Here is a 288,358-nt window from a genome sequence, read left to right on the forward strand (position 1 = left end):
AAGAACAAACCAGGAATCTTACGATGGGCCGGAAAATGCAAAAAGGATAGACCTCGCTGAACCAGGTGAAGAGCCTCAGCCGGTCTATATCGCAACTGATTTAGAGCCTGAAGAAGAAGAACGGCTAACACAACTTCTCAAGAAGTATAAAGATGTGTTTGCATGGTCCTACAAAGACCTCAAAGGAGTTGATCCATCGATATGCCAACATACAATTCCTTTGAAATCAGATGCCAAACCTAGCAAACAGCGTCCTTACACATATAATGACACATTTGCTAAACGAATCAAAGAGGAGATTGACAAGCTGATGGATGCTGAATTCATCTATGAAATCAAACATACAGATTGGGTGCCACCCATTGTGGTTGTCCCCAAAAAGAACGAAAAACTGCGAGTGTGTGTAAACCTCAAGAAGGTAAATGCAGCCACCATAAGGGACAATTACCCCTTGCCTCACAGAACATGTACTTGAGAGGGTGGCCGGGAAACGGGCTTATTCCTTCCTAGATGGGTTTTCAGGGTATAACCAATTGGCAATTGCAATAGAGGATCAACACAAAACAGCGTTTGCCACAGAATGGGAAATTTATGCGTATCGGGTTATGCCTTTTGGCTTAACTAATGCCCCAACTACTTTTCAAAGGTTACTGACGCATGCGTTCAAAGAATACCTGAGAATATTCTTAGAAATATACATGGATGATCTTTGTGTACACTCTCTTCTACGAGAGGAACATATTGGCCATTTGCAAAAGGTATTTGAAAAATGCAGAACATATCGAATCTGTCTTAACCCGAAAAAGTGCATTTTCATGGTTAGGCAAGGCCGCATCTTAGGACACATTGTCTCAAGAAATGTCATAACCACTAACCTAGACAAAATCAAAGTCATAGTAGACCTGCCCAAGCCTACTAATGCAAAACAAGTGCAATATTTCATGGGACACTGCGGATATTATCGAAGATTCATATATATGTATGCAGTCATTGCACAACCTCTGTATTGTTTGTTAGTCAATTTCGACTGGACAGAGGAGTGTGAAACTTCATTCCAAAAGCTGAAGGAAAACCTTGTATCAGCACCTGTACTTAAAGCACCAGATTGGGAAAAGATATTCCATGTTCACATTGATGCTTCTGCATATGCAATCGGGAGTATTCTGGCTCAACCTGGAGACGTAACAATGGTTTTTCCAAATTTTTATGCAAGCCGATAGTTAAATAGTGAGGAAAAGAACTACACAACCACTAAAAGAGAGGGTTTAGGAATGATTTATGCTATAAAGAAATTTCAGCATTATTAAACAAATTTGTGTTCTTCACAGATCATCAAGCTCTTTTGTATCTGGTTAATAAACCATGCAATACTGGGAGGATTGTACACTGGTTTATTATATTGCTAGAGTTTGATGTCACAGTGATAGTCAAAAAGGGTAAAACTCATCTACGGGCGGATCATCTTTCAAGGCTACACAACGGGGAAGCTCCTGAAGGAGTAGATGAGGACATACCAGATGCTTATCTTTTCAATATTGAAATGACACCCAAATGGTCTCAGGAAATAGTTAGCATTCTTTTCTTTGGAGGTAGGTTTGATAACACGGAAGACAGATCCAAAATACAAACAATTCGACAAACAAAAAACCTCCAGTTGATTGCAGGACGGCTGTATCATCTAGGCTCGGACCAAATTTTACAACTATGTATAGATCCGGAGGAATTCGAGTGTTATCTTGGAGAAGCACATGTTCAGGATTGTGCATTTCATTGTTCAACAATGAAAACACACCAGAGACTGAAGCAATTAGGGGTTTATTGGCCAACTATGTACGCGGACACACATGCTTATGTTAACAATTGTACTATATGTAGTGCCAAACGACCGGTGGATCACATGACATTGTTTCAGGTAAACATTGCACCTGCATGGAGTCAATATATCATTGATTTCTTAACCACAAGGACATTTCCTGAAAACATAACAAGAGCACGAAAAAGGGCTATAGAGCTGGAGGCTCACGAGTATAATTTAATTGGGAACCAACTCTATAAGCGAGGAAAGGACAATCAACTTAGAATCTGTGCAAGTGAAAGTGAATACCTGCTGATTCTAGAACACACACATGGAGGCATAAGTGGAGGCCATTTTTCAGGCGATAAGACGGCAAAAATTTCTTGACCGCAGGAATATGGTGGCCTACATTACATATGGATGCTGACGAGTTTGTAAAGCGTTGTGACGCTTGTCAATGCACCAAGGTGTCGATAAAGAGAGATGAGATGCCACTACGGCCAATGATGGGAGCAAGGACATTTGCAAAATGGGGCATTGATTTTGTGGGACCTATTTCACCCCCTGCATATCGCACCCATACCCAATATATCATTGTGGCTACGGACTATCTCACGAAATGGGCGGAAGCCAAGGCAACACAAAAAGTAGATGCACGAACCACTGCACAATTTTTGTATGAGAATGTTTTTGTACGATACGGTTTACCAATAGAAATTGTCAGTGATCGAGGAACACATTTTCTTAATGAAGTCATTGAATATCTGCTAGAGGAATTCATGGTCATACATAGAAAATCTGCTCCATATCATCCACAGGAAAATGGACAAGCGGAGGCCACAAATAAAACACTATGCATGGTTTTGACTAAAATTGTATCAGAGTCAAGAACAGACTGGGATCAGCAGTTACACTCAACACTATGGGCATACAGGGTAGCTTACAAAACATCAATAGGAACGACACCGTACAACATGGTGTTTGGCCTAAATGCTATGTTACCCATAGAGTTTTTAATCCCAACTATACGAGTAGTGAAACGCTTAGAATGGACAGGGCATGAGCTCTCTTCAAGAATAGATGATCTGGAAAAGCTAGATGAACTTTACTTAAGAGCTGTAGCTTCGATCTATGCTAAAAAGAGAAGACAAAAGGAGTTTTTTCACAAGCATGTGTACACGAAAGAGTTCAAAATAGGTGATTATGTACTTGTTTATACCTTGAAACAACATGCCAAGAAACTTAAAAAGCGAGGGATGGGACCCTTTGTCATTAGTGACCTATCACAAAGTGGAGCTGTCAAGCTTGCTACATTAGCAGGTGAAGAAATGCCCAATTGGATTAGTGGGTGTCGATTGAAGAAATATCATTTACCACTAACACAGGATATGCTTCAACATATCCATCAAGAAAAACAATGGATGAAGGAGAAACAAAGGGTACGGGAAGAAGCTCAAGCAGAAGCAAAAGAACGCATTGCAAAAAGAAGGCTTCTACGACAACAACAACAATTTGGAACACCTTTGCTAATAAATGCCATTCGACTAACGAATTTTGATGAAGACACAGTGGAGCCAATAAATGCAGTCAAAGTGGGTTGCAATCAAGTTGAATCGATGGCATTGCTTGATTTTGGAGCTCAAGCAAATTTGATCTCTTACAGATTATACAAACAGCTCAAGCCCACATGTCAACTTCATCCTACTCCACAAGTGCTGGAAAGTAGTACATCACAGTCGCTAAAAACATTGGAATGGACTATATTGCATGTACAAGTACATCAATATATTTACCCACACAAAATTTTATGTAGTCAAAGATGAAAGCACACAACACCCCATGTTTTTGGCAAAAAAAGTATAATGTGCAGATAGAGTGGAATGCGAATGCAGTCAAAATTCAGCATGCACAAGAACAACAGGTGGTAGCCTTTGCTCAGCAACCCCGGAATAATCAGCTGCCAGCAATGCAATCAGTGGATAAAGCACCAAACGGAAGGGTGCCACTAAAAAGAAAACAGGGAACCGCCAACCATGCTCACTACATGCATAAGAAGTCACCGATCGCAGTGAAAAGATCAAGGTTACCAACACAAGAAAAACAAGTATGGGTGCAGAAGGATGGAAGTGACATGGCAGACAAACCACAATACAACAGAAGACTTCAACAGAAGCAGATAGGTCAACCAACAACCAAGGGAATAAAAAAAATATGGATCCCAAAGGAAATGCTCAGCAACAACTCAAATGCGACTCGCATTTGGATCCCGAAACCGAAGCAAAAGGAACTCCCTTCAGTACAAGCAACATCGGAAGGTAGGCAACTGCATCTGAAACCAACAGACCGATTTATGTGGGTGCCAATCAACAACAAAACAATGGAAATCGAGGCAGTAGCAATAAACCTACAAAAACCGGCAAGGCAAAGCTACACATGGAAAGAAAAAGAGACAAGGTCTACGGCCAATTCCGCCACGAAAATTCTCTCCAAGGAGACGACTACGACTATATCGACAGTAGCGGCAAAGCAAGCGACTTTTGCAAGAAAGACAATCAAACAAAGAGCAGTAGAGTTACATCTTTTACTTGCAAAGAAAACATGAAACCTCGACGGCGAAAGCCAATTAGCATCTTGCTTATACTCTTCTCTTACACAGCATTAATTTTTCCATACATTGACCGAGTATGCATAAAATAGGCCCACATTACACGGACAAGCATTAGCACAAATTTTTCAACCCATGCACGGCACATACACCGAGCCGATACCTTGTCGTCCGGGAGGACTCCGGCTAGGAGGGGGAGAGGCATTCTCAAATGCGGACCCAATGGCAGAAAGAGCAAAAAAGGGCATGTTTTTCGACTATTTTTAAGGGTTGTTGTTTGATTGAAAAATTTTCTGGATTAGCCCAAGTACATATGGCCTTATACAGTATGAATCTACGAGTATATGGGGCCAAATGCCAAATCAAGCCCCTAGGTGTGTGTATATAAGTAAAAATAGCCATTTTCGGGCATAATATTGATAAAACAGAGAAATCCAATCATAAAAATTGCATGTGAGTGTATATAATTTTTTGTGGTGATGTTTTTGATTTATTATGATTTTTGGGGATTTTCTGGGTTTGATTTTCTATTTTCCTTTTAATTTTGCTAATTTTCGGCAGAAAAACTTCAAAAATACAAAAGGTAGGTGAAAAACGGTCGTAATGAAAAAATATATATGGGGATAATCAGTGACTATAGGACAACCTATGGTACAATGGGGGTGCAATTATGTGAATGAAGCGGAAAGCGTGATTTTGCTAGATTTTGACCGAAACGTCAAATTTCTTGGAAAATGGGCAAATGGAGTCCAAATTAAGAAATTTTTGAGCCTAAACCGCATCTCGCAAGAAGTTGGGAGCACATGTCAAATTTCATGAAAAGTGGTTTGGGGACCCCCATTATAAGAATTTTTTACTTCATTTTAAGCTCATTTCCACTATTGACCTTTGAGAGAGAGCTCCTGCCACCTAAAGCGAACGGAACTTCCAGCAGCTTCTATGACGCGCACGACTACCCGACAGGCTTCAGACATGAGAGGTAGGCTCACCACCTTGAGCTTTTCGAGCATGTTTGTCGTTTTGTCGCGAAAACTAGCGTAGGGTTCACACAAAAAGCGGGCAGTAGAGACCTACAAGTAAAAGTGGCCACCTAATGGCTAACCCAAAAGCAATGAAACTTCATCGGCAGCTTACCCTAGCATAGGAGACCAGTCTTGGATACCCAAAAGCAGTAGAAAACCATCGGGAAAACCCTAATTCCTAGATCCCCGCAAGAGGCCACCAAATGGGAAATCGGCGGAGAGGCGCCCAAATGCTACCAAAATTCATGGGTAGGAGCATCTCAACATGCTTGACAAGTCTATGTAGCCCACATGACCAAAAAGTGACCCGAAGCAGCATTAAACTTTATAAACGGCAACAGACACACAAAGTGTCAAATAGCTCTCGCGGCCAAACCGCATGTCCGTTTGCCACCAAACTTCACGAGCGGTTTTCCTAAACCATCAACAACCAAGTCCTATGGTGGTAGACCACCACAAGTCATCGAAGACATGTAAATGCAACCACGGGTGCTTCTAGAGCGACAAATTGCCAAATGGAGCTCCGGTGAAGCCAAAGTCAACAAAAACCATATGGCAAGGATCCCCAAGGGATCGGGAAGCTATGAAGACCAACATCAAGAAATTTCATTGCCGAAAAGCACTCCAAAAGTCAGAAAACGGCTCGGAGGCTCTGAAATCCACACATGGAGTTACTTTCTATCTATTTGACTTTTTTGTTGAAATAAGGCTTAAAAGAAACTCAGGGGGATTAAGGGCAGGCACCAGTAGCACCTTCAGTAAAAATTTCATCAGGAGACATCCTACGCGTTGTCGAGAAATTTGCGGTCTTGCCAGGAAAGCACCGGGCTTCTGGCTGTGAGAGTTTGTGAGAGAACTCAACAAAAACTATATGAAGGAGTTAAACCATAGATGCCATGAAGACTAGGGTTTGGAAAGAAGTGCAATCGAAGAAGACTCACTCTTTCTCTCTTGCACTCACACACACAAAGAAAGAACACAAAAGAGAATGTCAAAACAATACGAAAATGAAAACATCAAGGCTATGGTCATATCGTATCATGGGTAATATGAAAGGGTTAATAGATGAGTTAATGGCATTCAATCTTGACTGACCAAATAGGCTACGAATTGTTCTTTGGAATTGTAGTTTTGTGCTTACCATAATATATATATTTTGTCTAGTGATTGGGATTAATTGTGTGTACAAATCCTCTTGGTTCATAGCAAGATAACTACACTTACGTCAAAAGAAAAGTTATAGTCTATGAGAGGTTGTATGATGAGATCCGGTGATAGAAGTATTTCATTAAGCCTTTCTGGGCCAAAGAGAAACACTATACGTTGTAAAAAGTGTATTTTTCAACTAATCCATACGTTAATTCTAATAGATCGTACAGAGTGAAAGCGATAGAAATGATCATCATGTGGGTTATTCATCTAGGATAGTATGTGAGAAATGTAAATATGAGAGAAGTGAAGAGATGAGAAGTTTCCCTCCCAAGCCCTATTCTTGCCCGTAGGCAATAAGGATACTGCGGGGAGAGATGTACCTGTAGAAAAGAGATCCTAGAATTTGCAGAGAGGATGAATTACTAAGAATGAGAGAGATAGGTTTGGTTAAGGAGATGAGATTAGATACATATATATATATATATATGTCGGATTAGAGATGAAAAAGAAAACAAAAGCCATTCTAATCATTTTTGACCCCAAACACCTCCAAGATACACTTTTTGAGCCCAAAAACACTACACATGGTCTTACCAACACCAATTCTTGTCCAAATCAAAATCCAAGAGCAGGGCCATGTTCCACAGGCCAAGAGCTACCCACGAAACAAATCTCAAGCTATTTTGATGAAATAGACATCCTACACGTAGGATGTCTCAAGCATGATTTTAACCTTCTGTGCAAGAAATGACATCATGGGAGCCATTACCATGGTGCAAGGAACCCATATATCAAGTTTCAACCCATTTGAATATCCTTTGCCACCTGTTGTGGACATCCTACCCAATTTGTGAGCCTAAAGCCTGGATCTACCCAAAAATGCACTTTTTGATGCCCAAACCCAATTTCATGTTGCACAGGCCAAGGACCACCAACATGTCAAGTTTCACCAAAAACTGATGAAAAAGACATCCTACGCGTAGCATGTCTAAATGATAAACTTTGGCCAGAATTATACTGTAAGCACATGCAGGGTTTCCCAAGTTCCTTTTAAGTTTTATTTTCAATTTTCAAGTCATTTGGATAATTAAAACTCAGTTTCTCAGATGATATGGAAAAAACGCTAACTTCGGAAAAAACGCTAACTTCGGACTACTGAGTGCAACAAGATCTATGGCAGCTGCAAAATCACCGGCAAAGAAGAAGAGGATGACCATAAAAGATTACTTGGAAGAAGTAGAGCCGTTTGTCATCCCAGAAGGAACTCTAAAGCCAACCAACATGTGGATTCAGGAGGACTTGCTAGAGTCTAATGATCTGAAGATCTACCAAGGCGTGTTCAAAGACACTGAAGGAAATGTAATAGAGCTACCCATGCTACCGCGGGATCTCAATGAGTTTGTCAGAAGCAAGATGGTAGAGTACCTGGAGAAAATAGATCTCCATAACTATTTTGAAGCTGTGCCAGCTGGAATTGACATAAAAAGAGTATGGGAATTTGTGACTACAATCAAAGAAGATGGAGTGGCCATAGTTACGGATCTGCAGGGCAAGCCAGACACGGTGATTGTAATCATAGAGAAAGTAGTGGCAGCTGCACTAGACCTCTCCAACAAAGGAAATAGTGTAACCAAAAGAAGAGATGAAGTCAAGGTGTACACAGAAAAGAAGAGCAAGTACACCTTTGAAGACATTGCAAACCCTAAAGTGGCTATCATGAGCCACCTGTATAACCAATATTTCCACATGTGTACAAAGCAGCCACAGAAGTACCGAATGTCGCTTGGAGCAATTGCCACAACCTTCACCTGGGGAATGCAGAAGAGCAAGCCGAAGGTGATCATCTATGCTGCCTATATCCATGATAATCTGGTGAAGATGGGCAACAAGGACCCCACCTACATTGTGACGGGTGAGCTAATCACGAAAGTGGTTTATGGGGCATTGCACGCCAAGGGAAGATGGTCTGACCCTCCATCACAAAATGACTGGCTAAGGCTGAAAGAAGATAAAGAGGATGAACAACCAAAAGCACCCAGGGTAGCAACACGTTTGAAGCACCGGTTAGAGACCGTGCAAGAAGAGCAGCCAAAGTTGAAGAAGGGAAAGAAGGAATCTGTACAAGTGCCGGTCAAAGAGACAAAATCACAGAAAGCGGCATGGCTAGAGCGGCTAATGGAAAGCTTCAGAGCCGAAAGAGCCCTCAAGGGGGATTTGAGCGAGCTATGGAAGCCATCACTGGAAACCATGTCGGGATCATCCCGAAGGGTGCACAGAGACAGATTTGAAGATTATATCAAAAATTTTGAGATCCTGGATGCTACGACAGAAAATATCCCAAATGTACCATTTACAGAAGCAGAAGTGGATGAAGTACGACGGCAACTGCTAGAAGAGCAGGAAGGCCAAGAGAGAGAGAGAAAGACAAAGGCGGACAGGGACTTCAAGAAAAAGCTCGCAACTCCACCGTCCAGCCCGGAGACCAGCCCACCGCCATCACCACCTCCTCGTAGCCCTCCACAAACTCAACAAAAGGAGGAGCTGGACAAATCTGAAGATCAAGAAGATTCAAGGCAAGAAGAGAGCCAAGAGAAAGAGCAAAAAGAAGAAGCTAAGCCCAAAAGTGAGCAGCCAGAGCCAAATGAAGCAAGGTTTAACACTTTTCTTGATCTACTAGCTACTGAATATTCAAAAGAAGAGGCAGCCACAATCGCGTTTGACTTGGCAAGCACAGGGCCCAAAGAACAGATGCAGAGCCTACAGTTAGTGGAGCTAAAAGAGATGGCCACTGATACAGTGGACCTGCAGCCACCCACCAATGATTGGGATGTGGTGATGACCAAGCTAATCGGGCTCAAGACGCAATCAATGGCCAAGGAAAGTGAGGTTGACAATCTCAAAGCCAATGAAATTGAGATCAAGGCTGAAGTTGACTCTCTCCAAAAACAAAGCCAAGGGCATATAAAGAAAGAAGCAGAGCTACAAGCCAGTCTAGCCACGGCATTGCAAAGATGCTAGGAGATGGAAAGAGAAAATCAGGCAGCAACTCAAAGACTGCAAGGAGCTGAAGACGAATACAGAAAACTCAGCAAGTCGTTGACAGATGCAGAGAGGGAAAGGGACAACCTAACCCTACAAATTGTTGAAGAGTCCAAGGAAGTGGAAGCCATGCGGAATGCTAAAGAGAAGGCAGAGATAGAGCAGGAGGCTAGCCAGGATGAGGTCATCAAGCTCAAGGACCAGATTAAAGTTAACACTAGGTTGGTAATGGGACACTTTTATGCCTGGGACACTTTTATGTCCTGTGAAGTGACCGTTTTCCTTGAATTATGTCAAGAGTTTCAAAACAGATTTTGAGGTGCTATTTGTCTAGAAAGTTGTCTCATGAGCTGAAAAAAACTCGACATTTTTTTGGAATATCAATTCTATCTTTAACCTTGTCCTTGCACAACATTTCACAGCATAAACTGTGTGAAAAAACGGGTCCTGTTTTTGGCTTTTTTCAACTTTTTGCAACTATACCACTCTAGAATTCATGTTTGTGAGGTCTATAATGCTAGAGAACTATCTTTAGTAGCCCTCAACATGTCCTGATGCTTCTAGGGAGAAATAAATGTTAAAGTTGTAAGTTATGACCAAATTACAAAAATTGTCAAATACTGTTTTTTAGCCAATTTTAGCTCTTCTATGATTTTTTTGGTGGCTTTCATGATATCCAAATGCAGTTTTGATTTTCCATGTCACATATTGTAACATAAAGCTAATATTCCTTGAGTTTTGGGGCACCTAATACCCTATTTTTCATAGTAGACAACGATGGTTGATTTTTTCAATTATCGAAGAAAACGAAACACTCTAGTATATCAAGTATAGCTTTTTCAATATTGTTAGTTTCTTGTGACAACTACATGCATTTTGTAGGTAGTAACCATATCTAGTCATAAGGATCAAATTTGGCTAGATATTGAATAGTCTCTATGGGATTCTACAACTCATAATGTTGAACCTAGTTTTTTCATGTTTGTTGTATTTAGCACTTCATCTTTGTCCCCAAGATTCCCCTTGGTAAGAGATGTATTATTCTTTTGACATGCTCCATGGCTTCTTATGAACCTAAAGGACAATAGGGAACTAAGAAAACATGCATATATTATTTGTATTGAGCGTGGCTATAGAAACTTTGATGATAGGTTTGCAGAATGGTAAAAATTCAACTTTTTTGTACCTATTTATTTTGGCAAAACAAAAAATAGTGAGTGAGAAGCAATCATATGTTCTGATCACCAACCCATTGAAGTTAACTAGGGAATTTATCTCAAGTCCTACAAAAATCCCTAATCTTATTTTTATGCAACAAAACGTAAGAAATGACTGTTTTGATGAAAATGTACTGGTCCATCAACTTTGGAGGCTTGGTGTGACCAAAAGATGAGAAATTTTACAAGTTTCTTATTTTTTCCATGTGTAGTAGGCCTTGAACTATAACCTCATGAAAGGATTTCACAAAATGAGTGGATCTACTATGGTTTTGGAGGTTTTTTTCAAAACCCTGAAAGGACATTTTTATGTGTTGTTAGGTTACCAACCTAGTGTTAAAGATCAAACCATCAAACGGCTATGGGTATCTGCTGCCAGAGTCAGAGCGACTAGCTCGACTCACACCACTTCAGAGAGTCAGCTTTATGAAGAACAAATGAAAGAGCTCCAAAAGGAGTTAACCTTGGAGAAAAAGCAGAGGCTGATGATGGCCAAGGGGTTAGTAGTCATGCAAACCCACATGGAAGAAGAGCACAAGGCAATGCAGAAGGAGATGGAAACCATCAAGAGAAAGCTCGAGGAGGCGGAGAAGATAAATGCCGATTTGAACGACCTCCTTGTGAATATGGGAGAGCAAGCTGAAGCAAAAAAGAAGACATTCCAAAAGCAAATAGAAGAGCTGAGAGGCCAGCAGACAGAAGAGCAGTTCAGCACTGGGTCAGTAGCCATGGAAGGAATAGATTTAGAGAATGTGGCAGATCCTGTGGACACACCCATGCAAGAGGAAATCCTTGTAGGACCCTCTCAAGAGCCACAAGATCTGACACAAGAAGAAGAAGAGAAGCTGCGAAAGGCCATAGAAGCGGAAATCAGAGACACGGCCAAAGAAGCCTTGGAATGGGAGTAGAGGGTCTTTAAATCAATGACTATTCAGAAGATAGACGCCAGCAACCTTCGGCGTGAATGGCTACAATACTCTCTCCCATATCCTCTGCTAAAGTACGAAGCTGCTACAATCAACAAGCGAATAAGAGAAGAGCTAACAGTGCCACTGTACACAACAGACATCTCCAAGCCTGAAGGGGTAAAGTTGATAGTCGACTCTGAGCCCAGGTGGAGAAAGGCATGGATAACAAAGTACCCATAGTATCTAATCCATCTGGTAGAGGCACCAAAAGTCATCAGAGATAACCTAAGTTTTTGCCCTCTACCAAGGATGCAGACATGGAAGGCCCAGGAGCTATTGCAAAGAAGCCAACCTACTTGGCTAAATTACCCGAAGCTGCCAGGCTTGAAGGCAGGCGAGAGAATAAGTGTTCAATACATGGTGAAAACCCTAATGGGCACCATCAAATTTTTCACTGGCTCGCCTGACCGATCTTGCATTATGATGAGAAAGATTTGCAAAACACTTTTGGCAGTCTTCGAGACATTCAAACCAGGCTAGGCGACAAACATTATCTTCTTCTTTCAAGATACATACAGATGTGCATACGATCTGTCTGGTCAGCCTTCCAAGGAAGTGATACATGCATTGTATCAAAGGATCATGTTTTTGCCATCCTATCACCTCCGGGCCTTTGAAGAAGCTTTCTACACCGGCTTCTTCACAATCAACACTGACATATTCGGCTTGACACTACTGGCTCAACATGCAAGATATGAGTCACTCCTAAAGATGAGAGAAAGCCTAAGATGAAGAAGCAGCTCAACATCCATGTCAGGGATGACATGAGTAAGGAGGGAGGGAGTGTTAGAAGCTGGACACACCCTATGGAAAATGATTGCTCAGAAGATTAATATTTTTTGTAATTATTCATTTATTGAGAAAACCCGACATTTCACCTTTGTAAATATTGGGGCTTACAGAAGTTTCTAGATTGTATCCCAGTTTTGACACTTAGATTGAGTAGATGGTTAAATTGGAACATTAGGGTTTGAGAATTGTAAGGTATTTATATCACTTTTTGACCTTAATGAAGGAGCTTTTGTCATTTTAAAAAAGTTTTGAAGTCTGTGAGTGGACGTACTGTGTGCGAGAGAGAGTGAGAGTTTCATCTTGACGCTACGTGCACGCATCGGTGGTCGTAATCGAGTGCGGAGAAGTGCAGCGTGTAACCCCTGACGAGAGCTACGCACCAATACCTACATTGTGCGTGTATGGTCCAGTTTGGCGAGCTCCATCTACGAGCTTCATCTGGTGATTTTGTGAGCATACGTTGTCCGATTTTGCATTGCAACATATCCACGTGTTTGCATTGAGTAGAGCTACACATTATGCACTTTAGTTTTCAAAAATGACGACCTGCAAAATTCGGATAGACATCGTACGTGATTTTGCACTAGGTGTTTTGGGTTGGGATTTTGGTTCATGGACCTTAGGGAGAGCGAACTATTGGTGTTTGTAGGGTCTCCTTCAAATTCTGTGGCGTTTCGAGATCATTTGATGGGTATTTGGCTCTAGAAAGCGTTGTAGGAAATCTCCTCTTATGCACTGCTGAAGGCTGTAGCTTAGACATTAGGTTGAGACCTCTGTAGGAATTAGTTAGGAGTCGGTCGAGTGTAGGTTGACACCCTATGCTTGCTTCCACGCGCCTGCGGGTCGAGCTTTGTCCTTAGCTAACAAATCTTGTTAGGTGAGTTCTCGCTGTGCTGACGTCCGTCGTGGCGTGGGAACTGAAAAACCGGAGAGAAGACCAGAAAAAACGTGGAGAGAAGAGGAGGAACAACCGCAACTGTGTTTTTTCTGTTTTTGAAGCCTGTTTTGGCCGCAAAACTGCTCATTCGAGGTCAAATTTGAGCACTTTGACATTGTAGTCTAGGGTTTTGGGCCGTTCCGGACGCGATGGCGCTGTCTATTTTGCCAAATTCCTCAATTTTTTTTTGCTGATTTGGCTGTGTAAGTTTCTCCTATGAGCGAAGCTTCTGCTCCAATTTGTGATTGTATCTGGCATACTTTACCCATATTGTGTGAGCTATTTGCCCCATTGGTGTTGGCCCAAGATCAATTGTATCAAAACATCAGAAATTCTCCTCTTTTGAGCTGAGTTTTTTGGGTATGTGTGTGTGTGTGTGTCTCTGTGTGGAGTGGGTAAATGGGTAGTCTCTCTCCTCTCACTCCATAGGTGTGTTCCTTGTCTCGGCCAGGTGGGTTGTGTAAGCCTAGTGGTGCCCCATAGTGTGTGTGTGTGTGTGTGTGTGTGTATCATCCCATGAGTGTGTGCTGGGTCATTATAGAGGCGTTGTGTGTGTTTTCATCCCGCTCACACCGTGACCAATCAATGATGTGAGCATAGAAGTTGCAAGCAAATGGCAAAGAGAATATGATTACTAGACATTCTATTCTGACATGTAACCACGATAAGCGGTGTAAACAATCAAATAGTTGATCACTGGGAATGGTGATGTATGTTCTTTTGCAATGAACCAAGAGGTAAAATGTTAAGTGCTTAATTTTGTAAAGGGAGTTTTGTTGACTTGTACACTTGTTTACGTTCTCACATTGTTTATCACTGCACCTACAGGTAGAGCGGCACACTTGGATGGTGTTTTCACGATACCAAAAACGAGTATGGGCATTTCTTCCTATTTTTGGAAGCAAAAAATGCATTTCTTGCATTTCCTACTGCTTTTTTTTGAATGAGTCGATAAAAACCCCTCACTTTTACTTGTCTCGAATGATAAGTCTCATGCATCTATTTTTGCTGCACAATCAACTTATTTCGCAAGGTTCTCGCGATACCACAGCTGTTCTCTCACATTTTCAAAAGCGAGAAATGCATTTCTTACTGCTTCTTTCAATAAAATCTCTTTACTTTACTTATCTTGAACGATAAGTCTTCTGCCTCTATTTTCCTACACAATCAACTTGCTGTGCAAGATTTGTAGGCATTGTAATGACCTATGTGTGACAAGCTATCAAAATTTAAACTTTAGACTATTTATGGGTTTGACATTGAAAGCCCAAAGTCTACAAAATGAGTACCACCAGTAGCTCCAAAGTATTTATTTATATGAGGTCTACATACATTGGAAGCTGTAAGTCCATGCATTGAGTGGGAGCTTCCAAAGTATTTATTGGTAGCCACCAATCTATCTGGTAGCAACCTTTGTATTGACTCTACTATTAGGAAGCAACAGTAGCTACCAATGTATAATAGTGGTAGCCGCTAGTATATATTTCATTGGTAGCTACCATTCTACATAGTTGCTACCAGTTTGTGCATAGTAGCTGCATAGTCTTGCTGGTAGTAGCAATGGTAGCTACTAGTGTCATCTTGGTAGCTCTCAGTTAGCCAATTAGAACGATAATACTGGTAGCTACCATGATATGCTCGGTAGCTACCAAGATATCTTTGGTAGTCACCAAGATGACATTGGTAGCTCATAGTCTGCATGGTAGCTACCCCTATATGGATGGTCTGCATATCCATGAGTCCATGTATTGAGTGGTAGCTTCCATAGTATTTATTGGTAGCGATGAATCTATCTGGTAACAACCCCTTGTATTGACTCTAGTAGTAGGAAGCAACAACAACTACCAATGTCTAAAAGTTGTAGCCACTAGAAATTTATTGCATTGGTAGCTACGAGTCTGCATAGTAACTACCAATCTATGCATAGTAGCTGCATAGTCTTGTTGGTAGCATTTGGTAGCTACTAGTGTCATCCTCGTAGCTCTCAATGAGCCATCTAGTAGGATAATACTGGTAGCTACCAGGATATACTTAGTAGCTACCAGGATATCTTTGGTAGCCACTGAGTTATCATTGGTAGATCTTAGTCTTCATGGTAGCTACCCTTGTCCTACTTGCATCTACTCTCTACAAAAAAACATCTTAGGTTTAGTATACAAGCAGCATAGACAAAAGCCTTAACCAAATACGCTTTGAAAAATTTACATTAAAGGACAAGAAAGGCGTTGAGGGGGTGCTATACATCAAAAGGGGTGCTATTGTAAATAGCCTCATACACTTCTGAGGAAATTAGGAAGTTCCTAGGACATTTCACTTTCTTCGTTGGTAACTCAATAGCTTGTACAAGGTGAGATTGCAAGGTAGCTTTAGGTTTACAATTCAACAGATTGAACTTGTAGGGATTTCCTTTTGCTTGTTCATACCAAAATCCCTTGACAAAAAAGCCGACATTGCAAACATTCCCCCATGAATCTTTCAAAAAAAACTTTTAGTCTTAGTCTTTTCTATTTTGGATTTCAAGACATAGAAATCCACAAGCTCCCCATTGTCATGAGGAGCTATAACAACAAAATTTCACCAACACAAAGTTCATCACTCAACACATCATGGTGTTCTTCATATGCAAACTCTTCAATCTCATCATCATCTTTGACATCATCTCTAGGTTCAAGGTTGACATAATCTCATGCAGGAACATGTGCTTTATTAGAAAACCTCCTCGAGCTACCTTGCATACAAGCAATACAAAAGCATGAGAATTTCCTACACTTGAGAGATTTTCCATTTGTTGAGGAGTACCCGTTGACAAAATTTCGCCCACGTGCATTAAGCACATGTTTACAATCCCAACGTTGGCTATCTACTTCACCTTTCTTGACCTCCAAGAACACTGGAGTAATTGGGTGTACTTGATAAGAATAACTGGATGTAGCCCCATTAAACATGGTTTCTCTTAAAAATGGCACCACATTTGCTGCACATTGTAAGTTTTCAAAGTGTGGCTTTAGCAGCTCATGAGTGAGATGCCTCTTAATCACAACACCTCCACCATCATGTTGCCCTTCCCATTACATGAACCTAAAAGTGATGTGTCATTTTCAAACTTGTCAGAGTTCTATATGTGAGCAACAAAATAGAAAGGCCTCTTTTCTTTGAACAGTGAGGCTACATCATCTAACCAAACCCAGTGTTCTTTAAGCGATATGCCTAGCTCCTTCAACCATCCATAATGGAACATAAAGCAAGATTGGACAAAAAGAGTGTAATCCACACGTATGTGATGAGGACAAAGATTGTGACCTAGCTAGAAAATCAATGCATGGATTGAATCTCATTTTGTTCTTTGAATGTGTAATTTTAAATGAAATCCACAATTAACACTACCACATCTTCAGGGAAGATATGTAGACATTCTTTAAATTGCTGAGGCTGCCATCTATAAACAAAATTGTGCTTTATAAAGTTTCTTAGATGATCCCTGAACAATACAAACTGTTGACCACATTGTATCTCCTTGTGCGATATGAATTTTATTTTTCCCTTTTTTCAAAATCTATTTGGCCAACTTTAAGCTCTTCAAATATCTTAACTATTACCATGTGTGCATTATTTGAATCCTCAATTGGGAAAATGGGTAGCTTCTTTGAAGGCCCACATGAGGAGCAGTCACCCATCAAACACTTTAGTGCAAAGAAAATTGTTGTGTATGATTATGTTTTAATCGGGATTTAGATGCATAAAACTTACTTCGATGTAAAGCCAAGAAGCCCCGATGCAGCTTTCATGATTGTTGAACTCATAAATATCATGATAGTCACCCGTTTAATAAACAAATTTTTCAAAATTGTTGGTCTCTTCATTGCCTTGAGAGTGCTGCCCTTTCCACTTATCAAAACCTTCTACTCATCGTTGGAAACCTCAGCTCCTGTAGATTGAAGAGATAAAGAGAGAGAGAGAGAGAGAGAGAGAGAGAGAGAGAGAGAGAGAGAGAGAGAGAGAGAGAGAGAGAAATGAAATGATATGTTATATTAAACATCTTCAAAATGCCAAAATGACTTATGAGACCAATCCGATAAACTCCTTATGGATCTAATCTAATGTCTTGGTACAAACATAAAAGTGAAGTAAAGTGAAAGACTAAAATCATCATCGTCAATTTCCAACATTGGGCGTTGTTTGAGAAAGTAGTTGTTGTCGTCATCCAAGATGATGTTGCCGCTGATGTTGACCAAGTACAACAAGCCCTTTTGCTTGTGACGTGTGAACCTGGGTGTCACTGCAGGCATCTCGGCAGGTGTCTTCATCGGAGTCTGGGCCCCGAAGCGAGGAGTGTCAATTGGGCTGAGTCCTAGAGGAGTAGCAAGTGGTGTGTAGCCAGGAATGATAGTCGATTGTTAAGGAGCCTCGACGACTACGAGGCAGTGTGGAAGCGCCAGTGGCACTAGCAACCACCGCCACCACTAGAGTGTTGATGCCTAGAGGAGTGTGTAGACCATCTAGTCGACACCGAACTATCGGAGTGCCTTGATCACTCTGAAGTAGATGAAAAATCTGAAGAAGTGGAACAATGTGAATGTGAGCTGGAGCCATGGCGGCCCTCATACCACCTCCTCTTCTTGGGGTCCAAGGAAGCAAGAAATTGATCGTCATCCATACCTGCATTTAAAAAAAACACACAAATGGTGAATGGAAAAGAAAATCTGAATCAGCTATAATTTGATTCACAATTTAAATTTGACAAGTTTAGCGTAGAGGAAAAATTGGGCAAAACTGCACTTGAATACAATATATATGACAAAAGGGAGCAAAATTGCTCAGATACAATGTCTATGGCTTTAAGAGGTCCCTCTCTCATCCTCGCATAACTCAACATAACTCCTATGTCTATATAGAGCTCTCCATCTAGGCAAATGTCCTCCGTTTCATATTGTAGGTCCTCCGCATGCATCCCATAGAGAATAGCAATGCCAGGCTCATTTGGCACCACATCCGTGGCTTTTGAATCATCATCCTCTCTTATCTCCTCTATAGATGCCAAGGTAATTGGCAAAATGTATCCCTCATACACCCGTGCATTCCCAGGGGATATCTCTATGAGATACCACCAGTTTCGTGCATACTTTGTAGGATGGAATACCACTTGCAAGAGCCACATAGCTTACATGAGTGATTCCATACCACCAGTTCTCTAAAGTTGGATGTTAAATATTTACAGACTTACTAGTTCACAATGCTCAGGTAGTACGCAAGTTTCTCGAAAGTCGGTCCACTTTTTGGTTGAGTCCACCTCAAGGAAACCCGACTTTCCTCTGTTCACAGTAGCGTTGCGACCCTCCATGTTTATCTTGAACCATTGCACGTGGAACAAGTCCACAAAAAATCCTCTATAATCTATCCTCAAAAAAATTTATAGCGTGCCAAAGTAAGTGAGTTCCACCACCACACGATCTGCATCGGAGAACCATCGTCGACTAGATTGTTTGAATTTTTCCATGACTCCACAATCTTGTGTAAAACGCTTTTTGTCGATCTGTTCTACTATAAAATATTGATCTTTACACCATGCTGTCGTGTATGACTTATACTTTAACCAACAATAGTTGGTTATGAGTGATCGTCCAAACATCTAGAAAGCCACGAGTCAAACATTGCAAACATACCTTGGGACAGAAACCCTGCGAGTACTCCCACTTATGCTCAATCACCTGTCACCGAGATGTTGTGCCCTTTTCATCTGGTTGTGCAACCATCTTAAGCTCATGAACGTTGGTAGGCTCTAAAGACCTGCATGATAATGCATCGGTGGTCGTCTTCGCCGTCTCCACTCGATTTGTGCCCTTTGGCGCTCTTGCTTTGCATCCTTGTACTGTGAAATCGACTTTTGCATCACTAAATTGTGAAGCATGCAAAATCGATTGATCTTAGCCTCTAGATCTTCTGTCATTTTCTTTTCAATACCAAGATTGCACATCACAATCCCAAATATGCACTCATCATCTATGGTGCACCACAACGTATCTGTTGTACGATCAACTCCAGAGAGCCACTCTCCAATGTAAACAAGGGACTCTGAAACCAGCCAACCCTCTGTCATGCTACCATCTTGACGTGCCTTCTGACACACATATCCTTGAGCATTTTTCATGAAACATTCTAAAAAGAACATCCATTCTAAAAAGCAGGCTAGCAAAATTTTGAAAATTGGACAGGTGCACACTTACAAAAAACCAAATTTGGGCATAATCATTTCTTGGATCTTGTATACACTACATGCGTGTTGAATCTCACGAAACTTGTTGACAGATTGTAACTAACTCCAGATTGTAATTGCTATGCATAAGTGTTAGCCTCAACATTTTGACTTGAGTGTTAGCTTGATGGTTTGTGACTTGAAAGTAACACAATTACATTGTTTTACCTTTGAATATTTTAGCTTTGGATTGGCTGCTAGAAGCCTTAAACCTCATGTGAGGGTCTCAACAGAGATCGCACAGATTGGATATTTGAAAAATTGTCCGTTTTATGAAGGAAATGCTGCCCAAATTTCTACTTTTTAGAGATTGGTAAACGAGAAGATGGAATAACACATAAGTGTAGGTAAATTCTTGACATTCGCCTGATGTGGGGATGTTGGTTGATAAGAACACCTCATAACATAGAAATAAGAAGAATTTCGAGTAGAAATTGATATACACACCGAGTCTTGAAAAACATCCAAAAATGGGGTTCAATTTCTCTTTTGCATAAACCTAATCGTTGCTTGGTTGTTAGTTTCTTTGTAATTTTAGGGGACGGTTAAAGAGCGAGCTCAACAAAGCGAGCTTTGGAGCGAGCTTTTTTTTTTTCCATCCCACCACCACTACCTTCCATTGCCGCCCCTTAACAACCATCACCACCAACCACCCTAGCCCACCACTGGTGGTTAGTGGTGCTAACTTACTACCACCATGTGCCACCCCTACTCCTACCACCACCACCCATTGCTGCCCCTCCCTCCAGTGGAGTAGCCAAGGACCCTCTCTCTCTCTCTCTCTCTCTCTCTCTCTCTCTCTCTCTCTCACCCCTCTCTCATGTTGTCTTCCCTCTGTGTGTGTGTCTCTCTCTCGTTGTCTCCCCCTCCCACCCCCTACCCCCTCACCTCCTCTCTCTCTCTCTCTCTCTCTGTCTCTCTCTCTCTCTCTCTCTCTCTCTCTTCTCTCTCTCTCTCTCTCTCCCTTCCTGGAGTGAGCTCCACCCCTCTCTCCCGCATGTCTTCTCTCTCTCTCTCTCTCTCTCTCTCTCTCTCTCTCTCTCTCTCTCTCTCTCTCTCTCTCTCTCTCTCTCTCTCTCTCTTTCTCATTCTCTCTCTCTCTTTCTCCTCTCTCTCTCTAAAAAAACCTAAAACATTAGCGATTTTGCTAGTGCCTTTTTTAAGCAGACCCTCTCACCGCTCCCCTTCTCTCCCTCTCATGATCCCTCCAACCCATTCCCTCTCTTGCCCCTTGTTCTCTCTCTCTCTCTCTCTCTCTCTCTCTCTAGACCACCTCTTTCCTCTCTCTGGCCCCCACCTCTTCCTCTACGTCCGCCCCTCCCACTTCCCTAGCTTCGATCCTCCCCCCCCCCCCCCTCCCCTTCTCTCTCTCTCTCTCTCTCTCTCTCTCTCTCTCTCTCTTGCTGCAGCTCTCCAAGGGCACCACCCCAGACAAATCATTGTCTGCTAATAGTAATCTGCGAAGCGAAGGACCACACATCTTGCCAGGAATACTTCCTGTGAAGGCATTTGCACTGAGGTCAAGTACCTTTAACCTCTATATATATATATATATATATATACGTCCTCCTCCTCCTCCTCCTCTCTCTCTCTCTCTCTCTCTCTCTCTCTCTCTGTGTGTGTGGCTGTGCCCCCCTCCACTTGCCACCCCTCTCCCCACCCCTTTTCCCTTTCTCTCTCTTTACTCCCACCACATCACCCCTTGAGTCCCTCCAACCCTAGAGAGAAATGAAACGAAATGGAATAAATTGTTATATTAGCTAAAATGGAATGAAATGCTATCTTAAGAATTTTCATAGGTAAAAATGACATATGAGACCAATTTGATACAGTCTTGGTGGATATAATACAATGCATGGGTACAAAGGAAAATGAGAGAGAAAGAGGGGGGAGGGGAGGGGAGGGGAGGGGAGGGGAGGAGAGAGAGAGAGAGAGAGAGAGAGAGAGAGAGAGAGGGGGAGGGAGGGAAGGAGGGGCCAGCGGGGAGGGAGAGGTAGATAGATAGATTTTATATCGTTCTCGGATGTCAAATATGACATATGGGACCAAAATTACATGTGATGTAGTATTTGTATCGCTGATGAGTGATTCTTGATAGTCCAAAATTGTGGTGATGAGAGTCGCAATGGAGAGCCCACACTATGGCTCGGAGAGGAAAGTGTGTAGGTCTAGGTCATGGTTGAAAATGTGAAGGAAGTAAGTCTGGATGTGACCAAAAAGAAGTAAGTATGGATGTGACCAAAAGCTGAGCACTCTAGAAGTGTGCGGTACTCAGACTCTCGAACTTGAAGTGAAAGGGGGAGAGAGAGAGAGAGAGAGAGAGAGAGAGAGAGAGAGAGGCGCAGGGGGGGGGGATTGTGAGAGGGGGAGAGTGCAGCGTAGGTTTTTTTTTTTTTAATTAAGGGAAAGAAATGGAGTGTTAGGGGGTGCCTAGGCCCAAAAAAAAAAAGAAAAAAAAAGCCATCCAAAGCAATAGCAACATCGCAATAGCGACATTGCGATGTCGGTATTGCTTTGGATGGATTTTTTTTTCTTTTTTTTTTGGGCCTAAGCACCCCCTAACACTCCATTTCTTTCCCTTAATAAAATAAAATAACCCCCCCCCCCTTCTTTCCCTCCTCTCCCCCCCCCCCCCCCCCCCCCCCCTCCCCCTCGCGTGCCCAACCCTGCCCTTCCCTTGCGGACCCCTCTCCCCCCTTCTCTCTCTCTCTCTCTCTCTCTCTCTCTCTCTCTCTCTCTCTCTAGCAGAGGAACCCTTCTCCTTCACGCTGGTCGACCTTCCCCTGGGCAAGGGGTACCCTCGAGGGGAAGTCCCGTCAACCACAGTGCATCCCCCTCCTCTATCGCCAGACAGCATCTCGTAAGCCTCGACAGTTTGGTTTCCTCGACAATCTGCTAGGCCTCTCCACCCCTCCTCGCGCTGCCTGCCGACTCAGCCCTCCCGGACACTTTGAAAAATTTCTCCAGGTTTGCCCACTAAGGTCTACCTCACATCCAAGGAGTCTTTCCCACACGATGCAGCGAGAGAAGTCCTCCACACCAATCAAGCCGACACACCTCTTTGTGCCCACTCCACGGGTGGATCCGACAGACCTCCTCCGAGTGCAACTCCGAGAACTCAGAGATGAAAACACGGAACTTAAGGGGCGTCTCGAGGCCTTGGAGACCCGCCTCACCCTCTTGGAGTCACAAAAGCAAATCGACACGAAGCATATCCTTGCCCAAGCAAAGGAAGTTGAGCACACGCTCACCGCAAGTATGGCAAATCTTGCCACTCAAGTCAATGCAGCAACCACCGCCGTATCTTCCAAGGTAGAAGAATGCATTCAAGAACATCATCAACAAAAAGGATTGGCGTTATCCCTCCACATCGGGGGCTTACCCTCTACTTGGTGGGAGGACGATGATTGCACTTCCACCTTAGCCAATCTCAACCAAGCCATTCACCCGACTGAGTTTGATCCTAACACAATCGAGAAGGTCCATCATCACCACCACAACAACCAAGGTACCCTCGTCTTCAAAAACAAAGAGGCTCGTAAAGCACTTTTACAGCAAGCTCAACTACTCAAAGGGCTCCAAAATTTGGATCAGCGAGCCTTGACCCCCGCCCAACTCAAAATCAAGAAACAAGAACTCCAAAAGATGCGTGATGCTCGAGCAGCAGGTAAATGGGCCATCTATCGAGGTGGCAAAGCCATTACTGACAAATTTCGAGTTCCAAGGACTCCCATACCACCCTCCCCCACCCACCCTCCCCCCACTCCCTAAGTGACGTAGGTCACAACTTTGTTGTATCCGCATCTAGTCATATTCCAATGTACCCTCTTCGTAAGAGGCCCCATGTATGTTTTCTTGGTCCCAAAGGTCATATTTGACCTGCGAGGATGATAATGACATCTATCTATCTCCTTCTCTCTCATTTTATTTTGTACTTAGACATTGTATTAGTTCCACCAAGAATGTATCAATTTGGTCGCATGGGTCATTTTGGCCTTTGGAAGACAGTTAACATAGCATTTCATTTCATTTCTCATTGGGATTGGAGGGACTCAATCGACAGTGTGACAGGAGGCAAAGAAAGAAAAAAGGAAGATGCAGTGGGAGAGAGATCAATAAGGGGGGGGGGAGAGAGAGAGAGAGAGAGAGAGAGAGAGAGAGAGAGAGAGAGAGAGAGAGGGGGCAACAAAATTGTGAGGGAGAGAGGTGAAGTGTATTGTTTTTTTTTTTAAGAAAGACGAGCTCACCCCCTGTGTGTGTGTGTGTGTGTGTGTGTGTGTGTGTGTGTGTGTGTGTGTGTGTGTGAGAGAGAGAGAGAGAGAGAGAGAGAGAGAGAGAGAGAGAGAGAGAGAGAGAGAGACATGGGGGAGAGAGAGGGGTGGATCTCACTCCAGGAAGGGAGGGAAGGCAACGGAGAGAGAGAGAGAGAGAGAGAGAGAGAGAGAGAGAGAGAGAGAGAGAGAGAGAGAGGGGGGGGGGGGGGGGGGGGTGGGAGGGGGAGACAACAATAGAGAGGGGTGGCGAGCGAGAGAGAGACACTCGCACAGAGGGAAGATAGCACGAGAGAGAGAGAGAGAGAGAGAGAGAGAGAGAGAGAGAGAGAGAGAGAGAGTGACTAAGAAGAGAGAGAGGAAGAAGGGAGTAGGAGATAGGAGGACTTTAGGGAAGGGATGGTGGCTTCTAGAGGAGGAGCTGGAGGAAGGGAAGGTGGTTAGAGGAGTAGATGGAGAGAGGAGGTGGAGGAGAGGAAGGATTTTTGAGGAGGAGGCTGAGGAGGAGGAGGAAGGGAAGAGGAGGAAGCACATGGGCTACAAGAGGAGGAAGGGGAGGTAGGGAGAGCGGCACTCTAAAAAAAATAAAAAAAAGCTCGCTCCAAAGCTCGCTCCGTTGAGCTTGCTCCAAAACCTAACTCGTAATTTTAAACACCGATAACAAGGGGAAGGGGTCATTGACACTTGTCTTCCCAAGTAATGCCAGTATTGACATGCTTGTGTTCTTGGATGGTGGTAGGTAGCATGTTTCTTCCTTGGGATTACTTAGCAAACTACAAGCGTAGCAGTAGATTTGATTTGGCTCAACAAAATCTATGATTGTTGTCTTTATAATGATCACGCATGTTTCACTTGTTTGTATGATTATTGAAATACATTCTATGTGCTCAATATCAATGTGGAGTTTTCTCTTATAGCCATATGTTATAGTGGTTTACATATTGTCTAGTATGTTCATTGTATGATTCAATAGATTGTATGATTCAATCTGTTGTTGGATATTCAATACACACACACACACACACACACACACAGTGTGTATGAGTTCAAGAATCTATATAGATAGATATTTGAGAGCACTTGCGTTTGCTCTTACAATGTCTAGTCTCTCTCTATATACATATGTGTGTATGTGTGTGTGTGCTTGAATTAAAGACTTGCCACACATATCTTGAAGACTTTTGATATTGTTCGAGTACGATATCATTCAAAATTTCTATTGTATCCTCGTTCAACACCCATGCCCCCCCCCCCCCCCCAATCCCTCTCTCTCTCTCTCTCACACACACACACACACACATATACATCATGCAATGTTCAAAAACATTAGTGTGTTTTAGCCTACAATTGTGCCAGTTTGAAATTCAGAACCGTTGGCTTAGACAAAGATAAAAGAAAAGTCATTCCTAAAATTTGAGGAAAATAATGTAAATGGATAACAAATTAGTTCAACTTTTCAACATGTCCTCTTGGAAAATCCAAACAAAGGAATTATGTATGGTAGGAAAAATGATCTTACCCAAACGTTGAGAGGCTATTATCATTTTATATCTCTCTTTGTTGCTCCACCAAAATTGATTGACAATTGCAAGCTAGGTCTCTCTCCTTGTGTGTGTGTGTTTTTTCTTACAATGCCTTCTCTCTCTCTCTCTCTCTCTCTCTCTCTATGTCTCTCTCTCTCTCTCACACACACACACACACACACACACACACACACACACACGTGTTGGGTGGACAACAGCTTGCTTGAGGCTTATGTGTGCATACACAAGCAACTTGCCATCATGACATAATAGCTAACAAATTGGTGTTGCGAATAAGGAGGCGGTCCTATGTTGACACATCAACATGATGAGCACTCTCCTTTTTCTCAACCTCATTAAAGAAAGGTATAGATGGCTATGATTGGTCTCTCTCTCTCTCTCTCTCTCTCTCTCTCTCTCTCTCTCTCTCTACCTCGACCCTTGGCCTTTACATTACTCCGCCCTTGGAGAAGCGTTTTTGTTCTTGAAAACAAAAGTGCAAAATTTCTTCTTAAGACCACTATTTTTTTTCCAAGTGGCACCTTCTACTAGTTAGTCTTTTCACTTGACCAACAATGCACATGATGACGAGTACATAAATCATGATAGTCTAAAATGTGCTTGGGTTCATGCATTAGGTTGGAGGTTCAATGAAATCAACCAAAATCTGTTGGTCAATGACATTGTCATCCATATGCAAGCATTAACATAGACAAGTAACGCGAAAAATTGGCAAAAAATGAGATGCACATGTAAAGAGAATTTGTAAGCCTTATTTGGGTATCTTAAAAGGCTCAAAATATCTTTGAGATAATTTATGTGCTGGCCCCATTTTTAGACTTTCAGAATGTTCTGGCACACATAAAAATACCTCTTTCCCTTCCATGAAGGTTACTTGTTGACATTTCTCATCGACGTACTTTTTGTATCTATCATGTTCTTGTCAAACATTTTGACGAGCAAGTTTTGGCAAATCCAAATGATCTTGGAGAAAATCCTTGACCTACTGAAGTTTCTCAGTTGTCAACCCCACTGTAACTGGTGATCTAGGTTGAAAACCATACATAAGCATGAAAGGACTAAAACCATTTGCCACATGCTTTGCTTTATTATAAGCAAACTCTAGAATATGGAGACAATCTTCCCAATCTGATTGTTTTTGCTAATGTATGCTCTTAGCATATTCTCTAGCATCTAATTAACACGTTGAGTTTGACCATCCATTTTTTAATGATCTAAAGTACTGATGTTGAGATGTGTGCCCAACCATTTAAACACAACCCTCTAGAAATGGCTGTTAAACTTGGGATCATGATCACTCACAATATTGTTGGGCAATCCTTATAGTCTATACATATTGTGAAAAAACAACTCTGCTATTTCTGGAGTCTTAATCGTGGACTTGGTTGGAATAAATTTACAAATATTAGTCAACCGATCTACTACCTCCCAATTCAGTTCACGACCTTGTACAATGGTTGGTACCCACAATAGGATCCATAGAGATACTCTCCCATTTACCATTGGGAATCTCTAAAAGATGTAAGATACCTCCTGTTTTTAGGCGCTCTTCTTTACTAACTTGACATGTTTGAAAACATACTCGTAAAACCTGGCAAGTAAATTGTTGTCGTATGAGTGCATAAGTTTTCTTTATGCCTAGGTGCCCTCTACTGGGACTGTCATTAATTCATAAAGGCTTTAGCATTGAATGTCTGGATCCGCTGATACACAAACTCTCCCTTTATGGAGAAGGTACCCATTATCTATGCAAAAATTCTTTCATTTCTATTATAAATGGAGAACTCGGTGTGGAGGGAAAAGACACACAGTCAGCCTTGGAGTGAGAAGGATCCCTCATTTTCACATGGATCCACCTTTGGAGTATGTTTCATCATGCTCATATTTTCACTTTAAATATTCCAAAAACTCACTTTGGAGTACGTTTCATCATGCTCTCACTCGAAAACTCTATAAAGAGAAGAGAGCTGATCTCATGCATATGGCTAAGAGCATCATCTACCACATTATATCGTCCTTTACGATACCGGAGCTTTGTGTCATACTCCTAATGAATCTCAACCCGCTTGGTCTTTTGAACCTTCAATTTTGTTTTTTGTGTAAAACATTTTATATTTTCATGATCAAACACAATCTCAAATGGAGCCCCCATACAAATAATGTTGCCACGCTTTCAAATCAAGCATTATTGCATAGAGTTTTCTTTCATAAGGAGAGTAATTGTGCTATGCAAAAATAAAGTTTCTTGCTTTAAAATGCAATTGACCTTCCCTCTTGCAGAACAACTACTCCAATAGATGGATTATAAACATTTGTTTCTAGCGCAAACAATTTCATAGGAGTTGTAGCTAATGCAACATTGAGATCATCAAAACTTTGTGGTTGAGCTTCTTCTCACTGAAAGGTTTTCCCCTTAACTTTCAGTTAGTTTGTCATAGGAACATCAATACGAGCATAGTTTTTAATGAACCATCAGTAAAAACTTGCAAATTCCAAGAAAATTTGAACTCTTCTAGATTCTTGAGAGAAGGTCATCTATGAATGGCATCCACGATTGATAGCCAAAATTATATGTCCAAAATAGTGAATCTTATCTATGAGAAAATCACACTTGGATTCCTTCGCATATAACTTGTCTTGCTGTACTAATTCAAACACCAACTTTAATTGTGTAAGTGCTCTTCTTCAAAGGAACTATACACTAGGATTTCATCGAGAAAAATGATAACAAACTTGCCCAAATACTGTTTCAAGAAACTATCCATAAGCATCCTAAAGGTAGCTAGTGCATTGGTCAACCCGAAGGGCATAACCAAAAACTCAGTGTCCAAAACTTGTTTGAAAAGTAGTTTTGGGTATATCAAAAAGCTTGATTTGTACTTGATGATACCTTTACAACAAATTTATATTTGTAAAGATACAAGCACGCACGGTGAGTTTATCAAATAACTCACCTACTTGAGGCAATGGATTCTTGTTCTTAAAAATAACCGCATTTAGGCCACGATGGTCTACACACATGCGCATGCTACCATCATCCTTTTTCTTCATCAACAAAATGGGAGAGGCCCATGGTGAAGAACTAGATTGAACGAACTCTCTACTTAGGTAGTTAGCAAGCTGATGTTCCACCTCAATAGCCTCAAAATGACTCATTTTGTAAGGTGGTTTACTGACGGGCTTACTACCTACGATAGCGTCTATACTGTGTTGCACAAAATGTGTCGGTGGTAAATCATTTGGAAACACATCTTTGTATTGTGAGTGCGCGAATGCGATGAGAGAGAGAGAGAGAGAGAGAGAGAGAGAGAGAGAACATAGGGTATGTGTGAGAGAGTCCCTTATTCTTCTAAATAGTAAAGAATAAGGTGTATACAAGTAATGGACGGTCGGACATCTCTGGCGTGTTCGATCCAAGTAAGAGGCACACCGCCTTTACCCCAACCATCTCCCACTTAAAGGAGAATGTGTCGATAAGTGGTACTACTATATGACCTATTAAAATGTACACTAGGTAAGGGAGGAAACTCCTCCCAACCTATGCCCACTGGCTCCCTCAAAGCCAATGGATGCACCCATGTAGTAATGGAGTGCGGAAGCGTATATCCCTGCTAGAATCAGCATCATGCATATCCAACAAGTTTCCAGTAATGACTTGCATCTCTCCATGATGAAAGATATTGTGAGGTCATCCATACTAGGGTTATTGAGTTAGAGAGACAGAACAAGGGGACCCACATGCCTTCAACGGGTCTCATGAGATTATTAGATATAGGGAAGGGTAAACAACCAACCTTATTGCAAATGGAGACTCCCTCGGTAAATTCGATGCATCCTCCAATCGCTAGGGGTCTCAGTGAAATCTGAGCCCACAAGTGATAGCTTTACCTTTCCAAGTCTTTCCCTTGATGACACCACGGCTACCATGCCTACCCCAATGATGGGCATGCCAAGAAACATGTCATGGACCTTATTTATTAGTAAAGCACCACTACATGGTAGCTCAATGCCTCAAACATTACCTACAAGTATGCACCAATCGTATACACCTATGGGTCCTCGTACTCATGCATTTCCTACCCCTCCCATTGTTTCAACAACCTATGCTCCACAACCACAACACCCAAGCTCTTATTTCAATGGGACCATACCAGCTAGCATTAGCATGTCACATCCAATGTCTGTTATGCCTAGGGCCATACATATGAACTTTGGACAACCACATGGCACAACACCGAACCAAACTTGGAACCCAAGGACTTCCTATGCACCAAGACCAATGCCAATACCTACTCCACATGTAGTCTCTGGAGCACCTTCACCCACGACGCCTGCTTAGTTAGGTGACTTGGCAACATTTGCTCAAGCTATCAGTCGATCTATTGCTGAGAATATGCGTAACACACCTCGAGTGCCTGCATTGATACTGGCCCCACCTTTTGAACAAACATCACAATACATGGTCCCTATGACCCAAACTGTTGTTCAAACAACACCCTTACCACCTCCAGTGCTAGGACGACAACCACCACATCCAAGAATCACTTCTGTGAACCAAGTGGGTTGTGAGTCATCTATTGCTTTTTTGGAAGGCTGTGAGGAAGATATAGACCCTATTATTGCCTATGGAATTGATGCACTTGAAGAAAGCCCACAAAATTACATGGAGGACTATTGGGGACAAGTCAAACCTGTCTATCGAGTAGCTGCTCTTGTTGCAAGAGGCCAAAATATCCATTACACTACCAAGAGACCACCTCTTCAATGTTATGAGTGTGGAGGTCCACATTGTGTAGCCGAGTGTCCTATTAGGCTACAAAAGAATGCTACACTAATGCAAACCAATCAAGCGAACACGTTTACAATGCCGATACTCATGTGTAACCGATGTGGCATAGATTATTTGATTGCCCAATGTCCAAATAATCCAAATGCACCGAAGATCACGCTATTAAACTTGATTGAGGTTATCGAGGAGCCATCACAAAGTACACCTGTGGTACCAGTAAATGTACTCACACGATCGATGCTCCAGAAATAAAATTATATCCTTGAAGAAAGAGACACAACCTCAATTGCCCAATCTCAAAAGAAGAAGAAAACACGAAGGAAGAGATCATAAAAAGCAACAAAGTCAGATCCGAGTTCAAAGACCAACATAGGGATTGGTGATGACCCCGTAAATATGAACGATGTTGAAGAGGATTTTGATTTAGGTAAAACCATGGAGACCACTAGGAAAGAAACCAACAAGGAAGATCGTCATGAGCCACAATGTTCAGGACCCAAGAAGAAGATAGGAACTTACCCAAACCCTACAAAGGAGATCGATCGAATCAAGCAATTAAGGAGTTTGGTAGAAGATACCCAAAGGGATCTAGAGCCAACACCTAGGCAGATCCAGATTTCAGACACAGTGTTTCCTACGCAACAATAACCTTACAAATTTGAACGATGTTGAAGAGGATTTTGATTTAGGTAAAACCATGGAGACCACTAGGAAAGAAACCAACAAGGAAGATCGTCATGAGCCACAATGTTCAGGACCCAAGAAGAAGATAGGAACTTACCCAAACCCTACAAAGGAGATCGATCGAGTCAAGCAATTAAGGAGTTTGGTAGAAGATACCCAAAGGGATCTAGAGCCAACACCTAGGCATATCCAGATTACAGACACAGTGTTTCCTAGACATACCTAGTGTCATCCAAGAAGAATTTGACTTAGAGTCATGGAAAAGTGGGCGTACTCACTTCTTGTTGGAAAGAATGTTTACAGAGGGACTACCTGACCCTATCAAAGAAATGGAGATCCCATCTTCCCCACGTCAAGGGACGGAAGCCCAAAAGGTGCCATTATATATTACCAAATTGATGGATTTCATGGCTCCAGAAGTTAGAACCACCATCATGTCCAAACTATATGGAGACCCAGAGCTATTCTCAGCTCTTCGAGGTTTCCTCAATGGAGAACTGAAGGTCGGGCTACCACTATTTGCACAGATGGAAGGAGCTAGGGAGATGTCAATAGAGGAGGAACACTTAGATCCACAACCCAACCTAGAGGAGAACTCTGTTGTAGAAAAACCTGTTAGATGAATCCATGCGACCATACCAATCACTACCAAGGGATTAACTGTGAAGGGAATCCTTGATGGTGGCACTGGGGTTAGCATTTTGACTAAAAATTGATGGGTAACTATAGGTAGACCTCACCTTGGGACCACAACCATAGTAGTGAATATGGCCAATGGGTCTATTGTTAAACCTATTGGGATGTTAGAATATCTCAAGATCAAGGTCTTTGGACATAAAATAAGAAATACCTTCATTGTTATGCATTTCTCCAAGCACACTATGACATCTGAGATGATCTTAGAGCGTCCTTTCACGAGGGAAGCAAAAATGGTGCATGACGGGTCTAAAAACCATGTCTACTTGCAGTTCCAAGATTCTGTCATTCAAGTGGATCTTGTAATCTGTCGAGCACATCCTCTAGGAAACAAGTTTATAATTGATCATAGATCTGACACCACAGTTGCCTCCGGCCCATTGCAGTATTGTTACACATGTAAAGTGGACAATGATGTTGCAAAAGATTCTCCTTATATGGATGTACTACCTGGGATGACTGAGTCGAACAACGTGGATTGGGTCCACCTAGAAGCAACCATAGACACTTGGGGAAATAGGGGGATGACCTGGGTAACACCTGAGGAGGATGAAATGCCACCACTCGTGCCTTTAAATATGATAGAAGCAATGCATATAGTTTGTGTTGACCTACAAGATGAAGGCTTGACTAACATTGGAACTAGTAGCGTCTCACAAGACTATAGCACACACGATTCGGGGTCAGAATCATGAATTAAAATCGACTCTGAGGATGAAGAATCTGAGTTAATTCTTGGTGCAAATGTGGGGACAAACCATTCGGGGCCCAATGGTACCCTAGATGAAAATCTATCCAAGGGAGCAGAAGACACAAGTAGCGATTCATCTAGTGACTCTTTACTAGAGATCGGCCGTACTAAAAAATTAGACAAGAAGAGTAAGAGATATAAGAGATGAGTTATCGCGAAAATGTGCGTGCTAGAATAAATGAAAAGAAATCTACCGTAGAATGGCTTAATTATATAGGGGCATGTGATGCTCATCGAAAGTTGGTAGATAACTAGGGTGAATACCTTCAAAGCGTTATGTGGTGTAGTCCACAATCCATTGACATCGCACAACTAGAGACTACAGAGAAGCCAACGTTGATCCGTATCGTAAGGAGACGACAAAATCAAGAGCTAGCTCAACAACAAAAGGAAGCGGAAGTGAAATCACGGTTCAAAGAACAACAAGACGCCACAGACTTACACCTTGCACTCGATCATTTTAAATCCTACACCATAGAGGAGTGTAAGGTTGTGTATACAAAGGCTCAAAGAAAACCTATTGATGGAAGCAATGGAGTCTATGATGGTCCAACAATAGTTAAGGAAATAGAGTTAGCAGACCAAGGTGAGGAGTCCAAACCTATCTTCATTGCCCAAGATCTGATACACATTCAGTAGTATGTACTTAAAGAACTTCACAAGGAATTCAAGGATATATTTGCTTGGACATATCATGACATGAAAGGTGTTCCACCTTTCGTCGTGCAACACACAATCCTCATGAATAGCATGGCTAAACCAGTCTAGCAACGACCCTACCCAATGAATCCTAAGTATGCAAAGATTGTTCAAGAAGAAATTGAAAAGCTTGTCAAATGCAGATTCATATACCCTATTGAGCACTCAAAATGAGTGTCTCCAATCGTTATTGTGCCAAAAAAGAATGGAAAACTCAGAGTGTGTGTGGATCTCAAGAAGGTCAATGCTGCCACGAGGAGGGACCATTATCCCTTGCCATATTCAGAACATGTGCTTGAAAGAGTTGCAGGGAAGGAGCTTATAGCTTTTTAGATGGGTGCTATGGATACAATCAAATCATAATTGCGCTAGAGGACCAAGCTAAAACAGCTTTTATAACCGAATTTGGAGTGTTGCATTTTGTGTTATGGTTTTTGGCTTAACCAATGCTCGTGCTACCTTCCAATGATTAATAAACACCGCTTTTAATGAATATTTGAGGGAGTTTTGCGAAGCTTTCTTAGATGACCTTTGTGTTTATTCTTCTTGGAAAGAACGTTTATCATGTTGACGAAAAGTGTTTGAGAAGTGCAGATTGTATCGCATCTCCTTAAAACCTTTCAAATGCCAATTTTGGGTTAAACAGGGAGTCATTTTAGGGCTTATAGTGTCCAAAAATGGGATTTCCACAAATGAAGGAAAAATTAAAGTCATTGCTGAATTGCCACCACTTACAAACTATAAAGGAGTTCAAAGGTTCATGGGCCATGTTGGTTATTACTGACGGTTTATTTTAAACTTTATCGAGATAGCTCGTCCTTTGTACAAGCTTCTTATTGAGTTCCACTGTACCGCGGAGTGTGACCATGATTATGAGTCATTGAAAAAGACCTTGACAAGCGCTCCCATTCTACGAGTGCTCGATTGGAATATAAGTTTCCATGTGCATATTGATGCATCAAACTTTGCTATTGGATGTATTCTAGCTCAACCAGGAAAACATAAATTGGAGTACCCCATTAGCTTTGCATGTCGTCAATTGAAGGATGCTGAGAGAAACTACATCACTGTAGAGCGAGAAGGTTTAGCTATGATTTACGCAGTGAAGAAATTTTGCTACTACCTTCTTGCCAACAAGTTTGCTTCCTATGTGGATCATCCAGCCTTGTTGTATCTACTAGTAAATGAACCTTGTTCCACTGGAAGAATTACACGATGGTTGTTAATTCTCCTTGAGTTTGATTTTACCATTATGGTGAGACCTGGTAAAAGACATGTCATGGCGGATCATTTGTCTCGCATACCCAAGGGTGAAGCCCCTACTGGAGTCGAAGATGAATTGCCCGATACTTCCTCATTTCTAGTCGAGACCATGCCTGAATGGAGTGAGAAGATTGTGAACTTTCTAGTTAATGGTTTTCCACCCAAAGAGCTTCGTAAGGACATAGCTCGAGAACCGTTAAAAGAATGTGAAACTTCTTCTTTCATTGCAGGAACTCTCTATAGGATAGGGAAGGACAATATTCTTAGACGTTGTGTCCATGAGGATGAGTATTTATACATACTGCAAGAAGCCCACATTGGTATAGCTGGAGGACATTTCTCAGGGGAACTAACTGCTAGAAAGGTGTTGCAATCAGGCTATTGGTGGCCTACCTTATTCAAGGATGCATCACTTTTTGCAAAAGAATGTGATGAATGCCAATGTTACAAGATTACACAATGAAAGGATAGGATGCCCTTACATCCTATTAAAGTGACTCAACCATTTGAAAAATGGGGTTTAGACTTTGTAGGCCCAATTAGTCCGACAGCTCATAGCACTCAATCTCGATATCTTATCGTTGCCACAGACTATGTGACAAAGTGGGTGGAAGCCAGGGTGACACATAAGACTGATGCAAGGTCAACTTCTAAGTTTCTCTTTGAAACATTATTACAAGATTTGGTTGTCCCTTTGAGATTGTGAGTGACAATGGCACTCTTTTTATAAATGAGGTGATAAAAGAACTCATTACCAACTTCATGATAGCTCACCATAAGTCGACACCTTATCATCCACAAGAAAATGGCCAAGCTGAGAGTACCAACAAGACCTTAATCTCTATCTTGACCAAAATGGTGGAAGCTCATTGCACAGATTGGGATTTGAAGCTGACTTCAACTCTATAGGCTTATCGTACTTTTTACAAAGTGGCTATTAATTGTACACCATTTCAAAACGGTATATGGCCAAGAAGCTGTTATGCCATGGGAGTTTGTAATTCCTAGTCTACGCGTAGCTTCACAAGAAGGTTGGGACGATAACCCTTTAGTTGAGAGTTTATATATCCTTGAGAGGTTAGATGAAGAAAGACAATTTGCTGTGCAAAATGCACTTGTGGAGAAGGATAGGAGGAAGAAATGGTTTGACCGTCTTCTAAAGGATAAATATATCAATATTAATGATAAAGTCCTTATGTATGGAGTGCGTAACGAGAAGAAAAAGTTGAAATATGTGAGAAAAGGACCATATAGAGTATACAAAATCACCCCACAAGGTACCATTCGGGTCGAAACTCTCGATGGAGTAGAAACCATTAGATTCCTCAATGGTAGAAAATTTAGAAGATATTATGATCCTTTAAGCCAAGAGGAGCTACGTGCCATCCATTAAAAAAAGGCAGTCAAGGCACAAATAGAATTCAAGAAGATACAAGCTCAAGCTGAGGCTAAGAAGTGACAACAACACATAAGACGCCAACGAGAGGCCAACCTTGGAGTTACACATGCATTCCATGTTGAAACAGAGGAGGATTGGTGGGACTCTGACACACCTCTAAGATACCCTGTTGAACTAAATAGCACCTATGGGAAAGTGCTATATAACGCCTTGTTACACACGAGTGCTAAATATAATCTGTTGTCATACGGAGTGTGGTGTGAGTTAGGAAAGCCATCTCTATCTCAGAGTATATTATCCAAGTTAAGGTAGTCAACAAGAAAAAAACCATGGTTTTTGGAATCTGGCATACTTCTGTCAGTTATGACAACGGGGTTGTAGCTCAAGACTCTTTGGTCATGCCTGATGGAACTATGGAGGGTAATATAAACCTAGGACGCACATGGATGATAGCAACCAAATGAACTATTGATTGGGGGACTGGGAGTGTCACAACACAGAAACCAACACTTAGCCCTGCCACTCAAGCCATAGTCCCTAAGCTATTACGTCTCGAGGAAATAAAACCAAAAACATTGCATGTCTAGGAGGTTGAACCATATGTCCCTATAGCCCAACACTCTAGAGCTTCAACTTCTGTAGTTGAAATAAATCTTAAGACACACAAGACCCATCCTAATATAACAAAGAAAAAATACAAGTGGGTCCCTAAAGCTTCTTTAGCGACCATTGCTAGTGCTAAAAGACAGGAGCCTGTCAAGAGACGTCACACTTGCCCCAAGAAATGTAAAGAAACGTTGGGTTGGATTCCTAAAAAACTATTGAAAGTCCAAGGCTACTATGAAGGAAATAATCAAATCTGGGTGCCAAAGCACAAATTGTGCTCTTACCTATCATTTGACCCATGTGAGCCCAATCCTGTAGCTCCAAAATGAATTGAAGCTCGTGGAAAGGAAAAAATCACGGAATGCTACACACCCGCTCAAGACTAGTTTGGGTACTGAAGAAAGAATGATTTGTTCCACCTATTTCAGGAAACAGGGAAATCAAATGAAGCTTCTTGCTCTTCATGTAGTTCCTATAGAAAAATAGAAGCTTTGACACAACCGACATCTACCAGTGTATATATCCATACAAACAAGAAAGAATTTTCACCTCCTGTTGTAAGTTAACCACCTACAATAACGTTGCAAATAAAATCATAGGAGAGTACCTTACCACCCTTGCAGCTAGATAAAATGCATAGGGCGGGCGAAAACTATTGGTTAAAGCCTTCACCCATAACAACTTGGAACAATTGATTTCAAAGGGTGACAACATCATTCCAAAAGGTATGATCTACCCAAGGAAGGGGGGGGGGGGGGGGTTTGTTGCTGACAGACATCATTCACTCACTCCCCTCTTAACCTTACTCCCCGACCTCTCAATCTCCCAATCTTAGAGAATCTATATATATAGCCTTATGCTGACAATAAATAAATAAAACAAAAAAAAGTAAAAGAGCAAGAGCTACCAAACAAAAATCTGAAAACCTATGAGTTTTAGTACATGAACCAAAATCATAAAAACACATTATGCACAAGGACACGACCCTTATAATATTTGCACTCTAACCATCATCTATATGTGTGTACAAATATGGCTAGTATGATAGAGTCATCCACTCCTACCTTGGGTGAGAGGTACCGTCATTACTTTGCACAAGTGTTTCACATAGTCTACCCGGTGCTTGCATGTGAATGGGATTTGATAGATACGCTATCGTGTGAAAGGAATTTTGAGGAGTTAGAATGGTAGATATGTCTCTTGACCATGATTGATCCATACTTAGTAAAGGACGTCTCCCCGATTGCACAAGACTACCCTCTTGACCAAGATGACTATAGGTGTCTAGTGATGTTCTTAGTGAGCATTTGTGCCTCTAATAATGAGAAAGAGTTACATGATTACACGGATGGCATATATGGTCTCATGGATGATGACTTCGTTTTACTTGATGATGATGAGGATATGGGTTTACCCTTAGGGTTCCCTCCCAATCTCTACAATATCCTATTCCCTTGACTCTCTAGGGGGAGTGCAAATAATTTGGTTAAGGTTCCTTATGTTCTTTGATTGTGCTCAATACGGGTTGGTGCCTCTTCCCACTGATGTGCATCCTAGAGGTATTCTATGTGTTTTCTAGTGTGTACATGAACGTGTTGCTGTTGTTCGGATTTGGACCTTCACAGAATCTTTTCTCTCGTTCACTCTTCAAATCAAGCACGATCATCAACACAAACACGTGTTTCTTGACCATTAGCATTACCCCTTGTCTTTTTTGCATCCATGTTTCTCTGCTTTAACTATAATTGGTAGCATAATATTCCACACATTTTCTTAGATTAAACATTAGATGCTATATAATTTTTTATCATAATCTATTGTCTAGGTTTCAAAATCAAGCAATCTGACTAAGCTAGTTTGACCAAGTTAGGAGTTAGAGATCTTCTCTTAATACCATGAGAAAGCCGTCCTAATAATCAATGGTTACTTTAGGTTCTTAATCCGATTTAGCATTGTGTGCAATGTACTAGGGCTTTCTCGTGGGCTTAGTCCCTATTGACCTTTAGCTTAAGCATTATAAAGGGAGTGTACTAGTGTGATGAGCTTGGGGAGGATAACAATGTTATATGACCCCCCAAAGTTACAAAATTAAAATGTTGAAAACGAACAAAAGAAATATAATAATAGTAATAATAATAAAAAATCAAAAGTGTCACAATGTAATATCTTAATCTTGAATAAAATTCCCAGCTTGATTTGGTACTTCACTCACATGTATCGCCTATGGTACTAGAGCCCTAGAGGTTCCCAATGTGGACTCTTTTCCTTGAAAAGCAAAAAATCCAAGGCATACAAAATAAGCACACACATCAAAATTGAATCAATGTGAAAACACCTTGGGAGGTCAAAGAAAAGGAAATAAGTCAGGCGATGATTTCATGAGAAATTTCTTTTATCGTAGCTGAACTACAAGTCTTCTATGTATAGCCTCTAGTCAGTCCTCGAACATGAAATACTTTGCTCTCGCGATTAAACAACTTAATTGACTAGAGAAAATTGAGAAGCTTGCCCATGGTATTAATAATTGACCTCTAGGGCCTTTTTATCGTTAAATTAACGACCCCAAACTTGTTTAGTTGTTTACCTTTACAACTGTTTATACATTTGATTATATTATAGTTTAATGTTTATTGCTGCAAATTGTTTAATATTCTGCTACAGATTTGTTTGTCTGTCTACAACTACATATGCTATTTAATTATTATATATGAGAATGCAATTACTGTAGCCATTTTGTTTAATTTTGTAGTGACTAAAAAAGGCTAAGGACATTCATCTCAAATGCTCTTCCACCTCAACGAACGGGCTTCATCTCAATAGCTTCCAAGAACAGAATCTACATAGGGAAAAGGGGGGCATGTTAATCGACAAGTCAGGCAGTGGAGTCAATACTGGGTGAATAGGAAGCTTGGGACTGTCCAACGCTCCCTATCGCTTGGTGTTGACCTTGGTGTAGCCGACGATGGAGACCCTTTTGGTGATGAGATTACAAGTCATGCAGTGGAGTCAATACTGGGTGAATAGGAAGCTTGGAGACTGCCCAACGCTCCCTATTGCTTGGTGTTGACCTTGGTGATAAAGTCATTACATGCGACATTGGAGTCAACACCGAGCGAATAGGAAACTTTGTGACTGCCCAAAGCTCCCCATCGCTTGGTGTTGACCTTGGCAAATGGGCATCGTTCCAATAAACATCCATGGATATCACATTGTTTTGAGTCAGGGACCGGGCTTGTGGGTCCTATATGTGCTTGGGTGATTGCCGATGAGAGGTGCACCACATATCTCATTTGATACTATTTTTACTTTGACCAAGCCACTGTGGGCACCCATGTGTGAATGGGTTAAACTCTTATAAAAGATCTATTTTGACCTAGAATCCTTATTCTGTAAGGTGTAAGCTAAGAAGTTCTCTTGCTCCATCTCTGTCTCCTTCTCCTTCTATATGTGTGTGTGTGTGTGTATGCGAGAGAGAGAGAGAGAGAGAGAGAGAGAGAGAGAGAGAGAGAGAGAGAGTGATCGAGCATTGCGGCGACACTGGCGGCGGTGAGGTGATAGAGCGCGGCATCGGTGTGGCAGCTCCTTCTTCTTCGCAGCACAAGATCCTTCACGACGGAAGCATTGGGAGGTGATGACACACCATTGTTCTTTGAGCTTGCTAGGACTCTCTAGCTGTGTGTTTGCAGCCTTTCGAGGCTCGCACACATTGCACAAGCAAGTTCCCAACCTTCGACACGTACGACAAAGCGTACATCTGCCAATCATGAGACAAAGTCCATGCATGTGTTGGTGAACCTACAGAAGTAGGAGTGTCTACTACACTCGTACTCTCACCAACAACTAATGGAAATCTTCGCTGTCTCTAATGCATGAAACAATGTCTCCTCATGTGCCCTGGTCTACCACAATGCCAACAAACCACATGTCTGTGTCTCTGAGATATGCTTGATACACCAACCTGTGTATCCAATTACAACATAAGTGAGCACAAAATGAGTCTATAGATTACTCCACGCAAAGTGTAAATGCATTGTCCACCAAGAGCATGATTGCTCAACACAATGCAAAAGAAAACTAGCTGATCAAACACTGCCACCAAATCTATGGAAAATATTGCATAAAGTGCATAACCCTCTACCAAAACCAAGAACCAATCATGCATACATAGTGACCATACACAATGTGAGCGCAAGCCAAATGACCACCAAGAGCATGATCGCTCAAAACAATGCAAAAGAAAACTAGTTGATCAAACACCTGCCACCAAATCTATGGCAAATATCGCATAAAACGCATAACCCTCTACCAAAACCAAGAACCAATCATGCATAAATAGTGACCATACACAATGAGAGCGCAAGCTAAATGACCATCCGTATAGGCACAAGCCAAAATGTGGCTAAAATAAGCTCTCTAGCATGTGTCACAAAATACAAAACCTGGCAAAAATCCAATAGAGTCTCCTTTGTAACTAAAGCAAAATGTCACCATAAAAACGAGGAGATAGATAATGCCAAAACACTATGGCACAATGCCAAACACAATGGAAAACAGTCAAAGAATCCTTGATTGAAATCAATGAGCATAAAGCTCCTGCAATGTCAATACATGAGTTGTACTTGCTACACAAGACACTGCAAATACGTGAGCTATTTTCCAAGCTCACCTAGTGCGGTATTGAGGCATACACCCACTAATCTCCCACTTGTAGAGAATAATGCACAAGCCCTGAGTGAAACTTGCAATCACTACCTGGATTACATCAAATCATGTGCACAAAATTTGTCAGAGTTTCGGCAGTGTTTTGGCTATCTGATCATAATTATCATACATGCCATAAACATGTTCAAAATCATGAGAAAATCATGCACAAAATCCACAAACATATATCATATCCTCCCACGTGAGAGCAAGCCTACATCATATCCTCCAACTTGAGAGCAAGTGTGCAACCAATACCACTCTCACACCTGAGAGCAAACCATGTGTGGAATCCTCGACACATAACCAAAAACTATTGCTATAGAAATTTCAAAGGTCAAAATCAACCCAAATGGACATCACCATTGCGTCAAAAGCATGCCAAAATCCCAAGTTACACCCTGACCTTGCATGAATTGCATTCCGTATGAAAAAGTTATGCAAAAAACTTTGTTTTGGAGCTTGAAAAATGACCTGCAAAAATGCATTCTTCCTGCAAACACATTTGCAATACACTCTCCTCTCAAACTTGGGAATGTCCCTCAAGCTTCCATGAGCACAGATCTGGTGGTTGCTCATAGAACTCAAGCTCCCACCGAAAGTGATTTCAGCATAGCCGAAAGCTCACTTCTCTGTAGCACTCCATTCGTTGCGAAGACAAAGCTTAGATACCAATTGTGAGCGCACGAATGGAGTGCGTATGCGGAGAGAGAGAGAGAGAGAGAGAGAGAGAGAGAGAGAGAGAGAGAGAGAGAGAGAGAGAGAGAGAGAGAGAGAGAGAGAGAGAGAGAGCATAGGATGTGGGTGGAGCAGCTCAACACAATGTGTGTGTGATATCTCCTTATCCTTCTAACTAGTACAAGTAATGGGCGATCCCGGACGTGTCTGGCACGTCCGACCGGGGTAAGAGGCACACCGCCTTTCCCTAAACATGTATTCCATCAATAGTTCTTTTAATTTATTAGCAACATTTGTTTGTTCTTGTGATATATAAGTAGCCAATTGTGAAAGAGAAGAGACATACAAATGCCGCATTGAGGAATAATCATTTATTAAACCATTATCAACATTTGACAAAAAATGACACACGAAGTAACACAAAAAGAATTCTTCTATTTCATCTTGAGAAGAGAGATTCATAAGCTTGGGTGTACAAATAAGTGGCGAGGAAGGAACGTCTTTTTTTTCCAATAGTAGCACGTGCACACCATTGGATTTAAATACCAAGCTATTATGCTCATAGCTACACTTTAATGAGGACCCTAACTTGTATAATCACTCCCAACTTAGTACAACATTTGTTCGATCCATATTCATGACTTGGAAATTTAATGATGTATAATACCCTTGAATCTCCAATGATACATCCTTTACTTGTGTATCCGACACCACAACAGCATGGCCGTCTGTCTTAGCTACCTTCTAGTGGAGTGAACTAGGGATCTCAGGCAAATTTAGTCGTTTCACTAACTTATAGCTAATTAAATTTGGCAAAGCACCATCCTCTACCAAGATTCTTACCTGGATAAACCCATCCATATGTACCAACTCATGTGGACCAAAGGTTGGTTTCCATAATACAACACTCGTGCAGTGCTTCAATGTGTGTTACTTCCACATTGGAAAAGTGAGAAGAGGACTCTAGGGAAAGCAATTGAACTATGTGTACCACTTTCTCTTTACCTTAGGCAACATATTTTCCTTTGGGACAATCCTTTTTGCCATAACCACTTCCTAAGTAGGTAAAACATAGATTTTCCTTCTTTGCTTTCTCAAACTCTTCACTACACAAATGGCCCCTATGCCCCTTGGTCTTTTTGGATGCATCAAATACAGCAGCTACTGTAAATTTTCCCTTACTATGCCCACGAGATGCTCATGGATATGCATGTGAAGTGTCAGGCATGTTGCTCTAAGCAATGATTTTTCATCGAGATCATCGTGTATATGCACGTGCATTATAGCTTCCTCAAGCGTCTTGGATCTTGGGCCTTCACATGCTTCTTACGCCCTAGAGTTAATCCATACATAAATCCACACATCTACTGGAAGGCATCTAAGCCCTCTAGCTTGAGTATCATGTTGGGTCTGTGGCTATGGAGGGTGCAGCCTTTGGGGAGCCATGGCGTGCAGGTGCAACAACGAGTTGAACTAGAGAGAGAAAGAGAGAGAGACTCGATACAACAAGAAAATAACACACTTTTGATTGATTCAAAAAGCCTTACATAAGAGATGTGCCATGCACACTAAACCTTGGACTGCATGCTATAGAGGTTGTTTCCCAATAGACTGGAACTGAATTGCATGTTGTAGAAGAACGGTTTCCCATGGGCTTGACTAACCCAACAATCCCCCCCTCAAGCCCGACCTAAACAGGCAACTCATGATACCTCGAGTTTTTGGTGTACTTGTCAACCGTGAGTTTTAGGTTCTCTCACAACCAAGGATTTCTGGTGTATCCATAACTTGGTGCGAGGTCAGTAAACCCCCTCTTGATAGATAGGGTGTAGGTCAAAAAGTTAGCTACCGATGATTGGAGTTTTTGGTTCACTGCCAAACCTTGGGTTTCAGGTGTACCCAGTAACTCACGAGAAGCAGTAAAAACAGGCTAAGAACTGACAAAAATTGGGAGGTCTTACCACATGATTGTCGTGGCAGTGTCTATATCCCGTACAGATTTTTGACATGACAATAACCAACAACTGATAAGCTGAAAGAAGGCTTTGATTGAAAAAAGGTAATTTTGTTGACAACAGACAAGCCATAAGTTTATGACACTGAACAAAGAAAAAATAGCTTTTTGAACTATGCATGTATTGATTGACCATCTTGTTGTCGCAAACGTTTGTTCTCGATGCTGTTCCACCATCAGATCACCTTTTGTGAGATCAACTTGTACCATCGAATCAATCTCTGCTGTTATTAGCTCTTGGCAAACCTTTTTGAAGCCATTAAGCACAAGAAAAATTGCCATCATATGGCTGTTGCAAAATTGGAAGTTCATTTGTGCCAAATTTTGACACGCTCTCATAGGCATAGATGATTCCATTAGGCAAGAAGACCTTTGATGCTTGATGTGAGTACCTCTTGATGTGAGTACCTCTTGATGCCTCTTCTAACAACTCTTCCACCATGTGCAAGTCCTTTGGTGATAGCATTTTGAAATGCTTTGGAATTGCCTCCACCGTTGCTATGTTGCTATTGGATACTAACACCGTAGACGGCGTTTTGTAATATGTAGTATGCAGGAAGGCTTCGAAAAACTTGATGAAGTTTTGCAACTTGAGAGCTGCTCAAATACTGTCTTAAATCTTTCAAGCTTCGACCTTATGTGCCAACGGATGAAGCCCTCTACTACTACAAAACTGGAATTGATAGCTGTTGAGCTTGAAAATAAGTCATCAAAACTATTGAGCACCATGGGTGTGAATACCCGCTTGGATAAGGACCAAATAGGGTGGTCAGGGGCTGGCAGTGTGAAATATTCAACATAAAAACACACTCTGTATGCGCAGACGACAGCGACGTCTTGGATGAAAACTGCTCGCAGCGAGGTGAGGAGGCTGAACCAAGAAACGTTGTAGGGTCGGAATAGCGTCAGCATGCCAGGGCGAAGCTTCTACTTCTGGTTACGATCGAAACCATGCAGGTCGACAGCCTTCTCTCACCTGTGTAAGCGGTTGTACCCGCGTGCTGACTCGAATCGAGAACCAAAGCTCTGATACCATCTGTTGGGTCTGTGGCTATGGAGGGTGCAACCTTTGGGGAGCCATGGCGTGCAGGTGCAACAACGAGTTCAACAAGAGAGAGAAAGAGAGAGAGAGACTCGGTACAACAAGAAAATAACACACTTTTGATTGATTCAAAAAGCCTTACATAAGAGATGTGCCATGCACACTAAACCTTGGACTGCATGCTATAGAGGTTGTTTCCCAATAGACTGGAACTGAATTGCATGCTATAGAAGAACGGTTTCCCACGGGCTTGACTAACCCAACATATCACATCATCATAGTGTGAGATATACTCAAGCAGTGTCTTATGTTGATGCATAGAGAACTTGTCCCATGCAACCCAATTTCTATCCCCCAATTTTTGTCCGCTTCATTGGTGGACATAAATTCTTTTTTGAACACATCCTTGAAGGCTGTCCATGTCTATGGTATAATTCCCTTCTCCTTGAGCAAAATCCACCACTTATAGACCTTACCCTCTAGTGTTAGATTTGTTTATAGTGCCTTGAGTGTGTATGGAGTTTGTCTAACATCGTCAATACTATCCCATTTGCTCAGGAATATGTTCATAGTATCCTTGTTGTGCTCCTTTTTCTCTCCACAAAAAATTGATGGCTCGGTATTTCCAAATTGGATCCTTGCACACCGGGGCACAATGGCCAAAGAAACCCTAGTCGGCTCATTAATTGGGATCTTGGCTGACTTGCATGAATTGCACAAGCATATTAGACATTTTACTCACATTTGCATTCATGAAAAATTTGACTCTAAAACAGGCATGCATGCTTGCATGGCCCTAAAGTCTTGCATATCAAGTAGTTATATGCTATCATCATGGCCAATTGTTACCACGCGGGCCCTCTCTGTGAGGGTGGCTGATCGCGGGGCAATAGGAGGTGAAACTAGTTTCAAAATTAAAACTATGATGCATATCGATATTTGAATACATGGCGGAAATATATTGTGCTAGCAAAATAAAATACAATGAATACCTTGTTTCAAGAACCTCTCAACAAAAGTAAAGAGAGACCATAGATGAGTAGCCACAAAAGAAATATCAATTAGCCATGCTAGGTCAAAGTCGCTGTGTGAAGTTTTGTGTCGATGCCGATTACCAATGCCTAGCAAGTCACTTCCCTCCAAAAATGTCAGATATCTTGCCGAATTAGGTATGAACTTAAAATATCACTTCCAAAAAGCTGCCAACTTCTGAACCTTGCCACATAAGAAGTGGAAGTTGGTGGACACTTTACAATAACTTGAAATGTGTAAAGACGTAGAGCAAATTTTAATAAATACACGATTTTTTTTTTGAAAGGAAGTTGCCAAAAACTTGTAGACCTTGCCGAAGGATCTGCAAAATTGTCTTTCAATTTACCATTGCGATGACAATACTTTACAGACAGAGAAGCTCTACCCGTGCGACAATGGATTTGAAAGGCTCGGACTATGGAGGCTGGTGAAAGGATATCTACTTAATTATCAATCAGAGTTTAATAACATTCCAGCTATAATACACATGCTCAATGGTGGGCATAGGTCCGTGAGGGGACCTAGTGTCCCCCTCTAGGACCTCCTATCTAATACCTAATATGGGAAGGATGGAGGGCAATTGTCCCCCTCTAGGACCTCCTATTAGATACCTAGTGTGCGAATGATGGAGGGAAATTGTCATACACACAATATAGCACAAGCAATTTTTGTTCGTGGTATCCTACACTTGTATTTATTAAGGAAACTCTTGTAAGCTTTGGTTTAACACCAAAAAAGCATATCATCAAGGGTAAAGATGCACCGGGTTAAGTGGTATGAGTTGACAGAGCCACATGAGTGATATATCCCCACTACTTGCATGGTGCGATCGTCCTCTATTTTCACCCCCATCACCCCACCTTCCTAAAACGAAGAAATGGCCATTACAACTAAAGCTTGCAAAGACATGGACCCACCACTCTTATGCTATTTAAAATCGTGTGCATGGAATTCAAAACACTTAAGGCTAGAAGATATCGTTCTTGGTCCTTACATCTTTAGCAAAAGCCCCTCAGTAATTTGTTGGCTAACGGGTCCTGAAAAAGCCCATAGCTCATACTATGTTGATATCTATAACACATGCCTTTTTCCTATGACACCTTCAGTCCATAAATTAAAGGCTAATTAAATGTTTTTTTAATATTTATAATGGATGCAAGTAAGGGAGACAATGCTTGGATAGGACGGATTTTAGTTAAATAAAAGGGGGAACATCATTTATTGTACCTTATGCCTTTATTATTTGAATATTTCTATTTCTTACACTTTTGTTATTGGTCTATTTAATGTGGTTATTTGTGTCCGTTGCTTACACACACACACACCCATGTGTTGGGCGTGTGTGCTAGGTGGAAAACAACTTGCTTGGGGCTTGTGTGTGTATACACATGCGACTTGCCATCATGACATAGTAGCTAACAAATTAGCTCTCCAAATAAGAAGACGGTCCCAAGTCGACAGGCACTATGAACACTCTCTGTTTTCTTGACCTCTTTACAGAAAGGTATAGGTGGTAATGATTGGGCTCTCTCTCTCTCCCCCCCGCCTCCCCTCTCTCTCTCTCTGATCTTCAAGTCGAGACCATTTAACATGTTTTTGAGATTCGAGCGGATGGAGAGAGAGAGAGAGAGAGAGAGAGAGAGAAGACGAAACAAAAATAACTTTATTCTCACCAAGTTGCCGACATAGATTGTTTGGTATTGTTTCTAAAGCATTAATAATCTTTTTCTTCTTCTTATCCTCTCTCTCTCTCTCTCTCTCTCTCTCTCTCCCCATAGGTCTTCCATTGGTGAAGACTTGGTGTGTAGAACTTCAATGTCTCTTTAGATTGTTCCTACACCCTTAAATCTTTTGGTCCCTCTTTCTGTCTCCCCCTTCTTTTTACCACTTCATTCGTTGGGCGTTAGAAAATTGTCCTCTTTTTCTCTTGTCTATCTCTCATGTTGATTTTTAATAGACACCCTTGTCTACCAAAGTTCAAAGAGTTTATAGATTTTTTAAGGTGGTTCACAATCTGGCCCCGAAAAATAAAAAGGAGAAAATATCTTAGACCTAGTAAAAAGGTCCCTTAATCAGACAACCTTTCTCCCCATTAGCGGGCCAATGTCACGATTGTTTTTTTATGGATATTTACCTATTTTAGGGTATTTTGTTCTTTTAACAGAGTGAAAAACGCTAGCTACCCTTCAAAAAATACACTTAAATGCTAGTAAAATCATATATCTTGAAAATTTGAAGGACAAGAGTGTCTTAATGAGTTGGAATCCCCATGAGCTTGATATTAAAATCTCTCTCTCTCTCTCTCTCTCACACACACACACACACACATACATATAGAGTGTAGCATGATTCTCTCTCTCTCTCTCTCTCTCTCTCTCTCTCTCTCTCTCCACTTGAGCTCAAGACTATCAACCAGATCTTTCGTGGCCTACGGCGATAAAATTTCATCCATCTCTCTCTCTCTCTCTCTCTCGTACGATAGATATCCATAAAATTTGAGATCGTCTCTTGGGATAGTTTACTACGACGTTAAAACTCTCTTCTTCTTCTTCTTTTCTCTCTCTCTCTCTCTCTCTCTCTCTCTCTCAATGAATAATGCAACCAACAACCCTTTCATTTGCACGCATGTCCTTAATGCGAAACACCTCCCAATCGACACATGGATAGGTGAGTGTTCTCCTTTTTTGTCACCTCTTTCAATAAGATTATACAAGAAAAGGGAAGCTCTTTTGGCCTTCAAAAAGAAAAGGAAAGCCACCTTCGAAATGGCCTTCAAACGGCCTTCACAAGGAAACGTAGAGTCACACATTGGAGCCTTGAAAAGCAAAAGTGGTGTCACCTTAAGATGGCCTTCACAAGGAAAAGTAGAGGCACAAATTGGAGCCTTGAAAAGCAAAAGTGGAGTCACCTTAAAATGACAAGTGGTTGGTGTCCAAAGGGGCTAGCTTGTTTGGTTTAGCATTTTACCATCGTGACCCGGGTCATGGGTTCGAATGCGATCAAGTGACTAGGATGGTGTCCATGGACATCCTTTGTATTGAATGAATGAGAATGCTCCTACTGCTATAGAAAAAACATGACAAGTGATTGCCACCCGTAAGATGACTCTTTCATAAATTGAAATATTAAAGAGAAAATTTCATTGATTCAATACTTCATACATCTTAGCAGTGGAACTATGAGATCACTTGTGAAAAATGAATAGACTTAAAAGATGTGGAGGATGGTCTAGAACAATACATGTCATGATGACATCTTGTAATAAGTAAAGCTTAGGAGTAGTTGTGGTTTCTCTGTCAAGCTAATTCTTCGACCCTCAAGGCTCGGTCTGAGCTTGAGGTTGGTGTATATTTCTGATGTTCTTAATACTATCCACTCACAATTGTGAGTTTTGCAAAAAAAGAAAAGAAAAAGCATAGTCAAACAACATCGAGGAGATAAAATGACGAGTCTCACTTGTTTAAACCTTGCCTGCGATTATTCTTTTTCTCTCTCTCCCTCTCTCCCCGCTCTCCCCCCTCCTCCCAATTTTAGGCTTGCTCAAAAAAGCCTTAGAGGTCAAGGGATTAAGGAGTGCATTCCTAAGCGTGATCCCATGATGTGCAATATTGATTCAATGAATTTATTTTTAATATTTTAATTTGTGAAAGAGTCCTTCCGCTTAAAAACTTCATAAATGTCCATTCCAGTAAGTTGTTTTATTATTTTTTATGTTTAATAAACTTTTTTTGGTGCAAAACTTACAATCAATCAATAGTAAATTAAAAACTCAAAAAATTTACAAGATAAGCTCTATTCAAATCTAACCAGGGCATCTACCATCGCAGTTGAGACAACCCAACAACCAACACCATAACATAAATCATCTACGGGGTTTTACAAGGAGCCCCCAAATCCATGCATAACCAGAATATTATAATGTCTAAAGAAAAACAAGTACACCTTGGTTGCCACCACTAGAGAAAGCTCTGTAAATGCTCTCCATAGTGCCCAAGGGAAGCAAAGCCACACAACAATAGGAGATCCATGACAAAAATAATGCCGATAGAGCGGGGCCCAAAGTCCCCATCACCAATACAATCTTGGGTTCTACCATGTCGTTGCCGTCACCACCAACGAACCACATGCCCAAAGCGAAACAAAAAAGGCTACCGCATCAACCGAGCACCTTTAAAACCCACTTGGGAGAAATCGAACTAGATGACATGTTGTAGAAGCATCCCAAGCACAACCAAGACCAAAGGCACAAATGCCCAAGGATCTCATGATATTGAACGGTGTTGTCACCAACCTCCAACATCTCTTTTGGCACTAGGCACGTAGATGAAGCAGGAACCCCCATGCACAAACACCACTTAACACAACAACCATTTTGTTGCATGAGCAAATCGAAGGGGCGCCCTCCACCGAGGCCAAAAATGAGGGTGAGGAAGAGGGAAGGCTATGGGCACGGCCTGTAGACCAATCCGACCTCTCACCCCATATCGACTGCTACCTGTAGAAGCCGCCGACCACACCCTCCTACAGAAGTTTGCCAGCACCTCGCCTTGCCGTAGCGCCTCCTTCGGGCCTCCCTACCCCGGAGCTTGCATGAGAGAGAGAGAGAGAGAGAGAGAGAGAGAGAGAGAGAGAGAGAGAGAGAGCACTTGCATGAGCAATGAAGGTGCCATGTGGCATGGGAGAGGAAGAGAGAATCTTTTTGGGAATGTGCTCGCTAGATTCCCAAAAGGTGCTTGCTATGAAATGCTTGTGTAAATGTTCATTTTTGGGCTTGCCAAAGCATGCTTTAAAAAAGAAAAGAGATAGGTGTGCTTGATCGTATGTGTATATATAGGGTTAATTCATATGGCACGTCAGAAACATAGAGTTGAAAGAACAATCTTTTGCTTGGTGACTCACACAACTGGAGGAAGGAAGGGAAAAAGCTGAAACTGAACTTACTTGTCCCAGGGTGATTGACAACATCAATCTTGTTAGGTCCGGAGGGTATTCTAGGGGAGGGAGGTTGGAAGAGTTTATGGAGGGGGGATAAGAGAGAAAACAATCTTTTCTTTCATGATGTGGCATTGCATGCATCTCCTTCCATTGCCTCTTAGCCTTTGTGAACCCATTCTTAGCTTGCAAAAGGTCAATGGGCCATATGAGTTTCTATTTTTGGCATGAAGAAGGCCATAGAGGAGTGGCTGAGAAAACATGCAAACCTCTCACCATCACATCAGATGTAATATAATTTTTGTTTGCACTTTAATGTTTTTATCACCACAAAGTCTTATCTTTATCATAACATTTAATTCAATGTAAGAAAATATGAAGCTTTTGGGTAACAATCACATCGTTTTCTATTTTTGTACGATCTTCTCTCCCCCCCCCCCCCCCCCCCCCCCCTTTTCTCTCTCTCTCTCTCTCTTTTATCTCCACAATTTAATGTATATAGAAGATCCTCTCTCCTCCCTCTCCCTCTCCCCCCCCCCTCCACTCTCTCTCTCTCTCTCTCTCTCTCTCTCTCTCACACACACACACACACACACACACAAAATTTATTATAGCTAAAAATATTGCCTTCTTGAGGCCACCGTAAAAAAATTTACGTTGTTTAAGAAGGCCCATGAGATTATTCACTTTGCTGGTTTTCTTTTATTAGAATTGACTCAAGGTCAAGTTAAAACTCCTTAGAGGGCTTTGCTTCTTTCAAGAAAGTATTTTCCGATGGAAAAAGCACCATTATCATGATTATCATATTGCAAAAATCATTACGATTTTGATAGATAGACCCCTATAAATTCAACTACGATAAAAATAGAATGGATGTTATAATTTGGCATCATATGATTACAAAAGTAGTAAGATTCATCTGAGTGGGTGGCTCTTGTTTTAATCTATGAGGTTGAACCTCCCTGTTTTGGCCGGCATTTCATTTAGATCTTGGCTACTGTGTCGATTACGCCTCCATGATGAATTGGATGCAATTTTTTTGGCCATGGCTTGGTTTGAGCATGGTACTATCGTAGTTTTTTTTCATATAATGTATTTTCTCACATACTATGAGGTTTGCAAAGAAAAGAAAGATTCAATTGAACAAGATGCAAGGATGAAGAAAACAAGCAGTATGAACTTTTTATGTGTTCAACATTTCTTGAGGCTTTGTTTTCGTAATGCTGATAAAAGAAACAAAGTAGAAAGAAATGATATATTTAACGATCACTATCGAGTGTTAAACCTTGTTAATTATGAAATGTCTACATACATTCTCCGCAGACGTTTTATTAGTCAACTACGAGAAATGAAATGAAGTCAATGATTAGAAATTGTATAAAATTGTTCTAACAGAACTTCAAAAAAATGATTTTGATATATAACACATCTATATGAATTCTACAAGGGCAGAGGGAGTCCCCTTTACATGTGTCAAAATCCGTGAAATGAAGGCTAAATTTCAAAAGTGAGAGAAGCTCCTATGCATGCGATAAAGAGGGAGAGCGAAAGAGAGAGCAGCGGCGGCCAACCATACTCGTTTTAATATATAACACATGTTTCTTTGATTTCTAAAACAAAAACATAGCACGTGACTGCTCAGCATATATTTTAGTGCAGTTGTCAAGTAACTTTTTTATTTCTGTTCACTACTTTCAAATTCAATGAGTAGAGCTATAACAACCCCCCCCCCCCCCCCCCCCCCCCCCCCCCCCCCCCCCACACACACACACACACGCACACACACACACACTCAAAAAAAAAAGAGCACCCCCGACAAGTACATTTGTAGAGAGAGACAACCCCAAGTTTCCCAACACAAATCAACAATACATTTGTGGAGAGAGACACGAAAGGGGAAATCCCACAAAGCCCCCCCCCCCCCCTTTCTTGTGGGAGAGAGACAAGTTCAGACAACACCAAGTTTCCTAATACAAATCAGTAGTACATTTGTGGAGAGAGACAGAGAAGAAGAAGAAGAAGAGTTTTTAATGTCATAGAAGCTTATACAATGTTACACCTTCTATCTATACTATTTATTATGCAGCTTAAATCTTTTGAGGATAAAGAGGGCATCCACGTGTCGTTCATTGGTTCAGTTTAAGAAGCAGTGGAAAATAAAGCAAGTCAACTCAACTCATTAGACCCAATGACTCACCAAGTGCAGGCGAGGCATCAACTCATGTCCCAGAAAGCAAGGTGGCTCGGAATGCTTTGCAGCTGCCAACAAGCAAAAGTACGACAGTGTTTGAAAAAATCAAGGTGGCTCGAAATTCATTAGAGCTGCCACCAAGCAGAAGTACGGCCGTGTTTGAAAAACATTTCCAAGAGTCCATTAAAAATTGCAGTACCCTCCTGCAAGTTTTTCAAACTTAAAGGGCCTGCGTGCACTATCGCTCGAGCTGTCTCACCATTTTTGCACAGAGAGAAAGGATTGGTGAGACATCGATTTGCTTCAGGAGGGAAGGTGATTCTCCCTCTCTCTCTCTCTCTCTCTCTCTCTCTCTCTCTCTCTCGCTCTCTCTCTCTCTCTCTCTCTCTCTCTCTCTCTCTCTCTCTCTCTCTCTCTCTCTCTCTCTCTCTCTCTGCACCAGCTCCAGCCTTGGATGCGCCAATCCTTCCAGGTCGCTATGGTGCGGCATGGTCAATGTGTAGGCTATGGCTATATATGCCCTTTTGGGCTACTACCTTGCCTGCAGGCTGCCACGTCCTTGCGTGCTGCAGGTTGCCTTGCTTGATGCGTATGGCAGCGAAGTACCGCTTTGTTGCAAGAGAATAGTGTTGCTATCAGCGTGTGCAACGAACCGGGAGTGAGCAAAAGCGACATGAGCTGTGGGAAGCGAGGGAGGGGTAAGGGCGTCGATCTGCAAGGCCCGTAGGTGGGGACGCGAGGTGCAAAAAGAATACGCCATGGTCGCAGGGGCGGTCGAGCTGGGGGGTGCCCCGTACATTGTTCACATGTGTGATTAGGATGCACGACCTGCTGCAATTGCCTCCCAATACATGTAATAGCTGCTCAGCACCACCTTGCTCGCCATTTTGGGCCGCCTGCACATATCTGCACCAAAATCGAACCTCACACCACCTACACTCAGCACTCACAACCACCGGGCATGGAGCCCGGCACAGCTGAAACGGAATGAAATGCAATGTTTCCTTTATCGTGGAGACGAATGGTCCTAGGTAAATAGCTGGCCGCAGCTATGAGGTCCTTGAGTTTGGCGCTGTGGTTTTGAATGCCCAACTGAGTTTCTTTCATTCTTACTGCACAGGCTTGCAACCGAAATCTCTCCCATGACATCAGAAAGACGCCCTCTCTCTCTCTCTCTCTCTCTCTCTCTCTCTCTCTCTCTCTCTCTCTCTCCCCCGCCCTGGAAGTTCAAGACAATCCATTTGGCCGCTCGGTCTAATTTGTGGAAATTCCAAAAATACCCCTCAAATTTCAAAAATTCCCAAAGTACCCCCAATACTTTGTTATAAATTCCGAGAATTCCCTTCAAATTTTCCATAACTCCCAGAGTACCCCCGCTTGTGAGATTAAATATTTCCAAAAAATAAAAAAAGTTGTAGCTTTTCATAAGAAGACTGATTGTCTAGCAGTACAAGATGCTAAAAGTAGAATTTGAGCTGGTTTTGGTGATGAATTGCTTCATTATTTTTAAACATAATTGCCTTTTTTGCTAGGTAATTTGTGACAAATGACATGATAAGCACTAAAAATAGATCTCAATTGTCAAAAAGAAATAAAGATTATGCAATTTTGAACAATACAACAAAAGTAGATACAATGGTTATTTTGGTAATTTTTGAAATTTGAGGGGTATTTTGGTAGTTTTCCCCTTTTCTTCATGCATATATGGAAGTCAACACGGAATATGCAGTGTGGGAAGGTTCAGGGAATGCACGTAATTGCTTATTGAATATGGTCGTGAAAATATTTTAGAGGAGAGCTCATTGGCACGTAAGTGATGCTGACCTGTTTTGCTCTTGTGTAGCAAGAAAAGAGATCGCGTCAGTCAATGAACACATCCAAATGCGTATCTCACTCTCATGCACCATGCTAGCATACACAACAAAAGACTCGATTGAGTAGTCAATCAAAGATAACCTATATCAGTCGCTATGAAGGCATGTGCCTGCAGTATATCCACATTAGTGAGCACATTGTAAACTCTTTGAGATTGTGGTGTAGATATGTCATTGTTTAGTAGTTAGCCTAAGTGCAGAGAATTCCAAGCTACCACACGGTGTTTTTTTCATTTGACTTTGACAGGTCGCATGCCGGTAAAGCCATAAGAGGGAACTTCAGATGCTAGTAATCCCTATGCGAAGGTCACGGCCATGAATTTTTGGCTTGGGCTAATTTGTGAATAATGACAACGATATAAGAGATTTGCAAGCATCTCAAGGCCAAGATAATTGAAAGCCCTAACTTTATTGTGAAGTTGAAATTGCATTGATGCATCATGCTCAAGAAGTTTGTTTTCCTATGTTGTAGGATAATGTGCATCAATGCATTTTTTGAAGTTTTTATAGATTTTAAAGGGATCTTGGGCCTTCTTTGTGTGTGCGTGTGATGCAGCCCATCACTCTCTCTTTGCATGGCACCTTGCCTTCTCTGCGGTTGGTCAACATTCAACTTGCAAGTACTTCCCAATCTCTACACAGGGCTGAATGCAAATGTGAAGATTACTAATGGAGTAGCATGGTTGCATGATTTTATAGTCCAAAGCTGAGTCAGTCGAGGGTTGGCAAATGCAGAAGTCACATATAAGGATATCAATATAAGAAAAGAGGATATATAGCCTAGATTATAGAACCTTAACACTTTGCAAGGGGTTTTTCTAGCATTGAAGAACTAAAAAGAAGTGTCCAAGCAACTGCAAGTGAAGGGGCTCTAGGAATAGTATGTGGTTTTTAGCCACTCGCTTAGAGCATAGACGCAAGGCTCGCCAAGACATTATTGAGGTAGGTGTTCTTTGATGTGGAAAATTTTGATTGAAGCAATCCTTCCAATTAGGGCCTTTTTTATATTTGGGAGAAGATACGTGAAGCAAGGCTTTGAACTTGGCCACACCAAGTTGATTACTTGGAAGCCACCTTGGTGGTAAGAAAGAAGATGTCACAGACTACACGACAAGTGTTAAGTCAAACTAGGGATGGGAGATTCAATGAAATCCAAGGAGAATGCATACCCTATGTACATATGCAAAAGAGAGCATAAATCACACATATACTACACAAAGAGGGCAATCACATGGTTGTACAATATCAAGTACAACAATAAGAGTGCCAAGATCACGAATTTTGATTGTCACAATGATATCGGATTCAAGTTGATTGAGAGGGCTCATAGGTAGTGCTCACAAAAAATTGGGATTTAGTGATTTTTTAGCAAGCTAAAAGTGTAAAATCTCTACCAAATTTTGAGCTTGCCTTTCAGGAAACTAGCAAAGTTTTGAAAATTTTAGTGCAAATGTCGACAAATGCTTCAAATTTTGACCTAAGTATCAAAAGATTCCTAGAGTTGTCCTTAATTTATTCGACTAGAAAAAATGTTATTGGCAAGCCCTGCTCATAGCCAACACTTTTATGTGGTTAGTACAATGAATAATAAGGGTCGCCACACTACACCCCCCGGGTCTTATCTACACCCTTGAGTCCTTTCTCTATCCTCTGGCTAATACTGCACTATCACTACTCTATTCACCCTACCCCTATGTCTATGTCACATGGACACAACTCTCAATTTTTGGGATGGAGATCCTACTCTAGCTAATGCTGCACTATCACTACTCTATGCACCACACTACATCCGAGTTTTATCTACACCCTTGAGTCCTTTCTTTGTTCTCTGGCTAATGCTGCAATATCACTACTCTATGCACTAAACCCCTATATGTCTATGCCACACGGCCATAACTCTGAACTTTTGGATGGAGATCCTACTCTACCCTATGACAAGTCCAATTTCTCAATTTCTCTCTATATTCTCACTCTGACACAACTTTTGGGGTTGGGGTCTACTCTACTCCATGAGAAGTCCAATTTTCCATTTTTTCTCCCTATATTCTCACTCATAGGCACAAAAACATACACACAAGCGTGCACAAAAGTAAGTGTTGTGCATGAGTATAAACAATACAAGAACTATGTGTGCATGCATGTATTGGTATGCAATGGTACAATTGTGAGCTCTCTCTCATACACTTGCTCTTCCTCCAACCTCTCATTCAAGTTTGTATAATATACATGTAAGTAACAAGCAGCATGTAGTAAGAGTTTCAATGAGACTATAAGTCCATGAGATGAGAGGAAGCAGATGGTATCTCTTTGAGTATGTGTTATAGTACCAAGTTGGAAATTGAACACAAGTCTACAAAGGAGAGGAGCTATCATAGCTACCCATATTGGAAAGAGAAAAGTAGAGAGAGAGAGAGAGAGAGAGAGAGAGAGAGAGAGAGAGAGAGGATTAAGAGATAACAAAAAAATTGCTCTTCACTCCATTTCTCTCTATCTAACCACTGCCGCATGCAGCGTAGTGGGACAGTAGCCCCATTTGGGCATCTACTTTTCAGTTTGAGGGCCTTAAAGAAACTCCCCTTTTCATCATACCATGGGCTGTGCCAACTACCCTCAAATTTGAAGAGTGACACTACTTTTCATTATGCAAGCCTTTTCATCCTACCATGGGATGGACAACAACCCTTAAATTTGAAGGGTGAGTATCTATCTGAAGCAGATTTCAAAAACCCAAAACCCTCACATCTTTAAGAGAGCCATTGTGGTAGCTCAATTCAATGATATCATGCACGAAAACATTGAGCTTATATGTTTGATAAGGTCAAGAGTAGGTTAACTACACAAGGAAAAGAATGGAAACATGCACTTGGGTGCTCGGGGTGGCACTTGCTAAGGGAAAGCACAACACTAATCTTTGGTTGGAATTGCTAGACAAGGAATGATCAAGACCTCTTACTTGGGAATTGTACAACCCCGTTTTGAAAATGTTGTCTCCTCAAGGCACATGTAGTGCTTGAGGCTCATTGTACATCCTTTGCTAAGTTAATATAACATCTCCACTCACAATCTTTTTTTGAAAGGTAAATGTACTTTTCATTTTGAAGGCCTTAAAGAAAGCCCCCTTTTCATCCTACCTATTGACGTTGCTTTTAACAAAATACATTACGTCTAAGATCCCCCTTCCTTTCGACTTTCTCAACAACCATGATGGGAATATCGATGGCATATCTTGCGATCAACGCGTTTCAAGGGCTGGCCTTCTAGACACACACACACACTTGCTCTCTTGCTTGCTCATGGCATACACATGTGCGTAAGGCCACATGCCTACAAGGTGAAAGCAAATGTGATTGCATCTGCTGAAAGGCCTTCCATTTAGTTAATCTATTCCCCCCCCCCCCCCCCCCCCCCCCCCACACACACACACACACACAGAGGACTGGTTGGAGACAAAAGGAGAGAGTGAGCATGTACAACATGGGGCAAGCCACACTTACAACATCGATAGTTGTGCGTAGCATGGGATGCATCACGCTCATATTAGAGGGGAAGACAAAAAAATTTGAAGACCATGAAAGAAGCTGAGATGGGAGGATGGGGCAAGAGGAGGCCTAAATGAATAACTATGGCTCTTAACAGCATGTCGATCACCCCCACAGAGAGAGAGAGAGAGAGAGAGAGAGAGAGAGAGAGAGAGAGAGAGAGAGAGAGAGAGAGAGAGAGAGAGAGAGAGAGAGGGGCAAATGGCCATGCCCTAATTGGAAAGAGCGTGTTGTAGCTTGGCATGAAAAAGTAGGTACCTAGCGTGGAAACCACAAAGGATGTTTATATCCTGGTCGATCTAGGAGCAAGTCGAGGGTAGAAGGAGAGTACCTACATATTGTGAGTTACCAAAGCTTGCCTTGGTAAAAGTAGATAGAGTGCTAATCCAAAAGGTAGATTTATACTTGATTCAATCAATTTGTGAAGAGCACCTACATTGTATGAGTTGTTAGTCTCATCCATGGAATAAGCTAGAGTAGTAATTGATGCACGATGCATGTATCAAAGAGCTCCAAAATCTCACAACAGAATCACATATATTTACAAGTCATCGTGGAATGAAGGAGAGTGAGGTTTCCACGATTGACATGTATCTTTCTCTTCACCGCGGCAACGCGCGGGTCCCATACGAGTGTTGATTATGAAATGTCTATATTTATTCCCTTTAGACATCTTATTCGTCAACTAAATCGAAGTCACTGACAAATAATTGTACAAAAGTCCAACTTCAAGAAAATGATTTTTGATAGATAACATAAGTTGCTCTCATTTTTCTAATATCTCGTCTACTCATAGGCACCTTCTATTTCGGTCGTTCCTTATTATATTCAATAATAATACACCAGATTCCTCTCAAACTATGTCCCTTACACTTTAAAAATTCTTGAATTGGATTTGAACTAAAACCCATGGGTACCTCAGTCGTAAGGTTCATCACGTAACCACGAAGGCTAACACATTAAGATGCACACAATAAACTTTGAAGAAAAGCTCCTTTGACTGTACTAGCTTCAAGGCAGTGTCCCTTGGTGGTGTCTTCCCTGCCTTTTGAGACCCTACTCATGCCTCGTGCGACCCCTACTAGCCTTCCCCCCTCCTCATGCGACACCTTCAAGTTGCGCTTACTTCCCGAATCTCACTTGATTCCCCTTCTTTTTTGATTTAACTTCAGCTGCTACCGCCTACTTAGCATGTATTTAGTATAATTCTCAAGTAACCCTTTTTGTTCCAATCATTGCTTTCGAATTCAAGTAGTAGGGCTATGAGTTGTGTGTGTGTGTTTTAATGTCATATAAACTTTCTAAACAAAGCTTAAAGATCTATATGAATGGTCTTGAGTCTTGCGTCTCTCTCCCAAGTGTGGTAGAGGTTATTCCAATTTCCTCTTGAGCATCAAATATTAAGCTTAGGACTCTTTAGATAGATCTATGAGGTCTCTTGGGATTGTTCCGACGACGTTACAAACTTCTCCTCTGAGTGAGTGAGAGAGGGAGAGCTTGCGTATAGTCTTCTTGCTGTCAATTTTCACAACCTTTATACAGCAAGCGTTCCTTGCTTTCTAATCCCTCTGTCTTGAACCCCAAGAACTTTTCTCTGGGGTTGAAGATTGGAAATCTAAGTCTCTTAGAGGAGCTTTGTTCTCTCTCAGACTCCCTTCTCAAACTGCACGATAGACAAGCAAACGTGTGGGAACCTGGTCAGTATATGTGAAGTATGGAGTGTCCAACTCACGAGTTTGTCCGGACTACTTAAAAAAGTATGGCATCCAAACAAAGATTCATTATTTTCCTCAAATCAAAAACCTTTTATGAAACGTGGCAGGTTTCTCCGCTCAAGGCGCTCATGCGCAACTTCTTTAAGCCCATCAGCAGGAGGCTAGCGGAGACCAAGTTTCGTAGTAAAGAGAAGATGGATCCTCATTTTTCATGCATGCGCATCTTGCATAAACACCCTCCCGCTTCCCATCATCGTCATCACCACCAGCTTCAATTTTTTCCTTGTCCGCCATAGCTGCAAACTTTTCCCTATCACCTTTCCTAATTTTCCTCTTTGCATGCATTCGGTTCAGCCTTTTCTTGCCTTTCAGCTGCTGCATGCTCTCGTTACTGAGGCTTCAACCGGCTCACAGAAGCCGTGCCTCGACCTTTCGTATGTGGAAACATGGAATGCAAAGACGTGTTTGCAAGAAGGCTCAGCGTCCTAATGCGGGGACGCCATGATTAGTCTGATATTCACGCAGCTTACAAATGCGGGCTAATTATCTCCCTGCTCGGACACTAGCCTTTGAATGAAGGAGTATGTTGCTGCGGTTCCCCACAGTGTCAAGCGAATGGAGATGGTGAAGTGAATAGAAAAGTAGAGTCAGAAGGCGGTTATTCTCATTTTCGCCGGCTTATTGGATCTCCTGTATTCTTTCGGACTTGAATGCAAGTATAATTATGGCTTCTAACTGAATTTTCCTGCTGGAGATCTTTGAGAAGGGCCAAGAAGGGAAATGGTGAAGTTTTCTAAACAGCTCGAGAGCCAGCTTGTGCCGGAGTGGAAGAGTGCGTTTTGTAACTACTGGCAGCTGAAAAAAGAGCTCAAGCAGATAAAGCTTTCTCAGCCAACTAGGCACTCTTTTGTCACCCCCCGCCCTTCAGTGTCTACACTCAGTTTCAACAATCTCACTCGCAGAAGAAGTGTACAGAAGGATGTCATCTTGGTGAGTGGTCTAGGTGTTGTGAATTTTGTCTCTTGGCTCTTTTCAATGGTTTGCAAGCAAGTTAACCTCTCGATACTTGTATAGTAGGCTCTTTAAGAAGCAGTACATCAAAATTTAATGATTTTGCAGCACCTGAGCCACTACTCTGGTCTGACTAGCTTTTTGAGAACGCTTGGTGAAGTTTACGCTTCCAGTGAATTTTGCTTTTGGTATCAACGTAAATAAGAATTGACAGACAAAAACACTCAGAACATACCTTTGACAGTGGAAGTGTAATGGTTGGTTACATGTACAGGTCTCTATTATTCCACAACATTCTGGTATATCAAAGTCTTCTCAAATCGTTCTGCATGCTCGTTACTGCAGTGTGCAACTTAATGTCCCTTTTGAACCTTAGCCCCAGACGAATATGGAGTGTTGTCAACTAACCATCCTAATGAGATATGTTAAATTAAGATGGATAATGATAACTCTTTTAATGACAAAATATTGACTGGAGAGTGGAAGATGTAGATAATTTCTGCTTCATGCCATAGGAATTCTCCATCCATATGTCTGTTTTAGGCTTTAACACAATTGCTGGTTTGTTAGAATGGATTAGACAATGCTTGGAGCCCAAGTGGACAATGTGGTGAAGAGATTTTAATACTCCGATCCTTAAACTAGATTAGCTTCTCTTGGGGCATTTTCAACAAATGTGACCAATTTTTTTGCATAACTTGTAATTATTTTTGTGCTTATTAAGGCCTGTTTTACTGAGCAGCTCATAGGTAGTTTCATTAGACATTTTGAGGAGGCTAAGTGGATTTAGAAAGTTTGTAATGTCTCCTTGAACCTTGCCAAGAGTGAGAATGCAAATAACAAGCATAAGAAGAGGAGGTTATGAACTGTGTAAATGGTCCGATTATTGATGTTATAGCTTGTCCTGATTATTGCATGATCTGACATTTAGAGCCAATTAAGTTGAAAATGGTGATATGTTTGAAGATTTAGGTGTGAATGCCTTCCTTTTAGAAACTTAGTTTTGCAGTGTTAAACCTAGGAATTAGGCAGATGAAGTAATGTCCCTCGTCCTTGGTGTTTTACGAGTTCAAGTCTGTGTAACTAGACCTATTCAAGAATATAAAATGTTCGTATCCTGCAAATCTGTTTTTTGTCTTTGGGTGTTTGTACTGGTCTATGCAGTGACATATCACGGTTGTGTCTCTTCATCTTGTGGTCTCGAGTTTCAAGGTGAGTAATTTTGTTATGAATGTGCTGTTCTTTTTTTCACCAATGTAGCTCTGTTTAAATAGTCTTTCAAGTTCAGTTCATATTTACTCTTTGCACATAGCTGTGTTAGAAGCATTGTTTCTATAGCGTTAAACCTAGCTAAAGAATTAGGCAGATGAAGCATTATGTCCCTTGTCCTTGGTGTTTTATGGGCTCAAATCTGTGTCATTAGACCTATTGGTGTTCTTTATTTGTCTTTGTACTGATCTGTGCATCGACCTACTTGTGGTTCAAAGAGACTGAGGGGGAGTAATTTGTTGTTAATGTGCTGTTGGCTTTTTCACCAAAGAAGCTCTGCTTATGTACTTGTCCATCATGTACAGTTTCATATTTATTCTTGGCACTTAGCTGTGTTGTAATAGATTGCCAGGTTCAATGTTGATTCTTAGCTCAGTTCGATGTTGATTCTTAGCTCATCTTATCTAACCTTATGAAACTTTGTAAATCGATGAGAGTCATGTTAGCTTCTATTCACCAGCATGAGGGAGTACCAGGAACTTTAAACAAAAAGAGATCATTTGCGGGGCTACTTATTATTTCCAGTTCTGTTTGGGGGGGCTGGTTCTCAATGAGCTCTCAACAACTTTTCTGACCTCCTTGTGCTATGGTGCAGGTTCATTTGCGCCATTCTGTGAGTAATCAACCTGAAGACTACTATGAAACTGAATTCGTCGATCCAGCAGCAGATGGAGATGTTGAAAAGGCTTTCTTTGCAACTCTTGATCTTCAGTTAAACAAAGTAAATCAGTTCTACAGAAGGAAAGAGTCGCTGCTTCTTCAAAGAGGAGAAGACATCAAATTGCAGCTTGAGAAGCTCATGACAATGAGGAAAGTTATGAAATTGCATCAAGGCTATGCTGCTGATATGAATGACCTTTTGGCTCAAACGCGTAAGTAAAACAAAGGATAATAAAGCCTACATGGTGTGACTATTCAAATTTCAATTCTAATAAGGAACCTATATGACGATAAATTTGAGGAAGGTGGACACTGATGGAAGCAGCATATTATTTTCACAAAACAAGGCTAGAATATTTGTTTTAGAAACTGGGTCATTGAGCGGGTTTGACTAGGAAGTTGTTCACTTTGGGAATTGCTGTGACTCTTTAAACAGTAGAACAAAAGCTATTTTGTATGCCAATGGGCCACACTCGTTTGGGGAGATTGTATTGATCATGCTTCAAGGCACTCTAAACACTATTTGACATTTTGTTGGAGTCTTCAATGCTTTATGATACCTTGGATCCATTGTTTTTGCAGATCTTAGCAATTCACAGCAAACTGAAGATGATTTGCTGCCGCCGTCAACCATTTTAATTGATACCCAGGAATGTGTGGAAGTAGAGAGTGGAAGCAGTGGAGGAACTGATCAAGATGGCTTCTATAGAGTTGCGGCCGACATGAATTTTACTGCAGTTTCACCTATCGAGCTGGACATTCCTAAGGAAAATCCTGCACTATCATTATCAGCAGTAGTTCAAATGCTTTGGGACGATGTTTTGCGTCAATCAAAAAATGGGTCGTCTTCTTGGAGGCAATTCAGCAGATTAGATAGGAAGAAGATACAGTATGCTGACAAAATGTTGCGTGTGGCCTTTATTGAGCTATACCGTGGTCTTGGACTGCTAAGAAGTTTCAGGTCATTTTCTCAAGAAAATTCTGATGTAGTTCTTTGACGTTGATAGCTTTTTTGTGGCAAAGCTTTTATTTTTTTGTTATGAGCTCTCTATAGTATGTTAGTAGATAGCTATGTTTTTTGTCTGTGCCTGTATGTGTGTGTGTGGGTGCATGCATGTCTGTGGTATGGGGCAACTTGGATATGCTGCAGAGTTTTTCTTTTCATGTGAGAAAATACATCACATACGGCTGGGCACAACCACTGAACGACCCTCATCCGCTACGACCCACGCATGGGAGAAATAGGGACACCTAAGCAGCTCCATCCACCAAGAGGTGGTAAACTCTTAAAACCCTCTCAGCTCCTAGATGGGTAGCAGATTGGATGTGCCAGTTAAGGGATGAAGGAGAAGCTCCTGATGTACTAGTTAAGGGCCCCTCAACTGGGCGCTCCTGATGGTATTTGATGAGAGACGTACTCTTCAATCAAGTCTCAAGGCCCTCTCATAAACACTTTGGCACCTCTATTCCAGAACCCCCACCCATCACCACAAGCTGCACCTGCACATAGCTTCTTCTTCTTCCTAAAAAATCCAAGCTTACTCACGACCAAAAGCTGATAAAATATAAGTTTTTAACATGTTTTTTGTGTACTTAGTCACGTTTTTCAGTTCCGACACTTGTATGTACAAAAACAACAAAACTATGTACCCTACGCAATTGGCGGACATAAGGTGCAAAAGCATAAAATAACATCTCTCATAGTCTTTGGGGTGATCCACATCATTCCGTAAAAACAGGTCACACGGTATCTACTCAGATTGTCCTCCTTTGTAGAAAAAGAGAGGTGACCTTGCTCTGATGTTTTAATCATATCAGAACCAGTACCTGTAGGGGCATCGAGCACCCACAGTATTGCAGGATCTTAGCGTTCTCATCACCAAACCCCAACATCTTCAACATCAGTAGTTCAACGCAACGTTTTTGCATTAGATCTGTACCAACGTTTTTTTGCATCAGCATTCAACCCTAGCATTTTACAATACATCAGCATTCAATACTCAGTCTTTAGTATCTAGCCATTGTATCAGCATTTGTGCAAGTAATCTAAAGCAAGTACCTGTTTTGACATTTGAGCAAGGGGGCCCTTGAGGGTGGTAAAGAACTGACATGCAGTGTCATGTCTCCTCTCTTTCATTTTGTTCAATTCAGTTTCTCTTTCAAGGAAAGTAACCTTGTGTTTGTGCGAAGTTTTAGATTTGAGTGAAAATCCTTAAACCCTTCCGCTGCACCTGACATTGGTATTAGAGCTCTGGATGTGCTTTGGCTTAAAGAACTCAAGGGAAGAATCAAGAACCCAAAGAACTTATCTCATAATTTTTTTCCTCAAAGAAGTTTCATGTCCTTGCCTTGGACATATTAGCCACTACCACCCTTGGTCCATGGCGCATCGGGCGCACCCCGGTCTTCATCGCTTGAATGAGCTGTTCACTTGACAGCTATTGTGGGGTTAGAATTCTAGACTCAGATGCCAGTTGTAAGATCAGATGAGATGAACAGAATCAGACTTGAGAAGACCAAACGGAAAAGTTAGACTAATAAGTGAACTGAAATAAAATACTTAGATGACATTAATTGAGACAATGGAAATTAGAGAATCAGATCCATAAATGTTCATAAGTACAAGTCTGTAAGTACAATTGATACATCACTTAGTGCTCAGAAGCTCTATAATGCTTACAGTGACTAGTTACAAGTGATACAAGAGCTCCAATCCACTGATAGACCTAGATTGATAGACTCCGAGAAGAGATCTATAATGGAAGTAATGGATCCTACTTATAGGTGCCCGTACTAGGTTCTGACTGACTGTATAGTCATGCAAAATTTTGTAATTATTGGTATTTTATCCAGGAAACTCGTAGAAGTGACGTCCGCGCAAGTTCCCGCCAACTACATCCTCCTGAAATTTCAGACACATGGTGTGACTTCATCTCTTTCCCTTCGCTTTTCTTTTATTTGGAGATTTCTTCTGTTCGGACTTTGGCACTTGTTTAGCTGGTGGTTGAATAGTTCTCACCATGATTTGGAGTTTATGAGGACTAGAGGTGACATTCTCCTTCTGAATGATTCTGTATATAGCCTCTTGCTCTAATTGCTCCCTTCACTCAGTAAGCATCTCCATCTCATAAGGTGTGAGTACATGCAAAGTCTGTGTCAAGGTCGTGCAAGGTCTTCTTACCTTTGGTCAACCGTTCCCCTGCCAGCTTAAGACAGATGGATACTGTGTGGATCCATCCAGCTGGATCTAGCTGATTTTCTTTGATTCTGGCTTCGAAAAAAACTTTAGCCATTTCCTCGAATTGAGGTTCAAAGTTGGCTTTGCTGGCAAGTTCCTTTTCAAGAATCTTTGATGCTTCAACAGACATTTGTAAATAGCTTGTTAGTGTATTTGATTAGTAGACTGATTTGTGATTTCCAGTGAGTCATCATGTCTCTGAAATTGATCAAATCATCCTTGAGCTCATAGGCTGTACTCTTGTGTTTAGTGTCGCTGAGGACAGATTTCCAGGCCACCCATAGGGCCTTACTCTGTTCGTACCAGTTCCTTATTTGATCCATGATCTGGATATACCTCATTTGACCGGCAGGCTCGTTGTAAACTGGGTATAGGGCTGGATAAAACTTTGGCAGTTCGTCTGCTTTCATCTGGAGTGCTCAGTGCATACATTAGAATTGGTGAATCTGGCATTGCCTCAATGTAGTTCAATAGTATTTGGTTTTCTTGTTGCATTATCTTTCTAAGAATTCTGATCAGATGAGATGGACTCTTCAATGCTTGCTCTTATTCCCTGATGATCATTTTGGTGCATTACCCTTGACTGTAGGATGCCATTGTTTTAAGTTAATAATGTTTTGTTTTATCTAGTTTTGTTTCGTAGCAAACAAAGTGATTTAGTTTGTTTGTTTGTTTGTTTTTGTTTTTCTTTTCTTTTCATGTGTCCCTTGCTTTTATAGTTTTATGAGTGCTTTATTCCCTCTTATAATTCGTGAGTTCAGACTATTCTGAACTTATGAAGGTATATTGTTTTCTAATAGGGCCGCGACACGGTTGTCCAGGTTCCTTGTGACTGTCTGCATCTTTTGTAGAATCCCTTTTGACTTCATTCTGGATGTCGTGCTGTCACAAACAGGAGCGCATACGAATAATCAACAAGCTGAAAATAAATAAACTCTCATTTAAAAGAGATGAGGGAGAAGATCGACACAGTATTGGGGATTAGAAGATGGATTGGTCCCTTTCCTTAAAAAGAATCTTAATTAGGCAGAACCTTTTTACAAGCACAAGAAGTGGAGAAACCCCTCCGTTCTTAATCTCAGACTCGATGGTCAACCCTTCCCGTGCGAGTACTTACGAGAGGTAACTCTCAATTCTGTTTGCATCGGGAGCATGAAACTCCGCAAACTGATTCCGTTTTCGGAGTCCCTGAGCGTAGGTCGAGGTTTCCTTGCTCCTCCGTGATGGAGTACCCGCAAAAAGCAGAAACACGAAACAACGACTTGAGAGCGTATTCACAATCTTTACTTATCGTTCCAAGTACGGAAAAGTGACCTTCGCATGCTGGCTTCATGCGATCACTTAAAGATTGGCGGCGGTAGAACCTCCTCATGCTAGCGCTGACAAAACTGAGAGCAAGAGAGAGGGCGCTAACTGAATTTATAAGTCTCCGGAGCCGGCAGGAATAGAGGGCGAGAGTCCTGCAACAATAGTAGGGATAGGTAGCAAGAGAGGCTAGCGTGGAGTTTGCGGCACATTTGGCGAGAGGAGGGGGTGAGAAAAATACGCTGTTTTCAGCCGAAAGGGCAGCACTGATTTTTTTTTTTTTAATAACAATAACATAAGCCTTGCTTGAATTAAGTGGCTTCCCACTTATTAAGTGGGCGGCTGGTCACTCAATAAAATCTGTGAACTTGTTTAAAAACTCAATAAAACTCAATGAGAAAACTGATGCTACACATCTAGGCGCCCCTGGATGCAACCACATGCACAGATGCAATGCAAACACAGATTCCTAGCGGGAAAGCATCTTCTTTTTCTGGAAAGTAGTTAAAATATTCCTCTTTTTAGAAAATCTTCTCAGAACCCATCTTGATTCTTGTGCCTACGTCTTTACGCGTATTCCTTTTTCGACTTCGGATTTCCTCCCAGATCAAGGGAATATTCTACCAGTTGTTGAGCGCGCGGCGGTGTGTGCAAGTGATAGAGCACGTGTCACAAAAATACGGAAGCGAAAACTGACTGTTAAATGCAATTTATATACTCAAGAGACTTTGGAGAGAAAGAGAGAAAGCTTGACACATCATTGGGGACCAGAAGATGGGCTAGTCTCCCCCCCCCATAAAAAGAATATCTTTATAACTAAGGGAGAATTCTTTACAAGCACAGGAATGGGGCGAAAGCCCGTCCTCTATTCTTTCTTGTCCTTCTTCTTCTGACTGAGAGAGTAGAAGAACTGCTCTCCTGACTACTAAGAGGATCTTTCCTCTTCTGTGAGATTTTGGGAAGCTCTCGTAGATGAGAGTCTATCTTCCACAAAACTCATCGGAAGCTCTAAGAAACGGGAGTCTATCTTCCGCTAACTATGTCTCTTCGGACATAATCATTCCTGCAGTCAACCCACGAAGGAAACATGCAAAACACACGCACACACGCTTGCTGTAATTTTCTGCACATAACCAGAAATTGTTACCTGAGCACGTTCCAATGCCGAAACGGATGTCCTTTTCGCGACGGAAATGCTCTAAACTTTGTGTGTGTATAGTAGGTAGAGAGGAATAGTTTCCTACTAAAGCTTTGCTGAAATTCACCCTAATACAGGTGATTAGGGGCTGAAAACATAGAATTTGCAGCAGCTAGTAGAGAGAGAAAAAGAGTTTTCTACTACTTTACGCGATGAAACTTCTCCCACAGCTGCCTATGACCATGAGAGGCCTTGTTCTAGGTGATGGGTGCACAGAGGCTCCACATACACCACAAGGTGCTGCTCTCAAGCTTCAATGGAGAGCTTCACTGCGTAGAGGACGTTCAACTTAGGGGGGGTAGTGCACTGCCAACCTGGCAAGAGGGGGAGGGGTTGCTCTCTTATAGCCTCCCAGAAGAGGGGGCGTTAGCATGAAGAGAGGGAGTGAGAGAGAGAGAGAGAGAGATTGCATGGGAAAGTGTGCCAAGTGGCATACTTACTTTAAAATTTAAAAACCATTCAACTTTTGACTTTAAAAATCCTATGCTAGTTAATGAAATGTGCAATTAAGTGCACAACTGCACACATAGATGCAACCAATTAAATTGTTAGCTGCTCCCCAGCGCAATGCCGTACCGACACTGCTCTGGCATTACCTGTTCGCACTTGTCCGGCCATTGGGTCTAGCGCAAATCATTTAAGAATACTTTAACTAACTTATCCTAAGGTCGTAAAATAATCAGGCCTTAGGGTTATTATTCTAAGGACCCCATCTCATTCCTGTGCTTGCACTAGCGTGTGTAATTTTCTGAGCATGAAATATGAGGGTACTATCTACCCCTTCATTGAAGACCCGATTTCCCAATCGCTAGGGCTTCAGGGTATTTTCTGCTAGGGTCTCCGTGAGGTGCACTGGCCCAAACTTGGGCGCACCTGAGGCCCCAGAACTGCTAAATCTATTCTGATGTGCACACAACTAATTAGATAATTCTTTTCTCGTAAATAAATTAATTATTTAGAAAGTCTGACTTAGTTACATCCCTCTTGGTTCTAAACAGTTGACCTCAACTGTAGAGCGTCAACATAACTGTGCAAGATGTCTGGGTAGTCCTTAAGATGGGACTCAATCATCCACTTTGCGTCTAAAGGAGTGTAATTCTTGAACTTGACTAAATACTTTCGATGTAGACTCCCCGACTTGAGTTGTCTCTCCGAGTGGTGTATTATCTGTTCAGGTTGAAGGATTTCCTCAGTCTCTTCGACTTCTGGAGGATCTTCTTGTATTGGCGTCACTGTAGGAGGTCCAACATATGGTCGGAGGAGACTGACATAAAAAGCATTATGGATGCGCCAGTGAGAAGGCAAATCCAATCTGAAAGTCACGTCATTGACTTTATCTGTAATTTTGAAAGGGCCGTAAAATCTATGGGAAAGTTTGACAACTTTCCCTTTGCTGACCCGCTTTTTCAATCTAGCTTTCTCAAACCGAAGCAGGACATATTGTCCTTTTTCTAGATTGAGATTCCGTCTGTGCTTGTCTGCTTTTCTCTTCTGTTGCTCTTGAGTACGAAGAATCGCTTGCTTTACTTGTTGATGGGCAATATCAATATTGCGCACAAATTCAATAGCGGCGAAGATGTTTTCTTTGGTAACCATAATAGGAAGTAAGAGTGGCTTCCTATAAATAATTTCGAAGGGAACTTTACCTGTCTACTATAGTCCAGATTGCATCATTTCCATTCTTGGATCGAGGAAGATCCGTAATAAAATCCATGGCAATACTTTCCCATGGCGTGTTAGGCACAGGGAGCGGCTGAAGCTTGCCATAAACTCTATGTCTGTCATATTTTACTTTTTGGCAGACTAAACACTCACGTACATGTTTTTCAATGTCCACATGGAGTGTTGGCCAAAAGAAATACCTTTCGAGGGCACTAGTGGTGGAAGAAATTCCCCGATGCCCGGCATAAGGAGAATTATGTGCTTCATCCATCACCTTTTGTTGTAAGGGCTGAGCTATGCATATTGCTTGTTGACGATAGAGTGTATTATCCCTAATGGAATAAGGTGGCTTTGAGTGACCAGCTTGAAGATCTGCCCAAATTGTGGCGAAGTCTGGATCTTGAGGATACATCTCGCTGAGAGATTCTAGTTCCTCATGATAAATTGTTGTTAGTGCATTGACCTTTGGACGCCTGGAGAGAGCATCTGCAACTGCATTCTTCGTTCCAGAAGTATGTAAAATCTAAAAATGGAACATTGAAAGAAAGTTGGCCCATCCCATCTGCTTTTCTGATAACTTTCTCTGTGTGAGAAAGTAGCGAAGACTTTGATGATCTGTCTTGATAATAAAATCAGCTCCTAATAGATAGTGTTTCCAAATGGAAAGAGTATGAATTACTGCCATTAGCTCTTTCTCGTATATGGAGACATGCAACTCTGCATCTTTAAGGCGCCGACTTTCATTGGCTATCGCGTGACCCTCTTGGTTCAAAACTGCTCCTACACAATCTCCAGATGCATCGCAGTATACCTCGAAAGGTTTGCGAAGATCAGGGACGGTGAGAACAGGTCCGTGACTGAGTAGATACTTAAGCTTTTCGAAAGCTTGTTTTTGTCCAGACCCCCAATGGGAAAAAATACGGAAGCGAAATTGACTGTCAAATGCAATTTATATACTCAAGAGACTTTGGAGAGAAAGAGAGAAAGCTTGACACATCATTGGGGACCAGAAGATGGGCTGGTCCCCCCCCATAAAGAGAATATCTTTATTACTAAGGGAGAATTCTTTACAAGCACAGGAACGGGGCGAAAGCCCGTCCTTCTTCTTCTTCTGACTGAGAGAGTAGAAGAACTGCTCTCCTGACTACTAAGAGGATCTTTCCTCTTCTGTGAGATTTTGGGAAGCTCTCGTAGATGAGAGTCTATCTTCCACAAAACTCATCGGAAGCTCTCAAAAACGAGAGTCTATCTTCCGCTAACTATGTCTTTACGGACATAATCGTTCCTGCAGTCAACCCACGAAGGAAATATGCAAAACACACGCACACACGCTTGCTGTAATTTTCTGCACATAACTAGAAATTATTACCTGAGAGCGTTCCAATGCCAAAACGGAGGTCCTTTTCGCGACGGAAATGCTCCAAACTTTGTGTGCGTGTATAGTAGGTAGAGAGGAATAGTTTCCTACTAAAGCTTTGCTGAAATTCACCCTAATACAGGTGATTAGGAGCTGAAAACAGAGAATTTGCAGCAGCTAGTAGAGAGAGAAAAAGAGTTTTCTACTACTTTACGCAATGAAACTTCTCCCACAGCTGCCTATGACCATGAGAGGCCTTGTTCTAGGTGATGGGTGCACAGAGGCTCCACATACACCACAAGGTGCTGCTCTCAAGCTTCAATGGAGAGCTTCACTGCGTAGAGGACGTTCAACTTAGGGGGGGTAGTGCATTGCCAACCTGGCAAGAGGGGGAGGGGCTGCTCTCTTATAGCCTCCCAGAAGAGGGGGCGCTAGCATGAAGAGAGGGAGTGAGAGAGAGAGAGAGAGATTGCATGGGAAAGTGTGCCAAGTGGCACACTTACTTTAAAATTTAAAAAACATTCAACTTTTGACTTTAAAAATCCTATGCTAGTTAATGAAATGTGCAATTAAGTGCACAACTGCACACATAGATGCAACCAATTAAATTGTTAGCTGCTCCCTAGCGCAATGCCGTACCGACATTGCTCTGGCATTACCTGTTCGCACTTGTCCGGCCATTTGGTCCAGCGCAAATCATTTAAGAATACTTTAACTAACTTATCCTAAGGCAGTAAAATAATCAGGCCTTAGGGTTATTATTCTAAGGACCCCATCTCATTCCTGTGCTTGCACTAGCGCGCGTAATTTTCTGAGCCTGAAATCTGAGGCTACTATCTACCCCTTCATTGAAGACCCGATTTCCCAATCGCTAGGGCTTCAGGGTATTTTCTGCTAGGGTCTCCCTGAGGTGCACTGGCCCAAACTTGGGCGCACCTGAGGCCCCAGAACTGCTAAATCTATTCTGATGTGCACACAACTAATTAGATAATTCTTTTCTCGTAAATAAATTAATTTTTTACAAAGTCTGACTTAGTTATAGCACGCGAAGATGTGCAGTGTGTGTGCAGAGAGGGGTGGCGAAGGCCAGCAGGAGAGGAAGCGCTAGCAGAACGAAGAGGGAGAGAGAGAGAGGGCTCACGTTTCTGGGGAAAACTCAATAAGTGAGTTTTGGGTTTTCTCACTTTTATTATAAGTGACCTTAAAAAATGTGTCCAGGCTCAAATATTGAGCCTGGACAAAGTATAAAAATGTACAAAAAGGGGTTATTTAGGCCTTTAACCCAACACACCGTTGATTGATTTTGATCAAACAGAAAAGATTCGATCTTATTGTTTTGATTTAAACAGAAAAGATTCGATCTCATTGTTTGCATGTGTTTGATGAACGGGTTGTCACTCTGTCTCCATGTTCAGCTACATTGCATACACAGCCTTTAGAGAAGACAAGATTTTTTTCCTTCACTTTACATGGAATAGGTATGTTCATGGTTTTGTGTTGGAGATGGTTTCAGGAATTTTCAGCCATGGAGATTCTTGAAGACGAAAGAAGCAGGACTCTAGACGAAGTTGAAGCATCAAAGGAGCTACAGAAGACTTTGAGTCGCTTTCGGCGCGGCCCAAAGAAGCAAGCGTTGCAGACCTTTATGAAGTTCATGTATCGCTTGACCCACACAGCAGAGTGGGCCGGCGAAGAGTCCCTTCCAGGATTCCGGATGCTGTTGGCGATCTCCCTCGACGCCATACAGTTCGGTACCAGTACCTCACTTTGAAAAGGAGGGGATGTCACGTGACACATCCCAACCCTATGTGTCCGTGGACAAGCTACACCACAGCAGGGTTCAGTCAAGTTTAGATTAGCAGTGATATGGCACTTTTGTGAGTCTATTCGTAGACCGTGCATGCCCAGTCACTTAGCATAGATGCATATCCTCCGGTTGCACACAACATGATCATCGGAATTCCCATCAGAATCCATTAGCATCAGTTAGGGGAATTTTCCAGTGCATTTAGCCTATTTTTCTATTTATTGGTTATTTTCACTTATTATGTGACTTTCCAACAAAAGTAGGTAGGGCAATTTTGCTAAGTTAATATATAAGCAAACCCAAGTTAGCACTTTCTGGCAGAAGAGGCAGCAGGAGCTTCCCGCTCAAGAGGCAACTTCTCAGCAGTACCCCCCAAAGACCTCTAGCGTTTTCTGTTCCCAGCAGTAAAACTCCATCCTTGGCGTTTTTCCTCCCTGGCAGTCCTCGCCCTCACCCTCAACACCCTAGCGTTAGCAGATTGTGGATCCATCGCCAGAATTCATCAGCATTAGCGTTTTTGCTAATTCAGCCCATTAGCGTTTTTGTCTCCAACAGGCCAGCGTTTTTGGCAAGAGGCAGAACCAGCCAGCGTTTTTGTTTTCAGCCTTCAACTACATCAGATACACGCAGAATTCCCCCAAGTTGGTTGCAGATGTTCCCCCCAGCTTCAGCCATAAAAACGCAGCCAAAACAGGCATTTTCAGCCACCGAACAGTCCCGAAATTCAGCGATTAGAAGATCTCAGATTTCAGCCATCCAGTTGTCGTCGTCACCACCGTCGTCGTCATCGGCATAGTCACATTGCATCAGTCCATTGCATACGCATTGTACACCTTTGTGCAATCAAAGTAGACCACTCTCGCCGACGAGAGTGGGGCCTTCGGAGGAGGGTTTTACAACCTCTCGGTGTCGTATCTCTTCTCTCTCCTTCTCTCAGTCTCATTCACTTGCACGCACAATCCAGTCACTTTGTTCGTGATCATAGCACTCTGCATAAGACGGAAAGCTCTCTCTTTCCCTAAGAACTAAAAGGAACCTTGAGCAATAAAGATCACTAATCTTGAGAAAATACAACATTCATTCCGCTGCACCTTACACCATAGGCTTAGTCTCCTGCTGAGACCTGAGCTCTTCGAGCTCGCGCTTGCTCTGGTCCAAAGCCTCGTGATGTGGAGGCTTCTCCTGTCGAAAATAGAAGGATCTTTCCTCTTGAAGAGTTCGTTGTAACTTCAGGGCTTCGAGTTTCCTCCGTAAAGAAGTCAAAGGATTAGAAGGACTTTCCAAGAGTACAGAGGTAGTCTCGACCTGAGAAGAGTTGGTAAACAGCTTCCTTGCCCCCTCTATCCTAGTAGTAGCAGCAACAAACTCCTCTAGGTTGGCGTCAGGTCGGAGATTCTCTCTGAGGTTTTGCTATGAAGTCTTTGGAAGAGCCTTCTCTACCCGTTTCTTGATCATAAACTCACCTAGTTGCTGACTTCCTCAGCAACTAGAGACTTTGTTCTAGTCATGAGTTCTGCAAAAGTCTCTTTGGGCTAAAGTATTAGGTTTGGCCAACTCATCCAGAACCTTTTCTTGGAAGTCCCCTGGTTTGAAATGTGGCCCAAGTAGTAAAGCGGTTTTCAGCAAACTGAATGTACCACTTGTTTGCTAAGCCATCCAAGGTAGATGGGAAGAGTTCTAAGTAGGCATCTTCTCGGTTGAGGCCACGACCTTTGCAAAGAGAAACAAACCTCCGGGCATGGTCGTCAGCATCCTTTGTGGAGAGACCCTTGAAAGTCGGAAACGTAATATTCACCTTAGCTAGAACGCTTGTGAGCTCCTCCATGACTGTCTGTGCAGGAGCTTGCTGCACTGGAGCTTGCTGTAACATAGGGGATGAGAAGTTTATTGATGGGGGTGACTGGGGAGGTGTGGAACTGGTTGAGGGGGAAGGTAGGGGTATTGGAGCTGGTGGACTTCTGCTTTGCACGAAGGGTTGACGCTTCCTGTGGTAGTACTTTAGAGCACTTAGTAGTGGGCTGTCGCTTGTTTGACTGCCTTGTATGTGTCATACAATAACTAGAAGCCCACCCAAGCCTTGGGCACGAAGACCTGTAACTTACTGAACACTGCCCGAAACGCCACTAGACCAAGGCGAGTGACTGGACCACTTGGCTAGACCTGGACGAGAGAGAACTAGACCAGGTCGAGAGAGTACTAGCCCAGGACGAGAGACTAGACCAGCAGGTCTAGACTAAGCGGGACAAGGTGAATGTCACAAGACGGGCACCACGTGCCAATAGAAAAGAACAGTCTGAACAGACTTTTAGCACTTCAATAACAACTGAATCGAGAGAGAGAGAGAGACGATACGCGACACGGAGTGGCGGAATTCCACCCCAAAGAGTATTGGCCCCAAACCTTGGCGCCCCTTTCGATATTTCTTTATATTGCATCAACACAGTACAAGCCGGTACTCCAGACTCTGCACCTTCTCCAGGAAGCATGCCAGAGAATGAGCCCTAACCTCATATTTAAAGGCCCTTGGCCTAAAAAGCAATTACAGTGAAAAGCCTTCAAATTCAAAAGCATTTGGTCCAAAAGCAAAGCCAAAAAGCTGTCAACGTAAATCACGGAAATCCGTGCAGCCTGCCATGTCATCAGCCAGTGCAAACGCGGAAATCCGTACAGCTTGCCACATCATCATGCTAGCGCAATTTTCAGAAATCTTCCACGTCATCAGTTATTGGCGTGTGTCTGGATCCTGCTCTATTTTCTTCCTTTATGTCACTTGGGGCCCCATCGAACGGGGTCCCTATAAGTTGATAGGACTTCTTCTGTTACTTGTTCTTCTTAGGGTTTAGGTCCCTCGACCACATCTGTAAGTTGGCTCCATTCTTTAGGCTTTGACACGTCAGCAGTTTGTTACAGTGAAACTAGACTAGACCAAGCTGAAGCAATGCAACCCAGTTGAAACCAACAGACCAAAACAGAGAGGTGAAACCTAATAGTTCCTCGACTTGACTTCCACAGAGTGAGATTTCAGTTGAGGTCCCACCTGGCGTGCCAAAAATGAGAGCACCTGTAGCGGAGATAATTTGTCGTGCTCTCTATAGTGGGTGCTCCTCAGTGCAATGTGCGTGAGATCTCACTCCATAGAATATAAACACAGAAGACAATGAACAACAGAGAAACAACAACACGTCTCAGTAGTGAACCTGAACCTGAACAGCATGAACATTGACTAACTCAAAGAAACCAATACAGACTCTGGCATGGCAACACACTCAGCTCCAACCAGAATCTCATGGGTACAGTGGGGGTGTCGAGGCTCAACTGTGCAGGGATGGTGCAGACGTGCTGTGTATAACTCAAGACAAAAGTAGATCATCCTCCTGAATCCCCGACAACTGGAACCAACCACACATATGTATCCCTAAAGAGCCACCAACGGCCAACAAATATCCCAATCCAGCTAAGCCTATCTCCAAACTGAGGTGGTGGTGCTCTGTCCACTGGACCACCATCCGTATCACTTGCCACGTGTCACTGCCCAAGAGAGAGAGTCCGTCCAGTGTGAACTCCAACCCAACTACAACTAACTGCTTGTCTTGTGCCAGTGACACTGCAGCCCTGCTACACAGAGCAGAGTGTCAGAGTCCCACATAGTTGTACTTTGGTGATGCAATATAAAGAGATTTTGAAAGGGGTGCCATGGTTTGGGGCCGAGTTCTTTTTTTGGGGTGGAACTCTGTCACTCCTTGTCTCGTGTGTCGTGCATTTCTTTCTGTTTAGTGTTGTTTGAAGTGCTAAAAGTTGTGCAGTGTGTTCTTTTTCGTTGGTACGTGGTGTTATTAGAGCTTCAGGCGTGTGCTTTTTTGAAATCATACCGGTCGTTCAAGAGCTGATAGAGCAGTATGGCGCTTCTAGATTTCTCCGGGTCCCTTCCCTAAACTTACTAGCCACTCTGACCCTTAGTCCATCGCGCATCGGGGATGCTTCCATCTTCATCGCTCTGTCTTAAGGGGTATAAGCCATAAAGAACCCACAACCACTTGCAAGAGGAGGAGGAGATAAAGGAGTTTGTATCGGCGAACACTACACATCGACGCGAGCGGATTTGATTTGAAAAATTAAGCTTTTGGCCGAGTCAGTTATCTTGAAATGCTTGCCACGGAAACCCTAGTAGATTACAACTTGAATTTTTTGGACATCTCTCAATAGGTGTCTCTTCTTGAGCTGATAACCTTAGAGACCGAGTGTGATTGCTATATCTTGGAGCTACCACTGCTACAGGAACACTTTCTGTCCAAGCCAGTTTCGACGATTCAAGAGCTGATGGACCATGTTGGAGTCAGCTACAAACTTTTGTAAGAAACCTAACCCTAATTTTTGGTACAGGTTTCAGGATGGAAAGCCATACGTCTTTTCAAGATCAATTGATGTCGAGAATGCTTTTTCAGTTTGATTTAGTAGTTATTTGATTTTTGTTTGAGAATTTGTTTGGTGATGCTGTTTGGAATCTGTTTGAAATGGCTAGTATCTGTTTTAAACGTGTTTTGGTCCCGATTTGAATTGTTTTGACTCTTGTTTTAATAATGTTTTCAATGCTTGGTGACTTACTCCTGGGTGGAGTAGTGAGAAATGCTGTTTTGGTATTGTCTGAATCTTGGAACGATGCAGATGGGATGTGTGAGGAGCATTTCATTGTATGCTTGAAAACCTCGGAATGATGGAGATGGGATGTCCTTGGAGCGTTTCATTGTACGTTGGAAAACCTTTGAATGACGTAGACAAGATGCCTGTGTCACAAGACGGGGAACTTTTGGTTGTATGGGTCCTTTGAGCTCATGGCCCGGACCTTTTTAGGTTATTTGCCGCCGGGGGGGGGGGCGGGGGGGGGGGGGGGGGGGGGGGGTGTGACAAGGTAGTCATTGAGTAGCTTTATACCGCCATCTGTCTTGGGGGAGTGCTTAGCGGCGCTGTTCATTGTGTCTTGTAACATGCATATGTGAGAATTTGTGTTGCATTGTGATGTCCCAACCACTGAATACTTCTAATTGGGTGAGATTGCCTGGGTATGTAATTATTAGTGCATTGAGACATCCGTTAAAAATCAATGCGGTCCGGGTGTGATGGCTAATTTTGCTTCGCCAGAATATCAAGAGCTATGATTTGGAATGAGAAAACTGATTGTCCCTTGGAATGTCCTTTGGAAGGTGAAGCAGAGTAGAGTGCGAGAGTCCCATAGAGTAGAGTTGTACTTTGGTGAAGCAACATAAAGAAATACCGAAAGGGGTGTCAGGATTTTGGGCCAGTGCTCTCTTGGGCTAGTGCTCTCTTGGGGTGGAACTCCCTGTCTTGTGTGTCGTGCATCTCTTTTAGTTCAATGTTATTTGAAGTTCTAAAATTTGTTCAGTCTGTTCTTGTCCGTTGGCACATGGTGCTTTCCGTCCCGTTACAACTTCCATTTAGGGATTCCCAATAAAAGCATCTCTTTGGAGCTCCCACGACAAGAACCAATTTCACATCATCAAGGCATGCGTACAATAGTCCATACAATTTGTTTAGCTGTCCACTAGGAGTGCCACATCAGTGGAAAGCATCTATCTTCAGGTACCATGCACTAGGAGCTTGCTTGAGGTTATAGAGAGCTCCTTTCTACAATTTGGGGTAATAGTGGGAGATGAGATGAGAGTGCTACAATGAGGGGAGGAGCAAAGGGTTCAAAAAGGGCAGGGAATGCAACGAGGAAGGAATTGAGGTAAGGCTGAGTAGAGGCAAGAGCAGAATAGGCTGTGGATGGGAGGAGACCTGTGAGGGGGTGGTGTAAAAAGTGCTTTTTTATTTACTAAGGTATCATATCTCATGTAGAAATAAGGTTCATGTTGAAAGTTCTTTTGTAGCTTCAATTTTGATCATGTCTTGTATTTTTTGTATGCTTATAGTTTGTTGACCTCACATGTATGAATGCTAGATGAGCAACCTAACTTTTTGGTTCACTCATGCAGCTATCTGAATATGATTGCTTTTACCAAAATATTGAAGAAGTATGACAAGGTATTATCTTTGTTCTTCATAGCTATTGATAGCATAGCATGCCTAGTCTTTTCGTTTAAGAGAAGTTTAGAAAAGAACGTTATTGCCATTGTTTCATGACTTCACACTTCCAAACTATTGAGCATCCATGCTTGTGAAAACCACAACACCAAGTTCTTATTGCCCTGGAAAATGGCCTACCCAAAGGACCATAGCGAGAAGCAGGTAAAAATTGTTGAATCGCATATTTATAGCACATGCCAACCAATGCATCTCAAAATAGGGGTGTACCTATCCGCAATTCAACATAAGAAAGACAACATGTCTCGGGAAATTTGTAGATACAAACAAGACAACCGAATTTGTTTACATGCAATCTATCATCAGACTGCCATAGAGATAACAGTGCAGAGAACTAGCTGTATCATGAAGACCACAGCTCAAATTGAGGTACCTGAAAGCCTCGAAAAAGTTTGCAAGAAATCTCATAAGGGTTCTGATGATGATCATAATTGATTCCACATACTACTATGTGGAAGATTAGCGGGAGTAGAGGGCTAACTCCACAGATTACGCGTAGAGTACAAGACGAGTATGACAAGGGAGAGAGTGACCCAATGACCTATAACCTGCAAAACATTCTGATATTTGTCAATGGGCTTTACTCATATCGAAGTAGCACCTCAACATCATACATACGAGCACATGAAAGAATCTATTAGCTGGCGGTATGCAAGCGACTTCCCTTGCATGTATATGTGCTCGCAAGAGAGTTAGAAGTTGGCCACAAAACAAAGGCCTACAGACTATTATATGACAGGTGCTCCAAATGCATTTAACAATGCCAACTAATACATCTCACAAGAAGGATTTCCCTTCCACATAAGAAGCCACAATTTCAACATGTCTCCCTGAATTTGTAGATACGCCACAATTAAATTTGTCTCTCTGCAATCTGTCACCAAGCTTCCGTAGAGATAATATTGCAAAGAACTAGTCGACTTCACACACCACCATGGAAAAAATTGGTGGAAGAAAAGGCTGCCTTGACACACCTAGTTAAAGAGAGTGAAAGGCAAGTCCAACAAAGGGGGAAGGAGAGAGATCCACCGACCCAAAACTTGCAGATCTGTGATTTTTAGCCATCAAGTTTTACACGAGTCTCACTTATATATAAGTAGTGCCTCACATAACACACATCAGTATGGCTAGTGACGCTACACAAGCAACTTGCCTTGCATTTATACTTGCTTGCTAAACTAAGCTAAGAAGCAAACCTAAAAGAAAACCACACACTATGGTGTCACTCCATGTCATGCATATATGTACAAATATTCAGAGAAAACAAGGGGGTCATAGTGAGCTAATCAATAGACATGGGTGGCTAGAGTTCCACTCAAAAAAGAGGTGCTTTGGCCTCAAAACTTGTGATTTCTTGATTCAGAGCTCACCAAAATGGCCATAAGGTTTCATCAAGATGGTTAGTATGTGTCTTTTTTCCATGATTTCTGCATGAAAAGTTGAAAAAAAGCACACCATGTGGCATAAATTGAGGGCGCCTTGCATCACAAAGTGATCACATGGGCCATGACAAGCTCGATTGACAACAAGAGAAAGAAGAGAGAGACCAGATGTATGGCCATCCACAAAATGCACCGAGAATTGCGTTGGGATTCGTGCATCAGGCTGATGTGGCTGTCCGTACGACAATTGACATGCTACCCTTTCTGGCGAGTTTAAAAGTAGTTGACTTACCAGTCATTTTAGGGCAACTTGTTTTTAGCACATGCTGCTTTTGGGGACGCCTAGCGTTAGTATCAGTTGCTTTTGTATCCAGTGTCTTTAACTATGAGCCTAGGGCATCACTTTTGTGAGATCACTGCATGGTTTCACATCTACAAATTGAACTCCTCCATAGTTATACGAAGTGGATTATTATTATAAAAGGTACTGAAAGGGGCGCCAGACTTCGGGATGCACGGTTGCACATCTGCAAAGTGAACTCCTCCGTAGTTTACGCAATGGATTATTAATATAAACGTATTGAAAGGGGCGCCAAACTTCGGGACCAATGTATCTGGAAGTGAAACTTGGCAACTTCGTGTTTGTTTTACTATTGTTTAAACGTTCAAGTGTGATCAAGTTTTCCAGTTTGTTCTCATGTTTTCTACTGATTCCCCGCCTGACCAGTGGCTTGCCAGATATGGTGGTATTAGAGTGTAACCGTAGAGGGCACCACGTGCCAACTAAAAGAACAGAATCGGAACGGATTCTAGCGCTTCAATACAACTTGAAATAGAGGGGGAGAGAGAATCCACACAGTAGACATGGAATGGCCGAGTTCCACTCGTAGATGAACTGGCCGTGGTGCCCCATGTTTCTTCTTCTATATAGATCTTCAGAAGATACAACCGTTGGGAGGAGCTCTTTCTCCAATCTGCAACTACAAGAAATGAGAGGAGCCTCCCCCAAGGCTCATGTTTAAAGGTCAGTGGCCAAATGAATCAAATACAAAAAGCTCATGAATTCCAAAAGCAATTGCTAAAAATTGGACGCCCCAAAAACCTTGTCTTTGGTGTTGAAAACTGCCATGTCATCACCCAGATTTTCTGCCGTGATTCAGTACATGCCATACAATGCATTGTTATGTCATCACCCATGATCTTGTACTCTCCTCTTTTGTTAGTCTGCCACCTCATCTCTTTTGTGGATCGGTTTTGACTTTTCATAGCAGACACTGTGGATTCTAATTGTCAATCTGACAATAAACATGGAAGTAATTAAGCTCAAAAAGTTTTTTTCATCTCTTTGGTCGAGACAACAGTACGAGACAAATGTTTTGATTGCTTGGAACCATCTTCAAATGTAGGAAGGAGATACTCTTTCGAACTACACTAAGAGATTTTGCGATACCTTCCTACCCTTTACCTTCTTTTAGGAAGGTTTTTTGTAAGGAATAGATGAAGAAATATTGTTGCGGTCTACTGAAAGAACTTGAAGATATCGTCTAAAACAGAAGTCTTCTAGCATTCAACAACTTGTACCATTCTTTGGATAGTTACTCAATGCTGATGGGCTGCTTGAAATATGGTAACGACGATCTAGTGTCCAAAGCTTCAAAGAAAGAATCTTCAAAAGGCAAGAAGTTAGTACAAAAAAAAGAAACCCATAGTGTCAGCTATCTACCGAGCAAAAGGTGGAATACTACAAGCAAGGTAAGTGCTATAGGTGTGGAGAAGTAGGTCTTGTGTTAGCAAATTCCTTAAGAAAGAGGAAAGCCTGAGGACAAACTAGAAACTGCGAAGGCTGGCAGAGGAGTGAGTAAAGAAGGAAAGGACAAAAGCAGGAATTATACCAGATTTCATGGGGATGCCTGGTGATCACAAGGATGAGAGTAATGAGCTTTGTAGAGGGTGGGGCAAAGTATAGGATCAAGAGGGCCTCATTTTCTTCAACCCCGGACAAAAGGTTCAGAGCGAGAGAAAGATAACTTGTCTGGAGGCCGCACAAAGCCTGCGTGCTGCCAAACATCTGAAATACTAAAGCATACATAAGCGCTCCCAAGCTGCCAACTCAGCTCGAATCCTATCTGAGGGGTCTTCCAAGATGTTGAAGTCTCCCCTGACACCACTGACCCGTAAAAGATGGACAATGGCACTCAGTCAAAACCTTTTCCCTCAATGACTGTGTGAGGCACAACTTCGTTTTCTTCATCAAGTAGCCATCCCATATGGAATATCCTGCTACTACCTCCCCATTCTGTATTCAAGTGAATACATTGGAAAAATCCGGATCGGTGGCGTAGTGATCAACCATATCCTCGAAGCTTCTATGATGAATTGCGGAAATAGCCAAGACGAGGGGCTTCCGAGCCAATGCATCTACCACCAAGTAAAACTGTGACAAGATGTTAGCCCACCGCATCTGCTTTTCCGAAAGCTGCTTCTGTGACAAGATGTAGCGTAAACTCTTATGATCAGTAAAGACTGTGAAATCGGCTCTGAGTAGGTAATGTCGCCACTGAGTAAGAGCATGGATCAATACCAATAGCTCTCTCTCATAAATCTGTGCTGTCAATTCTGGCCTTGAAAACAATCTGCTTTCATAGACAATCACATGGCTTCCTTGCTTTAAGGCCGCTCCCATACTATGACCACAAGCATCACAATATACTTCGAATAACTTTTGCAAGTCTGGCAAAGCTAACACTGGTCTAGTAGTCAGTTTTTCTTTAAGTGTCTGAAAGGCAGTCACCTCTGTCGGTCCTCATAAGAAAGGGACTCCTTTCCGAGTCAAATATGTGCAAAGGGAAAGCTACCTCAGTAAACTTCCGAATGAACCATCGGTAGTAAGAACACAAGCCCAAGAAGCTTCTAACTTCATGAACATTCTTCAAATCTGGCCAATCCTCGCGGATAGTCTCAATCTTGGCCGGGTCCATCTGTACTCCTGCTACTGAAACGATGTGTCCCAGAAAGTGTATTTTCGGCAAGAAAAATTCACTCTTTTTGGCATTGATAACAAATTTGTGATCACGCAATGCCTGAAAGATCTGTAGCAGATGGTGTCGATGTTCTGCTTCATCCTTGGAGAAAACTATAATATCATCAAAGACAGTGCCGACAAAAGATCGATGCTCTCGGAAAATCCTATCCATCATTCGATTGAAAGTGGCTGGAGAATTGGTAAGTCCAAAAGGCATCACCAAAATTTCATATAAACCGAAACTTGTCCGAAAGAGCTGTCTTGTAGACATCTCCCGGTGCGATTCTGATCTGATGATATCCGCTTTTCAAATCAATCTGCTGAAACAAGAGGATCCCTGAAGTCGGTCAAGAATATCATCGATCCTTGGAATCGAAAATCTGTTCTTGATAGCGATTTTATTGAGAGCTCTATAATCAATGCACATTCTCCAAGATCCGTCTTTCTTTAATACCATTAAAATCGGAGAGCAGTAGGGTGAATTACTTGGCTGGATAAGACCCTTTTCCAAGAGGTCTTTCACTTGGTTAATGATCTCTTCATTTTGGGCTCCGCTAACATGATAAGGTGGCCAGTTCGGTGGTGTGCTTCCAAGAATCAGATCAACAGTATGATCCTCAGGACGAGATGGGGGTAACTCGCCTAGCAGGCCTTTAGAGAAACAATTAGCATGTATGTGGAGAAAATCTTGGCGTTCTTTGTCAAGTTCAGACATGTTCGTGCAGTGTTCATCATTCATCTCTTTCAAATAGATCGAGTAAACATAAAGACTGGATTTCATTAATTTGGAAATGGCTAAAGCCGATACAATAGGGACGGACTCGCCCTTCAGTTTTACATCAAGTACAATTTTTCTGCCCTTTTTATTTGTCAAAGTTGCTTTCTTGGCGTGATAACCGACCACAGCGTTGTTCTTATGGTACCAAGGGGACTCCTAGGAGGATGTCACACCCTTCCGAAGGCATGATGTAAAAGTCCTCGTGCCCTAAATACCCCTGACAATGCAAACGAAGTTTGCCAATGACAGGTGTAATGGCTACATCCCGTCCGGGTGCCGCTAGAACTGCCTCTACCGGTGGCCCCACCCGGTCAGGCATAATCTCGAGCCACGCCGCCAATTCAGGTGAAATGAAGTTGGCCTTGGCTCCTCCATCAAAGAAAATCAGGGCTTCTTGATCTTTCACTTTGCCCCAAGCTCGGCAAAGTTCTGTACTTTCATCTATCTGGCTTGGGTCAGTACGCATGAAATCTGGTACTAGTCCTGCTTTCATCTTGCCTTTTCTGCCACGTTCCTCTGCTGCTCTAGAACTCTTTGGCCCGTCTTCTGTCCTTGCTGTGCGTTTTTGGGGCACTTTGCGGAGATGTGCCCTTGTTCCCCGCAACCAAAACACTTCCCCTCTTTGAAATAGTTAGCCCTTTCTTGAAGAGTCAATCGGGGTCGTGTATCCTTCTTTCCCTGGGAACTCTTTTTCTTTCTACTTTCATTGTTGGAGGTTTGTCTGGTCCTTTGAGTCAAGCTTTCATCAGTGGGGTAAGTCAAATTCCCCGAATGTATCGAGAAACCCCGTTTTGCATGACCCATTAATTCTTAAATAGAATCCACTTTTGTTCAAGGCAGCAATTTCGGATCTCTGTAGGGAGTCCGCAACAAAACCACTCAATCTGTTCCTTAAAGGTGATTTTCTTCAATGAAGAGGTTGGTAGAAGAGAGTCCCAAAACCTCTTGCAATATGCGTCCAAAGAATCTCCCTTGGTCATCCGAAGATGGTTCCAAGCGGTTCGTACATCCTGTTCATACTCCCGCGTCACCAAGAAAAAATAAATAGCCGTTTCAATTTCAACCACTTGACTGAAGCTTCTTTCCTCAGAAGAAGAGTGGACCACCATGTTCGAGCATTTCCTTTTAGAAAAGATGCAGCCCTCTTGATCTCGGAGTGCTCTGAGTAATGCCCTCTAGAGAAGGCTATGTCAAACTGCTATATAAAGGCCAAAGCCCTCGGAGCATCTCTGAATCAGAAAAGGATTCAAATTTTATCGGCTGTCCAGTTTCTTTGAATTCCTTTGTCTTCTTGCTCTTGTCTTCCAGGAAGTCGTATTGGTTCTCCATAAAAGTGCTTCTTCTTCGCATAAAACATGTGGTCATCGGAGTCCAAACTGTCAGAGGATGACTCCTCCATAGAGCTATCAAAAACTGGTCGGAATCTGAGTTTCTTTGCCTTTTTCATGCTCTTTCCGAAGCTTTTCTTTTTGCTTCGCTTTTTGCCCTTTCTGTCCAGCTCGCTCGAATGTATGCATATCCACTATTAAACACCGTGATGATGTGGATGAGGAAGTTAAGGAGCTTATGACAATGATGGGGGTGATAGCACCGACACATACCAAAGCATGGAGGGTGGGGAAAAAGAAGGCAGATATAGGCACATCCTCCGTCAAAGAAAGGGCACTAATTTTGTGTTTCCCCTTAATGAAAGCAAAGAAGTTCTTGAAAAAGAGGCCTACTTAAAAGAAGACAAGTGTCTTTTTAGGAGTTAATCTTACCTTGGCACAACTAGCACACATGATGGAGGTCATGCCAAAGATCAAGGAAACAAGGAAGAAGGGGAAGGTGGCTTTCTACAAAGATGGCCGTGTTGTGATTATGGAGAGGCATACCACATGAGGGTGCGAAGCCTATGGGACCAAACTCTACATTGTTGCTTGGAACTGTAATGGGTCTTTGAGACTAGATGTAGGAGCCTTTGAGGACAACCTCGTATCAAGCTATGGCCTTTTGATACTTTGGTTGCCTCAGCTATGCTATAAGGAGTGCAGATATGGGGACACTGTAGCAGGGCTACAGTCACTTCACAGGACATACAGTTGGACAGTGGGTTACACTAGGACTGGTTCACACTGGACGGACCTTGGTCTGGGAGTGACACGTGGTAGGGTACCTACCTACGACCTACGGTGGTCTAGAGGACCTCGTGGCCAGGTCACCACATGGCTGACATTTATGAGCCGTTGGTGGCTCTTTACGGTGGTACATATGAGTAGTAGTGGTTGGTGATCACCATCTTCTTCTTCACCTTTGGTCCAGCATCGTTCGGGAGGTAAGGAGTCTTACACAGAGCACAGCTTCACCATCCCTGCACATCTGAGCCTCGACACCCCATTTGTACCTGTGAGTCCTGGGCTGGAGCGGAGTGTGCTGCCACGCCAGAGTCTGTACATGGTTCTTTGAGCTAGTCGAGTCCACATGTTCTGGTCCACTGTTGTGTCTCGGTTGTTATCCATGGTTTCTGTGTTGTTATCCGTTGTTTCTGTGTTTCATTCTGTTTGAGAGAGTTTTCATTTGTTTGAGTGAGATTGTCACGCACATTGCACTGAGGGGCACCCACACTGTAGAGAGCACGACGCATTATCCGCGCTACAGGTGCTCTCATTTTGGCGATCACGGTGGGACCTCAACTGAAGTCTCACTCTGTTGAGTAGCCTGTTGGTCGCTTCGCCTGTGCAGCCTGTTGGTCTGGTCCAGTTTCACCCTTGATAGCTTAATCTAGCTGGTCTAGTCTCTCGCCTTGCTGGCTTGGTCCCCTCTCGCCCTGGTCCAACTTGCCTCGTCTCTGGTCTAGACCCCTCGACCCTGGTCTAGTCCTCCTCATCCCTCGTCCTTGGTCCAGCTAGTCTAGTCACTCGTCTGGTCTAGTAGAGTCTAGACCAGTCTTCAGCCAGTTCAAGGTTCTCTTGCCCAAAGCTTGGTTGGATTGGAGGTCACTGCATGACACATACAAGGAGGTCAGTTGAGCGTCAAAGCCCACTACTGAGCCCTCTGAAGTACTATCACAGAAGACGACCTTTGACACCTTGTAGAAATCCTTCAACCTCATCACCTATACCTCCACATATCACATCACCCATTCCTTCATCAGGTTCCCCATCTTCGCGATCACCTTCTCCAGAAAAGCTCTCTCCTATTCTTCTACAACAAGCTATTGTGCAACAGACTCAGCAAGGAATCATGGAGCCACTAGCTAGTGTTTTGGCCAAGGTGAACATCAAGTTCCCTACATTCAAAGGGCTGTCTTCAGAAGATGCTGACGACCATGCAAGGAGATTTGTATCTCTCTGTAGGGGACGTGGGCTGAACAGAGAAGATGCTTACTTGGTACTATTTCCATCCACCCTGGATGGTCTAGCAGATAAATGGTACAGCCAATTTGCAGAGAACCATTTTGCAACTTGGGCAGCCTTAAGACATCAGTTCTGTGCAGCTTTCAGGCCAGGTGACTACCAGGAGAAGGTGTTGGATGAGTTGGCCAACATGGTGCTCAAACCTGAGGAGACTTTTGCAGAGCTTATGACTGAAACTAAGTCGCTGGTGGCCAAGCTCCCCCAACAACCCGGTGAATTCATGGTTAAAAAGTGGGTGGAGAAGGCGCTTCCCAAAACTTCTCAACAAAAACTCCGAGAGAGTCTCCGACCCGACGCCACTCTCGAGGAGTTCATCGCAGCTGCTACTAGGATAGAGGGGGCTAGGAAGCTATTCAACAACTCTCCTCACATAGAAACTCCCTCTGTGTTCTCGGAAGGTAGTCCTGCTGATCCTTTAACTTCTTTACGCAGGGAACTGGAAGCCCTAAAGTTACAGCGAGCTCTTCAAGAGGAGAGGTCCTTCTCTCTTAGACAAGAGAAGCCTCCAAATCATGAGGCATTGGAACAGATTAAGCGCGAGCTAGAAGAGCTCAAGTGTCAGCAAGAGACTAAGGCTACGGTTTGGTGTAGCTCATGCCGCTCTCCAGGGCACCCTCTGCAGGAATGCCCCCTTCGGGTTTACTGCCACTTCTGTGAAAAATCTGGACATGAGGACAAGGATTGTTACTACCTAAAGGGATTGCACAAAATACAGCAAAGTCTTGGTCCTTCTCTCCAACAAGGGTTAGCACCATCATCCAACATGGTTTCCCACTACGGCCATCCCAACTACATGCCACCTTTGCTCAATACCCCTGCTGTCCAAGGTATGTCAAAAACTTTCCCGACTCAAAGTTTTTATAATGCTAATGCCACCTCAACCCCTCAGAGCTTCTACACTTCAGCCTCCAACTCCATGCAGCAACCACCTCGTCCCCCGTTTCGTCCTTCCAATCGGCCCATACTCTGCTACAGATGCGGAGAGTATGGGCATTATCAGAGCAAATGCCCTCTGCCAGAAGGCTCTTCTCCGTGCCAACTTTGCCCTGAGGCTCAGGATCACTACACTAAGGATTGTCCAAAACAACGCGCCTCTACCTCTGCGAGCCCAAGTCAGAGCCAACCTGAATTCACCTTTCCCAAGATCAATTTGATAGCAGTTAGTACCAACCCCAAGCCACCCCTTTCTGCCCATATGATTGCCTCTCAAGACAAGTTGCAGCTGGTAGAGGAGCCAGCTGGTGTCCTCACACGAGCTCAGAGGGCAGCCCTCGGCCTCAATCTTCTAGCAGGTACAGCCCTTTCCTCCCCAATGCCTACACCTCCTCCAGCAGCTGACATGCCATCCCCTAGTGCTAAGAAAGGATCTTTTACTATGCTCTCCGATATTGATGGGGCTTTCTTAGAAGCAGTTGCTGACTTACAAAAGATCAAAGTACCAGAGGAACAACAACAGGTAGAAAAAGAGAAGCATACAACAGAGACAGTCTTGAAGAACACTTTCCAACAAGTGTCCCTCTATGACATGCTTCGACTAGATGCGAGTTTCAGAAGTGACACCCTTGCAGTTATTCAGTCACTTTACCCTGGAGCAGGTCCTAGTGGCGGGCACCTCCCAGTGCGACAGTCAGAGTTCTATATGATATCCAATCCTGTTGCTCCACTCACTGATTATAGAAGCCCTCACCTGACAGTGTCCGTTTTAGGTCGGCAATTCTCAGGAGTGATAGTGGATGGTGGATCTGGCATCAACCTGATGCCCGAGCTCACTATGCTAGCTCTAGGTCTACAGCCTACTCGCCCTGCTCCCTTCACAGTTACATTGGCCGACCAACGAACAGTCTACCCAGTGGGCATAGTGGATAATGTGCCTCTGCAGGTACAAGACTTTACTTTTAACTTGGATTTTGTGGTGGTTCGTCTTCCCCAGGTTGAGGGCGGATTTCCCTTGCTTATTGGAAGACCATGGCTGCGACACACTAAAGCACTCCACGATTGGGGAAATGATGCAATGTGGATACATAATTCTGGCTCCTCGATGCAACCCATTCTCTTAGAAGGTGGTATGGATCCCGTGGTGCAACATAGTTCTTTGTCCTTAGAAACCAGCCTCGAATTGGAACAACCTACTCCACCTGATGGGTCAGATGAGGATCTGTTGAAATGGTTGGATGCTACTAAATCTATGCCCTGTTTTGGAGTTTCAATTCACTCTTTGCTTGAAGGTACACCCTCTTCCAATGTTTCCAAGGTAACTAAACCTTATGAGCCACATGAGCCAGCTCAAGAGTTGAAGGTCACAGAAGATACTCCTGATGCGCTCTCGGTGAAAGCCCTCTTGATAAAAGCCGTTGAATTTGGAAAGCCGAGGAAAAAGTATATAAGCAAAAAGAAATCTCCCCTACAGGAGTTCAACCCCCTTTAGACATCAGCCCCATTGGTGTCTGCTTCTCCAACCAGAACGAAGCTAACCTCTGTGTCCAGCCAACTCCCTTCACAGAGCAGGTCCTGCTTGATGTGCTGGATGAATTCCCTACTCCTGCTCGTTGTCTTGCTGAGAATAGTTGGTTTTGTCCTCAACCTGCACTTTCATAATGCGCTGACCTTCCTCGCCCTTACCAACACACCCTCGTCCCTACCCACCCCCTCACATACCCTCGCCCCTACCCTAACCCTACTCGCCCCTACCCACCCCCCTCACCCTCTCCCTATCCCTACTCGCCCCTACCCACCCTCCCCCTTCCCCTCGCCCCTACCCACCCTCCCCCTTCCCCTCGCCCCTACCCTCCCCTCTCGCCCCTACCCACCCCCTCACCCCCCCTCGCCCCTACCCTCCCCCTCTCGCCCCTACCCACCCCCTCACCCCCTCTCGCCCCTATCTAGCCCTTCCCTCTCGCCCCTACCCACCCTCTCCCCCCCCCTCGCCCCTATCTAGCCCTTCCCACCCTCTCCCCTACCCACTCCCCTCCCCCTCGCCCCTATCTAGCCCTCCCCACCCCTCTCAGGTTCAGCAAGTTTCCCCCACCCTGCATGATCGGCTCCATTCACTTGGTTGCCATCCTGTTTGCTGTGAAGGCCCTTTCATTCTGCCATCATGATGGAGCTTAACCCTATTTGCTGTGTTACTCGGGCTTATGGTAATCCATCTTTTCGAGAAGAGTGTTGTTGCAGAAAAGTATGGCAACTGCAAGCATGGACCAGGCTATGCAATCATACATATTGGTTCCTGCGTAGTTACAAGCTTAAGGCGATTGCAATCAAGAAAGATGTACGGATGCAGTAGCTAGTGGTTTTCAGTCACAGTTTTTTTAGTATTCCTCTCACCGAGACGGTGAGCGGTCTTGTGGCGGGCAACCTGTAGCAGGGCTACAGTCACTTCACAGGACATACAGTTGGACAGTGGGTTACACTAGGACTGGTTCACACTGGACGGACCTTGGTCTGGGAGTGACACGTGGTAGGGTACCTACCTACGACCAACGGTGGTCTAGAGGACCTCGTGGCCAGGTCACCACATGGCTGACATTTATGAGCCGTTGGTGGCTCTTTACGGTGGTACATATGAGTAGTAGCGGTTGGTGATCACCATCTTCTTCTTCACCTTTGGTCCAGCATCGTTCGGGAGGTAAGGAGTCTTACACAGAGCACAGCTTCACCATCCCTGCACATCTGAGCCTCGACACCCCATTTGTACCTGTGAGTCCTGGGCTGTAGCGGAGTGTGCTGCCACGCCAGAGTCTGTACATGGTTCTTTGAGCTAGTCGAGTCCACATGTTCTGGTCCACTGTTGTGTCTCGGTTGTTATCCATGGTTTCTGTGTTGTTATCCGTTGTTTCTGTGTTTCATTCTGTTTGAGAGAGTTTTCATTTGTTTGAGTGAGATTGTCACGCACATTGCACTGAGGGGCACCCACACTGTAGAGAGCACGACGCATTATCCGCGCTACAGACACTCAGTAGATAATCATAGTGGTCAGCATGGATGTACAAATGGGTGGCGCAACATGGAGAGGCTTCTTATCTCCATGCTCTCCAGGATGATCAGAGCGAAGGCCTTGATTCCCCATACGATCATCTGAGGAGAGCTCGCTACCCCTCCTTTGGTGGTTGAGGTCTTACGAGATCTATGCAAGCTCCTGTGAGATGTCACAAATTGGTGACGTGGCATGGCCTTGGACATGGGACAACAGAGTACACACACACACACACACCTAGCTTGCAGGCCCGTGAAATGCAGAGACAGGTTGACGTGGAAGATTCCGAAAAATGCGGCGGGCTGGTGACATGGCATGCCGTACGGACTTCCGTGATTTGCGTCGTAAAAAGCGGCCTGGTTGTACAGAATTCCTGAAAAAGAGCTGGCTGATTTGCGTAGGCTGAATTGGCAGCTTTTTGGAAGAATTGCTTTATTTTGAAAAGCTTGAGAGCTTTTGGATTATTGCTTTTGGGGCTCTGCTTTTGGGCATCCTTTGTAAACATATAATTTAGTGGGCAGGGCCCTCACTTCTCAAAGCATCTGGACGTAGAGTCTGAGAGTGAGAACCCTCCCACTCTCTTGTACTTTGAACACAGATTAATACAAAAAGAAATACTGAAAGGGGCGCCGGTCTTTGGGGCCAATATCTCTAGGCACAGAACTCCGCGGGGCTGTGTCGAATCAATTGTGAATTGTGAACTGTTTTGAAGTGAATCTCTATTGTGTCGCAGTAGAATCTTGACTTGGAGTGTCCAAGTTTGTTACGGTGTTCTCAGAGTGCGGCCGATTTCTCTTCTAACGGGAAATCCGCTCCTTTTCTCGTGGCACTTATGGATTCCAACGACGAACAGTCGACTTCCTCTACATCTGGGGATGTCGGAAGAGATCACGAAGAAGATTCTCATGAAGAGTACAACCCGCCTCGGCCTACTCAGGCGGAGATTGAAGAGATGGAACGTCGACAATTGGTTGACGACGTGACAAAGATGATGATCAACCTTGCGAAGGATCCGAAAGTTGCAAAATTTTTGACTCAGACTTCCTTCGACGAAGTGCACACCTAGTGGCAGAAACCCACAGAGCCACCCCTCAAACTGACACTCAAGAAACCTCCTACTCCAAGGATGTTTACATAGCAAGAATTGGAAGAGGTGGTTGATACACGGATTACTCAGCTTTTTGACGCGAAGAACAAAGCCAAAAAGCACGACAAAAAGCAGAAGAAAGGAACTGACTTCCCGGGTTATTTGGGTCGTCAATGTACTTTTGCCCCTGCAAGAAAGCAGAAGAAGCATGTGCGATTTGAAGGAGTCTCCAACTCTTCTTCTTCTGACAGTTCTTCTAGCTCTTCCGACTCGAGCGAAGAAGACAAGAAAGGGAAAAAGCGAGCAAAAAGCAAAGCTTCGGAAAGGGCAAGAAAAAGGCAAAGAAGCCTAAGTTTCGCCCAGTTTCTGACAGTTCTACAGAGGACTCGTCTTCAGATAGTTCGGACTCCGACGATCACAGATTTTACGCAAAGAAGAAGCATTTTTAAAAAGCCAGCCAGTATGACTTTCTCGAGAATAAAAGCAAGAAAGTTCGAGAATTTAAAGGTGGACAATCAATTAAGTTTGACACTTTTTTTGGATTCCGAGATGCTTCGAGGGCTTTGGCCTTCATATAGCAGTTTGATATAGCTTTCTCTGGAGGGCATTACTTAGAGCACTCCAAGATTCGGAGGGCTACCGCTTACTTCAAGGGAAATGCTCGAACATGGTGGTCCACTCTTCTATTGAACAAGAAAGCGCCAATTAAATGGCTGAAATTTAAGAGGCTTTTTATTTCTTCTTGGCTGACTCGGGAGTACGAACGAGATATACAAACTGCTTGGAATCATCTTCGGATGACCAAGAGAGATTCTTTGGACGCATATTGCGAGAGATTTTGGAGCTCGTTTCTACCCACTTCTTCATTTAAGAAGATCTCGTTTAAAGAAAAGATTGAGCAGTTTAGCTGTGGACTTCCTACAGAGATCCGAGATCACTGCTTAGAACAAAAGTCAGATTCTATTCAAGAAATGATGAGTCATGCGAAACGGGGCTTTGCCATACATTCAGGCAGTCTGACTTACCCCACAGATGAGATCGTGACGCAGAGAACCGAACAAACTTCTAATAATGAAAGTAGAAAGAAGAAGAGCCCCCAAGAAAAGAAAGATAAGGATGCACGACCCCAGCTCATTCTTTGGGAGAGAGCCAACTACATCAAAGAGGGGAAGTGTTTTGGATGCGGGGAACATGGGCACATCTCCGCGAAGTGTCCTAAAAAGGCACAAAAACAACAAGATGAAGAAAGGCCAGAGAGTTCGAAAGCAACCGAGGAACGTGGATGAAAAGGCAAGATGAAAGCAGGACTGGTTGTAAATTGCATGGGTACTGACCCAAGCACGTTTGATGAAAGTACAGAACTTTGCCGAGCTTGGGGCAAAGTGAAAGATCAAGAAGCCCCGATTTTCTTTGGAGGAGCCAAGACCAACTTCATTTCACCTGAATTGGCGGCGTAGCTCGAGATTACACCCGATCGGATGGGACCACAAGCAGAGGCAGTTCTAGCGGCACCCGACATGGACGTGGCCATTACACCTGTCATTGGCAAACTTCGGTTGCATTGTCAGGGGTATTTGGGGCACGAGGACTTCTACATAATACCCTTGGAAGGTTGTGATGTTCTCCTGGGAGTCCCTTGGTACCATAAGAACAACGCCGTGGTCGATTATCGGGCAAAGAAAGCGACATTGACTACTGAAAAGGGCCGAACCATTGTACTTGATGTGAAACTTAAGGGCGAGTCTGTCCCTATTGTATCGGCTTCGGCCATTTCAAAATTAATGAAATCCAGTCTGATTGTTTCCTCGATCTGAATGATGAACATAGGACAAATATGTCTGACCTTGATAAAGAACGCCAAGATTTTCTCCACACATGCTGATTGCTTTTCTAAGGGCCTGCCAGGCAAGTTGCCACCAGCTCGTCCTGAGGATCATACCATTAATCTGATACCTGGAAGCACACCACTGAACCGGCCTCCTTACCGTGTGAGCCGAGCCCAGAATGAAGAGATTATGAACCAAGTGAAAGACCTCTTGGAAAAGGGTCTTATCCAGCCGAGTACTTCACCTTACTGCTCTCCGGTGTTGTTGGTTTTGAAGAAAGCAGGACCTTGAGAATGCATTGATTATAGAGCTCTCAATAAAATCACCATCAAGAACAGATTTCCCATTCCTAGGATCGATGATATTCTAGACCAACTACATGGATCCTCTTGTTTCAGGAGGATCGATTTGAAGAGCGGATATCATCAAATCCAAATCGCGCTGAGAGATGTCTACAAGACAGCTTTTCGGACGACCTTCGGTTTATTCGAATTTTTGGCGATGCCTTTTGGCCTTACCAATGCTCCAGCGACCTTTAACTGAATGATGGACAGGATTTTCAGAGAGTATAGATCTTTTGTGGGCACTTTCTTTGATGACATTATTGTCTTCTCCAAGGATGACGCAGAGCATAGAGAACATCTGCTATAGGTCTTTCAGGCGTTGCGAGATCACAAGGTGGTGATTAATGCAAAGAAGAGTGAATTTTCCTACCAGAGATACATCGTCTCAGCAGGAGGAGTGCAGATGGACCCGGCCAAGGTTGAAACTTTTTGAGACACATCGTCTCAGCAGGAGGAGTGCAGATGGACCCGGCCAAGGTTGAAACTATTCGTGATTGGCCCGATTTGAAGAATGTCCATGAAGTTAGAAGCTTCTTGGGCTTATGTTCTTACTACCGGCGGTTCATTAGAAAGTTTGCAGAGGTTGTTTCCCCTTTGCATATATCTTGACACAGAAAGGAGTCCCTTTCTTGTAGGGACCCACAGAGCTGACTGCCTTTTAGACATTGAAAGAGAAATTGACTATAGGACCAGTTTTGACTTTGCCGGATTTGCAGAAGTCATTCGAAGTATATTGTGATGCTTGTGGTCGTAGTCTGGGTGTGGTCTTAATGCAAGAAGGCCATGTCATTGCCTACGAGAGCCGATTGTTTTCAAGGCCGGAATTGACAACACAGATATATGAGAAAGAGATTTTGGCGGTTATCCATGCTCTTACTCAGTGGCGACATTACCTACTCGGAGCCGATTTTACGGTCTTCACAGATCACCAAAGTTTACGCTACTTGTCATAGAAGCAACTATCGGAAAAGCAGATGCGGTGGGCGAACATCTTGTCACAGTTTTACTTCTAGATTGTCCATGTGCAGGGACAGAAGAACTTGGTGGCGGATGCTTTGTCTCGGAAGCCGTTGGTTCTGGCTATTTCCGCGATACACCTAGAAGCTTCGAGGATATGGTCGATCAATATGCCACAAATACAGATTTTGCAGATATATTCAATCAAATACAGAATGGGGAGATGGTAGCGGGATATTCCATTCGGGATGGCTACTTGATGAAGAAAACGATGTTGCGGGAAAAGGTTTTAACCGAATGCCACTGTCCACCATTTACGGGTCACCGCGGCATTGATACCACCTTGAAAGGTGTGGAGAAATACTTCTTTTGGCCGAGACTCAAGAAGGACGTGGACGATTTTGTACGCAATTGCTTGGTATGCCTGAAGGTCAAGTTTGACAGGCATAAAGCATAGGGATTATTATAGCCTTTACCCATATCCATCTTTGATCTCCCGAAGACACAGAGTGGGCTCGATGGTATCTCGACTGTTATTGACAGATTTAGCAAGCAAGCTCATTTCATTCCAGTGAAGAAGACAGTCAAGCCGGATCATATAGCAAGACTGTTCATTGCCCAGATATTCAGATTACATGGCATGCCTGAGACAATTGTCTCTGACAAAGATCCCCGATTCACGAGTTTGTTTTGGAAGGCGATTTGGGAGAACTTTGGCACACGGTTGCAGTTCTCATCATCTTTCCACCCGTAGACAGATAGGCAATCTGAGATTGCAAATTCAATCGTACTGGATTTATTGAAGTCTTACATTTCGGATCAGAAGACTCAATGGGAAAAGTATTTGCCCTTGGTGGAATTCGCCTACAATAACACGATACACTCTTCGACGGGGAAGGCGCCATTTGAGATTATTGAAGGTGCTCCGAAGGTGCCACCCTTCTTAAGCACGAAAGATAAGATTTTTGAAGCCGACCAATATACGAGGGACTTGGACACAACTTTTGCCAAGGTCCGGGAGGCTTTCGAGAAATCTTAGGAAAGACACAAAAAGGCAGCAGATTGACACCATCGCGATTTGAAATTAAAGGAGAATGATTGGGTGCTCTTACGTTTTGAGAAGGCACGCCTGAGAAAAAAAAAGGGAAAGGAGCGGCTTTTTCCAAAGCTTAGCATGAGATATTATAAACCTTTCCAGATAAAAGAAAAGATAAATGATGTCTCCTTTAGACTGAAGCTGCCTGATACTTGGAGGATTCACAATGCTTTTCATGGGAGTCTCTTGAAGTCTTTTAAGGGTGATGTGCCCGATGATGGGGAGGCAGATAAAAAACTCGAAGTGGAGGAAAACGAGGAGATACTCGTTCCAGAACAGATATTGGCACATAAAGATAGAAAGATAAAAGGTAATGCGATACGCCGGTTCTTGGTTAAATTCAAGAACTATCCCGCATTGGATTGCGAAGTGGATGGAGGAGGAGGACCTGGCAGATACTCCTCAGATTGTGAATCTTTACCTTGAAGCATTCGGTTTAGCATAGTCTACTCCGATAGAACCCCGACTTCAGCTTGGGCGGAATTTGGTGTAGCGGGTTGCACAAGAGGAGTCACTCCGCTCCTTTGTCAACAAATTGCCCCGATTTTTGATAATAGAGTCACTGTTGTCCCTATTGGGTTTCAGGGATACTGTGAGCTAACAGTATTCTGCTGTAATGACTTTTAAGATTTGGAATTCCTGATAATATGATATTGATTTGTACTTGACTTGTTTAAGTGCAGGAACTGATAGACGAAATGAATGTAGCATTTCGGTCTGATAAATCTCTATAGACATGATTGCAATAAGGATTAATCAATCGGGCATTTGAGAGGTCCCGACTGGATCTAGATGCGATTGTTAAATACGTTGCCGATTAATCATGGTCTGAGATTGGAAGGATTGTTGAATATGATTTGTCCTGTGATGTCAAGTGATGTCCTGTGATGTGACTGTTGATTGGTACATGTGCTAGATGTGTTGTTCCTAGTGCGTCGGTACTAACAGTCAATGTCTGCTAAGACAGTTTATGGCCTCTGTCTGTTTTGCAATCGTAATCGAGGGCGATTACAATGCTTTCAAGAGGGGGGTATGTCACAAACTGGTACGTGGCATGGCCCTCGACATGGGGCAACAGAGTACACACATACACCCCGGTTGGCAGGCCCGTGAAATGCGGAGACAGGCTGACGTGGAAGATTCCGAAAATGCGGCGGGCTGGTGACGTGGCATGCGGTACAGACTTCCGTGATTTGCGTCGTAAAAAGAGGCCTGGCTGTACAGAATTCCTGAAAAAGCTCTGGCTGAATTGGCAGCTTTTTGGAAGAATTGCTTTATTTTGAAAAGCTTGAGAGCTTTTGGATTATTGCTTTTGGGGCTCTGCTTTTGGGCATCCCTTGTAAACATATAAATTAGTGGGCAGGGCCCTCACTTGTCAGAGCATCTGGACACAGAGTCTGAGAGTGAGAACCCTCCCACTCTCTTGTACTTTGAACACAGATAATACAAAATAAATACTAAAAGGGGCGCCAGTCTTTGGGGCCAATATCTCTAGGCATGGAACTCCGCCGGGCCGTGTCGAATCAATTGTGAATTGTGAATTGTTTTGAAGTGAATCTCTGTTGTGTCGCGGTAGAATCTTGACTTGGAGTGTCCAAGTTTGTTACACGAGATCGTTATAGACGGCAGCACAATGAGATACATCATGTTGGTATGCATAGATGGCAGCATGGTTTGAGCCACATGGTTTCTCTATGGGCAAGCTTCCCCCCTTTGAGTATTATCTAGATGCACCCTCTCTCTCCCTAACATGGAGGAAGGTCATTAGACTTATACGATAGGATTTGTTTCAGTTGGATACGCAAAGGACATGGATACAACTTGTACAGGAGCTCGGCACAAATTTGACTACATATATAGAGCATTTTCTCTAGCTCACAGAGGATGGGTTTTTATCTAGGCGTGCCCACATTGTAACAGACTTGGACACTCCAAGTCAAGAATCGACCACGACAGCACCAAATAACCACTTCAAAACAGTTCACAGTTCACAATAGATTTGCACTGGCCTGGCGGAGTTCCGTGCCTAGAGATATTGGCCCCAAAGAGTGGCATCCCTTTAGGTATTTCTTTTTGTATTAATCAGAGTTCAAAGTACAAGAGTGGTTGGGTCACTCTCAGACTCTGCATCCAGATGCTTTGCAAAGTGGGAGCCCAAACCACGTATTTATTTACAAGGGATGCCAAAAGCAGAGCCCCAAAAGCTTTAAATCAAAAGCCTGAAAATAAAGCAAAGGCTCTTTCTCTCACAAGCTCTCTAGATGTATGTGCCTTTGAAGACAGCTTTAGGGACAGAGACATAGTTTTCTACTCAGAGACACACCAGATATCGAGACAGCGTATGCCACATGTGAAGGGTTATTTATGGGAAACAGCTGGTCGACCAGACAAGAGATCTCTACTGGGTAGCCGGGGTTCAGGAGGAGTAGCAGTCTTATTTAAGGAGGAGCTGAAACCACTACTACGAATTATCAGGAAAGATGAGCAAGCAAGGTATATGTGGGTGAGAATGAGAGCCGAGATAGGTAGATTTCTATATATCGCTATATACTACTTCCCTCCGAGTACCTCGGTCTACTCCTCACCTAAAGGACAATCCTCTTTCTCCATATTGAATAATGATATATGGGAGTTCTCTAGAGATGGAGACATCGTTCTCTTAGGAGACTTTAATGCCAGAACGGCCAACTCTCAAGCAATATTCTATGATACTTCTGAGGAAATGCTCAGAGAAGTGGATTTATCACAGAGGGGGCTTACTAGAAACTCACAGGATAAAGAACACACTGAATATGGGAGACATCTCATGGAGATGGAAACTATACATGGTTTGGCCATACTTAATGGTCTAGAGAATTTCCCGTTATCTGGGGGATTCACATGCTTCCCGCACAGGCATGGGGCCAGTACAGTGGATTATGTCATGAATTCACCAAGCTTTATTTCTAGTATCAAGGAATTTAAGGTGGGACCTAGACCGGTTGGGATTGCAGTGGATCATGCTCTATTGACCTTATCAATCTCCTTCCAATACAATGCCTCTCAAGTACAAAGGAAGAAGACACACACAAGATATACTTTCACGCCAGAAACTAATTCAGTCTATGTGGAAAAGATCTATAATAGGATGTGGACAGCCCAGCCAGTATATACTATAGAGGAGATTACTTCTAAATTAACAGAGATACTACATGGAGCAGCACAAGAGGCATACCCACATACTCAACCTGATCAGAAGAGGATTTGGGAACATGCCTCAAAACAGTTGGTATGACGAGGAATGCAGAGAGACGAGAACCTAGGTCCAGAAAGAGCTTACACTTGGGATCATCACATATAAGCAGTCTCGGATTGCTCTTCGGCGTATAGTACGTCGCAAGAAAAGGGCATTTTTAGCCAAACTGGAGAAGGATTTATATCAGCTCTTCTTGAGTCAGGACTCACATGAGGCCTGGCGCTTATTTCACGAGCACTCACCGCCTCCGACGATTACTTCTCCTGAGATCTGGGGTCAATATGTAACATCATTATATATGGTATCTGGACAGCCTCCATTACCAGATCCGCTAGAGCCATGCCCTGCTACTAGTACTTTCTTTACTACTGAAATGGTGGAAAAAGCCATTGATAAGATGAAGACAAGAAGAGCATATGATCATGATGGTTTAGTAGCAGAACATCTGATCCATGCCAGGGATCTACTTTCAGAAGTCCTTGCTCGTCTGTTTAATCGGGTCATGTGTGAAGGATTACCTAAATCTTGGAAATTATCTACTATCGTACCTATTTTCAAGTCAGGGGATCCTATGATACCCGGGAACTAACGTACCATTATGGTAGGTCACACTTTGACCCGACTGTATGCATCCATTCTTGAACAAACATTGAGTAGATGGGCAGAGAATGAGGGCATAAGGGCAACAGGACAAGCTGGATTCAGAAGGGGTTATTCCACTTTAGATCATATTCTTACGCTCAGAGCCATTATTGAGGAAGGAAGAGCAAACGGGATAAGGATGTATTGTTGCTTTGTGGATTTTCGGAAAGCTTTTGATACAGTTTCAAGGGCCAGATTGATGCGCAGGATGCAAGAGGGGTCCCCAAAGAGATTATTTGGGGGATCATGGCCTTATACGGGTCAGTAATTGGTTATGTACGTACTCCAGAAGGGGATTCCGACATTGTTCACTCCACCGTTGGAGTAAAGCAGGGATGCCCACTGTCCCCTACTTTATTTGGTATGTACATAGATGAGGTATCACTTTACATCGATAGAGAAGGTGACAGAGGTGCTCAACTTGCAGGGTCATGGATCCCTTTGTTGTTGTATGCAGATGATATTGTATTGATAGCAGAATCACCAGATGGAATGTAGAGGCAGCTAGATGCATTACATAAATTAGCGGAGGATAGTGGACTGTCGGTAAACTTGGGTAAAACCAAAGTTATGGTGTTTAATACCACACCGCAGTGGGTTAGGAGATCGGCACCTACATTTGCATATGGCCAGGATACAGTAGAGTACACAGATGCATACACATACCTTGGGGTGGTATTTGCAGGACCGAAGTTTACTCTTAAGAAGCAGTGGATGCTAGATTATCCAGAGCCTCTGCAGCCTTGGGAGGGTTGGAGAGGATGTGTTCACAAGTGCAGTTTCAGGAACCACGAACAAAACTTTGGCTCTTTGATACTGTGGTGGCATCGGCTATGCTTTATGGGGCCTAGATTTGGGGACCATCTGTGGATCAGGATAATTGGAAGTCAATGGAGAGACCTTTGGTATCTATGATTTCCCGAATGATTAGAGCCAAGGCCTCCGTACCACACGCGATTACCCGAGCGGAACTAGCGGCCCCTTCAATAGAAATTGAAGCTCTTACCAGATCAGTGTCCTTTATACATGGTTTGTGGGATACAAATAATTGCCGATATACTAGACTGGCCCTCGAATCCTCTCGACAATTGGCAATGAAAGGGGATACATCATGCTGGTATGTGCAACCGTCCTCGTGGTTTCCGAGACACGGGTTCAGTATGGAAAGATTACCCCCCTTCCAATACTCTCTTGAGGCTCCATCACTGGCAATTACTCGAAAGGAGATTAATAAAATCATCCGACAGGATCTTATACAGTTGGATACTAAGAGGACATGGGTAGACCCTACACAAGAATTGGGCACGAAAACAGAAAAAGTACAACGGCTCGCTGCTGCTCGCACCTCTCCCCCCTTGCGCCATCGCCCTCCCTCACTCCCTCGCGCTGCTCTCCCGCTTGTCCACCTCGCGCTGCCCCCTTCCCCTCGCGCTACCCCTACTGCTGTCCGCTGCCCAGCTCAGCCAGCTCTCCCTGCCGCTCCCCCCCCCCCCCCTTGTGCTGCCCCCCGTTGGTGCCTGCTGCCCAGCCAGCCCGAAGCAGTTCCCGCAGTCAACCACGCCAGCCCGCCCCCTTCCTCTGTCCGCCCCCCTTGCTTGCTTTTTACCGTTAGCCTTCTCCCTCTCCATTCTTGCTTGACGGGCGTCGCCAGCACCATTGACGTGCTCGGTCCAACAGGTCTTCCCCCCCTTTTTTTTCGTCGACGATCCTCCGCCTTTTCTTTACCAGTAGCAGACACAAATGGCGGCTCATGCTCCACTGCAGAGGGACTCCAATGAAGCCCCCTCGCCCGACCCCGTTGAGCCCACCATTCGACTTGCTCTTACGCCGGCAGAGCAAGCGAGCCTTGCCACAGAGGTAGAACGCTTGCAGGCGACTTCTGTCATCTGCAAGGTTCTCGGCACTCGTCCCAGCAGAGGAGAGCTGCGAGACCTTCTCCAGGCCCGCCTCCTCGCAGAGGTGGGCAAGATCTTGGATGTCCAGATTCTCGGACGGGGGTACTACCAGATTGAGTTCGGGACTTCCGAGATGGCCTCCAAGGTCATAGCTATGAGTCCATTGGCCATCCGAGCATCACGCGCCCACTTTCGACAGTGGCGACATGGTTTTGACCCGTCTTCGGATGTGCTAGTAGAGGAGGCGGACATCCCCATCTCAGTCTGCTTTCCGGGTTTACGGAGGGAGTACCTTCCACTTCTCTCCAGAATTGGCTCCGCCATCGGAACTGTCCTGGAGACACCTCGTACGGCAGCATCAGTAGCTGCCAAGGCGGCTGGCATCCCTTCAGTTCGAGTTTTGGTCAGAGATACCCACACGCTCCCGAAGGTCATCCTTCTGCCTCGGGTGAGTGGGGGTTGGTTTAGACATAGTGTGGAGTACTCGGGTCTCCCGAACCAGTGCTTCATTTGCAGACAGATGGGCCACCTAGCGAAGGCCTGTCCACGGAGGAGACCAGGCCGCAGCCACAGCCAGTGACACAGAGCACAGATTCAACGCCACCCTCCGAGCCTGGGGCTCCAGCGGAGGAGGGGTGGCAGCAGGCCCGTGGCCGTCGACGCCAGGGGCCACAGCGACAGCCTGGCACTCAGAGTGGCCCCCAGGTGCCTACTCAGCAGCAGTGGGTTCCCACGAGGAACCGCTTTGGTCCTCTTGAGCAGGAGGAGCCCCCTACGCCAGCCACCACCTCCGCTTCACCCTCGCCAGCCGCTCCGCCTTCCGATCTCCCCTCCTCCTCCTCATGCCCTCCCCCGCCCTCTGCTACCGCTCACTCCCCACCTCGCCCCCCCCATGTCTCTGCCGCCCCACCCCGCTTCTCCTCTACCCCGCCCCCCCCCCCAGCCCCTTCTCCCCCTCCTCCTGCTTCAGTACCACAGTCGGCTCAGGAGACTGGACCCTTGCCGGCGGCCAGGAGATCTCTTGGCAGCGCCTTCGCCACGAGTCGCCTAGCGAGAGAGGGTTAGCCCTTCTTGCGGCCCCCACTGCAGATTCAGACTTCTCTTGCAGCTATCCCTCGTGGTTTGACGAGCTTTGACCTCCGACGCCGCTGGGATTTCTTCGATTACGGGTTTACTCGTTTTCTTGGCGATTCCGCAGCAGACCACGAGGCAGCCTGCTTCAGAGTCCACGCTTTGTTCCTCGCCGCTAGGGGGACAGAGGCCTTGGACTCAGCAGTTGGTTTCTCCTTCCCCCTTTGTGGCAGGACTGAGACAGAGTGGTCCCTCGACTCAGTGGTGGGATGGTTGCATACACAGGTTCTCGAGTTCTCTCACCACATGGGAGAACTTGGCATTACAGATTTGCTGCAGACTTTGTGGCCACTGGCCAAGTTTGCGGTGACACCCCCAGATTCTGCAGGATGTAGACACATTGTGGTGTACTTTTTTGCTGATACGCAGTGTTTGCCTTGCTATGTATTCATTCATGAGGACTGCTGGACAGAGGAGGTTGCTTTACGCATGGCTCGCTCTACTTGGGCTTGGACCAGGCACTCACTGTAGTCTCGCCTATCTAGAGGACGCTCGGATGCGGATTACTCCCCATCCAAGCCTGCTTCGAAGATAGCTCGTCTTGCTGCTGCGGCAGCATCTGTTCTCTCTCGCTCCCCATGAGGATCGTCTCGTGGAACGTGCAGGGACTAGGTGGGCCCCAGTTTCAGCGACAGCGGGGCCGATTGCGTCAGGAGCTTCAGCATTGCCTTGTGGGAGGAGAGATTGATCTCCTTATGCTTCAGGAGCACCATTTGTCTGAGAGCCGCATTCGGCGATGTGGTCAGATTTTGCATGGACGCTATGATACCTTTTGGTCAGCTGCTTTTGGACCTGGAGGCATCCAGGGTGGGGTATGTATGACTATTGCGGACTCATTACAGCAGGCATTGTGGGCAGAGGGATTATTGTACCAGGCAGGGCTCAGTGGATTACTATGCAGGTTCAGGGTAGCCTTGTGGGTTTCCTGAACATCTATGCGCCCAATGTGGCGAGTGCTCGTGCAGAGTTTTGGTCACAGATTGTTTAGTCTTTGCCACAGGTTGACCAGTGGTGTGTAGGAGGGGACTTCAACATGTTGGAGGACCCTTCTGACAGGATCGGAGGCAGCCATGCTACTTTGCATGGAGTCGAGTTAGCAGCTTGGGAGAGGTTTTGTATGACGTTGAGTGTCTCGGATACATGGTAGCAGTCTGGCTTTGTGAGGCCTCCAGAGAGTCTTGCCTTCTCTAGATCGGACCGCAGAGTGGGAGGAGTGAATCTATCGCGCATAGATCGCTTCTACACTAGTGACCACTTCAGTGACTTGGGGGGATCAGTGGGCATCCTGGCAGGGACATCCTTCTCGGACCATGCACCAGTGATCCTCACAGTGGCAGACAGGCAGAGGAGTGGGAGCACGATGCTTCGCATCCCAGAGCGGGTCTTGTTGGACTCAGCACTCAGAGAGAGGGTCGAGGCTCTATGGACAGAGGGCATGGACAGCCAGGCTCCACCTGCAGACAGAGTGGCCTCAGGCCTAGCTCAGCTTAGCCACTTCTTTCTCCAGGAGTCTTTGGCTCGACGGGCTGCAGCGAGAGAGGAGCAGCAGCGTCTCAGACGAGGCATTGCTTCACTACAGAGGATGCAGGAGCAGCATCCAGACAGTCCATGGTTGGAGGAGCAGCTACAGCAGGCTCGACAGGAGCTTGCTTGCACAGAGGAGAGGCGCCATGAGTTTGCCTTCCACCGATAGGTATCTCAGTGGACTCAGGTGGGTGACAGAGTGACAGGTGTTTTTTTTGAGACAGTGGGACCTCGGCACTCGCATGCCAAGGTCAATCAGTTGAGGAGGCCCGATGGGTCAGTTGTCTGTGAGCCAGAGGATATGCGTGCAGTTGCTACTGACTTTTACCGTGAGCTACTGTCGGCTGAGCCCGAGTCAGAGAGACAGGATGCATGCAGGGAGCAGGTCTGGGCACAGATGCCTTGTCTTGTGACTGAGGAGATGCGGCAGAGGCTTGAGTTACCTCTTCAGCTTGAGGAGCTGCACACGGCCCTTAGGGCCCTCCCTCGTGGTAGCTGTCCAGGTGAGGATGGGCTGACTTTCACCTTCTAATTGGAGTACTGGGACCTGCTTGGCCCAGATCTTTGTAGTGCCTTTCAGTACATTCTACACACAGGAGTGATGCCGGATAGCATGAGTGAGGGCCTGATTTACCTCATTCCAAAGGAGGGTGGCTCCTTGGATGAGATTCGACAGTGGAGTCCCATCACCATTCTCAACTCAGCCTACAAAATTCTTGCCAAGGCTCTGAGTTTGAGGATTCAGCCACTTTTGGGGAGCCTTATACATGGGACTCAGACAGGTTTTGTCAAGGAACGCAGTATCCTTGACAACATCTTCACTTTATGGGAGGCTTCTGCCCTTGCACGGCTCCGTGGGGAGGACCTTGTGATTCTTCTTCTCGATTTTGAGAAGGCATACGACAGAGTTGACTGGGACTTTCTAGAGGGCACGCTACGTAGGATGGGCTTCTCAGAGGCTTGGATCAGAGGGGTGTCAGCTTTGTACAGGCAGGCCCACAGTCAGTTGCTTTTGGCAGGAGGTAGAGGTGAGCGCTTCATGCTCACACGATCGGTCAGACAGGGTTGTCCTCTTGCCCCCTTTCTCTTTCTGTTCTATGCGGAGGTATTGAGCAGATTTTTGGTGTCACAGCAGGTTGGTTTGAGGGGCTTAGCACTCCCTATACGGGGAGATGAGCTTCTGGACGTTGAGTTTGCCGACGACTCAGCCTTGTACTTAGAGGGCCAGGAGGCCAATTTACACAGATGTGGGCAGGCCTTGGAGACCTTCTGCTGTGCATCGGGCGCACTGATCAAGTGGAGAAAGACAGTGGCTTTCTCAGTTGGTAGTGCTCCTGTGCCAGATTGGATGCCAGGAGAGGGTTTTAGGTGGATTCCTCCAGGGACTGCAGTTCGGTACTTGGGTTGTCAGGTTGGTTTGGATTTGTCCCCCGAGCAGCAGATTGCTCCTCTTCTCTTGTCCATCAGGAGAAAGCTGTTACATTGGAGCTCAGCACGACTTTCGCTGGCTGGTAGAGTAGTAGTTGCCAACCAGGTGTTGTTGGCGACTATGTGGTACATCACTTCTTGCTGGATCTTCTCGAGTTCTTGCATCAGCCAGGTAGAGAGGTTGATCAGGAACTTCCTTTGGTCTGGTCGCGACACTCAGATTGCCCGAGCCAAGGTGGCTTGGTCGGTCATCACACTTCCTTGTTCTCAGGGAGGGCTTGGGATCATTGATCCAGCACAGCAGAGCAGAGCCCTTCTTGGGAAGTTCGTCGTCAGAGGACTTCTTCCAGGCGAGGAGCCCTGGAAGGAGTTCTTGTTGCAGAGGCTTCGTGCCAGGGTGCCTCAGTCAGGAGGCCCTTGGCAACCTTCGACCAGATGGATCTTTACAGAGTTGCGCCGAGTTGGTTTGAGCAGGAGACTGGAGGACCGATTCGTTGTGAGTTTGCTTCGTTCTTGGGAGCTCTTGCGGCGTGGCCTAGAGCAGCGGCAGCTGACGTGCACGGAGGAGCGCCTACGGAAGCCCCTCGTCTGGAACCCCATGGTTAGCACTCAGAGAGGCCACTTGGTTGGGAGTAGGTCTCATGTTTCTTGGGGTCCCATGGCAGCAGGTCCAGCGCGCTCTCTAGGTGACTGGCTAGAGTTCACAGGTTTGTTAGAGGAGGTGCAGGTTGTCCAGCTACAGGGCATGAGAGAGGTTCAGAGCATGTGTCAGGACATCTCAGAGTCAGTTCCAGCTGATTGGCTCACGCCTCTCGAGCCAGTAGCACCCCGGTGGATGGGAGCCTTCACACGATTGGAGGTTCTCATTTCAGTCAGAGCTTGCTCAGAGACTGTCCCAGCCCTGTTCTTCGAGCTTCAGGGTGGGGGACGATTACAGAGAGTTGCAGTAGAGTACCCGCAGGTAGCAGAGTGTTGTTTCCAGAGGATCCGAGTTGTGGGCATCTGTGGGAGGACTTGCGTCATAGACCCTGACCCAGCAGCTCTTGAGACAGGACACTGGAGGCTATGGGCTTGGGAGTGCTGTCCACTGGCACGAGTACAGTGGGATCCTGGTGAGTGGCTTTGGAGGGACCCATTCTCCTCTGCAGACCGCCCAGGAGTCCCTTTCTTTCAGTACACTGTTCGGCTTGGACGTCATATACTTGCAGCACAGAGAGAGGCCCGCCCCGCTGTAGCACGTCATTGGCAGGAGGAGGGTCTCACAGTTGAGTTCCTGGCAGCTTTTTGGCAGAGGCTGTGGGACTCCAGACAGCCGAGGCGCGTCACCTTGTTCCAGTGGTTGGTTGCACACAGAGCCACAGCAGTAGGGAGCTGGCTTGTACATAGTGGTCTCTCGGCCGCATGTACAGCCTGTGACCAGTTGGTGGAGAGTCAGCGACACTGTCTTTGGGACTGCCCCTCGGCCCAGCAGGTGTGGCTTCGAGTTCTTCGGCTGATGCCTGCCCTCTCCACGGCTCGACAGTACACTTGGGGGGCGGCGGCTTGGTCCACCCTCACGGGCCCGGCACTTCAGTTTGAGCTATCTTCCACCAGCAGGATGATAGTGATACAGGGGGGTCGACCTACACTCCAGCCTGCTACAGACCTTACTCCACAGGAGTGGAGCAGTGAGAGAGTGGAGCGTTGGGAGCTCGGCCTAGCTCTCTGGTTCATCTGGCGGGCCCGTTGTTTCCGCATCTTTGAGGCTCGCCTTGTACCACCAGCGGAGACAGTTCGTGACTTTTGGCTAGAGCTGATCCACACTCTCAGAGGACAGCTTGAGGGACTACAGGGCAGCTCCGACCGCATGCGGGAGCGCCGCGAGGCTTTCCTTCGTCTCTGGCGCCCTGGGCCGTTTTACTCCATGGTCCAGGGGGTGCTCAGATGGCACTATTGTCCACCTGTGTGGCTTTTCCCTCCTCCCATCTCTTGATTTAGCCCCATTGTATATATGCTGTTTTTTCATTGGGAGAGTCTCCCCATCATGTTTGTTGTAGCCCTCTCTTGCAGAGGTGGATGTAGCCCTATGGGCAGCTTTCATTAACTAATAGAAGGATCTTTTTCTCGGAAAAAAAAAAAAAAGAATTGGGCACGAAGTTGACCGACTACAAAGAAAACTTCCTACAACTATCTGAAGATGGATTTGTGATTCGCCTGAGTTACATGGATATCCAACTGTCTCATGGTTTGAGATGTGCTATTGGTCAGATTCGTACATCCTCACACCGGTTGGAAATTGAATTTGGAAGATTTAGGGGAATCCCACCTGAGAGCAGAATTTGCAAGTTATGCGGAATGGAGCCGGAGACATAATTACACTATATATGCCACTGCACAGTATACTATGAGATACGTGGGCGTTTTCATTGCCTCTTTAAAGAAGGCTTTGGACCTCTAGATAGAATCATGCGATACCAAGATCAAAGATGCTTAGGCTTGTACCTACTGGAACTACATCGGCACAGGGATAATCTAATGAGAAGACAAAGAGCACTACGGCCTCAGAGGCAGATCACAGACTTCTTTGGATCGAGAGAAGCAGGAGTGGAAGGGGAAGCAAGAGGCCAGCAGCCAACACAAAGGAGTACCCACATTCATACCAAAGGCACCCTAATTGATAGAGCGATTGAGCTTAGGAAATCGAGACGACCGCGACCAAGATGCAGAAGCACACTTCACCGGAGGAGACTACAACAAAGGATTAGAAGCATTCTAGCCAGACACCCATAATGCTCCTAAGAAGTTTATTTAATACTTTGTATTTAGTTTTTTCACATTTACTTTCACACCTTTCACACTTAGTACTTTAGTACTAAGGTACCCAGACATTGTAACAGATTCACCACTTTTGTATCAGTTTGGTCTCATAGGTCATTCTGGCCTTTTGAAGACGTTAATATAACATTTCATTTTATTTCATCTCTCTCTCTCTCTCTCTCTCTCTCTCTCTCTCTCTCTCTCTCTCTCTCTCTCTCTCTCTCTCTCTCTCTGTGAAATTGCGTAGAATAAAAGCACTGCATTTCCCGGCGCAAAAAGCGGAAATCTGCTGTATAGTCCCGTGAAACGCACCGCAAAATCCGGGATCTGCCATGCCACGTCATCATGTCTGCGCATTTTCTTGGATCTTCCTCTACTGCCTTTAGGGTTAGTGTTAGGGTTTCTGGCAGCAGAATTAGGGTTTGCAGATTAATAGGTTTTTCAGAATCAGGGTTTGCACGTTTTTAGGGTTTCTGTAGACGGGTAGCCACGTCATCATTTTGTGACATACCCCCCTCTTGAAAGCATTGTAATCGCCCTCGATTACGCCTGTAAAACCGACAGAGGCCATAAACCGTCTTAGCAAACACTGACTGTTAGTACCTACGCAATAGGAACACACATCTAGCACATGTACCAATCGACAGTCACATCACACGACATCACAGGACATCACTCGACATCAACATTCATTTGGATCTTAGACCATGATTTATCGGCAATGTAGCTAGCAATCGCATCTAGATCCAGTCGGGACCTCATCGATGCTCGATTGACTAACCCCTATTGCAACCATGTCTCTTCGAGATCAATTAGACCAAAATGCTGCAGTCATTTCGTCTCTTAGTTCCTGCACCTAAAAAGAAGTCAAGAACAAATCAGTATCATATTCAGGAATTTCCATTTCATAAAGTCATACAGTAGAATACTGTCAGCTCTCACTATCCTTGAAGCTCAAAGAGACATCAGTGACTCTAGTATCAAAATCGAGGCATCTGTTGACAAAGGAGCGGAGTAACTCCCCTCTTGTGCATCCCACTACACCATATCTCCTCGTTTTCTTCCACTTCGGGTTGCTCATCAGGCTCCCCATCATCAGACACATCACCTTTAAAAGGTTTCAAGAGACTCACATGAAATGCATAGTGAATCCTCCTAGTGTCAGGCAGTTTCAGTCGGAAGGAGACATCATTTATCTTTTCAGAGATCTGGAAAGGTCCGTAGTATCGCATACTAAGCTTTGGAAAAAGCCTCTCCTTTCTCTTTTTCTTTCTCAGGCGTGCCTTCCCAAAACGTAAGAGCACCCAATCATCCTTCTTCAATTTCAAGTTGCGACGATGGCGATCCGCTGCTTTTTGTGTCGTTCTTGAGATTTTTGCAAAGCCTCGCGAACTTTGGCAAAAGTCGTGTCTCTAAGTCTCGCGTATACTCCTCCGCTTCAAAAATCTTATCTGTCGTGCTTAGGAAGGGTGGAACCTTCGCAGCACCTTCAACAATCTCAAATGGCGCCTTCCCCGTCGAAGAGTGTATCGTGTTATTGTAGGCAAATTCCACCAAAGGTAAGTAGTTTTCCATTGAGTCTTCTGATCCGAGATATAAGACTTCAATAAATCTAAAACCATTGAATTGGCAATCTCAGATTGCCAATCAATCTGCGGGTGTAACGATGACGAGAATTGCAACCGCGTGCCAATGTTCTCCCAAATTGCCTTCCAAAACAAACTCGTAAATCTGGGGTCCCTATCAGAGTCAATCGTCTCAGGCATGCTATGTAATCTGAAAATCTGGGCCACAAACAGTCTCGCTAAGTGATTCGGCTTGACTGTTCTCTTCATTGGAATGAAATGAGCCTGCTTGCTAAATTTGTCAATAACAGTCCAAATACCATCGTGACCACTCTGTGTTCTCGGGAGATAAAAAATGAAATCCATTGCAATACTTTCGTAGGGGCGGTTGGGTATGGGCAAAGGCTGTAACAATACCTGTGCTTTAGGCCTATCAAACTTGACCTTCTGGCATACCAAACAACTGCGCACAAACTCGTCCACATCCTTCTTGAGTCTCGGCCAAAAGAAATATCTCTCTACCCCTTTCAAGGTGGTAGCAATGTCGCGGTGACCCTTAAAAGGCGGACAGTGGAATTCGGTCATAATTTTTTCCCTCAACGGCTGTGTAACGCACAACATGGTTTTTCTCATCAAGTAGCCATCCCGAATGGAATATCCCGCTACTGTCTCCCCATTGCGTATCCGTGTGAAAACGTCTGCAAAATCTGTATCTGTGGCATATTGGTCGACCATATCCTTGAAGCTCCTATGATGTACCGCGGAAATAGCCAGAACCAACAACTTCCGAGACAAAGCATCTGCCACCACATTCTTCTGTCCCTGAACATGCACAATCTGGAAGTGAAACTGTGACAAGATGTTCGCCCACCGCATCTGCTTTTCCCAGAGCTGCTTCTGTGACAAGAAGTAGTGCAAACTATGATGGTTTGTAAAGACAGTAAAATCCGCTCTGAGTAGGTAATGTCGCCACTGAGTAAGAGCATGAATAACCGCCAAAAGCTCTTTCTCATAAATCTGTGCTGTCATTTCCGGCCTTGAGAACAATCGGCTCTCGTAAGCAATGACATGGCCTTCTTGCATTAAGACCGCACCCAGACTATGACCACAAGCATCACAATATACTTCAAATGACTTCTGCAAGTCCGGCAAAGTCAAAGCTGGATACAGAAAGGAGTCCCTTTCTCGTGCGGACCCACAAAGGTGACTGCCTTTCAGACATTGAAAGAGAAATTGACTACGGGACCCAAGATATGCAGAGAAAGGGACTCCTTTCTTTGTCAAGATATGCAAAGGGGAAGCAACCTCTGCAAACTTTCGAATGAACCGCCTGTAGTACGAACACAGTCCCAAGAAGCTTCTAACTTCATGGACATTTTCAAATCGGGCCAATCACGAATAGTTTCTATCTTGGCCGGATCCATTTGCACTCCCGTTGCTGAGACAATGTGTCCCAAAAAGTGTATCGCTGGTAGGAAAAATTCACTTTTCGTTGCATTAATCACTAAGTTGTGATGTCGTAATGCCTGAAAGACCTGAAGCAGATGATCTCTATGTTCTGCCTCATTCTTGGAGAATACAATGATTCGTCAAAGAAAGTGCCAACAAATAGCCTGTACTCTCGAAAAATCCTGTCCATCATCCGATTAAATGTCGTAGGAGCATTGGTTAAGCCAAAAGGCATCACCAAAAACTCAAATAACCCAAAAGTCGTCCGAAAAGCTGTCTTGTAGACATCTCCTGGCGCGATTCTTATCTAATGATATCCACTCTTCAAATCAATCCTGCTAAAGCACAAGGATCCCTGTAATCTGTCGAGTATATCATCGATCCTAGGAATCGGAAATATGTTCTTGATGGTGATTTTGTTGACAGCTCTATAATCGATGCACATCCCCAAGATCCGTCTTTCTTCAAAATCAAGAACACTGGAGAGCAATACAGTGAAGTACTACGTTGGACAAGTCCCTTTTCCAAGAGGTCTTTCACTTGATTCATAATCTCTTCGTTTTGTGCTCGGCTCACACGGTAGGGTGGCCGGTTCGGTGGTGTGCTTCCAGGTATTAGATCAATAGTATGATCTTCAGGACGAGCAGGTGGTAACTCGCCTGGCAGGCCCTCTGAGAAGCAATCGGCATGAGAGTGGAGAAAATCTTGCCGTTCTTTATCAGGTTCAGACATATTTGTCCTATCCTCATCACTCAACTCTTTCATGAAGATCAAGTAAACAAAGAGATTGGATTTCATTAATTTTGAAATGGTCGAAGCCGATACAATAGGGACAGACTCGCCCTTCAGTGTAATTTCAAGTACAATGGTTCTGCCCTTCTCTGTAGTCAATGTCGCTTTCTTCCCCTGATAATCGACCACGGCGTTGTTCTTGTGGTACCAGGGAATTCCCAAGAGGACATCACAACCTTCCAAAGGCATTATGTAAAAGTCCTCATGCCCCAAATACCCCCGACAATGCAACCGAAGTTTGCCAATGACAGGTGTAATGGCTACGTCCCTGCCAGGTGTCGCTAGAACAGCCTCCGCAAGTGGTCCCATTGGATCGGGGGTGATCTCGAGCCGCGCCGCCAATTCTGGTGAAATGAAGTTGGCCTTGGCTCCTACATCAAAGAAGATCAGGGCCTCTTGGTCTTTCACTTTGCCCCAAGCTCGGTAAAGTTCTGTACTCTTGTCCATGGTGTTGGGATCGGTACCCACACAATCTGGAACCAGTCCTGTTTTCATGTTGCTTTTTTCTCCAGGTTTCTTAGCTGCTCTTGAACTCTCTGGCCTTTCGTCGTCCTTGTCATTCTATTCTTACTGTGCCTTTTTAGGGCACTTCGCGGAGATATGTCCATGTTCCCCACATCCAAAGCACTTCCCCTCTCTGATGAAGCGAGCTCTCTCCTGAGGAGTGAGCTTGGGTCGTGCATCCTTCTTTTCTGGGTTGCTCTTTCTCTTTCTACTTTCATTCACTGAAGTCTGTTCGGCTTGTTGTGTCATGACCTCATCGGTGGGGTAGGTCAGACTGCCAGAGTGAATGGCAAAACCCCGTTTCGCATGACTCATCAACTCGTGAATAGAAGATGACTTCTGTTCCAAGCAGTGATCTCGGATCTCTGTAGGTAGACCCAAGGTAAACCGCTCAATCTGCTCTCTGAACGAAATCTTCGTGAATGAAGAGGCGGGTAGAAAAGAGCTCCAGAATCTCTCGCAATAAGCGTCCATTGTATCTCTCTTGGTCATCTGAAGATGGTTCCAAGCAGCTCGTATATCGCGTTCATACTCTCGAGTTAGCCAAGAAGAAATAAAAAGCTTCTTAAATTTCAGCCATTTAACTGGCGCAGTCTTGTTTAAAAGAAGCGTGCACCACCAAGTTCGAGCATTCCCCTTAAAATAAGAGGTAGCTCTTCGAATCTTGGAGTGCTCTGAGTAGTGTCCTCCCGCAAAAGCGATGTCAAACTGCTGTATAAAAGACGAAGCCTTCGAAGCATCTTTATATCCTGAAAACGTGTCAAATTCAATTGACTATCCACCTTCCTTAAACTCTCGGACTTTCTTGCTTTTATCTTCCAGAAAGGCATACTCGTTGGCTTTATAAAAATTCTTCTTGTTTGCATAAAAGTTGCCGTCTTCAGAGTCTGAACTGTCTGTAGATGAGTCCTCTGTAGAACCTTCACTCAAACTGGGCGAGATTTAGACTTCTTTGCCTTTCTCTTGCCCTTTCCGAAGCGTTGTTTCTTGCTTCGCTTTTTTCCTTTTCTGTCTTCTTCGCTCGATTCAGAAGAGCTAGAAGAACTGTCAGAAGAAGAAAAAGAAGAAGAAGAGCTGGGTACTCCTTCAAATTGAACACACTTCTTTTGTTTCTTTGCCTTATCAAATGTCGACCGACGACCCAAATATCCCGGGAAGTTAGTGCCTTTTTTCTGCTTTTTGCCGTGATTTTTAACTTTGTTCTGCGCATCAAAAAGCTGAGCAATCCGTGCATCAATCACCTCTTCTAATTCCTTCTCTGAATATTTCTTGTGAGAAGAAGGTTTCTTGAGAGTGGGTTTCGGGGGTGGTGGTGTGGTTTTCTGCCATTGCTCATGCACTTCCTGAAAAGAAGTCTCGCTCATATATTTTGCAAATTTTGGGTCCTTCGCAAAATTGAGCATCATCTTTGTTGCATCGCCGATCAATTGACGACGCTCCATCTCTCGTCGCTCCGCCTGAGTAGGCGGAGGCTGTCCATACTCTCTGCCGGAATCTTTGTTGTGATTCCTTTCCGCATCTCCGGATGCAAAGGGAGTCTACTGATCCTTGCGTGAAGCCATAGGTGCGGCGGAATTTTTCTTTTGGGATCGGATTTCCCGTAGAAGAGAAATTGGTTGTGCTCTGATACCACTGTAACAGACTTGGACACTCCAAGTCAAAAATCGACCACGACAGCACCAAATAACCACTTCAAAATAGTTCACAGTTCACAATGGATTTGCACTGGCCCGGCAGAGTTCTGTGCCTAGAGATATTGGCTCCAAAGACTGGCACCCTTTCGGTTTTTTTTTTTTTTGTATTAATCAGAGTTCAAAGTACAAGAGTGGTTGGGTCTCACTCTCAGACTCTGCGTCCAGATGCTCTGCAGAGTGGGAGCCCAAACCACGTAATTATTTACAAGGGATGCCAAAAGCAGAGCCCTAAAAGCTTAAAATCAAAAGCCTGAAAATAAAGCAAAGGCTCTTTCTCTCACAAGCTCCTTTTCCCAGCGCAAAAAGCGGAAATCTGTTATACAGTCCCGTGAAACGCGCCGCAAAATCCGGGATCTGTCCTACGGTGCCACGTCTGATGTCTGCGCATTTTTTGGGATCTTCCCCTGCTGCCTTTAGGGTTAGGGTTAGGGTTTCTGCAGTTTAGGGTTTTTGGCAGCATAATTAGGGTTTGCAGGTTTTAGGGTTAGGGTTTCCAGAATTAGGGTTTGCAGGTTTTTAGGGTCTCTACAGACGGGTAGCCACATCATCACTTTGTGACACATATGGACACTCATACCACGGATTATGATGCGCTATTGGATAGATTCGCACATCATTATATTAGTTGAAGATTGAGACTGGCTGATATCGAGGCATGTCAGCTGAGGCTAAGTTGTGCCAACTGTGTCAGAGAGAGCCAAAGAAGAGCTTCACTAAATATGCCACTGTACAACATGCAATGAGATACGTGGCCGCTTTCATTGCCCCTTTAGAGAGGGGTTTGGGCCTCTATCTAGAGTTTTGAGATAGCAGGATCAGAGATGTCTTGGCCTCTATCTAGTGGAGATTCAGTTATATCGAGCAGGGTTACTAAGAGAGAGGCTCAAACACCGAGACGCACACCTAGAGATAGATCACAATGTTCCTCCATCCAAAGATTGAGCAGAGATGAGGCCAGCTAGAGAGGAGGGATACAAGGCACATCACTAGCAGAGGTATACTGAGTGATTAAGCAGCAGAGCTGGGGAGATCTAGGAGGTCTAGCATGAGGGGATGCTCCCATGGACGGAGGAGGTTGCAACACAGAATCAAATCTATATTGACGAGACATGGGAGACGCCCTGTGGAGACTCTCACCATGGAGGGCATTGACATGATCATGGAGCAATCGATGCGAGCCATCTCCAGATTCTGATACACATATCCACCATTTTGTATGTGTTCTCTAAGATACACACTCTTTGTATATGTACCTCTCAGGCTCTTGACACCCACCTTTTACAACTCTAGTAGTATTTCTAGTTTCTTTCTTTCTTTTTATCCAGATCTTGTATCAAATTCACCATGATGGAACTCTCCGGTCTCATAGGTCAATATGGCCTTTAGAAGACGTTAATTTAACATCTCTCTCTCTCTCTCTCTCTCTCTCTCTCTCTCTCTCTCGTGCGCTGCCCCCCCCCCCCCCCGCCTCCCCTTCGCGCTGCCCTGTAATCCCCCCCCCCCCCCCCCTGCGCCACTCTCTTCCTGCAGTCCTGTCCACTCTGCTCTGCAGTCCCGCAGCCCCCCCCCTCTCCCCTCGCACTGCCCTGCAATCGAGTCCCCCCCCTCCTCTCGCCACTTTCTCCCCCCCACCAACTACACTCTTTTGCCCCCCCGCCTAGCCCCCCCCCCCCCCCCCCCCCACAGATTTTTAAAAATTTTCAAATTCTGCAGACTTCAAAACACAGCAGGCAGATTTTTTTAATTACAGCAGGCAGTTTTCTGCGCAGAATTATTGCAGGACAGATCAGAGTAGGAAATAGCAGATTTCAGAAACAACAAAACTCAGAAATTGCGAATTTGCAGATTTTTTAGAAAATCGCAAAAAATTGCAGAAATTGAATACGCCATGTATGCTTAATGCGGGAACATGTATGCATAATGCGGAAGCCCGGGTGCGTGTAGATCACCGCAACACTTTTGTCTCGTTTGTTTGTTTGTTAATAACTCCCAGCCATGAGGAAGCAAAATGACAAGCCTGACCCCTTAGAGAACGCAGTCCAAAAGTGCAAAGAAGAAATGGTCGAGACCATTAACAAGATCAAACGCCACCTATTAGGTACAATAAACTTGCTCGAAGATCGCGTTCTGGCCGAAGAAAGCAAGATCACTGCATTGGGAGGTCGTGTGACAGCCCAAGACGAAGAGATTGCGTCACTCAAGAGGAAGCTCGCTGAGGCACGATCACGAAATACATTTGAAGAAGGCGAATTGCAACCTTTATTAATAGAAGAGCTCAACAATATCAAAGAACAAGTGCGAGTCATCAAAGAGGGGGAAGAGCAGCACAAAGAAATGACGACCTCTTGGGTGGACGTTATTACAAAGACTCAATAGAAGGCAGATGAGGCCGAGAAATGGATTGAGGTTGCGAAGAAGGGGAAAAGCAAGGAAACAACAACGTCCACACCCACCATAATTAACCCGACACTAGAAGAGGGCTTAGGAGGAGTGGCAGTGTTATTCAGGGAGGAGTTGCAACCATTGATACATATACTCGCAGGGATGAGCAAGCTAGGTACATGTGGGTGAGACTGAGAGCAGAGACAAACAGATATCTTTACATTGCTATTTGCTACTTTCCCCCGAGTACGTCAGTGTATGCACCACCCAGAGGACAGTCCCCCTTTTCTATTTTGTATGATGACATTTGGGAGTTCTCTAGAGATGGTGCCATCATCATTTTAGGGGACTTCAATGCTAGGACTGCCCATCATCAGACAATTTTTTATGATACTTCAGAGGAGATGTTGAGAGAGCTGGATGTTGCAGAGACGGGCCTATCCAGACTATCACAAGATGGGAAAATACTGAGTATGGACGACACTTGATAGACATGGGGACCGCACATGGATTGGTCATTTTGAATGGCCTACAGAGATTTCCTGATGTGGGGGATTTTACATGCTTTCCACACGGACATGGGGCCAGCACAATGGATTATGTCATGGCACAGCCGAGTCTCATCTCTAGCATCCAGGATCTCAAGGTTGGACCCAGACTTGTTGGTGTGGCAGTGGACCATGCTCTTGTGTCACTGACCATCTCTTTCCAGTTCAGTGTAGCACACAGGCCACAGGCAGCAGCCCCTACTCGCTACACTTTCACGCGGGAGACAAATTGTATACGTAGATGGGATCTACAGACGCCTGTGTATAGAAGAGCCAGGGCGACCTTTGGAGGAGCTTACTACTATACTGACATAGACATTACATGATGCAGTAGCAGAGGCATATCCACACACCCAACCTGAGCAGAGACGCCGTCCTGGGAGCATGCCCCAGAACAGCTGGTATGACGAGGAATGCCGCGAGACTAGAGCTAGACTTCAGAGGGAGGTGCTTTTGGGGGACATCACTCACAGACAGTCACAGATTGACTTCCGGTGCCTAGTCCGGCGGGAGAGGAGGGCATTTTTGGCTCGCCTAGAGCAGGACCTATACCAGCTATTCTTGAGTCAGGACTCACGTGAGGCACTATGGCTCTTTCATAAGCACTCCCCCCCCCCCCCACCATTACCTCTACAGAGGCCTGGGGCCAGTACGCGTCATCTTTGTACTCAGTTCTTGGACAGCCGCCCCTCCCCGACCCCCTCGATCCATGTCCCCACATGTGCTTTTTTCACCGCCTGCTGAGATGGTGAGGAAGGCCATTGACAGGATGAGGACTGGGAGAGCATATGATCATGATGGCTTAGTGGCTGAGCACTTCATGCATGCCAAAGATCTACTAGCAGAGCTTCTAGGAGTTATGTTTAACCGTGCCATGTGTTAGGGCTTGCCCGATACTTGGAGCCTATCTCTATTGTACCTATCTTCAAGTCAGGAGACCATATGGAGCCTGGGAATCATCCCACACTATCATGATCGGACACACATTGGCACTGTTGTACGCATCCATTCTTGAGCAACAGCTGAGCAGATGGGTAGAGAGAGAGAGAGAGGATACCAGCAGCCGGGCAGGCAGTCAGGAGAGGCTTTTCTACTCTTGACCAAATCTTGACACTCAGAGCCATCATTGAGGAGGACAAGTCACATCGGAGACGGATCTCTTGTAGCTTTGTGGACTTCCGCAAAGCATTTGACACAGTACCCAGAGCTAGATTGATGCATAGATTACAGGAGATGGGAGTACCCACAGAGCTCATTTGGGGAGTCATGGCATTATACAGGTCAGTAGTGGGGCATGTACGCACCCCAGAGGGCCTTTCTACAGGGGTTCACTCCACTATTGGGGCGAAGCAGGGTTGCCCGCTCTCTCCTACTCTATTTGGTATGTACGTGGATGAGGTTTCTCACTACATTGAGAGAGCTGGTGATAGAGGTGCACAACTGGCAGGGACATGGATTCCACTATTGTTATATGCTGATGATATTGTGTTGATATTCGACTCTCCGGAGGAGATGCAACGTCACTTGGATGCTTTGCATAGGTTCGCCCAGGAAAGTGGTTTGTCTGTCAACCTTGGTAACCCCGTAGTGGATCAGGAGGTCAACGCCCGTATGTCAGCGCCCGCATTCACATACGGCCAGGAGACAGTGGAGTATACAGATGCTTACACTTACCTTGGAGTGGTTTTCAGTGGACCAACATTTTCATTGAGGAGAGCAACAGAGACTAGACTTACCAGAGCCCACGCAGCATTGGGTAGATTGGAGAGGATGTGTTCACATGTTCAGTTTCAGGAGCCTCGGACGAAGCTTTGGCTCTTTGACACTTTGGTGGCTTCTGCATTGCTCTATGGAGCTGAGATTTGGGGACCGTCATTGGACCATCACGGGAGGACAGGTCGCATTGATAGATGGGGGGACATGGAGAAGCCACTAGTCTCTATGATCTCGCAGCTCATTAGAGCCAAGGCTTCAGTACCACGTGCCATTATCCGGGCAGAGCTAGCTGCCCCCCCACTAGTGGTGGAGGCGCTCACCAGATCTGTCTCCTTCATATGCCGCATGTGGGAACTTCCAAGAGACAGATAATGCCCCCCTTGCACTTGAGTCCTCTCGACAGTTAGCCATGCAGAGAGATACAACATGCTGGTATGGGGAGATGACATCATGGTTTCAGGCGCATGGGTTCAACATAGACAGATTGCCCCCTTTGCAGTACTCACTGGATGGACCTTCTCTGACTCTTACATAGTCCGAGATCACTAGGCTCATCTGCCAGGACCTGACTCAGCTAGACACCAGGAGGACATGGATATAGCTAGCACAGGAGTTGGGCACGAAGATGGCTTTCTACAGAGAGCATCTTCTCCAGCTTACAGAGGACGGTTTTGTGACGAGGCCCCGATACATGGACACCCACTTGTCTCATGGGATACGATGTGCTATTGGCCAGATATGCACATCTTCACACCAGCTACGGATCGAGACTGGGAGATACAGTGGAGTATCGGCAGAGGCCAGGACATGCCTCCTGTGTGACATGGAGCCCGAGACAAAGTTGCACTACACATGCCACTGCCCCGTCTACTACGAGATACGTGGCCGCTTCCACTGCTTGTTCAGAGAGGGTTTCGGACCACAGGGCTTCAGACCACTCTCCAGAGTCATGCGGTACGACGATTAGATATGCTTGGGTTTGTTTTTGCTCGAGCTGCGCAGACACACGGAGAGCCTGATGAGGGGAGAGGCTAGCCATTCTCAGAGACGGATCACAGACTTCTTGAGAGCAGACACATTGGACACCCGGAGGAGCTACTACCATAGGAGAGCTCGTCGCCTCACACTAGAGGCACACTGATCGACCGAGCGACCAAGTTAGGGAGATCCAAACGCCCACCACTGCGGAGGACTACACAACATCGACGGAGGCTGCATCAGAGGATTCGGATCACTTTGGCCCGACATGCATGACGCCCGGTCAGGCTATTGACCATGGAGGAGATTGATGAGATCCGCCAGCGACGACCGATGCTGGATCTTTTGTGATTTAGCTATCCCACCTAGCTGCTTAGCTCAAATCTGGCAGTCTAGGATTCCATAGTATTTTTTTGTGTCATTTTTTGTTACTCTGACTTTGTATCAGATCCACCACATTGTAACTTTCTGGTCTCATAGGTCACTTTGGCCTTTTGAAGACCTTAATATAACATTTCATTTATAACATCTCTCTCTCTCTCTCTCTCTCTCTCTCTCTCTCTCTCTCTCTCTCTCTCTCTCTCTCTCTCTCGCGCGCGCGCGCAGCCATCACTGCAGAGCTCGGCCCACACTCATTCGACCACTATCGGCACTCTCATTGACCGAGCACTGGAGCTACGGAGATCTAGACGGCCACGATTGAGGAGAGGGGCTACACAGATCGACGGAGACTACTACAGAGGATTCGAGCCATACTCTCTTGACATCCAGAGTGGAGATGAGGATGGATTCTAGTAGTAGTAGTATTTTTGTTCTAGTTCTTTTGTACCCAGACATGGTATCAGATTCACTATTTTGTAACAGATTGGTCTCATAGGTCATTTTGGCCTTTTGAAGACGTTAATATAACATTTCATTTCATCTCTCTCTCTCTCTCTCTCTCTCTCTCTCTCTCTCTCTCTCACGGGTCAGCAATGGCGAGCAGCAGCCAACCAGCAGCGTGCAGGTGAGTAGACCAGCAGTGCAACAGAGCTGATAGCGGGGGAAGGCAGGGCTGATAGTGCGTAGATTGGGAGGTTGACACAGTTACTGATGGCGAGAACACTCTGTGGAGCGGGCATGAGTGGCACGCAGCAGCTTCGCACTCATACTTAGCCGTTTGTGATTACGTTTCTCAATAGTCTCTCTCTCTCTCTCTCTCTCTCTCTCTCTCTCTCTCTGTGTGTGTGTGTGTGTGTGTGTGTGTGTGCAACCTTCAGCCCTGTGCGTCTGCAGCCTGTGCGCGCGTTGTCCGCCTGCAGCTCTCGAGCACCCTGTGCATTGCAGCCTCTGCACGCTCCTGAGCCCTAGGCATTTGACTGGCAGCAGATTCGCACCTGCTAAGCAATCTGCACCTGCTAAGCAATCTGCACCTGCGTAGTCCTCCTTCAGAACTTCATTTTGGACGTCCGTCTCGAAGACCAGGTCTTTTGTACAGCTACGAAAAGGAAGTGAATCAAACAAGCAAGAAAGATTGCGGCGCACTTCATGGTCACAAGCAAGAGGATGACAACCATTGAAAGAGAGTTGAAAGAATGCAAAGTTCACATGGAAGAGTGGAAGAAAGAGAAGAGCTCACTTGTTGAATGGAAAAAGAGGGAGGAAAAGGTGAGGGAACTAGAGTTTAAAGAGTTCCGGGCTGAAATTCAAGCTCTAAAAGATAACATCTCAGACCTTCGGAAGGAACTCGCCGAAACTAAAGAGAGAGGACGCCTTGAAGATGGAGAAATTCAGCCATTAATGATAGATGAGCTGAATATTATATGAGCGCAAGTCAAAGAGATAAAGGAGGAAGGAGAAAAGAAGACATCATGGATGGAGGTTCTCTCCAAAACGCAACAGAAGGTGGAAGAGGCTGAAAAGTGGATTTTAAGTTGTCAAGAAGGGGAAGGGCAAGGACATTCCGGCTACACCCGACACCGACATCATCAACAAGACACTTGAAGAGGAACAACGAAGAAGGGTATGTGCTCTACACGTGAGAGTGACCGGCCTAAAAGATTCAAATAAGGTGGACCAAGAGGTGAAGAGCCTCATGTCAATGATGGGGGTGGAGAAGCCCTTGCACACACAAGCTTGGAGAGTGGGCAAGAAGAATGAAGGTAATGGGGAGAGTTCAAAAGAACGGGCTCTCATTTTGCGCTTTCCCTCAATGGAAGAAAAGAAAAACTTTTTAAAGAAGAGGCCAACCCTCAAGAAAACAGGTATTTTTTTAGGGGATGACCTTACCCTCTCACAACTTGCACATATGAGAGAGGTCATGCCGGAGATTATAGCAGCAAGGGAGAAGGGAAAGCTAGCCTTTTACAGAGATGGGCGAGTAGTGAAGCGCCGCTCTACATGACGGTGCGAGACCTATGGGACCACTCTCAGGATGGCGGTTTGGAACTGTAATGGTTCGTATAGACTTGATGTGGGGGCCTTTAAGGAGACAGAGACATTGTTTTCTACCTAGAGACTCATGAGGCTCCAGGACAGTTGATGCCGCATATATCAGGATACAGATGGGAGACAGCTTGCCGGACATGCACCAGTCTGAGCATGGGACTAGAGGATCAGGAGGTGTAGGAGTTCTTTTCAGAGAGGAGCTCCAGCCACTATTGCACATAGTTCGACGAGATGATCAGGCCAGATACATGTGGGTGAGGCGGAGGGCAGAGACTGGACGTTTCTTGTACATCGCCATATGCTATTTTCCTCCGAGCACTTTAGTATATGCTTCACCCAGAGGACAGTCTCCTTACTCTGTACTTGATGATGATATTTGGGGGTTCTCCAGGGATGGAGACATCTTAGTATTGGCGATTTCAATGCCCGTACAGGCAGTTCACAGACGGTTTTCTATGACACCTCAAAGGAGATGCTCAGAGAGCTAGAGCCAGAGGAGATGGGGCTTGAGAGATGCTCACACGACAGAGAGCATACAGAGTATGTGAGATACCCTAGGGAGATGACGACTACTCACAGTTTAGCCATACTGAATGGCTTACCGACCTTCCCATCATCTACAGGTTTTACTTGTTTTCCACACAGACATGGGGCCAATCCTGTAGACTATGTTCTGACACATCCGAGCTTTATCTCTCACATTCAGGATTTTACAGTGGGGCCCAGGCCTGTTGGGATAGCAGTAGATCATGCACTTCTGACATTATCGGTCTCCTTTGAGTACAATACATCTCAGACCTCACTAGGTGGTAGACATCCACGCTATACTTTACACCAGAGACTGACTCAGTCTATGCACAGAAGATACGTAGACTTTTATGCACATTAGAGCCAGTATACACAGTGGAGGAGATCACATCTATGCTGATAGTGACATTACATGGGACAGCGACAGAGGCATACTCACACACTCGGCCTGGTCAGAGACGTCGTTCTGGACACATGCCTTAGAACAACTGGTATGGTGAGGAGTGTCGACAGAGGAGAGCTTAGATCCAGCGGGAGCTTGCATTGGGAGTGATCACCTATAGACAGTCTCGTATTGCTACACGACGACTAGTACGACGGAAGAAGCGTTGGTCCAAATGGAGCAGGATTTATATCAGCTCTTCCTTAGTAGAGATTCAGGAGAGGCTTGGCGTCTATTCCATGAGCAGTCTCCCCCCCCCCCCCCCCCCTAGTGATTACTTCTACGGAGAGATGGGGGCAGTATGCAGCATCATTATACACTGTACCTGGACAACCACCACTACCAGATCCACCACAGCCATGTCCGGCTACGAGCACCTTCTTTACCACTTAGATGGTAAAGGAGGCCATTGACAGGATGAAGACCAGGCGGGCACATGATCATGAGGGTTTGGTAGCAGAGCACATTATACATGCTTGGGACTTGTTGGCAGAGATGCTTGCACGGTTGTTCAACCGTGTCATATGCGAGGGCTTTCCTGAGTCTTGGAGATTGTCTACTATTGTACCTATCTTCAAGACAGGAGACCCCACAGTGCCGGGGTATTACCGTACTATCATGGTAGGACACACATTGGCACGGTTGTATGCATCCATCCTTGAGCATAGGCTGAGCAATTGGGCAGAGATTATGGGCATACAGGCACCTGGACAGGCTGGTTTTAGGAGGGGTTTCTCCACACTGGATCACGTCTTTACACTCAGAGCTATCATTGAGGAGGGTCGAGCACATGGTAGACGGATATATTGCAGCTTTGTGGACTTCTGCAAAGCTTTTGACACAGTACCAAGGGCGAGATTGATGGGCCGACTCATGGAATTGGGGGTACCCACATAACTGATATGGGGAATTATGGCATTGTACAGTTCAGTGAAGGGTCATGTATGCACACCAGAGGGGATATCTGACATAGTTCACTCCACTATCGGAGTGAAACAGGGATGCCCATTGTCCTCTACTTTATTTGGTATGTATGTTGATGAGGTCTTTGATTACATTGACAGAGGAGGAGATAGAGGTGCTCAGCTTGCAGGGACAAGGATCCCTCTTTTATTGTATGCTGACGATATTGTGTTGATATCAGATTCACTTGAGGGTATGCAAAGACATTTGGACGCATTGCATAGTTTTGCAAGGGATAGTGGATTGTCTGTCAACCTTGGTAAAACCAAGGTCATGGTATTTAATACCACGCCACAGTGGGTCAGGAGATCAACACCTACATTCACATACGGTCAGGGCAGTATGGAGTACATTGATGCATACACATATCTTGGGGTGGTCTTTAGTGGATCGAGGTTCACACTGAAAGTGGCAGCAGACACTAGATTGACTTGTGCCTATGCAGCCCTAGGCGGTTTAGAGAGGATTTGTTCGCAGTTCAGTTCCAGGAACCTCGAACAAAGCTCTGGCTCTTCGACACTTTGGTCTCTTCAGTTATGCACTACGGGGTTCAGGTTTGGGGACCATCTGTTGACAGTGCTGGATGGAGTAATATGGAGAGGCCCTTGGTATTTATGATTAAGGCCTCAGCTCCACATGACATCATACGAGCGGAGCTGGCTGCCCCACCTATGGAGATTGAGGCACTTACCAGATCAGTATCATTTGTACACAGCTTATGGGACACCACCAGGGAAAGATATGCTAGGCTTGCTCTTGAGTCATCCAGACAACTCGCATTACAGGGAGATACATCATATTGGTATGCACAGATGAGCTCATGGTTTCAGAGGCATGGTTTCAGCATGGACAGGCTGCCCCCTTTCTAGTATTCTCTTGATGCACTATCTTTGGCTCTTACACGGATGGAGATTACTAGACTCATTTGGCAGGATCTTATCCAGCTTGATACTAGGAGGACATGGATAGAGCCATCGCGGGAATTGGGTACGAAGAGGGCTTTTTATAGAGAGCATCTTCTCCAACTCACGACATAAGGATTTGTCACACGGCCCAGCTACATGGACACACATCTATCTCATGGGTTACGATGTGCCATAGGCCAGATACGCACATCTTCACACCAGCTTGGGATTGAGACAGGTAGATTCAGAGGCATACTAGCAGAAAATAGGATATTTCAGTTATGCCATGCAGAGCGAGAGACAGAGTTTCACTATATATGTCACTGCACAATCTACTATGAGATACGGGAACGCTTTCACTGTTTATTCAGAGATGGTTTTGACTCGCTAGATAGAGTCATGAGATATCAGGATCAGAGATGTCTCGGATTATTTCTACTTGAGATACAGAGACATAGAGACTCTCTATTGAGAGGGCATAGACAGAGACAGTCCCAGAGACGCATCTCAGATATCTTCAGTCCGAGTACCACAGAGGCAGAGGGGCCAACACCACCAGGACTGGGTTCCCACCCATACACACACCATTGGCACTCTCATTGACCGAGCTATAGAGTTGGGGAGATCGAGACGACCACGACTAAGGAGGGGAGCCATGCAGCACCGACAGAGATTGTGGCAGAGGATCCACAGGATTCTAGCACGACACCCAGAGTGTCGATCAAGATAGACCTCATGCTACTGCTATATTGTATCATGTTGACACTTATCCCCATTTTGTACCTTTGTGGCATTATAGCATTGCTCAGCTTACCAGCCACCCGTAGGAGTTGGTAGCACTCCTATCTCAGTTTCTAGTTTGTAGTTGTCTTTGTTTGTACCTAGACTTGGTACTAGACTCACCATTGTAATCAGTTTGGTCTCATAGGTCATTTTGGGCTTTTGTAGATGTTAATATATCATTTCATTTCATTTCTCTCTCTCTCTCTCTCTCTCTCTCTCTCTCTCTCTCTCTCTCTCGTGCACTTCACTTGCGCCACGTGGACACGCTTCTGCCATAGTCTAGCATGAGTCTTAGCTTAGGACTGAGCCTGGCACCTTTGTGAGCCTCTAGCAGGATGTGCATGTCCAGGCCAGTCACACTTGCATACCCTCTCTTGCACAAGAACAATCATTTCATCATGCAGTCATTTTACCGCGCGAAGCACCTCTTATAAGTCATTTTATTAAAAGTGACTTTTAAAATTCTTTTTGTAAGTTTGTTGGAAAAGTAGCTAGGGCAAATTGCTAAAGATTTATAAAAGAAACCCATTGGGCACTCAGTAGAAGCAGAAGAAGCAGGGACACAATGAGGCAGGCACCCAACAGTCAGGCAGCACCTCAGCATGAGCCCTAGCGTTTTCTCAAGAAGAAGAAGGCCCATATCAGCCTGGCGTTTTCAGTTTTCAGCAGACAGCCCAGCGTTTTCAGTTTTCAGCCTTGACGCTGTCATCGTCGACACCATCGTCGTCATTGACATCGTCATTGTCATTGTAGTCCCTATCTTGATGACGACACCTCGTCATCGTCATCGCAGATCCCTATCTTGACGACGACACCTTCGTCATCGTCATTGCAGTCCCGGACTTGACGACGACACCATTGTCGTCATCGTCACAATCACCATTATCGTCGACATCATTGTCGTCGACATAGACCAGCAGTACCCGTCGTTGATATCAGTACCCGTCGTTGATATCATCGTCTTCGACATAGACCCCGTCGTCGACATCATTGTCTTCGACACAAAACCGTCGTTGACTTCACCGTCGTCAACTTCACCGTCTTCGACATAGTACCGTCGTCAACTTCATCGTCATCGACAAAGACCCTTAGTACCTTGTCATCGACTTCATCACCTTCGACATCAACCTCGTCGTCGACCTCCCCGTCTTCGACATAGAACCCACAGTACCGTCGTCGACATCATCATCTTCGACATAGAACCTCAGTACCCCTTCAGTACCTTAGTACCCAGTACCCAACATCAATAGTGTCAGTACCCATTAGCATCAGCATCTCAGCATTTATTCATTGTAGCAACATTGTGCAAGAATAAAGAAAGTACTTGCTCTGGCAATATAGCAAGGGGGCCCTTGAGGGTTGGGACCCGACATCCCCGTGTCGTCTCTTTTCTCTCTCTCGTCATCTCTTTCTTTCAATTCAGTTTAGTTCTTTCAAGGGAAGTAAAGTGTCCCTTGTGTTTGTGTGCGGAGTACTAGATCCGAGCAAAATCCTTATTCTCTTCCGTTGCACCTGACATTGGTATCAGAGATCTGTGTGCTTCAGCTTCGCGAACTCAAGGGAAGTACCATCAAGAGCCTAAAGAAGAACCTCAAGAACCAAGAACCCCAAGGAACCCAAGAAGAACCATTGAGCCCAAGAACCCAAGGAACCTCTCCCAAAAAAATTTCCTTGAAGAATCTTTGAGTCCCGACCATGGATTTACCAGATTCCATCTTCATTGCCATGTCTTTGAAAGAAGATCGACATCAGATACACGAGAACCCAGATCTTGAGTACCAAGATCTCCTAGCTTTGTATGCCGATATGGAAGTAGTTGGAGACAAGATCCCGAACCTCTTCTGCATTCGCATTCACATGTAGTGTGCATCCATTTCCCTCATCATTGAACCTTTGGAAAAGACTCCGGAACCACACCTCAGTCCATCGACACTGGTAATGTTTTCACCACAGTCAGTGTTTGGGGAACAGCTCTTGCTACAGTAGGCAGAGCCAGCATTATCTGGTATAGAGCCCAGGCTGATATTCGGCAATTGTAGTTAAGGCTGGACAGTGACCCTTACACGGTGTTTGCATCGCCAACAGTACCCAGAGCACCTGCAGTACCATCAGACCCTGGTTTCGGAGGATCTGTATCGGTTTGTACATCCACGGCATCAAAAGCATTCATCAGTCAGCATCAGAAGTACAGAAAGAAGTTCGGTAGCTGTGCCTCACTTTTAACAGGGGGGATGTCCAATGCACACTTCATTGTGCCACGTGGATACGCTTTGCCATAATCTAGCATGAGTCTTAGCCTACGACTGAACCTGGCACCTTTGTGAGCCTCTAGCAGGACGTGCATGTCCTGGACAGTCACACTTGCATGCCCTCTCTTGCACAAGAACAGTCATTTCATCATGCAGGCATTTTACCGCGCGAACCACCTCTTATAAGTCATTTTATTAAAAGTGACTTTTAGAATTCTTTTTGTAAGTTTGTTGGAAAAGTAGGTAGGGCAAATTGCTAAAGATTTATAAAAGAAACCCATTGGGCACTCAGTAGAAGGAGAAGAAGCAGGGACACAAGGAGGCAGACACCCAACAGTCAGGCAGCACCTCAGCATGAGCCATAGCGTTTTCTCAAGAAGAAGAAGGCCCAGATCAGCGTAGCGTTTTCAGTTTTTAGCAGACAGCCTAGCATTTTCAGTTTTCAGCCTTGACGCCGTCATCTTCGACACCATCATCGTCATCGACATCGTCATTGTCATCGCAGTCCCTATCTTGACGACGACACCTTCGTCATCGTCATCGCAGATCCCTATCTTGACGACGACACCTTCGTCATTGTCATCGCAGTCCCGGACTTGACGACGACACCATCGTTGTCATCGTCAGAATCACCATTGTCGTCGACATCATTGTCGTCGACATAGACCTGCAGTACCCGTCGTCGGCATCATCGTCTTCGACATAGACACCATCGTCGACATCATTGTCTTCGACACAAAACCATCGTCGACTTCACCGTCTTCGACACAGAAATGTCGTTGACTTCACCGTCTTCGACATAGTACCGTCGTCAACTTCATCGTCATCGACAAAGACCCTTAGTACCTTGTCATCGACTTCATCACCTTCGACATCAACCTCGTCGTCGACCTCCCCGTCTTCGACATAGAACCCGCAGTACCGTCGTCGACATCATCATCTTCGACATAGAACCTCAATACCCCTTCAGTACCTTAGTACCCAGTACCCAACGTCAGTAGTGTCAGTACCCATTAGCATCAGCATCTCAGCATTTAGTCATTGTAGCAACATTGTGCAAGAATAAAGAAAGTACTTGCTCTGGCAACAGAGCAAGGGGGCCCTTGAGGGTTGGGACCCGACATCCCCGTGTCATCTCTTTTCTCTCTCTCGTCCTCTCTCTTTCTTTCAGTTCAGTTCAGTTCTTTCAAGTGAAGTAAAGTGTCCCTTGTGTTTGTGTGCGGAGTACTAGATCCGAGCAAAATCCTTATTCTCTTCCGCTGCACCTCTCTCTCTCTCTCTCTCTCTCTCTCTCTCTCTCTCTCTCTCTCTCTCTCTCTCTCTCTCTCTCTCTCGCTCGTGCGATCGAGTGTCTGTAGGTTTCATCGACCCTCAGCGTTAGGTTTCATCGCCCCTACTGGTCGGAGGGGTTTATCGCGGCCAACCCTTACCGATCAGCCATCATTGACAGGAAATTGCAGAAAATTAGGAAATTGCAAAAATTGCAGAAAATAAAAAATGTATGATTGATATGGGGAACACACATGTATGCATCATGCGGGACATGGATGTATGTGTGATGTGGACATAGGGGGTTTGACTTGGGAGAAGTGCAGATTGTATTTTTTATTTTTGATGGACGTATTGACTGCTTCGCCGGTATGTAAGCCCCATCCGAAGGCAACTTTTGTGCTTACAAACAAGTGGATTACACAAATGGAGAGGGAGATGAAAGACTGGAAAGCCGATATGGAGGGATGGTGGAAAGAGAAGGCCAACCTTCTTCAAATGTTTCTCAACGAAGGCGCGCAGTGGAAGAAAGAGAAAGAGGACCTGCACGCAGAGCTACAAGCAATTAAGGCGGACTCCAAAGCACTTAAAGAAGAGGTCTCAGCTCTCAAGCGAGAACTTGCCGATAGAGCGAGCAGTGGACTAGAGGAGGGGGAATTCCAGCCTTCGGTAGTAGAGGAAATCAAGGTCATCAAAGAGCAAGTACGGATGATCAAAGAGGAGGAGAAACAAAAGATGGTAAAGACGTCTTTGTGGATGGATGCGATCACGAAGACGCAAAAGAAGGCGGATGAGGCCGAGAAGTGGATAGAAGTCGCTAAGAAAGGCAAGGGGAAAGAAACCACATCTGTCTCCACTCCTACAATCATCAACATGACTCTAGAAGAAGAACAATGAAGGAAAACTAGAGCTTTGCATATAAGAGTAACCGGTCTAAAAGACCGAGATGATGTGGAAGGGGAAGTTGAAGAACTTCTCCGCATGATGGGTAGTGAGGCTACTCATACAAAGGCATGGAGGGTGGGGAAGAAGACACAAGGCAATGGGGAGACTTCAAAAGGGAGAGCTCTAATCATCCGTTTCCCATCCATGGAGGCAAAGAAGGACTTCTTGAAGAAGCGTCCTACACTAAAGAAAACGGGCATATTCCTTGGAGATGACCTCACTCTCACACAGCTTGCGCATATGAGAGAGGTAATGCCAGAGATTCAAGCGGCAAGGGAGAAGGGAAAGACGGCCTTCTACAGAGATGGCCGGGTTGTGATTGTAGAGCGGCGCTCCACATGACGGTGCGAGACCCGTGGGACCACCCTCAAAGTTGCCACGTGGAATTGTAATGGATCTATGCGACTTGATGTGGGCGCCTTTGAGGATGGTTTCAGGGGAAGAGACATCGTCTTCTACTCTGAGACACAACAGGTCCATGGGCAGTCTATGCCTCACATCAGTGGATATAGATGGGAGACTGCCTATAGACAGGAGACACAATCATAGCGCAGAGGGCGGGGATCAGGAGGAGTGGCAGTGTTATTCAGGGAGGAGTTGCCGCCATTGATACATATAGCCCGCAGAGATGAGCAAGCTAGGTACATGTGGGTGAGGCTGAGAGCAGAGACAGACAGATATCTTTACATTGCTATTTGCTACTTTCCCCCGAGCATGTCAGTGTATGCACCACCCAGAGGACAGTCCCCTTTCTCTATTTTGGATGATGACATATGGAAGTTCTCTAGAGATGGTGACATCATCATTCTAGGGGATTTCAATGCTAGGACTGCCCATCATCAGACAGTATTTTATGATACTTCAGAGGAGATGCTGAGAGAGCTGGATGCTGCAGAGACAGGCCTATCCAGACTATCACAAGATGGAGAACACACTAAGTATGGATGACACTTGATAGACATGGGGACTGCACATGGATTGGCCATCTTGAATGGCCTAGAGAGATTTCCCGCCTCAGGGGGTTTTACATGCTTTCCACACAGACATGGAGCCAGCACAGTGGACTATGTCATGGCACAGCCGAGCCTCATCTCTAGTATCCAGGATCTCACGATTGGACCCAGACCTGTTGGTGTGGCAGTGGATCATGCTCTTGTGTCAATGACCATCTCCTTTCAGTTTAGTGTAGCACACAGGCTACGGACAGCAGCCCCTACTTGCTACACCTTCACGCGGGAGACAGACTCTGTATACATAGATGGGATCTACAGACGCCTATGCACAGAGGAGCCAGGGCGACCTCTGAAGGAGCTTACTACTATATTGACACAGACACTACATGATGCAGCAGCAGAGGCATACCCACATACCCAGCCTGAGCAGAGACGCCGTTCGGGGAGCATGCCTCATAACAGTTGGTATGATGAAGAAAGCCGGGACACTAGAGCTAGACTTTAGAGGGAGGTGCTTTTGGGGGACATCACTCACAGACAGTCACAGATTGACTTCCGACGCCTAGTGCGGCGGAGGAAGAGGCCATTTTTGGCTCGGTTAGAGCAGGATCTATATCAGCTGTTCTTGAGTCAGGATTCACGTGAGGCATGGCGGCTCTTTCAGGAGCACCCCCCCCCCCCCCCCGGCCATCACTTCTACAGAGGACAGGGGCCGGTACGCATCATCTCTGTACACAGTTCCTGAGCAGCCCCCCCTTCCCGACCCCCCCGATCCATGCCCACACACAGGTGCTTTTTTCACCGCAGAGATGGTGAGGAAGGCCATTGACAGGATGAGGACTGGGAGAGCTTACAATCATGATGGTTTAGTGGTTGAGCATTTCACACATGCCAGAGATCTACTAGCAGAGCTTCTAGCAGTGATGTTTAACCGTGCCATGTGTGAGGGCTTGCCTGATACTTGGAGCCTATCTACTATTGTACCTATCTTCAAGTCGGGAGACCCTATGGAGCCTGGGAATTATCGCACTATCATGATTGGACACACATTGGCATGGTTGTACGCATCCATTCTTGAGCAGCAGCTGAGTAGATGGGCAGAGAGGGAGGGGATACGCGCAGCTGGGCAGGCAGGGTTCAGGAGGGGTTTTTCTAGTCTTGACCATATCTTGACACTCAAGAGCCATCATTGAGGAGGGTAGATCGCGTGGGAAACGGATCTATTGTAGCTTTGTGGATTTCCGCTAAGCTTTTGACACAGTGCCTAGAGCTAGATTGATGCGCAGATTACAGCAGATGGGAGTACCCCACAAAGCTCATTTGGGGGGTCATGGCATTATACAGGTCAGTAGTGGGATAGGTACGCACCTCAGGGGGTCTATCCACCCCGATTCACTCCACTATTGGGGTGAAGCAGGGCTGCCCGCTCTCTCCTACTCTATTTGGTATGTATGTGGATGAGGTTTCAGACTACATTGAGAGAGATGGTGATAGAGGTGCACAGATGGCAGGGACATGGATTCCATTATTGTTATATGCTGATGATATTGTGTTGATCTCCGACTCTCCGGAGGGGATGCAACGTCACTTGGATGCTTTGAATAGGTTTGCTCAGGAAAGTGGTTTGTCCGTCAACCTTGGTAAAACCAAGGTCATGGTATTTAATACCACCCCACAGTGGATCAGGAGGTCAGCACCAGCATTCACATACGGCCAGGCGACTGTGGAGTATACAGATGTGTACACTTACCTCGGAGTGGTTTTTAGTGGGCCAACATTTTCATTGAGGAGGGCAGCAGAGACTAGATTGACCAGAGCCCATGCAGCATTGGGGAGATTGGAAAGGATGTGTTCACAGGCTCAGTTTCAGGAGCCTAGGACAAAGCTCTGGCTCTTTGACACTCTGGTGGCTTCTGCATTACTTTATGGAGCTGAGATCTGGGGATCTTCATTAGATCATCACAGGAGGACAGGCCGCAGTGATGGATGGGGGACATGGAGAAGCCTCTGCTCTCTATGATCTCGCGGCTCATTAGAGCCAAGGCCTCAGTACCACGTGCTATTGTTCGAGCAGAGCTAGCTGCCCCCCTACTAGTGGTTGAGGTGCTCACCAGATCGGTCTCCTTCATACACCGCATGTGGGAACTTCCTTGAGATAGATATGCTCGCCTTGCACTTGAGTCCTCTCGACAGTTAGCCATGCAGGGAGATACAGCATGCTGGTATGGGGAGATGACATCATGGTTTCAGGCGCATGGGTTCAGCATAGACAGATTGCCTCCCTTCCAGTACTCACTGGATGCACCCTCTCTGACTCTTACACAGTTCGAGATCACCAGGCTCATCCGCCAGGACTTGACTCAGCTAGACACCAGGAGGACATGGATATAGCCAGCACAGGAGTTGGGCACGAAGATGGCTTTCTACAGAGAGCATCTCCTCCAGCTTACGGTTGATGGCTTTGTGACGAGGCCAAGATACATGGACACCCACTTGTCTCATGGGATACGATGTGCTATCGGCCAGATACGTACATCTTCACACCAGTTGCGGATCGAGACTGGGAGATACAGCGGAGTACCAACAGAGGCCAGGACATGCCCCCTGTGTGACATCGAGCCTGAGACAGAGTTGCACTACACATGCCACTGCCCCGTCTACTACGAGATACGAGGCCGCTTCCATTGCTTGTTCAGAGAGGGCTTTGGACCATTCTCCAGAGTCATGCAGTACGAGGATCAGAGATGCTTGGGTTTGTTTTTGCTCGAGCTACGCAGACACAGAGAGAGCCTGATGAGAGGGGAGGCTAGCCAGTCCCAGAGACAGATCACAGATTTCTTTAGAGCTGCCACTGGACACCCGGAGGAGTTACTACCACAACAGAGCTCGTCGTCTCACACCAGAGGCACACTGATCGACCGAGCGACTGAGCTTGGAAGATCCAGACGCCCACGACTGCGGAGGACTACACAGCATCGACGGAGGCTGCATCAGAGGATTCGGATCACTTTGGCTCGACATGCACGACACCCGGTCAGACTACTGACCATGGAGGAGATTGATGAGATCCGCCAGCGACCGATGCTAGATCTCTTGTGATCTAGCTATCCCAGCTAGCTGCTGTTCACACCTAGTAGTTTAAGATTCCATAGTATTTTATTGTGACATTTGTCATTTCATTTTTGTCATTGTTGTCATCTTGTTACTCTGACTCTGACTTTGTATCAGATCCACCACATTGTAACTTTCTGGTCTCATAGGTCACTTTGGCCTTTTGAAGACGTTAATATAACATTTCATTTCATTTCATTTCTCTCTCTCTCTCTCCGGTCTCATAGGTCACTTTGGCCTTTTGAAGACGTTAATATAACATTTCATTTCTCTCTCTCTCTCTCTCCCCCCCCCCCCCCCCCCCCCCCCCCCCCATTTTGAGAAAGGATTCATTATCAATGCAAAGGAACCATTAATAACGCAAAGTCACCTACATGAATGCAAGGTAATGTAATGATTTTGATTATGTGATTGACTGATCTTTCTATTCTCTCCTTCTAATCTATCAGCTACTCCATGATAAGTACTAGGTTGAATCCTTAAGTTTTGTCGTTCAGTTGTTATGTGAATGCCTTCAGTTTCTAATAACAGTGAGTGCTTGATAAAATGATTCTTGATATTATAAGGTTATTCTTTATTTAATCATCACTCTTTTCTTGCAGATAACAGGAAGGGATGCTTCAATAACGTACATGAAAGTTGTGGAAAGAGCATACTTTCATGGTTCCGATAAGGTAAGAGTATTACGTAGGAGTTCTTTTGGTTAGGTTTTGCAAGACATTTTAAGTACGTTGAGTTTAAATTTGCAAAAACTTTGTGCTGATTCATCAGAAAATCCCTGTCATTTCAGGTAGTGAAGATGATGGATGAAGTGGAAAAGATCTTTACAAACTATTTTACACAGGGAGATCACAAGAAGGCGATGACATTTCTGCGTCCCATACAACAAAAGTCATCTCATACAATCACTTTCTTTCTAGGTTGGCGGTGAACATGTACTCAACTTACTGTTGACATTGTGATAAAACTAAAATACTCAGGTAAAAGGGTTTTGAAGCTGATTGCATAGGCTACTAAAGAATGGACGATAACCTGTTTGAGGACGATGTAGATTATAGTAACCGGAAGAGTATTGATTTTGCTTTGTTCTATGTACATTACGGTTTAGGAAAGAGATGAGTCTGTATGTAAACCTAGTACGAATGTGTTTCTGTCTTTTTTGTAAAGGTGACATTGAGATCACACCATTGTTGTGCCTTGCAGACGCTTGGCTAGGGATGTTCATTGCACCCTTTGTACTTTGATTGTCTGGGTCGCTTTTTGCCCAGTCGGTTAGGTAATGGGCTAATAAAATAAGACTCCCTGGACTCTTAAGGTTAGCTATTGGTCAACCAGGCTTTGGATTTTAGTTTGGTTATGCTGGCAGCTGGTCATCACCCTGTTGGATTAGCTTCACTTTACCTACTGTACTCACCTACCCTAGATCAGTGGGATCTACTTCTCCTAGATTGTAGTCACCTAAGAGTAGTCCCAAATCACACCTACTTCATCTCTCATGTTGTACTCTGTCATTTCAATCAAGTAGTGAATGCAATCTTGGTATGTTCTATTCCAGTATTTTTCTTAGTCTTTATCATGTACGTCTTATGTCTTTCAGTTATCTTTTTATTAGTGTCAAGGTTAAGTAGATTAGTTTCCACACGGTATTAGAGCTCCATTGATCTTCATTAGCCTTCACTCTAGAGCTCTTGTTGCTTTCTCGAGCCCACGAAGCTAAACTCTCCATTCCAAGGAATCTGGAACCTCGAAATGGCTGACATAGCTTCCTCATCTGCTTCTGCTACTTCTTACAAGCTCGCTAAGCTTAGTGGTACAAATTACCAAGTCTGCAGCTGTGGTTGGAGCTCTATCTGAAGCAACTCCGTCTTTGGGATATTATCTCGAGCTTAGATCCTTTGCCTGAGCCACCCAAAGATCAAGCACCTCAAGGCGAAATTGAGGCATATGAAGCTTGGAAAGCCTGAGATACAAGTGCTCAAGTGGAGCTCATACAGCACTGCCATGACAGGAAAGTGCAGATGGTAAGAAATTGTGCAGGGCTACAGTGTCACTGGCACGGGACAGGCAATTAGTCACAATTGGCCGGGTTTCACACTGGACGGACTCTCTTGCCGGGTCGGTGACACGTGGCAGGGATACGGGTGGTGGTCCAATCGACACCGTGGCCAGTGCACCACCTCCACAGTTCAGAGATAGGCTTAGGTGGAGTAGATATTTTGCAGCCGTTGGTGGCTCTTCATGTTTGTATATATCCGTAGTGGGTTTGGATCAGGGATCTACTTTTCGTGTGGTCAGTAGTCTGGAGTCTATTATCTTGAGTTCACGCACAGCACGTCTTCACGTCTTCCCTGCACAGATGAGCCTTGATACCCCCATTGTATCCATATGTTCTGGGCTGGAGCGGAGTGTGCTGCCATGCTACAGTTGGCACGCCTGGTGGGACCTCAACTGAAATCTCACTCCGTGTAGAGAGCAGAGTCAAGGCGAGGAGCTGTTGGGTTTCAGTGCTCTATCTGTCTTGCTCTGTTGGGTTCGGCTCTCTATCTGTCTTGCTCTGTTGAGATCAGCTCTCTATCTATCTTGCTCTGCTGGGTTCTACTGGGTTGGCTTATTCCAATAGAGTTTCACCTCGACTTGCTTGGTTCTAGACCTGCTGGTCTAGTCTCTCGGTCTGGTCTAGTCCTTTCTCGTCCAGGTCTAGCCAAGTGGTCCAGTTACTCGCCTTGGTCCAGTCTCTTTCGTCCAGGTCCAGCCAAGTGGTCCAGTCACTCGCCTTGGTCTAGTGGCGATTGGACCAATTTTCAGCAAGTTACAAGGTCTTCGTGCCCAAAGCTTGGGTGGGCTTTTGGTTACTGTATGACACATACAAGGTAGTCAAAAGAGCGTCAAGCCCACTACTAAGTCCTATGAAGTACTACCACAAGAAGCATCAACCCTTCGTGCCAAGTAGAAGTCCACCATCCCCATTACCCCTACCTTCCCCTACAGCTACCTCCATTCCCTCAACCAGTTCTACACCTCCCCTGTCACCCCCATCAATAAAGTTCTCATCCCCGGTGTTACAAGAAGCTCCAGTGTAACAAGCTCTTGCACAAACAGCCATGGAGGAGCTCACAAGTGTGCTGGCTAAGGTGAACATGAAGTTCCCGACTTTCAAAGGTCTCTCTACAGAGGATGTTGACGACCATGCCCGAAGGTTTGTTTCTCTCTGCAAAGGTGGTGGTCTCAACCGCGAAGACGCCTACTTAGTACTATTCCCATCTACCTTGGATGGCTTAGCAGACAAGTGGTACAGTCAGTTTGCAGAAAACCACTTTACTACTTGGGCCACATTGAGACAACAATTCTGTGAAGCTTTCAAACCAGAGGACTTCCAAGAAAAGGTTCTGGATGAGTTAGCCAACCTGATGCTTCAGCCCAAAGAGACTTTTGCAGAGCTCATGACCATAACAAAGTCTTTGGTCGCCAAGGTTCCTCAGCAACCGGGTGAATTCATGGTTAAGAAGTGGGTGGAGAAGGCTATTCCCAATATGTCTCAACAAAAACTGCGGGAGAGTCTCCGACCTGCCGCCACCTTGGAGGAGTTTGTTGCAGCTCCTACTCGGATAAGAGGAGCGAGGAAGCTGTTCACCGACTCTCCTCAGGTAGAAACCACCTCAGTCCTTTTAGAAAGTCCCTCTGATCCTTTGACCTCTTTACGTAGAGAACTTGAAGCTCTGAAGTTACAATGATCTCTTCAAGAAGAGAGACTATTCTCTCTTTGGCAGGAGAAGCTTCCACAATAAGAATCTTTGGACACTCTCAAGCGTGAGCTCGAGGAGCTCAAAGCTCATCAGGAGACTAAAACTATGGTTTGGTGTATCTCCTGTTGTTCTCCATCCTCTGCAGGAATGTCCGTCCGAGCTTACTCACTTCTATGAGAAGTTAGGGCATGATGACAAAGAATGCTACTATCTGAAGGGATTGAGACAATTACAACAGTCTCGCTCCAACACTTCAACAAGGCTTAGCTCCTGCATCCCATATGGTTTCCGCTTATGGTCAACAAACCCAAATGCCACCCTTGCTGCCAACCCCTCCTATGCCAGTATTGCAAGGTATGCAACACTTCTTCCCATCGCAAAGTTTTTATCATACTAGTGTCCTACTAGTGTCCCCTCAGGTCAGCTGCCAACCCTATGCAGCAAGAGCAAAGACCATCTCATCCGCCACTTCGTCCAGTCAATCGGCCCATCCTATGCTATAGGTGTGGAGAGTATGGACATTACCAAAGTAAATGTCCTCTTCTTGAAGGGTCTCCACCTTGCCGCCATTGCCCTGAGGCTAAAGATCATTACAACAAAGATTGTCCAAAGAAACGCGCGTCCACGTCTTCAAACCCGAACATAAACCAACAAGAATTCACATTTCCCAAAATCAACCTGATCGCAGTGAACACTATCCCTTAGCCGTCACCTGCTACTCATGTGGCTAGGCCACATCAAGTAGAGGAGCTTGCTCGAGTCCTCACTCGGGCACAAAGAGCAGCTCTTGGTCTCAACTTACCAAAAGATCCATCTCGTCCATCTCCACTTCCGCAACCTGGCCTACGTGATCCAACTGACGAGCCCTTCATTGGTGCTAAGAGAAGGCCAACCTCCATGCTATCTGACATTGATGGAGCTTTCTTGGAAGCAGTGGCTGACTTGCAACAGATCAAAGTTCCAGAGGAAGCCCATATCGAAGGAGCCAAGCCCACAACAGAAGCTATCTTGAAGAACACCTTTCAGCAAGTGTCTCTTTACGATATGCTCCGGCTCGATGCAAACCTCAGAAGTGACAGCCTTTCAGTCATTCAGTCTCTGTACTCAGGTGCATGGCCTAGTGGCGGGCACCTCCCCGTATAGCCCTCAGAGTCGTACATGATTTTCTATCCATCCACTCCCCTCAGCGATTACAAAAGTCCTCGTCTCACTGTATCTATTTTTGGGCACAAATTCTCCGGCATCATAGTTGATGGTTGATCTGGGATCAATCTGATGCCAGAGTTCACTATGTTGGCTTTAGGTCTGCAGCCTACTTGTCCTGCCCCCTTCACAGTTACATTGGCTGACCAGAAGACAGTCTATCCAGTGGGCATAGTAGACAAGGTGCCTATGCAGGTACGAGACTTCACGTTCAACTTGGATTTTGTTGTGGTTCGTCTTCCCGAGGTTGAGGGAGGTTTTCCCTTGCTCATCGGTAGACCTTGGTTGCGGCACACAAAGGCACTTCACGATTGGGGAAACGACGCCATGTGGATTCATCCTCGTGGCTCCCCAATGCAACCAATTCAACTTGAAGGAGGTATGGATCCGGCGGTTCATAATAGTTCTTTGTCAGTGGATTCCAAGCGCGACATAGAGCAACCTACCACACCAGAGGGGTCCGACGAAGATCTTCTGCAATGGCTGGAGGCTACCACATCGCTGCCATGCTATGTGGTCTCTACTCAACCCTTCCTTGAGGATCCATCCTCTTTCCTTGCTCCTCTAGCTACGATCAGTGAGATTCACCCTACAGATGCCAATGAGATAGTCACTGAGAACCATACTTCTATGGGCCCCTCACTGGAAGCCATCGGTCTTGGTGAACCTATAACACACCAGAGAAGGACAAATAAATTTCCTTTGCAAGAGTTCACCACCGCCTCACATCTTCCCTTATCCTCCTCTGTACCCAATTCTTCAACCGCGCCAAGGCTCCTTGCTGTGTCTTGAGGATTTACCCTTCGAGGAGCTTCCACAAGGCTGGTTACAGGAAGAGTATGCTGATTTTCACATAAATCAGACACCCGCCCATGATGTTTCAAAGCCGCAAGATGCAGCTCAATCTTCATCCTTTGTTGCACCCTCACCAACGACACCTTCAGGCCTGGTCAAAGAAATCAACCTAGGTGACCCTGACGACCCTCAGCACATCCTCCTCGCCTCTTGGTTATGGTATCATCCCGTGCTACTCGATCAGGTAGTCTCATTTATGCACTCCTTTAAAGATGTTTTTGCCTGGTCTTACAAGGATTTGGAAGGAATCCCACCAGAACTGGGTGTCCATACTATCCCTCTGGTTGAAGGGGATAAGCCAGTCAGAGGCCGGGCTTACAAGCTCAACCCAAAGTATGCCGAAGCTAGAAAAAATGCAAGAAGCAGGGATCATTGTGCCAATGGAGCACTCTGAGCGGCTATCACCCATGGTCATCGCACTTTAATAACAATCCAATAAAATCCGCTTGCGCGTCGACTACCGTACGCTAAACAAGGTAACTATCCCAAATGGTTTCCCCACCCCCTGCATTGAGTGTGTGCTTGAAGATGTGGCAGGGGACGTACTGTACAATTTCATGGATGGCTTCAGTGGTTACAATCAATCAGGCATCCATCCGGGTGATCATATCAAAACGGATTTTGTGACTCCTTGGGGCATTTTCATTTACACCTGAATGTCTTTTGGGTTAAAAAATGCTCCGCCCTCTTTCAACCGTACAATATATCTCATCTTTTGTCCTTTGCTTACGGATCATCTTCGTATCTTCATGGACGATTTTTCAACCTTCTCGGGTGCTCAATGTTCGACCGCAGTGGAGAATCTAGAAGAACACCTCGCCCAGCTCTCTGCTGTCTTGCTCAGGTGTAGGGAGGCCCGCCGTCTGAAGCTCAATCCTAACAAATGTCACTTTTTGGTCACTGAAGGTACATTGCTGGGCCATGTGGTATTTGCTAAAGGCTTAGCGCCAGACCAACAGATGATGGTAGCTATATTGAGATTGCCTCCTCCCATCAATCCTAAAGGTGTTCAAAGCTTTGTAGGCCATATAAATTATCATCACCGATTTATTAGGATGTATGCCGATGTTGCCCAACCCCTGACCTGCTTGACCAGTGCTGTTGTACCATTTCAGTGGTCCACAGCTGAAGCTCAAGCCTTTGCTTACCTGAAAAAGTGCCTGACTGAAGCTTCGATTTTGTAGCCCCTGATTGGTCTCTAACTTTCCATGTACATACAAATGCTAGTCAGACAGCTGTGGGTGTTGTCCTCACTCAGCCTAGCAAGGAGTTCAATCTGGATCGTCTCGTTCATTATGCAAGCAGGTTGCTCATTAAAGCTGAGCGCAGCGGTGGCTCCTTCTGTTCCAAGAGTTTGATTTTGAGGTGGTTTTTCGTCCTGGCAAACGTCATGTCATGGCCGACCATCTCTCTCGAGTTCACACAGGTGAGGAGGGTACCGGTATTGAGGACGACTTTTCAGATAACATTCTTTTTAAGGTTGATACCAGCCCAGAGTGGTACGACAATGTTTTTTCTTTGTTATCCACCGGTCTGTTCCCAAAAAATGCTTCTCCATTGCAAAAGAGAAGGTTACTGTTCAAATCTCGACCCTTCACTCTGATTGGCGGTCAGCTCTATAAGGTTGGACCAGATGGTGTTCTTAGAAGATGTGTCTCTCCCCATGAAGTGGAGCACATCTTAGAGGACACCCACAGTGGTCCCAGTGGTGGCCATTATCCTGGTCATACCACTGCTCAGAAAATTCTACAGAGTGGCTTATGGTGGCCATATGTATTTCGGGATACCATTGCTCATGTAAAGGTGTGTGATGTGTGTCAGCGATGTGCCCCTGAACCAAGTAAGCACTCCAACCGTCCCCTCGAGGTTTCCATGGCATGGTTGCCATTTGAAAGGTGGGGCTTGGACTTTGTGGGTCCAATCTCTTCGCCGGCTCAACCAGGTAAATGAAAGTATCTCCTCGTGGCTACGGATTACGCAACCAAGTGGGTAGAAGTACTGGCAACTACAGATTGCACTAGCTGGACAGGAGCAAAGTTCTTTTATGAAAATATACTTTGCAGGTTTGGGTGCCCCTTGGAGATCACCAGTGATAGAGGTAGTCATTTAGTGAATGAATTGATCACCACATTGCTCGGCACCTACAAAATCTTCCATCGCAAGTCGTGCTCTTACTATCCCAGAGCAAATGGCCAGGCAGAGAGCACCAACAAAGTTCTCATCGCTCTACTTCGGAAAGCTTGTCATCTGCATCCGGCTTTGTGGCTCAGGCGATCCTCGGCACTGTCTGAGCGTATCGCAAAGCAACAACGCTGTACACTCCTTTTCAACTAGCTTTTGGTTTGGAAGCTATTGCTCCTTTTGAGTTTAACTCGCGATCATCCAGGGTGGGCAGCCTCTGGGTCACAGCTGGGACTGTCTCGGCCAACCTCTCTCGGCTCTCTCTGATAGAAGAAAACCGCAGACTGGCTTCACAAGCTCTACAAGCAGAGAAGCTTCGTCGGAAAGCATGGCATGATCGCCACGTCACAAGCGGAGAATAGTGCAAGGATCACTCGTGCTACTGTATCAAGCTAGATATCAAAAAAAAGCAAAGAAGTTGGTCTTAGCGTGGCAAGGACCATTCATAGTATAGGAATTTTACTACAGGGGACAATACAGTTACTAACTTTAGAAGGTGTTTCTTTACCACTGGTAAATGGTTCAAGTATCAAACGCTACCACATCTCACCATAAACCATCACAATAATCATACCTTGGCACTCTCTCCCCACTAGTACTTAACCTGCATCGTGTCTTCTTCCTCGTTCAGTCTCGCATTAGACGAGGTGTGCTCCCTAACCTACTAACGTTTCACCTCACCATTGTCTTCATCACAGTCCTTGCCTCACTTTTCTCCTGTCCCATTGTTTCAACAACGTTCTTCTGATGACTACATTTGTCTTGTGTCCCGCGAGTTTTTCACTTGATTCCCGCTCTGTTTAATAGATGTATTGTGTTCTTTCATGCAACATTCTCCCTTTTAGATATGGATTTGTACCTTTAAAAAGTGGCACTGAGGTCTCTATCTGTTTAATTGGGTACTTCTCTCTTTTTCATAAAGCCTTCTCATCTGATTTACCACTTCCCTTCCTAATGTCCTTTTTTAAGAAATATGCCTAGCCTCTGTTGTATCGTTCTTTTCCAGATTGTGGTCTTCACTTCAGAGGCGAATTAAGTTTCTGTTTCAGTCAAAAATCATTGAAGACCTTAAAGCATAGGTACAAGGATTTCGAGAAATGCTTCTACATGGAAATAGGTCTACCCAGGCTCCGGTGGGCGTGGGGTATGGATGGACTGGATCAGGGACACGAATGTAGTGTGCAGCAAACAGGCCTTCTTAGCAGATTATGGGACTCTACGCATAGCCTCCAGTTCAGTACTACAATCAATAGTATCCTCAGGGGTTTTAGTCGTCGCCATTGCCCCACATACAGAGAATTCCTTGCTGCGACTGTGTTGTTGGTGCACACCGCCATGGCTGTGTTGCTCGACGTCCTCAGTACACTACCGGACACTACCGGATAGGTGCTACCCTCTGCCTAGGAGCAGGTGGGTGCTCCTTTACAGGAAGCAAGGTTATGGACAGTAGAACCCAACAACCTCTAGTCCAGCAGCGGGTTCTACCATTGATTTGATGGCTCCACCTCCAGAGAGTGATACTTCGGGTGCGGCTGTGGAGACTACTCTTTCTTTTGGGTGACTGTAAGAAGGTCTTTTCACCATGGTAGTGCAATAGTGGTTTATTTTTGCAGTCTTATAGTCTTTTAGAAGTTTCAGTTGTTTCTCTCACCGAGACGGTGAATGGTCTTGTGGTGGGCAACTTGTAGCAGGGCTACAATGTCACTGGCACGGGACAGGTAATTAGTCACAGTTGGCCGGGTTTCACACTGGACGGACTCTCGTGCCGGTCGGTGACACGTGGCACGGATAAAGGTGGTGGTCTAGTTGACACCGTGGCCAGTGCACCACCTCCATAGTTCAGAGATAGGCTTAGCTGGAGTAGATATTTGCAGCCGTTGGTGGCTCTTCTTGTATATATCCGTAGTGGGCTTGGATCAGGGATCTACTTTTCGTGTGGTCAGTAGTTTGGAGTCTATTATCTTGAGTTCATGCACAACACGCCTTCACGTCTTCCCTGCACAGCTGAGCCTCAACACCCCTATTGTATCCATCAGTTCTGGGCTGGAGCGGAATGTTCTGCCATGCCAAAGTCTGTGTTGGTTTCTTTGAGTTAGTCGATGTTCATAGTGTTCAGGTTTCACGATTGATGTCTTGCTATTGTTGTCTGTTCTTCATTGTCTTCTGTGTTTTCATTCTGTGGAGTGAGATCTCACGCACACTGCATTGAGGAGCACCCACCATAGAGAGCACAACACATTATCTCCACTACAGAAATCTTACCAATGCTCAAGACATTTGGCAATTCTTTGAGCATAGCTATAAGCAAACTGACCTCATCTATCAAGTCCCCTTAATCAAAAACTGTCAACATCAACATTGAGGAAAGTGAAGCCACTGCCAGGTTGCAATGTATGCTTCTACTTCTCTACCAGCTTCTTGGAGAGCATTCATCACGACTCAAGCCACTATGGAGAACTTGCAACTCCAAGGATTGGTGGCTAAGATTTAGCAAGAGGAGATTTTATGCAAGCAAAGCTTTGGCTCTCAGAAATCTGTAGCAATTGCTACAGCTAGGACTACTAAATACTACAAAAATCCCTAGAAGCCTCAATCTGCGTTGAAGCAATTTCAACATCAAGGCCTGAAGAAGAAAGTGTCATTGCTATGGTCACCTGGAGAAAGACTGCAAAAGCAAGCAAAGAACTCATCAACATTTGCAGCCTCTCCTCCCTGCCCCACCACGGTATTATCCTCATGGGGGGAACAAGCCACCGTATTTTCGCTGACTCCTATCATCATGGTGGTCATCAAGCTCAAGCTCACTCCACAAAGATTACAAATTACTGACGTGATACCTATCATGCTCCTCTCTAGTTATGCGCTGCTACTATAAGCACCACGTCATCCGATTCTTGGCTACTTGATTCTGGAGCCACTCATCACTTGACTCATCACTATGAGTGGTTCACAAATGTCAAATACTTAGGCCATCCACTTGAAGTCTCTCAACATACAGCTTGCAAAAAGCTTATGGTGATGTGGAAATTAAACTCCCAAATGGTCGCAAGGCAATCATTCCTAATGTCTATTATGTTCCAGGATTGGCAAAGAATCTCATATCTATTGGTTAGTTTACATATGCAGGCAATAACCTTGAATTCACCAAGGTTGCAAGCTGCTCACTCAGGATTCCTCAGGTCAGCTCATGACCCTCCATATTGCAAAGAAAGGTCGTCTATAACCTCTTGGCATGTCTACCTCTAAAACACTTGCACTAGCATCATCTGTACATGGCCCTCCATACTGCAAAGAAAGGTCGTCTATAATGTCTTGGTGTCACAAACTGGTGACGTGGCTGCTGTACACAAAAGGCTGCCCAGTACATACCCCCCCCCCCCCCCCCCCCCCCCCCCCCCCCCCGGATATGCGGACTGCTGACGTGGCTGCACACTGAAATGCTGGCGTGGCACAGCTGTACGGCAGCCCCCTGGAGAACGCGGAAATCCAGCAGAGTTTACTTCAAGGCAGATTTTGGCTACGCAGTGCGTGAGAAAAGAAAGCCACACAATGGGGCTTGCTTTATTTTATGCAAGATAACCATATATAAATAAATAAATAAATAAATAAATAAATAAATAAATATATATATATATATATATATATATATAGAGAGAGAGAGAGAGAGAGAGAGAGAGAGAGAGAGAGAGAGAGAGAGAGAGAGAGAGAGTTTAAGTTGCTTTTATTCTTGTAAGCCTATTCTTAAGGGGCAGTTTTTATGGACAGCTTTTGAAGCTTTTGGGCTCTGCTTTTGGCATCCCCTGTAAAATCTTTAAAAGGGTCTTTGGGCTCTCACTTCTCAGAGCATGTGGACGCAGAGTCTGAGAGTGAGTCCCAACGACTTACTTGTACTTTGAGTTGCAGATTAATACAAAAAAGAAATACCGAAAGGGGCGCCAGTCTTTGGGGCCAATACCTCTAGGCCAATATCTTTTGTCGGTATCCACGTCATCACTTTGTGACATACCCCCCTCTTGAAAGCATTGTAATCGACCGCGATTACGCCTGCAAAACCGACAAAAGCCATAAACCATCTTAGTAGACACTGACTGTTAGTACCTACGTACTAGGAACACACATCTAGCACATGTACCAAATCGACAGTCACATCACAGGACATCACATGACATTCAACATTCATTCGAATCTTAGACCATGATTTATCGGCAATGTAGCTAGCAATCGCATCTGGATCCAATCAGGACCTCATCCATGTCCGATTGACTAACCCCTATTGCAACCATGTCTATTTGAGATCAATCAGACCAAAACGTTGCAGTCATTTCGTCTATCAGTTCCTGCACTTTAGAGAAGTCAAGAACAAATCAGTATCATAATTAGGAATTCCATTTCATTAAAGTCATACAGCAGAATACTGTCAGCTTTCAGTATCCCTGAAGCTCAAAGAGACATCAGTGACTCTAGTATCTAAATCAAGGCATGTGTTGACAAAGGAGCGGAGTGACTCCCCTTTGTGTATCCCACTGCACCAGATCTCCGGCCAAGCTGAATTCTGGGTTCCGTTTGGAGTAGACTATGCTAAACCAAAAGCATCGAGGTAAAGTTTCACAATCTGAGGAGTATCTGCTAGGTCCTCCTCCTCCATCCACTTCGCATCCAATGCAGGATAGTTCTTGAACTTAACCAAGAACCGCCTTCGGACTTTACCTTTATTCTTCGTATCCTTATGTGCCAAAATCTGTTCAGGAACAAGGATCTCCTCGTTTTCTTCCACTTCGGGTTGCTCATCAGGCTCCCCATCATCAGGCACATCACCCTTAAAAGGTTTCAAGAGACTCACATGGAATGCATTGTGAATCCTCTAAGTATCTGGCAGTTTCAATTGGAAGGAGACATCATTTTCTTTTCAGTGATCCGGAAAGGTCCGTAGTATCACATACTAAGCTTTGGAAAAAGCCTCTCCTTTCCCTTTTTCTTTTGTAGGCGTGCCTTCTCAAAACGTAAGAGCACCCAATCATCCTCCTTCAATTTCAAGTCGCGACGATGGCGATCCACTACCTTTTTCTTTCGTTCTTGAGACTTCTGCAAAGTCTCGTGAACCTTGGCAAAAGCCGTATCCAAATCTCGCGTATATTCATCCGCTTCAAAGATCTTATCTTTCGTGCTTAGGAAGGGTGGAACCTTCGCATCACCTCAACAATCTCAAATGGCGCCTTCCCCGTCGAAGAATGTATCATGTTATTGTAGGCAAATTCCACCAAAGGTAGGTACTTTTCCCATTGAGTCTTCTGATCTGAGATATAAGACTTCAATAAATCTAGAACCACTAAATTTGCAATCTCAGGTAGCCCATCAGTCTGCGGGTGTAACGATGACGAGAACTGCAACCGCGTGCCAATGTTCTCCCAAATTGCCTTCCAAAACAAACTCGTAAATCTGGGGTCTCTATCGGAGACAATCGTCTGGGGCATGCCATGTAATCTGAAGATCTGGGCCACAAACACTCTCGCTAAGTGATCCGGCTGACTATTTTCTTCACTGGAATGAAATGAGCCTATTTGCTAAATCTGTCAATAACAGTCCAGATACCATCGTGACCACTCTGTGTTCTCGGGAGATCAAAAATGAAATGCATTGCAATACTTTCCCAGGGGCGAGTGGGTATGGGTAAAGGCTGTAACAATGCCTATGCCTTATGCCTGTCAAACTTGACCTTCTGGCATACTAAGCAACTACGCACAAACTTTCCACATCCTTTTTGAGCCTCAGCCAAAAGAAGTATCTCTCTACCCCCTTCATGGTGGTAGCAATGCCGCGGTGACCCGTAAAAGGTGGACAGTGGCATTCAGTCATAACCTTTTCCCTCAACGGCTGTGTAACGCACAACATAGTCTTTCTCATCAAGTAGTGTTCCCGAATGGAGTATCCTGCTACTCTCTCCCCATCCCGTATCCGTGTGAAAATATTTGCAAAATTTGTATCTGTGGCATACTGATCGACCATATCCTCGAAGCTCCTATGATGTATCACGGAAATAGCCAGAACCAATGGCTTCCGAGACAAAGCATCTGCCACCACATTCTTCTGTCCCTCCACATGGACAATCTGGAAGTGAAACTGTGACAAGATGTTCGCCCACCGCATCTGCTTTTCCAAAAGCTGCTTCTGTGACAAGAAGTAGCGCAAACTCTGATGGTCTGTAAAGACAGTAAAATCCGCTCCGAGTAGGTAATGCCGCCACTGAGTAAGAGCATGGATAACCGCCTAAAGCTCTTTCTCATATATCTGTGCTGTCATCTCCAGCCTAGAGAACAATCGGTTCTCGTAAGCAATGACATGTCCTTCTTGCATTAAGACCGCACCCAGACTACGACCACAAGCATCACAATATACTTCAAATGACTTTTGCAAGTCCGGCAAAGTCAAAACTGGTCCCGTAGTCAATTTCTCTTTCAATGTGTGAAAGGCAGTCACCTTTGTGGATCCCCACGAGAAAGGGACTCCTTTCTCTGTCAAGACATGCAAAGGGGAAGCAACCTCTGCAAACTTTTGTATGCACCGCCTGTAGTACGAACACAGTCCCAAGAAGCTTTTGACTTCATGGACATTCTTCAAATCGGGCCAATCACGTATAGTCTCTATCTTGGCCGGATCCATTTGCACTCCTGCTGCTGAGACAATGTGTCCCAAAAAGTGTATCTCTGGTAGGAAAAATTCACTTTCCTTTGCATTAATCACTAACTTGTGATCTCGTAATGCCTGAAAGACCTGAAGCAGATGATGTCTGTGCTCTGCCTCGTTCTTGGAGAAAACAATGATGTCGTCAAAGAAAGTAACCGGATGATGGACAGGATTTTTAGAGAGTACAGACTATTTGTTGGCACTTTCTTTCACGACATCATTGTTTTCTCCAAGGATGAGGCAGAACATAGAGACCATCTGCTTCAAGTCTTTCAGGCATTACGCGATCAGAAGTTAGTGATTAATGCGAAGAAAAGTGAATTTTTCCTACCAAAGATACACTTTTTGGGACACATTGTGTCAGCAGCAGGAGTGCAGGTGGATCCGGCCAAGATAGAGACTACCCGTGATTGGCCCGATTTAAAGAATGTCCATGAAGTTAGAAGCTTCTTGGGATTGTGTTTGTACTACAGGCGGTTCATTAGGAAGTTTGCAGAGGTTGCTTCCCCTTTTCATATCTTGACACAAAAAGGAGTCCCTTTCTCGTGGGGATCCACAGAGGTGACTGCCTTTCAGACACTGAAAGAGAAATTGACTACCGGACTAGTTTTGACTTTGCCGGAATTGCAGAAGTCATTTGAAGTATATTGTGATGCTTGTGATCGTAGTCTGGGTGCGGTCTTAATGCAAGAAGGCCATGTCATTGCTTACAAGAGCCGATTGTTCTCAAGGCCGGAATTGACAGCACAGATTTATGAGAAAGAGCTTTTGGCGGTTATCCATGCTCTTACTCAGTGACGGCATTACCTACTCAGGGCGGATTTTACTATCTGTACAGACCATCAGAGTTTACGCTACTTGTCACAGAAGTAGCTATTGGAAAAGAAGATGCGGTGGGCGAACATCTTGTCACAGTTTTACTTCTAGATTGTCCATGTGCAAGGACAGAAGAATTTGGTGGCAGATGCTTTGTCTCGAAAACCGTTCGTTCTGGCTATTTCCACGATACATCATAGGCGCTTCGAGGATATGATCGATCAGTATGCCAGAGATACAGATCTTGCAGACATTTTCACACGGATACGGGATGGAGAAACAATAGCGGGATTGTAAGGTGCAGCAGAATGAGTGTTTGAACTTTGCTCAAGATGAGTGCTCCGAACTGTGCTCAAGGTTCCTTGTCCTTAGGAAGGGAGAGCCTTCCGTTCCTTTAGTGAGAGAGTGCAATGGACACAAACAAAGTGAATGGACACTGTGAATGGAAGTGCATGAGACTGAGAGATAGAGAGAGAAGAAAATACGACACCAAAGACGACGTAAAACCCTCCTCCGAAGGCCCCACTCTCTATGGCGAGAGCGGTCGATTGCACAAATCTCTACAATGCTTGGACTTGCCGACGATGTCAACGACGATGAGGACGACGACAAGACGGGCTGAAATCTGGAAACGCTAATGGCTGAAATCGCAAATCTTCTATCTGCTGAATTCTGACTCTATGTCGGTTACGATGTCAATGGCGACGATGCGACGACGACGTGCTGAAAACGCAGATGCTGAAATCTGCGTCTTCCGGGCTGAAACTGTAAACCTTGCGGAAACTGACCGTGTGGCGAGGAACTGTTGCGGGAAGGTGAGATCTGCTAGGTTCGGGACTTGATCTGCGGCGTCTAAGGGCTGAAAACTGAAAACGCTGATGGTTCTTGAGGTTCCGTCGCGGAGAATCTGCAAAACGCTGGGGTATAATGTAGATGCAAAAATGCTAGGGCTGAAAATCTACTACTGTCGCCGGTTGTCCTGCAAATGCAAAACGCTAGGCTGATCTGCTGTGTCTTGACGACGCCGGGGCTGATCTGTTGTGCACAAATCGCCGAGGCTGATCTGATGCAAAAACGCTAGGTCTTCTGTGGAGAAAACGCCAGAGTAGCCGCGGGGGTTGGTCTTGCTGAGAAGTTGCCTGTTGAGCAAGGTGCTCCTGTTGCGTCTTCTGCCAATTAGTGCTAGCCTAGGTTTTCTTATATACAAACTTACTCAATTTGCCCTACCTACTTTCCAACAAAAGTCACTTAAAAATAATAAGTGAAAAATGTCAAAAATAGGGAAAATAGGCTAAATGCACTGGAAAATTCCCTTGAAGGACTCTGATGGATTCTGATGGAAATGCTTATGATCGTACTATGTGCAACCAGAGGATGTGCATCTAATCTAAGTGTCTGGACATGCAGGGTCTGCGAACAAGACTCACAAAAGTGCCAGAACACTTCCTATTCTAGATTGACTTGACTGAACTGAACCCTGTTATGCTATAGCTTGTCCACGGAGACATAGGGTTGGATGTGTCACGTGACATCCCCTCCTTTTCAAAGTGAGGTACTGGTACCGAACTGTATGGCGTCGAGGGAGATCGCCAACAACATCCGGAATCCTGGAAGGGACTCTTCGCTGGCCCACTCCGATGTGTGGGTCATGCGGTACTTGAACTTCATAAAGGTCTGCAATGCCTTCTTCTTGGGCCGCGCCGAAAGCGACACAAAGTCTTCTGTGGCTCCTTCGATGCTTCAACTTCGTTGAGAGTTGTGCTTCTTCCTTCTTCAAGAATCTCCATGACTGAAAATTCTTGAAACCATTGCAGAAAATTCCTGGTCCGCGAGGCTTTGCAGAAATCTCAAGAAAGACATAAAAAGACAGTAGATTGCCATTGTCGCGATTTGAAATTGAAGGAGGATGATTGGGTGCTCTTACGTTTTGAGAAGGCACGCCTGAGAAAGAAAAAGGGAAAGGAGAGGATTTTTCCAAAGCTTAATATGCGATACTACGGACCTTTCCAGATCTTCGAAAAGATCAATGATGTCTCCTTCCGATTGAAACAGCCTGACACTTGGAGGATTCACAATGCATTTCATGTGAGTCTCTTGAAACTTTTTAAAGGTGATGTGCCGAAGTGGAAGAAAACGAGGAGATCCTTGTTCCTAAACAGATTTTGGCACATAAGGACAGAAAGAATGAGGGTAAAGTAAGAAGGTGGTTCTTGGTTAAATTCAAGAACTATCCTGCATTGGATGCGAAGTGGATGGAGGAGGAGGACCTAGCAAATACTCCTCAGATTGTGAAACTTTACCTTGAAGCTTTTGGTTTAGCATAGTCTACTCCAAATGGAACCTTGAATTCAGCTTGGCCGGAGATCTGGTGCAGTGGGTTTGCACAAGAGGGGAGTTACTCCGCTCTTTTGTCAACAGATGCCTCAATTTTTGAAAACTAGAGTCATTGACTTTATGAAATGGAATTCCGGATAATATGAAACTGATTTGTTCTTGAGTTGTTTAAGTGCAGGAACTGATAGACGAAATGACTGCAGCATTTTGGTCTAAATGATCTCGATAGACATGGTTGCAATAGGGATTAGTCAATTGGGCATCGATGAGGTCTTGAGTGGATCTAGATGCGGTTGCTAATTGCATTGCCGATAAATCATGGTCTGAGATCCGATGAATGTTGAATGTGATTTGTCATGTGATGTCCTGTGATGTCTAGTGATGTCCTATAATGTGACTGTCGATTGGTACATGTGCTAGATGTGTGTTTCTAGTGCGTCGGTACTAACAGTCAGTGTCTGCTAAGGTAGTTTATGGCTTCTGTCTGTTTTGCAGGCGTAATCGAGGGCGATTACAATGCTTTCATGAGGGTGGTATGCCACAAATTGGTGACGTGGCTGCTGCACAAAAAAGGTTGCCCGGTACACACACACACATACACACACACACACACACACACACACACACCCGCTCTGCCCTGTGGGAACCTTCCCCTTAGATATGCAGACTGCTGATGTGTCTGCACGCTGAAATGCTGGATTGGCACAGCTATACGGCAGCCCCTGGAGAACGTGGAAATCCAGCAGAGTTTACGGCAGTTTTCTTTAAGGCAGCTTTTGGCTACGCAGTGCGTAAGAAAAGAAAGCTATGCAATGGGCCTTGCTTTATTTTACGCAAGATAACCATAGAGAGAGAGTTTAAGTTGCTTTTATTCTTGTAAGCCTATCCTTAAGGGGCAGTTTTTATGGACAGCTTTTGAAGCTTTTGGCATCCCTTTTAAAATCTTTAAAAGAATCTTTGGGCTATCACTTCTCAGAGCATCTGAAGGCAGAGTCTGAGAGTGAGGCTAGCAACTCATGGATGAGGCTTTAGCCATTGACCCATGGGGCCACTACAATTTCAGCTGAAACTTCATCATCGTTCGGGAAGGACTTTGGGTAGCATATTAACTCTCTGAATTCAAGAGCTTGCCTAACAAGGATGTTTGATGAGACCATAACCATAAAAAGAGCTCATTATGCAAAGAGATTGAATTTTGCAGTGGAAAACTAACTTTTCACTAAGATTCTTAGTTTCCCGTCTTCATCTTTTTGTCTACTACAGGAATTTTTATTGGATGCTCCGTAGCATGTTTGTTGACGTTTGGTGTGCTTTTACATCTCAACGGGTTTAACTCAGCAGCTGATTCCCCACAGGAAACCCGAAAAAACGTTTACATGGATACCATTTTTCCAGTCTTCAGGTACTCATTTGGTATATATAAGGCTTGTGTGAAAAAAAGGATTCTGCACTACAATTCTAAGATCACTTTTTATCTACTACAGTTTCTTGTCATTGGTAGTGCTACACTTGTACATGTATGGATGGAATTTGTTTATGTGGAGGGAGAAGAGAATAAACTACGCGTTCATTTTTGAATTTGCCACAAATACTGAGTTGAAGTATCGAGAAGTGCTGCTTGTGGCGAGTGGCTTGACAATGTTGGTTGTCGGTGGACTGTTGGGCCATTTCATCGCCTGCATGAGTCCTTCAATCCCTTTCAACACTGCCATTATACCTCTTCTTGTATTGATGGTATATAAAAGAGCAATCCTTTCACAACTCTACTCATGAAAAGTTCAGCTGTATGTGGCAACTTGGTTTACATGTTGGCAAAATTGCATCATTTTTTGTCAGCTATTAGATGTTAACTGCTGCTAGAAGTTTGTTTTATAACCATGACTGAGTTAAATTGTCACTTTGTGAAAGAAATTGCTTAGATTTTGCTTCATATTTTGCAGCTTGACTGTAAACTTACAAAAGGGGTCTTCAGTCATTTTTCATAAGAATTCTCAGGTTTTTTTCATTGGCAGGGCAAAGAGAAAAAAATGGTTCTCTTGGATTTCTTTTTCCTGGGTTTTTGTGTAAAAATTATAAATGATTCAAACTGTGACCAGGGTTATACTAGACATCAGACTGTGACTGTTGTAGATGACTCAGAGGAGTGTGGACTTTCCAATAGTTGTATCTCTTTTGCAATCAGTTATTGAAAGTAGATAAATTTGGTTGCTTTTGAGCAACAGTAATTGATATTGGTTGATTTTATGTGGTTTTAGCACTTGAAAAATAACTTTTGATTTTTTAAATCGCTTTTGGGCTTTTGGGGATTGGTGCCTATGAAAGTGAGGCCTAGTTATTATTTTTCTTAGATTTACAACTGTGTGGAGGGTGCACCGAAAATCGGAACTTTGACAACTGAGGGGCTAGTCCTTGCTTCGGTGGAACTCCCCCATTCTTGTGTTTCTTGTCTACAGTTTATTCCATGTTCAATTTCGGTTTAAGTTTAGTATTGTTGCAATTTACTGCCTTGTTAGGTGAGTTGCCCGTTACAATGGTGTCAGAGCTTAGACGACTGTTTTTCTCAGAATAATCTGCATTTGGAAGAGGAATAGGATTATCAAAGTTGGGGAAGCCGAAGACTTTGACAAAGTTGAGGAAAAAGAAGAAGTTGCAAAAGTGGTAGAGGATGCTGAGGAAGGGCAGTTCAAGACTGAGCAAGATTTTCCTTCAGAGATAGAGCAATACAGAAAAGCAGTGGTTGATATTCTTTTGGATTACTTGTTTATTCAAAGGATCCTAGTTTTGCTAAGTTTCTATCAGCAGAAAGCATGGAGTTGATTTCTTGGCAGTGAAAAGAGGTGATCGCACCATTAGTTCCTCAGAAGAAGGAACATCAGCAATCAGAGATCCTATTGATATGATAGCGTTTGAACCACTTCGGTGAGAAAAGCAGATAAAACCTTCGACTACAAAGAAGACGCAGAAGGTTCCAATGACTAACATCGAGATGTTTTCAAGTAGAAAAGCTGCAGCAATGACTCGATTGTTTTTGGACTACTCAGATTTAAAATTAGACTAGGTACTTCTTCTCCATATGATATGATCCCAGGTTTTCAGGGATATTCTCAAGGACCTATGTATGGTATCATGGCATGTCTGCACTGGATCGAAAGGAAATTGAGTTGTACGACAAGTTTGATGTGGGAGCACACGGACATGGCAAGCGAGGCACTTGGCGGTGGGGATACCATTAGTGTCAGATTTGCAATTGTGTGGATGGCTTAGAGGGAGTATGCGTACACTCCAACAGTGTAACTTTGACACTTGATCAATAAAACAAAGAAACATGGGCAAGGGCACCTAGTTGAGAGGTCAATGTTTCTCAAAAAGGAACTCCATTAATTTGCGCCTTTTGTTTATAAAAAATTATTTCAAGTTCAAGCTTAGTGTTTTTCCATTAAAAGTCAAGTATTGTTCGAGTGACTTGTGCATTACGACCAAAGAGCTGATACAAGGGTTTCACAAAGACTTGAGCTTACGTGTAAATCTTTACTACCCTTATCCTCGCTTTGCACCCCATCAGCCAAAGGACTTCTAGGATGGGGGATCTACATTAAAACTTTTCACCTTTTCAGGCGTGAAACATAGAAAGAAAGCTTTACAATTTCTGTAATAGTTTGATAATATCTATGCCCTGGGGAACTACACGGAAGAATCAAAGATCTCTCAAACCGCGGGTTTTCTAAAAGATAATGCTATGCAATGGTGAAGTCTTATAGCTACCAAACCGCATGCTTCAAGGACTTGGCAAGCTTTCAAGAATCTTTTTGCTTGGAACCACATAATATCCCAATTTGAAGTACAACTTCTAGCAGGCTCGTGTAACCTGAAAATTCTTGTCAGGGACACCATGGAAGACTACAACCAAAGGTTCCTTCATGTGTATCCGCTAGTGTGTTTCTTCAAGTTGATAACCTTGGAGGACCAATGTGAAAGCTATGCCATTGGACTGCCATCACCTTTACAAGAATACTATGTAAAAGAAGTGCTACTATGCAAGAGCTTATGGATCATGCTGCAGTTGGTTACAAGCTTGCTTAGAATCCTTGACCACATTGTATAAATTCTTGGGATTCTTGCGACAACTTGGCTTAACCGGCAAGACCTCGTTTAACAACGCCAACGAAAACTCTGCAACAAGGAGGTGGATGCTTTGAATGTTTCTAGACATGACACAAATATTATACTTGTCCTACTATAGTGGATAAGCCTCTAAAGAAACTGCCTACTAAGAAAGCTAAAACTACGGTGGGACTTGTTCCCGACATTTATGGCATTTCTCTTGAAGGTTCCAACTAATTATGCAAAGCTTATGGAAGGATTAATGGCGTCACGACACTTATCTTCTTCTACCCAGCAGCCACAAAGTATTTAATCCATCCAAAATTCTTGAAATAGATGGACTTTGAGTATGATCAGTTTGCTGGAGAACTTGAAGCCGAGCTAGCCACAAGGAAAACTCAAAAAGTTGTACCATGTCACAAATTGACACGTGGCTGTCCAGGGCTGCAGGAAACCCTAACTGGCAAATTGTGACGTGGTTGTCTAGGGCTGCAGGAAACCCTAAATGGCAGGAAACCCTAATTTGCTGACGTGGCAAAGCTGACACGTGGCAGTTGTATGGCCCCCCGCAAATGCCGCGTGATTTTCGGCAGTAGAGCAGAACCAACAACAAATTTTTGGTATTGCTTTTGTGCTTTATTTTCTACGCAAGATTAGAAAGAGAGGGAATTCTTTTTGCTTTATTTTACTAAAGCACTAGAGAAAGAGAGAAACTGCTTTATTTTTCAAAAGCCTTTGGATTTTCATCTTTTGAGTTTAGCAGCTTTTGGGCTCTGCTTTTAGCATCCCTTGTAACTTTAAATATGTGAGCAGGCCTCTCACAACTCAGAGCATCTGGACGCAGAGTCCGAGTGAGAGCGCTTGTCCGCACTCTTGTACTTTGAGCTCAGATTAATACAAAAAGAAATACCGAAAGGGGCGCCAGTCTTTAGGGCCAATATCTCTAGGCACGGAACTCGGCCGGGCCAGTGTCGAATAAAATTGTGAACTGTGAACTATTTTGAAGTGGTTATTTGGTGTTGTCGCGGTAGATTCTTGACTTGGGAGTGTCCAAGTCTGTTATAGTGGTATCAGAGCACGGCCGATTTCTCTTCTACTGGAAATCCCATCCCAAATTTTTTTTCCGCGGCACCTATGGCTTCAGGCAAAGATCAGTCGACTCCCTTTGCATCCGGAGATGTGGGAAGGGATCACAATGAAGATTCCGGCAAGAAGTATGGCCCGTCTCGGCCTACTCAGGCGGAGCGTCGAGAGATGGAGTGTCAACGATTGATCGGCGACGCAACAAAGATGATGCTTAATTTTGCCAAGGACCCCAAGATGGCAAAATTTATGAGCAAGACCTCTTTGGAGGAAGTGCACACGCAGTGGCAGAAACCACAACACCACCCCAAAACCCGTTCTCAAGAAATCTCCTGCTCCCAAGAAGTATACAGAGACGGAATTAGAAGAGGTGGTTGATGCACGAATTGCTCAGCTTTTTGACGCGCAAAACAAAGCTAAAAAGCACAACAAAAGTAGAAGAAAGGCACTGACTTCGCGGGCTATTTGGGTCGTCAATCGACATTTGAAAAGGCAAAGAAACAGAAGAAGCGTTGTTAGGAGTTTTTTGGAGCAAGGGATTGCGCATATGTACATACACATGCATGATGCATCAAATAAAGGATTGCCCATTTTCCATAGCCAGGTGGTTACGTGGGGCCCACATGTGTACAGGTAGAACAACATGTACATAGTGCATCGATTTTCACTATCACCAGTACCAGTGTGTTTTTTATATAATAATGAGGAGTTGGTAGCGCATAAAACTTCTCGAGGAAGCTATCCGCGGGCCGACGACATGAGGTAAGCAGGTGCGTCAGATGATATCTAGTGGCGTCAGGATGTCGAATGGGGTTAATACGTGCACGTGGATAAGTATGGACGCAACGTGGATGTTTTCTTGTGATAATTATGCAAAAAGGTCATCATGAGGACCATATTTTGGGGCCACTTCACGTGGTTGCGGGATGCATTATTGGAAAAAGTTGAGTGCCAGGTGTGCGGATGATGCAAAAAGGTGACAACTATGCACTGCGAGGTCAATTTTTGGCCTGTTCGAGGTCCGTTTGAGGTCATCTAAAAGGCCAAGGGTGCCCAACTAATAAAGCTAAGTGTGGGAACTGAAAAAACTGAGAGAAGATCAGAAAAAACGTAGAGAAGAGAGGAGGAACAGCCGCAACTGTGTTTTTGGGGTTTTTGGAGCTTGTTTTGGCCGTAAACTGCTCATCCGAGGTCGGATTTGAGCACTTTGACATTGTAGACTGGGGTTTTGGGCCGTTCCAGACGCGATGGCACTATCCATTTTGCCAAATTCCTCACTGTTTTTCTGCTGTTTTGGCTGTGTAAGTTTCTCCTATGAGCAAAGCTTCTGCTCCAATTTGTGATTGTATCTGGCATATTTTACCCATATTGTGTGAGCTATTTGCCTCATTGGTGTTGGCCCAAGCTCATTTGCATCTAAATATTAGAAGTTCTCCTCTTTTGAGCTGAAGGTTTTTGGGTGTGTGTGTGTGTCTCTGTGTGGAGTGGGCAAGTGGATAGTCTCTCTCCTCTCACTCCATAGGTGTGTTCCCTATCTCGGCCAGGTGTGTTGTGTAAGCCGAGTGGTGCCCCATAGTGTGTGTATCCTTCCAAGAGTGTGTGTCAGGTCGTTATAGAGGCGTTTTGTGTGTTTCCATCCCGCTCACATTCTTTTGGCGCCCCCACGGAGGATCTTCTTCGAGTACCTTCTGCTTCGCGCTTCAAGCTTCGAGATTCGGGATTACAGGTTGCAGATTGCAGACTACAGGTTACAGAGACAGGTACAGGTACACGTGATTCACACAGGTACATGTAGCTGGAGTAGAGTGATACACTGACAGCGGAAGTCACTTGTAGTTGTTGTGGGTATGCATCATTTGGCGCCTGTTTGAGCGTATTGTCTGCTGGATTGTACGTCTCTTGTGGAAACTGCCATAATACACCTTTGTGGAGCCATATTTGGTTTTATTTGGTAGTCCCAGCCATTTCTGAGACTTGGTCTAGAAGATAGTCATTTTTGAGACTTGACTATACGAGATTTGCATAAGCCTTCGTGTGAGGGTCGATAGCGTGAGGTTTTATTGAGCTGTGGGATTCTCAAATGTGGAGATCCTTTCGGTGATACAAGTAGCTGGAGCACCCTTTTCGTGACCTCGCCATAGGCTATGTATTAGTGATTTCTATATGATGCTCGGGTTCTATTGTTTGCAGTTTATGCATACATATACAATCCATATTTTGGGTTCTTACTGCACTACTTCTGGGGAAACTCTGTCAAAATTTTTCGAAGTTATGATGGCTGGTCTTTTAGTCTTTTAAGCCATTTATACTGTTATGCTGTTGAAATTCTGGATAAATTAAAGGATAAGTCAGGTGTGCCTTCTTGGGAGCTTCATGGTTGACTTTAATAGATGATGAAAATGGCCCTCAATTCACTTCTTTTCATTTAACTCAGAGAATCTAGATAAATGTTCATGTGTCCAGGAATATTTTTTTCCAACAACGCATAGTCTTTATGTTCGGGCCAAGAAGATTATGAGAGATCCTGGAATGTTCTTTGCCTGTTGTAATTCCAATGATTAACTATGAAAACTCATTTGATGTGCATGTGTTTGTCCTTATCTAAAGCTGGGCTCCATTGAAGTTTATGGGGATTGAGTCAGTCAAAAGTTTTGGGTTCTTGCACGTGTGTTCAAAGGGGTTCTCAAAGCATCGTAACTTGGGTAGCCATGGCTTTCTCTTATCCGGAGTTTCATGGAAGAAGTGATGAAGATGTGGAAGACTTTTTGGAAAAGATGGAGGTTGCCTGCATCAGCAACCAGATTCATGACCCGGCACAGATGTTGCGTCTTCTCCAAATCTGTTTGAAGAGTGATGCACGAGTTTGGTCCAAAGCATTTGAAGAGGAGTTGCATGTGGCTGATCCACCTGTAAGATTGAGTTGGGACAATCTACGGCATGGATTGGAAGTGGAGTTTGTGAAGATAGAGGATCCTGACAAAGTGTGGCAAGAAGTACAGGCTTTAGTGCAAAAGGAAGGTGAGCCAGTAGATGCGTACATACGTAAGTTCTCATTGGCATGGGAGAGGATGTGCAAGGCCTTAGCACCACAGGTGCCTCCACCTAACATGATGAACAAGGACAGGTTCTTGGCTGGCCTTTGGGAGAATATACGTTGGAGAGTGGAGCTAAAGAAACCTAGGACATATGAAGATGCATTGGAGGTAGCAAGGAACAAAGAGTGGAAGCTGAGGAAAATGAGCCAGCTAGGAGTAGAGTCTTTGCCCATGAGGTCCGAATTTCAGCCTATGGATTCTTTGCCAGGTCGCATGCCAGCGGTTCATCATGAACCAGTGGTTTCTGTTACTCCTCAGGCTATGCCAGTAGTGGTCACTACAGCAGTGCAAGATGATGGGCTAAGGCAAGACATGAGGCAAGTGTTAGATTTAATGAAGAATCTGAGTCTCAACCTGCTAGGTCAAGTGGGAAATAATCGAGGTCGAGGGAGGTTTGCAAATCAGCCAGGAGGTGAAGAAAGACCTAGGAATGGTGTTGGACAAAGTAATGGTAGGTTTTGGAGGCAGACGTCCATATGTTATAATTGTGGAGAGTTGGGACACATCAGCCCGCAATGTGATAAACCACCAAGGATGGGGGGAGACATGTATCCATTGCCAAAACAGGTGCTAACTAGGTCGCATGATTATGGCATCGAAATTAAGGGAGATGAAGGAACCAGTGGATTAACCCAGGAGAAAAAGGGAAAGACAAAAGTGCTAAGTGTAGTCACCTTGGAAAAGGCATCAAAGCTAGAGGATACATTAGTGATGCCTATTGGGAAGAGGACCACAGAGGACAAGGAAGGAAGAAGTGCCCCAGGTCCTAGTAAGAAGAAGGAAAAGAGCCATGAAGGCGAGGATGTCAAGGCCAAGAGGAAAAGAAGGGCTCGTCGCAAGTTTCATGTGTCAGATTTTCCACTAGGGAATGGACAATTAAGCTATGACTTGAAGGAGGATCTGACAAGCAGGAAGACAGATGTTACTTTTGGGCAGCTTATAGAGATGGTGCCTAAACTAAAGCGACAGTGGAAGAGGATGGTTAACCCAATGGAGAAAGAGCCAGAGAGAGATTCAGTGAAGGTGTTGGCAATGGATGAGCTACCAGACATTTATCCAATCGTAAATGTGTGGCATAAAAGAAAAAATTTGGGACAAGGTTATGTGGATGGTGGAGCCCAAATATACGTCATAACACACTCATGCGTTGAGAAGATGGGTCTCACAGTGACTGGGGTGTCAGGCTTCCGGATCAGATTGACAAACCATCAGAAAGTAAAATGTTTGGGTGTTGTAAAGAGCTTAGAAGTGGAGGCGTATGATGCAAAGGCGGTGGTTGATTTTCATGTGATGCCAGCAGGGTTGGGAGCATATCCTATTATACTGGGCAGACCATGGTTGCGTGCAGTGGGAGCTGTTCAAGATTGGAGACGTGGTACAATTAGCCTCTATGGAAAAACGGGTGCCAAGAAGCTATATAATATGGACACAAGTAAACGATTGGAGGAGCTTTATGAAGATGAGTCTAGTGATGAAGACTATTCCACGGTGACAGATGAGGACAGTGATAGCACTACCAGCAGTGATGAGGATGCTGATGTTGCATTTCTTTTGATGGATAAAGAAATCCAGGAGTCTGGTTTAGTTGCATTTGCAGATGAGGTTGAAGATGAAAGTGAAGGGCCTTATGAAGTGATTGAAGGGCTGATGCAAACTAAGGTTGAATTGTCAAAGAAGCAAGAATTGATGACACAAATGATCAGTGGAGACCTCTCAGCTATGGAGAAGGAGATATATTTGCACATGCTGGCTAGTTTTCCTGATTTGTTCATTACTTCATATGAAGAGATCAGAGGGTTCAAGGGAGAAGAGATGCATATAGAGCTGAAAGAAGGTGCTAAGCCAGTGCGGCAAAGGCTAAGACGGATGGGTCAAGAGAAAATGGAAGCCTTGCGAGAAGAGGTGGACAAGTTATTGAAGGCAGGGTTCATAGTCCCTTGTAGACCACAAAATGGGTGAGTCCAGTAGTAGTCAGTCCAAAGAAGGATGGAAAGTGGAAGATTTGTGTAGATTTTAAACCCTTAAATGCAGCCACTAAGAAGAACCCATATCCTCTTCCATTCATTGATCAGATCTTGGATTCAGTGGCAGGTTATGAGAGGTACAGTGTGTGTGATGGTTTTTCATGCTATTTTCAATTGAAGATTTCTCTGAAAGATCGCACAAAAATAACTTTCATTACGCCATGGGGTTGTTATTGCTACACAGTATTGCCATTTGGGTTGTCAAATGGACCTTCCTTCTATCAAGAGAGAGCAAATTGGGTATTGGAACCATTCATTGGTAGTTGTGTTAAAGCTTTTATGGATGACTTCTGTGTCTATAGCAGTAGGGCTGAACACCATGAGAAGCTGCAGATGGTATTGGCTCGATATGATGAATGTGGAGGACAACTAAATCTAAAGAAATGTCATCTAGCACAGCCAAGTGTGAAGTTATTGGGCCATATGGTGTCAGAAAATGGCATTGAGGCTGATCCAGACAAGGTTAAGTCTATTATTCTTCTTCCATCACCTACGAGTACAAAGCAATTGGCAACCTTTATACACAAAGTGAAGTACATGGCACGGTTTATTCCATTGTCTTCCCAGCTCCTTTATCCATTACAACAAGTGGCAAAGCATGATCCATTGCAATGGGATGACAAGTGTGAAGCAGTGTTTCAAGAGGTGAAAGAGGTGTTAGGGGGGTTGTCAGCCATGCAGGCTCCTGATTGGGAGCAAGTGTTTTATGTAAATCCATTAGTAGGGGATGATGCCATTGGGGCCATGCTATTGCAAAAGGGGAAGGGCAGACATTATATGAGGCCAGTGTATTGTGCAAGCCGAGTGAAGTTGGTAGCAGAGAGAAAGTTCTCGGAAGTAGAGCTAGTGATGGCCAGTGTAATATTTGCTTGTCGACGATTTCGTCATTACTTGCTACCACGACCTTTTGTTTTCTTGACGAGCTATGCTTTTTTGCCACAGTTAATTAATGGCACTAACATGTCAAATGTGGTGAAGAAATGGGTAATTGAGCTGCAAGAGTTTGAGTTCTCTTTTCTAGTGGAAGACAGTACAAGGGCTACCCTAGCTGATTTGTTGACCTACAAGGAGAATCCTCTTATTGTTAAGGAAGAGGTGGTGAGAAAGGTAGTTGAAGAAGTGCCACAGATCAGCAATGCACATGTGTTGTTCTTTTATGGTTCATACAGAAAGAGCCATGATGCAGCTTCAGGGAGTATAGCACTTTATGATGCAAAGGGGAAGCTAGTATGCAAGAGAGGGTTCAAATTGGATGCTCATAGTAACAATGAGGCTGAATATGCTACTCTGGAATCCAGATTACACATTTGTTTGAAGCATGGGGTTAGAAGGTTGAGCATAAAAGGTGATGCCTTGTTGATTGTGAAGCAAGTGTTGGGTGTGTGGAAGAGCAAGAACAACTCATTCAAGGAAATGTGTTTCAGAATTAAAGGCCTGTTAAAAAAGTTTGAAGCATGGAGCATCAGACACATTGAACGTTCTCTAAATGGAGAGGCACATGAAGCAGCTCAAAGTATGATTGGGGAGCTATTTGTGTTGAGGACCAATTTACCCCTTTATCATGGCCGGGAAAGTTTGGCTCAAGAAGAGGAGTTTTTGATAACAGAAATCATACCGAAGGACATTTAGAAGTCTAAGAAGTATGGCTTTGTGCGTAGAGCATACAGGTACAAATTGATTGGTGATGTCTTGTACATGAAAGGGGCTGATCTCGTGTTGAGACGTGTACCTTGGCGGGAGGAGCTTTACAGAGTGTTGGAAGAGAATCATGAAGGCGCATGTGGCGGCCATTTTGCTCTAAAGATCACCTTGCATAAGATCTTGCAAGAGGGGTATGTATGGCCTAGTTTGCACAAGGATGTTCACCATTGGTGTAGGTCTTGCAATAGGTGTCAAGCATTTGGGAAGAGAGTGTTGAAGCCAGAGCTACGAAAAACCATTATGGCATTTGATGTGTTTGAAAAGTGGGGGATTGATGCAGTAGGCCCGTTACCTATCACAAGCAGGGGCAAAAGCTATATTTTGACTGCAGTGGACTATCTCTCTAGATGGGCAGAGGCTATAGCAGTAAAACAGATCACTGCAAAGGATGTGGCAAAATTTGTGTATGATGAAATATGTTGCAAGTTTGGGGTGCCATTAGAGCTACTTTCGGACAAGGAGCCAGGATTGAGAGCTAAACTGCTAGACTTTTTATGCGCAAAGATGAAGATTAGGCACCAGCATACCACTCATTATTACCCACAGTGTAATGGCTTAAATGAAAGGTTCAATGGTGAGTTGGTACAAATTCTTTCAAAAGTGACAGAGCACCAAGGAAAGAATTGGGATTTGGAATTGCCTAGTGCATTATAGGCTTACCGTACTTCGGTGAAGACAGGTACAGGGTTTACTCCATTTCATTTGGTATATGGAAAGGAAGCACTATTGCCTGTGGAAGTAGAGTTGCCTGCAGTAAAGATGCTAGAGAAGCTACTTGGGCCGCCTAGTGATGCATTCAAAGAGAGGCTCTTACAATTACAAGAGGTTCAGCTGGATAGGATGAGTGCATTGGAACATTATGGGCAGATGCAAGATAGGGCTTTGGCAAAGATAAATGAAAAGGTTAAAAGTAAGGGTATCAAGAAGCATGACTTGGTTTTGCGCTACAACAGTAAGCTGGACAACACCTTCCAAAAGAAGTTTCAAATTAAGTGGGAAGGCCCTTTCAAGGTAGTGGAGCGTTTCCCGAATGGTACATATCAGTTGGCTAACCTGGATGGAATTCTGCATAAGTCAAGGGTCAATGGATTGCGTCTTAAATTATATCATGCCAGGTTAATGATGGTGGAGCAAGATGAGTTGTCTGTGGAGCAACTAATGTTGGTGAGGGATGAGGAAACTTGTGATGCCGCGAGTCTCATATCGCTTTTTGCTCCTGTTGATCATGAATGATCTAGCAGGCTAGGGGATGGGCAAATTATGTCAGGAGTTTTTTGGAGCAAGGGATTGCGCATATGTATATACACATGCATGATGCATCAAATAAAGGATTGCCCATTTTCCATAGCCAGGTGGTTACGTGGGGCTCACATGTGTACAGGTAGGACAGCATGTACATAGTGCATCGATTTTCACTATCACCAGTACCAGTGTGTTTTCTATATAATAATGAGGAGTTGGTAGCGCATAAAACTTCTCGAGGAAGCTATCCGTGGGCCGACGACATGAGGTAAGCAAGTGCGTCAGATGACATCTAGTGGCGTCAGGATGTCGAATGGGGTTAATACGTGCACGTGGATAAGTATGGACGCAACGTGGATGTTTTCTTGTGATAATTATGCAAAAAGGTCATCATGAGGACCATATTTTGGGGCCACTTCACGTGGTTGCGGGATGCATTATTGGAAAAAGTTGAGTGCCAGGTGTGCGGATGGTGCAAAAAGGTGACAACTATGCACTGCGAGGTCAGTTTTTGGCCTGTTCGGGGTCCGTTTGAGGTCATCTAAAAGGCCAAGGGTGTCCAACTAATAAAGCTAAGTGTGGGAACTGAAAAAAACTGAGAGAAGATCAGAAAAAACGTGGAGAAGAGAGGAGGAACATCCGCAACTGTGTTTTTGGGGTTTTTGGAGCCTGTTTATGCCATAAACTGTTCATCTGAGGTCGGATTTGAGCACTTTGACATTGTAGACTAGGGTTTTGGGCCGTTCCGGATGCGATGGCGCTGTCCATTTTGCCAAATTCCTCACTGTTTTTCTGTTGTTTTGGCTGTGTAAGTTTCTCCTATGAGCGAAGCTTCTGCTCCAGGTTGTGATTGTATCTGGCATATTTTACCCATATTGTGTGAGCTATTTGCCTCATTGGTGTTGGCCCAAGCTCATTTGTATCTAAATATCAGAAGTTCTCCTCTTTTAAGCTGAAGGTTTTTGGGTGTTTGTGTGTCTCTGTGTGGAGTGGGCAAGTGGATAGTCTCTCTCCTCTCACTCATTGGTGTGTTCCCTGTCTCGGCCAGGTGTGTTGTGTAAGCCGAGTGGTGCCCCATAGTGTGTGTGTGTGTGTGTATCCTTCCAAGAGTGTGTGTCGGGTCGTTATAGAGGCGTTCTGTGTGTTTCCATCCCGCTCACAACGTGTTCGATTTGAAGAAGTGCCCAATTATTATTCTTCTTCTTCTTTTGACAGTTCTTCTAGCTTATCTGACTTGAGCGAAGAAGACCGAAAAGGCAAAAAGAGAAGCAAGAAGCAACGCTTCGGAAAGGGAACGAAAAAGACAAAGAAGTATAAATCTTGCCCCGTGAGCGACAGTTCTACAGAGGACTTGTCTACAGACAGTTCAGACTCTGATGGGAGCAACTTTTATGCAAAGAAGAAGAATTTTTACAAAGCCAACCAGTATGACTTTCTCGAAGACAAAAGCAAGAAAGTCCGAGAGTTTACGGGAGGTGGACAGTCAATTAAATTTGATACGTTTTCGGGATATAGAGATGCTTCGAAAGCTTTGTCTTTTGTACAGCAGTTTGACATCGCTTTCACGGGAGGACGTTACTCAGAGCACTCTAAGATTCGGAGAGCTGCCTCTTACTTTAAGGGGAATGCTCGAACTTGGAAATTCAAGAGGCTTTTTATTTCTTTTTGGTTGGCTCGAGAGTATGAACGTGATATACGAACTGCTTGGAACCATCTTCGGATGACCAAGAAAGATACAGTGGGACGCTTGTTGCGAGAGATTCTGGAGCGCTTTTTTTCCCGCCTCTTCATTTAAGAAGATCTCGTTCAAGGAACAAATTGAGCGGTTCACCTTGGGTCTACCTACAGAGATCCGAGATCACTGCTTGTAAGGTGCAGTGGAATGAACCTTGAACTTTGCTCAAGATGAGTGCTCCGAACTGTGCTCAAGGTTCCTTTAACTTATGGAAGGAAGAGCCTTCCGTTCTTAATGAGAGTGCAATGGACACAAACAAAGTGAATGGAAATGCATGAGACTGAGAGATAGAGAACAGAATACGACACCAGAGACGTTGTAAAACCCTCCTCCGAAGGCCCACTCTCTATGGCGAGAGTGGTCTACTTATGATTGCACAAATCTCTACAATGCTTGGACTTGCCGACGATGTCGACGACGATGAGGAAAACAACGAGATGGGCTGAAATTTGAAAACTCTTAAGGGCTGAAATCTGCAAATCTTTATCTGTTGAATTCTGACTCTATGTCGGGGACGATGTCGATGACGACGATGCGACGACGACGCGCTGAAAACGCAGATGCTCAAATCTGCAAATCTTTATCTGCTGAATTCTGACCCTATGTCAGTGACGATGTCGATTACGACGGTACGACGACGACGCACTGAAAACGCAGATGCTGAAATCTGCGTTCTCCGGGCTGAATCTGCAAATTACGTGGGATCTAACCATGCGGCGAGGATCTGGTTCGGGGAAGTGAGATGTGCGAGGTTTGGGACTTGTTCTGCTGTGTCTAAAGGCTGAAAACGAAAACGCTGGTCTTAGGGCTGATTCCGTCGCGAAGATCTGCAAAAACGCTGAGGTTGATCTGCAAACCAAAAACGCTAGAGCTGAATTCTGCTCTGCTATTGCGGGTTGTCCTACAAATGCAAAACGCTAGGCTTCTTCATTTGTCTTACTGCCGTCGGAGCTGATCTGCTGTGCAACAAACGCGAGGCTGCCTGTGGATGAAAACACTAGGTCCTTGTAGATGCAAAAACGCTAGCCTTGCTGATGTAGGGGGTCTTGCTGAGGAGGTGCCTGTTGAACTTTGGTTCCTGCTGCCTCTTCTGCCAGCGCTAGGTTTTTATTTATACAAACTTAGCAAAATTGCCCTACCTACTTTCCAACAAAAGTCACTTAAAAATAATAAGTGAAAAATGTCAAAACTAGGGAAATTAGGTGTTTGCATTGTAAAAATGCTCCTGATGGGTTCTAATGGAAATCTAATGATCATGCTGTGTGCAACCAGAGGATATGTATCTAAGCTAAGTGTCTGGACATGCACGGTCTGCAAATAGACTCACAAAAGTGCCAGATCACTTCCTATTCTAGATTGATTTGAGTGAACTGAACCCTGATCATGTTGTAGCTTGTCCACGGACACATAGGGTTGGACGTGTCACGTGATATCCCCTCCTTTTCAAAGTGAGGTACTAGTACCGAACTGTATGGCGTCGAGGGAGATCGCCAATAGCATCCGGAATCCTGGAAGGGACTCTTGGCCGGCCCACTTTGATGCGTGGGTCATGCGATACTTGAACTTCATAAAGGTCTGCAACGCTTGCTTCTTTGGGCCGCGCCGAAAGCGACACAAAGTCTTCTGTGGCTCCTTTGATACTTCAACTTCGTCTAGAGTCATGCTTCTTCCTTCTTCAAGAATCTCCATGGCTGAAAATTCCTGAAACCACTTCCAACACAAAAACATGAACATACCTATTCCATGTAAAGTGACTGGAAAAAATCTCGTCTTTCTCAAAGACTGTGCATGCAATGTAGATGAACAAATAGACGGAGTGCCAAACCGTTCACCACACACACGCAAACAATGAGATTGAATCTTGACTTTTTGATCTAAATCAATCAATTGTGGCAATCCACAACGGAAATGCCCATGCTTGATGCTCATACTTTCTTGTGCTCTTTCTACAACTGTGTCGTGCCAAGGAAGAGACATGAAATGTGACTTCCTTAAATGCATACTTTTCAGCTTTTCATAAACAATCCGCATACATTTGTGCTCATTCATGAGTGAAACGTGCTCAACGTACAATATGTCATGCCTAGGAAAAGGGATCACATAAAGACACTGACTAAAATACAGGAAATGATCACGAATGAAACACTCGAACAATGCGTGCTGATGAATCATTCGAACACATAGTACTTCTTGTAAGGGTTCTTTGGACCTAGGCTCGAGAGTCAAGATCGGTTCTTCGTGATTGATCGAATCTGCAATGAGGTTAGCTTTGCTAGAAAAAGTATCCACTACTCATCCTTCTCGTGAACAATCAAATCTTCTTCATGCAACTCATCATGCTTGTGAGAAATCACATCTTGATCATGCAAATCATCATGCTTGTCATTGTCATCTAAATCATCATGCTCATCATTATCATTCAGATCATCATGCTCATCATTATCATTCAAATCATCATGCAAATCCTGTGTCATGCTTTGGAGAAGAAGAGACTGAGAGAGTCTCCTTTTCCTGATTCCGTTCAATCTTCGCCTGCACATTAGCAATGAGAGATGGAGAATGAACAACTTGCTCTCCACGAATGACAATGGGAGAGTCACTTTTGGCATTGAAAGTGAACGTATTTTTCGCCCAATCAATGAGAGGGTTATGCTCACGAAACCATCGAATGCCCAAAATCATATCACATCCTTAGAGAGGAGAGACAAAAAATTTTCTACGGAAAGCAGCTTGTTGAACTGTAAACAACACATCAAGGCACTCTTTCGTGATGAGAGAGTCCATACCGGGAACAAAGCCAGAGACCTCGAGAGGAGATTACTGACTAACCTCTAGGCGGGCTCTCTCAACAAGAGAGGGACTGATCACATCATGCATACTTCCTGGGTCAAACAATAAGACAAAACGCTGCCCCGTCATATGATCATAACATTTAATGAGAGACTCATCAATGGGAGGGTCAGGAGAAACTTGGGGCACACTTGTGTTGTCATTGATTGCATTGACAGAAGAAGTGGGTTCTGTGGATTCTTTAGATTCCTTAGAGTCAAGCTAAGGACATGTTCTTTTTATGTGACCCTTAATGTGACAATGAAAACAACGACCTTCCTTAGAATAAGTGCTTTGCTGTTCCGACGTGATGTATCCTCCTAAAATTCCTTGTGCTACCTTTTCATATGGAGTGAGCTTAGGTTTAGCAATTGTGTTAGCCTTACCCTTAGGTTCATTGGAAGAGTTCTTTTCTGAGAGACTGTTGGAAGATTGGTTAGAAGAGTTATTGTTCTTACCATTCTGAGGGTTTTGAGAAGTCTGAGAGGTACTTGTCGAAGTCTTGTTTTCCTTGGGCTTTCCCTTGTTGTGCTTCATCTCCTGTGCGAGAGCAATCGCTACCGCCTTGTTGAGATCGATTGGATCGAGCACCTCCACATCATACTTGATATACTCGTCCAATCCGTAAAGAAATGCCTCTTTGCGCTCATCATCGGATTTGCGTAATTGGGTGCCTAGCTGCAAAACACGATTAGAGAAAGATATAACTGGCATACCATTTTTCTTGAGACCGCGCCAATCGTCCTTCAATCATGCGAGGTACTGAGGTGGCATAAACCGCGCCTTGAGCTTGTCTTGGAAATCAACCCAATTGAAGAAAAGGGGCGTGAATTCGTCGGCTTCCTCTAGGTACGCGGCTAACTGTGCCGCTTGCCATGCGTGGTACCAATTGATGGCATCAGTGGCAAAGTACATAGCTGCCGTCAAAACCTTGCTATTTCGTGTCTTCTTAGATATCGCAAAATAAGCATTAAATTGATGCAACCAAGAATGAATAACCGTAGCATCCATCTTACCATCATACTTACTGAACTGGATCTTCTCTGTGACTGGGTTGTTGGAGTTCGAATCTCGTCTTGCACCACTTGAAGAACTACCAACATCTTTGGCTGGTTCGGACTTCGAGGCAAGAATTTGTCGAACCAATTCTTAAGTGCGGAGGTCCCTCTAAACCTCACGATCGGCCTCCAAGGCCGCTCGTCTTGCTTCGGCTTCCTCCTTTCTTTGTGCTTTTCTTTCTTTTCGTGCATCGCGCTCGCGTTCCAAAGCAATGCAAGTCGCTTCTTGTTGTCCTGCTTTTCTTTCTAGTTGTGCCATCGCAACGCGATTCGTCTCTCGTTGTTGTGCCATCATCTCCAACATCGACTTGACCATCGCCTCCATAGGGTTTGGTACAACTCGTGGCGTAGATGGGGAAGGGGGAGGGTCGGAAAAACCTACTCGTGGGGAAAATTCTTCGTCGCCTCTCTCATGCTCATCACCTCCAAGCGAAGTATTCATTCCGCTTCGAGTGATGACCATACACTGTGATCTTGGGTTCTTAAGTTCACGAGGAACTTAGGTTCTTGTGGGTCTTGGGTTCTTGGATTCTTGAGAGTCTTGAGTTCTTGAGGTACTTGAGGTTCTTCTTTCGCTTGCAATCTGTGTTCGAGAAGGATCTTCTCTTCACTCGAGGTTTGCTCTTTTCCGCGGGCGCACCCTTGGCGGCCTTGTGCTCACACCAAGGTTGCTTTTTCCCACCTCACATCGATTGGCGGGCCGCTAAGTGCACGGTCCGCTCTCAATGAGTGAAAAGAGGTACAAGGGGAGGCTGGACAAGCCCTTCTCTTGGGATTCCTGTCACTCTTCAAAACACGATTAGGAATCGACACGCCTAAGCGAACTTGGGTTCGTGCGACCGCAACAAGCAAAATAAATATGTGGTTCTTGTGGTTCTTTCCTTGAGTGATACAGAACATTGCCAAAGCTCTGATACCAATGTTAGGTGCAGCGGAATGAATCTTGAACTTTGCTCAAGATGAGTGCTCCGAACTGTGCTCAAGGTTCCTTTTCTTATGGAAGGGAGAGCCTTCCGTTCTTAATGAGACAGTGCAATGGACACAAACAAAGTGAATGGACACAGTGAATGGAAGTGCATGAGACTGAGAGATAGAGAAGAGATTACGACACCAGAGACGTTGTAAAACCCTCCTCCGAAGGCCTTACTCTACGGCGAGAGTGGTCTACTTATGATTGCACAAATCTCTACAATGCTTGGACTTGCCGATGATGTCGACGACGACGAGACGGGCTGAAATCTGAAAACTCTAAGGGCTGAAATCTGCAAATCTTTATGTGCTGAATTCCGACTCTTATGTCGCGGACGATGTCGACGACGACAATGCGACGACGACGCGCTGAAAACGCAGATGTTGAAATCTGCAAATCTTTATCTACTGACTCTATGTCAGTGACGATGTCGAATCAACGGTACGACGACGACGCACTGAAAATGCAGATGCTGAAATCTGCGTTTTCCGGGCTGAATCTGCAAACTACGCGGGATCTGACCATGCGGCGAGGATCTGGTGCGGGGGAGGTGAGATCTACGAGGTTTGGGACTTGTTCTGCTGTGTCTAAAGGCTGAAAACTGAAAACGCTGGTCTTAGGGCTGATTCCTGTAGCGCGGATAATGTGTCGTGCTCTCTACAGTGTGGGTGCCCCTCAGTGCAATGTGCGCGACAATCTCACTCAAACAAATGGAAACTCTCTCAACAGAATGAAACACAGGAACAATGGATAACAACAACAGAGACACAACAGTGGACCAGAACATGTGGACTCGACTAGCTCAAAGAACCATGTACAGACTTAGGCGTGGCAGCATACTCAGCTCCAGCCCAGGACTCACAGGTACATGGGGTGTCGAGGCTCAGATGTGCAAGGATGGTGAAGCGGTGCTCAGTGTAAGACCCGCTACCTAGACGACGAACCGACCATCTATATAAGATAACGATAATGACCCAACGGCTACTACTCATAGATACAATCATACAGAGCCACCAACGGCCCATCAATGTCAGCCAGCTAAGTGTGACCTGGCCACATGTCCACTAGGCCACCATCCGTATCCCTGCCACGTGTCACTGTCCAGAGTGTCCGTCCAGTGTGAACAGACCAGACCAACTGTACTAACTGTAACTGTGTCCTGTGAAAGTGACACTGTAGCCTGCTTACAGTTGCCCGCCACAAGACTAGTCACCGTCTCGGTGAGCCAAAACTGAATGAACTGCAAAAGTAACTATATGTACAATGAAAGGTGGGGTAAGAGCACAGTCCTGTCACCCAAGGGAAAGTGTCGTCGCCACTGCTGCTCCAGAAGTATCTGGATCGGGAGGAGCCATCAGATCAATTGTGTAACTATGCGGTTGTTGTACTCTGCTCTGCATAACTTGGTTTCCTGTGGTTGTAGCAGCCATCTGCTGCACAGCGGATGGAAGCACCTGCCCTGAAGTGAACTCTGGACGCCTAGTAACACATCCATGGCGGTGTGCACCAGCAACACCGTCACAGCAAGGAACACTCTTGCTCTGCATGTGTGGCATCTGGACCTGAGACCCCTGCTGAGTGAAGTACTGGAACTGGGGTTGTGGGTAGTGTCCCATGAACTGCTGAGAGGGCTGAGAGGGACCTGCTGGCGCTGCAAAGCCTGCTGGATTCTGGACCTGTATCCCTGGCCCAGTCCATCCATATCCCACAGGAGCCTGGGTAGGCTTGTTATCATACATAAGCATTTCTTGAAATCCCTGCACCTGTGCTTTTAAGTCATCAATAATCCTCGACTTTATCTTCAATGCCTGTTGTAGTGCAAAAATCGTTGCATCTCGATCTGCGATGGCACTCTCGGCAACTCGTAGAGATCCCTCCATAGCTGTGTATGTGGCGGAGTGATGCTGGTGGGTTGCAGCTAGCTACTCCGCGCCTAGCTCGATGGTGGCAATAGCAGCTCTGGAGTCCTGAAGTAACTTCTCTGAAAGCTGAAACAGAGAAGTGGAGTCGGTCCTACCTGAAGATCCCTCAGATGGATGTGATGCTGGAGGGCGCACATGTGGCACAGCCGGCGAGCTAGAAGTAGGTACAGTTGGTGTAGTAGGTGTCTCGAAGATTGTTGCTGTAGGTGGAGCGAGAGATATGTTGACCGGTGTATGAGTGAAGATGGGAGAAGAAGGAAGAGGATCCTGTATGGTTGAAGTGACCATCCTGTCATGAGGAGCGGCAGTAGACACTGGTGCCGGCACAGCAGAATCAGGTGTAGAAGTAGACGTATGACGCTGAAAATGTACCCTAGTCTGCTGGCTCTCAGAAACTGGCAAGGAGAGTAGAGACTTCACTGTATCCTTCACCACTTTCGCCTTGATCTTCTTTTTCTTGGTGACTGTGGGGTCAATGTGCATGCTCAAGGTTTTCCTTTTCCCTTTTGAGGTTCCCTGTTCCTCATCCACTTCATTTATGTTAATAGGTATGTTTATGACCCATGCCAAGAGAGGTGCCGCAAAACATTTAAAACTTAACTGCACAGACTGCACTTGGGCCCGAAATCTTTTAGCCCTAGACTGCAAAGAGCTGAAGAGAATTTGGTGGAATCCACATGGGATAGTGTGGATTAAACAGTATAGCCCGTCGCAGTGGGAGAATGTAGTGAGAAGATCTGTTTTTACCTTGTCTTCGTTGGCATCCCGAGACAGAAAGTAATACCTGAAGATTGCGAGAAGCCGTCTGTTTCGCTCATAATTTGGTTGATCCGAGCTCAATAGCTCTTGACATGCTTGAGTTGTCGCATCCTTGGACAACAAAGAGAAAGTGCGAGTAGTAGACTTCACAGTTGGAAAGTTGGTCATACCCATGGCATGGCCAAGCCTTGTAGCTGTTAGCTTGTGGCCCTGGACCTTTGGAAAGTCTTTCAACAGTTGATGTATCAATTCTGCTGGAACCGTATCAGGTAAATTTGCATCAGCCAATGCTGTGAGGCCCAGAGTCCGTAGCTGAGCAGTCGAAAGCACCTCACTGAGAGATGGTCGAGGTTGCTGCATATGAAAATTTAATGAGAATGCTGTGCGATTTTTTGAAGAAGCAGGCCTCTTGATTTCATGAGTGATGATTTGCTGCTTTGCTTTTTTCTGAGCCACTTTTGAATGTTCCTCTTGATCATTGGAAGCACCTGACTCGGAATTTACATCTGAATCATCAGATGCTGCTGAGTCTGCTTTGTAGCTCTCATCACTTGGGTCACTGGAGGTAAAGTCATCTATGTCATGGCTGCTGCTGCTTGCAGATACTTCCTCTGCTTCGCTCTCTGATTCTGCAACCAGAGGTTTCCTCCTCTTCAACTCTACCTTTTTCTTGCTGCTTCCTTCTGGCTGTTTCTCGTGCTTGCTACCTCCTGCCATGGTGAGGTCGGATGGATGACAACCAGAGCAGTTGAGTAGACAAGTGATGGAAAAGTACTCAGTCAGATGTAGACCAAGTTGGATTTTTTGCAAAACGATTTAGGCTGGGGCGAGTTCGAACAAAAATAGGGCAGGGGCGAAATTGGGTGGGTAGAGGGTAGGGGAGAAAGTGAAAGTGTAGAGGGTAGGGCGAGAGGGGTGCTGAGAGAGGGTAGGGGCGAGAGGGGTTGCTGGGAGAGGGTAGGGGCGAGTGTTAGAGGGTAGGGGCGAGAGGGGTGCTGGGAGAGGGTAGGGGCGAGAGTTAGAGGGTAGGGCGAGGATATAGGTAAGGGGCGAGAGGGGTGCTGGGAGAGGGTAGGGGCGAGGGTATAGGTAAGGGGCGAGAGGGGTGCTGGGAGAGGGGTATAGGGTAGGGGCGAGAGGGGTGTTGGGAGAGGGTAGGGGCGAGAGTTAGAGGGTAGGGGCGAGAGGGGGTGCTGCAGAAGGTAGGGGCGAGGGTATAGGTAAGGGGCGAGAGGGGTGCTGGGAGAGGGTAGGGGCGAGAGTGGGAGGGTAGGGGCGAGGGGGTGCTGGGAGAGGGTAGGGGCAAGAGGGGTGCTGAGAGGGTAGGGGCGAGGGTTAGAGGGTAGGGGGCGAGCAGCAAGGGGTAGGTAGGGCGAGGGGGTTGGGAGACTATGGTAGGTTAAGGGCGCAGCGAGTGTGAGCAGGTACAAAGTGCTAGCAGATGCAAAGAGAAGGTACAAAGTGCTAGCAGATACAAAGAGAGGATAATTTTTGAGCAGTACAAAGTTCGAGCAGATACAAAGAAAGGGTAATTTTGACTCCAGATAAAGAAGGGTATTAGTAGATTAAGGTTCCTGCAGCAAAGCTGAAATTTTAATGGCACCAAAGGTTTTTGCTGCTATTGGAATCAAAAGTTCTTTGACATAAACTCTGCCAATTCTTCAAATAGACAGTATTGCATTGGGAGTCTCATCCAGTCCTTGATTACACCTTGTTCACTGTCCCAATCGCCATCTAAGCAGAGTCCCCAAGCAGATTCCACTTTTCAAACTGAACAAAACCACTCCGACTAGAAGCTTGACTGAAAGCTTAACTGGAAGGACCTTAATACTTAACGGCAAATAACATTGAGAATAGAAACACTTAGAGGAGTGACTGATTAGAGGAGGAGTGACTGGACTGTAGAAGTTCCCGATAATACCCTATTACCAGGACTTAGTGGAGAAAAGATATCTTAGAGGAAAGGCGGAAACTTGCAGACATAGCAGAAAGTGAGATAGTAACAGAACACCTGTTCTGATGGAAAGATAGTGGGGAGGAGAGAGATGGGACATAGAACCTACAGATGGCAGAATAGTTGCAGACCCTTTACTTAGAGGAGTAATAGCACTTGATTCTGGAGCCATTTACCAGTGGCAAAGGAACGCCTTCCAAAGTGACTAACTGGACAGCCCCCTGTGGCAAAATCTCATGTACTATGAAGGGCCCTTGCCAGGCTGGAACCAGCTTCTTTGCTTTTTTCAAATATTTTGCCTGATAGAGTAGCACTAGTGTGCCTTGCGTTATTTTCGGCTTTCTGAGGTGGCGATCATGCCACGCTTTGCGACGAAGTTGCTCCGCTTGCAGAGCATGTGAAGCTAAACGGCGGCTTTCATCCAATAAGGTGAGATGGGATATAGAAGCAGATTCCATGCCCCAACTTGTACGTAGACTGCCCACCCTAGGGGATCCGGAGTTGAACTCAAATGGAGCTATGGCTTCCAATCCGAAAGCTAGTTGAAAAGGCGTTTGATTCGTTGTTGCTTTGAAAGATGTGCGGTATGCCCAAAGAGTACCGTGCACAGCCTGAGCCCACGATGTTGGATGGAGATGACATGCTTTCCGCAGGAGGGCGATCAGAACCTTGTTGGTGCTTTCGGCCTGCCCATTGGCTCTAGGGTAATAAGAGCACGACTTGCGATGAAAAATCTTGTAATTGGCCAGTAAAGTTGAGATCAGGTCATTGACAAAATGACTGCCCCTATCACTGGTGATCTCTAAGGGACATCCAAATCTGCATAAATTATTTTCATATAAAAATTTGGCTACTGTATTGCCAGTGCAATCTACTGTCGCCACTACCTCTGTCCACTTTGTTGCATAGTCTGTAGCCACTAGCAGATATTTGCGACTACCTGGTTGAGCCGGGGGATATATTGGACCCACAAAGTCCAAGCCCCATCTCTCAAAAGGTAGCCACGCCATCGAGATCTGCAGAGGACGGTTGGATTGCTTACTTGGCTTCGGCCCACAGCGCTGGCACACATCACAAACCTTAGAATATGCTATTGCATCCTTAAAAATGTAGAGCCACCATAGACCACTCTGTAGAATCTTCTGGGCAGTGATGTGACCAGGGTAATGGCCACCAGTGGGACCATTGTGGGCATCCTCCAGAATATGCTCCACCTCATGAGGCGAGACACAACGCTTCAGAACACCATCTGGTCCCGATTTGTAGAGCTGGCCCCCAATCAGAGTGAAAGGCCTGGACTTCAACAGCAATCTCCTCTTCTGCAGTGGAGATGCCTTCTCTGGGTACAGTCCAGTAGATAGAAAATGTAGGACCTCGCCGTACCATTCCGGTGTTGTATCGATTTTAAAAAGACTGCTATCGGGAAAGTCATCCGCAATTCCGGTAGCTTCTTCATCTGTGTGAATGCGAGAGAGGTGGTCAGCCATTACATGATGCTTACCAGGACGGAGTACCACTTCAAAATCAAACTCTTGGAATAGGAGGAGCCATCGCCATACTCGACCTGCGACCTGTGGCTTATTAAGCAGATAGCGCAAGGCATGGTGATCAGTAATAATTTTGAAGTGGACCCCTAACAAATAGTGACGAAATTTTTGTAGAGCATACACTATAGCCAAACCTTCCCTCTCTGTGGTGCTATAGTTGCGCTCTGCTTTGGTGAGCAGGCGACTTGCATAATGTACAGGGTGATCCAAGTTGAACTCTTTGCTAGGCTGAGTCAGCACAGCACCCACAGCCAGCAGACTGGCATCTGTATGCACATGAAAAGGTAGGGCCCAATCCGGGGCAACTAGAATAGGCGCTTCAGTGAGGCGTTTTTTGAGGTATGCAAATGCTTCGGCCTCAGGTGTTGACCACTGGAAGGGAACAACAGCACTGGTGAGCCGGGTCAATGGTTGAGCCACCTGTGCATACATACGTATAAACCTGCGATGATAGCCGGTGTGGCCCACAAAGCTCTGAACACCTTTGGGATTTATGGGAGGAGGTAACTTCAAGATGGCCACTATCTTCTCTGGGTCAGGTGCTAAACCTTGAGCAGAGACCACATGGCCCAACAGTGTGTCCTTTGTGACCAAAAAATGACACTTGTTCGGATTGAGCTTTAACTGTGCTTCTCTGCACCTGAGGAAGACTGCAGAGAGCTGAGCAAGATGCTCCTTTAGATTTTCTACTGGGGTTGAACATTAAGCACCCGAGAAGGTGGAAAAGTCGTCCATGAATATGCGAAGGTGATCAGTAAGCAGAGGACAAAAGATGAGATATACTATGCGATTGAAAGAAGGCGGTGCATTTTTAAGCCCAAAAGACATCTAGTGTAGATGAAAATACCCCAGGGAGTCACAAAAGCTGTTTTGATTTGGTCGTCAGGATGTATTCCTAACTAATTGTAGCCGCTGAACCCGTCCATAAAACTATACAGTACATGGCCAGCGACATCTTCAAGGACTCTCTCAGTGAAAGGTGTCGGAAATCCGTCCGGGATTGTGACCTTATTCAGAGCCCGGTAGTCGACGCAAACTCGAATTTTGTTGGACTGCTTCTTTGGGGCAATAACCATAGGGGACAACCATTCTAAGTGCTCTACTGGTACAATAATACCTGCTTCTTGCATTTTTTCCAACTCGATTTTGACTGCTTCTGCATACTTGGGATTCAGTTTGTAAGCCCGTCCTCTGACCGGCTTAGCCCCCTCAACCAGAGGAATTGTGTGGACTTCTAGCTCTGCTGGGATTCCTTCCAAATCGTGGTAAGACCAGGCAAACACATCCTTGAAAGAGCGCACGAAAGAGATTACCAGGTCGAGTAGAGCGGGGTGATCCCATAACCAAGTGGCTAATAAGATGGGCTGATGGTTGTCAGGGCCGCCTAGGTTGACCTCTCTGACTGGGTCAAGCGGTGCAGTGGGCGAGGCTGCGTCAGAGGGAGAAGACCGTGCCGCCTCCGTTAGCTTCTGGACATTATGAGCTGGCGTCTGATCAATGTTGAAATCAGCATACTCTTCCTGCAACCATCCAGATGGAAGCTCTGCAAATGGTAAATCCTCAGATACCTCAAAGTGCTCCCGCATGGATGGAGAGTCAGATGGAGTAGAGGCTAAGGAAGGAGCTGGGGTGTTGGCCAACTCTTGCAAGGGAGACTTTTCCCCCCTTCTATGGTGGGTTATAGGCTCACCCAGGCCGACGGTTTCCATCAAGGGACCCTCTGAAGGATGGGCACCAGAGATCGGTCCACTTGGTTCTGGCTCACTTGGCTGACTGGGATTACTGGCTTCAAAGGTAGCTTCAAGTGTAGGATCAGGGGGAGAGGGTGAATCTGTTGGCAAAGGTTGAAGAGAGACTACATAGCATGGCATCGAAGAGGTAGCTTCTAACCACTGTAGTAAGTCTTCATCGGACCCATCAGGAGGGACCGACTGCTCCAAGTCAGGGTTGGACTCTACTGACAAAGAGCTCTGCTGAACAATCGGATCCATACCTCCTTCGAGACGAATTTGTTGCATTGGAGAGCCAGGAGTATGCATCCACATGGCGTCGGTTCCCGAGTCGTGAAGTGCTTTCGTATGTCGCAACCATGGCCTACCAATCAGCAAGGGATAACCTCCCTCTACCTGGGGAAGATTAACTACCACAAAATCCAAGTTAAAAGTGAAATCTTGTACCTTCAGAGGCACCTTGTCGACTATGCCCACTGGGTAGACTGTTCTCTGATCGGCCAATGTAACAGTGAAAGGAGCAGGTCGGGTAGGCTTTAGACCTAAGGCCATCATAGTGAACTCGGGCATCAAATTGATTCCAGATCCTCCATCAACGATGACGCCGGATAGCTGGTGCCCAAGAATAGATACAGTGAGGCGAGGACTTTTATAATCGGTGAGGGGAGCAGATGGATAGGAAATCAAATAAGACTCTGAGGGCTGTACAGGGAGGTGTCCGCCACTAGGCCCAGCCCCCGGGTACAGAGACTGAATGACTGACAGGGTGTCACTTCTAAGTGTTGCGTCGAGCCTTAGCATGTCGTATAGTGACACCTGTTGAAAAGTATTTTTCAAGATGGCTTCTTCTGTGGGCTTGGCGCCTTCGAACTGGGCTCCCTTTGGGACCTTGATCTGTTCCAAGTCTGCCATTGCTTCCAAGAAGGCTCCATCAATGTCAGATAACAGTGAAGTTGGTTTGCTCTGAGCAATTTTGAAGGACTCGTCCTTTGGGTCAAATAGACCAGCTTGAGGAAGTGGGGATTGGCGAGGTGGACCTGTGGGCAGACTGAGACCAAGAGCTTCTCTTTGTGCCCTAGTAAGGACACCAGCAGGCTCCTCCACTTGCAGTGGCTTAACCACATGAGTAGCAGATGATGGTTGAGGCACGGTGTTCACAGTAATCAAGTTTATCTTCGGGAAGGTGAATTCTTGCTGATTCTGAGTTGAGCGTGAAGACGTGGATGCCCTTTGCGTGGGACAATCCTTACTGTAGTGATCCTTCGAATCAGGGCAATGACGACAAGGAGGGGACCCCTCAGGTAAAGGACACTTGCTCTGATAATGCCCATATTCTCCGCATCTGTAGCAGAGTATGGGCCGATTGGAAGGACGAAACGGGGGACGAGGTGGTTGCTGCATGGAGTTGGAGGCTGAAGTGTAGAAGCTTTGAGGGGTTGAGGTGGCATTAGCATTATAAAAACTTTGAGTCGGGAAAGTACTTGACATACCTTGGACAGCAGGGGTATGGAGCAAAGGTGGCATGTAGTTGGGATGGCCGTAGTGGGAAACCATGTTGGATGTTGGTGCTAACCCCTGTTAGAGAGTAGGACCAAGACTTTGCTGTATTTTGTGCAATCCCTTTATATAGTAGCAATCCTTATCTTCATGACCCGATTTTTCGCAGAAGTGGCAATAAGAGCGAAGGGGACAGTCTTGAGGAGGGTGTCCTGGAGAGCGGCATGAACTACACCATACCATAGCCTTAGTCTCCTGCTGAGACCTGAGCTCTTCTAACTCTCTTTTAAGTTGATCATAAGCCTCTTGATGTGGAGGCTTCTCCTGTCTGAGAGAGAAGGATCTCTCTTCGTGAAGGGCCCGCTGTAACTTTAGGGCTTCCAGTTCCCTTCTTAACGAAGTCAAGGGGTCCGATGGACTGTCCATGAGTACAGGGGCAGTATCTAACTGAGGAGAGTCAGTGAATTGCCTTCTTGCTCCCTCTATTCTAGTAGCAGTAGCAACAAAGTCATCCAAACTGGCTTCAGGACGGAGACTTTCTCTGAGCTTTTGTTGAGAAGTCTTAGGCAGAGCCTTCTCTACCCACTTCTTCACCATGAATTCCCCTAATTGCTGAGGCAGCTTGGCGACCAGGGACTTTGTTCTAGTCATGAGCTCTGCAAATGTCTCCTTGGGTTGGAGCAACAGGTTGGCCAACTCATTTAGAATCTTCTCTTGATAATCCCCTGGTCGGAAAGCTTCACAGAACTGCTGTCTTAACATGGTCCAAGTAGTAAAGTGGTTTTCAGCAAACAGACTGTACCATTTATCTGCAAGACCATCCAAGGTGGACAGGAAGAGCACCAGGTATGCGTCTTCTCTGTTGAGGCCACGACCTCTGCAAAGAGAGACAAACCTCCGAGCATGGTCGTCTGCATCTTCTGTGGAGAGACCTTTAAAGGTAGGGAACTTGATGTTCACCTTTGCCAGAACGCTTGTGAGCTCCTCCATGGCCTCTTGCTCCAGAGTTTGTTGCTCACTAGCTTGCTGTAACAGAATAGGGGAGAGCCTTACCGGAGAAGGTGACATGGAGGATGTAGAACCGGTCGAAGGAATGGAGGTAGCCGTATGAGTAGGTATGGGTGATGGGGTTAATATGCTTCTACTGGGCACCAAGGGTTGACGTCGTCTGTGGTAGTACTTCAGAGGACTCAGTAGTGCACTTTGACGCTCCAAAGACCTCCTTGTATGTGTCATGCAGTAACCGCCAACCCCACCAAGCTTTGGGCAAGAAGACCTTCACTTGGGCAAGACAACCTTCACTTGGGTGAACATTGGTCTAGACTCTACTAGACCAGGGCGAGTGACTAGACCACCTGGCTTGGACCAAGACGAGGAAGGACTAGACCAGGGACGAGAAGGACTAGACCAGGACGAGCACTGGGTGGACCAGGGCGAGAGAGGACCAGACCAACAAGGCGAGAGACTAGACCAGCTAGATTAAGCTGTCAAGGGTGAAACTGGACCAGACCAATAGGCTGCACAGGCGAAGCGAAGAAACCAGCTACTCAACAGAGTGAGACTTCAGTTGAGGTCCCACCGTGATCGCCAAAATGGGAGCACCTGTAGCGCGGATAATGTGTTGTGCTCTCTACAGTGTGGGTGCCCCTCAGTGCAATGTGCGCGACAATCTCACTCAAACAAATGGAAACTCTCTCAACAGAATGAAACACAGGAACAATGGATAACAACAACAGAGACACAACAGTGGACCAGAACATGCGGACTCGACTAGCTCAAAGAACCATGTACAGACTCAGGCGTGGCAGCACACTCAGCTCTAGCCCAGGACTCATAGGTACAAAATGGGGTGTCGAGGCTCAGATGTGCAGGGATGGTGAAGCAGTGCTCAGTGTAAGACCCGCTACCTAGACGACAAACCGACCATCTATATAAGATAACGATAATGACCCAACGGCTACTACTCATAGATACAATCATACAGAGCCACCAGCGGCCCATCAATGTCAGCCAGCTAAGTGTGACCTGGCCACATGTCCACTAGGTCACCATCCGTATCCCTGCCACGTGTCACTGCCCAGAGTGTCCGTCCAGTGTGAACAGACCAGACCAACTGTACTAACTGTAACTGTGTCCTGTGAAAGTGACACTGTAGCCTGCTACAATTCCGTCGCGAAGATCTACAAAAACGCTGAGGTTGATCTACAAACCAAAACCGCTAGGGCTGAATTCTGCTCTGTTGCTGCCGGTTGTCCTACAAACGCAAAACGCTAGGCTTCTTCATTTGTCTTGCTGCTGCCGGGGCTGATTTGTTGTGCAACAAATGCCAGGCTGCCTGTGGATGAAAACGCTAGGTCCTTGTAGATGCAAAATCGCTAGCCTTGCTGATGTGGGGGGTCTTGCTGAGAAGGTGCCTGTTGAACTTTGGTTCCTGCTGCCTCTTCTGCCCGAAAGTGCTAGAGCTAGGTTTTTATTTATACAAACTTAGTAAAATTGCCCTACCTACTTTCCAACAAAAGTCACTTAAAAATAATAAGTGAAAAATGTCAAAACTAGGAAAAATAGGTCTATGCATTGTAAAAATGCTCCTGATGGGTTCTGCTGGAAATCTGATAATCATGTTGTGTGCAACCAGAGGATATGCATCTAATCTAAGTGTCTGGACATGCACGGTCTGCGAGCAGACTCACAAAAGTGCCAAATCACTTCCTATTCTAGATTGACTTGACTGAAGTGAACCCTGATCATGCTGTAGCTTGTTCATGGACACATAGGGTTGGATGTGTCACGTGACACTGCTTGGAACAGAAGTCAGCTTCTATTCAGGAGTTGATGAGTCATGCAAAACGGGGTTTTGCCATCCACTCTGGCAGTCTGACTTACCGCACCGATGAGATCATGACACAAAGAGCTGAATAGGCTTCGACAAATGAAAGTAGAAAGAGAAAGAGAAACTCAAAAAAGAAAAATGCACGACCCAAGCGTACTCCTCAAGAGTGGGCTCGCTTCATCAGGGAGGGGAAGTGCTTTGGATGCAGGGAAACCGGACATATCTCCGCGAAGTGCCCTAAAAAGGCATAGAAAGAACAGAACGATAAGGACGACGAAAGGCCTGAGAGTTCGAGAGCAGCTGAGGAACGTGCAAGAAAAGGCAAGATGAAAACAAGACTGGTTCCAAATTGCGTGGGTATCGATCCAAGCACAATGGACGAGAGTACAGAACTTTGCCGAGCTTGGGGCAAAGTGAAAGACCAAGAAGCCCTGATCTTCTTTGATGGAGGAGCCAAGGCCAACTTCATTTCACCGGAATTGGCGGCGCGGCTCGAGATCACTCCGGATCGAATGGGACCACTTGCGGAGGCAGTTCTAGGGGCACCCGGCAGGGACGTAGCCATTACACCTGTCATTGGCAAACTTCGGTTGCATTGTCAGGGGTATTTGGGGCATGAAGACTTTTACATAATGCCTTTGGAAGGTTGTGGTGTCCTCTTGGGAATTCCTTGGTACCACAAGAACAACGCCGTGGTCAATTATCCGACGAGGGAAGCGACATTGACTACAGAGAAGAGCAGAACCATTGTACTTGATATTAAACTTAAGGGCGAGTCTGTCCCTATTGTATCGGCTTCGGCCATTTCAAAATTAATGAAATCCAGTCTATTTGTTTACTCGATCTTCATGAAAGAGTTGAGAGATGAGGATAGGACAAATATGTCTGAACCTTATAAAGAACGCCAAGATTTTCTCCACTCTCATGCCGATTGCTTCTCAGAGGGCCTACCAGGTGAGTTACCACCTGCGCGTCCTAAAGATCATACTATTGATCTGATACCTGGAAGCACACCACCGAACCGGCCACCTTACCGTGTGAGCCGAGCACAAAACGAAGAGATTATGAACCAAGTGAAAGACCTCTTGGAAAAGGGTCTTGTCCGGCCTAGTACTTCACCGTATTGCTCTCCAGTGTTGTTGGTTTTGAAGAAAGACGGATCTTGGAGAATTTGCATCAATTATAGAGCTCTCAACAAAATCACCATCAAGAACAGATTTCCGATTCCTAGAATCGATGATATACTCGAGATTACAGGAATCCTCGTGTTTTAGTAGGATTTATCTGAATAGTGGATATCATCAGATTCGAATCGCGCCAAGAGACGTCTACAAGACAGCCTTTCGAACGACTTTTGGGCTATTTGAGTTTTTGGTGATGCCTTTCGGCTTAACCAATGCTCCTGCGACATTTAAACGGATGATGGAGAAAATTTTTCGAGAGTACAGGCTATTTGTTGGCACTTTCTTTGACGATATCATTGTTTTCTCCAAGAATGAGGCAGAACACAGAGATCATCTGCTTTAGGTCTTTCAGGCATTACGAGATCACAAGTTAGTGATTAATGCGAAGAAAAGTAAATTTTTCCTACCAGAGATACCGTTTTTGAGACACACAGTGTCAGCAGCAGGAGTGCAAATGGATCCGGCCAAGATAGAGACTATTCGTGATTGGCCCGATTTGAAGAATGTCCATGAAGTTAGAAGCTTCTTGGGACTGTGTTTGTACTACAGGCGGTTCATTCAAAAGTTTGTAGAGGTTGTTTCCCCTTTCCATCTCTTGACACAGAAAGGAGTCCCTTTCTCATGGGGACCCACACATGTGAGTGCCTTTCAGACTTTGAAAGAGAAATTGACTACAGGACCAGTTTTGACTTTGCCGGACCTGCAGAAGTCATTTGAAGTATATTGTGATGCTTGTGGTCATGGTCTGTGTGCGGTCTTAATGCAAGAAGGCCATGTCATTGCTTACAAGAGCCGATTGTTCTCAGGGCCGGAATTGACAGCATAGATTTATGAGGAAGAGCTTTTGGCGGTTATCCATGCTCTTACTCAGTGGCGGCATTAACTACTCGGAGCGGATTTTTTTGTCTTTACAGACCATCACAGTTTACGCTACTTCTTGTCACAAAAGCAGCTATCGGAAAAGTAGATGCGGTGGGCGAACATCTTGTCACAGTTTCACTTCCAGATTGTCCATGTTCAGGGACAGAAGAATTTGGTGGCAGATGCTTTGTCTCGCAAGTCGTTGGTTCTGGCTATTTCCACGATACATCATAGGCGCTTCGAGGATATGGTCGACCAGTATGCCACAGATCCGGATTTTGCAGACGTTTTCACACGGATACGGGATGGGGAGACAGTAGCGGGATATTCCATTCGGGATGCCTACTTGATGAGGAAAACCATGTTGTGTGTTACACAGCCGTTGAGGGAAAAGGTTATGATTGAATGCCATTGTTCGCCTTTTACGGGTCACCGCTGCATTGCTACCACCATGAAAAGGGTAGAGAGATACTTTTTTTGGCCGAGACTCAAGAAGGATGTGGAAGAGTTTGTGCGCCGGTTGCTTGGTATGCCAGAAGGTCTTTGACAGGCATAAAGCACAAGGATTGTTACAGCCTTTGCCCATACCCACCCGCCCCTGGGAAAGTATTGCAATGGATTTCATTTTTGATCTCCCGAGAACACAGAGTGGTCACTATCATATCTGGACTGTTATTGACAGATTTAGCAAACAGGCTCATTTCATTCCAGTGAAGAAAACAGTCAAGCCGGATCACTTAGCGAGACTGTTTGTGGCCCAGATTTTCAGATTACACGGCATGCCTTAGATGATTGTCTCCGATAGGGACCCTAGATTTATGAGTTTGTTTTAGAAGGCAATTTGGGAGAACATTGGCACGCAGTTGCAGTTCTCGTCATCTTTCCACCCGTAGACCGACGGGCAATCTGAGATTGTCAATTCAATGGTTTTAGATTTATTGAAGTCTTACATCTCAGATCAGAGGACTCAATGGGAAAAGTATCTACCTTTGGTGGAATTTGCCTACAATAACACGATACACTCTTCGACGGGGAAGACGCCATTTGAGATTGTTGAAGGTGCTGCGAAGGTTCCACTCTTCCTAAGCACGAAAGATAAGATTTTTGAAGCGGATGAGTATACGCGCGACTTAGACACGGCTTTTGCCAAGGTCCGTGAGGCTTTGCAGAAATCTCAAGAATGACAGAAAAAGGCAGTGGATCGCCATCGTCGCGATTTGAAATTGAAGGAGAATGATTGGGTGCTCTTAGGTTTTGAGAAGGCACACCTGAGAAAGAAAAAGGGAAAGGAGAGGCTTTTTCCAAAGCTTAGTATGAGATACTATGGACCTTTCCAGATCTCCGAAAAGATCAATGATGTCTCCTTCCGACTGAAACTGCCTGACACTTCTAGGATTCACAATGCATTTCATGTGAGTCTCTTGAAACCTTTAAAGGTGATGTGCCTGATGATGGGGAGCCCGATGAGCAACCGGAAGTGGAGGAAAACGAGGAGATCCTTGTTCCTGAACAGATTTTGGCACATAAGGACACAAAGAATAAGGGTAAAGTAAGAAGGCGGTTCTTGGTTAAGTTCAAGAACTATCCTGCATTGTATGCGAAGTGGATGGAGGAGGAGGACCTAACAGATACTCCTCAGATTGTGAAACTTTACCTTGAAGCTTTTGGTTTAGCATAGTCTACTCCAAATGGAACCCAGAATTCAGCTTGGCCGGAGATCTGGTGCAGTGGGATGCACAAGAGGGAAGTTACTATGCTCTTTTGTCAACCGATGCCTTGATTTTAGAATACTAGAATCACTGATGTCTCTTTGAGCTTCAGGGATACTGAGAGCTGACAGTATTCTGTTGTATGACTTTATGAAATGGAATTCGTGAATATGAAACTGATTTGTTCTTGACTTGTTTTAAGTGTAGGAACTGATAGACGAAATGACTATAGCATTTTGGTCTGATTGATCTCGAATAGACATGGTTGCAATAGGGGTTAGTCAATCGGACCTCTATGAGGGCCCGACTGGATCTAGATGCGATTGCTAGCTACATTGCCAATAAATCATGGTCTAAGATCCGAATGAATGTTGAATGTCATGTAATGTCGTGTGATGTGACTGTCGATTGGTACATGTGCCAGATGGGTGTTCCTAGTACGTAGGTACTAACAGTCAGTGTCTGCTAAGGCGGTTTATGGCCTCTGTCTGTTTTGCAGGCGTAATCGAGGGCGATTACAATGCTTTCAAGAGGGGGGTATGTCACAAACTAACACGTGGCTGTCCACGGCTGTAGGAAATCCTAACTGGTAAACTGTGACGTAGCTGTCCAGGGTTGCAGGAAACCCTAATTTGTTAACGTGGCAGAGCTGACATGTGGCAGTTGTACGGACCCCCAAGAATTGCGACGTGATTTTCGACAGCAGGGCAGAACCAGCGACAGTTTTTTGGCATTGCGTTTGTGCTTTATTTTCTACGCAAGATGAGAAAGAGAGGGAATTCTTTTTGCTTTATTTTATTGAAGCACTAGAGAAAGAGAGAAACTACTTTATTTTTCAAAAGCCTTTGGATTTTTAGCTTTTGAGTTTAACAGCTTTTGGGCTCTGCTTTTAGCATCCCTTGTAACTTTAAATATGTGAGCAGGCCTCTCACAACTCAGAGCATCTGGACGCAAAGTCTGAGTGTGAGCGACTGCCCGCACTCTTGTACTTTGAACTCAGATTAATATAAAAAGAAATACCGAAAGGGGCGCCAGTCTTTGGGGCCAATATCTCTAGGCACGAACTCCGCCGGGCCAGTGTCGATGGCCAGTGTCGAATAAAATTGTGAACTATGAACTGTTTTGAAGTGGTTATTTGGTGTTGTCGCGGTAGATTCTTGACTTGGAGTGTCCAAGTCTGTTACATACCACTCATTGGTGCTTTTTTGGTCACCATCCAAGGGTACCATGGCAAAGGAGACTCCCACATCATGAAGTTTAGTCATTGAGATGTTCTTTTGGGCATGCCTTGGCACGTCTGAATATCTCATGGCTCGGGTGCTTCTTGGGAGGAGTATTTATGTGGAACCTTTGAATGACGTAGGCTGCGGTTTGGGGAGTACTTCAAACCTTTGAACGACGTAGGCTACAATATGGGGAGCGTTTAGTTATACTTGAAGCCTCCAAGCGACGTAGACTACGTTTTGGGGAGCTTTTGATTGTAACAAGCCTCTATATCTCATGGTCTGGACCTTTTTAGGTTATTTACGGGGAGAGTGATGTGGGAGTCATTGAATTTCTCATGGCCCTGACCTTTTTGGTTAGTTACAGGGGGAGTGTTATATCGGCGACTATGTTTCTATGTCCGGTAACATGCATTTGTAATCATCTGGGCTGCATTGTTATGTGTCAATCACTGAATATTTCTAAATTGGGTGGGGTACATGACTCTAGTGCATTGAGACACCTCTTTAAAGATCAACACAGTCTACTTGTGATGGCTAATTTTGCTACACCAGAATATCAAGAGCTCCGATATGGAATAAGAAAACTGATTGTCCCTCATTACCATCATATACTTTTGAGCTAAATTTTGTTTTGTAGATCTAATTACTGACAATTACTTTTCTTTCAACAGGGGGGTATGCCACAAATTGATGACGTGGCAATCCTCGAGAAGCTGGCCAACTTGCAGATTTCGGTCAAGGGACATAAACCCTAGCAAAAGAAGAAGAAGAAGAAGAAGAAGACCTTACAAACTTACTGAAGATGGACGGAAGTTCTAAAAGACAAATTGGGCTAGGATTAAAAATCCTAACCCAACCCAGGAACCGGCAAAGGGGCCTAAACCCTAAAATAAAGGAGAACAAACTTACACACACATAGTTTGCGTAGAAATTGCTGATGTGACAAGTTGTACGGACAACCCCGTGATTTGCGGAAGTGTCAGCTACGTGGTAGCACTGTATAGACAACCCTCTGGGCAAGGGCTTTTGGATCAAATGCTTGTTGACCCATTTCTTTTCATGTAGCTGCTTTTGGGTGAGGCCAAGGGACTTTAAATATGTGGTGTGGGCGCATTCGAGGCATGGGAGAAGTAGAGCAGAGCCGCAAGAGTTTACCTTGTTGGAGCAATATAAAGAAATACCGAAAGGGGCGCCAGGGTTTGAGGTGAGTGTTGTCTGGGAGTGGAACTTCGCCACTTTGTGTCTTGTGTGGATTCTCTCTCTCTTTCAGCTCAATTGTTTTGAAGTGCTAAAAGTGTGTTGGTTTGGGGTGAGTGCTGTCTGGGAGTGGAACTTCGCCACTTTGTGTCTTGTGTGGATTCTCTCTTGTGTGGATTCTCTCTTGTGTGGATTCTCTCTCTCTTTCACCTCAATTGTTTTGAAGTGCTAAAAGTGTGTTTAGTGTGTTCTTTTCAATTGGCATGTGGTGCCGTCGCGTTACATGAGGGGATGCTCTCACTATTCGGCTATTATTGTTAAAGGTGCATAACAAAAGATTTACCTTTGCTTGATGGCACAAGATGTAAGATATACGTTGTGGTGGTAACCCAAAATAAATATAGATCCTAGGTACTAAAGGCTATGTTTCCTAGGAAAAGAAGCCTTAAATGATTGCGAGTAAGCATACAGATTTTTTTGCATCTATATTCCTTGTGAATAGGGTTGGAAGACTCATGAGTTTATTGTTCCGGCAGAGAGTATGCCCAAAAGTTCGCATTATCAATAACTGCCCGAGAACTGTATAGGAAGATGGAAAGCCAATTGCACTTCGAGTCCCTTTGACGAGACCTCTTCATCCTGATGTGATTTTTAAAGTTTTTGTATTAACTGTTCTACTGTTTGAAAACGCTGTTTTGGTATTGTGTGAACTTGATTTGGTGTTGTCTCAACTTGTTTGAATATAGTTGCTAGTTGTCTGAGCCTGTTTAACTTGTTTCAACGAGGCATGATTTCCCACTTCGGTAAAGGGTTCTTTCTTGCTGCGACGGAGGGTATTTTGCTTCAAGCTCATGCTTGAAAAAGTTGGATATCTCCTGAAGGGATATAGAAGAGTTTGGATTCTGACAGCTGACCCACTTTTTGTTGATGGACTTATTGTATTCACGTTTATGTGATGCATCTATGAGTTGTGCATTTGTGGCATTGGCATGGCATTCTATCGTATTTGTGAAGCATTTTATTTGACTCTATTGCATCAAAAGTTCCAGCTTGGATTAGATAGCCTAGATCTGTGATCATATTTGTGAAGCATTTTATTTGACTCTATTGCATCAAAAGTTCCAGCTTGGATTAGATAGCCTAGATCTGTGGTCTTAGTGCACCAAGCCATCTATGAGAGATCGATGAAATCTGGACGTGACGAGTGAGAGGATCACTATTTTGGAATATCTAGGATTTGAAAAGGATGAGATGACTAGATAGAATCTGATTGTAGATTGGATTTTGAGTGGATGCATACTCGAGAATGTACAGTCTAGTTGGGATGGTTATTGGCATGTATGCATGAAGTCAATGCCTGCTCAAGATATGGATTGAGTTTTGCAAGTGTGACCTCTGCAGATGTAATCACGGGCAATTACCTTTCTCTAAGGGGGGTATGGCACGACCCGATGATGTGGCATGAGTTTGGACTGTACCGATGAGAGAGGAGAGAGTCGACCTGAATTGGCTCCGAAAGTAGGACCAAAAACTGGCCAATTCACTTTCACCCCGTGATTTGTCATGGGAATGGTGCGGCGTTTTGCGCTGGAAAATGCGGGCTGACATGGCAGGCCGTATGATAGCTGATGTGGCAGTTATGGAAAGCAATTGAATTTTGTAGTTTTTGGGATATTAAAAGCTGGGGGATTTTTATCATGGAAAGGCATGCCAAGGGCCTTTAAGTATGTGCCTGGGGGGAATTATTTTCACTCAGAACTTGGCGAGTGGCTTCCCCAACAGTTTTCTCTGAAAAGAAATATAATAAAGAAATACGGTAAAAGGTGCCTAGCTAGGGGACAGCACATGTGGGAGTGAAACTTTGCCACTTCATGATGAGCTATTAGACTATATTGATAGGGAGGGTGATAGAGGTGCACAATTATCAGGCACTTGGACACCCTTGTTGCTTTTTGTGGACAATATTCTTCTTGTTTCTGACTTGCCAAAGGGGCCACAAAGACAATCGAATACATGATGGAGCTATGGATAGAGTAAATATTTGACCGTGGAACGTGGCAAGACGAAGGGGATATTATTTAACAACCCACCACAATCGGCAAGGTCATGAACACCAATGTTTACTTATTTTTAGGAGCGGTGGAGTTTGGAAAGTCTTACAAATGTCTGGCAGTTGTTTTTACCGGATCCTCTGTCTCTATGAGAGAGGCATCAGCTTTGAGAATGACTTGAGGTTAATATGCAACCTTACACAGTTGGAGCAGATGCGCTCACTAATACAATATCAAGAGCCACACTAAGCTATGGTTGTTTGATACATGGTGACATCCACATTATTGTATAGGCCAGATTTGGGACATAGTCTAGACCATCGTTCACTGTGGTTGGAGGTATAATCGATGGAGAGATATGGGAAGACAACTAGTCTCAATGATTTTTAGGATGCTCCGATGTAAGGCTGTATTACCAGATGAGGCCGTCAAGAGTATAATTGGGAGCTACATTGATTCTGGTTGAGGCACTAATAGATAACTACCTTACCTACATGCCTTGTAGGAGCTCCGAGGTCATCATTATGCTAGACTCGTCCTCAGTCATCTTGGCAGCTAGCCATGGGGGAAGACTCTAGGTGTTGGTATGCACAGATATCAGCCTAGTTTGAGTCGCATGGCTTTACTATGCACAGATTGCCACCCTTTCAGAGCTCGTTGGACACACGGCACCATCTGTTTTACCTGGAATTGGGAAGAAAATGGTGTTCTATAAAAAGTTTTTTCTTCACATTACCGAACATGGATTTATTTTATGACTGAAAAGCATGGGCTCAAACCTTTTGCACGGGCTGGACACCTTCAAATGTGCTCCCATAAGCTGCAGATAGAGACAGTGTCAGCTCACACTGAGGAGATGAGGCTTTGGCAGATAGGCCACCAGCTGGCTGTTCTGGTTCACTTCTTTGCTCACATTTTATCATTTGTTACCTTAGTTTTTCGTATTCTCTATAGTGGACATGTGGACCATATGACGTTGATGTAATTTTAGTGGTCTCCCTTTTGCAGATGTGGGTTACCATTTCATTTCTTTCCAAATATCCTTTTTTTAAAGATTTAGCATTTTGATTTTGATTTGTGCCGCTATTTGTGATAGAATAATCCAGAGTCCAGATGTGGATATGCACAGCCTCAGTGCTCATATCACCTGTAGCCACTGCTCATAGTTGGAAGTTGTACACTTCCCGACTCTGTGGGGAAGAAAGAAGAGGTGGAAGAAAAGAGAGAAATATGTGCATAACAATTATAATGTCTTACAAAGGCATGGCCAAGATGGAGGCATGATCATTGAATTTGTATGTGAGATTTCATTGTCTTCATCAATGAGAGGTGTATGTTTTAGTTTATCAACTTGAAATGGTGCAACGCTCCTGGCACATGGAAAATCTCAAATTAGCATGAAGGGAGACTTCTTTGCAAGTGACCTCTCTATTCTAATCAATGAGAGGTACGCTTGTCGTTTATAAACTTGGAATGGGACAAAGCTCGTGGCACATCAGAAATCTTAAATTGGCATGAAATTATTGAGCCTGACTGACTTGAGCAGAAGAGTCGGCTCTAAGAAGATCTTCCTGGTCTATAAGCAGATGTGTGTGTTCTCCTTATCCCTTGCTAGGGTAGCAGGCTTAGTTGTATTTCATTGTACACAGTCAAGTCGAGACCTTGTATAAGATGCATTCTGGGTGTTGTTTTTTTCAGTTATCACTTTCTACTTTTTTAATTTTGTGTGGCGTATATTAAATGCAGGTTTTCTTATTCATTCTATTTCTTCCATTTGATATCTGCTACCGATCAAGCCGTTACTTTTTCCTTGCATCTCTCAAGCACATCGTTTTGTCACCTCTGTACAAGGTAAGTTTCTCTGCTTATTCTTTTTTTAACCTTACGAGGGTTGAAAATCTGGTAAAATCACTTCATGAGTATGAAGTCAGATACTATTTCTGTTATCAGGTTGTCATGGCTGATTTTTTCCTTGCAGATCAATTAACAAGCCAGGTCAGATATCAATGTTTCTCTTGCCTCTTCTTTGATTTAGAATGGTTGTAACTTATAACCTGTTGTTTATCGTCAAAAAATGCAGGTGTATATGTTCAAAAATGCAGAGTATTTGATGTGCTATTATGTCACAGGCCATCTGAAAAGGAGCAGTGATGCTTGCACTAGTGATAACATAAACTATCAGGCCTTCACATATTTAATATCCCTGCTACCATATTGGTGGCGTATAATGCAGGTTCTGTGACAAATTTCTTGTTAGTAGTGAATCCTTCTAAGGCTGTTAGCTCCAGAAAATACAATAGTCAGTGTCTATATGTAAAGTGTCTTAGTCACGTCTGTTTCTTTAAACAGCTGTATGATGGAATTTTGTTCTCTTAAAATTGTAGTGTTTTAGAAGGTGGATTGACGAGCATGACAAAATGCATGCGGCAAATGGCGGAAAATACCTCTCAGCAACGGTTGCAGCTGCAGTTTCATTGACATACCACAATGAGATGACCAAAGGATGGATGGCCATGTCTATTATTTGCTCTACGTTAGCAACAGCCTATCAACTGTACTGGGATTTTGTCATTGACTGGGGACTTCTGAGAACAAAGTCCAAGAATTATCTGCTTAGAGATCAACTTGTTCTGGAACGAAAATCTGTGTACTTTGTCTCAATGGTAAGTAATTGCTATGCAGTAAATTGATTCTCATCCTTCAATTTTAATTGCTTAATATGCATGAGATACAAACCGTACAGAGAATGGGGGTGGGGAACTTTCGCAAGATAGAACCAGAATATACAATGTCTGTATCACACAATGGGAGGAGAGTATAGCCAAATGGGTGGCCTATACTGCCGGCTGGGAGTGCTTCACCATGAAGAAGGGTCCTGACTGCCAGAGGCTAATGAAGTCCTGGCGCCCTCTGTCAGCTTGATGATATCCGCGGGCATCAATCATACTGTCCTTTGAAGTGTATGAATCAATTATAGCCAGAATGGTCACTGCGGGTAGCTTATGTCGTCCCTTGAAAACTCAGAAGCACTGAGCCCTCCAGATACATCAGATGGCACTTTATGATTATTCCTCACAGCTGCTCATGATTACCGATTTTCTTTTTCCCCTTCCAACTGAAACATCTCTATGTTCCAGAAAACACACGAGTGCCAATGGCTCAAAGTTAAAGAGAATATGCAAACATAAGTCAAGGAATCATTAATTTCCACTGACGGGGCATGTTCCTATCTGATCATCTTACCAAAGATAAACTAAGTCTCTAAGAAGGGACTCTCTCCTGTGCTCTTTAAGATTCGGTGATAATGTGGGGTGCATGTTCCTATCTGATCATCTTACCAAAGATCTGTAAACTAAGCCTCTAAGAAGGGACTCTCTCCTGTGCTCTTTAAAGTTTGGTGATAATGTGGGGTGCATGTTCCTATCTGATCATCTTACCAAAGAGGGGACTCTCTGGTAAATATGGTATTTTTTGGTGCTTTGTATGATTCCTGCAGTCTCCCCTAACAGTCCTGAAGGGCCTTCAAGACGCACTCATTTGTGCAAACGATCAGTTTTTTGTTCAGAAGGAAATGTTCGTTTGACTGAGTATGTCAAAGCTACCAAATGCACTATGTTGATGCCAATGGCACCCTAGCTGGGGTTGAAGCCCATCCTAGGAATTTTGAGCCTCATTCCAGCACATTATGACTGTGGTGGACAATGAAGCCAATAGTGCACATATATATGGTGGATTCCATATTGCACGCTAATGAGGTCTTTATTTGTGATCGTAGATGGTATGAAGCCAGATAGCGGTCAGAAAGTGATCCGAAAACGGTCAGCCGGTGGTCGGTAAGTCAATGGAAATAAATGGCTCAAGGGACTGTTCATATGCCTATATGCCTAAGTGACTGTACCATGCAAGGGAGGGTAGGCAACTATGACCTGCCCGATTGTTCATGTCCTTCTAGAGACTCACAAAGTGCCACGCTAGAATTAAAGCTATACTACCTAAGATTGATGTTGACCTATAGCAGTAGCTTATCCACGTGGCTCAAGTGCAATGTGCACTTCACAATATATTAGTCTCTATGCGAACAATGATTGTTGTGTTTCTCATAGTTAGTTTGTTAGGCGGCCATGATTGACTGGTTGGATTTTTCCGTGCCAAGTCCATCTTGCCCTAGGGGCCTGTGTGACAGGTACTATTGCACCCGAGCATGGTCGTCCAAAGACATCATGGTTTTGGAAATCTCTGTGTCACAACATGACAACAGAGTATTGTGATCACACAAATATCATAAACGTCTTTTGTATTGTATGTTATTCTTTTGAGGGCATGGGAGCAAATTAGAGAGCACTTTATTGATATTTGGTCTGGACATGGGAAGGGCCACGTTGGTTTATATGCGCGACTTCAGAGAGACGAGAGCCCGACTTCAAAGGGAGGTACTTCTAGGTGTCATTACTCACAGGCAGTCATAGATTGCTTCTCGGCGTTTGGTACAACGAAAGAAGAGGGCATTTCTAGCTCAGCTAGAGCATGATTTATATCAGTTGTTTTTGAGCTAGGATTCAGGCGAGGCATGGCAACTCTTCCATGAGCACTCCCCCCACCGGTCATCACTTCTATGGAGGTATGGGGTCAGTATGCATCATCTCTCTACACCGTCTCGGGGCAGCCACCTCTTCCAGATCCGCGAGAGCCATGCCCACACACATGTGCTTTCTTTACAACAGAGATGGTAAAGAAAGCCATTGACAGGATGAAGACTAGGAGAGCATATGATCACGATGGCCTGGTAGCAGAGCATTTTATACATGCCAAAGATTTGCTTGCAAAGCTTCTAGCAGTGATGTTCAACCGTGGCATGTGTGAGGGCCGTATGGATCCTTGGAACTACCGCACTATCATGATTGGACACACATTGGCACGGTTGTACGCATCCATCCTTGAGCAACAGTTGAGTAGATGGGCAGAGAGAGAGGGTGTACAGGCAGCAAGACAGGCGGGTTTCAAGAGAGGTTTCTCTATTCTTGACCATATCCTGACACTCAGAGCCATTATTGAAGAGGGGAGATCACGTGGGAGACGACTCTATTGTTGCTATGTGGAGTTCTGCAAAGCCTTCAATAAGTGCCCAGATCTAGACTAATGCGCGGATTGCAAGAGATGGGGGTTCCAAAAGAGTTGATTTGGGGGATCATGGCTCTATACAAGTCGGTAGTGGGGCATGTACGCACTCCAGAGGGGATTTCTGATTTGGTTCACTCCACTATTGGGGTGAAATAGGGCTGCCCGCCCGCTATCTCTTACACTAGTTGGCATGTATGTGGATGATGTTGCTGACTACATTGAGAGAGATGGTGATAGAGGAGTACAGTTGGCAGGGACATGGATCGCACTACTGTTATATGCTGCTGATATTGTGCTGATTTCTGACTCCGTGGAGGGGATGCAGCGTCATTTAGATGCTTTGTACACATTGCCCATGATAGTGGATTGTCTGTTAACCTGGGGAAAATTAAGTTTATGGTGTTTAACACCACACCATAGTGGGTCAGGAGGTCAGCACGTACTTTTATATATGGCCAGGAGACGGTGGAGTATATAAATGCATACACCTATCTTGGGGTAGTCTTCAGTGGAACGGCATTTTCATTGAGGAGAGCAGCAGAGACTAGATTGACGAGAGCTTATGCAGCCTTGAGAGGTTTGGAGAAGTTGTGTTCGTAGGTTCAGTTTTAGGAACCTCGAACAAAGTTGTGGCTTTTTGACACTCTAGTGGCTTCAGCTATGCTCTATAGGGTTCAGATTCGAGGGCCCTCAATGGACCACCAGGGCAGATCTGGTAGCACTGATGGATGGAGATGTATGGAGAGGCCTCTAGTCTCTATGATCTCTCAGATGTTTATGGGCTAAGGCCTAAGTGCCACATGAAATTATTCGGGCTGAGCTGGCTGCTCCTCTCTTAGTTGAGGCCCTTACTAAATCAGTCTCCTTCATGCAAAATTCGTTGGACCTTCCCAGAGACGGATATGCTCGGCTAGCACTTGAGTCATCCCGACAGCTAGCGCTACAAGGGGACACAGCATGTTGGTATGGGCAAATGACATCATGGTTCCAGTCACACGGCTTCAGCATGGATAGACTGCCTCCATTCCGGTACTCCTTGGATGCACCCTCCCTTTCTCTCACATGGATGGAGACCACTAGACTTATACGTCAAGATTTGATTCAAGTAGATACGAGAAGTACATGGATACAGCCGGTACAAGAGTTGGGCACGAAGATGGCTTTCTATAGAGAGCATCTCCTCCAACTAGGATGGATATGTGATTAGACCGGCCTATATGGACACTCATTTATCGTAAGGGGTACGATGTGCTATTGGTCAGATGCGCATATCATCGCATCAGCTAGAGATCGAGACTCACAGATTTAGGAGAGTACTAGCAGAAGCCAGGATATGCCAGTTATGTCATAAAGAGCCAGAAACAGAGTTACATCACATTTGTCATTGTCCGGTATATTACAAGATACAAGGCCGCTTCCATTGTCTATTCAGAGAGGGCTTTGCACCATTGGCTAGAGTCATGAGATATCAGGATCAGAGGTGCCTCGGGTTTTTTGCTAAAGCTGCGCAAACACAGGGAAAGTCTCTCGATGAGACTAGGTAATGGGAGACATTCACAGAGGGAGATCACTGACTTCTTTAGAATAGGGACTCTAACAACATGCTTCGCAGCAGACTTTAGTGCCCACTTCTACCAGAGGTATATTAGTGGACAGAGCCACTGAGCTCGGGAGAGCTAGACGTCCGCGTCTACAGGGCCGACCACAACATCGACGGAAGCTCTACCCAAGAATCAGAACTATTCTAGCACGACATGGGAGCCCAGTACGATTCTTTACAAAGGCGGACATTGACGAAGCTCTTCAGCTATAGATGCAATACTTTCTCGGACAACGCCCGATGTCGGGCATCCTCGGGCATGGATGAAGATGATGATGATTTTCAGGCTGACGATTTGAGTCTTTTAGTTTTAGTCTTTCACTTTATTTCATTTTATTTTTGTACCCAGACATTGGATTAGATCCACAAGGATTGTATCAGTTTGGTCTCATAGGTCATTTTGGCCTTTCGAAGACGTTTTAATATAACATTTCATTTTCTCTCTTTCTCTGTGTTTTGATTTTGGGCCTATTTCTGTGTGGTTACATTTGAATGTTAGCAGCAGTAATATAGGTATAAGTAAGGAATAAATGCTTGCCTTGAATCTTTCAGTTGAATGTTAGCAGCACTAATATAGGTGTATAGTTGCTACTGTAGTTTAAAGTAGACAAGTTATAGAGATTGCTTGTTTTATTTACTACATTGAATAGAAGCCTTTTGATGCTGATATCATTGCACCTACTGACTTTTTAAATTTATTGAAACCACTAGCTACCATAGATGTTGTGTTAATTTTTTTTTTGCTTTGAAGCACTCCTAACAAGTAAATATGATTTTATATAACAGGTACTAAATTCCTTTTTGAGGCTTGCCTGGCTGCAGTCCATTACACGCATTGAGGTTTCTAACATTGATCGCCGCATCACCAACTTCCTGTTTGCCTCTCTTGAGGTTATCAGGAGAGGGCACTGGAACTTCTACAGGTTTGAATAAACAAGTTCACCCTAATTTCTTTCAAACTGAGTTCTGCACATAGTCTGGAGATATCTTTTGAGATGTCCACTGGTTGAAGTGTATGGTGTCCCTGTGGAGGTTGTCTGTTATGTGAAGGACAGCAAGGCAAAGTTCATCATATCCTTTGAAGTTTGGAGGTATATATTATATATATATATATATATATATATATATATTATATATATATATATATATATATTATATATATATATATATATATATATATATATATATATATATATATATATATATATTATATATATATATATATAGTGTGTGTGATATTTGTTTTCTGATCATACACTTAAATTCCTGTGCGTATTTCACCAGTGTGCCAGGAAACGAAGACTTAAATCTTCTAAGACTCGACATCAGAAACGAAATGGCACATGTTTGTGACTAAGTTCCTCAGCCGCAAACTTCTAATGATAGATTCTTTAGCTGAAGCTACCAAAGAGTAGTGGTTGTGACTTCCATGAATTTTTCTTTTCAGCATCTGAACTCTTAACCATCTAATCAAAAAAATTGGCATGGAGAAAATGTCATTTAAGAGAGGTACGTAGAATATGGGAAATACTCTATAATTATCAGTTTCATTTCAAGAAACAATCAAACTGGGAGAAGCACAAACATTCGAGAAACTTTGCATGGAAAAACCTTTTGAAGTATATCTAACATTCAAGACAATACGGCACATATTACATAAGTACCTTTTGTGTCGTTTTTCAATCATAGGCAACATCAAAAGGAAACCGTTTGGGCATGGGGATAACTTTGAGGTTTTGCCAATCTTGCAAAACCTTAAACAGAAAAATTTACCATAGTTGGTGCAAGTGTCAAAATGTCAAATGGCATCTTTGTACCTAGCTTGGGCAGTAGTCTTTACAACCAAGACCTACCAAAGTGCCTTTTTTTGTTTATTCTACAAAGGGAAATGAGAGGCCGCTTGTTATAGGCCCCAAGCTCTTTATGCGAGGCTAAAAAGGGGGAAAAGTTGGGCCTCTCCAGGTGAGTGAAATCCTTGGTTGCTTGCTATTGCTGGTCTTTGCCCCATGCGCTCCATGCCTCACCATTTCTACACTCTCTCCTCTCCCTCACTCCCCCACCAGCTCATGCACTCTACACATGCGCATGCCCACGCGTGCGTACACACACACACACTCTTTCCATGCAGGCTCACTTTCACTCTCACTCACACTCATGCTCACTCTTCGGTTGATACATTCTTACTCACCTGCTCCCATGCATGTAACCCCTCTTACTCAGATGCATCCTTAGAGTGACTCTCATGCAGGCCTTCACCCACCTACATTAATCCCACATTGGGGTTTTCTTTGTCGTCACCAGAGGAGAGAGCGACCTAGCAGCTAAGATAATCGGTCTCTAGGCGACCTCATTCTTTCACAGGAGTGTCGGCATACGCCCCCATCAGAGTGGAGGTACGAGGTTTAATGCAGGCCCATCTCTTGGCAAAGGTGGGTGAGATCATTCACGTCCAGATCTAGGGTGGTTATGAATCACATCGAGTTCAAGAGTCCTAACATGGCAGCAAGATGCTTCATGCTAGCCTTGTGGCTTTGAGCGTTGCATGAGCCTCTTTTTGACATTGGCGCCTTCGTTTTTTATCTTCAAGTTGAGGCGACTGTCATGAGGCTGTATTTTTTGACTTGTTTTGCTCCCCTGTTTGCACTGGGAGTACCTTTCATTGTTTCCTCAATTGAGGGGTCTCATTGATACCAATGTGGTGTCCCCTAGGACTGCTGCATTAGTAGCCGCAAAGGTCCTTGGAATACCCACCATTTGAGTTCTTATTGAAGATCCCCATGCTCTCTCAAAGGTGATTCTTCTCCCTATCATGAGTGATGAGTGGGTTAGGTAATGAGTGGAGTAGCCAATGCTCTATTTTCCATCAGGTAGGGCATCTAGCAAAGGCTTGGCTTCGTCAAAGACCTTTGTCTAGCTGTGACTTCAATCTTTTGTGGGGTTGGGACACGACCTAGTCAAAGGGGAGGTACAAGATTGGGTACATATGGGAGATGTGAGCAAGATCATTAACATGTAAGTTTTGGGATGTGATAATTATTGGATCAAGTTCGAGAGTCCTAACATGGCAGCCAAGGATCTTCACATGAGCCTTGGATTTGAGCGTGTAGGAGCTTTTTTTCTATTTTGGTGCCATGCTTTCGATCCAGTGGTTCATGTGATTGCTGAGGAGGAAAACTTTCCAGTTTAGCACTGATCACCGGGTGGATTTTTTCATGGAGTACTCTAGCCTAAGATGATACTCCCCCGGTGATGGAGTACTCTAGCCTAAGATGATACTCCCCCCGGTGATGCAGATGCTGTTCCTCCGATGATGCAGACTCTCTCTTACATTGAGTAGCTAGCAGACAAACTTGCTTTGATTTTAGGCACCAAGGAGAGTGCTTTGGTTGTGGTTTTTTCCTAGCAGTCTGCTTAGAGTTCACATCTTTCTAGTATTGGCCGTAGTGATGAGGGGGGTTCTCTGTTTCATTTTGTTGGATGAGTCGGCAGGGTTGTTGTCAGGTGCACTCAAACACAATCTTGTAGCTCTCTGATTATCTAGGCAATTTTGGTGTTGCAGAGTTGCTAAAGATCTTGTTTGCTTTAGCACATTTTTGCTTATCAGTTCCAAATGGCACATGGTTGTGAGTCCATAAGCACATGAAACAGAAAACGGAATGAGATCAGCAAGGCCGCGCCCCTTGTTATGGATTCATACATGAGGGTTCCTGACCAGAGGCAAAGGCCTCATGAGTGGCGTGAGGCACTTAGGCTATGGTTAAGAAGCTAATCTCTCATACAAGAATATAGCAGTCGTGTACTCGCTTCGACAGAGGTTATTACTTGTCCAATTCACTTGCAAAGATTGTTCATTTTGCTGCTACCACAACCTCCGTTTTCTGGAGTTCTGCATGAGGATTGCCTCAAGGAATTTGCATGGCCTTGCTGGACCTGAGTTTGCACAGTCTCTTGAGCCAGGAGCTTCAAAGATGTTTTGGTTGGGGATGCATTGATTTTTGATGAGTTAGGAGCATCACTTATGGTGAGACCCACAATCGGCATTGTGGTCAGTTCCTTGCAAGAAATATGAGACTTTTTTATCTGCTTGTTTCAGGACGATGGGAGCTGAGGGACATATGTGTATCTTTTTTGTCGATGTTTAGTGACATGTCATTGTGGACAGAGAAGTAATGCACAACGGCCAGCAAAGCATCAGCAATCATAGTCCAAAACTCTGTATGACCACTCGCATGATCCAAGGGAAATACATTTAACAATCCGATAATCTCACATTGCCAATGCATTGTAAGTCCCTAAGCCATTTCCGTACAAGTAGAGAGGGACTTCAACTTGCTGTAGGACTCATCTGACACAGTGGGTGAGAGTCACATTGTTGTGCATGATGGCAGTGAGCTCGCACCCTAAGTGAGCTCACTAGGAGTTGATTGACTTCGGTTTATGCAAATGTTTTCTGTTTGTAAGGGAGTTCGGTGTGATGCCTCAGCACTTGATAGGGGGGCTGATTTATCTTATCCCCAAGTAGGAGGGGACACTTGATGATAGTAGACAATAGAGGCCGACAAAGAGACTCAATTCAACCTAGAAAATCATAATGATTAAGGGTCCCGTCTTTATTCGCGGAGATCTCGTACATGCCACACAGAGTGGACTTTGGATCAAACAAGGCTGCCCACATGTGCTTTCCTTTTTTTTTTTCCAAGAAAAAGATCCTTCCATTAGTTAACAGAATTGCCCAATGGGCTACAATCTACCCCTGCTAGAGAGGCTACATTAGCATGTGGGGAGACGCTCCCAATGAAAGAAGAAAAAAATCTACAATGAGGCTAAATCTGGAGATGGGAGGAGGAAACAGCCACATTGGTGGACAGTATTGCCATCTAGGCGAACCATGAGCCGCCCTGGAGGCCCCTAAGTGTGTGGATCAGCTCTAGCCAAAGGTCACGGATGGTCTCCACCGGTGGTACTCGTCGTGCCTCGAAGATGTGGAAGCAACGGGCTCGCTAGATAAACCACAATGTCAGGCTGCAGATGAGCTCCCAACACCAAACTCTATCTCTGCTCCACTCCTAAAGGACTAACTCTGTGGTTGGCTAGAGTGTGGGCCGGCCCTCCTGTATCACAATCATCGTGTTGATTGAAACTATCTCAAAACGAAGTGTTGGGCCCGTGAGTGTGGACCAAGCTGCAGCACTCCAAGTGCACTGGCTGGCTGCTTGTAGAGAGTACAAGCATCAGCCAAAGAACCCGAAGCCAAACATGATGTGCCGTAGGGCAATCCCACAGACAGTGATGCTGGGTCTCAAGTGGGTGGCCACAGACAGCACATACTACCGAGAGGCTACTATGCACCAATCAACTCCCGATTGCAATAGCTTGATGTGCAACTAGCCACTCGAACATGGTGACTCGCCTCGACTTTCTGCTATCCCAGAAATTCTCGCAAAAAACCGCCAGGAACTCGGACACGAGACCCTCCTCCTGCCAGTGAGTTGCTACAGTAGGACGAGTCTTTGTCTACGTTGTCAAATATGTGGTGACCCAATGGAGCTGTGTATTGAAAGAAGGGGGTCCCCCGGTGAGCAACTGGAGTAAAGGGATCCTGCCAAAACCACTCCCTCGGGTCCTAGTTCACTAGCACCAAAGGGCGGCTTTCCCAAGCCAAGATTCGCTAGTGTCCGACTCAAAATTTGGGTCTATAACACAAGTCCTCTCACTAATATCCACAACTCTGATTCGTTGAAAGCAGCATTCGCCCACCTTTGGTGCCTCAATAGTGACTCTGTGGAGACGGCCCTCCCTTTGAACATTGAAGAACATGCACGAACCTGTGTGTGAGCAAGCCCTAACTGAGATGAGGACCTCCATACGCGTGAAAACCCCCATCTAGCAGGGAGCTACCAGTCCTGTAGGGGTGTGCCACTCTGTAGGTATAGGCTCTATAATATCCCGACACATACTCTGCACTCCCCTCATGTCTCGTAGCTGAATGCCCTGAGTCTTCTTAGAAAGTACTGTAAATTGCAGCCAGTCCACAAATGAGCGGGCTAGACTCTCTGCCATGGGACCCCAAGAGACATGAGGCCTGCTACCAACCATGTGGCCTCGATGTGTGTTGACCAAATGGTTCCAAAAAATTGGTTGTCTCAAACGCTCCTCAATGCACGTGGGATGATGCTGCTCAAGGCCACCCTGCAGCTACTCCCAAGACTGAAGCAGGCTCGCAGCCAAGCGATCCTCCCACCTCCTGCTCAGGCCTACTCTGCGCAGCTCTGTGAAAATCCTTAGGGTGGGAGGGCTCTATGGGCTGCCCGTGTATGGGACTTGGGCCCTAATCAAGTGAAGCAACAACTCCTTCCAGGGCTCCTCCCCTAGAAGAAGTCCTCTGAACACAAGCTTCCCAAGGAGGGCTCAACTTTGTCGTGCTGGGTCGATGATCCCCAACCCTCCTGAGAGCAAGGTAAAGTGAGGTCCTGCCAAGAGACCTTGGCCTGATCCGGTTGTGTGTCGCGCCCTGACCACAAGAAGTTCTTGATGAGTCTCGAGCTAATTGATGCAAGAGCTCGAGAAAATCCAGCAAGACGTTGTCGTGCCATGGCACGTACATGATGTGAAATAAAAACATTCTCACCTCCTTTTTGATACTTTGTGATCCATGGGAATGAAAGAAATAATGGTGGATCTGGCGTTCTTGCTTGTTTTTTCACTTGATAACATGCCAAATTTGGTTTGAGAATGTATAAATTCCGAGTATTTTATGGTGGCACACTCATCTCGCTTACAAAAGTTGATGTGGGCAAAAATGTTAAAAATAGCAGTTGATGGGCGGCATCATAAAATTGCATCGAAAGTGACTCAAAATGGAAAAGTGAGGAAAAATGATGCATATCTTTGATTTTTATGCTTATGTGAGTGACTTACAAATTTAGGGATTTTTCCGACTCCGTTTGGGATTTTTTACATAAAAAATGGTCTTTTTTGGAATAAAATGAGTAGAAATGACTTAGTTTTGGTCATAAATGGCATAAAAGGCCCAAAAAATGATACATCAGCACTCTGAACGTGGGAAAACACAAGAGGGCTGCTTCTTATGGCTGAAAAAAACTGCAAGTTTCTTCTTCTGTGTATTTCACTTCATGGTTGCTCCATAAACGTATAGTGCAGTCTCACCTCTTCGTTATCTTGTATCTAAGCTTGTGAGGGAGTGAATTAGGATTTCCCTTCATCAAAATGTGTGGGGAATTCAATATGGAAGCTCTTAAATCACTACAAAATCAGAAAATGGTCGATGTGAAGGCAAAAGCTCGTGATTTCTTTTCAACGGTTTGAAGTTACGACTATGTAATTGGGGTCAAGGCTACAGCTACAGCAAATCATTACACACACAGGAGTTTTGAGTTGATTTTGATCTTGTGCAAGAATGAAGCTTTCATGGCTGAGGTTTTGGTCCTTTTGAGTGTCTCTTTCGCTTCAAACAACCTACAAATCTACATGTACTTTCACGAACTCTCACAGCCAGAGGCCCTGCGCCTTCCCTGCTAGACCACACACTTTTCCACAACGTGGTGTACCACATAGTAGCCAACAACACCTATTTCGCCACCACAACCTTGCCAGCAAGAAAAATCTGTGTCGAGCTCCAATGGAGCAGTTTCCTCCTAATCGAGAGAAGAAGGGGAGTAACCTGCTGCTCTGGAGACAAATCCCAACCAACCTGAGAGCCGAAGTAGCGTACTGCAGATCCACCTAAAGCCCTCTCCAGGCGACCAATCGGACATGGGAGCACTACCAACCTAGAAAGCACTGTCTTTTGCCAGTACAAACCAACCTAAGAGCCGAAGTAGCGTATTGCAGATCCACCTAAAGCCCTCTCCAGGTGACCAATTGGACATGGGAGCACTACCAACCTAGAAAGCACTGTCTTCTGCCAGTTGATCTGTGCTCCCGACGCGCAATAGAACACCTTAAGAGCTTGCTCACACCAGTGTAAGTTGGCCTTGTGGCCCTCTAAAACATGCTTGAGCCATCAGCAAACTCAACGTCCAAAAGCTCCTCTCCCTGAATAGGTAGCTGCAAACCACGCAAACCAACCTCCTGTGAGGTCAAGAACTTGCTCATCGCCTCATCATAGAAGAGAAGTTGGGTCCAAATGTTAGGTGCAGCGGAATGATTGTTTGCGCTTTGCTGCTCTGAACTATGCTCAAGGTTCCTTTTAGTTCTTATGGAAGGGAGAGCCTTCCGTTCTTAATGGAAACTGCTATGATCACAAACAAAGTGAATGGACACTGTGCGTGCAAGTGTATGAGACTGAGAGATAGAGAGAGAAGAGAGATATGACACTAGAGACGTAAAACCCTCCTCCGAAGGCCCCACTCTCGTCGGCGAGAGTGGTCTACTATTGATTGCACAATCTGGTACAAATGGTATGCATGAGACTGATGCAAGTCTAGGCTATGTCGACGATGACGACGGTGATGACGAAGTCGACTGAAGGGCTGAAATCTGCAATCTTTCTACTGCTGTCCAAAAACGCTATGGACTGAAATCTCCTAATCTTCTATCTGCTGAATTCTGACTCTATGTCGATGACGATGTCGATGACGACGATGCGACGACAACGCGCTGAAAACGCAGATGCTGAAATCTGCGTTTTTCGGGCTGAAACTATAAACCCTGCGGAAATTGATCGTGCGGCGAGGAACTGCTGCGGGAAGGTGAGATCTGCGAGGTTCGGGACTTGATCTGCGAAGTCTAACTGCTGAAAACTGAAAATGCTGATTGTTCTGGAGTTTCCGTCGCGATGATGTTGCAAAACGTCGGGGCTGATCTGCAACCAAAAACGCTAGGGCTGAATTCTGGTGTTTCTGTCGTCGGGATTCTGCAGATGCAAAAACGCTAGGCTGATCTGCCTCGGTCTTGTCGCCATGGCTCTGCAAATGCAAAACGTTGGCTGATCTACGGTGGTCTAATCCAAAAACGCTAGGTCACTTGGGGGGTTCTGCTGAGAAGGTGCCTGTTGAGCATGTGCTCCTGCTGCCTCTTCTGCCAGAAAGTGCTAACTTGGGTTTGCTTATATATTAACTTAGCAAAATTGCCCTACCTACTTTTGTTGGAAAGTCACTTAAAAATAATAAGTGAAAAATGTCAAAAATAGAAAAAATTGGCTAAATGCATTGGAAAATTTCCCTGACTGAATCTGATGGATTCTGAAGGGAATACTGATGATCATGCTGTGTGCAACCAGAGGATATGCATCTATGCTAAGTGACTGGGCATGCACGGTCTACGAAAAGACTCACAAAAGTGCCAGATCACTGCTAATCTAGACTTGACTAGACTGACTGAACCCTGATCATGCTGTAGCTTGTCCACGGACACACAGGGTTGGATGTGTCACGTGGCATCCCCTCCTTTTCAAATTGAGGTACTGGTACCGAACTGTATGGCGTCGAGGGAGATCGCCAATAGCATCCAGAATCCTGGAAGGGACTCTTTGCCAGCCCACTCTGATGTGTGGGTCGTGCGGTACTTGAACTTCATAAAGGTTTGCAACGCTTGCTTCTTTGGGCCGCGCCCAAAGCGACAAAGTCTTTTGTGGCTCCTTCCTTGCTTCAACTTCGTCTAGAGACCTGCTTCTTTGGTCTTCAAGAATCTCCATGGGGCTGAAAATTCCTAAAACCATTTCCAACACAAAACCATGAACGTACCCATTCCATGTAAAGTGAAGGAAAAAAAATTTGTCTTCTCTAAATACTGTGTATGCAATGTAGATGAACATAGAGATGGAGTGACAACCGGTTCATCAAACACATGCAAACAATGAGATCGAATTTTTCTCTTATGATCTAGAGCAATCAACTGTGGCAAAACACAATGGAAATTCCCACGCACGCTTGGTGCTCATTCTTTCATGTGCTCGTTCGGAACCTGTGTCATACCGAGGAAGAGACATGGAATGTGACTTCCTTACATACATACTTTTCATCTTTTCATGAGAAATCTGCATACATTCGTGCTCATCCATGAGAGAAACGTGCTCAACATACAATATGTCATGCCTAGGAAAAGGGATTACATAAAGATGCTGACTAATATACCGGAAACGATCACGAATGAAACATTTGAACAATGCGTGCGTATCAATCATGCGAACACATAATACTTCCTGTGAGGATTCTTTGGACCTAGGCTTGAGAGCCAAGATCGGTTCTTTCTGAATGATCGAATCATCCTGTGGGGGTTCTTTGGATCTCGACTCGAAAGCCAAGATCGGTTCTTCGTGATTGATCGAATCTACAACGAGGTTAGCTTCGCTAGAAAAAGCATCAACTAATACATCATCTTGGTGAACAATCACCTCATCTTCATGCAACTCATCATTCTTGTGAGAAATCACATCTTGATCATGCAAATCATCATGCTTGTCTTTGTCATCCAAATCATCATGCTCAGCAATATCATTCAAATCATCATGCTTATCTTTGTCATCCAAATCATCATGCTTATCATTGTCATTCAAATCATCATGCAATTCATTGTCAATCAAATCATCATCATGCTTCACACAATCATGTAAATCCTGTGTATCATGCTTTGGAGAAGAAGGGACGGAGAGAGTCTCCTTTCCCCAAATCTCTTGCATCTGTGCCTGAACTTGAGAATAGAGTCGCCAAAACTCTTTGTTTTGTCGGTTGCTCTGTTCTTGTATTGCTTTTCTTTTTGCTTTGTCTTCTGCGTGCCTACGATCCATTTCTGCCTCTCTTGCTTTGGCTTCCAAGCGTGCTTGCTCGCTCTCACGCGCTATGGCTGCCATTCTTTCTTGGTATTTGCGCTCTATGGCTGCTATTCTTTCTTCGCTTTTCTAACTTCCTATCCATCATCCTCTTGTCGAAAGCCTCCATAGGAGTTAGTGGAATCCTTGTCGTAGATGGAAAAGGGGGAGGGTCGGAAAAACCTCCTGGTGGGGAAAATTCTTCTTCGCCTCTCTCATGCTCATCACATCCAAGCGCAGTATCCATTCCGCTTCGAGTGATGACCATTCTGAAGTCGTGGGTTCTTGTGGTCTTGGGTTCTTAAGTTCACGAGGAACTTGGGTTCTTGGGGGTCTTGAGTTCTTGAGGTTCTTGAGGTTTTCTTTCGCTTGCAAACCGCGTTTGAGAAGGATCTTCTCTTCACCGGAGTTCTACTCCTTTCTGCGGGCGCACCCCTTGGCGGCCTTGCGCTCACACCAAGGTTGCTTTTTCCCACCTCATGTCGATTGGCCGGCCGCTAAGTGCACGGTCCGCTCTCAATGAGTGAAAAGAGACACAAGGGGAGGTTGGACAAGCCCTTCTTTCTTGGGATTCCTGTCACTCTTCAACAAAACACGATTAGGAATCGACACGCCCAAGCAAACTTGGGTTCGTGCGACCTCAACAAGCAAAAACATTCTTGTGGTTCTTGTGGTTCTTTCCTTGAGTGATACAGAACACTGCCAAAGCTTTGATACCAATGTTAGGTGCAGCGGAATGATTGTTTGCGCTTTGCTCAAGATGAGTGCTCCGAACTGTGCTCAAGGTTCCTTTTAGTTCTTATGAAAGGGAGAGCCTTCCGTTCTTAATGGAAAGTGCTATGATCACAGGTAGCGGCGAGCTTGTTCCTTGAGAGAATCTTGTATTTCTTTATTGTTAACTTTGCAAGAGTACAATGTCTAAGGGTCCTCTCTCTCGTAGTGCTCCCAAGCTACGTGCGCTTTTCTTGTTCTTGTTCTTTGTAGAGGTGTTGGGTGTGAGAGTGAGCAGCGGAGAGCGTGTGAGCCACGTGCCGAAAACGCTGGAGAGAGAGAGAGAGAGAGAGAGAGAGAGAGAGAGAGAGAGAGAGATGATGAAATGAAATGAAATGATATATTAACGTCTTCAAAAAGGCCATAAAATGACCTACGAGACCATCAGATACAAAGTGGTGAATCTAATACAATGTCTGAAGTACAAGACAAAAAGTACTGAATGTAAAATGTGAAAAATGAAAAATGAAGTGTGAAATGTGAAATGTAGAATAGGCCCTCAATGACACTCTGGGTGTCGTGCTAGAATGCCTCTGATCCTCTGCTGGAGTCTACGTCCATGGAGTGTATTCCTGTGTCTCAGTCGTGGTCGTCTCGATCTCCCGAGCTCAGTCGCCCTGTCAATGAGGGTGCCTCTGGTATGAATGTGGGTACAACCCTGTGCTGGTGGTTGGTCTCCTGGCTCCCTCGATCCAAAGAAATCTGTGATCTGTCTCTGTGATTGTTGTACTCCATGTCTCCTCAGCAAACTATCTCTATGTAGATGTAGCTCAAGTAGATATAAGCCAAGGCATCTCTGATCTTGATACCTCATGACTCTATCTAGGGATCCAAAACCCTCCCTGAATAAGCAATGGAAGCGCCCTCGTATCTCATAATACACAGTGCAGTGGCATATGTAGTGTAGCTCTGTCTCTGGCTCTCTATCGCATAGTTGGCAAATCCTAGACTCTGGTGGTATCCCTCTAAATCTACCCGTCTCAATCTCCAGCTGGTGTGAGGATGTGCGAATCTGACCAATAGCACATCGCAGACCATGAGACAAATGAGTGTCCATGCAGCTCGGACGAATCACAAACCCATCTCCCGAAAATTGGAGAAGATGCTCTTTGTAGAAAGCCATCTTCGTGCCCAACTCATGCATCGGTTCTACCCATGTCCTCCTGGTGTCCAACTGTATAAGATCCTGATGAATGAGTCTAGTGATCTCCGTCCGTGTGACTGGCAGTGAGGGTGCATCCAGGGAATACTGAAAAGGAGGCAGTCTATCCATGTTGAAACCATGCCTCTGAAACCATGATCTCTGTGGGTACTCCCAACTCCAGTAGCCTGCGCATCAATCTGGCCCTCGGCACTGTGTCAAATGCTTTGCGGAAGTCCACAAAGCAACAATAACCCTCCTCAATAATGGCTCTGAGTGTAAGAATATGGTCCAAAGTGGAGAAACCCCTCCTGAATCCAGCCTGTCCTACTGCTCGTATGCCCTCATTTTCTGCCCACTTACTCAGTTGCTATTCAAGAATGGATGCATACAACTGTGCCAATGTGTGCCCTATCATAATAGTACGGTAGTTCCCTGGCACCGTGGGGTCCCCTGCCTTGAAGAGAGGTACAATAGTAGATAATCTCCAAGACCCGAGTAGTCCCTCACACATGACACGATTAAACAACCGTGCAAGAACCTCTGACAGTAAATCTCTGGCATGTATCAAGTGCTCTGCCACCAAACCATCATGATCATATGCTCTCCTAGTCCTCATCCTATCAATGGCGTTCTTGACCATCTCAGTGGTAAAGAAGGTACTAGTGGTTGGACATGGCTCTAGAGGGTCTGGTAATGGTGGTTGCCCAGGTACTGTATATAATGATTGCTGCATACTGACCCCAAATCTCGAGAGAAGTAATCGTTGGAGGAGGCGAGTGCTCATGGAAGAGATGCCAGGCCTCACTTGAGAGAGAGAGAGAGAGAGAGAGAGAGAGAGAGAGAGAGAGAGAGAGAGAACACAAGTGCTCTGCAAATGATGCTCTCAATACACAATGTATGACTACAAGACCCTAACCATTCTATTTATAGAATGTCAGGTTGAGGTAGGGCAAAATGTGTAACTATGCAAAAAACATAAAAGCCCAAAAATGGCTAAAACTATGTGCACCCAGCCAGGCTCAGAAAATGACCGGCCGGACATGCGCTAAAGTGTCCGTCCCTGCAATCTACATGATGTGCGATGGGTGGCCAACTTGGGACAATCACTAGCCGTACAAAATGGCGAAGCAACAATGGTGTAACTCAACACCCCCTCTCAAAATCGGATGGTGAGACAACACAGATGAGTCGAAGGTGAGAAGCCAAAGTCCGCTGAGATACAACCTTCGTGAAGATGTCTGCTGCATTGTCCGCTGTAGGGACATACTCCAAATGAAGATCTCCAGTCAAAACCCGCTCCCGAACATAGTGGTACTGCACCTCAATGTGCTTTGTCCGAGCGTGAAAGATAGGGTTCTTGGCAATAGCAATGCAACTTTGATTGTCGCACAAAAGACGAGTTGTAGCAGTCTGGGGAAAACACAACTCTCCCAGTAATCTCCATAGCCATATGGCCTCACAAGCAGCAAGCTACTCTGTACCCCTGTGGCAGATAGCGCAACGGTGGGTTGTTGCTTATTGCTCCATGAAATGGGTCCCGAGCCGAGTGTGAAAACTACCTAGTAGAGCGTCAATATCTGGATTTCTTGCCCAATTTGAATCGTACCAACCAAGTAAGGTGCAACCCTTAGAGCGACCATAGAACACACCATGGACCATAGAACTCACCATGGTCCAAGGTGCCATTGATGTACCGCAAGTACGTTGAGCACACTACCAATGTTGCTGATGAGGTCGGGTGTTGAAGGAACCGAGGACAGAAACTGTGTAACAGATGTCTAATCGGGAATAAGTCAACCATACGAGGAAGCCAACAACATTCTTGTATTGCTCGAACTCAATCCGTGGGGAAGAATCGTGAAGCGATATGTTCTCTCCGGGCTCAAGAGGAGTGCCAATCGGTCTGCAGCCTGTCATCTGGAATCTCTCGAGGATAGCCTTCACATACTTCCGCTGAGAAAAGAAGATGTCTGGTGTCTGAAAAATCTCGAATCCAAGAAAATAGTGAAGCAGCCCAAGATCAGTCATCTCCAAACGCGTCTCCATAGCTTTCATGATCGACTTGATCCTACTGGTCCATGAGCCTGTGAAAATGAGATCGTCCACATAGACAATCACTATCTCAACCAAAGAGCCATCAGAGACAACATGACAATTGGAATCTGATGGTCAAGTGTGAGGTACCACTCTCGTCCAGCTTGCTTCAGTCCATACAATGCTTCAAAACTAATAGACCCAATCTTCCTTGCGTGGTATATGAAACCGAGGAGGTTGCTCCACAGAAACTTCTTTATCCAAATCTCCGTTCAAAAACACTTTTGACATACATCTGGAAGATAGGCCAACCAAAGTTGGCTGCGAGAGCAAATACTGTGCGTATGGTAGTCATGGGAGCGGTGGGAGCAAAGGTCTCGTCAAAGTCAACGCTTAGTCGTCGTGTGAGACCCCGAGCAACAAGTCTCGGCTTGTGTTTGTCGAGGGAACCATTGGCCTGTACTTTGTCTTGAAATTCCATTTCATAGAAACCACCTTCCGTTTGTTGGGCTTGGGAACCAAAGTCCAGGTTTTATTCCGCTCGATAGCGTCCAGCTCTGTTTGCATGGCATGCTTCCAGCAATCATGCTGGAGTGCTTCCTCCATCGAGGAAGGCTCAATTGGTGAAGCCGGAATCTGGGACATGAGTACAAAGTTCACGAACTCTGTGCCATCATAAACTTGCCTCTGCTTGAGGCATGCAGAACGTCGAGGCTGTCTAGGGTTTGGTGAGTCTGGTAACTTCGTGACTCCAAAGGAAGAAACCATAGAGTAGAGCCAACCAGGTACTAACTTCTCCTTGCGAGGTGGGACTGCCTCCATCGAAGGAAAACCATCATCCACATCAGAATCCAAATCTGACATGGCATGATCGGGTGAAGTAACTGGCTGCGGTGTAGAGGGTACAAGAACAGGAACAGGGATAGGGGTAGGATCAGCTGTAGGAGGTGGACGAGGAGGAGGTAGGGAAGGTATAGGCTTGGATGTTGCCCCCTCTGCAGGTGTGTTGAAAAGCTCCATGAAAGTCACATCACGGCTAACTGTGGTGGTCTTGGTGTCAAGATCATAAAGCTGGTATCCATCAGACTCTCGTGAATAGCCCAGGAAGATGAGCTTCTTCGCCTTGAAGTCTAACTTCTGTCGCTTCTCCTTTGGCACATAGACAAAGGCCGGACACCCAAAAACTCAAAGGCGTGAGACCGAGGGCTTGCGCCCATAGTAAGCGTGATAAGGAGTCATGTCTTGCAAAGCACGGGTAGAACGGTTTTGGATGTAAACTGTCGTGTTGCATGCCTCTGCCAGTAAACCTGGGGCAAAGAAGCATGCGCAAGCATCGCATGAGCCATATCCATGATAGTCCGGTTCTTCCGCTCAACAACTCCGTTCTGGGAAGGAGTGTAGGGAGTAGTCAGTTGGTGTTCGATGCCCTCTGACTTGCACCACTCTACAAAGGCCTTCGAGGTGAACTCATCCCCTCTGTATGAGCGAATACATTTGACGTGCAAGTCCTCCTTTTCGACCATCATCTTCCAATTTCAAATGAAACTGAAAGCCTCCGCCTTGAGCTTTAAGAATGAAGCCCAAGTGTACTTGCTGAAATCGTCCACAAACACAAGCAAACACTGTGAGCCAGAAAATGAAGCAGTGCTCATCGGGCCACATAGATAAATGTGAACGAGTGCAAGTGGTGTCAAAGCTCTGTTGGATGCTTGCTTCGGAAAGGCAACCCTGTATTGCTTGCCCATCTGGCAAGCCTCGCATGCGCCTGATGAGGAGCGTATCGTTGGTAAACGCTCCACCATAGAGGTCCTAACAGCATGCTAAAGTTGCTGATAGCATAGATGTCCAATTCATGCATGCCATAGAGAAGAAGACTCCGTGGTGCAAGATAGAAGAGCAATGAGGCGGTATAGAGAACCATTGCGCTCACCGCGTGCAAGGATAGTACCTGTCGTAGAATCAGAAATGGTCACAGTGCCACTTCCAAAGTGTATGTCAGCTCCCTGAGAGTCCAAACTCGACATAGAGAGGAGGTTGAAGGCCATGTCCAGAACGTAAAGCACCTCCACTGAATTGAACTTCGGGTCTGAGGTAGAACGAAAGAGGGTAATCTGGCCTGTGCCAGACACTTGAATCTCATGGTTGTCACCCATAGTGACGGTCTGCCCATGAGTCTTCCTGAGAGAGCTAAACCAAGACTGTTGGGGAGTCATGTGAGTGGTTGCTCCATTGTCAACAACCCAAGTACCTGACTGCGATGTAGCAAGAGTGTGGTCCGTCGTCGTGACAAGAGCGGCCCCCGTCGTCTCGTGAGGTTACAATTATGTCAAGGCTGTCTCGTCTCGCTTCTTCTTTCTGAATTTTGATTCTTTGTGCCCTTTCTTGTGGCAGTGGTAACATTCGCTGTCCTTGTTCTTCTTCTTCTTCTTACCTTTACCTATCTTGTTGCCTCCTTGAGCTATCAAAGCTCCTTCTGCATCAACAACACCTCCGGCGCTGAATGCGGAGTGCCCCTCGATCTGTCTAAGGGAAGGGAGAATCTCGTCCCAGGTGGGAAAAGAGGTACGTCTAGATGTGAGCAAACTCTAAAAGTAGGGATGAAAGCGTGGGGGAAGCTTGAATAGTAAGAGGCCAGCCATGCGTGCCAAGGTGATGTCGCCTCTGGCAAAGACAAGGTCGTCCCAGAGTTCCCGCCTGCGGCGGGTCAACCCATCGAGTGAGTTGAAATCCTTGAACTGGAGGTTGTACAACTCCAGTTCAAGTGTGATCTGTCTGGCTAACGAGGTCTCCTCAAAACTGGTCAAGAATTCGTCTCCACAAAGGATGTGCATGCTCCTCTTTGGAAACTTCCTTCGTGATGCGGTCCGAGAGGTTCATCATAAGAGAGGTGAAGACTCGTATGTCCCGATCCACCCACTCGTTGATACGGGCTTGAGTGGCAGTGGGAAGGGAAGGCTGTGTAGCCGAATGGGTAAAATCATTCAACCATTCCCAGAGTCGATGGTAGGCAATGATTGTGCAGACCCGTGTCCTCCACACAGAATAAATGTGTAAATCCAACTTCTTCTCCTCAACAAATTGGGTGAGGGCATAATTGTTGGATGTTGCGTTGGCAGATGCCGACATAGGCGCAGAAGACATGGTGGCCGCCTTCTGGGACTGTTGTTCCTTCTGCTTTGGAGTCGACATGTCGCGTGCTCAAAGAGTAGTCCCAGAGGTAGATCGATAAGATCGCAAGTCGCCGACGCAGGTAGTGTCTCCAATGCTGTAGCAGTCCAAAATAACCGCTCAAGCAACCACCGGATGGTGTCCTGATGAGCAAGGGAGTGATCAGCCGCACAAAGGGTAAAAATTCAGCGTGCTGTCCACCCTAAAAACGCTGCAAAGGGTGCTGAAAACACTGCTGTAACAGAGATTTCAGCGTGCCTGTATGCCACCGATCGGTACGGGAAGGGTCGCAGAGTGTCAAACAAGGGGGTTCTCGCACTTCTCAGCCGTCGGGGGGCTGAAAACAGAGAAAAAAAACAGCAAGTAATAAGTACCAAAATGGTGCCGATTGGGTGTAGAGACCTGTCGATGCCGTGGATCTGCAAGTGCCAGGCGGTAGAAGGGTCTCCCATACAAGTGTTGGCCACTCCTAGTCGTACAAGAGGCTTAGCGTTTGCTGAAAACACAGCAACCTCAGAAAACGCAGCAAGTGCACAAAGAGCAGCAAGATCTGAAAACGCAGATCTGTGCCAGAAAAAACGCAGGGTGGTCTGATGTCGATTCGGTACTTTTTTGTTGCAGGAGGGGAGCGCTAGAAAGGGAGAAGGAAATCTTGGCCTTAATCTACAAAAACGCAAGTCTAGATCCCAAAAACGCTGGCTTGCATCTACAAAAAACGCTAGCGCTGAAAACGCTATGTAGCGTTTTTGCAGTTTTGCTGCGATGGAAGGGCTCAAAACTGCTAGACCTGGTGATGAGATCGATGAAGATCCTCAATGCTTGGCGACTGATACCATGTGAGAGTGAGCAGCGGAGAGGGTGTGAGCCACGCGCGCCGAAAACACTGGAGAGAGAGAGAGAGAGAGAGAGAGAGAGAGAGAGAGAGAGAGAGAGAGAGAGAGAGAGAGAGAGAGAGAACACAAGTGCTCTGCAAATGATGCTCTCAATACACAATGTATGACTACAAGACCCTAACCATTCTATCCATAGAATGTTAGGTTGAGGTAGGGCAAAATGTGTAACTGGTGCAAAAACATAAAAGCCCAAATTGGCTAAAAATGTGTGCACACAACCAGGCTCAGAAAATGACTAAATGATTGGCCGGACACGTGCTAAAGTGTCCGCCCATGCAATCTGCATGATGTGCGATGGGTGGCCAACCCGGGACAATCACTAGCCGTACAAAATGACGAAGCAACGGTGGTGTAACTCTAACATTGGTAGCTGTCTCATAGATCTGGAGATTGAGCTCAGAGGTTTGCCTATGCCTATTCGAGTGAAGAGGAGTTTTTGAATGCGGAGTTTTCTGAGGACATTTTATTGTATTCAAATGGCAAGGGGGCCAAACTTCGAACAGTCCAACAAGCTCTTGGGACACTTTGAGTGGTTTCGGGTGTCCTGATCAATTGGTGCAAGCTTGTTGCTTTTGGTTTGATAGTCGCCCATCATGCGTCCCAATTGATCCCACCTGGAATGGGAGTTAGTTGGACTAAGAGGGTTTTCACTAAATCCCACTTGGTATGCAAGGTAGGGCTTGATTTGACATGAGAGCAGCAGATTGTTCCCCTCCTTATGAGCATTAGGCAGAAGCTTCTACACTAGAGCTCAGTAAGTCTCACCTTGGTAGAGAGGCTTCTGGTTGTCAAAAAATTGCTTTTGGGGATGCTCTTATTTTCCAAGTTCCTGTATAGGGCAGATTCAACAGTTGTCGTAAACTTTTTATGCCTTGTAGAGATCGGCAGCCTGCATGCGCAAGGCAACAGCACACCCGACATTGGTGTAAGTTGATCGCCCTTGTTCCCACCTCGCAGGGCAGACTCGGACCAAAGACTACTAGAGAACATAATAGGGAGGAAGTTCGAAAGGAGAAGTTTCCAAGAAGGATTTAAAGGTTTGGGTCCATGTTTGAAACATCATCTGAGAGGTTCCATAAGAAACTTCAAAGGTAAACATTGACGTATATACATGGACATTAACTGATCATTAACTTTGCACACCATGCAAAGTAGGACATGAATTAGGTGTATTTTGTGCTTGAGAATTGAAACTTGAAACTCCAAGTAGCATAGATGGGAGTCACACAAACGAAAACTTTGGTCTTCAAAGAAACTTGAGTAAGAATGTGAGGTTTCAGGTTGTTTTCCAAGGATCTTTTGTGGAAAGAACGGGGTTCGCTTGGTCGGTGAGCCTAGGAGGAGCTTCTTTTGGCTATGATCTATGATTGGTTCATGTTTGCCTGACTCAGAGACAGCCCTCTTGTATGGAGGAGCGACTCTGGCAGCCATTGATAAGGAACCCATTCATATCCACGAAGCGTGATCGGATGCTTGGCAGTCCATCACATGTAGCTTGGGGTCCCATGGCTGCGTGCCCCTCCGAGAGTTATGGGGGTTGAATTCAATTTTGAAATTTGTGGAGCACGAGACCTCAGAGGATTGGGAGTGAGCTATACCATTTGTCAACATTCAAAGGCCGATGATCAAAATCAAAGGAAAGGATGCAATGCTCAAATATTCAGATTTGAAAAACAAAATCAAAGTCATGAAGCAAACCGACTCACTGAAGGGTCGTATGGATGACAAATGGCATCACTCTCCTTCAGCTCACATCTAACGAGGAATTAAGCAAGATCCACGAGGCTTGGAAACAAGATACCACTTGGTAAAGCCTTCATCGTGGAGTTTCAGACACCTAAGTGGTCCTAAGATGTATGAAGATTGAATTTTTATACGCGTAACTAGGGTAAATCCCTTCCATGTAACCCTCAAAGTTGGTGTTTTACGTTTTGTTCCATTCTATGCCGTTTTCACAGCTGTAGGGGAATGTACAAGGAAAGATGTATGTGTTTGGTCCCTCCCACAAAGGTTAACATTAGTTTCTTTCTTTTTTTTGTTCATTGTGTCTCATGTGCACCTGTGACAAAACAATAACAAACATCATATCTAAACGACGATGGCATCAAGTGATCGTGGGTGAAGGCTGGCTCCCTACATAGATGATCATGAGATCCTTTTGTGTCGCCTACACAATATGGTTACGCACAACCCTGAAAGCTAATACGTGAAAACACAGCACTTAAGGGTGTTGAGAATGTGCTCACGTAACTGACAAGAATTCTCCTAGTACAGTTTGCGTGTGTGGGCCACCATGTGTGTTGCTAACATTTGTATGGCTAAGCAAGCGAGGATGCAGGTAACTTATGGTGGTAACTATCTCATCCGATGGATGAAGTGTACTGTTTGGAAAAAGGCCTCTACTAGCAAGGGCGGTGTAGCCATTTCCCCTATGACATGTGGCTATGAGGGTGCCCATGTACCTGATAACAGGTGTCTCGATCCATGTCTACCAAAAGGTGGCGAGTCCCGGTGCCTGAACCGCTGCTACATACATCATAGCAGGAGTGACTAAAATATTGAATAGCCACCCCTTTGCGAGGGGCTCCTGAAAGCGTGCCTGGGGACGACATTGGCAGCACCAATGCTACACACTTAGTAGGAAGTCTGCCCATGGAGGCACTCGCCATGGACAAGCGGTCATGGTGCCTGTGAAAGTGACGCTTAAAATGATAGGATTCTAATACCTCAACTCTGCCTCTTACTAGTGTGAATACAATGATCTATCAAGAGCTATGGAAGATCAGAACCTTGGTTTCCCAAGGCTCCTTGTGAGGCCTCTTTGTATGCTTGAAGATGCTCTTGTAGGCACTGCCCCTCTGCCCGAGACGCCAAAATAATATGATCAGCATAGAGCATAATATGAATAGGAGTACCGGCTCGATCCATGCCCTTGCCCCCAGCGTGATGAACATACTCTTTTATCTCATCAATGTAGATATCAAATAGTGTCGGGTAGAGTCGCCGCCCTTGCTTCACACCAAAGGTGCTCTAAATGCCATCTGGAAACCATACTCGATTGGTCACCTGCTCATAACGAGCAAAGTTTCCCCAGATCATCACTGAAGGCACACCAAGAATCCAAAGGCTCGGGGGAGTCTGTCCCATGGAACTGGTGGAAATCCAGAGCAAAGAGAGAGGGGCGCCAAGAAAACAGTAAAGGAAAAAGGAAATAAAGAGATTACATTACTGTCTTGTAGAAGTCAGGCAAGTGGCGACCATACGTCAACTTCACGTTTGACAATGAAGATGCCGATGACTCTTAAGATCTTGCCATTGACAGATGATGATTTAGCCAACTGAGTACTTGGCTGCTATGTCAGATGTTTGCACAGGCCACAAGTCCAAGCTGTCACTGACAGAAAACTCAACTATTTTTTGCTGCAGTGCCTGATAATCCACTGCTCTTGTCAGGACGGCAAACTGCAAGTCAACTGTTAATGTTATCGCAAGTTTTGGTTTTGGCGACAATTTGCTACTAGCTAGTTGGTTAGAGCTATTGGACAGTATTAGAGTAATGCGATGGTTTGTGTTGGTTCTTTTCTAATTGGTAAATTTCTTTTCGTGTTTTGTGTCAGGTTGGAAAACGAACACCTTAACAATGTAGGGAAATTCAGAGCTATCAAAACTGTTCCTTTACCTTTTCGAGCCATCGAGAACGATGCCTGATGTTAGGAGGTCAAGCCAATTGCAATTGGCGAAGTCTGTAAATCTTGGGACTGATGTTGTAGCATTGTGTAACCCACCTGTGCCAAATTTTGTCATTTCATTGGTTCTACTATCCAGCTGAGACATCTACGAACAGCCAATAAAAAACCTTTAAAATTGAGAATCATTAGCTAGTACATGGATTCTCCAACATAGGGTACTTTATATGCTAAAGATTCAAAATATTGTCCACTTCTCTCTTTACATATCTTCCCTTTTACAAGCTTAAAGAAAAGAAATAATCTCTTGCTCTTTAAGCTCTTTATGGCATGTGTTGGTCCACGTAGAGACTCCCACCTTTTCATTTCATGAATTGGAAAAATGTTACAAAGAGCCATGTCAGGCTAATAGAAAATGGTGAATGTTAAAGCAATCGAAGCACCACTCTCTCTGCTGGTGTTGCATGAATCAATGAGGACTGTTTGGGATTGCCTATACAAAAGCATGTGTTTTCTTGCTAATTTTAAGGATAATATGCTTTATATTGCATGTAGGCATGTGTGCATATTGGAGTACAAGGAGAGTTGTCTTGCTGAGAAAGATTCTCCTTTCAGATCTTGATGTGTGTCTCACCTCTGGCACTTTTTAACATTTGAGATCTGCCAAGGTGTGAACTTGTGGTCACTCACCTTAGTCTCAAGATTCCATTTGATGAGTCCAAGTTTTACATCTTGGAACCTAGAAGATGCAGTTCGATCCTAGAAAATTGAATCACATGAGATCGTCGAGTCTTCCTAACCACAACACAAAAGTGCGCTCTTTACTACTAAAAAGATTAACTAATCAGACAATGACGAGTTATTCACCATAAGAGGGAAGATCCATGTCAAGTGGTCCTCATGGTTGACACGCCCTATGAAATGAAGTATGACGCTAGCACAACTTAGCATCCAAGCCGTGAGTGAGGCTCGAAACATTACAACAGCTATGAAATGATTAAAGGGGAAAATCCCATCTTGAGTTGCCGAAAGAAACAAACTATCGATCTATGGCAAGGAAGGTTTGAGGAAGGCGATCAACAAAGCTAACAGTCCTCGAGACATGATTTAGGCCATTTCAAAGTTTGACAAAGCCAGATATAATTGTACCCATAGCTTGTTAAGATCAAGTGAAAGAACTCGCCATGAAGGCCAAGAAGAAGCGCAAAACACAGTAAAACCTAGTCTTTGATTAGCATTGTGAGGTCCATGGACCTTTGACTTTGATGTGGAATTGGAGCAATCTATGTTCGAAGAGCTTTCCCCCGCCCCAAAACAAACATCCTAGCATTCATGATTGCCTTAATGGGAGAGTCCAAGATTGGTAAGCGCTTATGGGGAATCGATGATGTCACTATTGAGGATACAAGGACGGCAAGTGGGGCGAGGTTCTAGGAAAGGAGAGGCAGTGGGCTTTGGGAATTGAGAAGGATGCTACAGGAGAGTGGATAGGGGTCTGTCAGCTGAACACTCTTTTATCTAGGGCATTCAAATCTAGTTCCCCATCGTGTGCCAACGGAGGACAACGCATATGTTGCTAAAAACTTAAGTATATATTGTCCTAACAAGTTCTATATGCTACACATGTAGTCATCTTGGAATGAGACATCACGAGCGGACTTTGTTGATAAGAGCCTTGGCAAGCTAATGGGATATGGTGATTGTCAAGTTAATTGGAGCAACAACATCTATACTACTGTTTTATGAATCCATGAGGAAGATTTGGGATTGCCTATAGAAACATATCCTCCTTCGTGATCTTGTTTGTTTTAAGAATAAATATATTTGAAGTGCATGTGGGCATGCTACCATACAAGTAGAGTTTTCTTACCTTGCAAGCACCTCTGAGAAAAACTCTTGAATTTTCATCTTCTTGATATGTGTATCTCCTCTACCGCCTTTTCACATTTGAGATCTACCAAGGTAAGGCTTGCACTCTTACTATGCTTGTTGATTCTAAGCGCACGTAACAAATAATGTAATCCATTTACATGAGTTTTTGTAAACTCAAAAAGCTTTGTTCCCTATACCCAAAGCCACCTATCCTTGCAAAAGGGCATGTTATATGGCATGCAATAGGATTTGGAGGGAACCGTCTATATAGTTTTATAAGATGGGCACATCCAAGTTTACCCTTTGGAAGGGAAGATTTTTTGTAAATCCTTCAAAAGACAAGTATATGAATGCTTTGCTCTTCTTGATCTATTTCGGCTAGTGTAAAGAATAATAAGAAACTTTGCGAAAGTTGGCCATATATACTTTATTTTGAAGCCAACATGGCATTTGGCTAATAGTGCAAGAATGCATGTTAGACACATATGTCTACATGTGTATGACTCACTCATCGGTGGCAAGACATTGGTGTCATTGTATTATCAATAACAATGCCATGCGGAGTCAAGAAGTTTATACCATGTTTGGCTTGCTTTCTCAAATCTAGTCTCATGCTATTATGGACCTAGATTATCATTGCCTACTGGGTCTACGTACTCCCAATTAATTAATTAGTCATCGAGATACCTTTTCATTAGCTTGCAAAACCATACCCTGCACTTTTTCCATGTTCCCGCGAAGATACAGAGCTTCCTCCCCCCCCCTCCCCGGGTTCTCTGATGATGGTGATAACCATTAGCTTGTCGCACTTCTACGTGCTTCTCTACACAGAAACGACCAGTGCACGGCAAGCAGGCCCTGCCTTGCACACAAAGCAGATTCAGAGAGAGAGAGAGAGAGAGAGAGAGAGAGAGAGCCGATACTGCAAAGGATGCAAATGGACACCAAGGCAGTCGAGACAGTTGCCAAACACATATGCGATGATGTCGATCTGCGTCAATTTCATCACTGGACCCGACAAAGCGCACTTCACAATCAGCAGAACAAACATCCACCAACCCCAGCCGGCGAAATCATCTCCAGACCCACATGCACACAGGCTGTCTACAGCTTCATCGCATCCAGAGAGCTCCGCTGGTGCAACATGGAGACGACGAGCGTGCTCGAGAGAGAGAGAGAGAGAGAGAGAGAGAGAGAGACTGTTAGTATGGCGCTTCCTCTGGTGGCATCTACATGCGTTGCCTGCCACTATACCTCTCCTATGAAAAATCTTCCTTCTCTTCCTATCTCTCTGCCATGTGCGCCTTGCACTTTCCCCTCCCAATATATATTGTCTTTCAAATTTTCCAGAATTCCCAAAATACCCTCGGTCATGAGATTAATTTTTTCCAAAGATAAAAAAGTTTGTAGCTTTCACAAGACTGATTATCTATCAATACAAGATATTAAAACTAGAATTTGAGTTGGTTATGCAAGCTTTCTAGATGAATCGTTTCATTATCATAATCGCTTTTTCTTGTGAGGCAATTTGCGACAAATTACATGCTAAGCACACAAAAATGGATCTCAATTGTCAAAAAGGAATAAAGATTAAAAAATGTTGAACAATTTGACCAAACTAGATAAAGGGTATTTTGGAATTTTTTGAAATTCAAAAAGTATTTTGGTAATTTTCCCAAATCGAAATCACTCCACGTCCACCTTGCAAGGCTTTTCCTTTTCTCCACCAACTCTTATGCTTTAGTTTTCGAGATGGCATCTTCTTATGATTCCCTAAAAACTAATGAATCCAAAATTGGCATGGCCTACTCATTTCAATGTTGGTTGCAACTTTCAAATTAGCATTTGCTTATGAGACTAGTTTGTAAGATTTTCTTGATCAATGATTTCTATGAATCTTTGAAGCTTGATGGGCCACAACACTTTCTAACACAAGGTCCTTGAGAAAGACCAATGACCCACATCATTGGGTGATCTAGGCTGTCCCATTCTCGAAAGGGGACAAAAAGGGTGCCCCTAGTTATGGGTTGCCCTTCTATAAATTTCCTAAGTTATCGGAAAAGACATAACATTTAATATAACACAGGGTCCTTGACTCGAGATCATTAAGTGAACCCCCATATTAAAGAGAGAAAAGGGCACCCCTAGTTAACCCTTAAAGCTTGGGACTTCATGGTTCCCTCACGAAAGCCTTACCACTATGCTATTCGTGCACCCATGTGTGTACACCAGTTTACCACCTCGTTCACCGTAGCTTACCCATAGTCCTAGTTTACTCCTAATTTCGTAGGGCAGTCCGTGAGACCAAGCTTGGAGCATGTGACGACCCGGGAGTTGGGCCGTCAATGCGGAGAAGCGTGGTGGGCGCGTTTGCGGAAGCTTGCGGAGAAAAGGGCCCGGCTCGGACGGGACCGGCTCGGGTCAAGGTGCTTTTGTCTTCAAGGGGCCTGGCTCGGACGGGACCGGCTCAAGGGAGTTGTCTTCAAGGGGGCCCGGCTCGGACGGGACCGGCTCGGGCGAGGTGCTTGTCTTCAAGGGGCCTGGCTCGGACGGGACCAGCTCAGGAGGGCCCGGCTCGGACGGGACCGGCTCGGGTCGAGGTGTTTGCCTTCAAGGGGCCTGGCTCGGACGGGACCGGCTCAGGTGGGCCCGGCTCGGACGGGACCGGCTCGAGTCGAGGTGTCTGTCTTCAAAAGGGCCTGGCTCAGACGGTTCGGACGAGACCGGCTCGGACCGAGTTGCGGCTCGGACGGGACCGGCTCGGGCGTGGTTGCGTTCCATGGGTCGACGGCCGTGGTGCGTTTCGCAGGTCTTGCGTTCCGGGTCCCTAGCCCCACGTAGCCTTAGGCTCCCTCGCACTCACGGAGGGTCATAGCGTGCCCTGGGGAACCTTGCGCGGAGTCCCCACGGTGCACGAGTGCGTGGAGTGAGGCTAGCGTGTCTAGGTGGGGGATCCCCTCCCGTGGCCGTTTTCGGGAGGCTCATACCCCTTATATACACCCCCGGTTGAAGAAAGTTCGACGTCCTCTCGTCGAACGAAGGGAAAAGAGAGCTTGGCTATGCATGAGGCCAAGGGACTAAGGGGTGCATATAAGTGCAAGGTGCGCGTGAAAACTGTACCCAAATGCAAGTAGGTAGCATGCTTTGTTTTTGTCATTTTTGGAATGAAGTGTGTGTATTTTTGGATTTTTGGCAGAAGGCTGAAAAAGAGATGCTTTGAATACCCAAGTAGAATTCCCCGTACTTGAGCATTCCAAGAGGTAACCTGGAGTGCGCGGAGCCACCTGCTGCGTTGGCCCGCGCAGAGACTTCTTGAAAGCCGAATGTGAAGGAAGGTCCGTCGCAATGTAGCCCTTGCGATGTTGCAAGGAAACTTACCGTCATTTGGACACGTGTTGTAGACTTAGGCTGACACCAGCTTTGGTTTCCAATCGTTGAATCTTGAATCGGGCAAGGTTACTTGGTTAGATGCAGTCGTCAGGTTGAAGTAGCTTTGGTCGTCATGACACCATGAAGGCTTTGGCTGAATCTTCACTCTTCAAACTGATCCCTGTTTGTCCCTGTGTGGACGTCATTTGGAGGGCTAGCACGGTGCCCTGTGGTCTCTTGTAGACTTGAATGGGTCTTCAGCTCAGCATGGGCCACAAAAGTGGCCGGGCGCGATGAACTAAGTTGAGTTAGTCCATCGCGTTTTTGGTCGTTCTGATTTTGATATGAAGAGCCCTGTCTGGCTCGCATCTTTCCTTTTTGTTTGGAGTGTGACGGCCCGGGGTTTGGGCGCGTCACGGGGACGAGGCCTGGAGCTCTTTTCCTGGAGCTCTGATACCAAGTGTGATGACCCGGAGGTTGGGCCGTCGCGGAAACGTAGCTCTGATACCAAGTGTGACGACCCGGTTGTTGGGCCGTCAATGCGGAGAAGCGTGGTGGGCGCGTTTGCGGAAGCTTGCGGAGAAAAGGGCCCGGCTCAGGTCAAGGTGCTTTTGTCTTCAAGGGGCCTGGCTCGGACGGGACCGGCTCAGGGGAGTTGTCTTCAAGGGGGCCCGGCTCGGACGGGACCGGCTCGGGTGAGGTGCTTGTCTTCAAGGGGCCTGGCTCGGACGGGACCGGCTTAGGAGAGCCCGGCTCGGACGGGACCGGCTCGGGTCGAGGTGTTTGCCTTCAAGGGGCCTGGCTCGGACGGGACCGGCTCAGGTGGGCCCGGCTCGGACGGGACCGGCTCGGGTCGAGGTGTCTGTCTTCAAGAGGGCCTGGCTCAGACGGCTCGGACGGGACCGGCTCGGGCGTGGTTGCGTTCCATGGGTCGACGGCCGTGGTGCGTTTCACGGGTCCTGCGTTCCGGGTCCCTAGCCCCACGTAGCCTCAGGCTCCCTCGCACTCACGGAGGGTCATAGCGTGCCCTGGGGAACCTTGCGCGGAGTCCCCACGGTGCACGAGTGCGTGGAGTGAGGCTAGCGTGTCTAGGTGGGGGGTCCCCTCCCGTGGCCGTTTTCGGGAGGCTCATACCCCTTATAGAGCACGTCGCCTAAATTGGCCTGGCTTACCCCTCTAGAGACAGCCCAACACAGGCAGGCAGCGTTTTCGTTTGCATCAGCCGTGAACGGTGAACTTGGCGGGGGTAGAGAGAACTCTGTCCATTTCGGCAGAGTTAAAATAATTACTTGGAGATCGGTCCATGGGACAACGCATTATATAAGGAGGCCATCGAATATTGCTGATGTACCACCTTCCTCTTTTCATCTCAGACGAGCTTCTGCTTCTTCTTCTTGAGGGTTATCGAGCATCGTTTTTGGAACGCGAGGTTTACTGGTACGCTGCGCAGTTCTGCGGAAGTTCTGTTGAGTGGATCATGGGACTTGAGGAGGCGCATGGAAAAGAGAGTAATTTTTTTAATAATACCAACACACCACAGAGCCCATAGGGGGAGGTGCTTATCCCTTCCAAATGTCAGCCATGAAACATGGATGGGCAAGGGCCGCATACAACTGGGAAAGAGCCACGCATAGGCATCACCATGGCCATCTAATTGATGCACCACATACTGGGAACAACGGAGAGAAGTCGAAGCAACAAGCTAGAACTTCCTCCTCCCGCCCCTAGGAGCAGGATGCACTCAAGTGTTCAAGGGCAAGAGCCCTAGCAACGTGAACACCAAGGTGTCCCTCAAGGGGGGGGACTCAATGGGGGATTTGAACCCACAATACGAAGCTTGAGAAGCCAAAGACTTACCGCTAGACCAACTCCTTGGGGAAAAGAGAGGGTGCCAACAGAACCTGCATGAGAGTTAAGGAAGGATCCTTGGTTGTTCTCGGATGTGCTCTTTGAATGCGTCGACAGCCAAGAGGTTCCTGCGTGCCGAGTGTTGGTGGTTGGCCGCTCTCCCTACCTACTGCCATGCCCCCTAGCGAAACCCTCCTAAGAACTGGCGTCCTTGAAGGTTTTAGCTAAATTTCGGAGCTAGATTGCTTGCATGGATTGCTAGTCAATTGCAACCGGCTCGCAGTTATTGACCAAAAGTCCACGCATCTTTTAGACACGCTTTTCAAACCAGGACCTCTCCCTTCATAGACACGTACCTTACCTCTATGTTGCATGTGTATGCTAAATGCGGGGAAGTCTGTCGGTGATAACCCAAAACTATATGTTGCAATCCCCAAAAAGCGTTGTGATCGTAATCTAGAAAAATAATGCAAGGTTAGGCACTTTGAAGGCCTCTATACACTAACTGACTAACAAGGCCCCAAGTTTTCTTAAAACATTATGGGCAATTGATGTTTAATTGAGGCTTTAAGCACACCTAAGTGTCCTCGAGGATCTAGAAGACCACACTAGCCCACTTTAAGTCCAAAATAGCCTTTTTGTGTCCAAAACAATTTGAGGGCTTAAAATTTGTTTGAGCAGAAGAATGTTATTTCTAGTGTTGTAGTCTTACTTTTTTGGTAAAAAGTTCATATGTAACGCAAAATGCAATGTTGATATAAACATTTAACCACCTATTTCAGGAATGCAAAAAACAAAGGAAATGCTAGCTTTTTTTACATTTTCAAGAAAAAGGTAAAAAGAGAGTTTTTTGTACACTCTTTCCTATGTTGCTAATTAATCCAACTCTTATCCACTTTTAAATTACTCTTAATCTTACCTTAACCTAGCTTTAATTGGCGGGAGAAGATCTCAACCGCAATGGTGAGAGTTTTGGAGCCTTCGAAAACTCAAATAAAGCACTTCTGTAAGATAATATCTAGCAGTGGAGGTAAATAGTGTCACAAGAGGGGCACCGCGTGCCAATAGAAAAGAACAAACTCAACAGACTTTTAGCACTTCAATAACAACTGAACTGAAAGAGAAAGAGAGCACACGTGACACGGAGTGGCGGAATTCCACCCTAGAGAGTATTGGCCCCAAAACATCAGCACCCCTTTCGGTATTTCTTTATATTGCATCAACACAGTACAGGCCGGTACTCCACGCTCTACATCTTTCCTAGTGGATACCCCAGGGTAATTTATTGCCAATATTATCGCTCATGTTGTTGCTAACGGCTTTTCAAAAATAAAGATGCTCATTTGGGCCATTGATTTTGGATGCCCCAATGAGCATCTTTATTTTTTGCCTGCATAAAACATATCAAACATCAATTGCATTTTGAAAAATATACAAAATAATAATAATAAACTTTGAAGCTATATATCATGCCTTACCTCCATGATTTAAAGCACAAAAGAACAATACACAAATGTAATTACAAATAAAGTCAAAATTCCAAATAAGTTTTATGTACAAATGAGAGTCTTTTTGGCGAATTATGAGACTTTAGCACACACAATTGAACATTTTCACCTTTTTCTGCCTTTGTGAAAGGTAGTTGATGATCACCACTAGCCAAGTGCTCCATGACGTAGACTCGGTGCCAAAGGGATTCACACAAACTTGCCAGCCCAACCCTCAAGTACCAAGGCTCTAGCCAAAACTTTGGCCATCACTGAGTCTCAATGTGCATCCATGTAATGAGTCTACAGGGACAATATCATTCAATCATTTGAGAGATGGTTGGCATGCCATGTGAGAATCTCTATCGCAAACCTACTTTTAAATATGTGCTGAATCGGAGGGATAAGTGAAAATGTATCAATAACTTATGGGCTAAGTGATCCCCGGTCATACGTGTCTTGTAGCATGCTTCTCCACACACGGAACAGGAGTTTAGCATGTGTATGGTGATTGCAATAAAGTATGCAATCGTGGATGCATGCATGGATGCATTCATACTCCATGCCAAGTGAAGTGACATACAATCTCGCCCGTCAATATTTTTAACTTAGAAAAATGTCACTCTGGCCCGCTCTACTAGAGAGATGATGAAGTATTGAGAGAGACACATGGAGTTTAATATGTAGCAATGGTTGTTGGAAAACCACCATATTTCTTGTAAGCGATTCAGCTCACCAATTAGATCTCTACAAGCAGTAATTATAGTTAATGAATATTACAATAATAATTTTGAGTTATTGATTTATTTAATTCGGTTTTTGTTGTTGTAGATTCAAAGCAATCAAACTTATATACCTCTGGAGGAGGATGAGGAAGATGATCATGAGGACTTAGATTGATAGATACGTTTTTGTAGTCCTTTTGACAAGTACAAATGATGTTATAGGTAATTCTTCAATTTTTATGTTGTTCCTTATTCATTTTAGATATTTAATTTCATGCATGATTAAAACAATATCTTTTCTTAATCTTTTGACATTGTACTTCATTTTCCTATGAGTATATACATATGCAGGGATAACAAAGTGAGGGACACAATTTTCAAACTCAGTGAGTTAGTAAGGTATATCATATTTCTATTCCACTAAAATTTTATATATACACTAAATCCCCAATATGTACTTTTAGTGTATTCGTGTGTTATCTTGTAGATTTCAAAACTTTGGCTCACTTTTCAAACTCAGTGAGTTAGTAAGGTATATCATATTTCCATTCCACTAATCTTTCCTATATACACTAAATCCTTAATATGTACTTTTAATGTATTCGTGTGTTATCTTGTAGATTTCAAAACTCCAAAGAAATCGATGCCAATCATTGTTTGCTATCGAGAATGCATTTTCTCAATCCATTCTTGTTAGTCAATCCCACCTCCTGGTTATTGGTTGAGAAAATAGCTATATGTGTAGTAGTGCATGCACGTTGGGTGTTATTTTTAGAGAGGTTTTTAAAGACTCTCAAGTTTTTGTGCGACTACACACCCAGCCAAAGGCATGCATGGCCGAAGGATGGATCATGCAAGAGACATTTGTATACATTTCAAAGTATTTGGCTTTATTTGATTCCTCTATGCCTCGCATGTAGTTAGATGAGGAGGATACAAGGATGACTTCACACTTGCCAAGTAAAAAGGGAAAATTAATTAAGATGGATATGGATCTACACCGAGTAATCAATAACTTGTGGACAATGGCAAAGGCAACACGTTTGCAAGAGAGGGAAGTATGGAAGCAAGATCATGGAGGTAGGGGGATACCCTCATTTTCTCAGCACGTTGCATGGTTTCGAGATTTCATTAGTCTCGAGTGAATCTATGAGAGAAGGATCAAACCAAAGGCATGCAGAGAGGACATCACCAACAAAGAATGGGAGTATGTACAAGGTTGAATTCCAAAGGTAGAGTACTCATATGCCTAAACCATATTGTATATTTTTTTAATTGATTTTATGTTTCTAATTGATTGTATACTTTAACTCTATGTGGTCAAAGGGTCAACACTTTCATACACGCCACATTGACGAGCATCAAACCACCATGGATTGTGGCATCATGGACAACTTTGACACTTTTGTACATGCCACATTGACAAGCATCGAACCACCATGGATTGTGGCATCATGGGCAACTTTGACACAAATAGTGATGAGTCCAAGTACTGTGGGACTATTGAAAAGATACTAAAGGTCAATTTTAGAAACTTTCGTACCTTCATCTTAGGATACAAGTGGTTTTCGGATGTGTCTAGATGGCATGAGAATGGAATCTACATGGTAGACTTTAGTATGAATCACATGGGGCGATATAACACCTTAGTTTTCCATGCACTTGTGAGCAGGTGAGTGATTACCGAGTTTGTTTTTATTTATTTCTACCATATCAACAATGTCACTCACTTTGAACGTATGTTCTACAAGTCATCTATATCCCATCAATCCACTAGCCAAAACACTTTGGTTTGTACTTCCACTAACACCTCAAGAAAGAACCACTTTTTTCACTAATGAAGTGAAGACCGTCTTTAATTCTCTCCCATCTTCTACTTGGATGAGGAGGAGACCGAGGGGAGAGAGATGAATAAATCAATTCCCACCACCACCAATCTTAGCAAGGAAAACGATTTTCATGATGATTACATGATGAGATAAAAGTTTATGAATTAGAAGATGAAGCCAACACATCTACAAATGATGATTTACTTTCTCTCTTTGTATTTAGAAGAGATCTACTAGATGATACCATTGTAGAGATCTTTTTGAAGATGATACATAAATATTTTATTCTATGAGCTCTCTCTCTCTCTCTCTCTCTCTCTCTCTCTCTCTCTCTCTCTCTCTCTCTCTCTCTAATTTTGTCAAGATGTTAATGTATGTTAGTCAAATGTGTGTGGTTAATTCAATGATCAAATATCTATCACTGTTTTGTCCAATTTGTTATGAGAAATATCAAATGCTTTACATATTTTTTTGGTAAAATTACAAAGCATTTGATCTCTCTCTCTCTCTCTCTCTCTCTCTCTCTCTCTCTCTCTCTCTCTCTCTCATGCACAAACGTACACGTCCAACTTTGTATATTTTCTTTTGTGGTTGTTTAAAGGGTTATGGCTGCAAGTGGAGTTAGCATTTTGCATTGTGCACATCGCAAGTGTGCTCCGCTATTGTAGAATCTTGTAATTGAAGAAGAGCTCCTTTATTGTGCTCCTTGCTCAACATCTCTTCACAGCAAAAGATCTCATCGTCGTCACAATTCTGTAAAGCCTTTCATAATATGCGATGAATACAAGGGTGCAATCGCTTGCATGAAATGTCTACGCTGTTTGAGAGAAGAGTACAAGCCTCTTCTGTTTCGTGCAGGGTTGTCCACATCGGGCCACAATGCATGTCCTACTTGCGAGCCATCATTCGTGATGGAGTGGCTAGATGCCTTGCACAAACAAATCTATCCAAATAACCATCATTTCATGTCTCAATACAATTTTTAATCCATTTTTATGTAAAATATCAAGTTTTTTTATTTTTTAAACATAAAATAGAAGAAATATCCAAATTGGAATGTTTTAGCATCAATGTAGGGGGTGGTTATGTACGCGATAATAATAGCGATACAAAGTGTTGCACTACACGTGGTAGTCTTTAATTTATTAAAAAAAACTCCTTGTCTCCCCTCTCTCCTCTTTGGTCACCCCATTTTGGACTTTCTCTCTTCAAAACGCGATAAATGGCTGCGGTAAACTTTTTGAAAGTGTATTAGTGTAACTAGAACTACTGGTCAAGTAGACCATTTACATGAGTGCTTGGAGAATGGATTCATGCCATCTACGCAAATGCCCATCGTACGGTGTCATGGCTCTTCTTCAAATTCTGGTTATTTTGCATAAATATTCTTGAAAATAGGACAATCCAAGGCAATTCACATAATGCTATTTGTACTTGTATTGTTTGCTTCTCAACCATAAGTTTTGCTAAATTTGGGGTTCAAAATATATGTGATATACAAAGAGCCAATGAAAAATATTGCAGCACCTTACAAGAGATCTTTTAACTCGTATATTCTTTATAACAAAATGTTTTACATATTGAGCATCTCTCTTTGCTCTTGTACTTGCCTCTATCAAAATACAATTCTTGAGACATATGCATATTGTGTTATATTTGAGTCCAAACTTGCTCAACATCTTCTTCACCTTATCTCTTGATGTGGGAAGGACGTTGTTTGAAGGAAAAACTTTTGAGGTACTAGCCTGTAACATTTTAAGCAAAAACCACATATAGATTAAGTATTAAACATTTGAAAATAACACATTGAACATTGATAATTAAAAAATCACTTACTTTAATAGTGCCAAAACAGATGCATTACTCCAAGCATAATGATTTTGGAGATTGAAAATAAGTAAAGTCGTGCTTAACCGTGATAAATTTGAGCCTTCGTAGATTTATTCCAACGCTTTAGCTCAACTTACAAAACTTTGTCTATCACACATTGTACAAGTTATCAATAGAACATCCATGCCATTATTCTCATCAAAGGTAATTATATTTATCAAAATGAGAATTATATAATTTCTTTAATCTATCAATATTACTTGGATCACTCTGCAACGGAGTCTAATGCAGTCAATTGACAAAAGAGAGATGTTATGAGAAGGTAGACGCATATCATTCTCAATATCATATTTGGAATGTGTCACACTGGCACAATTATGAGCATTCAACGTGCAAGAGACAAGCTTAATATTTTATAACAAGTACTGCAGTAAAGAAGGAGCAAATTGATTAAACAAAGAACTAATTCTCATCATAGATGTGTCAATTTTATAAATTTGTCAGATAATCCAAAAGTTCATGTTTCATGTGTACATAATTAGAACATTGAAAAATAAATCTGAGAGAAAAGAACGGAAGAAATTTTAGTCCAAGGGTAGAGGCACTCTTATTGGTCTACAAAATTCATAGTTCACTAACAAGTTCATCTCCGACATGTAATAATCTAATGAAAATTACAAGAATGTATCTTGAAACATCTTTGCTCATGTATCCTTATTCATGGCCATTTTTGCATTCCACAAATGTGCAATTGGCTCTTACGCTTCTTCCTTGACAACTTAATTAGGCATGGTCTATTCTTGTATGAATATTGTTGAGAAGACATAGGAAGAGAAGAATAGAACAGATGAAGAGAAGAATAGAGAGATGATATGCAACGAGTGCAGAGGGGACCTAGGGCTATTTTTAGAGTAGCTCTACATATAAGCTCAATAGCCCCGCTCAAACTAGGGTCCCTAATTGTGAATGAAAACCCTTGGGGGCTCAAGGGAAAAATCCATAGCCCTATAACATCCACCGTTATATTAATATATTATTCAATTTACAAAAATGGTTTATAAGAAGCTACACCTCTTTTGTTACATACAACAATAGCCTCAAAGGCTCAATGAAATGATCTTATTAACATGCCAAACGCTTCAAATAATGCTTTGGATCATCTTTTGCTTTGATGAATATACACCATCTCTGAGATACTTCATTTTGTCTCTGAGTTGTATGTAATTTTTCAATATCACAAAATCAAAGAGCACAAGATAGACATCATGTCAATGTTAGAGAAACATACAGACATAATGCATTTGGAGATAGTTTATAACATCTTTGTTTAGATAAAATTGATGCATACAAAATATATCAAATCAAGATTAGAGCCATGTATAAATTACACAATCTTCTTAGCATGAAATACATGTAATATGTGCACATATACACAAAGATGACGCACAAATTTCACCATGGGGATCTCTTATTTGTATGAACTCTATCCAATGTAATATAGAATAATAAATAATCAAACATCGTAAAACAAGAATCATGCGAATGATAACGAATAATCATGGAATAAGACAAAGGAATAATAGTCATGTTAGTCATAATAAATGATAACAAATCATCATGGAATAAGATCACAATATCATGGAGCACATCTATACAATAATAAATATCTCAAACACAATATATCATGAAATAATGTAATGGCATCATGTAGCAAACATCTAAATCATTGTGAATTAGTATGAAACAATATTAAGGCATAATGAAGAAACACCATAGAGCATTAACTCTTTCAATCATAACAAATCATCATGGAACAATACCATGGCATCATAAATAGCTACATAGAACAAAATCCAAAACATCATGATAAATAACAAATCATTAGAAATAACACCATAGCATCATAGAACAACATTATGAAATAGTAATCATCTCAAACATAACAAATTATCATGGAACAACAACATGAAACAAAAATTATATTGATCATAAATGAATCATCATGGAATAATATCACGGTATCATGGAGAAAATCCATGAAATGCTATCAAAGAAAAATTGAGCCGCAACATGTGCATTTACCTCCTTAAGCGCCTTAGCCTCCACCCACTTGGTGCATTAGTCAATGGCTACCACAACATATTTCTTACCACTTGTTGACCTAGGGAGTGGACCGATGGCATCTAAACCCCGCTTCTCAAAAGCATACTTTGAGCAATGATAGTCCCCTATAATTTGGCTACCAGTCATCTTTCCCCCATGGTCTGGCACTCGTGATAGGTCCTACACCAATAATCCACATCCCCTACTATGGCCACCAAAAACCTTCTCTTAGCACTCAAAACAGTGCCTGGTCTCTATCTTGATGTCTGCTCTCTCCATGACATTGCTCTAGCACCATGCCAATCTCCTCTTTGTACAGAACTTTCTCAGCACTTCGTCTCGACCATATGTCATCAGGTCTTCACCTGCCAATGTGAACTTGCGGGCCTTTTGCACAATCCTTCTTCTCTGTAGTTTTGATAGACCCTTTGGGCATTGCCTTGTGTTCATAAAATTTTCTATCTCCTTCAGAGTCTCCCTGCCTGCATAAGTGGTTGGTGCCATATATAAACATGCAACATGCACCTGTACTCTACTACTTGCTAGTTGGTCCGCCTCTTGGTTTTGCTCTCTTGACATGCTTAAATTGAACAACTTCAAATAACTTTACATCTTTTTAATGGAAAAAAAACCAATGCTTTAAGGAATCTCGCTTTACTTGTCATTGGCCTAAAAGTTTCTTGATGACTAGCAATGCATCACCTTTCACTACTAGTTTTGAAATGCCAAACTCCATGCACTCTTGTAGACCCAAATATAGAGCGAGGTACTTTGCCCCTCATTGTTAATGTGGACATCCTCCAAGTCTTAATACTTTGAAAAAATTACTTTGCCCTACGAGAGCCATGCGGGTCCAGTATCACCACATCATCTCCTGCTTTCTTCACTACTCTTTGATACGCTCCATTGAACCACATCGTAAAAGCACCTTCCAAGTTTGGCTCCTCTTTAGCTTCATCTTGCACCACTCTTGGATAAAGTGGCAAATCAACACCCTTGTTAACCAAAATATCTGCTAAGTGGAATAGGCTCAATCTTGAACTCAAACTTGTACCTCTCGTAGCTCTAGCACCCACTTCATAATGCGCTTTCTTGGCTTCAAATGGAGTCTTACTTTTGGTGACAGATTGTTAAATTCATGTGTACAAGAGGGGTATAATGGGGTAATTAAAATGCATTTTGGTGAACGTGTATGATATGAGAAAATTTTACTTAGTGAAAACCTTGGGAAAAAACGAGGAAAAAACCAGAGCCACAACCCACTGTTCCGCTTTGGTGTATGTCCTCTCTCTGGGACTTATCACCTTGCTCTCAAAGTAGATAGGCTTGTAGCTTCTCCCTACCTTTTGCAACAACAACACCCCAATAGTCACGGTACCTGCAATCATGACAATGTAGAAATCATCGTCTCAATTGGGATGACACATTATTGGTATCTGACACAAAATCTCTTTCACCCGGTCAAAAGACTCATGTGCTTCTTCATCCCATTGAAATCCATGAACTTGTTGATCCCTTTTTTGAAGAGGATACACATACTGTGATAGCACCCAAAGAAATACTTTAGCTTATGCATAAATGAGCCCAAACCTTGAGCATTAGAGGAGGATCCATCAACACCAAAGCTTTCACCTTCTTCGGATCAGTCTCTATCCCATTTTGTGACACCACATGACCTAGCAACTAGGATCAATGTCTCGACGGGGGTGGGGCAGGGGGGGGGGGTGTGGAGGTCGCTTAATAATTATGTGATTATCACATGCGTGCAGTAGAAGGGGTTACTAAATTTAAATTTTTCTCACATTTTCACATACACATTGAATAGGAAAAGGGTGTATTTTATTTGTCAAAAATTTATAGATAATGAGTTTTAAAGATAGTCCTTGAACACACATGATATACACAATTCATACATAGTGACCCCCATACATAGTGACCCCCCAAGCTTGAGGTTGCACCAATTTTCACTTCTTAGGGTTCAACTGACCACCTTCTTCATCAAGCCTTTGGAAACACAATTGCAGCTTCAACAAGTGCTCCAACCTAGAATTGTAGCCCTAATGAACCTGCCCAAGTATGTCCAAATACCATGTTCATCCAATCTTGAAAGGAATCATATGCATTTACAAAACAAAACGGCATCTTATGGTAGGCAAAACATCCCCATGGAAAGATAAATGTAGTCTTCAGCTGGTCCTCAAGTGCAATCCCTATTTGGAAGTACCCAAAAAATCCATCCATAATTGAGTACCTTTTATGGCCTACTACCTGGTTCAAAATCTCCTCTTGGAATGGCATAGGGTAGTGGTTTTTCTTGGTAGCTACATTCAAAGGCTTGTAGTTGACACACTCTCCATTTCCCATTCTTCCTTGGAGTGATGACCACAGGTGAAACCCACTTTGACTCCTTCATAGGGTAGATGATACTTGCATCCAGATCCTTATTGATCTCTTGCCACAAGGCTCCTTTTTGAATCTCCCCTAGCATTCTCAGCTTCTATGCTTTTGCCTTGTTCCCCTCCTTGAGTACAATCTTGTGCTCCACGCCTTTTGCCCCACCCAAAACTTGTACTCCTTTGTAAACAAATTAAGATAGAAAGCACATAGGTGAACATAAATCTCCTTCTTTTGCTTGGTCAGATCCTCACTAACATGCTAGCTATCTCTACTACACCTATACCATGAACTTGAGGCTTCATGCCTTCTTTTTTTAAGAGAATCCTCTACGATGACACCAAACAGATCAGCATCTATCTTCAGCATGTTGTCCCCACTCTCCTCCTCCTTTGTGTCATTGTAGCCTTCATCATAGGCTGTCTTGGTCTTGTTAGCTTGTTGTCATGTTGTCTTCACCTCTTGTTGCCATAGAACAAAAATTTCTCTTTTTAGTCTTCACGTCTAGCACTATATATCTACCATTCTTCTTGTTCGGTAGGGCAAACATTGTGCTCTCCCAATTGTGCTTGGCCCATATTGCAAGCACCCATGGCCTCCCCAAGATGATAGGGTAAGCATTACCACCTACTTTCATCACAAAAAAGTTGATTAAGTACTCTATTCCCATGACCTTCACCCTCACATCTTGAGCCACACCCAGGCACCTTGCTTTAGCATGGTTGGCCATCCTCATGTGCACATTTCAGTTGGTCATTGCCTTGACATCGATCTCCTTTGTATCTGCCTCTATCATGACACAAAATTGAGCTCCAATGTCTATATAATCCTACACCTGCATCCTCTTCTTGATGACAACATCCAAAAGAGGAAGAACATCTGCTGGACTCCCTACACGTAAGGACATATTCTACACTGCATGTACATTACCTTTACCTCTTGGAAACCTTGTGCTAACACTTGTGGACCACTGCCTTTTTAGCTTTGGATTCAAAGCCAACAACTTTCCAAAAGTAATGTTAGCCTTTTGACTCTACACATTACTTACTAGGTCATACTTAGGATGACCACATCCCAACTAAAAGTCCACTTGCTTGATCTGGTAGTGTCTTCTTTTGCTAGTCTTCGGTTTCTCTCTACCTTTGTATACTTTTTCCTTGCTTTGCAAGCTCCAGTTTCCTACTTCGTCTCTATTTTCCTTTTGTCTCTCACTCTCTTATTGGCTAGGACCTCTACATCTTGCTTCTTCACCTTGATGATGTTAACTCTAGGGACTTCATCATTATTTGGCAGAGCTAGCAGCAATGGCTTCTTGGGTGCTTGCTCTTTCTAGCCATTGAATTTCGCTTGACCTCTGCCTCTACCAAACAGCAGATATATTCCTCCTCTTTCTCTCGACAAATGATGAGGGCAATCCGACGCGTAATAACCCTCTTCTCCACAATTGTAGCATCTGCCAAGCAGTGGCCTTGCCCTGCCTCTTTCTCCTCTTGGTTGTCCCCTATTCGTCATGCTGAGCCACAATTCTTGCATTTGATTGGACATATCATGTACCATACGCACCTAATTATATGGAATAGCTGCTATACCTAGATTCCCATGATTCTCCACATGGACAACATCTTGAGGACTTTGCGGTTGAGTAGGAGCCACCCTCTTGTAGCTCGACACGCTCTACTCGATCTTTATCTTCCTACTCTTTGACCATACAAATGCTATTGCACCATTTTGATTCTCTGGGATTTCAAAGTCAACCTTTTTCCTCACCTTAGGATGCAAGCACGCCATGAACTTATCCAGCTTAAAGTAATCCCCATTAGCCAGCTACATGGCTATCGCAAATTGTGCCCAACATGCTTCAAAACGATCCAAAAACAGATTGAAATCTTAACTTACATCTTGTGAAAGCACCTTCAACTTTGCATCCACCTCAACTGGGCATGAGTCCTTGCAAAATTCATGCAAAAAATGTGCCTGCAGAGCCAATCAAGCATGCCTTGGATCACCTTACAAAGCTTCGCACCACACCTTAGCTTTACCATGCATCACCAAAGGAATTTTTGCATTTTGCTATCCTCGTTTGGCATACGTAGTGATAGCATATACAACTTAAAATCTGCAATCCACTTGTCTGGATTCTCCTCACATGTGAAAATTGGTCTATAACATCGTGATGCCATGTCTACCAATGCAAAACCCACCCAGCATACAACACAAGGTCTCTGTACAGCTCAAGGCATTCACAGCACCTCTTTCCTCTCATAAACACCTTCAAAAGATACAACTTGCACTAACAAACCATTGCTTGCACAATTCCCAATTTTCACACACTTGGCAAGATCACCACACAACACACACCCACTACCACAACTTGTTTCAACCTTCACAAACACACAAATTCTCAATCTCACTCTCTTATACAAAACACCACCAGTTAGAGGGGCACACACATCCACACTGTCGACATAGTGAAACACCACAAGAGCAAGAGAAAGAGAAGGGGGGAAGGGGAAACAACAATAAATTTGGGAAACAACAGCTTGATCTTGCTTCAAGAGAACTCTTACAAAGCTTAAAGTGCCATCACTATGGCCACTTTCATGAGAAAACACTACAAGGGCTCAACAAGCACACACCTCTATCAAAAAATTACTCTCTACCAACTCCAAAATGGCTCAAAAATCCCTTTAGAATGATTTTAAAAAACCCTTTTATAAGGGGGATACTAAAGCTTTAGAATACACCTTTTAATTGATGCACTTGGCGTCCTGTTTTGGCATCCTTTAGAGGGTGGTGCCCTTTGCTTGAGAGTTTGTTTATCCTGCTCCTTTGTCTTGAACTGGGGGGGAGCACTAGCGATGTCTCTAGTGCCCCTTGGAACTTCATAAGAACCTCATTTCATTTCTCTCTGTCTCTCAACCACTTCAAGCTCATTTTCAACTCACCCTCTCCCTCCTTGGCACTAGCAAAGTTGCTAGTGGGGGGGAGGTTTTTTTCTTTTGCCTTCAAAAAAGGTTGGGCCCCTTAGGGCCATGTGAACCCAGCCCTACACGGGGCTGCCACCAAGGGAGGGAGATCCCCTCTCTCTCCACCTTTGCACATAATGGGGCCATGCCCAGGCCCAAATACTCCATTCTACTACTCCTTGCTTTTTCCTACGGGTTTATTTTCCACCACGTGGCACTCTCTATGCAACCCCCCTATGAACTCAAAAGAAAATCCTCCACAAGCCTCTAAAAACCCCCTTATTCCCTGCCACTTCAGGACCTTGCCATCTTCTACTTAGAGATCCGATGCCCAGGCTGCAAAACCTAGACAAAAGTTCTCCTTCCTAAGTGCAAGTCCCAAGAGTCATACTACACTTTAATTCTCTAGTGGCCTCAAACCAGGCATCCAAAATTGGCAAAAAACCATCTGATGTCGAGCTGCATGCATATGCTTTCACTTTGACTGTAGATATCTTAACATCCAGGAACCCAATTGATGAACCATCAAGCCCGACCAACTCCCCATAGTGCACACTCACTCCAAGAACTTTGGCAAGGCTAAGAAAATTCAAGATGGCATGCCTATAAGGCGGTTAAACTACCACACAACTAGTGAGCACTTCCATCCTTTCCACTGACATCAGCTCTGACCATCAGTCTTCACTCGCCGACCATCGTATCTTTCACATCATAGCTCTATTTGAGGATCTGTCTGGACGAGATTGTAGAGTATCTCAAACACCACATTTAAGGTACAATTGCAGCACCTGAGACATCTCAACCTGCCAACGCGATTGGCCCATCACAAAACCCTTTGGGCCTAAGAAACCACCTTAAGCATACATTTCCGGATCTCCTTGCCTACCCAGGGCTTTCATAGCTGCTCTAGCACTTAGTCATACACATGTAGACATTCATAGCATCGCTTTGCACTCCTCACAGCACCGACCAACTTTGGCTGCACCAACATCAAAAACGATGTAATGCTGGTCATGATGCAACTATGGTTTGACAAGAGGAGACTAAGTCATGACAGCTCAAATGTGCTTTTTATGTTTGAATGCATCCATTTCAATGAGAAACTGCAAAGGTAATCATCGTAGTAATAATTACCTGGATTCAAATTGCCTAGCAAGCATTGTTCTTACTGCAATAGAAATGGCCATACTGAAGATGATTTTTTGGGCATGTCAATATAATAAAGAACACAATATTACCACTAAACAACCACGTTATATAGAGATTCTTCTACTTCTTGTGATTATTATGCACGATCTGATCATCCCACTCACATGTTCTTTAAGCGTACTGGAGATTTATATCTTGGTATCTTATCTTCTTTCACTCAAGTTTTGTGAGGGGTGCTACTTGTTCTAGATCTTCAACGTAATCTTATTTCAATTTCTAGACTCATTGATCTTGGTATGTTTGTTGGATTTGATTGTACCAAATTCCATATTGAGAAAGATGGATAGACTATTGTGACGACTGCTTCTTGAAATGGTAATTTGTTTGAACTCTCTCTCAATGATGTAGAAAATGTTGTCACTACTCTAGGTGACTCTCACAACTCCTTGACATTCATTTTCGTTATTTGTTCATGGCATGGATCTTGATGCTCATTCCCATATGGGAATTTGTGAGTTTTTTGCTCTTAAAAACAATGGCAAACTTGTTCCTCTCTCAAATATAGCCCATTCTCATAGTATTGGATCTTGTTCATACTTATATATGTGGACCTCTAGCTTTATAAAGATCACAACATCATTATTGCGTTATGTTTATTGATTATTACTCATGGTATACCACTGTTTTTTTGTTTAGACAAAAGTTTGAGTCCTTATTTGTTTTCAAACAATTTCATAAGGCTGCAAAACTTCTCAAGTAACTTTGCAATGACAATGGAGGTGAATATTTTTCTCCAGAGTTTACAAGTTATTGTGCTGACAGCTGTATTCATCATGAACACACTATTCCATATTGCTTCGATAGAACGGTGTTGCTGAATGAAAGAATTTCACTATTCTCAATGTTGCAAGATGTATGTTGATTCTTTGTGGGTTATCTCATGTTTTCAAGACTGAAGCTACTTTGACAGTAGTATTTGTTTAGAGCCATCTTCCTACTATTTCTCCTTCTGGTAAGATGTCCATCATAGTATGGAGAAAAGAAATTCCTTCTATATCTCATTTTCAAATCTTTGAATGTATTGCTTATATTCATATTCTCAAAGAAACACAAACAAAGCTTGATGCTCCTAAAAGTTTTTTTTTTTGAATATTCTAACACTTCTAAAGGCTACAAATTCTATGACTCTTTCTCCAAGAAAGTAATCGTGAATAATGATACTACTTATAATGAACATCTTATGGGAGGCTCATGGTCCATGGATAATGTTTATGATACTAAATCTTTGCTTTAGGCATTTCCATTACTTTCAGATGATGAACCTCTTTCTAAAGAGAAGCTTCCCTCTTCACAACCATCAATTTGGGGGAAAGATTTTAATTCAAATAAACTAGCCGTTTTACCTGTTTGAATTAAGAAAGCTATACTTTGATTTCTTTTTTTAAACTAGATGTTTGACTTACTTCCAAATAAAGAGACCCTTCTAGATCACATTCTCTTCCTAATGATGATGTTGACATTTTTGTTGATCTGCCTATTGATTTTGAACATTGTTCCTATCATGTTTGTCATGACGATGTTGTTGATAATATTTTCTCTATTCTAAAGATCCTATCCAATTATAGTGAAGCTATCTATTCTCCACAAAAGGATCAATAGCAAGAGGCTATGGAAGTAGAGTACGATTCTCTTATCTCTAGAGGTACATGGATACTGACTAAATTGCCACCTGATCATACAGCTATCAAGTGTAAGTGGGTATATAAGACAAAAATTAAAGCAAATGAATCTTTTGATAAATTCAAGATACATTTAGTTGCCAAAGGTTGTTCTCAAGTTGCTGGTGTTGATTATAAATGGACCTTTTTACCAGTTGTTTGCATTAAAAGTGTTTGAGTCTTATTGGAATTTGTTGTTCAATTTGATTTAGAGACTCATCAAATGGACATGTTAACTACTTTTTTGAACAGTGATTTGAATGAGAAAATTTATATTTTAAGTAAGGAAGACCTTGTTTCTCAGCTTCATAAGGCATTATATGGTTTCAAACAAGCTTCACGGGCCTTGTATATAAAGTTTGATCATTTTCTCACCTCCCACACATTTATCCCTTGCTAAGGAAGACCTCATTGCTCAGCTTCAAAAGGCATTATATGGTCTCAAAGTATCTTCATGGGCCTTGTATATAAAGCTTGATCTTTTTCTCACCTCCCACACATTTATCTCTTTCTCTTCAGACCCCAACTTATATATAAAACACCAAGGTGGTAGTTTTGTGATCCTTGCTCTTTTTGTGGATGATACCATCCTTGTTTCCAATGATTTGGGATTTCCTCAGCAAGTCAAGAACTTATTGCCTTTAGCATTTGATATGGTGGATCTTGGAGAGCTTCACTTGTGTCTTGGCATTCAGATTCAAAGGAACCACACCAAAGGTATTTTGTTACTTCGGTAATCAAAGTTTATAAAAACACTTCTAAAAGTGGCAGTAAGCTTGTTACAAGTCAACATTATGCTAGCTTGATTGGTTGTCTTTAGTTTATTGGCATGAACACTCATCTTGATATTTATTTGTTGTTAATTATTTTGGGTAACATCTTTCACATCCTTCTCTTCAGCATTGGTCTGTAGCAAAATGCGTATTGACATACCTAAAAGAAATTATAGATTTTGGTTTGGTCTATCAACGATAATTGACATTGGACTCTACGCAAACTCTCTTTCTCTTTTGGTTACACATATGTAGATTAGGAGAGCTTGAATTTATATATGTGATCTACTAGTGGAAATGTCTTCTTCATCAATGGTTGTCTTGTTTCTTAGACGAGCAAGAAACAACACTCTGTTGCAGTTTTTACCACTAAGTTTGAATATGTTGCCACACCACTTGCAGCTCGTGAGCTAATCTGACTTACAAATGTTGATTATTGTTGATCATTCTCCTCCTTCTAGAAAACCCTTGCCCTTGCGGTATGATAATCAGAGTGCTATTAGTCTTGCAAAAGACTACGTTCAACATAACATGTCAAAGCATGTTGTTATACATTATCATTATGTCCGATATGAAGTACGCAAAGGTATCACGATTAAACATTGTCCAAGTGACCATTGTAGATATTCTTACCAAAGACCTGAAAAATTCATGCTTCATCCTATTGCACTCAAAACTTGGAGTTGTTTTAGCCTCACTCGTTCTAGATTAGCCTCTCTACTATTCTAGTAGCTTTGTACATATGACATTGTAATCCTATTGGTACCATGCATTGTGCACACTCCACATTTGCACATTGTGACCTCTTGATTACTTGTATATTTGTACAAAGATACACAATGCACTTTCACATCATTATTTTTGGTTCATATTTTACCATTTGTATAGGGGCTTGAATTTTTCTCTTGTACTCCACAAGGGTTTTTTTCATCCAAAGCTAGAGACCTTTGTTTGAGTGAGGGTGTTGGAGCTATATATGGCTCACTCTAATCAACTTGGTCTTACCTATATACACTATAAGAGGTGCTTAAGCTCAGCAACGGTCATTGTATGATGCTCAAACCTCAGGCAATGCTAAGAGCATCGCTATAGTCGATGCTCTATAGCAACACCTATAGCAATGCTCATAGCGTAGACTATAGCAAGGATGACTCTGTAGGTAAAAATAACCCAAGAGTGCCCAAAATCAGATGTGTGCTAAGTTTTTGTGCTCTTAGATAAACGACGATGAAAACAGGTATGCCCTCACCTCCCTCTCTCTCTCTCTCTCTCTCTCTCTCTCTCTCACACACACACACACACACACACACACACAAGAAGAAGAGGGAGATCTACGTATGCCCTCACCTCCCTCTCTCTCTCTCTCTCTCTCTCTCTCTCTCACACACACACACACACACACACACACACAAGAAGAAGAGGGAGATCTAGGTATGCTTCCTCCCTCTCCTCTCTCTCATGTTCCCTTCTCTTCTTTTCTTTCTCCCTCCCAAGTTCTCTCTCTCTCTCTCTCTGACACATACATACACACACACACACATTGAGAGAGAGAGAGAGAGAGAATGTACACAAACACGCATGCATAAAGAAGCGATCTACACATGCACAAAGACACATACATTGAGAGAGAGAAAGAGAGATAGAGATAGATAGATAGAGAGAGAGAGAGAGAGGAGAGAGAAAGAGAGACATAGATAGATAGATAGAGAAAGAGAGAAAGAGAGAGAACAAGAGATAGAGAGAGAATAGAGATAGAGCGAACGAGAGAGCTAGAGATAGAGAAAATGAGAAATCTAGGTTTAGCTTTAGGATTAGGGTTTAAATCTAGGGTTAGAATTAAGGTTTAGATTTAGGGTTAGGTTTAGGATTTAATTTTTATATTTAAGTTTAGCTTTAGGATTAGGATTTAAATATAGGGTTAGGATAAGGGTTCAAATTTAGGGTTTAGGTTTAGGACTTAGTTTTTATATTTAAATTTAGCTTTAGGATTAGGGTTTAAATCTAGTGTTGGGGTCAGGGTTTAGATTTAGGGTTTAAAATTAGATAGAATGTAGAGTAGAAGATAGAGAGAGAAAATAGAGAGAGGGTAGAGAGTAGAGAGACAAGATAGAGAGAGTAATAGTAAATAAATTTCGTATTTCTCTATCTACCCTATCTCTCTAGTCTCTACCCTCTCTCTCTCTCTGTCTCTATCATATTGCTTTCAACTTACCCCTCTCTATAGAGAGAGAGTAATAGTAAATAAATTTCGTATTTCTCTATCTACCCTATCTCTCTAGTCTCTACCCTCTCTCTCTCTCTGTCTCTATCATATTGCACTCAACTTACCCCTCTCTACCTCTCTATAGAGAGAGGGATAATAAGATGTAGGTAGAGAGAGGGATGATTAGGTATCTACCTCACTCTCTACACCCTCTTTATCTGTTATAGATAAGGGATATGTATATTTATTAATCAAGTGCTCATTAAGAGATATGGCCATTAATGCCGGTCGGTGAATGTGTATTCATTTTGAGCAATGAAGAATCTATAAATAAATACGTGCAAGAGAAAAATGCGCAATCTTGCACGGGGGGAGATTGCACCGAGTGTCTGTGTTACTCTTCCCCCTCTCCTCTCTTCTCTCTCACCATGCTGATGTAGCACTCCTCTTTCAAAGATACATCTGCACGTGCTCTTATGCTCTATCTCGCTTTCTGTCTCTCTCTGTTTGCATGTAGCTTTGATAATGTACTGTGGGATTAGCCAAGTATGCATATCTGTTATTTTATTCCGTGTAGTATGTTGTTTTTGATATTTTACAGGGCTATTCGTGCTCTTGTTTGTAGCACTATCTATACATTAAATAGATAGAGAACAATAGGAGTAGAGAGAGAGCAATAGGAGTAGATAAATCTTCTATTTCTCTCTATCTACCCTATTGCCCTCATCCTACCCCTCTCTAGCTCTCTATAAAGAGAGTGCATAGATAGATAGTTAGTGATTAGACCCTCGGTTTCTTTCTTCTCTACCTAAGAAGACATGCACTCCTCTAATCTATGAAAGGTTGGATTTGTTCATTGCAATAGGGTAAGTGGGACTCGGATTTATTATCTCAATTGGCATGCATGTTTACAGGGTTCTTGATGGACACCATCAAGAGCTAAGGTCTTAATAATGCAGTTGTTTTAGACTTGCCTACGGCTTAACCATTATTGAGCTATTAGCAAGCTCGATACGAACTGTTGCCAACTTAGCATTGTTAAACCCATTCCCCTACTCTTTGCAATAAACAATATTCTAAACGACGGGTATAGTTACTTGAGTGCATTTTTTTGAAGACTGAGAGAAGTAGTAATCAAAGCTTTAATCTATCTATCTCTACCCTCTCTATACATTAGAGAGAGAGAGAGAGAGAGGAAAGGGGTAGATATAGAGAGAGGTAGAAACACCACAACTTTGAAAATGGCTAGTATGCAAGTTGTGTGTACATGTGAGCTTGCTTGTAGCTTCCATGGGTTTAGTATGTAGTCATTTGTAAGCTCACATGCGCAAACAACTCGTGGGAAAGTTGTTTCTGAAGTCCACTGCATTTTTGCATCCCAAAAATGTTGCGGCCTTCAGAAACGGCTTGTCTGCAAGCCGTTTGTGTAAAAAAAGCTTGATGCGAGGCACCAAAGGAAAATGTTGTAGCACCTTTTGCGACACTTTCTGTTCCATCAAGATCGATTTGATATCTCCCAAAATCACATTTTGGACACTTCTATATGGCCACATATTCCCCCTGAAAAGAATGCAGTCGTTAGGACAAGCCTGAATGGAATTGTAATCCATCTCCAGGGTTTGCAAGATCTTTCTTGCATCCTCTCTAGAATCTGGCATCATTATCAAATGGCAATATGTGCTCCTTGAGCAATCTACACAGAGAAAAACAATAACATATCTCGTAATTTGGTACATTATACATGTATAATTTTTATTGAAATCGACACATTGCAAGAGATTACTTGAAAAGTTATGTGATGCTAGTGTCACTCCATCCAAAATTTACCTGCATGTTGAGAAGAACTAAGAGCGCCTTCAATCTAGACACTCGTGCTCCATCATACAAGGGCGTATCGGGCTCACGTTTCATGTCATTGTAGACGAGCCTTTTTGAATCCATGATGGTCTCAATCATTTCATCGACCTTGGGCTCAAACATAGCCTGGTTGGGGATATGCTCTGCATGGTCACCCTCCGAGCTTGAAGAGGCTACATTTTACGCCCTTACGTATGATGCTTGAGTAAAGGGCCTCTGGACACGTCTAATAGGTTGCAGGATTGCTGCTTGTTGGCTAGCATCAGAGTCCTACGAGTTGTAATTGGCAACAACTTGATCTATAATAGATGGGGTCAAACTCACAAAACTTGTGAACGTGCTGCAAAGATACGCACCTTGTCTGTCGCACAACATGTTTGCATTGATTACAAGGACATAAGATCCTTATTGCAAGATAGGTGTCTCGGTTGGACGACCCCACATAATTGTCACTACTCATAATAATGACCGTGAAAACCGTGAACCCTAAACATAAATTTATTATTCTCTCTTTCTCTTTTTCTTCTCTCTCTCTCTCTCTCTCTCTCTCTCTCTCTCTCTCTCTCTCTCTCTCTCTCTCTCTCTCTCTCTCTCTCTCTCTCTCTCCCCCCCTCTCCCTTCGATAGTAATCAAGAGACCATAAATCACACTGTAAACTACCTCAAATTCTCTATCCATGCTCGATCCTTGCACACCTCCGTCTAGAGGTGCACAAAGATCAAAACCACCAGGCTATAATCTCGTCTTTATTGGTCAATGCCTATATTTGTGGGTGCGACAAATTTGCACACCCACATCTACATGACAATGCATGTAGTGGGAAAAACCGCTTTGCCTATTGTTCAACTCTACTAGAGGTAGAATAGAGCACACCCTTTGAGAGCCAGCTTGGTTGGCAAGGTAGAGTTTGAAGCAGCTAACAAAAGACCCACCATCTGGGAGCACATAAGCACATATAGTTTTATCATGGCTAACCATAAATCACATTGTAGACTATGTCAGATTTTCTAGCCATGCCCGATCCCCGCACACCTCGGTCTAGAGGTACACGGGATGCAAAAACGCAACGGACTTTAGAAACAATTTTTTTGCGGGTCGTTTGCGCATGTGAGCTTGCAAAAAAATACATATATAAACATGCAAGCTTCTTGCAAGCTCCCGTGTGCAAATGGTTTGCTAACAAGCCGTTTCTGAAGTCCGCAACGTTTTTGGGACGCAAATCACAGTGGACTTTAGAAACGAATTTCTTGCAAGTTGTTTGTGCATGTGAGATTGCAAATGACTACATACCTAAATCCATGGAAGCTACATGCAATCTCACATGTGCAAACCGCTCGCGAACAAGCCGTTTCCAAAGTCCGCAGTGTTTTTGGAATGTAAAATGTAGTGAATTTCAAAAGCAACTTTCCCGTGATTCGTTTGCACATTTGAGATTGAAAAAAAATATCTACCTAAATACATGGAAGCTACTTGCAACTGGACACAATGCCTTGATCAGAGGCATTCTAATGTGGACGATGCATGACTATCCTAGGCTAATAGAACGCTCAGGTGTGACTCAAAATCCTGTGACTGAGTTTATTGCAATGTGTATGGGTGTAGGGCTTCAATGGGTTTATTGTCATGTGTATGGGTGCAGGGCTTCTGACAAGCAGTTAGAATCAATTGGTTTATTGTCATGTGTATGGGTGCAGGGCTTCACATGTGGCCCCAGACTCAATGCACGTTGGGCGTCCTCACTCAAGAAGCAAATCTGTGAAGGTCATTGAGTGCATCTTCTAGAGAATTATGAGTTATAAGAGGGTTTCTTGGAAAGAGAACCGCCAACAATTTCTACTCGAGCATGGTTAGAGAAGAAGGAGATGTGCAAAAATAGTTTACTCCTAGGGATGAAGAGATTATCTCTATGGTATGAGTTGCCATATTGGTCTAAACTCAGCATCAATTACTTGCTGGATCCAATGCACATATTCAAGAATGTGGGTGATCTGTTGTGGGACCATCTCATTGGCAATAAAGATACATTGGGAGCCAGAATTGACCTTAGGGATGTTGGTCATATGGAGCAATACTGGCTGCAGACAAAAAATGACGGATCGATAAAGTTGCCTAAAGCACCATGGATCTTGATAGGACAACAAGAACGCAAAGTGAAAGGGATCATTTGATCCGTGCGTATGCCCATAGGTGTAATGCACTCACTCTGAACAACATTAATAAATGGAGGGTAGCTTACTTGTTTGAAGTCACACGACTGGCATAAAATGTATCAGGTATGTTTGAAGCTTTGATCCCAATGATAGACTTGTTTTGTAGCTTCTTTTGATGATGCATAGTATTACATGTGTGTGGAATTTTATCCCAATGCTAAACTTGTTTTGCAGTTTATTTTGCTAGTGGCCATTGAGGGTTGTTTGTCCCGAAGCGTCTACCAAACAATCTAAAAACTTGCAAAATTGGTGCAATGGATCTCCCAAAAGGAGATTGATGTAAATTCTATACCATCTGCCAAACAAAATGCTACGGATGTCGTTTGCATATTTGAGACACACTTTCCTACTACTATGCTGACCATTCAATTGCATCTTCTTGTTCACGTAGTTGACGAGGTGGAAATAGTAGGCACAGTGCATTCCAGGTGGATGTTCTTTTTAGAATGTTTCATGAAAATTCTCAAGGAATATGTGCATCAAAAGGCACTTCCAGAGGGTAGCATGGCAGAGGATTCACTTGTTTTATACCTTATGTACATTGGAGAGTGGCTCTCCAGAGCTGATCGTGCAGGAGATACGCTTTGGTGCACCATTGATGATTAGCACAAACCTAGGATTGCGATGTGCAACTTGGTGTGGAAAAGAAAATGACTAAGGATCTAGAGGCTAAGATCAATCAATTTTGCATGCTTCACAACCAAGTGATGCAAAAGTGGATTTCACAGTACGAGGATGCAAAGCAAGAGCGACAAAGGGCCACCGATGCATTATTCAATGGGTCTTGAGAGCCTACCAGCATTCATGATCTTAAGATGGTTTTACAATGCCTTGAAAAGTGCAAAACAACACAGCCAACAGGTGACTGAGGAGGAGTGGGAGTACTTGCAAGGATTCAGCCCCAAGGTATGTTTATAATCTTAGACCCATTGCATATTTTTTGTATTGACGGCCACTCTTTATCATTGTTGATTGTAGTATCAGTTATACATGGTTGCATGGTGTAAAGGTTGGAATTTCAAGGTATAACGGATCAACAAAAAGCATTTTACACAAGATTGTGGAGTCATGGCAAAATTCAAACAACCAAGTCGACGACGATCCTCCGATGTAGATTTTGTGGTAGTGGAACTCACTTACTTCAGCACACTACACAAAATTTTGAGCGTGCACTACAAATGATTTTTTGTGGACTTGTTTGACATGCAATGATTCAAGATAAACATGGAGGGGTGCAATGCTACTATGTGTAGAGGAGAGTTGGGTTTCCTTGGGGTGGACTCAACCAAAAAGTGGAACCGATCTTCGAGACACTTTCGTATTACCCGAGCATTGTGAACAAGTCGATAAATTTTGCCTCATCTGACTTTAGAGGACTTGTGTGCCTTGAACAGTCATGCAAGATACATCACTCTTGCACGTGATATTCCATCCTACAAAGTCGTAGCCAAACTAGTAGTATGTTATAGAGGTAGCCCCATGCAGTGCATGAGTGTACGAGCGCTACAATTTTCCAATCACCTTGGCATCCATGGAGGAGACTGGAGAGGAAAACGAACAAGAAGCCACGGATGTGGCACCAGCCAAGCCCAAAACTGCTTCTGAAAGAGGGATGCATGTGAACGAACTCCTAGATGAAATAGAGTACTGTTGATTAGGAGACAGAGACTTCTTAAAGTCATAGACATTGTATCTGAGTAATTTTGCTCCCTTTTGTACTAGACATTGTATTTGTTTTTCCCCCTCTTGTCTCTGTACTAAACTTGTGAAACTTAAATTGTGAATCATGTTTTAAACTTCTATTATTAAAATGTTTTAACTTCACGTGTGCTTTTTTTTTAGTGAAAGTATGGATCCAATTGAATTTTATGCTTCCTTGGACCCCGAGAAGAGAAGGTGATATGACATACAACACAGCACCCGCTCACATGCACATCATTCCACTCCTTCAGAGTCTCCATCTTCTTTGGAGCTATCAGTGCACGCTGAGGAGGTGCTATTGACGCATCTACACCACCTCGTAGTCATCGAGGCTCCTTACCTCCGCCTTCTTTGCCCACCTCCACACCAACCACGACGTCGCCCTTTGCTCCGGCTTTTGCGCAACCATCGGCCACTCCTAGCTACACACCACTTCTACTCCTATGGGACTCACCGCACTCAACACTCCTTGCCTAGACTCTCGTGGAGACACCTGCAGCCATGACCCCTATCAAGATGCCACTCGAGACCCCTACGAAGACACCTCCCACCTAGGTTCAACCGCAACAGGCGAGAGGGCTTGTCATAGTCGATCGACATCAGTGGCAGCTTGATCTTGGATGAGGATGGCAAGAAGGTGATTTCATGCATGTGTGGCTTATACTCTCAGGATTTTCAGCACTATATATTAAATACCTAGAGTGAAGTGCTTAATGAATTGAAAGAAAGAGTCGTCAGTATGCTACATGATGAGTTTCTCATGGCAAATCAGGAAGAGCACGTCAATGAAGACTCGATAAAGATGTGGATACATGAGTACTGCAAGCACAAGCACTCCAAAGTGCAGAAAGCAATAAAGCATAGGTGGAGCAAGCTAGCTTGGTTGATTTAAGAAGATTGGAAGATTGCAAAGCGAGAAGCGCGCGAGAATCCCAACAAGTGGAAGCAACAAAGGGAGGCGACTAGAGCGCTAAAGGCAGGGAGCTCGCACCACTTGGGGAGTGGTGGATGGGAGCCACTTGAGGCCGACTTTGTAAGTATTATTGCATTTCTCTCTAGGTTTAGTGGTTTTGGGTAATTGTAATCTTAAAATTTTAACATAACATTTTCTTTGTATGTCCTGAATAGTTGTCGATGACTAGACGTGGGCCCACATCATACGTGTGTGAGTATGTGGGAAGACAGGGCTTATACGCCCTTATGGACATTTTGAGCTCTCAACCCAGCTTGGTAATTACTTAACTTTACACTCTGAAATTTATTATATATTAATAATAAGTTGTTAGATTGTTTTATATTTGTATATTTATACTTATAGAAATTCTTATTGTTTTTTTAGAATTTGACAGATACGTTGTTGCAATGAGACGTCAGATTAACAGCACCAAACTAGCCCTAGCTAGCACTACCCTTACTTCTTTATAGCATGTATTAGGAGATGACATGTATATGTCAATTTTGTAAATAACTCACAACAATGTAATTTAGTTTTGCATTTTCCCATAATGGCAATTGTATTGTAACTCGTACATTTTGATCCAACTTAACAATCAATCAACGTGTTCAGGTTTTTTCCCCATGATTTGTTCATTATGCTATGCTTTTGTCAATTCACTTTTGTTCACTTTTGTCAATTTTGCATCTCATTTCTTTTTGTATTATGTTCAATATGGTTGATTGGGTGGTAGGGCATTGTATGTCTTTTGGGTAAGCTCAAATGAGGCTACAGAACCTTCATATGTAGCTATAAGCCATTCTATGATGGACAAAAATATGTTCATGTTCATATCAAACCAAAATTACAAATCTAGAGGATATCCTCCTAGGATAGGATAGCCGATGAGAGTGCTCAGCCCCATAAGGTCCATTCTATGAATGTGGAGGTAACCACTGGGTACAAGTTTTTCCTACAAGTGTGAGAGAACAAAAATATTTGGATTTTGTGAGGGTTGTGGAAAATGAGGGTTGTGAAAAAGAACACCTGATCCAACACTATGCAAAGAACCCAAAAAGGAATATAAAAGTGATTGTGAACATCATTAGGGTTTTTCCTTATTCTAGCGGATTTGAGTTATAGCTCACAGTTCCTGTCAAAGTAGTGACTTGAGCTCAGGAAGCAGCAAAAAACCCCACTAGAAGCAGACAAAAAACCCCACTAAAAAACCCCACTAGAAGCAGACAAGCCAAAACCTTCGGAACAAACTGCGTTTGAAAGTTTATCGGTAAGGACTCAAAGAAAGAAAAAGGGATAAAATGAAAGCAAAAAGGCTAAGGGAAAAGACAACCTTGGAGACCAAACTACACCAAACGAGGGAGCAACACAAGCGGGAGCAAAATAACAAAGGAAAATTTGAGGGAGCAAAAGTGTCAAAGTCTTTATCGGGTGGTTCGATCTTTATAGAAAGTGAATGAGCACTTAGATGCCATGATGCAAGTCTAAAAGGCAAGACTCAAAAGCAGTCAAACATTAGAACAAAGATGGCTAACATATCCGCATTCTCAAGTGGAAATAAAACAGCTTGAAATGTGCAGACTGCTCATAGAGACATCCCAAGCTCTTATGGATCCAAAAATATTGAGCATTTTTGAACTAGTAGTGCCTATACATGAAAAGGGGGATGAAAGCACACACAATGAAAACAAAATGGGTGAGCCAAATAAACCAGGGAACAAAACACCATTGGATACAAGGGTGGTGGCAAACACAATGGATGATGCCAAGTCTCAAGAGATGTGCCAATTCTTGAAGTGGATGAGTCGTTGACACAATCCTTATGGGAAACAATTGTGGTGCCACTCTACAATTGGCACCAATCCCATAAATCAACATGGACCATGAGATTTATCCTGGGGTTTTACGGTTAGTGTATAGAGATGCAGGGATGAGAGTATCCATAGAAAGTAAACCTGGAACATTAAGGAATTTAGCTTCTTTTATAGGGGACCACAAGACAATATCAAAGGTGAGGGTTTTTCCATCTCAATGGAGTCCAGTTTCGCAGATGATGGACATAAAAAGACTCTGCAATTTGATATCATCCCCTATTAGATGCACCAATACTCTCACAAAACATTGAAGATTAGACCACATTTATGGGGTCAAAATGGGAAAAAAATTGCAAAAGATGGGGTTAAAAATCCCTTTGCAAGATGTTCCTAGAGGTGAAAATGTGGATAGAACCCAACTTGAGAAATCAAAAGCAAAACCTCTACCAGTGAACAAGGTGGGTGATTATTGTGAAGGGAAGGAAGGAAACACCACCTAACCACTAGAGTACAAAAGAGTGAAGACAATAGCCATAGTGGACAGTGGGGTTGGGATAGACATCTCTACAAAGAAAATCTAGGGAAAGTGGGGAAGACCAGCTCTTGAGAAGACACGTATGAAATTGCAACTAGCAGACTCATTTGTAGAGAGAACTTTGGGTATGCTTGAGCAGATAATCGTGTCCTCTTGTGAAATTGAGTATGATCATACTTTGCCATTGTAGACTTTGGAAAAAGCAACAACTTTAAGGCTATTTTGGGTAGACCATTCATGCATCAACTCAAAATGGTTCAAGATCGGGGTTATGATCACCTCTACTTGAGGCATAAAGGCGTGACAACGAGGTTAGCACAAGAGACCATAGTTACAGAGACATTAATCGAGCCCTAGTGGAAGAATTTGACGTAACTACAGAATCCAAAACACAATTATCTGCCAAGTTACCAAAACAAACACATATTTGGATATACGGAGCATCTAAATATGGAAGATTCAAAAAGGAAGATTGTATCCTAAAGCGATTGGTAGAGGATAAAAGCTACATGCAAGAACCATTTCCAGATGAGTTATTTGAACCCTTTGGGTGGAAGAAAACACTAGTGACTCTAGATGTGTGTGTGAATGAGCTAACACCCACGAAATTTTGCAACGAGGATGGTGTTGATATAATGCCATTCCCTTACCTATCACAGATCATGTGATCAAGAGAGTTGTGAGCAAGAAATCTTACAGTTTTCTTGATGGCTTTTTGGGCTACAATAAACTCACTATAAAGACATAGAATTAGCACAAAATGGCCTTTGCAACAGAATGGGGTATATTTTCCTATAGAGTGATGCCATTTGGCTTGACCAATGCACCTGCCATATTCCAAAGGCTAATGAGTCACGCATTCAATTGAATATCTAGAACAATTCTTAGAAATTTACATGTATGACTTATGTGTGCATTCTCTTCTGAGAAACAACATGTTGAACACCTAAAAAAGATCTTAAAGAAGTGCAAAACTTATCATATTTGCTTGAATCTAAAGAAATGTGTCTTCGTGGTAGAACAAGGAAAAATTTTAGGACACATTGTTGCCCAAAAATGGGATTTCCACAGATCTTGAGAAGATACAAGTCATTGTTTCTCTTTCAAGATCCACAAAAGTTAGGGAGGTACAAGCCTTTATGGGGTATTGTGGCTACTACCAAAGTTTTATCTATATGTATGCAATCATTGCAAAACCTCTCTGTGCTCTCATAAACAAATTTGAGTGGACTGAAGAGTGCAAGAAAGCATTTCAACATTTGAAGCAAAGACTAATTTTTGGTCCAATTTTGAAAGCTCTTGATTGGGATAAAATCTTCCACGTCCATGTAGATGCATTGGCATATGCAACCGAATGTATCTTAGTACAACCTGGAGAGAACAATATGGATTTTCCCATCTGTTACTCCGGTAGACAACTTAGTAGTGCAAAAAGAAATTATACCACCACAAAAAGAGAGGATTGGGAACAGTCTATGTCGTCACAAAGTTTAGACATTACCTCCTCGCAAAAAAAATTGTATTCTTTGTGGATCATCAAGCACTATTGTACTTGGTGGACAAACCATGTAATATAGGACAACTTATTTGATGGTTTATTATATTGCTAGAGTTTGATTTAACCATAGTAGCAAAAATGGGACTGCTTATCAGAGGGCGGACCATTTGTCTCAATTGACTCATGGAGAAGCACCTCTTGGGATTGACGATGATCTGCATTATTTGTATCTTTTTAATATAGAGATGGTACCGAGGTGGATCGAACATGTAATACTATTTTTCACTATCGGTTCTCTGTTGCAAATTGAATGGTAGGCATCAGTCATTGAGCAAACATGTTGACTTGTGGTGATAGCAAGATGGCTATATAAGCAGGGGAATGATGGAATAATTAGGCTATGTATAGAGCCATCAAAGAAAATGTATACTTAAGACAAGCTCATGAACAAATGGCAGGGATTCACAATGCAAAAATGCAGATATTTTAGAGATTGATGAGACTTGGAGTGTATTGGACTCATATGTAGTGCAGTGTTCATGACTACATTAGTTCGTGTGGCACTTATGTAATTTAGGCACCGGTCAAACATTCTACATTGTTCAAATCAGCAACAGCACCCAAGTGGGAAAAATACATTATGAATTACGTACAAAAGGGAGTCTTGCCAACGAACATGAGCAGATCCAGAGAAAACTCAATTTAGATGTAGACAAAAAACTATGTAATAATTAAAAATCACCTTTATCAGAGAGGAGTTGATAACCATTTTCCAATCTATGCCGCGAAAAGTGAGTACCTATTGATACTTGAGCAAGCATATGCCAGATTGGTAGGAGGTCATTTTTATGTAGACAAAATTGCAAAAGCGATACTTCTTATAGGATCTAGTGGCCAACTCTGGATATGGATGCTAAGCATTATGTGAAATATTGTGAAGATTTCCAACGCACCAAAGCACCTATGAGACGCGTCAAAATGCTATTACCACCAATTATGGATGCAAGGGCTTTCTCCAAATGGGGGATATACTTTGTTGGACCTATCTTGCCAATTGCGTATAGGATGCATGCTTAATATATTATAGTGGCCATAGATTATTTGACCAAAGAACCCAGAAAACAAGGGAAAAGCGATTGTGAACTTCATTAGGTTTTTACCTTATTTTAGAAGATCTGAATCAGAGCCAATAGTTCCCATCAAAGAAGTGACTAGAGCTCGAGCTCAAAAGCAACAAAAAACACGTCAAAAGTAGATGAGCTAAAACCTCTGGAACAAATCAGGCTTGAAAGTTTATTGGTAAGGACTCAAAGAAAATAATAGAAAGCGAAAAGGGATAAAATGAAAGCAAAAAGTCTAAGGGAAAAGACAGACTTGGAGACAGAACTACACCAAACCAGGGAGAAACTCAAGCGAGAGCAAAATAACAAAGGAAAGTCGAGGGAGTGGAAGTATCAAAGACTTTATTGGGTGGTTCAGTCTTAATAGAAAAATTGAATGAGCACTTAGATGCCATGATGCAAGCCTACAAGGCAAAGATGGCTGACGTATCTACATCCTGAAGTGGAAACAAAATGGTTGGAAATGTGTAGATGGCTCATAGAGACATCCCAAGCTCTTATGTAGCCAAAAACATTGAACATTCGTGAACAAGTAGTGCTTAAACCTAAAAAGGAGGATGAAAGCACACACAATGAAAACAAAATGGGTGAACCAAATAAACAGGGGAATGAAACACCATTGGATACAAGGATGGTGGCAAACACAATGGATGAGGCCAAGTCATCGTTGGCATTTGACACAAAATCTCTTTCTATCACAAAATCCTCATGCACTTCTTCATCCCATTGAAATCCATGAATCTATTGAGGCCTCTTTTGAAGAGGATACACATATTGTGAAAGCATCCAAAAAATTGTGACAAATACTTTAGCTTATGGACAAATGAGGCCAAACCTTGAGCATTAGAGGGAGGTCCATCAACACCAAAGCTTTCACTTTCTCTGGATCATCCTCTATCCCATTTTGTGACACCACATGACCTAGCAATTGGGCTCAAGGTCTCGAGGGGGTCACCTAATAATTATGTGATTATCACATGCATGCAATAAAAGAGGTTAGTAAATTTAGTTTTTCTCACATTTTCACATACAGATTCAATAGGAAAAGGATGTATTTTATTTGTCAAAAATTTATAGATAATGAGTTTTAAAGATAGTCCTTGATGCATAGTGACCCCCCCCCCCCCCCCCCCCCCCCCCCCTCGCTCAAGGTTGCACCAATTTGCACTTCTTAGGGTTCAACTAACCACCTTCTTCATCGAGCCTTTGGAAACACAGTTGCAGCTTTGGCAGGTGCTCCGACCTAGAATTGTAGCACCATATATCATCCATGAACACCTTGATGAACCTGCCCAAGTATGGTCCAAATACCCTATTCATACAATCTTGAAAGGTAGCACCCTATATCATCCATGAACACTTTGATGGACCTACCCAAGTATGGTCCAAACACCCCTGTTCATCCAATCTTGAAAGGTAGCATATGCATTTACTGAAACAAACGGCATCCTATGGTAGACAAAACATCCCCATGGAGACATAAATGTAGTCTTCAATTGGTCCTCAAGTGCAATCCCTATCTAGAAGTACAGTGAAAACCCATCCATAATTGAGTATCTTTTATGGCCTACTACTTGGTCCTTAGAACGGAAAAGGGTAGTGGTTTTTCTTGGTAGCTACATTCAAAGGCTTGTAGTTGACACACACTCTCCATTTCCCATTCTTCTTTGTATTGTGATGACCACATGTGAAATCCATTATGACTCCTTCACAGGATAGATGATCCAACAACTTATTGATCTCCTACCACACAAGGCCCTTTTTGAATCTCCCCTAGCCTTCTCAGCTTCTGCACTTTTGGCTTGTACCCCTCCTTGAGTACACTCTTGTGCTCCACGCCTTTCGCCCACACAAATCCTTGTACTCCTTTGCAAACAAATTAAGATAGGAATCACATAGGTGAACATAACTTTCCTTCTCTTGCTTGTTCATATCCTCACTCAGCATGCTATCTACTTCCACTACACCTATACCATGAACTTGAACTTGCATACCTTCTTTTTGTACGAGAATCCTCTACGTAGGCACCAAACATATCAACATCTATCTTCAGCATGTTGTCCCCACTCTCCTCCTCGTTTGTATACATGTAGCCTTCATCATAGGCCATCTCGGTCTTATACTCATAGCTTTTTTTTTTGTCTTCACCTCCTGCTGCCATAGAACAAAAACTGCTCTCTTTAGTCTTCAAGTCTAGCATTATCTATCTACCCTTCTTCTTGTTTGGTAAGGTAAACATTGTTCTCTCTCAATCGTGCTTTGCCCCTATTGCAAGAATCCATGGCCTCCCCAAGATAATAGTGTAAGCATTACCACTTGCTTTCATCACAAAAAAAGTCGGTCATGCACTCTATTCCCATCACCTTCACCCTCACATCTTGAGCCACGCCTACACACCTTGCTTTAGCATGGTTGGCCATTCTCATGTGCACATTTCACTTGCCAAGGCCTTGACACCAATCTCCTTCATAGTTGCCTTCATCTTGACACAAACCTGAGCTCCACCATCTACATAAACCTGCACATGCATCCTCTTCTCGATGACAACATCCAAAAGAGGAAGAACATCCATTGGACTCCCTACACTTAAGGCCATATTCTGCACTATATGTACATTACCTTTAATTCTTGGTAGCCTTGTGCTAGCACTCATGGACCACTGTCTTTTCAGCTTGGGATTCAAATCCAACCACTTTCCAAAAGTAATGTTAGCCTCTTGACTCTACACATCACTTACTAGGTCATACGTAGGATGACCATGTCTTAGTTGAAAGTCCACCTGCGTGATCTTGCAGTGTCCTCTTCTTTTGCTAGTCTTCAGTTGCTCTCTGTCTTTGTACACTGTATGCTTTGCCGTACGTGTCGAAGCTGGGAACTTGCCTGTGCACTGTGTGCAAACCTCGAAAGGCTGGAAACACACAACTAGAAGATCCTAGCAAGCTCAAATGGGCAGGGATGTGTCACTCACCGCTCAATGCTTCCGTCATGAAGGATCCTGTGTTGTGAAGAAGAAGGAGCCCAGAGTTTGACCCATTCATAGAGTTTGACCCATTCACACATGGGCGCCGACAGTGGCCGATCATTGCAAAACTACTATAAAAATAAGATAAGTAGTGCACCTCTCATCGAAGATCACCTACACACCTATTGGATCGACAAGCTCGGTCCATGACTCAATCAAATAAATAATACGCATCCGCCAAAGGTGATAGGGTGTCCGTGAGGGTTAACATGTCCCCCTTCCTTATGTAGATTCCATTCTCGAAAGCTATTGAGATGAAGCCCATTCATCGAGGTGGAAGAGCATCAGAGATTGAATATCCTTAGCCTTCTTCAATCATTGCAAAATCAAGCAAAATTGGCACAGTAACTGCATTCTCATATAGAATTAAAAATCATATGCAGTTGTCGGCAGACAAATTGATTGGTAACAGAATATTAGACAATTTGTCAACAGTAAACATTAAACTATAATATAATCAGGCGCATAAACAATTGTAAAGGTAAAAAACTAAACAAGTCTGGGGTCACTAATTTTAACGATCGAAAGGCACTCAAGGTCAACTATCAATACCATGGGAAAGCTTCTCTAATCGCGAGAGCCAAGTGTTTCATGTCCAAGGGCTGACTAGAGGCTATACCTAGAAGACCTTGTAGTTAAGCTACGATAAAAGGAATTGCTCATGAAATCATCACCTGACTTATTCCCTTTTCTTTGACCCCCCAAAGTCTTTTCACATTGATTCAATTTTGATGTGTGTGTGTATTTTGTATGCCTTGGGTTTTTTGCTTTTCAAGGAAAAGCACCCACACTGGGAACCTCCAGGGCTCTAGTACCATAGGCGATACATGTGAGTCAAATACAAAATCAAGTTGGGATTTCTCTTACAGCTTAAGATTTTACATTGTGGCACTTTTTATTTTTTTGTTTGTTCGTTTTCAGCATTTTATTTTTGTAACTTTGGGGGGTCATATAACATTGTTACCCTCCCCAGGCTCATCACACTAGTAAACTCCCTTTACAATACGTAAGCTAAAGGTCAATAGGAACTAAGCCCACTAGAAATCCCTAGTACATTGCACACAATGCTGCCTAAATCGAATTAAGAGCCTAAAGTAGCCATTGATTATTAGGAAGGCATTCCCCATGGTATTAAGAGAAGATCTCTAACACCTAACTTGGTCAAACTAGCTTAGTCAAACTGCTTGATTCTTTAACCTAGACAAGGGATTATGACAGAAAATTATATAGGATCTAATGTTTAATCTAAGCAAATGTGTTGAATATTGTGCTACCAATCACATTTAAAGCAGACAAACATGGATGCAAAAACAAGGACAAGGGGCAATGCTAATGGTCAAGAAACACATGTTCGTGTTGATAATTGTGCTTGATTTAAAGAGTGAACGAGAGAAAGATTCCAAGAAGTGCCAAATCTTAACAACGGCAACACATTCTTGTACACACTAGAAAACACAAGAAATACCTCTAGGATGCACATCAGTGGGAAGAGGCACCAACCCTTATTGAACACAATCAAACAACATAAGGAACCCTAACCTTATTATTTGCACACCCCCCTAGAGAATCAAGGGAACGGGATATTGTAGAGATTGGGAGGTAACCCTAAGGCTAAACCCCTATTCTCGTCATCATTGAGAAAAAAAATTCATCATCCGTGAGACCATACGTGCCATCCGTGTAATCATGTAAATCTTCTCCATCATTAGAGGCACAAATGTTTACTAAGAAGGTCAGTAGACGACTATAGTCATCTTGGTCAAAAGGGTAGGCTAGTGCAATTGGAGAGACGCTCTCTACTAAGTATGGATCAATTGTGGTCAAGAGACGTATCAGCCATTCTAACTCCTAGAAATTCCTCTCACATGCTAGCGTTCCTACCAAATCCCATTCACAAACAAGCATCGGGTAGACTATGTGAAACATTTGTGAAAATTAAAGAGGGTACTTCTCACCCAAGGTAGGAGTGGATGACTTTAGCATACTAGCCATGTCTGTACACACAGATAGATGATGGTTAGAGTGCAAATATTATAAGGGCCGTGTCAAAAGGTCGTGTCCTCGTGCATGATTTGTTTTTATGATTTTGGGTCATGTACTAGAACTTGTAGGTTTCATATTTTTGTTTGGTGGCTCTTGCTCTTTTACTTTCTTTTTTTTTTTTTGTGAGTATAAGGCTTTACTTTATATATACATTCCCTAAGATTGGAAGATTGAGAGGTCGGGAGGAAGGTTAAGAGGGGAGCAAGTGAATGTGGATGTCAACAAACACTCCCCCTTCCTTGGGTAGATCATACATTTTGGAATGATGTCGTTACCTTTTCAAACCAATTGTTCCAAGTTGTTATGGGTGAAGACTTTGACCAATAGTTTTCGACTGCCCTAGGCATTTCATCTAGTTGCAAGGGTGGTAAGGTACTCTCCCATGATTTTATTTGCAACATTGTTTTAGGTGGTGAACTTACAATGGAAGGCCCAAACTCTTTCTTGTTTGTATGGATATATCCAATGGTAGGTGGAGGTTGTGTCGGCGCTTCTATTTCCGTATATGAAGTACATGAAGAGCAAGAAGCTTCATTCGTTCATTTCTATGATTGAGATGAGTGAAACAAGCCTTTCTTGCTTGGGTACCCAAACTAGCTCCGAATCAGGTATATAGTGTCTGTGATCTTTCCTTTCCCACAATCTTCAATCGGCTTTATCGTCACAGGATTTGACTCACATGGGTCAAGTGACACGTAAGAATACAATTTACGTTTTGGCACCCAGATTTGATCATTTCCTCGATAGTAGCCTTGGGCTTCCAATAGTCGTTTGGGAATCCAACGCAATGTTTTCTTACATTTTTGGGAGCAAGTGGGGTGTTTCTTACAAGGCTCCTATTTTTTAGCATCAACCATGGTCGTTGAAGAAGCTTTAGGGACCCACTTGTATGTTTTCTTTCCTTTATTCGGATGCATCTTGTGTGTCTCAAGCTTTGTTTCAACTACAGAAATTGAAGGTCTAGAGAGTTGGGCTATTACGTAGTGAGCTAGTAACGCATAGTCTATTGCCATAGAGAAGATAACCATCTTGTAAAGTAAATGGTTCCTCTTCCTTCCCTAGTGCAAGGGCTGAAATTACATCTCTAAAATCGCGATCAATAGCGTACTCATCTATCATAGAAGATAGATCATTATGAGTTGCTATGGAAACCGTATTCACTCTCGACCGTCTTGAGAGTGCATCGGCTACTTGATTATGCTTGCCAGCAATGTGAGCAATATGAAAATGAAATTGCGAAAGGAAATTTGTCCACCTCATTTGTTTGTCGGAGAGCTTGGTCTGCGTCATGAAGTACTTAAGGCTTTGGTGATCCGTCTGTAAAATGAAAGGAGTCCCGAGTAAATAGTGCTTCCATGAGTCTAAGGCATGTAGAACTGCGAGGAGTTCCTTTTTATATATGCCTAGAGCTTGCTCAACAGGGTCGAGCCTTCGACTTTCATAGGCTATGGCATGCCCTTCTTGAAGCAAAACAACTCCAAGGCAATCACCACGAGCATCACATTGGACCTCAAATGGCTTTGAGAGATCCGGCAGTGTAACCACAGGTTGAGAGATAAGATTTTCTTTAAGCTTTTCGAAAGCATTGTTCCCCTTGGCAGACCATGTATACCTAACATTTTTCTTTGTTAGGTCATGTAATGGTCCCGCAATTTGTGAGAACTTTTTTGCGAAGCGTCTATAGTATGCACACATACCTATAAAGCTTCTTAGTTCATGAAGATTCCTATTACCTCTAGCTTTGATGGATCCATTTGAATGCCATCTTGAGAGGTAATGTGACCTAATCTCCTGTAAGAAAAACTCACTTTTCCTTCTATTAATATAAATTTTATTCTCTCGTAAGACTTGAAATATTACCTGGAGGTGTTGCTTGTGTTTGTGTAATGAATTAGAGTAGATGATAATATCATCAAAGAACACTCCAGTAAAGGTTTGGTGAGGCCTGAATAGCTTCTCCATCAAGCGGTTAAATGTCGTTGGTGCGTTGGTTAAGACAAAAGGCATCACAATGTATTCGTAAAGACCAAATGTAGTGCAAAATGCAGTCTTTACAATGTCTTGATCAACTATCCTTATTTGATGGTAGCCACTTTTTAGGTCAATCCTACTAAAGTAGGTCAACCCTTGAAGCTTATTAAATAGTTCTTCTACCCAAGGAATTGGAAACCTATTCTTGATAGTGATTGAAAAATCAATCCCCCTCTCTCTGTAGATGGCGGAGACAATCTCAATAGGTGGGAACCGGCTCGTGGAAGCTGAACAGCGGACCAGTCAGTAATTACCATGGCGGTTACCACAGTAACTTCAAGGAACTATAAATATGACCCATTACATTGTAATCGGGTTGGCTATACTTTTGGGTTGTTTATCTTTTGACTTCTTACTCTTAGTTGCATGGTTTTAGTCCTAAAGTTGTTCCCAAGCTACACTATCCTCACTTGTAATCCTACTCTATAATCCTTAATACAGTAGTCGAGTGTACTTCAGTCACATATGCCTTGTATTCATTCTTCCTGAACTCTAAATCTGAACACTAATTCCAGTCATTCAGTCTGTCTCTCTCCTAAACAGATATATTTCAATTCATGTAACTATTCCAATTTACTTTTTATCTTCTCTTCCAGTTCTAGTGATTAAAGAAACGAATCACCAATAGCTGTAAATTCTTACACTGGAATCAGCTATCTAAAGAGATCAGCTCCAATTCCATTTTGGCGATCACGGTGGCTAGATTTGTTGCTCGTTGACTAGAAAACTCCTCTCTCGGTTTGAGTTTTCAGCTACTGCTGCAGTGATGTCAGCAAACCCAGCCGTGGCCGGAAACCATCCTACCGCGTTGCCCTATCCCTAAGGAGTCAGAAAGAGATTATGATCCCAAGGATGAACAAGTAACTGACATTGAGGCTCAAGAGGAGCACAGTCATGCTGATGAGGCAAAGGACTCTCAGCATTCTAGTCAGTCCAGAAGAAGAAGGGTTGAAAGGGAAGAACGCAAGGCCAAGAGTTCTCGGACCATACAGGGGGACGAAGGAGCCAAAGGCAGTAAAGGAAGTCACCATAGTTCCAGTAGAAAAGCCAGGGAGGAAACAGAAACTGAGACGGAGGAAGAAATTAATTGGGATGCAGACACAGACCATTATAAGAAATCTTCAAAAAGCAGTCAGGACCCCAAGGTGAGAAGAGGAAGAAATGATGTTGATAGACATGATTACACATCTTCATTGAAAATTTATTTCCCATGTTCAAAGGGGGAAAGAAGGATGACCCGGATGTTCATATCCAAGCCTTTGGCAGTATGCTGAGTTAAAATATATTGATGAAGATGACTGGGGTGAATACTTTCTGCAAACATTAAAGGAGGCAGCAAGAAAATGGTACTACCATTATCCGGCTTGCCAACTCAGATCATATAATAAACTGCTTAAAGCTTTCCGACTGGACTATTTAAACAACAAAGGAGATGAGGATATACTCTGTGAACTGGATAAGATAAAGCAAAGAAAATTGTCAGTCAGAAGTTATGTTGAGAAAATCAATGAATTTACTAAACAACTGCAGGAACCACCATATGAAAAGTGGTTGCGAGCATGGCTTTTGAATGGTTTTTACAGCAAGAAGCTTAGGGAATAGGAGATGCCAGCACCAACAAAGAAATTCAATGATTTGGTGCAGCGAGCCCTTAAGCTAGAATAGCAAGCTAAGAAGGAAAAGAGTCATAAGAAGAGGAGGTCCAGTAGTAGCAGTACTTCTACTGAGGATTCTGATTCCAGTAGAGCCTCTAGTAGTTCTGAAAGTAGCTCAGATGAAAGGACCAAAGACAAGCTTAAGAAGGGATCTTGGTCTAGGAAGATTGAAGAGATGACCCGACAAATTGCTGAAATTAGCAAGACCAGACAACCGGTAAGAAAAATGGAAACATGGTGTTCAAAGTGTAAATCTAAAGACCATGTTTCAAACGAATGCCCACAATGTACTTATTGCAAAGCCTATGGCCATCTATGGAACAACTGTGGTATTCGAATTCATCATTTCAAGAAGGAAAAAGATGTGTCAGTGGTGGCATTTACCAATGCTGAACCAGGAAGAGTGGAAACTACAAATGCTTATCAAGAAGAGAAACCAGGTACGAGTGGTACTGGTACAGGGCGCGGCAGATACCAAGGGGGTACTAGCCGAGGTCGGGGTCATAATACCTTCCATAGTCAAAGCCTGAACTGCTATACTTGTGGTAAGTATGGGCATTTTGCGGCTAAGTGTCCAGAAATATTTGTGACTGCAGATACTGAGGCGAAAGTTCCAGAACCAGTTCCTGTACGAGCAGTTACACGAAGTAAAGGGGTGGTTATTGAGGAAATTCCACAAAATCCAGCAAAACCAGTCACTCCTGAAAGTAGCAAATGGGCTCAGCAGAGAGAGGTATGGAAGGCCAAGGGTAAAGAAAAGGTGGTTGATGAATGGCAGGAGCAGAGAGAACTAGCGGCAAAAATCATGGAGGATTTCGCCTTGAAGCAGCTAGAGCAGCCAGAGAGTTCTGACGCCCGGGTCATTCAAAAGATACCTACCCAGTTTTTTGAGACAGCACAACCAGATCAGTCAAAGCCTGGGATGCCTGAGACCATGTTGGTTGCAGTACAAGGGTTGATGGAAGAGTTGGGAACTGATAAAGGAGCTGAAAGCACTAAAATAAAGGAATGGTATTGTGAAGATACTACCAATTCTTCAAGTTCTAATAACAACTCTAATCATGAGGAAGAGGAAATTCATGTCAAGATTTGTGATAGAATTCAGAAACTCACTGTGGAGTTAGAGGACATCAGAAGAACTTTGCCTGAAGGAGTAAAATTCATCAGACAGTGAATAAAGGCTGAGGTGAAGGCCAGATCAGTAGACTTGGCAGCTGTCAAAGATGATGAAGTGCCGGTGACTCAGGTGGATTACAAAGTTCAGAAACAGTGGGAACCACTATCGAGCATCATACTAGATGGAGGAGCAGGGATAAACATTCTGGGAGCACATCTTCAGCAAAGGAGATCTCACTGCAGTTTTACTGAACAGATCTCAAGCTGAAAAACAAAAAAAAAAAACAATTTCCAAACCAGTTCACTGAACTGAATTCAGGAGAACGTCCAGTTCAGCTAACTGGAAGGCCAAAAGAACCAGTTGATTTCAGCACGCAGTAGAACAAGCACACTCTGGAGGAGCTACTGAAAATCAAAATATTAATTCAAAGCTCAGAGGATTGTCTTGGGATTACGTTGAGGAGTCAACCAAGAGAAAGGGAGGAGGGCCTAACTAGTTGCTTCCAAATGATCAGAAGATAGAGGAATGGAACTTGGAGTCTGAGGAAAACCCTAGATTAATCAAGGTCAATAAACATCTGAATCCTACGATGAAAGAGAAGCCACGACATATGTTATAGCACTATAAAGATGTGTTCGCATGGGAACATATTGATCTCAAAGGGTGGATCCAGAGGTCTATCAACATCGAATACCATTGAAACCAGATGCCAGACCAGTACGACTGCAGCAATATCGAATGAATCCAAATTATGCTAAGAAGGTCAAGGAAGAGATTGACAACCTTCTAAAATCTGGGTTCATTACTGAAGTAGCCAGTAGTGATTGGTTGTTTCCTATTGTGGTTGTGCCCAAGAAGAATGGGAAGCTGAGAGTATGTGTGGATTATAGGAAACTGAACTCTCAAACCATTAAGGATCCATTTCCATTACCCTTCACACATGTTACTTGATGAAATTGCAGGATATGAGATGTATAGCTTTATGGATGGTTGTACTGGCTATAACCAGTTCCAGATTGCCCCTAAGGATCGGGGTAAGACCACTTTTATTACGGAGTGGGGAGCATTTATGTATCTGGTAATGCCATTTGGCCTTTGCAATGCACCAGCTGCTTTTCAATGATGTATGATGGAAATATTTAGTGAATTTCTTCATCAATTCCTCGCCATATTTATGGATGAATTCACTGTATATTCAACAGAGGAAAAGCATTTACTATTTCTGGAGATGGTTTTTAAGTGCTGTAAGGAAAAGAGGATTTGTCTGAATCCATTCAAATCTATTTTCTTGGTCTGGAAAGGACAGCTACTGGGACATGTGGTGTCCAGAAATGGAATAGAAATGGCCAATGACAAGATCCAGTGCGTTCAACAGGCCAAGGTGCCTAGAAATGCATCAGAATTAAGTTCTTTCTTGGGATGTATTAATTTTTATAGAAGATTTGTGCACAAGTTTGCTTCCCAAGCATTACCATTGTATGAACTTACAAAGAAAACCAACAAGTTCAGTTGGACTGTTGAATGTGAGGAAAGTTTTCAGAAATTAACGAATGCCATCATCAGTAAACCAGTTCTTCAACCACAGAATTGGGATGTCATTTTTCATGTACACGTGGATGCTTCGAGACTGGCGATGGGAGCAATACTAGCTCAGCCAGAAGGAAGAACTAATTATCCATTATACTTTGCCAGTCGCGTAGGTTCAGTCAAGCTGAACAAGGGTATACAACTACTGAAAGAGAATCCTTAGGGATGGTTTTTAGTGTTACTAAATTCAGACATTATTTGTTGGGCAAGCTGTTTCATTTCTATGTGAATCATCAAGCCTTATTGTTTCCGATTAATAAAGCCATTATTCAAGGCAGGCTGATACGGTGGATGATGTTCCTTATGGAATTTGAATTTCGTATTTTCCATAAACCTGGCAAAAACCATTGTGGCATTGATTTTCTGTCTAGGAGTATGGAGGGATACTCTGAGGTGTCTTTAAGAGATGAGCCAGTAGATGCAGAATTATTTCAGCTAGAAGTGGTAGAATCAATTGATCCAAAATTTTATGAAGTATATCAGTTTCTCTCTAAGGGTGGGTTCCCAAATGATTGGACTCAAAATCAGAAGAAGGCTCTGGTTATTAAAAGTCTAAAGTTCACTATTATTGGTGGTTCACTTTACAAATTGGGTGTCGATGGGATTCCTCGCCGATGTGTGCCTATGGAGGGTAGAATGCAAGTTATTTCAGAGGCACATAATGGGGAATCTACTGGACATTTTTCTACTGATATTACTTTCAAGAAGATTATGCAGGCTGGTCTGTGGTGGCAGAATTTAATATTTAATGTCAGAATCTTTTGTAAACATGTGATATATGCCAAAGAATGGGTAGACCCACAACAGCAGATATGACTCCTTTAACACTAGTCCAGCCACTGGGTGTTTTCATGAAATGGGGTCTGTATTTTATGGGTCCATTAAAGAATATTACTCAAAGGAAGAATAGGTATATATTGATGGCTACCTGCTATGTGACCAAGTGGGTAGAAGCTAAGGCTCTTCCCGACAACACAGCAAAATCCACTGCTAGGTTTCTATTTGAGAATATTGTCTGCCGACACAGATGTCCTGTGGAGATTGTGTCAGACCAAGGTACACACTTTATAAATGACACTATGGATATTCTCATGGATATGCTTTCAGTCAAGCATAGAAAATAAACACCATATTATCCTAGAGACGATGGGCAAAAGCTGAAAGCAGCAACAAGACTATCAAGACTATCCTCACCAAGATTGTGCAGAAAAAGCTAGAGCAATGGGACTTGAAACTTCAAACTGCTCTATGGGCATATAGAACAGCTTATAAGGTCACTACGAGGTTAACACCATTTAGAATGGTGTATGGCACTGAAGCTGTTGTACCTATGGAATTTGTCATACCCAGTCTCAGGATGGCAGTAGAGCATGGCTTGGATTTTAATCACAATCTAAAAAAGAGAATGGAGGAGCTAACATAGCTAGATGAGTTGAGACAGAGGGCTATGTTGGAACAAGAAATTGTTCAGCAAAGAAGAAAACACTGGCATGACAGACGAATTAAGGTCAAGGAGTTTCAAAAAGGCGATCTGGTTCTCCTTTATCAATCAAAACTAGGCCCTAAGAAACCGAATTTAAAGATAGCCTGGGCAGGACCATTTGAGGTTGATTGGGTGTTCTCCAATGGCACGGTAAGGTTGAAAGATTTTTTTGGATTACTGTTGCCAGGGGTATATAATGGAGCCAAAATCAAGCTCTATTATTCAAAAGCCAGAGAAACATGCCGGGAAAGGGGTACTGAGGATCTGGGAACTGAAGACAAGGAAATTCCAAAATCAACTATTTTAGGTCTTTTTCATGTACAACCAGTTCCAGAGCCAGTCAAAAAGTCAAAACGGTACCAGTACGTCCACACCATGTCCATACTAGAAACAGAAAAGTATAGAAACCAATATCATTTTTTATGGGAACAACGGTCAAAAGGACTATCAGTTGCAATCATTTCAAAGACAAGAGAGAGTCTTGTCCAATGCATGTCTGCCACATCACTTGCGGTGCACAGAACTTTAGGAACGATAAGTGGTGGAGCTTTTATGGCACAAACGCATATAACAGTGAGGCGAGTAAGCGTTTTTCCTTGCAAATCCCCTGCGCGATGCCTGCCTACTGTCGTTCATTCGCCATCGCCAAGCTCTGAAGTTTCCTCACTACAACCGCAACTTCTTCATCCGAGGAGACTGTGGACTGCTGCTTATCCTTGCCGGCCACACTAGGATACAGGTTTGACGAATCAGGTAAGTCTTCTTCTTCTTCGTATACTAATTCATCGTCTTCACGGTGTATGGGTAGGAAGAAAATGTCGAAAAAGATGCAGGAAACTATAGAAGAAACCCAGGCCCTTATTGTTGTTGCAAAAGCGACTCTTTAAATGCCGAAGACGGAAGTGCTATTGTCTATGGTAGGAAAGTGTCAGTCACTCCAAAAAATATTGCTTTCATATTCCAAATGCCAAATGGGCCAAAGCCATCTGTGGAAACCGCAAAGCAAATCAGTGCAGCCGCAAAGAAACTAAAAGCCAGTGCGCAAGGGGTTTCAGTAGCAGGTCTAGACATTCTTGCTACTTACCGCTTTGTAGATGAAGCTCTGAGTCTTTAAAAAAATCCGACTTATGTGTCAGAGAAGCTATTTGCTATGCTCCTAGCTAAAAGATTGGACTCTACAGTATCTATCAATCTCTGTCAGATATTGTCACATAATGTGCTTTAGCAAACTGCCAAGTTGAAATCCCAGAATGTCTTCAAAGCTTGGTATGTTTGGCAGTTTCTTTACTGGGCATCTACTCCAGACGCCCATGCCCAGGTAAGAATGGCTTGGAGCCAAAAGCCATTTCCAGTTCCCAGTAATGTGGATTTATCGTCAGCAGATGAAGAATGGCTTGGAGCCAGAAGCAATTTCTAGTTCCGAGCAATGTGGATTTATCATCAGATGAAGAATCCCCAGAAAACCAGTTAGCTCTCACTGGACAAAAGAGAAAGGCCACACAAGAGGAAGCTAGTAGTTCTAAAAAACCAAGGACGACATTGACTAAAAGCATTGCTCTTCTTAAGCAGTTAGAAAGTTAGATACAAACAGTGTCTACTGAAAAGACTCCAGCTAACCAGACTGAACAGCCTCACGTCCAGACCACTGGTGTAGTTAGCCAGTCAACAGGGCAAATTTCAGCAACCACTAGTATAGGACAAGACCAGTCAGATAGGGCCAGTGCTGAGCAACTAGCGGATTAGACTGATAAGGAAAAAGGACTAGCACCTTCAAGTCCACTTGGAAAGGTTTCCATCCCTTATAGTGAAGCAGCCCTGCGTTTAACTAATAAAGACAGGTTACGACAGCTGCAGACTCATCCTCTCAAAGGATGTCTACTTTGGGCTAAATCTGATTATTCTACATTACCATATATGGCTCCACAGTTTATGAGCCAATTGCATGTGACCCAGCCACAATGAAGGATGGTTGTTCTGTACTTATTCAATCATCTTGGAACACTATTGTGAATGCCATAGGAAAAATGCTGGATGCTTCAGTTTCAGATGATGAATTGACCAAGGTAAAAACTGAACTGAAGGAGGCTGAGCAGCAGATTGAAAAGCTGGAGCAGGAGAGAGCAGCCCAGACCCTGTGCCACAGTATCATTGAAACTCAGTGAGTTAGGACCATTCAGCAATTAGAAAATAAGTTATCCAAGTTAGAGTCTGAGATACGCACCCTAAGGGAAGAAAAGACAGAAGCTAAAGGGTTGGGGACAGATTCAAAACTCTGTTGAGAATGAAGCGAGTTGATTTCAACTCATTGCTGACTAGTCACAATGCTCTAAAAGCCACATTAATGGAAAGATACATCTATAATAATCTGGCTGAGATATTAAATCCAAAAGGGAATGTTGTTTTCAATATGGATAATTTGAGGAGTGTCATGGAGACAATGCAGAGTGATTTGTAAGACAAAATCTCTGAATATAACAGTGCTATGGCAAATCAAGCTATCCTTGATTATATTGAACAGTAGAACAACCTTGAGGAGGAGGATAAAGAAGAATAAGAAGAGAAAGAGGAGGAATCACAAGAAGGGCATGATGATGATGACTCTCCTCCATCTCACCTTCAGGACCTGGTACTGGTGGAGTGGGGGCTATAGGAGGGAATCAATCAAAGACAGACCAACCGGACCAGCATGAACGTCAGCAGGTGGGAGATCAACAACCTAGCAACACTGGCAATTTACCAGTACACCAGTCACAGCACAGTATGGATGATAAAGGGAAAGACAAAGTTGTGACTGAGATTGTAACAGGTGATGAGCAACATTCATTACAACTCATCACACTGAACAAGAGATTAAGACATCAGCAAGCTCCTATAACCAGGATGATGATCTTATCACTTATCTGGAGCAATTTCAGTGACTATATGTCGGTGCTAGGGAAATGGTTCAACATTGGAAATCCGCTGCTTTACATGATCACGAGGTGTGCCAATTGCCTGAGCATCCTAGTACAATACAATTGCTAGAGAGAGTGCCTGAATGGATACTAACTGCTAATGAGAAAGTAGCTAATCCACATTGGCAGCGGCATTCTACTATAGATTATCGTTCCCTAGCAATTGAATTAGAGCTCTTGCTGGGGGAATAAGCCGACATATAAATGTATGAAAGATGTCCGAAGTTAATCAAAAGAGGTTTTAGTGCAAATGCAGATTGCTAGGGGAGTTCTGGATCAGAGGGTGCAAGCTATTCTTGAAGATCAGACTACCACCAGCAAGGGACCTCAAACTCAAATGAGAGTAGGAGAACATGCAACTACTCTCCGAAGATTATTTCAGCTGGTTAAAGTTACCAAAAAGATGATGCAGCAGGAGAACCAAGTTGTCCTTAATTTTCTAGAGTTTGTACGTGATTCCCCAGTTCTCCTGTATGCTTTACCAGCAAGAGAAGTGGACCTGCCAAGGTTTTTTCTAGCACTATATCCTCAACATACAGAACTAGTAGATCAGCTCACATACTATAAGATTACTGATGATCTTCAGGATTGGTATGAGTGATCTACTGTGGAATGGAAAAACTGGCAAATGCTATTCAATGATGCTCTTCAAATAAATGATTTCCAGGAATTAAGAGATGAGGTGCAGAGGATCAAGCTGTGTAAGGGACAATGGAAAATCCAGATTAGAGGTCTCACTAAGATCACAAACTAGCTGCTGCAACTCACTGTTGAGTCCTATAAAGTTCCTGAAAAGGACATTGCGGCTAAACCAGGCCTAGGACCATAGTACAAAAAGATGGTTGAGATTCTCTTTCAAGCTAGGATCAAAACAAATCAGCCTCTTCCAGAAGGATGGATCCATACAGCTTCGCATTGTCACTCATTAGCCAGAACTCGTCTAACAAAAGGTAGACGTACGCTCTATGATCCTAACACCAAAACTTATCATCCTCTCATGCCTTATGAAGTCGAAATGACCACAGAGAGGCGGGATCAGCTTGAGCAGGAGGCCATTTACAGACTCATTCAGAAGGACAATGCTGGCATTGGGACTTCTGAGACACCATCAAGACCAAAGGGCAAAAGGAAGTGAGTTCAGTGGAAGGATACTGGGTAGTTCCATCTCAGAATTCTATGGAGGAATTTTCCAACCGTTCTCAGAATCAAACGGTGGATATTTTCCAAGAATTTTCAGAATCAGACAGTGGATTTTTCCAATCAGGTGTTGGTATCTCTTTGGCTGGACACCCTTGGAATTAAAATTATACGGGTGTCAAGCACTCAACAAGCATGAAATATGGCATTAAGCTAGCAATACCACAATAGCCAAAAATGTCAGAAGGCTACGCTCATGGGGAACATAGGCTGACTCATGAAGAACATCGGCCAACTCAGCAAGCAAGCAAAGAGCTTCCTCAAAACTTCAAAAGGATCAGACGGTGGATTTTTCCAGAAATTTTGGAGTCTTACCAAAATTCAAGAAAGGAGGGAAGGATGTAGATGGCGGAGATAGTCTCAATAGGTGGGAACCGGCTCCTGAAAGTCGAATAGCGGACCGGTCAGTAATTACCATGGCGGTTACCATAGTAACTTCAAGGGGCTATAAATAGGACCCATTACATTGTAATCGGGTTGGCTGTAATTTTGGGCTATTTATCTTTTGAATTCTTACTCTTAGTTGCGTGGTTTTAGTCTTGAAGCTGGTCCCAAGCTACACTATCCTCACTTGTAATGGGGAACATAGGCCGACTCATGAAGAACATCGGCCAACTCAACAAGCAGGCAAAGAGCTTCCTCAAAACTTCAGAAGGATCAGACGGTGGATTTTTCCAAAAAATTTGGAGTCCTACCAAAATTCAAGAAAGGAGGGAAGGATGTAGATGGCGGAGATAGTCTCAATAGGTGGGAACCGGCTCCTGAAAGCTGAATAGCGAACCAGTCAGTAATTACCATGGCGGTTACCATAGTAACTTCAAGGGGCTATAAATAGGACCCATTACATTGTAATCGGGTTGGCTGTAATTTTGGGCTATTTATCTTTTGAATTCTTACTCTTAGTTGTGTGGTTTTAGTCTTGAAGCTGGTCCCAAGCTACACTATCCTCACTTGTAATCCTAGTCTGTAATCCTTAATACAGTAGTCGAGTGTACTTCAGTCACATATATCTTGTATTCATTCTTCCTGAACTTTGAACTTGAATCTGAATCTGAACACTAATTCTAGTCATTCAGTCTGTCTCTCTCCGCAGCAAATATATTTTAGTTCATGTAACTATTCCAGTTCAGTTCTATCTTCTCTTCCAGTTCTACTGATTGAACTAACGAATCACCAATAGCTGTAAATTCTAACACTGGAATCAGCTATCTAAAGAGATCAGCTCCAATTCCACTCTCTCTTGGTCAACCCCTCTTGCTAATTCCTCTTGTTGGCTTCCCATTGGACCTCTCCAAGCTTAGCCAATAGGGTTTAAGTGGTCAAATGAAGATCCTTGTGACATGTGTCTCCCTTTCCCCTTTTGTGAGAGCTTTAGGTAATATTATTAATGCAATTAAACTCTCATTGGACCCCTTTGTCTTTTGGCCAATAGGAATCATGCAAGCCATTGGGTTGTTGAATGCTCATTGGACCCCTTGGGAGACTGTCCAATAGTCTTTTAGAGAGCTTAATTCTTATTGGTTCTCTTATCAAGTGTTTTTAAATGAATTAAACTAGTTTTACTCTAGCCTAATTCTCATTGGTCCACCTCTATGGCCATCCAATAGGATTTGAATGCACCTTGGGGGCATCTGGGCTAGGGAGCTGACATGTGTCACCTATTCCCTTTGAGTAAAACGGTCCTATGAGTGTGTGTGTGTGTGTGTGTGTGTGTGTGTGTGTGTGTGTGTGTGTGTGTGTGTGTGTGTGTGTGTGTGTGTGTGTGTGTGTGTGTGTGTGTTTCTCTCTCATCCCCTATAAAAAGGGCTCGCCCCCTCCTATGTAGGGATCTAGGAAGACTTTGTGTATACTTACAAAGGAGTGTTACCATACACCGAGCGAGTTTTCTCGAGCAAGGATATAAACCCGAGCAGATATAGTAGATTTTATCGTCAATAGAATATTTATCGTTTGTTATATATTCATGCACCACAACAAAAAGGGTTCTCAATGGATAGACTACTTGCTAAATTCCAAAAGATCAAAGTTTACTTTTAAGAAAATAAACACAATATTTGAAATTATTATCTTCTCTCTTAGGCTCGTATGGGTTTCACATGTTTTGAAGTCATCGTAAGTTTCTTTTTGTAAGGTCATTTGTAGTGCTCCTCTATCTAGTACTTTGGTTCTTGATTGTCATTTACACTTGAGAGAAAGTGAATCCTTCCTCATCTTAGATGCATCAATTCGATAGCAATTTATTGCACCTCACTAGTTCATTTATACACCAATTGTCTTTTCCATTGCCCTATCTATACTACAAGGCTGTGATCTTCATACAAAGACACCCTTCTTACATGACACATCGCCGACAAACACCGTTAATTATGAAAGACTTCTTCTATTACAATAAAATCATGTTTATCCTTAATTGACCAATCCTTAATTCTATGCCTAAAATTTTCTAGAAAGACATCGTCATAACTGAAAAATTTAGTTGTAAATAAATAAAATAATTAGGATATTTCTACCATACAATGTGGCAACCTTAAAGCTTAGGGGCGTGAGTCTTAATATGAAGAGCTTCTTTCACAAAAGATTGAAGATACTACTCGTTTCTATTTTGAATCATTGTTTGAAAAAGTATGGCTAATGTCAGATATCAGGAAGGCCATAACATCCATGAGTCAATGGACAAGCACATTATAATTGGAATATGATTGACATCCTTGCTCATGTGAAATATTCATGTCACCACCAATTATAAGAGGTAAATTCTACTCCAATCTATGAAGATAAAAGCCATGCCCTACTCTAAAAGGTAGTATTGGAGTCTTCTTCACATCTGGAACGATAGTTTCAACAAGACGGGAAGCCGCTCAAGTGGCTTTGCATACTAATTTTTTTGCAAAAAAATGCAATCTTTTTTTAGCTTCTGTCTGCTCAAGATAAGGTTCTATGGAAATCTTGCTAGTTGGATGAGGGAAAGAGCTGCATCGTATTGACAACACATTCTTTTGCAATTGATTATGTCCGTCTACCAAAAAGAACGACACTAAGTGAGAGAAGATGCTTAGATCTCTCTCTCTCTCTCTCTCTCTCTCTCTCTCTCTCTCTCTCTCTCTCTCTCTCTCTCTCTCTCTCTCTCTCTCTCTCTCTCTCTAAAAAATGAGAAACAATATCGCTATCAAGGGCACATTAATTAGCGATCGATATTCAACAAAAACCCATAGAAAACCGGTCTTTAGTGTATTTTTAAAGCAAAAAAACTAAAAATTCACCTTAAAGGAAACCGGCTAGATTTGGCAGATTAAAGTGTTAAACCCTCAAAAAATCCTAAATTTTATGTGGTGATTTCCAATGCTCTCCTTTTTTCCATTGATTTCTAGGTGTCTTGGAAAAATGTGTCTCAGCTTCATATCGTGTCCTTTTCAATTTCAAAAATGCCTGTTTGTCCCAACAATTTTTGGGAAAAAAAAGTACAACATGAATCCCAAGAGATGCCTATTGCAAAGACAAAGGATGGGACTGACAAAGGAAGGGGGTGGAGTCATCTACTGTAGCACACTGGCATGAGCAATAGAGTGGGTCAATGACACACAGTCATTGACAATATCGTGGCCATGCAAGTTTTGGGGGGGCTTGGTTATGTTTTTTTATTAATGCGTTGCACTATGCCATGCAGCATATGCAGCCTCCTACATTGTTAGCGTAGTTGACTTGAAGATGCACGTGTGGAGCAGCGAGAGATCAAGTCCAGTTTGCTAAGTTTTTGGTTGGACAACTTGCGAAGGGCTAATCCTGCACCCACTGGAATCATGACAAGATTGCAACAAATATAATTATGAACCTATCAGTATATTGAACCGAGTATTAGGCCAATTGAGGGTAAGCGTAAAAGGAAAAATTCCACCCCAATATAGAGAAAATAAGTGTAAAGCCCCAAAAAATAAGCTTAATTTTCTTAAACTTTCTCCTGAAAAATTCAAGGAAAGGAATTTGTATGTTTGAAAAAATGGTTTTTGCTAAACAGTTGAACAGAGTAGGGGGTACCAGCTGGAAAGTATTCAAAAAAACTGAGATCTCAGATGATGCAAGCAGAGGCGACAATGCTACGTAGAATGAAATTGAAGCCAACGGAGGCCTCAAACGTCAAGCAAGGGGGATATGGATCGTGAGCGGAGGTGTCAACATGGTGGATATTGTGTGTTAGGTCGTGCGCAGGATATAGAGGGAGTCCTACATCAAAAAGATACACCATAAATACACACACGTAATATCTTCTTGCAGGCCTCAACTGCCCCCCTCTTTTCCCCAGCTTTCCCCCTCTCTCTCACACAAACCGTCGGCACTACCAGCTTGGTAGGAGAGAGGAGGCGAGCACCTCTCTCTCTCTCTCTCTCTCTCTCTCTCTCTCTCTCTCTCTCTCTCTCTCTCTCTCTCTCTCTCATAACATGTCTTGAGTTCAACTCCTCGTAGGCTAGATCTTTAAGGTCTCTTGGGATAGTTCCCTACGACATTTAAACTCTCTTCTTCTTCTTCTTCTTCTCTCTCTCTCTTTCTCTCAGAGGAAGCTACTTAACTGAGAGCCAGCTGCTACTGAGAGTTTGCAGGGCATGCAGGCTTATAAATTAGGGCGTTGAGGTGTTGGTTTTCTCTCTCTCTCTCTCTCTCTCTCTCTCTCTCTCTCTCTCTCTCTCTCTCTCTCTCTCTCTCTCTCTCTCTCTCTCTCTCTCTCTCTCTCTCTCTCTCTCTCTCTCTCTCTCTCTCTCTCTCTCTCAGAAGCTACTTAACTGAGAGACAGCTGCTGCCGAGAGTGGGCAGGGCATGCAGGCTTAATTAGGGCATTGAGGTGCAGGGCTGAGTGTACGTAGAGGCAGCACCCGGGCTGAAGTTTGCACTATTAAACATAAACCTGACGGGGAAAACGATGAGTGAGCGCAAGTGGAAATGCCCCCAGTATCCCCCGTTCTGCTGGACCTCAACTATCCCTCTTTCGCGCTTTCGCAACTCCCCCGTAACGTTAACTGCACCGTGCTGCGCACCATCACCTACGTTGGGGGCCATAACAACTACGAGGCCATTGTGCGACCGCCACATGGCGTGTGCATGTAGGTGGTGCCATCTAGGCTCTCTTTCTCTGCGCTAGGACAAAAGTTGCAGTTTTGTGTCACTTTTTCTCTCATGCGCTTGCGTAATCATAATGAGGCGCTGACGCGCAGCAACCACGTCCTCCCACCGGGGCATGGGCCTTCGGCTCTCTCATCTGGATGGACGGCACACGACGTGTTTCTAGCCCAATTGCCGTCGCACTTTATTGAACCTGCTTTTCATCATCACTCCCCACTGCTTCGTCATTTCTTATCAGCAGGTGTGGGGCGCATGGCATTGCGGTCCGACCTGCATTGAACCCTAACCTGCTGTAAACCACTGACACAGGAAGAAAACAGTCCTCCCTCACATGTGCAGAGACCCCATCAGCGGCGCGAAACAAAAAGCGGATCAAGGGCAGCGCGCTCAGAAGTTTTCAGCAGCAGCGAGACCAAAAACAGAAGGCAGTAGCGCAAGCAGAAGCAGGAGAGAGAGAGAGAGAGAGAGAGAGAGAGAGAGAGAGAGAGAGAGAGAGAGAGAGTTAAAAAAAAACTCTCTAAAAGAGCGCGCGCCGGCGCGCGCTCTTTCAAAGAGTTAAAAAAAAAACTCTTTTGCGCTTGCTCTTTCAGAGAGTTTTAAAAAAAAACTAAAAGAGTACGCAATAGCACTACGTAGGAGCAACAATGGTAGCACAAGTCCTAAATAAGCATCTCTCATGGTTCCTGTGTAATGGAAAATAAAGCATAGGCCGATTGCATGGCGCTGCAAGCATTTTAGTACGCTTTGCGGATGAAAGTTTGCTTGCTTTCTTCTTCCTTCTTTTGGTTGATATTGCATCTCCCTCTCCCGGTTCATCTCTGACCCTGTCGTCGTGAAAGTTTGGAAAGCCTGTGAGACGTTGGCATGCAATGAGATTTCTAGTTAGGGGATGAGGAAAGCAAGCATCACACACACACACACAGAGAGAGAGAGAGAGAGAGAGAGAGAGAGAGAGAGAGAGAGAGTGTTGGGTTTTGGGGAAGGGCCAGCCATACGCGTGTGAAGAAGCAGATGAGAGCGCTATCGTGGGCTTGGAGGGCTCTCTGAATGTACTAGGAATCTGTCAAATTGATGTATTTTATTGTTAGCACATCCCTACGATTTGAAAGAGGACTTCCAGCGCCCACGTCTTCAAATTGGATGTGCAAGTGCAGGTGCATGAAGATGGTACCTTGGAAATCACTGGGGAGTTCAAGAATGTGGAAGAGAAAGAACCCGTGACATGGTATGCTGTAGAGAGATCGCTTGGTCATTTTGTTCGACAATTTCAACTACCTGATAATGTCAAATTGGATGATGTGAAAGCTCTATTGAATCTAATGTGCTAACCATCACTATCTCTAAGAGACACCAAGTGAAATCCGCCGTCAGAAATGTGCCTGTTATAGGCAAGCTTTAACAAACCTAGCTACTTATTTAATGTGCTAATTGCTGTTGTTGCTTGCTTCACCCAAAAAAATGTAAAAAGGAAATGGTATAGTGGCTGTCAATGTGTGTCTTGCTTTGTCAAAAACAATGGAAAAAGAAGTTAAATATCGATTGCCAATGTGTGTCTTGTCTATGCCTATCATAGATGAGTTCAAAGTCACCCCTTTGTGGTCTTCTTACAAGGTTTACTACATCAGGAGTGTTGGGTGCTCTCGATCAGTTTGCATGAGTAGGTGGTATCTATTGCCATGGAAATAGCATGCCTATATATTCTTTGGATCTTTGTAGAGTTGTTTTTTGGGACAGACTTGGGCCATAATTAACAGTTACTTTTTGAAACAATTGTGCCTCATGCATGGTTGTACGTATACCAATTATTTTCCTTACATGCAACTATGCAACTCTTTCGGTAACTATGCCAAAATGCTAACTTTTGCAGAGACACACACACACACACACACACACACACACACACAGAGATAGAGATATCCAAGCCAGTCTCCATCGCTACCCTCTACCAGTTCCCACCAGCAACTATGGACTTCCGACTCCCAGAAACGCCTACTCTCCCTCCCCTGCCTTGCTTGGTCCAGCATGTTCCTGATTCTTCACGCTTGTTGGTAATGACAATGGCGATGTTACTAATACTCCATTTCCCACCTCTTGTTGCCTCCCAACGCTTTTCATTTAAGTACTGCCCCACCTCCTCAACTTGCTGCTTTTTGATCCCAATGTTGTGCCTCGATCCATGCGAGTAAGGCTCTTCTGTGATGTATCCTCATTTTTGTTAAGGTGTACTAGTCTATCCACTTGTCCTTCGAAGAGAGAGAGAGAGAGAGAGAGACCTATAGAACATGGAGGGCTACTCTATCAAACAACCGTTGGGGATGGTGTTGGCAACCCAATACATTCTAGTAGGTAAAATTTGTTGACCTTTAGCACACAACCTTGGAGCAACACTCCAGCCTTTTCTTACCCGTGTTGATGTTGTTTCCATCTGGAAATGCAAACTGTGCTCATGAGGCGGTCAATATTGGGCCTACACGTGATGAATAGTCAGGACTAAGACTCTGAGCCCCTAGGTGGTCGGCTTCAGCTTCTTCAAGATATCTTTTCTGCCTTCAACTTGGGCATCACCCTGCTGTTTGCGCCTTGATTGGCCGGTGTCAATGATGGGCTCTTGCTGAGGGCCATTAATTGACTTAGTCACTTGGTGGACATGGCCACATTGGCTTGCTTGGAGCTACATTTGCAATGGCTACAGCATGCCATGCTTCACCTTCTCCATGACTCCCTTTTCTTTTGGGCCAAAGAGAATGGTCATACCCCATTTTCCCGTGGGGGCATCCCTCCATGTGGAAATACAACCGCCTCCTGCACATGGCCCATTGGTGTGCTCATCATGAGGTTCTTCCTCTTCTCGCCGAGGCCGGCTATGATATTGTCCATGTGCAAAGGATTATGTGCCGAATTCTTCCATGGCGGACGCACATCAGTATAGTGCATGATGCGTTAGGGATTTTTTGACAACCTGGATCCTTGGTCCAATGTGATTTTCATAGAGAAGCAGCTGCAGTGGGAGTAAATAACGGATATGCAGCTAGATGGTGACAAAGAGAATGGAAGTAAGAAGTTTACAATGACTTTGGTCAGCTGCATGTCTGCATGGTTGGAGAGGTATGCATACAACGTGCTGGTCGAGGATATGCCCGCAAAAATTTTGAAGAGTGTGTTGGTGCCGCTCATGCACATGTGTCCGCACCTAGCTTTGTGCGAGGTAGTTGTGACACAGCTTAAGAGGCAGATGTCGGAGGTCTTCCTGACTGGGCACGATGAGACAGTAATTAGAAGGCAGTTTTCAATGGAGAGAGAGAGAGAAAGAGAGAGAGAGAGAGAGAGAGAGAGAGAGAGAGAGAGAGACTTCAACACATTGTGCAAAAATTGGCACAGATATCTGCTATTTCCTTCCATGCCGAATGGCAATGACTACACCCCATTAAAAGGAAGGGGAGAGAGAGAGAGAGAGAGAGAGAGAGAGAGAGAGAGAGAGAGAGAGAGAGAGAGAGAGAGGCTATCCTTTCCCTGCCAAAGATTCTCCTTTGCTTTCCTCTTTGTTTCTATTTTCTTCCATGCCGAATGGCAATGACTACACCCCATTAAAAGGAAGGAGAGAGAGAGAGAGAGAGAGAGAGAGAGAGAGAAAATGATGCCTATCCATTCTTATGTAGCACAGATATGGAGGTCCATGGGGTTGACTGAGGAGGAGGGTGCCAATCTCATCGAGGGCAGGCTCAGCTCAAAGTCGATGTTTGGTGTCTCTAAACGCTCATGAAGAAAATAGAGAGAATCGTAGACACGGACCCACTTCCTGTTGCCATGTGGAAGTTTCAAGAGACGCCTCTCTCCATTCTCATAGTTAGAGTTAGAAGTTGCCAAAAAATCCTTTCATCATAAGGGCATCGCATATTGGTTTAGTAATCTAGGTTGAGGAATGATGGACAAGTCAACAGACTAGGAATCCCAAGCTGTCTACGAACTTCGAGCAGTGCTCATATAAACATGGAAAATTTAAGAGAAGGTTTTTCCACTAAATTTCTCTAAAAGGGTTTTGTCGGTCAAAAATTTGTGGTTGATTTACCATTAAAAATAGATGCAATCTTGAATTAATTTTTTGTTGTTGTGCTTGAAGTCACCTAAGAAATAACGTTTGATTTTTGTTTTGTATATGTGCCTTGCCCTATCTCGCTTGTTTTAGGGATTGCTCGGAAAATCTCGCTCGAGCTTTGAGATTCCTCCTTACAAAGCATCCAATTTCCCTAAGGTTTGACCATTGGACTTACCCTTTGAAATTTGGAACCTTAGCATTTTGGAAGTCTTAATGGGCTGAACCTTACGTCTTTGAATCCCATTACTTGCACATTGCTCTTCCACAAATGGTCCCCCTTTGGATCCCTATTTTCC

The 288,358-nt window shown here is 44.0% G+C and overlaps 2 protein-coding genes across 4 annotated transcripts; both read left to right on the forward strand.

Moving 5' to 3' along the window:
- The first annotated feature begins 22,792 nt into the window (after window positions 1-22,792).
- LOC147420519 (uncharacterized) lies at window positions 22,793-23,548 on the forward strand. Its single transcript, XM_086504553.1, has one exon. The coding sequence runs from the start codon at window positions 22,793-22,795 to the stop codon at window positions 23,546-23,548; it is 756 nt and encodes a 251-aa protein (XP_086360679.1).
- A 36,756-nt stretch (window positions 23,549-60,304) lies between these two features.
- On the forward strand, window positions 60,305-234,746 carry LOC147420520 (phosphate transporter PHO1-3-like). 3 transcript variants are annotated; one of them, XR_015187064.1, is made up of 18 exons: window positions 60,305-61,187; window positions 63,073-63,349; window positions 63,720-64,098; window positions 79,695-79,743; window positions 137,120-137,191; window positions 137,308-137,437; window positions 155,594-155,732; window positions 155,815-156,064; window positions 196,382-196,486; window positions 196,586-196,630; window positions 196,716-196,868; window positions 197,020-197,298; window positions 202,140-202,276; window positions 233,225-233,340; window positions 233,470-233,517; window positions 233,606-233,650; window positions 233,739-234,350; window positions 234,445-234,746. XR_015187064.1 is itself a non-coding variant. In XM_086505181.1 (14 exons), the coding sequence occupies exons 1-14, from the start codon at window positions 60,978-60,980 to the stop codon at window positions 223,837-223,839; spliced, it is 2,316 nt and encodes a 771-aa protein (XP_086361307.1). In that variant the 5' UTR covers window positions 60,306-60,977; the 3' UTR covers window positions 223,840-224,211. The 3 variants fall into 3 exon arrangements, 2 of the variants coding, with proteins under 2 accessions (XP_086361308.1, XP_086361307.1); XM_086505181.1 differs by lacking the exons at window positions 233,225-233,340; window positions 233,470-233,517; window positions 233,606-233,650; window positions 233,739-234,350; window positions 234,445-234,746 and adding an exon at window positions 223,749-224,211 and having other exon boundaries at window positions 60,306-61,187; XM_086505182.1 differs by lacking the exons at window positions 196,716-196,868; window positions 233,225-233,340; window positions 233,470-233,517; ... (1 more) ...; window positions 233,739-234,350; window positions 234,445-234,746 and adding an exon at window positions 223,749-224,211.
- The last annotated feature ends 53,612 nt before the right edge of the window (window positions 234,747-288,358 follow it).

Source organism: Adiantum capillus-veneris, chromosome 28 (genome assembly GCF_014529385.1).
Source record: "Adiantum capillus-veneris isolate H3 chromosome 28, ASM1452938v2, whole genome shotgun sequence".
NCBI classification, from domain to species: Eukaryota; Viridiplantae; Streptophyta; class Polypodiopsida; order Polypodiales; family Pteridaceae; genus Adiantum; species Adiantum capillus-veneris.

Bases quoted from the DNA above. Each gene is read 5' to 3' on its own strand.
- LOC147420520 (XM_086505181.1), top strand. From the start codon at position 60,978: ATGGTGAAGTTTTCTAAACAGCTCGAGAGCCAGCTTGTGCCGGAGTGG. The intron at 64,099-79,694 runs GTCATTTTCTCA...TCACTCATGCAG, and splicing joins GGACTGCTAAGAAGTTTCAG to CTATCTGAATATGATTGCTT. The intron at 137,438-155,593 runs GTTGGCGGTGAA...TGTCTACTACAG, and splicing joins TACAATCACTTTCTTTCTAG to GAATTTTTATTGGATGCTCC.
- LOC147420519 (XM_086504553.1), top strand. From the start codon at position 22,793: ATGCAGCGAGAGAAGTCCTCCACACCAATCAAGCCGACACACCTCTTT.